The 252921-nt window shown below is 56.1% G+C and overlaps 10 protein-coding genes and 1 pseudogene across 24 annotated transcripts; 6 read left to right on the top strand and 5 right to left on the bottom strand.

Annotated features, from left to right (window-relative positions):
* Positions 1-25546: 25546 nt before the first annotated feature.
* Positions 25547-68107, top strand: PDPK1 (3-phosphoinositide dependent protein kinase 1). The gene is made up of 14 exons (XM_047087105.1): positions 25547-26007; positions 28106-28372; positions 33082-33124; positions 33394-33531; positions 36594-36738; positions 37493-37590; positions 47494-47569; positions 51179-51247; positions 51458-51554; positions 53006-53179; positions 56594-56811; positions 65373-65430; positions 66282-66434; positions 66742-68107. Exons 1-14 carry the CDS (start codon positions 26002-26004, stop codon positions 66856-66858), a joined length of 1659 nt encoding a protein of 552 aa, XP_046943061.1. The 5' UTR covers positions 25547-26001; the 3' UTR covers positions 66859-68107.
* Positions 59856-63251, bottom strand: LOC124518007 (L-lactate dehydrogenase B chain-like; annotated as a pseudogene).
* Positions 68108-72695: 4588 nt separating the features above from the next.
* On the top strand, positions 72696-97799 carry KCTD5 (potassium channel tetramerization domain containing 5). 2 transcript variants are annotated; one of them, XM_047087466.1, is made up of 6 exons: positions 72722-73072; positions 82902-83010; positions 84721-84812; positions 86723-86818; positions 89810-89935; positions 96066-97799. In XM_047087466.1, the coding sequence occupies exons 1-6, from the start codon at positions 72821-72823 to the stop codon at positions 96093-96095; spliced, it is 705 nt and encodes a 234-aa protein (XP_046943422.1). In that variant the 5' UTR covers positions 72722-72820; the 3' UTR covers positions 96096-97799. The 2 variants fall into 2 exon arrangements, with proteins under 2 accessions (XP_046943423.1, XP_046943422.1); XM_047087467.1 differs by lacking the exons at positions 89810-89935; positions 96066-97799 and adding an exon at positions 87740-88291 and having other exon boundaries at positions 72696-73072.
* A 3947-nt stretch (positions 97800-101746) lies between these two features.
* On the bottom strand, positions 101747-109015 carry LOC124517917 (serine protease 27-like). 2 transcript variants are annotated; one of them, XM_047087639.1, is made up of 6 exons: positions 108349-109015; positions 105085-105111; positions 104214-104376; positions 103036-103307; positions 102672-102841; positions 101747-102182 (listed from the first exon to the last, which is right to left on the bottom strand). In XM_047087639.1, the coding sequence occupies exons 1-6, from the start codon at positions 108395-108397 to the stop codon at positions 101889-101891; spliced, it is 975 nt and encodes a 324-aa protein (XP_046943595.1). In that variant the 5' UTR covers positions 108398-109015; the 3' UTR covers positions 101747-101888. The 2 variants fall into 2 exon arrangements, with proteins under 2 accessions (XP_046943595.1, XP_046943594.1); XM_047087638.1 differs by lacking the exons at positions 105085-105111; positions 108349-109015 and having other exon boundaries at positions 104214-104461.
* An 8456-nt stretch (positions 109016-117471) lies between these two features.
* LOC124517856 (brain-specific serine protease 4-like) lies at positions 117472-140997 on the top strand. 4 transcript variants are annotated; one of them, XM_047087491.1, is made up of 11 exons: positions 117472-117594; positions 119134-119235; positions 120264-120467; positions 132134-132235; positions 134080-134298; positions 136798-137042; positions 137532-137558; positions 137898-138069; positions 138308-138585; positions 139738-139895; positions 140553-140997. In XM_047087491.1, exons 5-11 carry the CDS (start codon positions 134213-134215, stop codon positions 140781-140783), a joined length of 1197 nt encoding a protein of 398 aa, XP_046943447.1. In that variant the 5' UTR covers positions 117472-117594; positions 119134-119235; positions 120264-120467; positions 132134-132235; positions 134080-134212; the 3' UTR covers positions 140784-140997. The 4 variants fall into 4 exon arrangements, with proteins under 4 accessions (XP_046943447.1, XP_046943445.1, XP_046943444.1 ...); XM_047087489.1 differs by lacking the exon at positions 119134-119235; XM_047087488.1 differs by lacking the exon at positions 117472-117594 and having other exon boundaries at positions 117636-119235.
* A 25750-nt stretch (positions 140998-166747) lies between these two features.
* Positions 166748-173656, bottom strand: LOC124518056 (testisin-like). The gene is given in 9 exon segments (XM_047087835.1): positions 166748-167039; positions 167313-167467; positions 169383-169670; positions 169894-170021; positions 170167-170335; positions 170550-170565; positions 170567-170697; positions 170813-170932; positions 173554-173656. Coding segments are annotated over 9 exon segments (1344 nt in total). The 3' UTR covers positions 166748-166805.
* Positions 173657-174475: 819 nt separating this feature from the next.
* LOC124518055 (serine protease 27-like) lies at positions 174476-179207 on the bottom strand. The gene is made up of 6 exons (XM_047087834.1): positions 179087-179207; positions 178750-178845; positions 178486-178648; positions 177648-177925; positions 175903-176069; positions 174476-174745 (listed from the first exon to the last, which is right to left on the bottom strand). Exons 1-6 carry the CDS (start codon positions 179205-179207, stop codon positions 174476-174478), a joined length of 1095 nt encoding a protein of 364 aa, XP_046943790.1.
* On the top strand, positions 179206-192406 carry LOC124518054 (testisin-like). The gene is given in 12 exon segments (XM_047087833.1): positions 179206-179246; positions 179529-179610; positions 180937-180957; positions 182360-182429; positions 182970-183089; positions 183205-183338; positions 183340-183352; positions 183567-183735; positions 183881-184015; positions 184633-184916; positions 191536-191690; positions 192115-192406. Coding segments are annotated over 12 exon segments (1458 nt in total). The 3' UTR covers positions 192349-192406.
* A 3503-nt stretch (positions 192407-195909) lies between these two features.
* On the top strand, positions 195910-197719 carry PRSS33 (serine protease 33). The gene is made up of 5 exons (XM_047087832.1): positions 195910-195994; positions 196499-196661; positions 196773-197044; positions 197237-197406; positions 197561-197719. Exons 1-5 carry the CDS (start codon positions 195910-195912, stop codon positions 197717-197719), a joined length of 849 nt encoding a protein of 282 aa, XP_046943788.1.
* A 4455-nt stretch (positions 197720-202174) lies between these two features.
* ELOB (elongin B) lies at positions 202175-207512 on the top strand. Of its 2 annotated transcripts, none has more exons than XM_047087590.1 (4): positions 202175-202291; positions 203535-203669; positions 204662-204767; positions 207341-207512. In XM_047087590.1, the coding sequence occupies exons 1-4, from the start codon at positions 202190-202192 to the stop codon at positions 207451-207453; spliced, it is 456 nt and encodes a 151-aa protein (XP_046943546.1). In that variant the 5' UTR covers positions 202175-202189; the 3' UTR covers positions 207454-207512. The 2 variants fall into 2 exon arrangements, with proteins under 2 accessions (XP_046943546.1, XP_046943547.1); XM_047087591.1 differs by lacking the exon at positions 202175-202291 and adding an exon at positions 203330-203386.
* A 479-nt stretch (positions 207513-207991) lies between these two features.
* SRRM2 (serine/arginine repetitive matrix 2) lies at positions 207992-226206 on the bottom strand. Of its 9 annotated transcripts, XM_047087585.1 has the most exons (15): positions 226016-226206; positions 222441-222712; positions 221454-221561; positions 221109-221273; positions 220859-220936; positions 220354-220416; positions 220224-220256; positions 219987-220037; positions 219706-219798; positions 218856-219051; positions 211073-217761; positions 210052-210339; positions 208856-208969; positions 208626-208736; positions 207992-208541 (listed from the first exon to the last, which is right to left on the bottom strand). In XM_047087585.1, exons 2-15 carry the CDS (start codon positions 222680-222682, stop codon positions 208532-208534), a joined length of 8241 nt encoding a protein of 2746 aa, XP_046943541.1. In that variant the 5' UTR covers positions 222683-222712; positions 226016-226206; the 3' UTR covers positions 207992-208531. The 9 variants fall into 9 exon arrangements, with proteins under 9 accessions (XP_046943541.1, XP_046943543.1, XP_046943539.1 ...); XM_047087587.1 differs by lacking the exon at positions 222441-222712; XM_047087583.1 differs by lacking the exon at positions 226016-226206 and having other exon boundaries at positions 220354-220413; positions 222441-225072.
* Positions 226207-252921: the final 26715 nt, after the last annotated feature.

Genomic DNA, 252921 nt, shown 5'->3' with positions numbered 1-252921 from the left:
GCTTGATTATCGAGAAAACCGGTTTTGTATCCAGTCTCTAGCTGAATCGACAGGCAGAGTTGATTTCCTTTCCTTTTCCCCTTTCTTTCCTTTCCTTTCCTTTCCTTCCTTTCCTTTCCCTTCTTCCTTTTCCTTTCCTTTCCTTTCCTTTCCTTTCCTTTCCTTTCCTTTCCTTTCCTTTCCTTTCCTTTCCTTTCCTTTCCTTTCCTTTCCTTCCTTTCCTTTTCCTTTTCCTTTCCTTTCCTTTCCTTTCCTTTCCTTTCCTTTCCTTTCCTTTCCTTTCCTTTCCTTTTTCCTTTCCTTCCTTTCCTTTCCTTTCCTTCTTCCTTTCCTTTCCTTTCCTATGTATTTATTTTTGGAGAGAGAGCGAGCGAGCAAGAGAGAATGTGTGGTGCGCGTGTGGGTAGGGACGGGATAGAGAGATAGGGAGACAGAATCCCAAGCAGGCTCCACGCTGCCAGCGCAGAGCCAACATGGGGGCTTGAACCCACAAACCGTGAGATCACGACCTGAGCTGAAATCAGATGCTTAACTGACTGAGCCACCCAGGCACCCCAGAGTGCGTTATTTTCGAGCGATGGGGAATATGTTCTGCTGATAGTGCCTTGGATATGAAAGGCCTTTCAGGGTTCGCGATGGTTCTTGGGGATCTGTTTTCATCGCTTGACTGGTTGCATTTATGTAGTTGCACAGAGTCTGTTTCCATCCTCTTAGACTGGAAAATTTTCCTTACTTAAACTGAAATTTTTACTCCAAGAAATTCCAAGTCCTTTTGAATGTCTTAAGAGAGATAGTTTGTTATAAAGGATTTACATTTGTGGGTTTCAAATCCCTCATCAGAGGAACCGATTCAGGTTTCTGTGTAAATAGTTGGGTTGCACATAGGCCCACAGAAGTAGAACTGACAGCACCGCAAGCTCGGTGCGCGGAATAGACGGCCACGGCCTACGTCAGCAGCCCCTGCCCGGACGCACGGCCCGCAAAGCAGACAAGGACGGTTTGCATTTGGAGTGTTGCCCAGGAGCCTGATGAAGGTGGGCACATAGTTCCTGGTGGCCTAGTGACCTCCTCTGCCCCACAGACGAGATCAAGTGTCCTCTGCACCAGCCACTGTGCTTTGAATCAGCTTGCAGCCTTCAGGGAATTGCAGTATTTAAAGGCATGTGTGAAGGTGTGTCTGGATGCCAAGCAGGGTCGTTCTGGAGGTGTGTGCCTTCTGCATGTTGGTGGAGCTGGTGGTGGCGGGTCTGCCCGCACTGGAGAAGGCTGGAGAGGCCCGTGTGCAGGCAGCTGCGTTGTGTGTGTGTGTGTGTGTGTGTGTGTGTGTGTGTGTGTGTATGTGTATGTGCATCTCGGAAGTATCTCAGAATTCATCTGGCTGAAGCTTAGCTGTTACAATGAAATCATTGTTAAAGTCTCATTCTTCAACCTGTTTTTCTCTTTTGGAATTAATTGTACTGCAGTGGGAGTTGTATCTCAAAGCGACAGCTGTATATTGGATGCTGTCAGAGAAGGCTGATAAGATTTGCAGGGAAGCTTGAAGCCTTACAGAAATTGTTGTTATGTGCTTTGACCTGCCGTGGTACCTGTGGGAAAAGGGGCCTGGAGTTAACTTTTCTGTTCTCCCTCCCTGTTTCTGAGAAGCTGGGAGGACAAAGCCTGCAGTGGACCTGGGAACTCTGTGCCACCCAGGAGGAAAAGGTTCTACCTTGCAGATCTTGCTCTTAGACCCAGTCTGAAGTAGAGTCTCTGGATGTTCCCCTACAGTGAAGGAAGTGGCTTCATCTCAAGGGGTGGCCATATCGCATTCTCATCACACACTCTCCCCCTGGCAGGGCTGAAAACATTGACACACTTTGTTCCTAGTCCCCCTTTCTCGGTGACTGGGAAGTGAGCACTGCTGGAAGGGTGCCTCAGTTCCAGCATTCCTAGGACTTCCCTGTCTCTCCTAGCCTGTCCCTTTGCTCCTCCTCGATGAGAGTCCCTTCTCGGATGCACCTGCCGAGTGCCCTGTACAGCCCAGGTAGTGTCCAGGTTGTTCTAAGCTGCCGGTTTCTCCTCTTCAGGCTCTTCCTCTTTGCCTGAAGAAATTCCCCCAGTGGAAACTATCCCCTTGGTGACCGTGAAGCCTTTTCTGAGTGATCAGCTTCTTTGTGTGTGTCCCACCCACCCCTGCCCCATCCCTGTCCGCTTTGGTCTGCAATAGTTTTATTATATAGTCAGTTCTGAAACAGGTTCTGTGCCTTGTTTTGTCCTTGTCTTTCTGAACTTTGAGGCTCTGGATGGCTTTGGTTACTGTCTCATCTTTTCTCTTCATGGTTCTCATGCCTGGACTTCCAGTAGTATTTGTCACATACCCATGTATCTTCCCATTTTTGCCATTTGTTAAAAGCATGTCAGAATCCTACATGTACATTCTGATTCCCTTGCATTTAGAGCTGTATATGCTCAAGGGGTGGAGGGCTTCATCAGAAACTGTTTGTTCCCTATTTAATGCCCCGTTTGCAAGCATTCCAAACCAGGAAGAAGTCAGACGCTTAAAAACATGGATTCATGTTCCACTCTTCTGTTGTCTAAGGAAATACAACTTAAGAAGGAGATATTCTCTTTTTCCGTGTGTATATTATATCACTTACCTGACCCTTGAAAGGTTATATTTCAGAGGTACCCATTTCTTTTCGTAACTATAGCTCCTTGCAGGTTGGGGACCAACTGTTGGGTTAAATCTGGAGTAGCAAACTACTTACGTCAAACATACAGTATTTGAGCTGAGGCTTTTCATGTTGGCACTGCCGCCGTGGTGGGCAAGTCCTGCCATGGACCACTGTCCTCACGTAGCCAGACCCTGAGTACCGAACCTGTAGAAGTGCCAGCCGCCAGTGTCGGTGATGTGGACTCTGCGCGAGAGACAGCTACTCTCAAGGCAGTTGCTTTCCCGTTAGGAGGACTTTTTCCTTGAAGATTCCTGAGGATGAGGGTCACCCTAGCAGTCTCTCTGCCCAGAAGCCAAGCTGCTATTCTCTTATGATATAGGGCCCTTAGGGGAAACGGCACATATTTCTCTGCTGCTTTAGGCGAGGTCAGTGAGGGCTTTCCCCAGGCCTTGACTTTGCTCTGATTTATAAAAGTATCCTGTCCTAAAAGGGGCATAAGCTCTGTGACTAGGTGTGACCACATCCAGTGCCACAGCTCTTCATCCAGGTGCATGAAGCCCCGCCCTCCTCGGATGGTTGTGTGGCTGATGGTCCTGGGGGTTGTCCATGCAGCCCCCCTTATCTTAGAGGTTCCTACCGTGCACTTACGCATGGATGCTCAGTGAGAGAGCCACCAACCTAGCAGGAGGGCAGGAGTGACAGGAGCGTTAGACCCAGCATGGGCCAGCACTGGCTGTTAAGAAGTGCAGCATGGGTTCCTCCTTCGGGAAATGATGGGACCAGCCCATTCTTTGGGAAAATTGTCCAGACGCTGGTTTTGCTCAGCTCTGCTCTTAGGAAGGTCTGATCTGGAGAGTCATGGCAGCCAGACCCTGTGGGGGCAGGTGAGGTAGCAAGCTAACTTACTAGGAAAGCTAAGAAGCTTGATAACTGCTTGTTTCCGGGCTCTTGTCATTATTAACTGGCTTCCTTCCTCGAGGGTGAGCCCTGAGCTCTTCTGCATTTTTTTCTCTGCAGTGAGTGGCCCATGACTTAGGCTGGACAGGAGGCTGAGAGAATAATCTGTCCTCTCAGTGCATGATCTCTGAAGCTCAGTATTTACTGCCCCCCCTTTTCCATTGTCAACTCATTTTTTTCTTCCTGCAGTTTGGCATTTTTCTTTGATGGGTTTTTTTTCATTCGTCAAAATTATAGTCTTCTACTGATTGTATGTACATAGCTGGTTATTATCAGATATACAGCTTTAAAAATGTGTATCTAAATATAGATTTTATTTGTGAATGCATTTTATTCTCATTCCTAAAAAAAGAAAACAAAACGTGTAATCTAAATGCTTTTTTTGTTGTTGTTGTTTAATCTTAGAAAAGTCTCCTGCCCAGAAGCTGCTGGCACTGTGCTTTGTGTCTCGGGTGGAAGGGGGTGAGGATGGTCTGGTGATGGAGAAGAGACCTCAACAGAACCAGGCCTCCACACTCGTGGCCTGAAGGAATCCTTGGGTGAAAAAGATGGCTGCTCAGCGGGTGTGGGACAGCCTGCATGTGCCCCCAGCCCTGTGAGTCCCACCAGCCACAGCCCCACCCCAGGGGCCGAGGGGAGACTGGCCCCAAGGGCAGTGAATTGCTCTGCCAGCCTTAGTGGGGCCGCTCCAGAGAGGAGGGCAGAAGAACTTGGACTTATGTGCACTGAGCCGGGGCTTTCCTGGCAGGGCAACCCAGAGGGTAAGGGAGCAGGGGGCAGCCAAGTGTGGAGGAAGTTTGAGGAGGGAGCGCCATGTCTAGTGTTGGGAAGACCAGGAGGGCTGTGCTTGCCTGGGGCTTTTGCAGGGAGACCTCTCTGCTCCAAAAACAGAAGGCTTTTGGACGATGCAAGCTAAAGAAGGTGGGGGTGTTAGGAAATTTATTCTTAACTTTTTCTGTTAGTTTTTTTCTTTAAGTGTATTTCCTTCAGATTGTTTAAGTTTACTTGAAGCTATCAAAATAGCCTCCAAAGAAACATTTTTTTAAAACTTAGTTTTTAAAATTTTATTTTAGAGAGGGGCTGGGTAGAGGGGCAGGGGTGGGGGGAGAGAGAATCCTAAGCAGGCTCTATACTCAGTGTGAAGCATGATCAGGGCCTCATTCCCGCGACCCTGGGATAGGCATGACCTGAGCTGAAATCAAGAGTCAGACATTCAACTGACTAGCCAACCAGGTGCCCCACAAAAAACTTTTTTTTTTTTTTAAATATATTTTAATTTATTTTTTATTTTTTATTTTTAAAAAAAATTTTTTTTTTTAACGTTGATTTATTTTTGAGACAGAGACAGAGCATGAACGGGGGAGGGTCAGAGAGAGAGGGAGACACAGAATCGGAAACAGGCTCCAGGCTCTGAGCCATCAGCCCAGAGCCTGACGCGGGGCTCGAACTCACGGACCGCGAGATCGTGACCTGAGCTGAAGTCGGACGCTTAACCGACTGCGCCACCCAGGCGCCCCATTTATTTTTTATTTTTGATAGACCAAGCAGGGCAGGGGCAGAGAGAGAGGGAGAGAGAAAATCCCAAGCAGGCTCCGCACTGTCAGCCTGGAGCCCAATGTAGGGCTTGAACTCACAAACCATGAGATCATGACCTGAGCTAAAATCAAGAGTTGGATGCTTAACTGACTGAGTCACCCAGGCACCCCGATAAACTTGGGGTGCCTGGCTGGCCCAGTTGGTCGAGCATGTGACTCTGGATCTTGGGGTTGTGAGCTGAAGCCCCACACAGGATGTAGAGATTACTTAAAAATAAGATCTTTAAAACTAAATAAATAAACTAAACTTGATTTTGGGGTAATTTTAGATATATATAGAAAAGTTGTGAAAAACACAGAGTTCCCATAAAACCCATCATCCCACCTCCCTTAATGTTAACATTTTTACAGCATATCACTTCTGTCAAACTCAGAAGTGAATGTTGGTGCCACGCTCTGAACTGCAGACCTGTTGGGGTTTCATCAGTCATCCCCGGCCCCCACTCCCCACCACTGTCCTCCTGTTCTATGATCCCATCCAGGAGCCACGTTCACTTAGTTGTTTCCTTGATTTCCTTTGGTCTAGGACAGATTCTCGTTGCATCCAGTTTTTCATGAACTTGATGCTTTTGAAGAGTATTGGTCAAGTATTTTGTAGCCTGTCCCTCAGTTTGGTTTTGTCTGATGTTTTTGGTGATGACACTGGAGTTATCGGATCTGGAAGAATCCCACAGAGGTGGGGTGTCTCTAGTGCATCCTGTCAGGGGTCCACGTGCCTTATTACTGGTGAGACAAAACAGGATTAGGTCTTAATGACTGGAATTAGGTCTATGGCCCTGCTCTGCTCTCTGTTACTTGTTATTTTGTCATAGGATGACCACAGTATTTCTATTTTTTTTTAACATTTTACATATTTTTGAGAGAGAGTGCAAGTGAGGGTGGGGCAGAGAGCAGGGGACAGAGGATGCAAAGTAGTTTCTGCACTGACAGAACAGAGCCCGACACGGGGCTTGAACTCATGAACCGTGAGATTCTGACTTGAGCCAAAGTTGGACGCTCAGCCGACTGAGCCACCCAGGTGCCCCCACAGTATTTCTGTTTTGGAAGGCACTGTCATACTCACCCAGTTGGATACTCCTGAGTTCCACATGAAGATACCTGGGACCCGCAGGGCTTCTAACTTACACACTGGATCAGAGCTGGCATGGGGTCCAGGTACCTACTTGTTTCGACTGCTTTCTGGTAGCATGAACACTTCTGGGATAGCACAGGGACAGGGATGTTCCCAGGTACGGAGTGAACCCGAATGCCCTGATAGAACTGGTTTCGAATCCGGGCCAGGCCCCTGCCCCTCTGGAGTATTTTGAGTCGGTGATCCACTGGGCATTTGCCACGGTCTGCTCAGGTCCTCTGTGCCCAGTCCCTTCCTGCTCTCTTTGCAGGCAAGAGGATGGAGTTATGTCACCTGGCCCTTGTGAAAATTAGGTGGTCAGCTTTCATTCGTTCTCTTCTGGCTTTTTTCCTTTCCTTTTTTAAAAAAAGTTTTTTTTTTTAACGGTTTTTATTTATTTTTGAGACAGGGAGAGACAGAGCATGAACAGGGGAGGGTCAGAGAGAGGGAGACACAGAATCTGAAACAGGCTCCAGGCTCTGAGCTGTCAGCACAGAGCCCGCCGCACGGCTCAAACTCACGGACCGCAAGACCATGACCTGAGCCGAAGTCGGCTGCTTAACCGACTGAGCCACCCAGGCGCCCCTGGCTTTTTTCCTTTCTGGTGAAGCTGCCGTTGTTCATTGTCTGAAGACTTTGCCTTGAGTCGCAGTCTAACTTGTGAGCTGTTCTTTGGGGCTTGTAGAGTGAATCCAGAGCAGAGTTTGGAGTGTTTTTCTAGCCTGGAACTCCGAGGATAAGCATTTTCGGAAAATCGTGGATTTCATTTTTTTCTCCTCCCATCTACACACGGCAAATACAAGACCTTTATGAAGGTAAGAATTGGTAGGAAGAGAGAACAGGGCAGGGGTCTAAGGGGAAAGCACTTCAAAGAAAATGATGGTGACAGCCCCCGGCCACAGGCAGATAGACCTCAGGGTGTCGAGGGCCCGCCCTGGGGCTGGGGCCAGTCTCGGGAGGTGTGTGGAAGGTGTGCGTCAGGTGGGCAGAGTTGGCTAAGACAAGGTGAAATACAGACTGGTGTGCCTGCGCACCCTTCTTGCCATATTCCTCCTTCTCTTGTTTCTGGCAACTGCCTCTAAATGGGTGGTTGGAGGAGGTGTAGATGAATGTCGTGCTAGACAAAATAGATCTTTCCCCGTGTGCCGATGGTGGTGTGCAGCTCTGCTGTGGCAGTTAGCCGTTAACACTGGGACACAGTGTCTCTGGGTCTCGCTTGGCCATTATTGTTCCCAGTAAGAAACTCTTCATTCAAATTTTGCAGATACAGAGTCCAGGAAGGGAGGGCAGCTGCTTATAGTGCCTTTTCAGTTGTCAGGAGAGGAGGCATCCTCGGTTAGAAATCGCTGTCTCTTCTGCTGTTGCAAACCACACAAGTGTTTACCACTGGATGGGTGTTCCTGCTAGGTGACATTTATTCATGTGGCCAGTGGCATTTTGGGGGCTGGTTTTTGTTTTTGTTTTTGTTTTTGTTTTTTCCTATTTTAAGGAGAGAGAACCTTCCGAGGATTAAAGATCCCAAGTCTGACCACAATCTGGCATTTTCCTTACAGGATGATGTGTTAGAGTTACTAGAACAGTTATCCATGTCCGTGCTTTATATGTTTATGTGTGGGAAACACTGATGGGAGGCAAAACCAGGACATTTTTAGGAACTGTGGGAAGTTTCTGTTGGTCCCTTTACTGCTCTCAGGAATCTTGTGCCTCTCCAGGGGAGATGTTCACTTGGCGGTGCATGAGCTGTGGGCCGGCAGGACAGAGTGCAGCACTGTCCACACTAAGGTTGAAGGGCACAGGGGGAGGAGAGGGCACAGCTAGCTGGATCAGATATGTGGGAGGTACTGAGGGTCCCCAGCCCAGCAGAACGGAGAGGAGGGGAATTCTGGAGGAGAGGGATTGGTAGGGCATTGGAAGTGCCCATATGCTGTAGATTTTTTTTAACTTTTGACTTTTTAGTCTTGGAGGCCATGGGAGGTTTCCTTGAAGGAGATGGGGTCGACCTGGTAGCTGGAGAGTGGGAAAGAGGAGGCCCCGGCATTTGGCTCCCCTGGATAGGACAGCAAACAGCTGGATGCCTCCTGGCCTTTAGGGCATCATGAGGTAACCTTTTGATCAAGTTAGGTATCACTCAGATTTCCAGCCTAGATGATGGCGAAAACGTGTGTTGAATAAACTTAATTCCCAGCGAGAGGTTCATGTTTGAGTGTTATATAATTAATGTGCCTTTAGGTTAGAAACCCAGTCTTTTTAGTTGTCAACTTTAATATGTTGAGTTATTAATTTTTAGCAAAACAGAAGGCAAGAGTGTGTTATTGTTTTGTGACTAATAATAGTAAAGCTTTTAATGCATATTCATTTTAGATTTTATCCAAGGTTATTTGGCTGTGAAATGAAATCTTAAGTATATGATTAGACTAATTGTCTTTGAAATGTTGCTGTTTTTCTGATATAGCTCCAGAGTGGCAGTCTTGAAAAGCGGAAATATGATTTCCATGGTGAACCTCCCCACCCTGGTAGTTAATGATTTCTCCCTCCCACATAGGATCTGTGTCTGAAAGATATGAGTTTACTCATCTCATTAGCAAAAACTCATTACACATCCTGAGTCCTTGATGTGAATGAGAATGAGCTGGTGAACCTAGAAGGAAGTTCAAAGGGTCTGTTGGTCCCATGTGGTATCATCAGTGTCCACTGAGGACTTGAGCCTAACGTGGGATATGGTAGTGATTACTCAGCACACCTCAGGAAGAGCCTGCCAGGTGAGGGCCCCACTTACCTGGCCCACATGGAATATCAGCATCTGAGACGCCTGTTGCTAACTGGGGTGGGATTTGAATATGGTCTCACTGCTGGGTGTTTAACTGTGGCCAAGGACCTGCCTTGTGCCTCAGCGTCCCCCATCTTTAAAAAAAAAAAAAAAATGGATGTGGGCGGTCCTCACCCTCAGTTGTTTTGGGGACTAACCAGTTGTTTTGGGGACTAACCGTGGTAATATGCATAAAATGGTCAGAGGAGCACATAGCAAACAGTAAGCACTTAACAAATGTTATCGTTTATAGAAGTAGAGAAAAATGGCATTTCATTATTTTTATCTTAATGGTATTTAAAGTTGTATCTGTAAAGGGTATGTGTAATTATTTGGAGAATTCAAAGAATGAACACATAAACAGACTTGCATGTGTTCACCACCTTGCTTTAAACATAGGGTATTCGCCAGGTTTTTGGAAGCCCTCTGAGTGGCCCTCCTGATTGTAATCTCATGCCCAGCGGTCCAGAGGTAACTGACATCCTGATGTTCATGTTAATCAAGTTAATGGTGTGTGAAGTATGCCTTTAGGCAGTTCCAAAGTGCAGGAAGCAAGCGGAGCTTCTGTGTCCATGAAAAGATTCTGTATTTCACAACCTGTGGTGACGTATGTACAGCGTTAACAGTGAAGATATAGGTTAGTGAGATTCGGAGACATTGTTGGCTGAGTCCTGCCATCTGTGAAGCCTTGAAGGCTAGACTTCAGGTGGATGGCAGCCCCGACCTTATGTCCCTCTACCTGCCTCGCCTGCTTCTTGCTAGGTGAGAGGCTCCAAGGGACTGAAGGACACAGTGGGAAGACAGATAAGTGGCCACCCTCAGGGATCACCCACTGAATGCTTCTCCCTTCCCTTCCTGCCCTTTCTCCACCCTATTCTGTGGAACAGTAGAAACAGTCGTACTCCGGTCTTTCTTGAGAGCCAGGCAGCTGACCACCTGGAGCTTCAGCTGGTGAGTGTGGTTCCACACTGGTTAGGACAAGCTGTGTTTTGCTTGGTGTCGTGCTGCACAAGAGCTTGGTGACCACTTGTCTTACGTGAGCCGGCTCCCTGTCTGCCTGAGGTCGAAGACCTGTGTGGCCTGCGGAGCATGTGGCACAGTGTGTGTTGTGAGCTCAGGAAGACAGACACCTGGCCCCCAGAGTCCCCTCCTGCCACCTTAGGCAGCAGCCACGCCCGGTCAGCCGTGAGCCACGACACACCTCAGAGTGCTTTCTGCACTTGTCTGTTACAGGCGCTCAGCAGCCCTCAAGAGGTGGGTGAATGTTATCAACCTCATTTTATTATTTAAAAATTTTTTTTGAAAATAGCTTGCTTGTTTAATTAATTATTTATTTATTTAAAAATAATGTTTGTTTATTTTTGAGGGGGGGAGTGTGAGCAGGGGAGGGGCAGAGAGAGAGGGAAACAGGATCCCAAGCCGGCTCTGCTGTCAGTGCAGAGCCTGACTTGGGGCTCAAACTCATGAACCTGAGCCGAAATCAAGAGTCAGACACTCAGATACTGAGCCACTCAGGCCCCCTGGTTTTTTGTTTTTTTTCTTTAAATATTCGTTTTGAGAAAAAGAGGGAGAGGAGAAGTACATGTGAGGGGAGGGACAGAGAGAGGAGAGAGAGAGAATCTCAAGCAAGGTCTGTGCTGTCAGCACAGAGCCCAACATGGGGCTGGATCCTCTGAACCATGAGATCATGACCTGAGCCAAAATCCACAGACACCTAACTAAGCCACCTAGACACCCCCAACCTCATTTTACAGAAGAGTAAATTATGGCTCAGAGTGTGTGGCTTACCCATGGTTATCCCTGGTTTCAGCTAAGTCACAGATCTAGAACTTGGGTCCACAATTTTGCTACTCCACCACGGTTTGTTCCTCTTGGTGGAAGTAGGGGGTGGGGCGGCAGCAGTGGTTTCTGGGCCTGATTCTGGGCTTTGTGGAACCTCCTGGGGTGAGAGGACGTTATTACAGTGAGCCTGGTTGGTGTGAGAGCAGGGTTCCTTTGGGGATGAGCCGGCGGGTTTGGTGGCAGCTTCCCACCCCTGGTTATGCAGGGAGCTAGAGGGAGGTGTCCCCACTGTGTCCTGCATTGGCTGTGCCTGTCTCAGTGTGTTCCAGGGCTCCAGAGCGCACTCTGCCCAGGCGGCATTTAAAGACCACTTAGCTTTTTGAGTTTGGGATCCTCTCCCAAGGAGAAGTTGCCGGCTGGAGCCTTAAACCGCATGGCTGCCTCTTGACCATATAAGAGCCTGATTTTATTTTTATTTAAAAAAAAATGGTTTTTTTATGTTTTTATTTTATTTTTGAGAGAGAGAGAGAGAGAGACATAGAGCAGGGGAGGGGCAGAGAGAGATAGAGACAGATCTGAAGCAGGCTCCAGTCAGCGCAGAGCCCGACATGGGGCTTGAAGTCACAGACTGCAAGATCATGACCTGAGCCGAAGTCAGACGCCCAACTGACTGAGCCACCCAGGCACCCCAGAAGGGCCTGATTTTGATCTTGGTTTCTCTCACAGTGTGTTTGGGGGCTCAACCTCCCTGTATCATTTTGTTTGCCTCAGAGTTAGAATCGGACCTTCTAGTACAGTGTATATTTAATTCAGTTTTACTCAGACACATAAACCACACATTTGGAAAGGGGATGGGCTTCATTTTTGTCTCCAAAGGCTTATTTTATGATCTGATGGCCCTTGGAATGGAAACCTCTCCTCTGTTATTTAATTGTAGAAGTGTTTTTAGTGCACTCCCCCTGAGTTGGCTGGTGTGCTTTGTGTAGATTAACTCATTAAATCCTCACAGCAAGCCTGGGAGGTCTGGTCTCCTTATTCCTAGCTGTGAGGTAGAGTCTGAGCCACAGAGAGGAGACGTAACTTGTTCAAGGTAAGACAGCCAATGAGGAGCAGGGCTGGGATCCGAACCTGCAGAGCGAGAGTTCTAACCGTTTCGTGCTAATTCTTCACTCGTGCTTGTAGCTTTTGTCTGTCCGAGGCCGAGACTAGTTCACAGGCAAAAGGTGTAGGCAGTTTAGTAACTAACGATTAAGCTTTCCGATATTTATTCTTGTGATATCAAGGAATTAGATTCTTCCTCAGTGTGTTTGTAGAAATGTAAGAAACCCTTAAGAGCCAAGCATTCTTAAAGACCCTAGTTGTGATTGCTCAGATAGGGAGTGTGTAGTCCCCCTGCTGTGAATCCTTGGTTCTGGTGCAGAGCCATGGCCTTCCCCTCAAGGGGGAAAGACTTTCTCATCACACCAACCCTGAGTGCAGCCTCAGACTCCCCAAGCTCCTTCTTTGTGAAATCCTTGTTTAATTTGCATTTTATCCTTCCTGAAGAGATAAGATGGGGAGAAATTTCTGGAGGGATCTGAGGAATGCCAGCCATTCATTCCTCTTCCTGCAGATCCCACTCCTCTGCCTCCTGGCATCCACGCAGGTGCTGTCTCCTTTTCTCCTAGTCCCCAGGGTTCAGGTAGGATTGGGCTCTTTGTAGGTGCTCAGTGAATGTCTGTTAGTGGGATGAGTGGATAAATCACTCTGCATCGTGAAGTGTTTTAAAGCACATTTTCAAACAAAAAGAGGAAAAATCATGTCTCCCATCCTAGTTCTTCGAAGTACTCTGAGCAAGAAAGCTGCTCTGCAGCCATGCCTTATCCCCTGTGTAGACGCAGGAGCCCTGGGAGTAGCTGTGGCTTCTCCCCAGATGCTGGCAGGAGCCTCCTGTGGCCTGGTGAGCTCGCTCACTCCTGCCTGCACTTTCCCACCTGCCCATTAGGGTACTGTCTTGCCACCAGGTGATAACTGACTGTGAGATGTGCTTTAAAAATATGTGGCTCTCAGGTCACGATCTCGCGGTCCGTGAGTTCGAGCCCCGCGTCAGGCTCTGGGCTGATGGCTCAGAGCCTGGAGCCTGTTTCCGATTCTGTGTCTCCCTCTCTCTCTGCCCCTCCCCCGTTCATGCTCTGTCTCTCTCTGTCCCAAAAATAAATAAACGTTAAAAATATGTGGCTCTGTGTTTTAAAAATCACCTTCCAGGGGTGCCTGCCTGGCTCAGTTGGTGGAGCATGTAATTCTTGATCTTGAGGTTGCAAATTCAGGCCCCATGTTAGGTGTAGAGGGTACTTAAAAATAAAATCTTAAAAAAAAATAATAAAAAAAAAGCTTTCATCTACCTGGCAGTTGGTTTCCTAAGGGTTAGTGAAGCTGTCTTGTCTGGGACATGAGACTTGGTGGGAGGTGGGAAAGAAATCTGTGGGTCATTTGTTTTCCTTTGCCATGAGTTTATTTGTGTTTTAATCCCTGTGTTAAAAATGTTTGTTATATTTAGTGGTTTTAAATGTTGGATACTGGGTATTTTGATGTTGATATTTTCCTTAACTCTTAGTGGGTGACCAGTGTACTGTGCATTTCAGTTGAGCCTTAATATGTTTTTGGTGGATATGAAAATGTAACTTGATCTCAAATTAATTCTCCCTTGAAAGTTTCTACTTCTGAGAGGGGACTGTTGAACTCGATGCTCATGGGGTCAAAGAAGTTGAAACTCTTTTAAGTTTTTATTTACAAATTGTGTGAAACAAGTTGAAGTCCACAGAAAATGCCCAGTTCACAAATGGACTGTATTCTTACAAGTTCAGTTGGAATCAACTGTATAAGACTCAGGCTTGTCTTCCTGTCAGAGCCACTCCTGCGAAGGGCTGGTTGTGGTCCCTGCTCTGAGAGGTGAGGTGAGCATAGCAGGTGGCACTTGTACGTAGATTCTCCCTCCACACCGATGTGGACAGAAAGAGATTCTTGCTGAGGGGGGAGGGGGGACATGGTGATACCCTATTCCAGAGGCTCCAAAGGTGCCGGATGTCAGTGGCACTGATTCCCGTAGCCAAGTTCGATCGAGAACAGCCATCTTTCCTTGTTCTTTTGAGAGCTGTGCCCTGGACACATCTCTCACATTTCTCAGCAGTGAGGCAGGTACAGAACCTTGTCCTGGCCAGCCACACGGGAGGAAGGAGAGAGAAACACACAGGAGGATCTCCTTCTGGGGGGGACATTGATGGGGTGCTGTACTGGGAAGTGGAGGAGGAAGGGTGAGGGCTGGAGACAGCAGGGGCGGGGGGCTGCTGACGGGAAAGGAGCAGCCTTGGCCAGCCGGGGGGTGGGGGGAAGGACAGCTGCTGGTGTGAAGCTGGCGACCGTCCTCGGGTGTGAGGGGCTTGGATTTGGGGTATGTGCACGTGTGTGTAGGAAAGGCGAGCAGTCGTAACTCTCGTGGTGACGTGGTGGCTGCAGGGCCAGGCAGAGGGTCATGTTCTTGAGAACTTCTCTTGTGCTCAGCTCCATTTTATTAGGTGGGATGGAGATGGTGGACAGTCATAACTAGGGTTTTGTTGCTTTAAATATGTTTAGGGGCGCCTGGGTGGCTCAGTCGGTTAAGCGGCCGACTTCAGCTCAGGTCATGATCTCTCGGTCCATGAGTTGGAGCCCCGCATCAGGCTCTGTGCTGACAGCTCTGAGCCTGGAGCCTGTTTCAGATTCTGTGTTTCCCTCTGTCTGACCCTCCCTTGTTCATGCTCTGTCTCTCCCTGTCTCAAAAATAAATGAAAGGTTAAAAAAAAAAATTAAAAAAAAATATGTTCAGAGATTTCAATTTCAGAAGCTATTGAGTAACCCAAACTATTTACTTACCACAATTTTGGGTCATCAGGTGGGTGACAAGCTGACTGGGTTGTGCTGAGAGGGAATGAGTCACCCGCAGGTCCTGGGTCACTTGGGATCCCTGGGGGCTGTGCTGCTTCCACAGTGCACAGGGCAGGCAGGCTGCAAGGGGCACCTTGGGACGAGACCCCACCCCGCGGGGCCGCCAGTCGGCAAGTGTCCTCCAGATTGTGGCCGACAGTCTCAGTGCCGTTTATGTTGCTTAAGTACCACCTCAAGATGTTTTTAAAAAAATCAGCTCTTTCAAATAAACATTTGGACTTCTCACACTTGGAAGAAGGCTTTTCTCTTAGGTTTTTCACTGTGCAATTGATGCTTAAATGCTTTAAAGAGTAATGTTGTGGCTGTCTTTCTTAACTCCAGAAGTAAAATTATTTGTTAAAACATACGCACGCCAGTGAGTTACGGCTATGGGAAGAGAAAGCATGGGCATTCACTTGACCCTACAAACCTCTCTGTCACGGAGGGGCCCTGAGAGCTGGTCTTGCACTGAGGTGCTCTGTTGGCCTGCAGTGGCCGAGGCAGGAAGGAAATTACAGAATTCCACAAAGGGGGAAGGTTGCCCCTGACAGGTTTCTGTGTCATGGTGCCCATAATTGCCGGAGCAGAGAAAACCACCAGGGCAGCAATGGCCTGGTGGCCAGCATCTTGGAGCCCAGACCTGGTGATAGGAGGGAATAAATAGCCCTGGCTCGGCTAGTGTCACACTCTGGTTCAGGACATGCTTGGGCCCTTATGGCCAGCCCTGTTTCTCAGGATCCCACTCCTGTGGTTTGAGGCACCCAGAGGGTACCAGAAGTGATCCCAGAAGGGACGTTTCAGGGTCATTGAGGTCCCTGCCTGACACTGAGGAGTTCTGTCTGGAGATGGCCCATACTGTGGGTCACACTAGACTGTTGAGTCTAGAGATGCTCTTGTCTTAGGACCTTTGCACTGGCCAGTCCTCTCCTGGGAAGGGTCTCCCAGATTTCTTTAGGGCTTTCCCCTTCTTGCATCTTTGCTTAGGTGTCACTTTCCCATCTAGGGTTTCTGTGTTTGAATTTGCACATCCCACAACTACTCACATCAAATACACCTACCACAAACTACTCCGTTTCCTTCCTGGCTGTATTTTTCTCATGGTAATTATCACCATCTGACACTGTGATACTTACTTGTTGTTTGCATTTTGGGGTATCCATGTGCCATATCAGAATGTAGCTTTGTTAAGGGTATAGGCTTAGCCTCGTTCTTTGTTGTGCCTCCAGTGTCTAGAGCAGCACGTGGCACGTAGCAGGTACTCCGTGAACCTGTGCTGATGAAGTGGATAAAGCAGTGTGCACCTGAGGGTGCTGCATTTGACTGAAATCATTGAAGCTGCTGTGAGGCCCTGCTGTTTGACTTAAAGCCTGTGACGTTGTGATGGCCAAGCAGGTGTGTGTGTTTGTATGTGTATGTGTCTGTCTTGTGGCATCTGTTATTGCTGTCTCACAAATCCAGAGTCCTTTCTCTGCTTCATTTGGATGTTGAATCTGCTGTATTTTGAATCTGAAACATTAGGGGAAAGTGAAACTTTAATATGTGCGATGCATGTTTAGCCATTACATTTTATTTTCTTCATGTGAGTATTTCCTTCCTTGCCGAGCAGCACTATCTAAGCTGCCATCACTGTCCCCTGAACAGTGCTGCAACCCTCCACTGGAGGCCACTCCCAGCACCTGAGGGTACTCTCTTCATCAAGCCTCTTGCCCACTCATGCTTCAGCCCCACAGTAGCCAGAGGTCTGCTTTGTACCCCTAGCACTTGTCTGCTCTGTCCTGGCCACCTCACAGCTTTAGCAGGCCGCTTTTGTAAATGACATCAGGCCTGTTGCCTGTTTGGATGTCACTTCCTAAGGGCAGGGACCATGTCTGCCGATGGCCGTGTCCCTGGACCCTTGCTAGGACAGTGGTAATGTTTATTGAGTAATTGGGTTAATAATGTAGTTTATTTCGTTTAAGAAACTCTGATGAGCAAAATGAGTGTGTAATATTCCTATGAAGTGACAGAGAACCTGTGGTTTGGGAGAGTAGGATGTGCTTACGAGAGTATGTCCAATGACCTGAGTTGTCTGCACAGGGTGGGTTCAAGGTCTTGTTGTTCCCCTTACCCTCCCAGGACTGTGGGCAGGAGTTGCTGGATGTGCTTTAGGCTGCGGCAAAGGACAGAATCAGCCTGCTGCATCGGGAGGAGGTGAAGGGGCTGCAGAGGCTGGGGTGGGGAGAACATTGGGGTTCCGGGAGTTCGAGGTAGAGGGGGTGGTGGTTTTAAGCAGGTGTTGCCCGCTGGTTTGTGTGTAGGCAGTTGGCGTCCTCTCCCTGTCCCCTCTCAGCCTGGCCCCGGGGCCACTCCCCGACCTCCTGCATCTCCAGAGCAAGCACCCTGTTTCTCTCTCCTTACTGTGGCAAAGCCTTCTACCTCAATACCCGCCAAGCCAGAGCAGGCCTGGCTCAGCTCAGGCTCCAGAGCATTCTGCACCTGTCCAGAGCTTGCTGACGGTTTTAGCCAGCTGCCAACAACAAAGTAAGACAACTAGCTAATTTATATTAATTTATACTAACACGTGTGTGGCTCTTAAAGGAGAGGCTTATTAACTCATTCAAACCTCTCATTGGAATTGTGCTTTGGGGCAGGGTGAACTTGCCAGTAAAGGCAAGAGTATCAGGTGCGTTAGTGTCTACAGGTGGGAAAAACCTGGGCTCAACTTTTATCTTGTAACAGGTTCTGTGACATGTATACGGAACACAGTGTTGGTCTACCAAGACCTCAGTCCTAGACCACCTGCAGGTACAGTGCTAAGAATACTGTGTGTGGGGTTATCTTAAGTCTTAATTCCCCTTTACCTGTTGTCTCTGGGGGCTCCTTCCAAGAGAGGTGATTCCCTGCAGGAACAGTCACTCCGGGACACGCTGAGAGGCTGCAGGTCTAGCGTGCTCAGCTGCTTCTCCCCTCATGTGCCAGTTCTGGCTGGATGTGTCTCATTTTGCATTGGCTTGCTTCACCGTGGAATAAACAGGGTGTTCTTTACAGCAATCAAAGTGGGCTCCTAGCTGTGTTTTTCATCCAGCTCCAAGTTGAGAGTTTGCTTCATTAGTTTAAAAAAAACATCTTAAATCAGAGAAATTATTGAGTATAATCTTACAGCAAGCGAAATGTCAAAGGCTGGCATTTGGAAACAGCATTGTCAAGCAGAGTTCCAGCCAAAACCTGCGTGTTGGCCCGCTGAGCCTAGAGCCATGGAGAAACCGAGTAAGAAAGCCAGGGCTTGTGCCCCTGTGGTGCCCAGGCCCGGGCCCTGCTGCTGCCGTTGGAGTGGCTGACTCCTTCCCGAGAGCATGCGCTGTGCAGAGACCTTTCACGTTTGGCCATCTCTGCCGGGTTGGTGTTCTTACCCTCTTGGGAGTTGAATGTGGGTCTGGCTGCTAAGGGAGTGGGGTATTAGCACCCCCCATCAGGGGTGTGCCCGCTCCCTTCTGACTGTCTCCTCCCGCTCCTGCAGCGGCCACTTGCCCCGCTTCCCTGCCCTGTGCTGGGCTCTGGAGGGCTGGCAGCACATTTGTGGGGTGCTTGCTTCTGCTCCAGTCTGATCCTTCTCAGTGTGAATCCACACCCGTGGTTGGGAGAAAGCCTCGTCAGCACTGCCATGTATACTGTTTAGGTCATGGGAGTTTCGTATTGTTTCTCAAACACGGCATTAGGGTTTTTTTTTTTTTTTTTTTTAACGTTTATTTATTTTGAGAGAAAAAGAGAGCATGGTACACGCAGGAAGGGCAGAGAGAGAGAGAGACAGACTGACTGACTAGCTCAAGCAGGCTCCATGCTCATTGCAGAGCCTGACCCAGGGCTTGATCCCACGACTGTGAGATCATGACCTAAACTGAGGTCGAGTCTTACACTCAGCTGACTGAGCCAGGCACCCTGCATTAGGGTTTTTTAACATGTCTTTTTCAAACTGGGGATACCTGTCACTCTCCCTGATCCCAGCTTCCTGTGCTCATACTTCCCTCTCACTCCTGTTCTAAGCGGTGGCTGCAGGACCTTGTTGCACACAGGGCCTGCACTAGCGCTGAGTGCTCTCAGGGTGGTCACTGAACACTTGGTGAGGTTCTTCCTGGGAAAGGGAGCATTGAGTCTATCAGAATAGAGCGGGACTTGTCACCCAGGAACTGTTGCCACTCAGACCTGATTATTCTTTGTTGTGTTCTGTCCTCTTCGTTGTGGGATGTTTATAGCATCTCTGCACCTACCTACTAGATGCCAGTACCACTTTTCTCCCTCTCCCAGTTATGGCATCACAAATGCCTCCAGGCATTGCTAGGGGTCCCTCGGGGCGCAGAATTATCCTAGTTGAGAACCACTGGGATGGAATACGTGTCAGTGGCCCCAGACTTCCTAAAGACTGGGAGCTCGTGGTGGTGGGCTCCCTTCTGGCGGGCTGTGCTTAAGTATGGCCCTGGCAACTCCCAGAATGAGCCCCACTGGGGCAGCCACAGGATCGAGGCCGTTGCCCGTTCTCCCGTTCACTTCTTGTGGCTAGGAAACATGCACTCATTTCCTAGAACATCTGGGCCGCCCAGGTGTTTTTGACGCTGGGTTGCTGCAGTATCAGGCTTGAAGTCCCCTACATCAAGCGTGTGGCGCGGAGTGGCACATCTCACGTTGAAATTCTGCAGGGAAAGTGGCTGCTCTGCAGGTCCCATCTCTGGGGCTGTTTTCTGTCCAGATCGTGTCTCACTCTGCCACCCCCAGCAAACACCACCAGTAACATCAAACACACACACCTCCGGACTTTCAGATCTGTTCGCATGGCACCTGCTGTCTCCTCTCGCACCTGCTCAGGTGGCCTGGGGATTTTCGGTGGCACTTCATATCCTCACGTGCGGATGGATGGCGGACAGGAAGTAAGCAGGTTTCATCCGGCATGATGCTCTACTTCCTCCCTCAGCAGTGCCTGGCCAGGTCTGTCATGGGGTCTGTAGGGTCAGGACCCTGTCTGTCAAGACAGCCCATCAGTTTGCAGCACGCTGCACGGGTTAGCCAGCAGCCTGCCACAGAGCCTCACAGCGGATGAAGGTGCGTGCCAAGGGCTGCCAAGTCGGGTGGGGCCTGCCCCTGGGGATGGCCTGGCTGAGTGGGGTCTGATATAAACCCATGCTTTCCAGGGGATGACAGTGCCCTCCTTTGAGGATCTGTTCTGGAAGCTTTTTTAACAATCACAGAAACCACTCTGATGAAAGTTCTCAGGAACACATGCTTGTAACCAGAGTCTTGTCTGACTTAACCTGGTAGTTGTTTTGGGGGGACTGCTGTCCACAGGCTGGATGTTTGCTGAGTTTGCCCTCAGGAAGCCTGAGCTGAAGCGTGCTCTTCTTGGTAAGTGCTCTGCAGCCAGCCTCCCAGGGTCTTTGGTATCAGGGTCCTTTGTCCCCAGCATAGCTGGTTTATGGGGAACTGTCACACCCAGGTCTTCAGTGCCCCTTATTTTTTGTGGTCGTGGACACCTGCTGCCTGAGCTGCCCGCCCTCCCAGGCATCGCCGCTGACCCTTCGGAAACTCTTCACTGACCTTGGGTGTTGTTTTACCGCACCTCCCAGGGTGAAGGTTCTGCCTACTGGGAAGAAGCCCTGGGCTATCCCCCGGCCGTGTTCCAAACCACGTGACAGATGTGTCTGTGTCTTTGCCGGAAATGTCATTGAGTCCAGAAGGTGTTGGTATACAATTACATTTTTCCAGGTCCATGAATCAGCCTGTCATATTTTGTTCTTCACGAATGTCATGTTTGAGGAGTGCCTGGGTGGCTCCGTCGGTTAAGTGTCCCACTTTGGCTCGGGTCATGATCTCGCGGTTTGTGAGCTCAAAGCCCGGCATCAGGCTCTGTGCTGACAGCTCAGAGTCTGGATTCTCTTTCAGATTCTGTGTCTCCCTTTCTGTCTCTGCCCCTCCCCTGCTTGCACTCTGTCTCTCTCTCTCAAAAATAAATAAACATTAAAAAAAAAATGTTTGAGATTTTAGTCACTATTTCACTTGTCAGTTTTGAATTAAAACCACTGTTTGCCACTGTCTTGGGCGTGTCTCCTGTTGTCTCCTTGAGTCTTGCTTGACAGGAGGCTGGGCACACAGGTGAATTTAGGTGAGGCCACGTTGATCTGATTGACACGCTTTCTGGGACAGGTGCAGGGGTGGGGCGGCCATGACAGAGACAGGCGGAAGTCCCCGCTCCCCTGCCCCATAGGGCAGTGGTGGCTGCTCAGCAGACCTGTGGCCGGATCATTTCACAGCACTGCTGTGATGCCCAGGGCTGTGCTGTTTGTAGTGCTAGCTCCTTCCCACTTCCGTCCCTTTTGTGTGCCCCTTAGGTCACGCAGTCTGGCTGCTCCTCTGTACCAGGCCTGAGGGTCTGCACCCAGGATGACCCAAGGAGCATGCGACCTTGGTTGTGTCCAGGAGTCCCATGAATCCCCAGGGCTCCGTGTGCACAGCCCTCACTCGCAGTATCGCTGGCCTGGCTTGTGAGGACAGTCCCGGCCTGTCATAGTTCTCGATAGGCCTTAGCATGGTGACCATGATTCTTCCCCACGAACTGCCCCTGAGGACAGAGAAGTTCCTGCTAATCTCCAAGGGAAGCTACTGGATTTGATATGCTTGTTATATGCTTTGCTCATAGGGACAAACCATTAAGGGGCTGACTGAACCCCAGAGCTTGGTCCAATCGTTGGTACTTCTTGTGAGATGGAGTATTTATGAAATGTGTAAAGCACACTTGGCTTACTGTCAAGCTGTGGAGCGTTGAAAACAGCAAGTTGCCATAAATAAATGGTGCTACCAGTCTAACTAGAGGACCTATACTGCTGGTCACATTTGTACCATGTACTACATTTGAAAAATCCATTTCTCGGAACGCCTGGATGGCTCAGTTGGTTAAGCATCTGACTTTTTTTGTGTTTTGAGAGGGAGAGAGCGCTTACGAGAAGTGCAGAGAGAGGGAATACTAGGCAGGCTCTGCACCATCAGTGCAGAGCTGATGTAGGGCTTGCACTCACAAACCGTGAGATCGTGACCTAAGTGGGAGTCAGACGCTAACCCGACTGAGCCACCCAGGCTCCCCAAGCGTCTGACTCTTGATGTCGGCTCAGGTCATGATCTCTTGGTTCATGAGATTGAACCCTGCGTTGGGCCCTGCACTGACAGCATGGAGCCTGCTTGGGATTGTCTCTCTCCCTCTCTCTGTCTCAAAATAAATAATATTTAAAGAAGAAGTAAGCTCTACTTGCCCAACATGGGGCTGGAATTCATGAACAGCAGTTACGTATTCCACCAACTGAGTCAGCCAGGCATCCCGATGGTTAGCTTTTTTTTTTTTCTTTTGTAACCAGTCAAGTATTTTTAATTTTTTAAAATGTTTATCTATCTTGGAGAGAGAGGGAGAGACAGAGCATAAGCAGGGGAGGGACAGAGAGAGAGGGAGACATAGAGCCAAAGTCAGACCGACTGAGCCACCCAGGCACCCTACCAATAAAAGATTTTTTTAAGACTTTTTTTTTTTAATGTTTGTTTTTGAGATACAGAGACAGAGCGTGAGCAGGGGAGGGGCACAGAGAGAGAGAGGGAGAGGGAGACATAGAATATGAAGCAGGCTCCATGATCCAAGCTGTCAGCACAGAGCCCGATGTGGGGCTCGAACTCATGAACCGTGAGATAATGACCTGAGCTGAAGTTGGATGCTTAACTGACTGAGCCACCCCGGTGCCCCTAAAGTGTTTTTTAATTAAGGCATGGGCGTTGTGTTTTTAGACATAACGCTACTGCCACTTAATATATTGTCTCCAGTAGAGTGTAACTATAACTTTTATATGTACCGGGAAACCAAAAAGTTTGAATCTCTTTATCGTGATATTCACTCCACTGCAGTGGTCCGAACCTGAACCTTCAACATCCTAAGGTAGGCCTGCACCTTGCCTGCAGTTCTAATGCTCAACAGACCTGTACGTGAAAGAAGCCTGCCTCCTCCCTGCTATGGTGCAGCCCCGGCGGTGATGGGGCCTCCTTGTCTGGGAGCTGGGGTCTGGTGTGTGTGTGTCTGACCCGGCCTGAGCCAGCCTTCCTGGGGCTGGTCTGCTGCATAGAGAGGGGTTCATGCGGCCCCGTGGGGCCTGCCCAGGCTCCTGCCTCTTCTTGCCATCTGCTCTTCCCTTCTCTATATCTGTGCTCATCATGTCTGGGGTGCAGGACGTCCTGTCTAGTCTGGTTTTTGACTTTATGTGTTTGGTGCATTTCAAAAGGAGCTTCTCCTTCAGCTCTCTTCTTGTGGTGGCTGAGCTGTCATCCGCTGCGCAGTCTTGGTTACTTACTGTGCCCACCTGTCCGTCCTGTTTGTGGTGTGCTTTCTCTAGGATTGTGGCTTCTTCATAGTTCCCTGTCTCCCTTCCCTGTTTAAAAGGAGAGGAAATGTTTATCTATCCTTTATGAACAAACATAATACAAGAAACAGAGATCTCTATGGCCACGCTGCTCCCTTAGTTATTCAGATAGATGAAATTAAGTGTTCAATCGTATGCATCCTGCTTTTATAGTTATAGCATTGATACACTTATCACCTGTGTGTATCCTTACAGGCTCATGTTTTTTCCCAGTTTGGGAATATTCTGATTTCCTGTACTTACTGATCTCTTTTTAGGGTTTACAGGGTCACAGCTTGGCTAGTGACAGTCCCTCCAGGCCAGCTTCCCCCCCACCTTACTACCACAGACACATGTGAAGACCTCCTTTTCAGACATAGCAAGGGATTCCAGTACCGTATATATATATTAATGTTTTATTTATTTATTTATTTATTTATTTATTTATTTATTTATTTATTTATTTATTTATTTTTGAGACAGCGCAAGCAGGGCAGGGGCAGAGAGAGAGAGTGAGACACAGAATCCGAAGCAGGCTCCAGTCTCTGAGCTGTCAGCACAGAGCCCGACGTGGGGCTTGAACTCACAAACCACGAGACCATGACCTGAGCCAAAGTCGGACGCTTAACCGACTGAGCCACCCAGGCGCCCCAGATTCCAGTACCATATTGATTGATTCTCTTTTTTCTGTTCTAAGATATGGAGTTAAGTGCTGTCCTGAGTTCTTTTAACGGGGAGTACTACTAGAAATAAATCTGGGTGCTCTGGGTTTGTTTTGTGGTATTCTGCAACAGTCTGGTGGTGGAGAGGCTAATGATGTCACTGCTAGAACACTTTAGAGCCAGAGAAAGAGAATTCTTTTTATGGTTGTGGGTAAACTTGGTTGTTTTTCTGAAACTCTCTGATCCTTTCGTGATGCCTACCTAAGTTTTTAACTATTTTTACTCCCTTCTCCTTAGTATTTCTTTGTATCTCATCGACACCTGTTCTGTCATTGCTTTCTTGCTGGATTACCAGACTGCTTTCCAAAAGCATTATAACCTCATCATGGGCTTACTAGCGCCAGCTGCAGTTACAGGAGTGCTCTTGTTTTGGCCTGGCCTGGCCAGCACTGCTGTTTGTGTGTGTTGTAAATATATGCAATCATTGTTATTATCTGTTTTTTCATCTTCCAACCTCTCCCCTAATTAAAAACGTACAGTGCTATCTTTGGTTGCTTTCATTTGTCTTTGAATACTACATGTATTTACATCTCTTGGTTCCTTGAGTTTTCTTGGGTTCTTAAAGTCTTGATGATTAATAGATTTGAAGGAGTTCTTGTGTATAAATTAATGCAGTCATATGTAATACAACTGCTTAAAAAATTTTTTTTTAACGTTTATTTATTTTTGAGAGACAGAGAGAGATAGAGCATGAGTGGGAGAGTAGAGCAGAGAGAGAAGAAGACACAGAATCCAAAGCAGGTTCCAAGCTCCGAGCTGTCAGCACAGACCCCGACGCAGGGCTTGAACTCACAGACTGCGAGATCATGACCTGAGCTGAAGTCTGACGTTTAACCGACTGAGCCACCCAGGCGCCCCTGTAATACAACTGTTTTTAACAACTTATTGAGATATAATTCATATACCATACAATCACCTTTTTAAATAATTCAGTGGGTTTTAGTGTATTCACAAAGTTATACAGCCATCATCACTATCTAGTTCCAGAATGTTTGGGTTTTTTTTTTAACGTTTATTTATTATTGAGAGAGAGAGACACAGAGCATGAGCAGGGGAGAGGGCAGAGTGAGAGGGGGAGACACAGAATCCGAAGCCATCAGCACAGAGCCTGATGCAGAGCTCGAACTCACAGACTGCAAGATCATGACCTGAACTGAAGTTGGTTGCCCAATCAACTGAACCACCCAGGCGCCCCTAGTTTCAGAATGTTTTTGTCACAGAGCCTTTAGCAGCCACTCTCTGTTGCCCACCCCCCCCTCCCCCCCGCCATCCCTGACAACCACTTATCTGCTTTCTGTCTGTGGATATGCCCGTTCTGGACGTTTCATGGAAATGGAATCCCATAGTATGTGGCCTTTTGTGTCTGGCCTTTTTCACTTGGCATCGTGGTTTTCATGTTCATTTATGTTGTAGCATGTGTCAGCTCTTCCTCTTTATGACTGAATAATACTCTGTGTTTTTTAAAAAGTTTATTTATTAGAGAGAGAGCACGCATGAGCAGGGGAGGGGCAGAAGGAGAGGGAGAGAGAAAATTCCAAGTAGGTTCTGCACTGTCAGTGCAGAGCCCATCTTGTGGCTCAAACTCACGAACCATGAGATCATGACCTGAGCCGAAGTCGGATGCTTAACCAAGTGAGCTACCCAGAAGCCCCAATACTCCGTTTTATGGCTAGACTACATTTTGTTCATCCATTTATCCATTGGTGAACATCTGGGTTGTTTTCACCTTTGGTTGTTAAGAATCATGCTGCTGTGAACATTTTTGTTCAAGTTTTGTGTGGACATAGGTTTCCATTTCTCTCGAGTACACGCCTAGGAGTGGAATTGCTTGGTTATATGGCTCCTGTTTCCTTTTGAGGAACTGTCACACTGTCTGCCAGATTTCTCTCTGCACCGTTTTCTATTCCCAATAGCAGTGTGTGAGGGTCCCAATTTCTCCACATCCTCACCAACATTTGTTCTGATCTTTTTAATTCTAGCCACCCTAGTGGGTATGAAGAGGAATCTCACTCTGTCTTTGATTTGCATTTCCGTAATCACTAATGATGGTGAGCATCTTTTCATGTGCTTATTGGCCATTTGTATATCTTTTTGGAGAAATGTTATTTGGATCCCTTATCTGTTAACTGTGTGTGTGTGTGTGTGTGTGTGTGTGTGTGTGCGCGCGTGCGCGCACGCGCTTGCGTTTTAATCAAGTCGTAGGAGTTCTTTATGTAGTTTGGATACAAGCCCCTACCAGATACATGATTTACAAATATTTCCTTCCATTCTGTGAGTTGTCTTTTCACTTTCTTGATGGTGCTTTTGAAGCACAAAAGTTTTTAATTTTGGTGAAGTCTCTTTGATCTGCTTTTGTTGCTATTGTTGCTTGTGCTTTTGGTCACATAATCTAAGAAACCACTGCCAAGGTCAGGAAGGTTTACTGGTATGTCTTCTAATAAGAGTGCTATACTTTCAGTTCTTATATGTAGATCTTTGGCACATCTGAGTTAATTTTGTATATGATATAAGAAAGACATTCAGCTTCATTCTTTTTGTATGTGGCTATGCATATGTCCCAGCACCGTTTGTTGCAAAGTCTGTACTTCCCCACTAAAGGGTCTTGGCACCCTTGTTGAAGATCACTGGGCTGTAGATGTCTAGGCATGCTTCTGAACTCCATCCCATCCATCTCTGTCTGTCCTGTGCCAGGACCACGCTGCCTTGATTACTGTAGCTTTGTAGTAAGGTTTGAAATCAGGTGGTGTGAGGTGGTCATCTAGCATTGTTCCTTTTTTGAGATTGTTTAGGTATTCTGGGTTCCTTGAATTGCCATATGAATTTTAGGATCAGCTTGTCAATTTCTGCAAGGAAGCCACCTACTATTTTAATAGGGACTGCATTGAATAATTTTTTTTTTAATTTTAACGTTTATTTATTATTGAGAGACAGAGACAGAGCGTGAGCATGGGAGAGGCAGAGAGAGGGAGAGACACAGAATCTGAAGCAAGCTCCAGTCTCTGAGCTGTCAGCACAGCTCAATGTGGGGCTCGAACTCACGAACCGAGAAATCATGACCTGAGCCAAAATCTGTCACTTAACGGATTCCGTCACTTAACCATCCAGGTGCCCCGACGTTGAATAATTTTTAAAATCTGTTAAATTTTTGAATTTGTTTAGATAATTTAAAAACAGAACACTTTAACTGGTTTGGAGGTAAGTTTGGTGTGGAGTGTGCAATTGGGCTCAAAATAAGATATTTTCCAAATTGTGTTTTGTTTTTTAATGTTTATTTATTTTTGAGAGAGAGAGCAGGAGAGCGAGCAGGGAAGGGGCAGAAAAGAGAGGGAGACAGAGAATTTCAAGCAGGCTCCATGCTGCCAGTGCAGAGCCTGATACAGGCCTCGATCCTATGAACCCTGGGATCATGACCTGAGCTGAAATCAAGAGTTGGACACTCAGTGAACTGAGCCACTGAGGTGCCCCAGATATTTTCCAAATTGTTAACCAATTATTCAACTTCTCTATTTTTGAGAAGCTTATATATTTATTTTTATCAACTGTAAATTTTTTTTGTAGTTGACGGTTCTTGGACTCTTCTTTCCATGAGGTTATGCTTCCATGTTCTAGGACTGCTAGGTTAAAATTCTATTCATTTGTGGGATGCAGTGTTAAAGCTGTCTATTTGTTCAAGTCCTAATTGAATGCCTTCTGGGTATGCAGCCTTGTATGAGGTGCGGGTGGGTGAGTAGGCAGGGAATTCTGGGATGGGGACACTGTGGTCAGAGAGTTTGGACTGACTTCCTCTGTGGATGGGTTGGCTGCAGGTGTTGTTTAGGCTTGGCAGTGATGGGAAGGCCAACTGGCTTCAGTGGTGTGTGTGTGGGGGGGGGTTGTTGGACATTCACTCCACCCTGAGGGAGGGGGATGATGGTGGACAGGTGCTGGATGGTGGGGTTGGTGGGCATGCAAGTCAAGGGTGGGGGCTGGGATCTGAGCAGGGAAGGGCCTTGGGAGAGGAGGGCAGGCCTGAACCCTGCGGCCGAATTCAGATAGCTTATCCTGTACTTGGCGGTATTTGTGTTTCAACAACGTCAGCGCGTCACTTCACGTGTTTAGAAAAAGTGAGCTGCTTGGAGTCTTACCATTTTTTCCTGTGTCCACCAGTATGACACCGTTCCTATTCAGTCCAGCGTGGTGTTATGTTCTTGCCCGTCCCCATCAATGGTGAGGACCCAGACTGAGTCCGGCTCGGCCCCTGGCATTCCCAGTGGTGGTAGCAGACAGGGCTCCACCATGGACAGCACCGCGGCTGAGTCCCGATCGAGCGCCAACTCGCTGCAGCACACCACACAGCCACCGCCACAGCCTCGGAAGAAACGGCCCGAAGACTTCAAATTTGGGAAAATTCTTGGTGAAGGCTCTTTCTCAACAGTGAGTACATGCCACCCTCGGGGGTTCAGCTCCTGTTGTGAAGGTGATTTGGGGGCTGGCTAACGCCAAGTGGGTCACATGGTTAAAATATCTAAGCCGTGATTTTGTGCATGAAAGCTTTAAAAGGTATCTTTTGATCTTTCTATTTTTTTTCTTTTAATGTTTATTTTATTTTTGAGAGCGAGAGGGGGAGAGAGCGTGTGAGTGGGGAGGGGCAGAGAGACAGGCAGACAGATTTCCAAGCAGGCTCCAGGACTTGAACCCACCAACTGTAAGATTATGACCAGAGCTGAAATCAAGAGTTGGATGCTTAAGTAAGTGACTGAGCCACCCAGGTGCCCCTGTTTTGTTTTTTGGGTTTTTTTTTTAATGCAGTTAATTTTTATCCTAATTTTTATTCTGATTCTAATTTATTCATCAACAAGTTACATCCTGTGTCCTTGTGTCCCATTAGCAAGGTCCCGCCAAGTTTTTCTACCCTTTCTCTTGTAAGTGTCAGCATCAGTATCTCTTCAGGGCTTTTGGGAAACATTGAGTGACCTTGTCTTTTATTTAAAACAATGTGTAAAACGGCACAGTCTTGACAGCTGCTAGAGGCGCAGCCTTTGGACCTGCTAGCCTCCAAATTCTCGTGGCCTCAGTTTCACAATCAGCAATAGTATTTTCACAATCAGCACCGGCAGGTCGCATGCTGGGTACCTCTGTTTGCTACCTGAGTGAGCTGTGCCTGTCTTGTGGCATTTTTCCTTTTAAAGCAAAGAGTGAAGGTTCAGAGCAGCCCCTTTGCTGAGGTAGCAGCTCCACGTGGCTGGGGTGAGGCCGGGGGGAGGGGGGGGGAAGCCTGAGTGCCCGGACCCAGCAGGGCCCTGCGGATGGCCAGGGCTGGCCAGGGCGGCTCTGCAGCGGCCTCCTGCTGGCAGGGCTTTCTTGCCTGGCCTTTGTGAAAAAACTTCAGGTGAAATGTGTTTCCCTTTTGTCTTTTTACATTTATGAAATGTTATAAAATACAAAGAACATGAAATATTATAGCTCACCCGTGTTCCCAGCTTCATTTAATCAATGTTAACTTTTGCTCCCCTTATAGTTTCCCTTTTCCCTTCCCTCCCCTCCCCTCCCCTCCCTTCCCCTCCCCTTCCCTCCCCTCCCCTCTCCTTCTCTCCCCTTCCTCCTTCCCTCCTCCTTCCCTTCCCTTCCCCCTTCCCTCTTCCTTCCCTTCCCCCTTCTCCCTTCCCCCTCCCCTCCCCTCCCCTCCCCTTTCCTCCTCCCCTTCCCCCTCCCCTTCCCCCTCCCCTTCCCCTTTCCTTTCCCCTTCCCCCTCCTCTCCCCCTCCCCTCCACTTCCCCCTCTCCTCCCCTCCCCTTCCCCCTCCCCTCCCCTCCCCTCCCATCCCCTCTCCTCCCCTTCCCTCCCCTCCCTTCCCCTCTCCTTCCCTCCCCTTCCTCCTTCCCTCCTCCTTCCCTTCCCTTCCCCCTTCCCTCCTCCTTCCCTTCCCTTCCCCCTTCCCTCTTCCTTCCCTTCCCCCTTCTCCCTTCCCCCTTCCCCTCCTTCCCCTTCCCCCTCCCCTCCCCTCCCCTCCCCTTTCCTCCTCCCCTTCCCCCTCCCCTTCCCCTCCCCTTCCCCTTCCCTTTCCCCTTCCCCCTCCTCTCCCCCTCCCCTCCACTTCCCCCTCTCCTCCCCTCCCCTTCCCCCTCCCCTCCCCTCCCATCCCCTCTCCTCCCCTTCCCTCCCCTCCCCTCTCCTTCCCTCCCCTTCCTCCTTCCCTCCTCCTTCCCTTCCCTTCCCCCTTCCCTCTTCCTTCCCTTCCCCCTTCTCCCTTCCCCCTTCCCCTCCCTCCCCCTCCCCTCCCCTCCCCCTCCCCTCCCCCCTCCCCTCCCCCTCCCCTCCCCTCCCCCCTCCCCTCCCCCTCCCCTCCCCCCTCCCCTCCCCCCTCCCCTCCCCCCTCCCCTCCTCCCCTCCCCTCCCCCTCCCCTCCCCCCTCCCCTCCCCCCTCCCCTCCTCCCCTCCCCTCCCCTCCCCCCTCCCCTCCCGTCCCCTCCCCTCTCCTTCCCTCCCCTTCCTCCTTCCCTCCTCCTTCCCTTCCCTTCCCCCTTCCCTCTTCCTTCCCTTCCCCCTTCTCCCTTCCCCCTTCCCCTCCCTCCCCTTCCCCCTCCCCTCCCCTCCCCTCCCCTTTCCCCCTCCCCTTCCCCCTCCCCTTCCCCTTCCCTTTCCCCTTCCCCCTCCTCTCCCCCTCCCCTCCACTTCCCCCTCCCCTCCCCTCCCTTCCAAAGTATGTATGTATGTATTTATTTATTTTGAGAGACAAACGGAGAGAGAGAGAGAGAGAATTTTCCAAGCAGACTCTGTGTTCAGTATCACGAACCGTGAGCTCATGACCTGAGCTGAAAAGAGTGGATGCTCAACCGACTGAGCCACCCAGGCGCCCTTCTCCTTATGTTTTTAATTTAGATTTTTTTATTGGCAGTTTCTGTTTAAATTATGAAAGAATGGTGCCCTCATGATAAAAATCTTTAACTCTGAGCATAGTTGCCAGTAGTTCTGGTACTCACAGATCTTCTCAGAAAGAAGAAACTATTTTGAAAAGAACCTTGGGTGTTCTGCATGGTTACTTAAAATAGTCCAGTAAAAGAAGAAGCATTCTCTCCTTTTCTCAGTTTTACTTCATGGACATTTATCTTGACTAATAAATGAAGCCTTACTTGTGAAATTCCCCTTGGTCCATGGGTTTCCATGGTGGGGAAAAGTGGGCACCATCCATTCTAGGTGACACACTCCTGCTGTTGAAGAGCCCCAGCTGTACTTCTTGTCACCCCTGTGCCTTTTGAACCCCTGTGCCAGGGAGGTGCCAGAGAAGAGCACCATGAGCTGGAGGCTCCTTCCTGGCACTGTTGGGAGTCCTGTAGCCTGGCTCTCAAATTATATGTGCTACCCTCAGGTATTCCTCATCACTCCTGAAATAGAGACCTCTTAAAATTAGATTTCCAGGGGAGGGTGGAGGACAAGGGGCAGTTCCCAGGCTGGGCAGGATCTGCTCTTGGCCGAGCCTGGCCCTGGAGAGTAGAGAGGCCTGGCCTGCTGCTGCCTGGCCCCCTGGGGATGATCTTGATGTCCAGATTAGCCCTGCTGTCAGCCCGGAGGGCCGTGGGGGCATGCGTCATGCCTTGTTCTCTGGAAGAGGGATACTTCCTGCCTTGTGCCCATAAGGAGGCCTGCATGTGAAATGTTGAATTCACACAACAGAAGGATTTCATAAATAGCTCCTTCAGAAAGGGTCCCATTAATTGTTAGTACTAATAGTTTCTTCTTGCTCTTTCCTACTAGGTAGCTAGTACATGCTCCTGTGAAGAGATTTAACACTTCATAAACACATAACGTAAGGAGAGGGGTCTTTCCCCAGCCCCTCCCCAACACCCCCAGTGCCTGAGAACAGTCCACACAGGTACATTCCTCCAGAAAGATCTTTGAGATCTTTCCACTTGAGCACATACAATCTAACCCTGTTCTCCTTGATAACTGCAGGGCATTTCACACAGTGCTCTCCCAGCATCACTTCCGGTGCGTCTGCCGGAGCACACTGTAGGATGATCCCGGCCCACGGCCTCCTGAGTTTCTCCCAGGATTTGGGCAGGTTTCCCTCTGCTCTCTGGTCCTCGGGCCATGTCTCTGTGCAGGCCTCTTAGAGGCACCTGCCTCAGCTGGCCGGGGTGGGTGGAGGCTGCCTCAGCTTCCCAGCAGACAGGCCTCACTGGGCCTGTGGGAGTTGGTGCCCAGGTTGTGCTCAGAGGCTGCTTGTGTAGAACTATCGTTTCCACGTTATGCTGTGCCCTCTTGGTTCTCTGCCCTGAAGTGGTGGTTGAGTACAAGACTTACGTGTGCTGCTGAGAGAAACCAGCCTGGGGTGTGACTGTACCCTTCCAGGAGACGCTCCCTGTGGGCCACTCGTGGTTTAGCTTCCTGTGCCCTTGATGGTAGGATAGTGTTTACAGTACCTGAGAGGGGCATCAAGAGAAATGTATGATAACAGTTACTTGAAAAGCCCAAATTCAGGGCAGAATGAACAATGAACATATACTGAGAATATATTCTTTAAATTATTTAAAAAACTTTTTTTTACATTCATTTTTGAGCGACAGAGAGAGAGTGCGAATGAGGGAGGGGTAGAGAGAGAGAGGGAGACACAGAATCCGAAGCAGGCTCCAGGCTCTGAACTGTCAGCACAGAGCCCAACGCAGGGCTTGAACCCATGAACCACGAGATCCTGACCTTAGCCAAAGTCGGATGCTTAACTGACTGAGCTATGCAGGTGCCCCTCTTAAAATTATTTTTTAAGGGAATTCCCAGGACTCACTTCTAGAGGTATTATTTGCTGCTGCTTTCTACTATTTGTGAGGGTTACATTAGTCTAAGATGTTCCTGAATGTGTACTTCATGGCAGTAGGGGAACTTAGCAGCTGATCAAGAACCTTCTGAAAGCAGTTGATTGATATATGCGTTTGCTGTTTATTAGAACATATTCACCTTGTTGTTAACATCCGTTGTATTTGTTAGCACAGGACCAGATATGTTTTAATGTAGTTTCAAATATTTCAATGTAATTTCATGGTGGGGGCACGTTAGCCCATTCTGTCGGCTGCAGGGTGACTTGTGAGACTCACTGCCCTGGTTCATTGAGTGATTTTTCTCTCCTCTTTCCCCTTTTCTTCCGAAACCAGGTTGTCCTGGCCCGAGAACTGGCAACCTCAAGGGAATACGCTAGTAAGTACTAAGTCCAGTGGGCCGCGCATCTGGGATGCGGGGCGGGGTGCCTGCAGGCACATGGCCACCTGGCTGCCCAGTGCCTGGAGGTTCTGTGCTCATTTCGGGGTCAGGCACTTGTGGTCTTAGAGACCACGGAGCCGGTGGGTATATTCTGTGAAAAACTTTAATTTGTTCCAGTTACCTTTATGAGTTTTGTTTCTAGTGTGGTGTTTTGTTTTGTTTTCACCGCTATCAATTGTAATAACTTGCTTCTCTCTTACTTTAAGTTAAAATTCTAGAGAAACGTCACATTATCAAAGAGAACAAGGTCCCGTATGTAACCAGAGAGAGAGACGTGATGTCACGCCTGGATCACCCGTTCTTTGTTAAACTTTACTTCACATTTCAGGATGATGAAAAGCTGTGTATCCTTTGAACAGTCGCACCTGAAATCGCACCAGTGACCCCGTGCTATTTTGGAGTCATGACCCCAGTGTGTATTTTCACAAGTCGTCCCTCCCTGGACAGGACAAGCAAGGGTGGCATATTCTAAGTACAAATGAATTCACATCACTTTGCTGTGGGAGCCCCTGGGATTGCTGACGTTCACTGAAGTGGAATGTACTTCAAGGGAGATCAGCACAAACTTTTTTGAGGTTTTTTTGTTGATAAGCTTTGTATCTAAAGGATTGTTACTGTTTTAACCCTGTGGTTGCTAGATATTTATTCAAAGGCATTCCCTTATTCCTTGGAATTCCGTCAAGTCTCTTCTCAAGGCAGGGAAGTGAGAGAGAGGAAGAAGGATCTCGGACCTCCAGGGCCCCTCACTGCTCTCTTTGGCCCAGGGCTGTGGGGTTTGTTTGGAATGCACGTCTTTACCAGGCTTAACCCCCAAGTGCGAAGTCCAGGGAGTAACCGCAGGGACCCAGACTCTTTCCCCTCCCCAGGCCCTCTCCTCTCCCCCTCCCCATGGACCCTCCCCAGTCTGCTGTGGCCTGTGGATGGCTGTGATCCCTCAGTGCCTCTGGCTCTCAGGCAGGGCTGTCACACCCTGCTGATTGTTTCCTCTCAGGGCCTTTCCTGCTCCCTGACTTCTCTAACCCCTGGGGCAATGTTTTTCTTTCCCCCTTCTTTTACCTCTGCTTAGGGAGCCGGGAGGTAGGGCACCATGGTAGGGGGGGCGGGGCACGACTGTGTTGTCTAGCTTGTCCCAGGGTCTGCCCATCATGGGGCCTGGCTGGCCAGTTTCTCCTCACTCCACGGACTTTTCCTGTAGTTTTTCCCAACCAGGACTTCCTCGGCCCCTATGTGTCCCAGTGACTCTTGTCCTCAGTCCCAGCAGATGCTCTTGGCTTCTGTTCCACTGAGAGAAGGAGGCTGTCAAATGTAGTTGCTTCAGGACTTGTTCGGGCTTAAACCTCAGTCTTGATATTAGCTCTTTCCCTCCTGCCCTCCGGTCTCCTCAGCTGCCTGGCGCTAAAGCTGGTCCGTGTGAGGGCTTGGCTGTTCCGTTCCCCCCCACACACACCCCCTGCCCCGGGCTTTCCCCTTTCTTCTTTCTACACAGACTCCTCTGGGTTGAAGCTTTGCTCTATCCCTGTCTCCCTTCGACACCATTTTCTGGCTCCTTCAACTGTCAGCTGAACTTGTCCTTTTGTTGAGAAGTTCTTGTTGAGTGCCAGGTGATGGGGGTATGCCAGTCAAGAAGGGAAGCGCTCCCGGAGCTTGCATCCTGTGCAGGAGTTAGCACACGCTGATGATGGGCGCCCATGTGGTATGTGTTGAGGGAACAAAGGTAGTAAGGGCCTGGTGAGAGGGCGCCGGAAGGTGCTGCTTTTGTAGCCTGCTGGTCTGAGGGGACCCATGGACTTTGGCCCGAGTCCTGGGCGGAGCAAGGGCAGGAGCGTGTCTGTGCAGGTGGGGTGAAAAGGCTGGGCAGGGGCAGCTCCTCCTCCCTCAGAGGCCTGGCGAGAATCACAGATTTTCTTCCAAGTGTGCGGGGGAGCCTGGAGAGGCTAGAGCAGAGCAGCCGTTTGCCGTGACCGTGGCCGGCGCTGCACTGTGAAGGTTTTTGCAGGTGAGCCGGGCGAGGGGCAGTGCGGTCAGGGTGGCTTCCGGGTGTGAGGCCTCAGAGTCGGGGTGCGCAGGGTTGCTGTAGGTGAGCTGGAAGAGTCTGAGGGAGAGGCTAGGCTGGGAGTGTGCGTGGCGTTGGCATTCGACGCATCTGTAGGTGCCGGCCGCTGCTGGGCGGCTGCCAGCAGAGCTCCGCGAAGAGTCAGGGCAGCTCACAAACTGAGGGTCGGGGGGGGTGGTGGGAGGGGTGTTGGCAGGCTGGTCGGCCCCCCACAGCGTGCTCAGCAGGGGAGAGTTCCGAGGCCTGAGCCCAAGTCACCCCCACACAGAGAGTGGCACATGGGGTGTTGCCAGTGAGCAGAGAGGCAGACCCCCCCCCCCCAGGGCCCCAGGGTTTCTGGGGTAGGGTCCTTGGCAGCCAGACCAGATGCTGCCGACTGGTCCAGTACCTGGGGCTCGGGCCCGACCTGTGGTTTGGCTCCTGTGCAGGTTGTTCTGGGGGTGAGGAGGCGGTTTCAAGAGAGAGAGGTGAGGCTGTCCAGGCAGGACACACATGCACACTGGGCTCTTCCCAGTGGTTCCGTCTTCAGGGGAGCAGTGACCTGGTCTAGTACCAACGGGCTGCTGCAGTGGGGAGAGGGCTTTCTGTTGGTTCGTTTAGGGGCGTCACCCCTGTCCCCAGCACTCTGAAAGTGGCATTTCTTTATGAAACACGTTGCTTTATATGTGGAAAGGAGCTTGCATTTGAGAAACCGTTACATGAGTTGACTCTTAGCACACCGTGGAAAGCAGTGGGTGCCCAGTATGTGTGTGCCTGTCGTGATGCAGGTTTGGAGGCTCTGTTATGACAGAGGGCCCTTTCCCCTGGCTGCAAAGAGGCATTTGTGCCACGGGCTCTGCCGTCTCTGGTGGCTTCCCTTCACTGAGCCCGTGGGTGTTTTGTGGAGATGGTGGGGTCCAGAAGTGGCAGTCGGAATGAGGGATGGGTGTCTTTGTGTTCTTGGTGAGAAACCCATGCTGGGGCCTGTTCGTGGAGCTGGGGCCAGGGATTCCTGTCACACCCAGCAGCTGTGTGTATGATCATGCCATGGTCCGACTTGAAGAGGGACAGCTGTCTTAGGACACAGGTACCTTCAGTTTTCATTAATGAAAAATATTCTAGGACGCCTGGGTGGTTTGGTTGGTAAAGCATCTGACTCTTGATTTCGGCTCAGGTTGCAATCTCGCAGTCATGAGATTGAGCCCTGAGTCAGGCTCCACGCTGAATGTGGAGCCTGCTTGGGATTCTGTCTCTCTCTCTCTGCCCCTCCCCCGTCCCCAAGTAAATAAATGAAACTGAAGAAATTCCTATTGGGCTGTAAGGTTAGTTTAAAAGAATGACTTTTGCACTCTTCCTTAACTACGTGATATTTAGACTTTGGTCTTAGTTATGCCAAAAATGGAGAACTACTTAAATACATTCGCAAAATTGGCTCATTCGATGAGACGTGCACCCGGTTTTACACGGCCGAGATGGTGTCGGCTCTGGAGTACTTGCATGGCAAGGGCATCATTCACAGGTACCATGCCAGGGGCCTGTGGGCTTTGCTCCCCAGGCCCCAGGGTCAGCTCTGCTTTATTTTCTGGAGTGGTGGGAGGCCTCCTTGTGAGATCTGAGAAGTTGATGAGACTTCCCAGGTGATGTTGGTCAGATGTGTTTGCTGGGAGGGTGGGTGGCCTTCCCAGCCATCCTGACTGGGTGCTTTTATTTCCTGCCTAATAGCTTTTGTGTGTACTTATTTCTGATCTTATTTTCCGTGACTTTCTGACATTGTCAAATTAAAAGTGTTCATACGAGCTCTTTTTGTTGTGGTTACTGATCGTTTTTCTATTGTGGTAAAAGACATATAACAGAATTTATCATTTTAACTCTTTTTTCTGGTTTCATTGAGAAATAACGAACAACATTCGTCCCTGTGTAAATCAAAGGTGTACAACAGGATGGTTGACTAAAATATATTGTGAAATGATGACCACAGTAGGTTTCAAAGATCTTCCTTTTATGGGCTAAAAATGATGGGTTACACTTTAATAAAAAGTTTATTGAAAATGATAGATGTACTTTTGAAGTGATGTAATTTGAAGGTACTCATTAAGTGCAGTTAATATTTGTTCATTGTGAACTTTTTAAAAAGACTCGCATTCTTGGTTGTCGGTCCATAAAGGTTATAAGCGTTAATCAGTCCATTTTGTTTTCAGTGAAAAATTGTAAAGTGTGTAATAGCATAACTGTTTAAATATTTCACCTCAAATGTAAAAAATCTGCTTTCACAGGGACCTGAAACCAGAAAACATTTTGTTAAATGAAGACATGCACATCCAGATCACAGATTTTGGAACAGCGAAAGTCTTATCCCCGGAGAGTAAACAAGGTGTGTGAGTGCTCTGTTTCCAGCAGGTCCTGGCTCAGTGCTTGAGATCAAAAACAACTTCTTAGAAATGTGTTGTGTTGTACTGTCTTCATTGTTAGTGACATGTTTGTAACACCTGTGCTGTCGTAAGATAGTTGCTGAAGCTTTCACGTGGGAAGGCCCTGCCTCACGTGGTGGCTCTCGCTGGAGGTCTGGGCGGTTTTGTCTGGTCTGGACTGTGGGGGGAGGCGACTAGGTTTCTAGGCCTGTGGTTGGTCTGCCTGGCCTTGAGTAGGGGGTGCTGGGTTGCCAGCCACTCTGCATGTTGTCGTCCCAGGTCTTTGTGAGCACCTGCAAGTGTCCACTGGGGCTCACCGCCCCGAGTCCTGGAAGATGCCATGGTGCTTTGTTCCTGGTCTTCTGAGCAGGGGTGTGGAGTTGGTGGGATCAGCTCCCGGCTCTTCCCGTGGCACTGTGGCTTGTAACTGTGAGAGCACGGTCTCCGTCCCAGTGCCCGCCATCTGCCTGTCTTCCCATCTCCTCTGTGTAGCTGCCAGTGGTGGCCCAGGCACCCCGATGATGGTGAGGTTCTACGAACTCAAAGAACGAGTAGGGGCTGATTTTTAAGCTGCTAGTCAAGTGCACATTTACAATTGCAAGCCATCCCAGTCACTGTTTATTTAGGGTGATTCCCGGTGCCGGGTTATGTATTGTGGCCACTCCATCACCTGAAGACGAGTTGCTGACAGTACAGTGGGCCTTGAGTGTCTTAGCTAGCCAGTGGGGACCTTGAAATTAATCAGGGACCTTGAAAATGAACCTTGAGTCAGGACAAGTGTAACTGACAGAGCCACCCTGGCCCGAGAGGCTAGGGCAGTGTGCTCCGCTCTGCCAGGCCCTGTGGGGACCCGTGAGAGGGCCGTGATGGACGGGCTGGGGAGCGGCCGGAGCAGGTGCGACTGCTGGGGTCGTTGGCGGAAGGGAGATTCAGATGGAAACCTCCGCTTTGCTGCAGCGGCCCTCCTGTGGAGGAGGGGAGCCGCGAGCTCCATGCCACAGCGCGAGCAGCTCGGCTTCCGAGGAGCCCTGCAGCTCAGCCAGGCAGGTCTGCTCCGCCTCAGGTCGGACTGAGGCCTGCTTGGCGACCACACGTAGGGCAGCTGCTGGGCTGATGTCTGGGGTCCCCTCCTCCTGGCTGCGCCTGCCTGGGCCTCGGTAGGTTCTGTTCCACAGGGTGCCTTCTGTTTCCTTTCCTGGTGTTTTTGCAGCCCCATGTTTTCAAACTCAGTGTTGGGAAGATGTTTGCGCAGACTCTCATTGAATCGCCAAGACTGCATCTCGGATTTGGGACCTTCTTCGAGAATCTTAAAGCACCACCCTTTTGGGGCTGAAACAACTCGCAATCAAGGAAGATACTCTTGTTTCTTGACAAATTTTAGTCCTGGTGCCACTCACCTTCTTTTTGCAGCTCCCTGTCCCTCCTTCCCACCTTGGAGAGGTTCTCTGGGCACTTGTGAGATGCCCCAAAACCTTGATCCACCTGACTCATCGCTGTTGCACAGGAACATTGTGTCGGCCGGCGGTCGTGTTTTGTGGACGTGGTATAACCCATGACCGTAGGCGTGGCCCATGACACACACGAGCCAAGCACGAACTTCCATGGCCCCAAACGTCCTTGTCCCGTCATGTGTCACTTTCCATGAGACAAGTCACCGTCCGCCATGGGGCTCCCCCTGTCAGCCTTGGGAGCCAGCCACCTCGGGGTCTGTGCTGTCTGTTTTTCCTCTGTGTCCATTTGCCTCACAACCTGATATTTGGCACAAGCTAGTCCTGGTACCTTATAGCCATTTTAAAAAATGGGATGAATTTTTTTTTTTTTTTTAAATGAGATGAATTTAAATGCATTGGAGAAATAAGCCTGCATTTCTTCTTTCTGGGAGTAGAAGTGTAGACGTCTTTACGTTGTAAACCAGGGACAGTTGCTTGTATGTATAGATGAGTTGGCTTTTTCCCACCCTTCTAGAGGAAGAGGGAAAACGTGTAACTATGTGAATGATTGGTGTTAGTGACTTGCTCTCGCTTTCTGTTTCAAGTAGTTCAGGCTCTTAGAATTTATTCTTGCATTAGCTTTTTTTTTTAAACCTTTGTGCAGAGATGATTTCCATAGAACATCTTAGGCTTCCAGAGAGCAAGCGTTGGTGGAGACACGGCCCAGGTTCCTTAACTGTCCTGTGAGCATGTTCTACCCTCCTAGAAGAGGCAGGTTGTCTCTTCACAGACCTCTGTCCCAGTGGGTTGTCCCTCTGTCTCTCCCTTATTGCTTCCTGTGGCATCCTAGTGGCCTTGTGACTGTAAGGAGCAGGATAGGAAACAGCAGGGCAGCTGTTGAGGGTATGTGGGGTTGATGAGGACTTTATGGCACAGAGGACTTGTGACTTCTAACCAAGCTCCCACAGACGTGTCTGGGCAGGGGCAACTTAATCATGCAGAGCAAGCCCCTTGTCTGTGGCTGCGTCACTGGCTTATGCTGTCTTTGGTAGAGACTTGGGGAGCTTGGGATGCCATAGAGGTTTGGACTTGGGGTTTGTGTCTAGAAACTCATGTCGTGAGCTATGTAGGCCTTTCTGGTATGCGGCCAGGTATGGAGATTCCACTCGCCAAACAGGAGGGGAGGTCTGGCAGGTGTGCAGTGGGAGATGACCAGAGACGGGTTGGAGGGGGAGGCTACAGAGCCGAAGTCACTTCTGTCACTCACTCCAGCTGTACTTTCTGTGGAGGGCCATCATCGAGACCCTCAGAGCGGCATCAGATCCCCCCCACCCAGTGTGCTGTGGACTCGAGGACCTGCCCCAGCATTTCTGCCTCGCCCCCACTGTAGTGTGGGCAGGACAGCCCCACCCACCACAGAAGAAGAGTTCACATGATAGAGGGGAAAGTCAAGTCCCTATACTTATACCAGCATATATAACTCTTAACATCAGAAATGGTTTACTCTCGTCTTCTCAACATTGGTATTTGTTTAGTCATAGCTATGATACATGGAGTTTTTGATTTGTTCTGTTTTACTTAAATTTTTTAAATGTTTGTTTTTGAGAGAGCGAGTGCAGCACAAGCGAGCATAAGCAGGGGAGGGGCAGAGAGAGAAGGAGACACAGAATCTGAAGCAGGCTCCGGGCTCTGAGCTGTCAGGATAGAGCCCACTGTGGGGCTTGAGCCCACGAAGTGTGAGATCGTGACCTAAGACGAAGTCGGACGCTTCACCGACTGAGCCACCCAAGCACCCCCCAGAACATGATTTACCCCTACCTCACACCATAATACACAAAAGTTAGCTCTGAAGTGAACTTGAATGTAGACTCTAGAAGCTGAGACTCTGAGAGGAGGCATAGCGTAAATCTCCATGACCATGAGTTAGGCAGGGAGCGCTTTCTTAGATATGGTATCCGGAGCACGGGCAGCACAAGGAACATAGACTGAATCCAGTTGGGAAACTTGTGCCATGATGCCATTCAGAAAGCGAAGCAGGAAAAAACATTTTCAAAACATGTATGTGGTAAGGGACTTAGCCCAGAGTGCCTGAAGAACTCATAAGACAAGAAGTAAAATGAAATTGGGGCCCCTGGGTGGCTCAGTTGTTTGAGCGTCTGACTCTTGGTTTCAGCTCGGGTTGTAGTCTCATGGTTTCAGGAGTTTGACCCCCGTGTTGGGCCCCACGCTGACAGAGTGGAGCCTGCTTGGGATTCTCTCTCGGCCCCTCCCCTGCTCGTGCTCTCCTCTCAAAATAAATAAATAAACTTTAAAAGAGAAAAAGAAAATACGTTAAAAATGTAGAAGCTGGCAAAGGGTCTGAATAGACATTTCTCCAAAGAAGACAAAGCAAATGGCCAATAAACACATGAAAAGGTGCTAAGTGTCATTAGGGAAATGCAAATGAAAACCACACTGAATACCACTTCACATCTTCTAGGATGGCTCTGATCAAAAGGAGAGACAATGAGGCACCTGGGTGGCTCAGGTCATGATCTCACGGTTCAGTTTGGTCAGCTTGGTCCGGTTTATGAGTTCCAGTGAGCCCATCGCCCATCAGGCTCCTTTCTGCCAGCGTAGAGCCCGCTTTGGATCCCTTCCCCCCTCCACCCCCCTCGCTCATGCGCACACATGCTGGCGCTCTCTCTCAAGGGTAAGCATTAAAAAAAAAAGAAATAGGGCAGACGCTGATATCAGGCGTTAGCAAGGGTGTGGAGGAATGGAAACCCTGTGCTGTGCAGGTGGGAATGTCAAATGGTACGGTCACTTTGAAAAAAGGCTGGCAGTTCCTCAGAACGTTAAGCGTCGTCCCTTGTAAGTGAGCACTTCTTCTCGCAGATGTATCTGAGCGCTGTGGAGACGTGTCCACAGAAGCACTGTACAGGAGTGCTCATAGCAGCTTTATGTACGATAGCCAGACAGTGGAGACAACTCAGGTGCCCGGCGTGCACATGGGTAAACAGTATTCGTCTTAAAGAGGAGTGGAGTTCTGGTCCACACTAGCATCGATGGAGTAGGACGCGTCGTGCTGAGTGAACGCCGGCTGGGGTCAGGGTGGGGTCGGCGTGGGGGGTGTCTTTCCATTTAGGTCTTGTAATTTCTTTCCAAAGTCTGTCTTAGTTTTTGGTGTACAAGCTTTCCTCTTTTTTTTAGTAAATTTATTCCTAAGTATTTTATTTTGGAGTCTATCGTAAGTGGAATTGTTTTCTGAATTTTACCTTCACATTGTTCGTTGCAAGCGTGTAGAAATACATTTGCTTTTGTGCTCTCACCTTGCGTCCTGCAGCCTGGCTGGATCTGTTAGTTGTAACTGTTTTGTAGTGAATTCTCAGAACTTTCGACATAGAAGATCAGGCCGTGTGTGATTCGAGATACTTTTTACTTTTTCCTTTCCACTCCGGATGCCTTTTATCTCTTGTTGCCTGACGGGCCTGGCAGAACTTCCAGGACGATGTCGAATGGAATTGACCATCCTTGTCTTGTTCCTGATCTTCCGGGAGAAGCTTCAGTCTTTGACCATCGAGGCTGATGATAGACGCCTTGACTATGAGGAGGTTCCTTTCTCTTCTTACTTTGTGATGTATTTTTGTCATGAAGGAGTGTTGAATTTTTATTAGATGTTTTTTCTGAATCTACTGAGATATCATGTGGATTTTGTTCTTTATTCTAATGATATGTAATATATTGGTTTTGTTTTTGTTTTTGTTTTTGTTTTTAATGTTTTGATTTATTTTTGAGAGAGAGACAGAGACAGAGTGTGAGTGGGAGAAGACAGAGAGAGAGGGAGACACAGAATCTGAAACAGGCTCCAGGCTCTGAGCTGTCAGCACAGAGCCCGATGCAGGGCTCGAACTTGTGAACTGTGAGATCATGACCTGAGCCGAGGTCAGACGCTCAACTGACTGGGCCCCCCATGCGCCCCTGAGTGAATTTTGTATGTTGATCCACCCTTGCATTCCTGGGATAAATGGCACTCGGTCGTGGTGCGTACTCCTGTTGATGTGTTGCTGTATTCAGTTTGCTCATCTTTTGTCCAAGAGGGAAGCCTCTTTTGGGGAGTGTGTGTGCTTGCTTCGCTTGGGGGCTTATGAGTAAGACACTGTAGTTCTTTACTCTCAGCTTTGCAGAGAGGGTGGGTGTCCTCTGACCTCAGGAACACTCCCTGGGGCTTGTCCTTCCTCACAGGCACTTCCGAGTCCGAGGTGGTGGCCAGAGTGTTTCACGGCCTGGGATGCTGGTCACTTTGCTTGAATCACTTTCAGGGTGGAGACAGCAGCACAGCCCAAGACCCTCTTCTTTACCCTGACCCTGTGGCCCACTTTTAGTGGGTTAGTGGTGTGGAATAGGCAGCTTTCTGACTAACGGTGGGTTTCTGGGCCTGGTTTTCCAATAGGTGGAGCAGTTTGGCCTTCGGTTAATCTCTGAGCCTCTGGGGGAGGTAACCAGATTCTCTCTGCGCTTCTCATGCTCTCTTGGGGGCTCTTACCCTCGTGTCACACACGGAAGTCGGCTCTCGTGAAGCTGGGGAGGAGAAAGTGACTGATTTTCACCAACCTTTCAGTGAAATTGAATGTTTCCTTTAATTACGAAGGTGGGCAACAGGTTGTCACAGAGTCTTGCTCTGTTCTGTGTGTTCCTCGCTGCTTCCGAGTTCCTGCCTTTAGACCTGATGGGCCTCATGACCTACCGCGCTGATACAGAGAGCCTGGCATCATTGTGGCACGCTTTCACTACCCCAGTATTTTGACACTTTGGTCATTTATAGTCCTATTTTATTGTATGCCTTTCAAACGTTTTTCTGAGGGCAGTCCTGTTCTTTTCCGTATGCCAGAGGCCTCCTTCATCTCAGGACTAGAGGAGAGCTCCTTTCCAAGGGGGTGATTTCACACCTCCCCAGGGACTTGAAGTCCCGCCTTCAAGAAGATGGGCACAGGCTCCTGGTAATAGGGAGCAGCAGGTGTCACGGGAGACCAGCAGACCCAGGCCCAGAGACTGTAAAACAGCAACACAGTCCTAATTACATCATGAGTCACTGAAGCCTAGCCATGGGCGGGGGTGGGGATGGTGTAGCCCCTTTTAGACTTTATTTTGGGCATCATGTAGCTATTTAGAGGCACAAACGTCTCTAAACGTTCGGGGCTGGAACTCACAAACTGTTAAGGTCATGACCTGAGCCAAAATCAAGAGCGGGATGGACGCTTAAACGACTGAGCCACGCAGGTGCCCCACTATGTACTGTTTTGATAGCTGGATTTAATTTACTTAATTATGCATCACAGACATCTTTCCATACAAAAATACATTTCCAGAACTTTTCAATAGCAGCATTAACAAAAGACAAATGACAGGAGCCGCGCATGACTCCTATGCAGGATGGGAGCACACGAGAGGCAGTGAAGTACCAGGCAGGGTTCCCAGGGCCATTGCGTTGCGTGTGGTCCTGCTGTCACTGCCGGATCCGTCCTGAGGCTCGGGTGCCGGGAGTGGAACTGCTGGGTCAGAGCGCAAGCCTGTGCTCTCTGGATTTTGATGCTTATTGGAAAACTGCTCCCCTGAAAATTACACCATTCCGTATCGCCACCGGTAGCACGGTGAGTGTGTGTCTCCTCAAATCCTTGCCAGCACTGTGTATTTCCTTTTGTGCCTTTGCTGATCTGATAGGCTTTTGTGTGTTCGTTTGCGTTTCTTTGATTCATTGCATCATTGAATGGATTCATTTGGTTTCGGTTCTCAGTTTCTTTTTTTTCCTCATATGAATCACCTCATTGTTCTTGGCAGTATCTCTTGGGGTCCTGGCAGGATGCAAATGTGGCTGCAGAGTCTCTACAGGAAAACAACTTAATGAGGGGACCAGTTACAGAGAGCAGGGCTGAGGAAGCAACAGGGCTGGGTCTCCTCGATGGGACCGTGAGCCCCTCTGCTCCCCGGGTGGAGGTGGGGCAGGTGGGGGGGGGGGGTCCAGGGCACAGGGAAACCACTTTGGTGGATAAGGGTGAGGCAGGAGGACCAGCTTCAGGTAGGCTCTCACACTCTCCTCGCCTCCCTCTGGGGCTCCTGCTGGCTCCAGGGCTTCAGTACTCGGGAGGACGGGGGCCATATATGAGGATAAGTGGGGAAGAGCCAGCACATTGGCTTTGTCTGTCTTCCTCCTGGGCGTCTGCCCTTGGAGGCCTTTGGACCAACAGTCAGGAAGTCCCCCATGGCAAGCGCCTCCAGCTCTGAGGCAGCCCCAGGGATGGTGAGCAGGATATGATGGCCACCATGACCAATGGGCCTCTCAGTCCAGATGACCATATGCTGCATTGGTGTGGCCAGGGGCCCTGGTTTCTTTTTGTATTTTAACTCGGGTATTGTGTTGCTTATAGCCATATACCGTCAAGAATTTTGTAGACACGCCAAACATAGGTCTGTTGTGTTTTGTCCTAGGTAGCTGTAACCCCCAATCACTTCTGTGTCAGGACCAGGCTGAGGTGCCCAGTACAGAGCCTCGTGGTCAGTGCAGAAGAAGAAGGTTGCTTCCCCTGGACCGAACATAGAACAGAGTAGGCGATTTTGAGAAAGAAAGACGAAGGCACTTTCAGCTGATCTTCCTTCCCCAGCTCCCCCTCCTCCAGAATTTTCCAGAACCTAGCTGGCTGCTCCTGCTCTATCTTGGTCTGTGTTTTTGGAGGATAGGAGGGTGCGGTCCCAGTGAGGCTGTACAGAGGGCACTCAAGATCTGGGCTCTTTGGGGGCTGGAGGATTCCTGCTTTTTGGTGCTCTGTGGGTGCTTAGCTGCACCCCTGGCATCTGGCCATTAGGTGACAGTAGCCCCCCCTTCCCTCTCCTCTGTGGTGTCTGCCAGAAATGTCTCCAGACATTGCCAGACATCCCTTGGGGGCCCACATGTCCCCATGTGACAACCCCGAGTAGAGCACTTGGGGCCCTCATCAGTAAGCCCACCCAGCAGGACCCTGCACGGGGTGGTCACTGCTCTGTGTGTCACCTGGTTTCAGAAGGGGCCTGGCCGACTAGAGACCATTTGGTGGTAGGTGTGTTGGTGTGAGGTTTTACCTCTCAGGTTGGTTCAGGGAGATGTGTCCTTAGGGACAAATACTTTCTGGTGTGGATCACTGAAGATACTGAGAAAAAGAACTGCTTGATCTGCAGAGGGGTCAGGCTAGGTCACACAGCCTATTTGTCCAGAACAAAATGATGTTCGACTGTGGTGTTGTGTCTCTTGTCTGCTATGGGGTGCCGGGCTAGGAGACGGGGCCGTGCTGGAACGTGCTGCAGGGAAAGGTGGTCTCCTCCCTGGGCCTGTCCGAGCAGCACCACGGCCTTGCCAGCAGCCGTCTAGTGCTGGGTACAGAGTGCCGTTGATGTGGGGCCAGTGTGGGAGGTAGTGGCAAAGCAGGTGACGGCAGGTGAGGTGGGGCATCTCCAGGGAACCGTTGGAAGGGTTGCAGCATTGCATGCGCTCCTGAGGGAAGTGTTTTGCTCTCAGACGGTGGGCACCTCTCGTGCGGGAATCCCGGTCCTGTGTCCGTTGGTCACGGGGAAGGGCCGAGTGGCCGCACGGTCTCCGATGTCAGAGGACACCCCTTGGGGGTGCCTCCGGAGCAATGTGGTGGTGCGGGCAGACTTGCGCCCTCGGCGCTGCTTGGTCAGGGCCGCTCAGCTGCTGATGAGCCCCCGAGGTCCTTGGGAGCCACTGGGGTGACACAGGTATTGGGACATCCTGTTTGGCGGTGAGCGGGTCTAGAGGCTCCTGCTGCCACTGAGCCTCTGAGTCTGTGGGCGAACCTGGTGATCCTTGTGTTGCACAGTCCTAGAGGCGGTACTGGCAGCAGTGGGGTATCGAGAAGCTTCCCTGGCCGGGACTCCCAGGTCTTATTCCACCTGCAACCCCTAGCTTCCCTGAGCTGTTGGTTAAGGAGGCCTGTGGCCTTCAGGGGACCGGTCCTTTCCCACGTGTACGTGTGTCCCATCTGTGCCTGCCGTGTGCCTGGGTCTGTTTGAGGCACCATTCGTGGACCAAACGGACAAGCCCTCTCTCTTCGAGACGCTGCCAGCTGACACCGCCGGGTCAGTGAGAGGTGCCCAGAGAACACGCGCCACGGTGGTCTGGAGGGGCTGCCCTGGTGGCCAGGGCTGCTGTCACAGAGCAAGTGACCTTTGAGCCGGCCTTGGACGGAGAGTCCAAGAAGGGGGTTCGAGGGGAGGGCCCTGGACAAGTAGGCTCTTGGGACTGTTTAGTCTGATTCCACGTGACCAGGGGGCCAGTACTGGGACAGATCCCCACTTAGGCCCACGTGAACCACGACATCCTGATGGATGAACGTCCAGGGTGCAGCGTCGATGACAAATGCTTTGTGTCTCAGCGTGACCTTTCTCCCTTTTCCCTCCTCTCATCAGCCAGGGCCAACTCGTTTGTAGGAACAGCCCAGTATGTGTCTCCAGAGCTGCTCACAGAGAAATCGGCCTGTAAAAGGTAACCCGCTTTCATCTGATCCAGAATATTCTCTTTTCTCTACAGTGGCTATTAACGTGTGTTTTTTCATATGAAGTTAATTAGTTAAGAGAGTGCCTTTTATGGCCTTTGATAACCAACCTCTGTGCTGCTTTATTGTTACACAATACACTTCCCGGGACCATTGTTGCTTTATGCTTTGATATTTGATCTTGTTCCTTCAGAAGCAACTATTCAGTGGGGGAAAGTGGGGCCGGGAGGTCCACATTCCTAGCTGTGTCCCTGAGCCTTGGGGTCCTTAGTGCTGCCAGTGGCCTGACTCTGCGGACCGTGGGAAGAGGCCCGGAAGGCATCGTGTGGGGGAGGCGGTTTCCTGGCCGGGCACAGCCAGCGTGAGCCATCCCTCCCCAGTGCTCAGAACTGGGTCGGGCCCAGGCGGGGGCTTGAGTTTTGAGTATCAGAAGTGCACGAGTGAGGCTCTGCTCACAAGGAGCAGAGGTGCAGTGGGAGAGAGGGGGTGGGGTGCCGTTGGTCAGGAGCAGGGAGAAGCTGGGGGGGCTCTCTTGGGTGGGCCTGAGGCGGCAGTGGCGTCTGGGGTCTCAGTTTGGAGAGCACTTCCAGATGATAGGTTGTGTGGCTGCAGCTTCTCCCCGGATCCTCACTGCGGCCACGCCGTCAGTGTCCCGTAATGGCCACGAGGGGCCCCTTTGCTAGAAAGACGGCACCGTCAGAGGCGGCAGAGGGGTGAGTGGTTCTGGGGGTGGCCCTGTGTTTCTGAGCGTGACCGCTTCTTAAGAACTCTTGAGGGGTGGAGCCCCAGGGCGCACATGCTGCCGGTGGGCATCTTAGCAGTCTCCCGGTTCTTTGTTTTTGTTTCAATTCGGTCAGCACATTCTGAGCTTTTACCCCATGTAGGGCAGAGCCTCTTAGCTGAGGCGGTTCTGCCCCCTGGAGCGTGTTTGACCGTGTCTGGACGGTTCCGTGTCACAGCTTGGCAGGAGCGAGGAAGGAGTGCTAGTGGCGTCCGGTGGGTGGACACTCCCCAGCATCGTGCGGTGCGGTGATGGCCCCCCAGCAAGAATGAGTCGGCCCCTGGTGTCCCCCGCGCAGAGGCTGAGAGACCCTCTGGGTGGTGGATGCTGGTGGCCAGGTTCTCAAAGCCGAGGTCGCTGCTGCCTGAGGACTAGCTTGTCCTCGATTTGGGGCACTTAGGACGAAGCAGCCCTTTAGTGCCGATGGGGGAAGGTGTCTGGGTTCTACCGGGAGAGATCAGGAAGACACCGTGGCCGCCTTCTGTGTGGAAGCTGCAAGGACGGTGTCTGCCCACATTCGCTTGCCTGCCGTTTAAACCGTCTTCGGTGGGTGTCCCGGCCGCGGGGAGAGTGCTGTGAGGGAGACGTTGTTGAGCATCTTTTTATGCTTTTAAACGTTTAAGTTGTGTGGTATTCATTCGTAAATAGTTAGTAGTTTTCTGATTCTAAAAGGGACACCTTTGTATTGTAAAGAACTCTTAGAAAACGTGGAGAAGAAAAGACCGGGAACAGTCATAGTCTGCGTCCTGCTTATGGACACCAGATAGTGATCTGGCGCGTCCTTCCAGTTATTTCTGCCTGTCTTCTGTGTGTTCGTGTGACTTCTCTTCAACTGGAGTCCTGCTAAATGACCAGGTTTGAGCCCTGCTCCTTGAGATCATGGAGCAGACACCTCCCCACATCACCGAAATGGTCTGCGGACGTCTCACAGCCGTGTGCTTCCGGCATGTGCATCTGACGGAGCTCATTGAGCTCTTCCTCTGTTATTGGACTCAGAGGTGCTTTTCATTGATTTGCACAGTCTGGCGTGTCTGCCAGGTGCGGCACATCCTGTGTCCCGGGAGGAAGGGTGCTCCTGCCCCTTGTCTGCCGGGGGGCACCAGGGCTGCCCCACGTTCCTCTTTGTGGATTTCAGGAAGTGGAATGACTTGGTCTGACTTCGTATTTTAAGATCCTTGGTGCATATTGCTTTCCAGAAATTTTACCCTGCCTTCCCCCTTGAGTTTTTATTCTATTCAAAAACCACTTTAAATGGTAAGATAGCTGCTGGTGTTGAACACTCAGATGAATCACAGAGGCGAGGGGAGCCCAGGGGCCGGCTCTGTCGGGTGTCCCGCTTCCTAGAGATGACGTCTGGCCCGCAGCCCTGCACCTCGTCTCTGGCCGCTGCCCCCCCACTGGGCCGATGCTTTTCTGTTGCGTTTGTTTTGTGTGGATCCCCATTTGACCTAAACGGTAGAGAAAACCAAGTGTAAAATCTAGTTACTGGGTAGAATATAGATTCATTTTATAAACGTCCTTCATCCATATGTTGTGCCTCAGATTTCTGATTTGTTGTACTTTTTAACCCATGTCAAGTGCCTTCCACCTGCACTCTACAGCCCCATCTTCTGAACGCCAGGCTGCAGCCTCCCCCAGAAGCTGGCTGTATCCAGCAACCCATGAGCCCTCGTAGGTCTAGGACTGGACGACTGGACGGGGAGGCAGCGGGGGGGGGGGCAGGCGGTATATTGCATCTGGATGCTTCTGAAGTGTTGAGCTGGGAATAGAATGCAGAACTTTCAGGGGAAATAAAATATGCAAAGTAGATCTCAGACACTGAGCAGAGAGCGTGAACGGGGTGGGAAATGGGCGGCAACATCACGGGCAAGGAGCGCACCTCCTTCAGGGTCTGTCCCTGCCACCTGGCTCTGGAAACAACTTAGGGAATTTTAGAACTGTTTCGTTTTAATTTTTTTGTTTATTAAAAAAACATCTTTAATGTTTACTTATTTTGAGAGAGAGGTCGAGCATGAGCTGGGGAAGGGCAGAGAGAGAGGGAGACAGAGAATCCGAAGCAGGCTCCAGGCTCTGAGCTGTAGGCACAGAACCTGACGCGGGGCTCGAACTCATGAAATGTGAGATCGTGACCCGAGCTGAAGTCTGATGCTTAACCGACTGAGCTACCCAGGTGCCCCAGAACGGTTTCTTTTTCAGTGTGTAATCAGAGTGTTTTTAAAGGAGGGGCAGGGCTCTTCACAGCAAGGTCAGGAACGGAAACAGTTAAACGTTGCTTTGTGCACATTCTGTAGTTTGTCTGATTTGGCTCCTTGGCACACGTGAGCTTGCGTCTGTGTCCCGGAGGTAAACTCTAAGTGAGTTATGAGAGAATCTGAGTTTATTCCCAGTTGTACCAACCTGTGGTGACCGGGGCGCGGGCCACCTTCCCTCCCCCTGCATTAGAAGAAGGTGCTTTTCCGTCAGTGTTCGTGTTTCCTGTGGTCAGGAATGGCCTCTCCTCCCTCCTCAGGACCACGTTGGCCCTGTGAGGAAGTAGGTAGCCCCCACCAGACGTGGTGGGTCTGTAGGGACGGCTGCATGGCCTGGCCCAGTAGTGCCTGCTGTGTGTGGGGTCCTCTGAGCCTGGGTCCCCAGGGAGGCCCCCCCCAAGAAGGGTTCCGAGCAGGTTCCCACCCTCACGCTGACCTGGTTTTAACGGAGAGAAGTAGATCAGAGACCGAAATAGGGTGGTATGAGCCGATAGGGCAGAAGTGAACTGTGCTTCTCACTGAAATTTTACAGATGTCCTCCTTCTGTGTTTTTCCCCCCTCCCTTAAAGTTCGGACCTTTGGGCTCTCGGATGTATAATATATCAGCTTGTGGCAGGACTGCCGCCTTTTCGAGCGGGGTAAGACCACTCACCGCCCCCTGAAACCATTGTAGCAGCTGACAGCGAGGTGGGAGGGGGCGGCCCTCAGGGCTGGGCCAGGGTAGAGGGGACTTCCGCGTGGTCCTTCAATGACCACAGTGTCTCTGTAGGGAGAGAGGGTGACTGCTGTCCCGGGAAAGGGGAGGTTTGTGTGCTCTGTGCGAAGTGATGGTTTTTCTTGTTTTACAGAAATGAATATCTTATATTTCAGAAGATCATTAAGCTGGAGTATGACTTTCCTGAAAAATTCTTCCCTAAGGCAAGAGACCTTGTGGAAAAACTTTTGGTAAATGTTTTGAATTTTCTTCTGGTAAGATGATCTGATGGCCACATGCTGAGTCCTTCTGAACTTGTGGTCACAGGAGCTTTACTGCAGGCCCCTGTGTTTAACAAAAGGAGGTCTTGGGATTGATAATGATTATAGATAGATTTGTATCTTCTGTCTCATGTCTGTAAGCCCTTTTTAATTTGCAAACGGCTGATTCTTTAATAAGACAGGAGATGATTGTATCATTTTGCTTGTGCTCGTCAACGTACATGGCACTTAAAATTACTCGTTGCTGGAGCAGCTGGGTGTATTCCAGCGGCATGTGGCTGCAAACGTTAGCGACATCTGTGGATGTCAACTTTAACATCTGCCACCTGAAGCTTTTAAAGATCACCTCAGGTACTATAGCAGAGGTAGGCAGATGTACCCGGGAAAAGGACGTGTGATTGTTCTAGAGCCTGCAGGGTCCCTGCCCTGGTGTGCATGGGCACTAGACCTTCCCTTTCCCTTCCCTTTCCTTGGCCTTGGGGAGCAGGGTCAGCGCATCTCTGCCTGCCCCTCCTGTGCCATCCGCGGCGGCTTGTTGTTGCTCTGTGGGTCCAGGGGCGTGAGGCTGGGTCTGGGAGGTGACGGCTGTGGAGCCCTCGGAGATGAAGCGTGGGCGGGAGAACACAGCATTCTGTTCCTGGTCTCTGATAGCTCACCGTCAAGACGGATTCTGGGCGTCTTTGTTACGAGAGCCAGTGTGTTCATTTGGCTCTTGTTGTGGGATTTTTAATTGTGTATTTTAAAGAACACTTGTTGGGGCGCCTGGGTGGCTCAGTCCGTTGAGCGGACGACTTCGGCTCGGGTCACGATCTCGCGGTCCATGAGTTCGAGCCCTGCGTCGGGCTCTGTGCTGACCGCTCAGAGCCTGGAGCCTGTTTCCGATTCTGTGTCTCCCTCTCTCTGACCCTCCCCCGTTCATGCTTTGTCTCTCTGTCTCAAAAATACGTTTTTTTTAACGTTTATTTTTGGGGCATAGAGACAGAGCGAGGAAGGGGCAGAGAGAGAGAGGGAGACGCAGAATCCGAAGCAGGCCCCAGGCTCTGAGCTGTCAGCACAGAGCCGGACACGCGGCTTGAACCCACAAACTGTGAGATCATGACCTGAGCTGAAGTCGATGCTTACCCGACTGAGCCACCCAGGCGCTCCAGGAACACTTGTTGTTATTCGTTAAGTTCTGATTTATTTTCACCTGTGCCGGGGGGAGGGATAGAGGCTGGAGAGAGGAGAAGCCGCCCAGGGGGTGAACCTGCCGTCCACCCCCCCCCCCCCCCCCGGCGCTCTGTGGGGTGGTGGCAGGGCGGGGCGGGCCGTGGAGCCATTCTGTGGCCAGAGATGGGAATTGGGAAGAGTGTGCAGAAAGAATTTGTCGGTCAGGATTAGTCTTTGTTCCGGACACTGACTCGTTTTGACTTCTGTTTCAGGTTTTAGATGCCACGAAGCGATTAGGCTGCGAGGAAATGGGAGGGTACGGCCCTCTGCAGGCTCACCCCTTCTTCGAGTCCATCTCGTGGGAAAACCTGCAGCATCAGACACCTCCGAAGCTCACCGCTTACCTGCCGGCCATGTCGGAAGATGACGAGGACTGCTACGGGAATGTAAGCCTGTGGCACGCACGCAGTGTCCGGGTGTGGGGTGTGTGTGTGTGTGTGTGTGTGTGTGTCCGTGTGTGTCTCTGTGTCTTTGTGTGCGTCTGTATGGTGTGTGTCTATGTGTGTCTGTGTGTGTGTGGGGGGGGGGTGTGCTTCTGTGTCTGGTGTCGGGGGAGTACGTGTGTGTCAGGAACAGCCCAGCTGAGGGGAATCGCACGTGCTGTGCTATGTGCAGTTGTGCCGTGGGCCCTGGGAGTCCAGCCTGTGGGGTGCACGGCTGGAGGGGAAGCCAGCATTGACCTGTTGGTGGTTGAACACTTGGTGGCCAGGGTCGGAGTTTCTCGCCAGTGCTGGGGCCGAGGAGGCTCCCGCCTGCACATCTGCCGGAGGGTGAGGGCAGTCTCCTTTTCTTATTTCCTATCGTTAATTTTCGCCCGGACAATTCACATCGGAGCCCGGTGTTGGGGCAGGGAGACGGTAGCAGTGGGAGCAGTACCCTGCACACCGTCCCCCTTGGCTTGGGGGTTCTGAGTCTCCCGGTAGGCTTCTGTCTTCGGCTTTTGGCTGGTGTCTTTATAATCGGGTGTCTACAGACGTTCTGGAATACTTAACTTTCCGAGAGAAGCCCAGGATGCTCCTGCTTTGAACTTTTTGGAGACATGGCATTCAGGATGGACATTGGTCACTGTTGGCTTTTAGTGCCTGGGAGAAGCAGGGGTCTTAAGTATACTTTGTTCTTTGAGCTTCTCTTCTGGAGGGTGTGAAACACGGAAGTGGGCAGAGGAGTGCAGTGAGCCACAGCGCACCTGTCTCGCACCTTGGGTGACGAGCTCACCGACAGTCCTGCGCTCCCTCCTCACCCTTTACTGTGATCCTCGTATTTAAATAGGATTTCACGTGTTTCTGTTCTCACCGATCATCCATTCTCATTGTTTAGCTTCTGTTGTTGTGGCTTATCCTAACCAGTGACCACATATCGAGTTCTCCTTTATTTGATTGGCGGACTCTAGATTTTATCTAAAAGTCACCCAGAGCTTAGTCAAAAGTACTACTTGTATCATCTCTCAGAGACTGAATTTCTTCTGTCTCTTACTTACTGTTGTAAATAAAACATCACCCTTTTGTTATCCTCAAGTATCCTTTGTGCCCAGACTTGAGGGGAGCCAGATGTGGGAAGCTCTCTAAGGTGGCCTCAGCTGTCCGCAGCCTCCATGTGTGCAGACTGCAGGGGACTCAGCCCCAGGACTCTGCCCCTGGCCTGACGTCTTGCCCGAACCATGGCCGGTCGGGGTGGGTTGGGGTCTCCAGTGCCTTTGGCAGGGGTGTCCCAGGGAAGCGGTGTGCCCTCCCCACCAGCTCTGAAGCAGCTGTACGTGCCGTGACTGGCTCAGATCTCAGTGCCCGGGGCGCTCTGCTTTCTGGGGCTGTGTGTGCGCACACCCTTGAGTGTCCTGTGCACGCCCTCTGCTGTTTCATCGCATTCACTGTGTTGAGAGCCCTGGCTTCTCGGTACTCGAGTGTTACCATCTTAAAACCAGCTCCGTTTGTTAATGGCTTACTTTTTGTTAAGTGGCTCATCCTCTGCTTTAAAAGCTGCCTTGGAAGGGGTTCAGGCAGCGCTCGCTATGCTAGACTTGCCATTTGGACAGTTAAGTGAGCCTGGAAAAAGACTTAAGCCTGGAAAGATACCAGATACAGGAGGGGGCCTTCCCTTTCTGCGGGTGTTGACAGCCTCTCGGGGGCAAGTTTTCCCTCGAGGGGCTCCGAGAGAGTCTGGGGTCCTTTTCAGCAGTGAGGGGGCTTCCATCTGGGGGTGAGTGGCGGGGAATGGTCTCTGCTCAGGGAGGGAAGAAGCAGGCACTCGGTTCTCTTGCGTGTCCCTAACCCCCTGGGGTGCTAACGGTAGTGTTCGCGGTTAGGCTCTGGAGTGAGCGTGCCGGGTGTGGTGCCTCTGGAGAAGTGCTCTGGGCCGGACCAGCCGGGGCAGTTTCCTTACTGTGCACAGCCCAGTGTCACCCCTTGTCACACATTCTTTCTGGGCCTGTGTTTTGTGCTGTGGGTTGTCCTAGGCATGCTGAGGAGAGAAGAGCAGAGAGCTGAGATACAGCATCTGGAGCTTTCCACAGGGAGCAGTGCAGTGCAGCTCCCCAGACAGGAATCACCCAGACAGCGACGGTGGTGACGGGAAGCCTACAGCTCCGTGACAAGACTAGAGGGGCTGCTGCATTCGAAGGACTTAGAGGACCAGTCCTGATGTGGTGCTAGCTAGTAGGGTGTGGCCTTGGGGCAGGTCTGAGCCTCAGTTTTCCTGTTTCGGAAGTGGAGTTGATGGAGGCAGCCGTCTCACTGGCCTTGCAGCCCCCTGAGACACCTGGGGTGGCTCACGGAAGCCTGTATAAACTTTGGACTGTTAAGCAGAGGCGGTCTTGGCCTGGGGAGTTCCTCACAGAGCAGAAGCAGAGAATGTGCCAAAAGAAGACCTTAAGTGAAGGGCTATGGGAGTGTCCCGGTGTCACTCCCAGCTGGGAGCCGGTACGGTGGGACTGAGACTGCTGTTTGTGCCATGTGAGCCCTAGGGAGAAGGCTGCTTGGGCGGCAAGGCTGCAGGGTCTGCCCGAGGGGGCCTGGCTCTGAGGCCCAGCTCTGTGGGTGGCAGCCGGGTTCTTTCTGGAGGCACTGGGGAGATACGCTGACTCTTAGCCGTTGGCAGTGGCTTTTTTCCCCCTCGTACTTGGCTGCGGTGGGGTTCGTACGTGGGGCCTACAGCTGTGGGGAGAAGGCTGCCCAGGGTGACCTCTCTTCCCAGGTCTTCGCTAGGGGTTCTCTGGCCCTGTCGCTGGCCCCAGGGGCGTGTGGGTGTGCAGGCTGTGCCTGGTCGGCACATTTGTGAGTACATCCGTTTTTGTGTCCCCACCGGTTTGTGGCTTTGTCCAGAGTGGCAGACAACTTTGTATCAAGCTTAATGAATATTTGCTGCAGTTAAAAGGAATTTTTTTAAAAAATGAGCACAGTCGAGTTGAATTGAATCGAGTCAAATTGAATACAGTGACAACCACAGACTCAGCAACGTAGAACCACGGGGCCAAAGGAGGAGGGCTCCCGAGCTCACAAGAGGGTGCCCCCAGGTGGCCACCCGTCCCTCCTCCTAGCCCCTCTGGTCAGGGCGGCACGGGCCTTGCAGAGGTCAGCAGGCCCCAGGCCTTGGGTCTCCCCTCCCTGGGTTCGGAGGCTGGGGGTTAGGTTCGCCCGTCGGGAGCAAGACCAGACCTGGCAGCCTCCGGGCCCCCCCCCGCTTCCGTGGCCGCCGGCCAGTGCAGGAGGACTCGGAGCTGCCGCGGGGGCCTCCGGGCCTCCAGGGTGTGGGCTGCGGGCCCAAGGGGAGTGGTGCACGGCTGTCACTCTCCCCTCCTCTCTCTGCAGTACGACAACCTCCTGAGCCAGTTTGGCTGCATGCAAGTGTCCACGTCCTCGTCGTCACACTGCCTGCCCGCCTCGGACGCAGGCCTGCCGCCAGCGGCGGGCAGCAACATCGAGCAGTACATCCATGACCTGGACACTAACTCTTTTGAGCTGGACCTCCAGTTTTCCCAAGACGAGAAGAGGCTCCTGCTGGAGAAGCAGGCCAGCGGCAATCCTTGGTAAGAGCTCGCAGGTGTAAGCCGCGCTCCACTGACCGGCGCGGGGCACCCGGTCTTCGTCGCCGCTGCCTGCCGAGGCCCCCACCGCCTCACACCTCCCTCGCTGCCTTGCGTGCTCTGCAAACGAGGGCCCTCAAAGGGTCCAGCTTGAAACGGGTGTTTGGAGGTGTCGGGCCCGGGGATGAGTGGGTTTCAGCCTGTTGGGGCTGTAGCCCTTGGGGTTGAGCAGGCCGGGCCTGCCGTTGCCTGTGATCCGATGCTGTGGATTCGTGGCAGACTGGATGACCACCGCCCCCTTGTGAGGCGTGTGGGACATTCCAGAGTTTTAGCTATTGCAGATCGTCATTCGCGTGTAGCTTTTCCCACATGCCTGGGTATTTCTTAAAAGAGGAGCCCTGGGGTGGCAGACGGCGTGGCGGTGTGCACATGCGTTGTGTCCACAGTGCCCAGAACCCCCGTTTCCCAGCTCTCTTGCCTCGCCTTACGCGTTTGATGCTCTGAAAGTGGGCTCATGGGAACTTGCACTTGTATTGTTACTGAGGCAATCATCTTCTGTGTTCGTTGGCCATTTGTATTTATTTTTTGAGGTATTGTATGTCCTTTGGCTGTTTTTCTTCTTGTGCGTTTTCCATCTTTTTGAAATTGACTTCTGAGAGCCATAGACATGAAGAATATTTTTGTTACCTGTTTTGCACACATTTTTCAGTTATCTTTGCATTATCTTTTCCAGTTACGTTGTGTGTATTTTTGAATAGAAGTTACAAATTCTTACAAAGTCACATGTGTCTGTTTTCATTTTGTTTTCCACCTTAGTCATGTTGAGAAGAGTGTCTGTACCCTGACATTTTCTTGATGTGTTTTTATGGTTTCACCTTTCACTTGGGCAGAGGGGAGTCCACCTTGGGGATGGGGTGGGGAGATGTGTAGGGGTAAGAGCAGGGATGGAGGGAGAAGGTGGGCGATCAGAGGGCTGGGCTGGGCCAGGGTGTGGAGGAGTGAGAAGGCAGGGCCCAGAGGGGAGCGCGTGGTGAAGCTGGGATTTTGTACCATTAGAAATTATCGTTTCTAGGAAAAGTGACGGTGATGTTGGCCAACTGGAATACTCTACACTTCTCTGGAGTTTGTCTTTTCTCAGGTGGTATCGCTTAGGAGTGTGTGCTGAGCAGGGAGGAAGGGGCTTTGGTCCAAGCAGTGTGAGCACCGCCGGGCCGCGCACTCTCTGCACGCCTTCATGCCGGCTTGTGCGGGAGCGTCCTGGGCCGTGCGTGCTGGGGTCCCTGACGAGGGCTCGCTCTGTTGCAGGCGCGGGGTTACTCCCCAGAAAACCGTGTGTCTTTGCCTCTGGCGTTTCCTGAGGCTCTTCTGTCCAGGTTCTGGGCCCTGCCGAGGCCTCTTGCCGTGCCTCTCTTTGTTCAGGCTTCTCTTCCCTTTTCTCCAGGTTCAGGCCTATTTGGAATCTGGTGATGGCAGGAGCTTTGAGGCACCCTTTATTTGGCCAGTGCGAGATCTGTCAAAAACACTTCGTTCTTAGGAACCGTGGCTCCCGATGTAGGTCGCGCAGGGCATACCGCTAATTGTGTGATACCGCTGAGATGGTGTGTGCTCTCTCCTTCCCGTTCTCTGTGAGCGGGCATTGCACTTCTTCAGGGGCCCCACGCTGTATGGTGACGTGGTTTCTGGACTGTGTGCTTTTTTTGTATTTTCTGAAGAAGTAGGTTTACAGTAGAAGTAGGTGCAGTTTTAGAAATTTAGTGAATTCTCAGTATTTCTACTGCGCTCTTAGTGGCTGTCTTCAGTTATACCTGCTGTCATTACTGTAACTCCGTGCCATCCAGTAAATCCTTGCTTTGAAATGGTGAAGTTTTCCTTGTGCCTACACAGACACCCGACAGGATCTGAGTACACTTTGCTGACTTTTTTTGCAATAAAATTTTAAAATTTGTGAAAAACATTTCTGAATTTTATCTGAAACTATTCTTTTTCCATATTTAAATTTTTTTTAATGTTTATTTTATTTTTGAGAAAGAGACACCGAGCATGAGCTGGGGGAGGGGCAGAGAGGGAGACACAGAATCCAAAGCAGGCTCCAGGCTCTGAGCCGTCAGCCCAGAGCCCGATGTGGGGCTCGAACTCACAAACCGTAAGATCGTGACCTAAGCCAAGTCAGATGCTTAGCTGACTGAGCCATCAGGCGCTCCTGAAACTATTATTTTAGATTCGGATGATGTAGTCTAAAATAAAAGGACGTTTATCACCCGTCTTCCACATTTAAGTAGGAATCATCGCCTCAAAAAGGGAGATGATCTGCTTTCTTGATCCATAGCAGCCCCACCTACATCTGAAGGGACTGAAGAGGAGGCCCTGCCTATGAGAGAGGGAGCGGGCCGCCCGTGGAACTTGGGCCGGACTGCAGGAGCTACCGCGTACCCACGGGTGTCAGTACCTTCTGGGTCGTGTCTCTGAGCAGAATGTTTGGCATCCTGTCATGGCGCCAGTGAGGCTGCAGCCTCCGAGGCCCCTCATTCGGAGTTTTAACAGTAAAGGAATTTTGTGTTGTAATTTTACACAAGGAGCTCTTTCAGTGCCACACATTAATAAAAAGCCACTGTGTTGGGGCGCCTGGCTGGCTCAGTCGGTTGAGCGTCTGACTTCGGCTCAGGTCATGATCTCACGGTCCGTGAGTTTGAGCCCCGCGTCGGGTTCTGTGTTGACAGCTCAGAGCCTGGAGCCTGTTTCAGATTCTGCGTCTCTGTCTCTCTCTGACCCTCCCCCATTCATGCTTTGTCTCTCTCTCTCTCTCTCAAAAACACATAAACATTAAAAAAAAAAAAAAAAAAAAAAGCCACTGTGGCGTCTTACAGAGAAGTCACGTTGTCCAGGCTGGAGAAGTGCATGTATGTGAAAGCTCAGAGACCAACGAGCGTTGGGCCGTGGGTGCTACTGGGTGACAGGTAAAGAGGCTTGGTGCCGCCACAGGCCGTGGCGCGACGGCTCGCTGGGTTAAAGAGATGGCTGCATCCCTCCTGGCGAGTTGTACTTTTGCCTCACATGTGGATGAATCCCCAGATACTGCTTGTATTGCAAGCATTAAGCCAAGCGTTGGCTTTGAGTCTGTGAGCCCAGATTCGCATATTTAGGAAGAGAAAAGCAAACTGTGATCCTTGCACGTGGATGAAAACTAGACGCTCGCAGTTAATCCCACCGTCGTGTTGAATCTCTACGGCTTGGAAGCTGAAGTCCCACAGATTATCTGCACGTTTCTTGAGCTGAGCACCAAACCATCCTTCAGCTCCTTATTGATAACACTGGTTAATCCCCCAGCATTCAGGACACAGGGAAGACTCAGGAAGACTCCCTTGTCAGTGCCACACGTGCCCCTCACCGCCATCGACACCAGAGGAGTCCTGGATAGATTTTCACCATGGATTCAGTGAGATCTGCCACGCCAATCCAGTAACGCGGTTTGTACCCTTTTAGCTCGAAGACTTTGTAGACACCCTCAACCGCCATCCTAGGAGGTCTCTTCCAGTTTTCACCGTCATTGTCTGCTCCCATTTCTGGATTCGGTTCCCAGAGAGAAAAGTCTGCCACGTTCACTCCTCACAGCCACACGAAGAGTTGCCACGTTCTCTCAGAATCCATCCGTGGCTGCTGCTGGGATGAATGCCAGGTTTTCAGTTGGAAGATAGCAAAATCTCACGGAATCCAGATTACACCCACTTCCCGTCAAACGGTGTCCGGGTGGTCCGCTTAGTTTCCAGGTCACGTAGGAGAATATCCACTGGGTTGGAAACCACAATCACGACACAGCTTGACTATAGGTGGAACGGTGGATTTGAAGGCGCTCGCGATCCTCTGGCCTAGACTGAGCCATCCCTCTCCCTCCTGCTGACAGACCCCTGCAGCCACCACCGCAAGCCCGGTCTCGGTGACCAGAGTCTTCTGTCGGCCACAGTCTCAGGTGTGTGAAGGAAGAAGCTCCGCGTGGCAGACCCAGCGTTTCTCCTTTGAGTTCATCTTCCAAAACATCCCGACCAGGGCAAGTTGGTCAGCGAGAGACTCTCCCAGAGTGTTGACGGCACAGGCCGCTCCAACTTGGGCAACGCCCGCTGCCGTGATCTTACCGGTAGCGGTCCGGTTGTCCCCAGCGCCACCGCCGTGGCAGCGGACAGACAGCCAGAAGAGCCGCGCAGAGGCGGCCGAGTCGGCGGCGTGCGTCGTGTCTTTCCGAGGGTGCAGGAGCTGCCCGGAGTGCCTCTTGTGACTCTTTCTGTCTGTCCTGGAACTAACGCGTCGACAGGTGTGCCGGTGGTGCAGAGGCAGCGGTGGGTGAAACCACGGGTGCCAGGTCACGAATCCAGGCCGTGGCACCTAGCCGTGCGCAAGCGCCTGGGCTCTCTACAGCCAGCACGCGCTCATGGCGAGGGAAGAACCCCTCCTCACTTGTAAGTAGTCATCACCGAACTCTCGTTTTGTTAGTCGTGTGCATAGCGCAGCGGGAAGTGTGCGGGAAACGTCTCTGCCGCCGACCCAGCTGTGAGCCGCCTCAGGCCGAGCCTTTGGCTGTTGGTTGGCGCCGGGAGTCGGACCCCCTCTCGTTCCGTGAAGACCGTTTTCACCACAGAGTTTTACTGGCAAACGATGGTCGGTCCAACTGGGCCGTTTGGCCCTTTTTTCTGGGAGATGAGCGGCATGAGCCTGTCAAGACTGACAGCTGCCAGTGTTTGTTACCAGTGATAAAATCGGAATTAGAATTTTGGGAAACGTTATCTGTTTCTGTGAGCTTGCCATCTTCCCAGTGCTTCGAGCCTTTTTTTGAGGAGGTAAGTAGCGATGGTAATATGTTGAATCTGTCAGCACTGAGAAGGTCTCCGTCGTAACCCAGCGAACCACCGTCTTTCAGGTGAGTGCCGTGTGCCGCTGTAAAATCGCATCAGGGCGGCAGAGCCGTTCAGAGCGCCAGGTGCCCCGATGAGCTGCAGGGTCCCAGGGCCCGAAACGCCCATTGCTGGGGACTCCGCTTCCGCACGGCAGCGGACCTGGCAGGAGCCGCACTGGCCGAGCGGAGGCGGAGGCAGGCCGGAGCCCCCCGGCTCTCGATGTGACACCACGTGCTAACGAGGTTTGTCAGATGTGCAGCAGGCTCATGCTTCGCGTTAATTATCTTCGTTTTGGAAAAAAGTTACTCTCGGATAAAAATGGTGTTTATGTTAGTATGTGATGGGTTTATTTTTGTAGCTTACGAATTAAATAAATATTTGAAAATGCTTCTGTCTTAATTTCTCCTACATAAATATCAGTGGCTAAAACCCATATAAAGGACGTCTCTTCGGGATCTTCCGTAAAGTTTGAGGGTATAAAGGGGTCCCGAGAGCTAGCACTGTAGAGCCAGCTGGCCACGGTCACTTGTTCCTCCGTCACCTGTGTCAAAGCCCAGTGTGGGAGCCTTCCTGAGGCGGTCAGGAGAGCCACGTCGGGGTTCTGGCGGTCCTGCTCGGCTCTCCTGGGTGCGACCGTGCACTGAAATGGCTCAGGCTTGCTTGTGGTCTCAGGCTTGCATCCTCGAAAATGATCTTTTCGGGGTATAGGGGGTGCTGCTGGGCTAGTGTGAGGAGGAGAGAACCGTGGCTGTGGAATCAGGAAGGAGCGTCTTAACCCCGTCACCCTTCGAGAAACGAGCGTCCGTGTGGGTGGAGCAGGGCTGCGGTGAAGCCCCGCCTGCCTGCCGACCGCGCTCCGAGAGTCCCGGGCTCTGGGGTGCAGGGGCACGTGCCGCTGGCCAGAGAGGGGAAAGGTGCCTCGTGCAGGAGTTGGGGGTGCCTTTTTGGGGGAGTGGGAATTGACTTTTGGAAGGAAAAAACTCAAAGCGATGCCTTAAGTACTTAAACTTTTCAAAGGAGATCCCCAGCAGCCAGCCTGTTGGAAGCCTGGGTGAGTGCGCTGCGCGACTGGGTTGTGGCACTTGTGCTCGTAATGGAGCTTCGGACCCTCCGCGTCCTGCCTCGGGTTCATTTCAGTGCAGCCACTGGGTCCAGTCGGCCGGCGCCAGCTGTCACCCCGGGCCGTGTGGCTCCATGCCTCCTGTCCTTGCAGTCGGGCGGGGCCCATCCATGGGGTGTGTCCGTGGGGTCCTCACCACGGGGATGAGGAAGGGGCTTCCCTACAGTGCCACAATGTTCTGTGGCTGAGCCGGTGCCGTGACTTCAGTTTCACTGGTGCAGAAACACCATTGGGGACGTTTGTGCTCCTGCTCCTTGTCTTTCTTTACTTCCTGAGGGCCGGTAGCCGGGAGTAGGCTCACCTCTCAGTACACGATTTCCAGATTGTCGTTTGGCGGGCCTTGAGTTCAGGGCCATAGGCACCGGTGCCATGCGGGAGCGTCCCTTTCCAGAGTTGTCCCGGGGCGCTCGCACACATGCCAGGGCACCCCAGTAGGGCATGCGAGAAGGGGAGCTTTTGGTTTATTTAGGGCCGTTGAGAATGTGGCGAGGTCACTTTCTCTCTCTCGCAATTTCTAGCTTGTGTCCTTTGCTCAGTTTTCTGTTGAAGCTTTGAGCCTTTCCTGCCACTTTGTGCTCTGTGCGGTGCACGTGCTGACCCTGGTTTGCGGAAGGTTTCTCCATCTGGTCTCCTTGTTCACGTTGGTTGGTGTGCATTCAGAGGTGCTTTCTGTGCTCGCCTGGTCCTGGCCGCTACTGACAAAGTAACTCCTCCTTGCAGGCCCTTCCTTCCCTGCTCTTCCCTTGGCAGGAGCTGGATCGCTTTGGGGCTTCTGGTGACCTGGGATCAGAGTTAACTGACCTCGACAAGAATCTTCCCTAGTTTCTCAAGCTTGGGGAAAACCAGAATATTTTATTCTGTCTCATGATGACCCACATGAGGCTGCGAAGATGCCGTGAGGCCATGTCTTTCCTTCTTTCCTGCTCGTCTTCCCTGGTGCCTTGGCGCCCTCGGCCCGGTGCCCTTGCGGCCCGGCTGCCCGGAGGGCTTGGCGGTGGGATCCTTCACAAGCCTGGGCTGAATTTGAGCTCCCCTCCGCACCCAGTGTAATTTAATTCAAGTCTCCCCGTATTATTTGTGGTCCTGAATGTCACATCCAATTGCTCTGTGTTGGGGCTTGTTGACTAGAAGAGGCTTTCTGTTTGATGCGTGTATTTCCGTGCTGCAGGAGATCATTATATCTCCTCTTCCAAGTCTTGTTTTTGTTTGTTGGCTTTGTTTTTAAGTACTTTGAGAGGGAGGTACTGCGCTTTTCCTCATAGACCAGTTTTTTCGTTAAAATTTTGTTTGGTTTTACAAATCCACATGCTGCTACGTCCCCTTAGAAGTAGTCTGGGGCCACAACGGGCTCTGGAGCGGGTGCTGGTGTGGTTGGGTTAGTCTGGGGGCACTTCTCGGGCCCAGTTGAGCCTGGTGGGAGAATACTGGTCTGCCAGCTTGGCTGGCCTCGCACACATACTAGGTGTCCCGTGTGCGCCCCGGCTCAGATCCAGAATGGTAAAACTGTCAGTGTTTGAAGTAACAGTTGTTTTATGCCTTTTCAAACATAAAACGCTATGTTCTCCAGTAGGTCCCCCAGACCAAGAATTTCCGTAAAGTCACACACAACAGAAACCGGCAACTGCTCACTTTAACCAAAAGAGATAACCTTTAAACATTAACACGACATCTTTGAAACTCCCAGGAGTCAAAGTGAAGCATACTTGCTAATAATATGTGTTAAGTCAAAGTCATGTTTCTTGCTTTCTCTTCCAAATTCCTGCCATATTTGGGTTAGGAGTGCTTTGTTACTATGGTAGGAACAGCAGTAAGTTTTTTTTTGTTTTTTTTTTAAGAGAGACAGAGCGCGCGCGCGTGTGAGCACACACACGCTCGTGCGCACACTTGAGTGGGAGAGGGGCGGAGAAAGAGAGGGACAAAGGATTCGAAGAAGGCTCTGTGCTGACAGCAGAGAGCCCGATGTGGGGGTCAAACTCAGGAACCGTGAGATCGTGACGTGAGCTGAAGTCGGATGCTTACTTGAGGCCCCTCCCCCCCACCCCCCTAGGCGCCCCTACCAGTAAGATGTTCTCAGACGGAGTCCAGCACTTTAATTTTAGGGATTTGTGATTCTCAGCTACTCGGTGGTTTCTGAGTATCCAGTCGGGGGTCCCAGCTTGGGCAGGGAACACGTGGCCAGCAGTCAGTATCCCGAGGTTGACTCTCAGCAGCCTCCACCCTTCTGGGGGCCTCTGTGTTCGCCTCAGCTTTGTTCACATCAAAGAGGACGTGTGTCACCGTACGGGTCTGCAGCGCCGCCTCGCCGCCACCTGTCTGCTGCTGCGGGAATACCGCTGTGCAAGAGTTAGCAGCAGGCGACCGTGCTGGCAGGAGTGGATGCTGGCCCGCTTGCACGGTGCGTCTCACTAGGGCCTCACGAGTCACCGGAGCGAGTTGGGGCTGTGAGGAGGCTTGAGCAAAGCTCACAGATGCCCTCGGGAAGTTCATTTTGAGCGGGGTTGGGAGAATTTCCGTCCCTGACTCATGGCAAGCGTCTCATTCTTGCTTTCTTCCTTTCATAGGCACCAGTTTGTAGAAAATAACTTGATACTAAAGATGGGTCCGGTAGATAAGCGAAAGGTAAGTCTGACTCCCGCCGCACCACCGGCTGCCTGTCTCCCTGTCTGCTCTCGGTCGGGGCCTGGCCTCCTTCGGTTGCACACGGCGTCCTTGGTCTTGGTTCCCTTTCTCTAAAAGAGCATTTCTAGATTTGATGGCTAAGGAAGACTCAGCCACTCAGCGGAAGCCGTTTGAAACCACACAGGAAGGCTGTGGTAAAATAGAAATACAACCTCTCGTTTCGGGCTCAGGACCGGGGTTTTCATATCCTCACGAGTTGTCTATTTTTTCATTAGAATCGTTTTTCCAAGTTGTTATTTATTTGTGACCTTGTTATGGATTAATTAAATGGATTCTGTCAAAAATATCAGACCCCACCAACATTCTCCCATCTGCCGACACGGGCCCTTCTTGAGGTCAGGCTCCCAGTCTCCGTTCCTGGCTGTGCCGGAGACACCGCCCGGTGCGGTGTAACAGATAGGGGTTCCGTCAGGAACACGGGGCCTTGCGGTGATGGTGGGCCAGCAGAGTCGGCTCGTCTCCGCCTGCCCGTGCTGCCGCTGCCCCTGCCCCGTGTGGCAGCCACAGGGGGGCTTGGGGGGGGGGGGCGGCACGCCCAGTGAGGATGTTGGGATCCAGCTCCAGAAGGCCAGGCAGGCTGGGCACTCAATTCCTCCTGCGCCTGTGTGACACGAGAGGCCGATCCGTGGTGGGGAGGCTGTGTCTTGAGTGCGTGGGCGGGTGGTGGGCAGTGGGCCCGGTGCCCGGAGCTGCTTTGACGGCCTGGCCTCAGGGGCAGCGGTATGTGCCACCTCCTCCCTGAGGTGTCACTGCGGGGCCCTGACAAGCAGCCTCTTTTCATTTTGCATCAGGGCTTGTTTGCACGACGACGACAGCTACTGCTCACAGAAGGGCCACACTTGTATTATGTGGATCCTGTCAACAAAGTCCTGAAGGGCGAAATTCCGTGGTCACAAGAACTCCGACCAGAGGCCAAGAACTTTAAAACCTTCTTTGTCCACACGGTGAGTTTGTCTCTCTGGGTTCTCCTTTGAGGGGCTGGTGTTTCTCCCTTTCCTGTGTCCCGGGGGCCCCATGTTCTCGGCTCAGCCCTGAGCTGGGCCAGCTTGTCTTTCTAAGGGGTCTGTGACCCTTCCTGCAGAGGTGAGGGCTGCACATATGGGAAGGAAAACCCCACATGCTCGCGTGCTTCCACCGGCATTGGCAGTGGCTGTAGCGGGACGATGGTCTCCTGCTCTGTCTCACGACAGGTCGAGGTGCTGGTCTTGGCGGGATTCCCTCGGGTTCGTTAAATCGGTTTTGTCTCCACAGCCGAACAGGACGTATTACCTGATGGACCCGAGTGGGAACGCTCACAAATGGTGCAAAAAGATCCAGGAAGTGTGGAGACACAGGTACCAGAGCCACCCGGACGCCGCCGTGCAGTGACACGTCCGAGGCTGCTGCCCTCGCTGCCAGGACACGTGCCCCAGCGCGGCTCGCCGCCATCGGGACGCTTCCAGACCACCTGCCAGCCATCTCAAGGGGGACGCAGACGGCGGAACCTTGCAGCTTTTTTATTTAAAAGAAAAGAAGAAAAAAATACCCAACCACACAAAGAACAAAACCAATAACGAAAAGGAATTCAGGGTCGCTTTGCTTGCTCTCTGTGCTCTGTGGAGGCTCCCCAAGCTCTCCTCGCCACGGGGACCCGGCACCGTGCACGTCCGCCTGATTCCCTCCCGGGCGAGTGGAACAGACTCGAGTCACCAGCTCTGCACCACACGCCCTGGTCACCTGTGGCCGAGGGGACGGGGTGTGTGTCTGGGCTCTTTCCGCCCCGAGGCTGTCGCAGAACCCTTTCGGCAGGGAGCCGTATACCCTCCGCCGGAAGTTGGCCTTGGTCTCTGCGGGCTGGGAGTGTTCTTGGCTTTGGTCCGCGTGCTCCCTTTCTTACGTCCCTACTTGATGCCCCCTGTGCCCCAGCAGGGCCCCTTGCTTGCCTTCTCGCGCAGCTCTGGCTGTGAGATGTCTGTGGCTGTGAGTGCTCGCTCTGTGGGCTGCGTGTGGCGGGCAGGCTCCAGGTGGTGAGACGTGGCCCGGGCCGTCGGGGTGAGATGCTGAGGTTGGAGGGTGCCAGCGGGGTGTTCCGACCGAACAGCCTTCCAGGCGGTGTGGCCCTGTGGGGCTGGAAACCAGGCCGGTGCCCGGCAAGAGCACTGGCAGAAGCGGGCACCCGGCCGCACCAGGAGTTAGGGCTCCGTCCTGCTCCGTGTGAGGCCAGGGTGGCAGGGCAGATGTAGGGAGGCACCGCTCGGTGAGCTCCTCCCGAGGGTTTTTTCAGAGGGCGAGCTTTGCAGGCCTCCCCCTGGTCGGTTCGGTAGGGCCGAGAGACTCCGGGCACCAGCAGGCTCTCGGCTGCCACAGGCACCCTTTCCGTCGCGATCGAACGTTCTCCTGGCGAAACTCTGAGCGCTTGCACATCTCGGTGGCGAGGGTCTAAAAGCCGCCTCGTGCTGCCAGGTCATCTGGTCCCCATCAAGATGTGGACCTTGCCTGGAAGAAAACGTTCGCCTTGCACGAGGGGTAGGAACGCCACGCTGGGGCCTGAGCATCCCGCCTGCTCGCTCCCTGGTTTCAGGCTTCTTCCTTGTGTTCCTTAGAGGCAGCAGGAAGCTGTACGCCATGGGGGGGTCCAGGATTTACCGGTCCTTTGATTTTTTTTGCTGCCAGTCCCTGGGCAGAGAATGCCTGTTGGCCTGGTGGTCACTGCTCTGCATTTCTCTCCCTGCTCAGGTTGTCCCTGGAGGGCGATCCTCAGTCCCCTGTTGGAGAGGGGGAGGCCCCTCTGCTTGCAGGCTGCTCACAGACACACCTCTGTCCCCAGGGGATGAAGGTGTCCTTTAGGCTTTCAGGAAGGCACCAGTGGAAGGCTTCCGTGGAAAAGATCCACCACCGTCCCCCGCCGCCCATTTCCCCCTCGACCCTCCGCCTATCTGGAGCAAAAACATCCGCTGCCCTGTGTTGACAAGCGGCCCAAATCCAGAGAAAAGAGGTTCTTCTCAAACTGGTTAGCCCGGGAGGAGTGCGTGGCTGTGGCGGTCCCGCCTCAGGGCATTGCAGGAGGGGGGTGGGGGGGGTGGGGGGGGGTGGCGGCGGGTGGTGGTTGGGAGCAGAGACGCTGCCGGGTTTGCCGATGGCTTCCCCCCGGGCTGCGTGCGCTGCTCTGCACTAGAGCCGAGCCTTACGTGAGCAAGCAAGTGCGCGTGCACCTAGGTGGGTGGGTGGCAAGGTGTCGGGCGTGCTTGCCCTTGGGGTGCCGCAGGGAGCAGGACCCTGCTCTGGGCTGGAGTCGTAGGTCAATCTCCTGTCGTCCTCTTTCTTGCTTGTGAAAAAGCTTACCTGTGTTCACCTGCTTTTGAGAAAGTCCGTCTCGCTTGGCCCTTTCAGGAAGTCCGTTTGCAGCTTTTTCCCCATATCGATAACTTAACTTTGTCAGCACACCGCTTCTGTGGCTGTGCCGTTAAGAGAGTTAGGGGCCTGCTCCTGCACAGCATCCTGGGATCTGGTTACAGGGACGCGAGCAGAGCCGGTATCGGGCTTTCCCAAGAGCACTCAGCTGGGCTGCTCTGGGAGAGACGCATCGGCCGTTGCCTTCTTCTCCCTGGTTGGCGCCACTACCTCCCGGGCTAACCTCTCAAGCTCCATCTTAACCTCCAAAACCAGAGAACGAGGGGTTCGGGGTCGAGCTCGCAGCTGACAGAGTTGAAGTGACTGCCCTTGCCTGAGCCAGTGACAGCTGAGCCCTTCCCTGTAGGCTACGTTTCTCCTCTCACTCAGAGCCTTCTCCTCCCCCTCCCCCCCCCCTTTTTTAAGGCCTATACTTCCTCTTTTCCTACCCTGTGCTTACTCATGTTAGCTTTAGTTTTATCCAGCTTGTCCTTAGAGCTCCTGTCCCGGCATGCAGGTGCCTTACATTCTAAGATGTGGACGTAACTGTTAGTCTAGTACGTACACAGACATACACGGAAATGCAAATAATGTACCTAAGGCGAGAAAGAAAATGCCCTGTTTGATGGATCCAGGAGCCGTGTGTCCCGCTGCGAGAGGGCAAGGGGAAGTGTAAGTGCCAAACCGAAGAGCCGCCAAGCAGAGCCCGCCCTGCCCGCACCGTGTGGCCTCGCTGGCATGGAGGGGAGGGAGCGGGGCTGTGGTCTGCGTGGGCTCGTACAGCCCGCTGTCCTTGTCCCTCTCTGGGCACTCTAGGAAGCCAGGTTTGGGTGCACTTGTCTCTTGCCCTCCATGTGTGGACCTCACCAGGAGAGCGGGTGGTGGGTGGTGGTAGCCTGCAGCCCCGTCGGGTGCACAGAGCCCCACCTGGTGAATGGCACTGCATTGCACCTGCGCTTCTGAACCTTGGCTCTCAGGAGTTTGTTGCAGACCTGCTCGGGAAAGATGCCTGTCACGGTCACGCCAGAGCTCACGGCACCCGCACCTGCTCCGGCCCCCGGAGGCCACGCTGTGGTATTTGTGGCCCATACGCGCCCAGGGCCGCGTGTTGTCACAGGGGCTCCAGGTGATTCTGTACTCTATTAAAACGTTTGTTTTCTGGAAAAAAAAAAAAAAAATCAACCGTAGGCTTACCAACCCAGAAAAGACCACTGTGAACGTTCTGGTGTATAGCCCACCTTCTCCCCTCCCCCCATGCACACATTTGTTTTCTTTTTAAACTAAACTGGGAACATAAAACACTGTTCTGCATTCAGCTTTTTTCACTTGATAATTTATCTTAAGCATTTCTCCATGTCATGAGCAATGATTAAAAAAACATTGTTTTCAGTGATTGTAGAGCTTAGTGGTTATAAATTTTATCATAATTTATCTAGCCATTTCCCTGTTGTAAAACACTTAGATGGTTTTTGGTTTTTCACTATTTAAATAATGCTGTGATGAATATCTTCCTAAATCTTTGATTTTGACTCTGATCTCCCCCTTCCCCCCCATTCCTAGAAGTCATGTTTTTGGGTTAAGGAGTTTGTTTTAAAGGTGGTTTTTTAGTCCTTCCTCCGTCTTCATCTGATGCTTAGATGCTCAGAGTTCAGTGCAGAGCCTCCTCGGTTGTGTCCTGAGGATTCTGAACAAATCAGTTTCTGGTAAGGGGTGTGTTCCAAAGAATGTTTTAATAAGACTGCTCTTTTCTTTTTTTATAATGCTAAAATGACATCCTTATTTAGGTCCATTTGTGGCAGATTTTTTCAAAAGCTAATTTCCTTATTTTCATTGAAGACTCTGGTTATGCTTGCATGTCAGTTACTGTCCCGTCCCCGCTGCTGCGGCTGTCCAGTGCTCCGTGATCTCGTCAGAAGCTCGCGCTTTGTGTCCACAATGGTACTGAATGTGCATCTGCACAGTCAGCTGAGAGGAAAAGTGTTGAACTGACCTTGCCACATGCTTACTGGATGATTTGTAGTCAAGTTCGTACACTCAGTACATTGGGCCGTTCGGAATCAGTAAAAGAGCAAGTTCTCTACTTGAAAGAGACCACGTAGACAGTTGGGTTTTGCAGAAATCTCATTGCCCTCATTCTCTCCAAACGGTGGGACTCAGTAAGAAGGTCTTAGTGGTTCAGTAGCGTGCAGTGGCTAGGCCTTTTCACTGTGGAATGTGATTGTCCTGGCCGACATGGTTTAAGGACCTCTCACACTGTTTCAGGTTGTCTGCTGGTCATCGAGTCCACACCACCCAATTTGGTTTCATTCTTGATTTCTCCACTTCAGTTTGGGGTCCACTGATTCTGAGGAGAGGTGCATGAGAGATTTTTTTAGGTGCCATGGTCAGTGCTGCTCGAGTCCGCCAGAGATTATGGCTGGATTGTGCAGAATGAGATTCCCTGCCCTCCTCTGACACCCCAAGTCCCCTGTGCCCTGGCCGGTCCACAGACTGGGTGCTCACCGCCCGGTCCGCGGAGGCTGCAGCTGCCGTGAAGAGGTGTAGAGTATGGTGAGGGCACTGTTCTCGGAGATATTGCCATATAGGTCTTTCCACATTGTTTCATCTCACCCGGAGCTAAAGTGAACTGATGGGGACTCATGTAGCCCTTCCCTCTCAGGCAGCCTCTGTGACAGGTGCCTTCAGTCAGGGCGGGAGTCACTCCCAGAGCCTCTGAGGGGCGCAGGCTGCTGGTCCAAGATTGCAGAGTTGTGAATCAGGCTGCCTGTGGAGGACTGGTCTGGGGAAGAAGCTGTTCCAGGAGAGAGCAGTCCTATCTGTAGCTGAGACAGCTGTGGTGGGCAACTGACCGTGCCTACACGTATACCTGAATTTTCCGCAGAACCCATTTCTTCAAATACGAAGAAACACCAAACTTCATGTACAGAGAACTTTTTACAGAAGGCAGACCTTTTTTTGTGTGCGTGATCCATCCTCGTCTAACCCATCTGGCAGAATGACTTACGAAAAGCGGTCATTTTGCTGGTGAAAAGCCTCTTTATCGTTATCAGAAGTTTGATTGGACATTGACAAAAATTTTTGCAGTTTTTAGAGCTGCTGTAGCTGTTCCTTAACACAAAATAGGATGAATCAGTAGTATGTTAGCTGTCTTTCAGGTTGGTGGCAGTCAGTTAGGACATGTATAAAATTCTCTACCTGGTCTGTAGCTGTAACTGTGATGTACAGGCAAAGCAAAAATTTAAAACTTATGAAAACAAATAATGCAATGATATTAGGATATACACTTTTGTATTTTTATTCTTATATAAGGTTATTTGCTGGCTATTGTTGGCCTCTAGTTCAGTCTGTGTTATTTAAAATCTAATATATGAATTATTTGGATTGAATTCATGTTCGGGGCCACGTTGTTGTATGTATTGATGTACAGCCTTGAATGTGAATAATTATTGTAAACTATATTTTACAACTTTTTTTCTGGCTTTATTATATAAATTTTCTATTTGGTCAATGATTTAATCATATAATTTAATGAATCTGTTTCTTCTCCTTTTTTTCAAATATTTGTGCTGTAGACGTAGTTACTGGATGATGAATTTTCCACGTATGCTCGGTAGTCTTGTAATAAAAAAGCATGTAGAGTGTAGACGCTCGCTGACGTAACTCTTCTTTGATGGGGGCGCGGGTCCGACGCGGGCGTGACCAGAATTCCGGGCCCGGAACCCGGCGGCCGCACGCCGCACGCGCGGGGCGGAGGCCGGCGTGCCCCTCGAGCCCGAGGCCCAGCTCCGGCCGGAAGGGGGCTCGGCCGGCCGCTTTTCCGGACCGGAACTTCCGCCCGCCGCGTGACACAAGGGCGGGCGCTTTACGAGGGCGGACCCATGGGCGGGACAGAGTTCGGAGGACGGTATTAAAGACTGGACGCTTCCGGTAGACGGCAGCTGTGGCGGGGCTTGCTGGGATCATGGCGGAGAATCACTGCGAGCTGCTGCCGCCGGCCCCGGGCGGCCTCGGGGCGGGGCTGGGGGCTGGCCTGTGCCGCCGCTGCAGCGCGGGGCTCGGCGCCCTGGCCCAGCGCCCCGGCAGCGTGTCCAAGTGGGTCCGGCTCAACGTCGGCGGCACCTACTTCCTCACCACCCGGCAGACGCTGTGCCGGGACCCGAAGTCCTTCCTGTACCGTTTGTGCCAGGCCGACCCCGACCTGGACTCGGACAAGGTGAGGGCCGCGCGGGCCAGCCCTGGCAGCGGCCCGCCGCACACCCCCTGCCCGCGCTGAGGAGACGCGCCTCGGGTTTCGAGCCCCGCTCGCCCCTTGTCACCCGCCCGGCCCGAGGGCACCCGACCCCCCCGCTCTGGGCCGGGGGAGGAGAGGACGGCGCCCTGTCGCCCACCGCCCTCCGGGTTTCCCAGCCGGCCCACCTCGGGCGCCTCTCTCTCGCCTTCTCTTCGGCGGAGGTTTCCCAGACCCCGGACCGTGCCGTGGACCTACTTTCTTTCCCCCTCTGGGTTCTTTTGCCCCTGGTGTGTGAACTTCTCTTCTGTGTCTTCGTGTACTAACTGGCTCTGGAATCGAAGGACCCTGGCGTCTTCTAATCTTTTCGCATTCCAGACGTTTGACTTAACGTTGGCGTGGGGGGCGGGGGTGGGGGTGTTGACACGGTGACCTGCCTTTCCCGGTGACTTGCATTTAGAGAGTTGGCGCTCCCTCGTTTACGGCCACAACGTGCACCCACTCAACACTCAGAAGGTGCCGCCCGTCGAATAATTTTTCACAGAAAATGTTGCTCGTGTTAAGGGGTGGCGAGGAGGGACTAGGTAGGAATTTTTTTGTTTTCCCGTCCGCTTTTCCCCTGCTCTTCCGAAAGGATAGGAGCTTCTAGGTTTGCAGCGTGCCTTTCGTCTCCGCAAGCGTTCGTACTCCTGTGCAGACGATACAGAAACTATACTATCACCTCTGTAAGTCTTGTGTGGCCGAGGAAGAGCTTCTCAGGAGCTGTCTGGATTGAAACTCCGAAAAGGCCCTGTTGTAAGAATAATTGTTACCTGCGTTTATCCCAGGCAGCTCACATCCTTCTAACTTTGCTGGGTCTTTTCAGTTGAGCCTACATAATTGCACTTGGCTTTGTGCCTCGCCAGCTCAACGTTTGCCAGGCATAAGTCTTCCCAGAAGGACTCAGATCCCTTTTCAGGTTCAAGAAGGCTGACAGAGACCATCCTTGGTGTGGCATGACCTTACCATCAGGAAACGAGAGCTCCTGAGTTACCACCACACCACTTGTCGTTGGTAGAAATCAGGGTTGGAGTTGCTGGCAGTCTAGTCTCCCTTGTCACCACCCCCAGCGGTTTCCATTGCTTATTTGACCGAGCTCTCCACTCTCAGAGAATTGACCTCCCAGAAAATGACAGTCATCTCCAGGGTAGAAATAGCCTTTTGTTTGCTGTGATTTTCCTTTTATAGCGTGGGTGTATGTCTTACTGTGTTGTTTTTTTTTTTTTTTAAACAGTGGGTCACAGTGGCCATTCACTTGCATTTCTACTCGAGAGTTCCTGTTTTGTGTATTGAATCAGATTTGAAATTGCTCTTGTCCACTGGGTTTTTTTCTTTTTCTTTTCTTTTTTTTTTTTTTTTTTTGAGGCAAAGTCTCTCTATTCACTAATACAATTAAGACCCAGTTAACGATAGCTTGCACAGTTAAGTCAATCCATCCCTTTATTTTGCTGTCTCAAGACTGCTTAAAAAATTATGCATGACTGTAATAATCGTCCTTTGGGGGAGGTAATTAATCTAGCAGCGTATATCCATGTTGCTTTCTGTCATCATCATCCACTTAACCACATCTCACTTCCAAAGTGCAACACCGAAATTTAGAACATGAAGCGGGAGATTCAGATTTTGTCTCACAGAGGAGTTGTTAGTAAATAAGGGTTAGTTTTTGTCACGGATGATGGGAATTTGCCAGAAGGAGTAGTGTCAATTCACACCGGTCACGGTGGTAGAGTACCTTTACTTCAAAGAGAAGAAAATGTGTAAGATACCGGGTCCTCTCAGTTTTTCCCCTCTTGGTTCCGATGAAAGAATGCCTCCCATATTTGCTCCCGGATGCTTAGACTCTGAGCGAGGATACAGAGGATGAGGGCGGAGGGGAAGGGTGTTTGGAGAAGTGGGATGCCAGTGATTCCATGATGAACGAGGAACAGGATGTTGATGCACGTGTCAAAGCCTCGAAGCCCTCAGCCGGTAGTTAAAACGAATGAAAACATACCTGGCAGATATCCCTAGGACTGGACGTCAGCACAGACCTGGTGGAAGATTCCAGCTGGGCGTTTGACTAGTGTTGATCGAGCTCCTGGGCTCCAGCAAGCTGGTGTGCGGCTAGGGGTTGGGTGGGGAGACTTGAAGGGCAGTTGTTCCAAGAAATGGGAGACCAGGAACCTTTCAGGAACCCATGGGTTTGGAGTTCACTGGGAGAGTGCCTGGAGCTTGGAAGCCGTGTGGGAGATGTGGACCAAGGGTGGACAGACAGGTTGTCTTCTGAAGATGTGGACAGACAGGTTGTTGGGGAGAGTGGGGGGCGGGGCTGCGACCGGTCCCCCTCCCCCTGAATCCATGTTCCCTGTCTCAGGACTGAGCCTGGGACCACCGCCCGCCCTTTCGGAACTCCAGACCCTTACCCTCTTGTCTCATGTTCTGACTCTGGGCCCACTGCTGCCGTGCCGTTCTCTTTACGGACAACCCAAGCACGAATTCTCACTTCCTCCTGGGGTTTCCTCCGGCGGGGCTGTGTCTGGGGTGTTCATTTCAGTATGTGCTCTGCTGTCCTGGGCCATCTTTCTCCCAGGCTCCTGTAAGGGGCAGGGCAGGCGTGATTCTTCTTCCCGGAAGTGCTTTGTAAATACTTGACGTGTGATTCATTTGGGTTAAGTCTCTTTGTATTCCGTGGTACCTGGCCCATTAGACATTGTTGAAAACAGGTTAGAGTTTGTTTAGAGCTGAATCAGCCCCTGTTTCAGTGTGGAGATGCTTTAGGAGTTAAAAGGGAAACAGGAAATACTGCTACTTGGTGGTTTGAAACCACTGAGATTAAGTAGGATTTGAGGTGGGTTCAGTGTCTGCTGCCGAGCCAGGCCCGGAGAAAACATGAGCTTTTGTCCTGTGACGGGGCCATTGTCCTGGCTCCGGGGTTGCAGATGCTGTGGCGTCAGATGGGTTTTGGAGGGGTGGGGCTTGTCACAGTGCTTCTGACGACATGTCACTCGCAGTTCTTTGCCTGTGCTCACTCCGGGTAGACTCGGTGTTGGCAAGAGTTTCAGACAGAGTTTCGGTTGGAAATATAGTGGAAGGGATTTTACAGACAGGGTGAAGTGACGGGGGTGTGGGTGGAGGTACGAACTCTTAAGTCGCTTGGCAAGAGCAGTGGGGATTCCTCAGAGTGGAAAGAGCAGATTATGTTCCGTGTAACCAACTCAGAGGCGAAAGGCTAACTCCCCAAATTTTTAAGACCATCCCGGGCACTGGTGACAGCTGTGTCGTCCTGTCTGAGGCCCTGAGTGGGTGTCCTAAGACTTGGGTGCATTGCATTTCACGCTTTGGTTGAGGATGTGGCTCTGAGCGTGTTCTTAGCCCCGACCGTGTGCCGTGGCTGGTCTGGGACCTGAGCGAGAGGGGCCCCCCTTGAGCTGGGAGCAGCCTCTCCCCTCCCCCAGGGGAGAGCAGGTGCTTGCTGGTGGTGCCCACATTTCCTCTTCACAGGGCACCTGATCGGATGGCCCTCGGACCTGGACCAGCCCGTGAGCCCAGGCCGGAGAGCCCTGAGAAAGGACTTGCCTTGCCGGCGCCTGAGGTTGTCCCCGCTGTCAGCCGACGAAGGGCAGCCCAGGAGGAAACGCTTGGCCCTCCGGAGCGCTTCCTCTTTCTGCACATGCAGCCTGTGGTTGCTCCTGCCTAGCAGGACGGTGGCGAGTTTGCTTTAAAGCAGTGGTCAAAAACCTACCCTCCATCAGGTGTCTTGCCTGATTTTGCAAATCGAGTTTTATGGGAACGCCGAGGTGCCCGTTTGTTTGCGCGTCGGCTGTGAGTGGGCGCTCGCCGCTCCCTTCCAGGACGCTCCGGGCCAACAGTGTTTAAAGTCCATTAAAGGAGCTGACTGTGCACCAGGGGACGTTAGTACGTGGCCAGGGTGCTCCACCCATGCTGCAGAGCATTTCGGTATGGAGCTAGGGAGACGGAGCGTCTTCTCTGGTGGCAGAGGTAGACTGGGGACTCGGGCCTGACTTTGACTTTGGACACACCGTAACCCGCTGTGTGGCCTTGGGGTAAGCTGGTGCACCTCTCTGAGCCTGAGTTGTGGAGGAGCCTTATGAGTTCAGGAGGAGGGTGTAGGTCACAGCACCTCCACCCAGCGCCTGTGCGGGCTCCTTGCAGTAGACGGAGAGCACCGGTGGCAGTCTTAACTGTTCGCTTGGTTTTCAGAAAGAACTCTTTTCCCTCCCCTTCAGAACTTGTTTTGTTACCGCTTGTTTCTTATGTATACTCTTGGAACCACCGCAAGCCTCGGCCGGCCTCCCAGGGCAGCGTGTGGGAGCCTGGCCCTCCTGCTGCCCCTGCTCCCCACCCCAGAGCTCCTGGCCGATCTTAGGACAGGCCCCAGAGGACGGCTTCCCAGTTCCACCAGTGCCATGGGGGAGGGACACAGCTTCCTGGGCAGCTACTGAGTTTTCTTGCAAGAAATTTGAGGTCTTTGAGCCTGGAGAGCGCAGCTCCAGGCTTCAGGTACCATCCAACCCAATGAATGAAATGGGCTTGAGGCATCCAAGTGTGGGTGCGACACGAGTGTCTCTTCCCGTCGTCCACATTCCGGTGGGTTCTCGTTTCCTCGGCAGCTGGGCTTCCAGGATCTTTGCAAGTCAGGGTTGGGTGGCAGCAGTCCTGGAGCGGATGAGCTGGACCAGCTCCAGCGCACAGGCGGAGGTAGGAGTTGCGAAACAGGCAAGGGACAGGCAGGCAGCACGGTACACCAGGTGGTCGTCGCTTGAGGCAGCGGAGGGGCCACAGGCCTGCCCTTCAGTCCCAGCAGGAAGGAAGGGCATCCTCTGACCCGGGTCTGCCAGCAGGGCCGAGTGTAGGCAGAGGGCAGAGGCCACCTTGGAGGCAGCAGGGCGGTGGCTGTCGGAGCAGCGGGCTCGGTGTGAGCCTCCGGCAAGGCGCCCTGGCTGCAGTGTGCTGACTGCGGGCCCGGCGTGGCCGACACCCAGGGGCCTGGGGACCAGCCTGGAGGCGACCACGCCTCCGTGTCAGTGGAGGGGGCACTGTGGTCGGGGACCCTGGGTCCCTCCTGTGTGGTGCTTCTGCCACAGGGAGTCATGGTGCCCGCCTGTTCCCGTCGCTCGTTGATTTTCTCATGCCAGCAGATTTATAGTGAACACACGCATGCCCACCACCAAAGTAAGTAACATGGCATCTGTGGAGGGTTTGCGTGCAGGTGTTCTGCAGCTGGCATGTCTCTAGGGAGGGGTGCACCTGACAGAAGTGTTGTAGCAGCTGCGACCTGGACGGTTGGCCCGCGGGCTGGCAGGTCCGGTCACGGGATCTTGCCCAGGACGGTCCCCTTGCCCCAGCGTGACCGGCACCCGCCTCTGCGTGCACGGTGGATGCGGCGTCTGCTCCCAGGGGGTCCCGGCCCTGCCGACCTGAACCGGTCACGGTGAAGCATCCCCATGTACTCTGGGGTCTGGCGGGACCCACGTGGGTGGGCCCTTCACACGAACGCTCGGGTTTGCTGCTTGGTGAGCTCTTGTGAGTCGTGTATGTCATCCTAAATTCCAAGTTGAATTGACATGTGGCCATCTGGGACATCCTGGGGGGAGGGCCCTGCGAGTCGAGTGCAGTTTGAGGTCTGAAGACGTTCGTCGCCACGGGCAGTGCCGAGGGTCGGAATGACCCAGGACCCTGACACACGTGCCCTCTGTCCAGAGTCCTGCGTTTCCTATGTTCCCCTGACGTGCGCAAGGGTGTGTCAGCTCTCAGGGTACACAGGGCATCTCGGGGCTCGTGCAGGGAGCACTAAATCAGAACCAGCTGGCACTCCTGGGCATGGGGTGGGGGTGGGGGTGGTTGTGAATTCCAGTGCCTCACACATGTGTCTGGTGCCTCCATTTCATCGTTCGTAATCGGGGACATCTAAGGCCTCTTTGGGATCAAGACTTTGACAAACTATAGAAAACAAAACAGAAGAGGGCAGGGGTTGAAGGTTTTACGTACGAGTTTGAAATAGTCGCTTAAAATGGATAACTTAAGAGTAAAACCTAAGTATTTCTAATAAGGTTCATCGCAGAGGTTTGTGCTCAGAGGAAGGATTCTGTGCTTTTGCATTTAGATTTCAACTGGGAAATTTGACAGAATTGATCTTGGTTTAGCTCAGGACACCCCGCCCTCTTCAGGTCTTGGTGGTTGTGCATTCTCTCCTGCACCCAAGTGGTGGTGACGCTGTTTCCCGGGGTGTTGATGGAGGTTGTGAAGGTGACTGAAGGTGCTCCCCAAAGAGCGCTCACATGTCAACAGAATCATTCTCCATTTATTGTTGTTGATGTTTTTTTTTTCAATGTTATGTTTGAGAGAGACAGAGTTCGAGGGGGCAGGGGCAGAGAGAGAGAGGGAGACACAGAATGGGAAGCAGGCTCCAGGCTCCGAGCTGTCAGCACAGAGCCCGACGCGGGGCTGGAACTCACCGACCACGAGATCGTGACCGGAGCCAAAGTTGGACGCTCAACCTTCTGAGCCACCCAGGCGCTCCAAATCATTCTCCATTTAGAATCTTGTGTGAGAGCCTGACACCCTTGGCCCTCGCTCCTCATTGCCATTTTCAGGACCATGTGGTTGTGTCAATGGAGTGACCCCTGAGGGGTGAGCGGCCCCCACTTCGTCCGCGGTGCTTTGCTGGGCAGCGCATTCGATCCTGCCCTGAACCTGAGAGCCAGGTTTTGCTTCTGGGCGCAGAGTGGGCAGGGAGAACCTCAGGTTAGGGGGCTGTTTATTGGGTGGCCCGCTGTGTCTCCGGCCCCTTCGGAGCATTGATTCCTATCCAGCAATGTGAGCTAAGGGTGGCTGGTGGGCCCCGAAAGGAGTGGACGGGGTGGGCGGGGCTCCCGGGTGGTTTCAAAGCAGGCTCGGCCTCCCTGCCTCCCTGCTGAGGGACTGCAGGTTGGGTGTCTCCTGGGAGAGCACGTGATGTGGGCTTGGCCCTACCTTTGGTCGCTCGCTGGCTCCTCTCCGGGAAATGACTATGAGCACGGGGCTCATGGCCAGGACCTGATGATCCCTGTGGCCCGGCAGCCTCTCCGTGTGGGGCCAACGGTCTAGCAGCCTAAGCTCAGGGAGGCAGGGTTCCGGCTTCCCATGGAGACGCTGGGCTCAGCCTCGGAGGGGGGGCCCACTGGGAGTGGCACCCAGCCGACCTGCGCACCAGCGAGCCACCTGCTCCGGGTGTGCGGCCTGAAAGCCTGAGGGGTGTTGGCGCTCAGTACCGTTCAGGAGCCAAGGCCAGCTTCCCCCGTTTTAAGCCTTTAAGGTACATGTATATTTTTAAAGCCAGCACTAAACAAGTAGGTCAGACGCTAATTCACTGAGAAGTGGGGAAGGTCAGCAGAGGGAAATGATTTGTCAAGAAGCAGTCTTAATTCTGGCTCTTTTATAAAAAACACAAACCTCACCACTCTACAAATGTAGCACACGCTCATTATATAAATGGAGGGCAGGACAGAAAGAGGAGACGGGGGACCCGCGAGTCTCGCCAGCAGCCGGCGTTGACGTCTTGCTCTAGTTCCCTGCTGCCTGTCGTAAGTGTGACCAGACCGGGGTCCTGCCCGCGCCCGCGCCGCTCCCGCACTTGGCGTTGTGGGTGTCGCCAAGATGCTTCTCCCTGGGCTTTTGCTTAAGCAGCCTGAGACTTCTCTTCTGAATTGGGGTGTTTTGTTTTGTTTTCTCTCTTTCCGTGTTCTGTACTTTCCTTTATTTCTGCCACAGGATAGAGGCCCCAGGGCCGCATTCCCAGCACAAGCACGTGAGGTGCTGAGGCCCCTCGCCCCTGTGTCAGCGTGCCGGCCGCAGTGTCCAGGGTCTGTCCACCTGCCCACGGCCCAACCACACTCACCAGCCCTGGAGTGTGCTGCTCACGCTCGGCTGCTCAGACGCGGGGTTTTTACAGAGGAGGTCCTGCCTGTGAGCGTGAGGGTCAGTCTCATCATCCGGGCAGTAGCCCAAGATCAAGGCCCCGGGGATTTTTGGGGTCTCGGTGTAGGGCCCCTCACACTTCCTGTGGAAATTGAAACCTCCCAATGAGCCCAGGTAAGAGCCCCACGTCCTGTCGCTGCTGTCCGGCCCTACTGCCCTCGGAGTCCCTCCGACGGAGATGAACCCCCAGGAAGAAACTGGTCAGAGAGCCCTGGTGGGACTCCGTGGGGGAAAGTGCTTAAGTGCCGCTCTTCAGCGGCAGGGCAGGACAGGCTGGCCTCTCACTGGTGGGGGTGGCACGTCCGGGCGTCAGGTTACCCGGGGCACAGCCTGCCACACAAGGTCACTTGTTCTTTAGCGTGTTGGGGTCCCGTCAGTGAACCCGCTGTTCTGGGTCCAGGCGGGCTCCCCCCGAGGCAGGCTCAGGAGGAGGGCTCTGTGCTTCCCTCCGGGCCGGGCGTGCGGGAGTCCGTGTGGAGGCAGCCGAGGGGCCGAGCCTGCCCACCCTTCCTGTGGGGGAAGCACAGTGTGATGCCGGTCCTCGAGCCCACAGTCTGGCCCCACTGAGGCCTGGGCCCCGTGTGATAGGGAGGTTCCCTGGGGTGCCCTGTCCGCAGCCAACCACCTGCCAGCTGTCTGTCGAGGTAGCAGCGAGCCGTTGAATCATTCCTGAGCTTGGTGATGTGCACATGTCACGTGCTGGACTCTTTTCCACCTGAAGGTGGGGGTGGGGACGAGTCCCCCTCGATTTCGTGTTGTGGCAGCACTGTCTCTTTCTTTCTAGACCTTGGGTCCTTGGGCCTTGCGTGGAGAAGAGTAGGGGTCCAGAGAGACAGGAGGCAGGGGTCCTGGGACAGTGTCTGACAGGTGCTTCTTAGATGGGGGTGGGGGCGTGGGGGTGGAGCACGAGGATGGACCCGGGAGGTCTGCGTGCAAGCGGTGACCCGTCCTGGCCGGAGTTTGGGCGGAGGGCCCGGGTCCTGCCGCTGAGCTGCAAGGCTCCGGGCCCCAGCGTCCCCACACCCGGGGTGCCGTCACTCCCCCGCAGACGGCTGTGGCTCGCTTTCACAGGCAGTACCCCCCACGCCTCTTATTCTGGGTGGGCCTGTGTGGGCTCTACTCCATGGAGGTGTCCTTCGGAACTTCCCCCGCCCCCGTGCCAGGTCGGCGTGTCTGCGGACCTGTCCGGGCTGTGATTGATGAAGCTTGCCGGCAGCTGGGCAGAGGGCCCTAACTCTCAGAGAGGCCCCGGGCATCCCCCGGGAGGAGCCAGGGCCCACCTAGAGGAGGGAAGCACCTTCTGACGGTCTGTTGTGAAGGCCTCACAGACTCCGCAACTGCCGCACGGGGCGAGGCTCCTTTGTCAGCGATCCCTGGGAGGCTCTGGGACCACCTTGCAGCGGAAGACAGGCTTGTGCGCGCAGTCACTCTTCCGCCTGCCTCTGACCCCCTCCCCGAGGTGAGGAGGCCGTGGGCACTCGCCCCGGAGGAGAGTGTTGGGACAGCTTTAAGACGGGAAGAGGCAGAGCAGCTCCTCCGCTGTGCGTGTGGCGCTGCGGTCGCCTTGCCGCCTGAATACGGCCAGGTGATTCCGCTACCAACAGAGCTTCGCTTGGCCCAGACCTGGAGTGGAGACAGACCGGGGTGCGGGGCTGCAGATGGCCAGAGGTGCGCGGAGCCTCAACACGGTGTGCTTGTGGCTTAAGGGGCGCGCGCAGACCCCACGCCCCCGCAACCCTGTGCGTGCCTCCTGGCCTGGGGTCATTCGTGGGGACGCTTGCTTTCTCGTGCGGGACTCAAGATGCTTTGTTCTTTGCAGGATGAAACCGGTGCCTATTTAATCGACAGAGACCCCACCTACTTTGGGCCCGTGCTAAACTACCTGAGACACGGCAAGCTGGTCATTAACAAAGACCTCGCAGAGGAGGGTGAGTTGGGGACAGGGGCCTGGTGGGCAGGAGGACCTTAGGAAGACCTAAGACCCAGACCCCTCTGAGCCTGAGCTGCCCTGTGAGGCACATGCCCCGTGTGCTGGGCCCCGAGCACCCCCATCCCCGCAGAAATCCCGGGTGCCTGCGTCCCCTCGCTGGCTCCTGGCGGCCTCACAGATGTGCCCCGTGGGGCAGCAGGCGTGTGTCTCTGAGAGGTGGGGCCGGCTCGCTGCCTCTCCCCCTGTCTTCCTCCGGAAGCGGAGACTTCGTGGCCTGCTACAGTCGAGGGGCCGGGTCGCCCCCCCACCGTGGGCGGCTCCAGGGGCCTGGTTAGCGATGGGGCTGGGGCTGGGGCTCCTCCCCCCGGACGCCACTAGTTCTCACCGCCGCTTTGGCTCCGGCGGTCACAGACACTCCCGCCGTGGGAGCCCTGGGGCCTCCTCGGTCTGGGTGCGCTCTCCTTCCAGGGCAGCACTGCGCCCTCGGCTCCGACTCCTGTCTGCGCTCAGACGTTCCGTGCGGTCGCAGCAAGTAGAGATGCCGGGAGCGGCCGTTCGCGCGGCTTAAAATGTCACGAGGGCCCTGCGAGGTCCAGGGCGCTCTGGCTCCGGCTGTGACCGAGGTCCCGTGACGAGCGCCCACACTGGACTGGGCTGCTGCTGCCACCCTCGCCGCTTCCGGGTCGTTTCTTTCCCGGGCCTCCAGACCCGGGTCGGCGTCTTCTCTTGAAGTGACCCTCGCGGACGTGCACTCGTGTCGGTGGCAGTGCCTTCCCTTTGTGCTCTGCTCGTGGAGCTCTACAATTGCAGACGAAACTTCCCTGCACGGACTGTTTCTGGGGGGGGCTGCAGACAAGCGGCTGCCGCCCATCTGCTCCTGCGAGCACAGCACACGTAGGGTCCCTGCGCCGGAAGGGGCCGCCTGCCCTTCAGGCCGTGAAGCCCCCCCCCACCCACCCCCCACTCCCACACACAGGCCTGAGGGGCCGGCCAACAGCCTCACGTTCTAGTTGCAGCCTCCCTGAGGGCAGCCCTGAGGAAAGATGCCGCCCACCCCCTCCTCCACCCTGTCCGTGTTGCCTGGAGACCTGGTTGGGCCTGAGCGGAGTCCACGGCTCCGGGCTCCTAGTGCTGCCAGTGCAGGGACACGTTGTACAGAGGGAGGTCTGGCCGGGACAGATCTTCTGGAATGCCCGTGAGCGATCTTGAAGCCGGGCCTTCTCGGTTTGTTCCTTAGAATTTCCTGGAGCTTGAGGGATGCCTGGGTGGCTGGGAGCCACCCTCTCAACCAGCCACAGTCTTCCAGTTTAATGGGGAAACTGAGGTACCAACTGACTCAGCCCTGTACGAGGCCACTCGGCCGGGCCCGGGCCACACATTCAGGGCAGTAGATGGCCCACGGGCTGTGGGGGCAGGAGAGAGTGCCACCCCGGTGTGCCCAGTGCAAGGCTTGGAATAGGTGCAGGTGTGACTGTGCACCCAGCAGCCCACCCGGAGTGACGCGTGCCAGGAGTAGGGTCAGTAAGCGCACCCTCTGCCCTTGATCCTGGGGAGCCCCGCCGAGGGCAGCAGTGTCTGCAGGAAGCCCGAGGGACCGGGCTGAGGAGCTGCCAGTGGCCGGGCCAGGTGGGCTGTGGTTCCACGGCAGGACAGGGGTGAAACATTTATTCCTGGGTCTGGTGAAAACTAGGCATTTTTCTCCTTCCAGGAGTGTTAGAGGAAGCGGAATTTTACAACATCACCTCACTAATAAAACTTGTAAAGGACAAAATTAGAGAACGAGACAGCAAAACATCCCAGGTAAGACCAGTGGCTACTCTGCCCGCAGCTTCCGAGGCCTGACACGTAGGCACCGCTCGCGCCCCTCCCTTCTTGCCGACCGGGGGCAGCCTCTGCGCGAGGCCCCAGGATCGGCGCTGTCCTGTCTCGGTGGTCTTTCTCCACCATCATCCTAGCACCTCATTGCTTGCTCTCTAGCTGCCTCCTCTGGTGCTGCTGGCTGGCACTGTGGCCTGCACTCTGGGCACATGTGTCCTGTCCTGCCCAGCCTACCCTCAGGGAGCCCCACTCCAGGGGGAGGGGATAGACTTTGCCACGGAGGGTGTGGAGTGGGTGTGTGGACATCTTAGGGCATTGTAGGCAGGGACGCAGCAAGTGCAAATGGCCTGTGGCAGGCGTGTGCTCAGCCCACTGAGAGAGCTAGTGTGGCCAGAGGGAAAGCAAGCGGGGAGCTGGCAGTGAGTTCAGGGGTAGACGGTGGAGGTGGGGTTCCTGCAGGACAGTGTAGGCTCCACGAAGACTTGGCTTTTATGGGGAGAGAAGGGCTCAGTCAGCACTCCGCGTGCCCGCCTGGTGGTGCAGATCCCCTCGTGGGACCCATGCGCACTTGGCCAGTCAGCAGTGCCGGAGCCAGTCCAGCCACTCTGCCGCCCGTTAGACCAGAGTTGGAAGCGGGCTGCGTCCGGCATCTTGCGCAGAGGGAGGCGTCGAAGGGTCTGAGGCATTAGTTTGCTGTCGTGTCAGCTCCGCGCTGGCAGAGTGAGCAGCTCCTGTGGGCGGGGCGGGGTGGGGGTGGGGGGGTTGGACCTGGAAGGGGGAGCGCCTGCAGAGCTGCCTCAGTCATCTAGAGGCTCCGCCCGCGTGAAACCCTTCCGCTCCCCCTCCCCCAGCGGGCTCTCCCACCGGGCGCTGCAGGCCCCTGGCTAGAGCGCTTGGCCCTCGTCAGACTCTTGTTGAAGACCTGGCCGCTCAGAGTGGCTGGTCCTAGGCCCGCGGCGTCCCCAGCCCTTCCTCCTGTGGGAGCCTCTCGGGTGCCCTGACAGTCGGGAAGGATCCGAGGAGGGGGCAGGACACAGTCACAGGCTCCCTGGTCATCTCCGGCCACTAGCCACTGCTTTCCCCTCCATCCAGCTGTATGACACAGTCTGGCCCGTCACCTGGCTGCCTCTGTGTCCCCCTCTGCGGGGGGTGGGGGGACGCGGTAGAGGAGCCTCCCCTCACAAGGCCTGGGGCCGTGTGACCGCTGTTGCCTCAACGTCCCTGTGCTCACCTCCGGGTCACATCCCCCGCTGTGCTCCCTCTTTCTGTTGGGACCGCCGCCTCCTGCCCGAGGAGCAGGTCCGGAAGGACAGGCTGCTGGCGGGCGAGTCCCCGAGGTACTCTCAGCGCCCGAGACCGAGCCTCGGCCGTGGCTCAGTGCAGGTCGCGGGTGGGTGCGTCGGCTGGTGGGCCCGGTTTTCTGAAGCCGCTTCACTGAGGGCGGCGGGAGGGCTCAGGGCTGAGCGCCCCGAGCGTCTCACGGCTTTTCCTGGCAGCGGAGCCCGAGGCTGGTCCTGCGAGGCTCCCCGGGCCTCCCTGCCGGGCCTTCCCAGCTGCCTGCACTCACACACGGTGTCCTCCTGTGTCCACGTCCCGCCAAGGGTGCTCTTGGGATTTCAGGAACGTGACTCATTGTATTTTGCAGTTTAGAAATAGAAATACTTGGGGAGGCGGATGAGGAAGTGGAAAACGGCAGCTGTGTGGCTTGTTGGTTTTGCTCTGGCGGATGCGTTCGGGGTTGCTTTGCGCCCGACAGCCTGAGCCCGAGAGCTGGAGGACGCAAGCGGCAGTCTCGCCTGGGTCCCCTGCTGGGCCGTCCCCAGGATTGGCGCACGGGGCCGGGCTGCCGGAGGGCGCGCGGCCCGACTCGTCTGCGGCTCTGGTTCCCCCAGGTGCCGGTGAAGCACGTGTACCGCGTGCTCCAGTGTCAGGAAGAGGAGCTCACGCAGATGGTGTCCACGATGTCTGACGGCTGGAAGTTCGAGCAGGTGAGCCCCTCCCCACCGTGCCCCTGCCAGGCTGGGTTGCCGCCAGCCTGCCGTGGAACCTTTAATTACAAAGGCTCCACCCGGGTCCTCGGGCTGCTGGCCCTGAGGGCCAGTCATGAGGCGTCCGTGGCCTGTGGTTCGCCGTCCCCACGTGTCCTCTGACACCTCACGGGCCGCAGCCTGCGCCCTGTCCTGATTGGACTGGTGTCTGGGGGGGGGGGGGGAGCTATTCCTGGAGCCCCACCCCCACCCCGACACAGAGACCTCCATCCCCGCTCCCCTCCTCCTTTGCGGGGGGCCGTTCTCTGTGTCTCCATCTGGCGTCTCCCTGCGTGTGTGGGATTGACAGCCTCGGTGTATGTTGGCCCGGCCCCACCCTCTTGTCCCCTCGCATCCCCTCCCCTGAGGGCCGACCAGATGGTGGCTTGGGCCCCTGTGTGCTACGGCTGGCACAGATGCCCTTCCCGGTGGGGCTGCCCTGCCGCCCCCAGTCCCCATCCCGCCCGCGAGTGGAAAGGTGCTGCTGGGTCCGGCCCAGCCACGTCCCCCACTTTCCCTGCCTGACGTGAGGACGCGGGTGTTCCTTCCTTCGTGGTGCTCCGGCTCCCGTCCCGTGTAGCCGCGGCCCCAGCGCGGCCTCGGGGCATGTCCCGGGTGCCCTCACGTTCCTGTCCCTCGGGCAGGTCTGGGCTGAGGTTGGGATTTGTGACCCCGCCTGGCCCCCAGCCCCCCAGCCCCCCGTAGCAACTGCCCCGCTCACCAGGCTCCCCTCTGGCCTCTGGAAGATTCCTCTGTCAGTAGCTTCTGTCGGGCGTGGGTTCTGGCCACGGTGCGCAGTCCTGCCCAGAGAGAGGGTGGGAAATGACAGCGTCACCCGGCCTCCCCTCTGATTAAGGCCACATCTTTTCTGTGGGTCTTTAGAAACAACGGATCATGTTGTAGAGCGCCCTTAAATGTCACTAGGACAGGTGCGGCGTTTGCATCGTCCCTCCAACCTGGGGCCAGCTCTCCGGCCTGGCAGCGCAGCAGGGTGAGTGGTTGGTCCCTGCGGCCACCAGGGCTGCTCTCTGTCCCTGACGATGTTGGAACTAGGCCTGCCCTGCCCCACGCTGGGGGTCCAGGTGGCTTCTGACCTCGTTAAACTCATGCCAGAGACCTTGCAGGGACAGGAGTCCCCACTGGCCCTGGTGTCCTCCCTCACATGCAGCCTAGACGAGGGCTGGAGAGATGGGGCTGCAGTCACTGGACCGGGTCACCCTCCCCTGGAGCCCAGTGCACAGCTCTCCTGCACGGGCTTCTGTCTTCCTCATCATGGCCAGTCTGAGGACTCTGTCCTTTAGCCCCTCTGAGTGGGTCTCTACTGCATCACACAGGCCAGCTGCCTCTCTTCCCTTTGAATCTTTAAGAGGAAATTTTTTTAATGTTTTGTTTATTTTTAAGAGAGAGAGCGTGAGTGGGGGAAGGGCAGAGAGAGAGACACAGAATCTGAAGCAGGCTCCAGGCTCTGAGCTGTCAGCGCAGAGCCTGACGTGGGGCTGGAACCCACAGACCGAGAGACCATGACCTGAGCTGAAGTCACACACTCAGCCGACTCAGCCACCCAGGCGCCCCTCTTCCCCTTGAACCTTAACCTGCTTTGCCCACTTTGTGCCTGGAGCGTGTCCTCCTCCCAGTTCTTGCCTACAAAACCCCAGAACCGGTCATGTTCGATGAGAAATGCTCTACTCCTCAGAAGCAGGAGCAGGAAACACTGGAGGAGAAGTAGGGCAAGAGCCCCGACCCCTGAGGGGTCCTGCCACCACGCCTGGGTCACCAGTGATCGGCCACGAGGCCAGAACAAGGATCTGAGGGAGGTTCAGAAGAGGCTGGCATGCCTCGTGAGAACGTGCAGACCGTTGTCAGGGGCCACACGCCCGCAGCTCAGTCTGCACCCAGGGCCGTGTACCCCCAAGGTTCACGGGCGGTAGGACACCTCTCCCCACACTAGTGAGCCTAGAACAGACTTCGGAGCGGCAGGGAGCCCGTGCAGCCTGCTCTGCCCTCGTCTGGCCACGAAGGCTGTATGCTTGCCGCGTGGCCTTGCCCGCTGCCCCCGCCGTGTCCTCGTCCCCCCACAGTGCTGCTCGTAGTGCCCCTGCCTTTGAAAACCTCACCATGGTGTCAGGCTTTCTTTGGACTCCTTTTGCGTTTAAAAGCGCATGAGCCTGTGGTGGCTCTGGGCTAAGCTGGGGCGGGCGGGTCGGCCAGTCGGGGGGCACCCGCATCAGCCGAGCCTGAGGTGTGTGGAGGCCACAGCGTGCCGGCGAGCACCCCTGAGCTGACCCTTCCACCTGCCTTCCCTCCCCACACCACTGTGCCCCCTCCTCGGTTAACGGCCCTGGTGGGAGGGGGCCCGGTGGCCGCAGCAGGAGCGAGGAGGGCGCCTGGGAGCCCATCACGTGTGTGTGATGAGCCACACACACGGCTCTGAGCCAGCCGCCGCTGCCCCCTCGTGACCTCCCAGCACAGGCTCCCTCTCCTGGGGGCCCCACCGGAAACCTGACGGAGCCGGATGTCCCAGCAGGGATGGGCACGCGTGGTGTGTTGTGGGACGGCGTGTGTGCACGCGTGTGCTGTGTGGATGTTGTGGGACTGCGTTTTCCGTGAGTTCGTTAGAAACCTCTCGTCCAAGACCTGTCCCTTAACCTCCCGAGTGCCGGCTGTCTTCAGCGTGGGTGTGGGTGCCAGGCCAGGGTCTCCCTGCCGGTGGGGGAGGGGTGGGCGCTGGGCCGGAGTTCCCCTGCTGGTGGGGGAAGGGGAGGGGTGGGCCCTGCGCCAGGGTCTCCTGCTGGTGAGGGAGGGGTGGGTGCTGGTCTGGAGTCTCCCTGCTGGCGGGGGAAGGGGTCGGGTGGGCGCTGGGCCGAGGTCTCCCTGCTGGCGGTGGGGGGGACGGGGAGGGGCAGGTGTGTGTGCAGTGCTCCAACCCCATCACGCTGCTCTCCTCTGTCCCAGCTGGTCAGCATCGGCTCTTCCTACAACTACGGGAGCGAGGACCAGGCTGAATTCCTATGCGTGGTCTCCAAGGAACTGCACAACTCCCCGTACGGCACGACCAGTGAGCCCAGTGAGAAGGCCAAGGTGGGTGACTGCGGGCTGGCGGGCTCCGGGCACAGCCGTGAACACTGTAGCTCCCTGCCCGCGGAGGGGCTTGTGGCCACGGAGGCTGCCCTTTGCAGAGCTGAGCTCGTCTCCTTAGGGCCTTGTCGTTTCTCATGGTTCGTATCGCGCTCCCGGCCACACAGGCTGCTGGGAGGCTTGTGCACCTCGTGCTTGTCGTTTGCAGTCCCGTAGTTCTCGCCTCGTGTCAGAAGCAGAGTTCTGGAAGGAAGGACACGTAGGCCCTGTGGGTCACAGGTGGTGGAATGAGGGGTCTCTGAACGCAGGCTCCCCCTTGGGGCGAGCCCCTGTGGACTCTGTGGCCCATGCCGTCTGCCAACACATCTTCTAACGGGCAGAGTTGCTTCTGGAAGTCTGTCTTTTAAGTGATGCCGTTGTAGGCTGTTTTCCCGAGGACTTGGGACGTCCAGGCTGGAGAGTGCCCCACTGTCCCCGCCTCAAGTGGCACCTGCCTTAACCACATCCATCCTGGTCTCGGGGGCCGCGTTTGGCTGGTGAAAGCAGACTACCGGGAGTGTCGCCTTGCTCGGCCCCTTGTAAACTGTCACTGGCTCCCTGACAGGCACTGGCTCTCCTGCCTGCCAAAGAGGCCAATGCGGCCAGGGTATAAATGCCCGGACGACTGTGCTGTGGGTTTGCATGGTAGCCTCATGGCCCGGAGCCGCGGCTGGCCTTGTCCAGAGGTGGCAGGTTCTAGTGGCCTCTCCTCTGGGCTCCTTCCTGGGGTCACTGACTCCAGATGCTTCCGTTCTTGGCAAAGTCCGGTACTGGCCAAGGCTGGCACCACCTGGCGGGACTCCTGGGCCTGCATCCAGCCTGGGGGGTGGGCGGCCACGGGTGGGGACCGGGCTGGGGCGGCACCCCTGGTGAGCACAGGAAAGGGCCGCAGCCAGGATGACTTTAAACCGGGGACTCCCCAGGCTTCCTCAGATTCGTGGCCTGGGTGGCCTCTGGCCGGATCGCCACCGGCCCAGAACTGCCCCGTGACCCTTTCAGGGGCCTCCGTGGAGGTGTGGGCCCAGGAACAGACAGCAGAGTGTCCCCCAGCATGTTAGCTTTCCCAAAGTGGCCATCTCCGTGGGGCTCGAGGCAGCTTGGTCATCACAGCATGAAGTTCTGTGTCTTCACGACGGGGTGACTGTCTGGGACGCGGGGCGTCCAGAGGGGGGGGCTCCTGTCCACGGCCCGGACTCAGCACGTAGCTCGTGTGCAGGATCCAGGGCAGCCTCTGGGTCAGGGAGCGTCCCCGCGACACCGGGCCTGGGACGAGCCTCCCGTGGAGTCTGGGGTGGAAGGTGGCCCCAGCCTCACAAGGAGGCGGAGTTCTTGTGTAAGTTGTTCATTTTTAGAAGGTTTTATTTCTGAACTTGAAAAGTTTTCGTGGCCGAGCTTCACCAGGGCAGCCGCCTGAGCTCATTTCCCTCGGGCGGGGCTTCAGCTGCAGAAAGCTGCGTCTGTGCTGTGAGGAAGCTCCAGGCGTGACCCCAAATCCCTTTGCTTTTGAAAACGCGGCCCTATTTTTCTCTCCAAAAATACCTCGCTCTGAAGTGTTGCAGCCACGGTGACTTCTAAACGGGGGCAGTGGCGGGAGCTCCCCAGGAGGCGGAACCATGGTTGGGGCCTCCAGAAAGTCGTGGAAAACCACTGGGGCCGGGCTGGGGGACAGCCTGGTGGCAGCGGTGCTGCGCGTCCTGAGGATGGGAGTCAGGCGGGGGCTTAGTGAGGGCAGCAGTCCACACGAGGGTGGAGACCGCAGGTTCGAGGGCTTCCCGGACCCCTCTGCCGATCTGACATTTGCTGGAAGGACTTGCGGAACTCTCCGGCGGCAGGGATGCGTGGGGACGGGGCGGTGGCTGAGGCCAGGAGGCCTGGTGGACACGGAGCTCCCTCGTGTCGTCTGTGGACTCAGGACCCGTGGTAGCATGTGGAGCACTGCCCGCCAGCGATGTCCCCCACCTCTGTGTCCGGAGGTTTTACTGGTCTCGGTGAACTGGACGAGATCAGTTGACGATTGATCAGTGACCGATCTCCCGCTTGCCTGATCGCAGTCTTCAGCCACCGGGCCCACTGACCCTACCATTGTCACGTTCTTAGACCGTCGTGTCTTCTCTGGAGCCAGCAGCATAGGCCAGACCTCGACTGGGCACGGTTCAGTTCTTCACTGAAAAGAGGGAAGGAAGACTCTGAAACTTAGGGAGTGCCAGGCCCAGGGAAAATGGCCATGCATTTGTTTTTCTCCATGGCCCGTCTGGGCCTGTGGGTTCGGGGCCCAGGACCACCCCCGACGTGGGGCAGGTCCGTGTGTGCGTCACCACATGGCACCATGGGAGCTCCTGACCCCAAGTGCCGCCGCCCTGGGCGGACGCGGCCTCTCTGGGTGGGCTTCCCCCAGCTGCCCCCCCTACCCCACCCTGCACTGACGGTGCCCTCTCTTCTTCTCCCTTGCCGCATGCTGCGTGCCGAGCCAGAGCGACGACGAGGAGACGGGTCCCGATGGGGATGACTCAGATTAAGTGTAAATGTCATGGTGAGCTCTGTCACCCTTGAAACTGACCACTCACCGTAGTTTCCTTGACCCCAACCCTTCCTCCGCTGCATTTTTCCCATACCTGTAGTTGACAGAGAACCTTCCACGCTTGACGCTGACTGTAGATCTCCAGTGGAGCCAGCCTGTCTGTTTCCTTTAAGACATCTGCATGGGTAGCCCTGGAACCTGGGCTGGGGTCTCCGAGAGCCCTGTGTGTCAGGCTTGACAGGACCTCCTCGCTGTGGGGGTCAGCGGGCCAAGGACATGGGCCTGCCCCTCCTGGGGACTGGCAAGCACCCAGACCCTGGCTCCCCCGCTCCTGTCACTCTGCTGTGGTTTCAGGACCACAGAGACAGGGCTGTGCCTTAGCGGGTGGACCTCAGTCCCCATGCCAAAGCCCACAGCGCCTCTCACCCTGAACTTCACACAAGGGATGCTGAGAGAGGGGAGTCTCTGAGGACTTTCTTTCCGTTTGTCCTATGATGAGGGGCTCCGCTAATGCTCCCTCGGCCCCCAGCTGCTCCCCACGTCCCTGTGTTTCCTGGCCTCTTCCCTTGCCCAGCTCTAGAACCCAGCTGTGTTGACCACCAGCAGGGGCCACCTGCTCTGTGCCCTCATCTTGAGCACAGGAAGTCACCTAGAGAGGGCAGGTTGCTGGTGGGCGAGCCAGGTGTCATCCAAGGAGCTCCCCTGCTCCCTCCAGGGCCCCCATTCTCGGGCCAAGCCATACAGGTCGGGGCTCCTCAGCCTCTGTCTGACCCGGGAAGAGCTCGGGAAAGGCGTGCAGCCAGCCGAGCCCTAAAAGGTTGGCCGTCGGGCCGTGAGAACTCTGGACTGGGGATTGCAAACTCAGAGCGGCATTTCCATCTTTAGTTATTTTCTCGATGATCGTATAAGTATACAACATCCTCGGTGTTGCCTCTCGACCCTCCCGTCCTTGAATATTTGTTATTTGGTTTTTTAAGGAAAGTTTGCAAGCCCTGGTCTGGGCCAGCGACCTGCAGTGCAAGTCTGCTGTGTATCTTCAAACTCACCAGTAGCCACGGTGAGAAAGTCCAAAGAAAGGCAAATTTGTGCTCATACTGTCAATTCAGTACGTGCAGAACCTCAGAAATCGTGGAGATACTTACTTTCCTCCTCGAAGTCTCTGAGACCACATGCGTAGTTTGTGTTAGTGGCCCCCTGTTCGGAGCTGCCGCGCCTGGGGCTCAGCAGCCACGTGGGCCGTGGGCTCCTGGATCGGCCTGGCCGGATGCCAAGCTGTGCTGTGAGCCTGGCCGGGCGCTGGGGGAGCGTGGGGGAGCCTGCCTGCCGGCCAGGCGCTGGCTGCACCCACCTCCTCCGGGAGGTCAGTCTTGTCTCAGCGCCCGCCCCCCCGCGGTTCATCTTGCTCCTCCCCGGGGAGCTGCTCTAGGGGCCTGGGCTTGGCCCGCTGAAGCAGCGTCAGCCTGCCCGGGCCCGTCCGCCGGGGACTTGAGGGACACAGCTGGTGTCCGTGGGAGGCGGCCCAGGTAAGAACCCATGCTGGGTGGCCTGGCTTGTGACCGTCACAGGTCCTGGGAGGGGTTTTCTATCCTTGTTAGGAGGCGGTAGTTGGGCCTCACTCTGGTGGGGCAGCCCCTCCTGTGTTGTCGCCTTGCTCTGGGCCACGTTGCGGTCGCATAGGCTTCCTCCTTTCCGCCGTGATCTCAGATGCTCCTCTCCTCTGCTGGGCTCCCTCAAGGTGAGCGGCAGCTCTGTGCTTCATGGGCTCCCACCGATTCTGGCTTGCCCTGCAAACAGCAAAGATGCTGGGGCTGGGGCTGGGGCTGGGGCTGGGGCTGGGGCCAGCATCTTGGGAACAGAAGGGACCTGCAAGGGCTGAGTGGGTGTGTACGATCATCCCGGTCACCTCCTTGGGCCGTGTCCCTCAGACAGGGTCCATCTGGGCTGAGGAGGGATGTTCAATCTGGGGTGCTGTTCCCCCATCACAGCAGAAGGTGCACCGTACAGGAAGAAAAGCGGGGTCCCGGGTGGTGGGCACAGTGGGCCGGAGAGCATGAGAGCATGCCTCCTGGGTGTTCGGAGCCCTCAGAGACGTGCTGGGCACGGGTCCAGGGACCAGTAGGGGCATGTAAGGCACCAGGGCACAGGCCGGAGTGACCCTCAAGAATTTGTGACTCCTGAGTGATTCCGGACAAGTGACAGAGAGTGACTGGTGCCCCCGTTCCTGTGGCCACACTGCTCTGGGCAGCCACCCTGGCCTGTGAGCAGGTGGTTGGGGGCTGGTGGGGCCTCCCTGGAGACTCCGTGGCCAGAGCAGCCGTGTGGACCTGGTGCCAGCAGGCTGGCCCCTCCCGGGGCACAGTCCCACCTTGTGCCTGGGTCCGGGGCTCAGAAACAAGGTGTCCTCAGAGCCATATCTCACTAAGCTCCGGAATTCGAGCAGAAGATGCCTCCAGGAGGCTAGCTCTCACACTGCCGACAGTGTGGGCTATCTCCGGTGCCCACCTTGGCTGGGTTGGGCCAGGCCGGGACTCAGGACGTTTCTCGTGGTTATCTGGTGTTTAGCCATACCGTACATATTGATCGAAACCACAAGGTCTGCCAGCTCTGAAGCCCCCACCTGGGGACACAGGGCAGTCCCTTCCCCAACCTGGTCTGCGTGGGGTTCGGCTCCGCAGGTGTTTGCCAGGACTCAGGCCTGTCCCCAGGTAGCTCCAGGCCTTGAGAAGCTCCCAGCCTGGTTTGGGGGTGGGAAGCACGGATGCCAGGGCTGAGGGAGGGTGGGGGCCTTGCTCTGTCCCTGAGATGCCGAGGAGGAGTGACAGACACAGGGACGGGCATCGTGGCCGAGGAGCTTTGGGCTCTGCGGGGCTGCAGCAAGGAGGGGTTGGCACCCTTGAGGTGTCCGGTCCGGTCACAGGGAGGCCAGCACACCGTGAAGCAAAATGTCAGCCCTGCTGGGCAGCGTGCAGGGCGAACTGGTGGGTTTGGGGGTGATGGGGTAGTCCTGGGGGCTCAGGCTTCCGGGCTTTGTGATTAGCGCAGGGTTGAGGGGACACTGGGGGAACTTGGTTTGTGATGGGACACGGAAAAAGAAAGAGGAGCAGGCTGTCGGGGGACCGACGGTACCTGGTCATACACGGGTCTGCAGCCCAGGACTTAGCCAGGCTGGACACTCAGGACTTGGTGCCTGTCCCACAAGCCCTGGCACCCTCGGGGGGGTGGGAAGAGCAGGGGTGGCTCTCAGAGGACCTCTGGGCCCTTGATAAGGAGCCACTGGTGTGGGAGGTGGGGGCACATATGTCTGCCGTGGGCCAGGATGGAGAGCCGGAGGGCCCCTGGCAGAGGGCCAGAGGTGCGTGAGACGGCCCCCTCAGTGGGGTCTCCCGGCCCTTCTCTGCCCCTGACCTTCGTGCTGGCCTCTTGGGCCCCCTGGGGCCCCCCGGGCGTGGACTGGGGCTCTTGGGCCCTGCTTCTGGTGCAGGGCGCCTCTCTTTGGGGCCTCGTGGCTCCCAGCTGGCCGCCGGCCGAAGCCCTGTCCGCACCTGAGTCCTTATTCTCTGTGTTTGGCGTTTTCAGATTTTGCAAGAACGGGGTTCGAGGATGTGAGAAGCATAGTGTTGACAGCTGAAGAAACATTTTATCTTTTCCCAAGATGCAACGATCTGCCATGTCGAGGAAGCTTGGCCGTGAGAAGAAACCTGCTTTTGACAATTTCTCTAGAGATCTGGGTGTGGATCCTTTTTTGCCTCTGAGGTGGGTGGTGAGAGACGGGACCAGCTGTCTGAGGCCCGGCATCCCCACTCGGAGGAGGCGTGCTGGCCAGGTGGGGGTCCCCACGGGGCCCCCGCTCGGTATCCCGCGTGCCGCATGGGCCCGAGGCAGGATGCTTCCAGCCAGCCTAATCACCGAAGAGCATTTAAAGGACAGCGTTCTTGGTGCTACATAAACAGTCTATAATGGAGCCTGGGCCTTGCTGGTAGGAAGCGGCTGCAGCGCCATGGCCCGGGCTCTGGGTGCCCGCTGGCACCCACGTGCGCACCAGGCCCTGGTCCTCGGGTCGGGGAGTCTGCTCTGCCTCCCAGGCGGGAGCGGTTGGCAGTGTCTCGCAGCCCCAGCGGCTCCCGGGAGAGGCGGCCTCCGCGTGTTCACTACTTTCCGGGCCTCGGCCGTGGGCCCGGGCCTCCTTCAGAGCCAGGCTCCCCCGGCCTGACCCTGCCTGGAACAGTCGAGGCTTCTCCATTTGTATTTTCCAGGCAAGAGAACTTTGCACCCCTTTTTCCCCAGCGTGGATGGACAACCTAGCGTTTTTACTTTTTAGAAATGCCTGAAAGTGTTGCTGCGTTTTGGACCGATCTGTTAAGTCACTCAAAGGGAGGCAGAAGTCCGTCTCGTGCGGCCCACCCTCAGGCTTGTGGGGAGCCGTTGCCCGTCAGTGCCTTTGTCTCGCCTGGGATGGAGGCCGGGGCGGGAGGCCTGTCCACCTGGCTTCCGGAGCGGAAACTCCGGGTCACGCCGAAAATTGGATGTTTACAGTGCATCACAAATCTCTCTTGCCGGCTCTCTCATTTTCTTTGTCTAACTATGCAGTTCTCTGGTGTTTCTGGGGTGTTTGAGACTTCACACGACCTGCACGGGCTCTGCCCACACGACCTGACATTGGAGCCACTAGAATCCCTGTAGGAACCGCTGCTCGCATGCTCTGAGGACAGGCCTTCCTTAGCTGGCCGTGGGGGCTGTCCGCGTGCGGGGGGCCTGGCTCGGACGTGCAGCTCTCGCCTTCCTTGCTAGGATCGCTGTGCGCACTGACCGCTGCTGGGTGGGGCGGAGGCTCTGACATGCTTCGTTTCCAATGCTTCTGGAGGCTTCTCGCCTGTGCCCTCTTCTCCTTTGCCAATGACCTGATTAACCTACTTCTCCAGCACCCAGGACTTACCTCCTCCTTTTTGTAAGGTCTGTTGTATGTTGTTGACTGTTGGCTTCAACCGTTCATAGCAACCTTTCTATAGGGCACATTTAGGTCCTCGTGACCCGCCCTCCCGGTGAGCCCCAGGGAGGGGGGCAGCCCCTTAGTGGCCTACGGGTGTACCTGTGGGGCCCTGCTGGCCACCTAGCGTCGTTTGATTTGTGACCTTGACATAATAGATAGGCTTGTTGTTTTTTAATTTAAAGATATTAAGACTTAATTCACTAAAATTTATTCTAAGGGGATATTTATACTTTTATACTTTTTTAGGTATCCGTATTTTATCAGCTTACAGCCTAAGTTTCCCCTGAAAATAGCGAATAAAGTTGTGTATTTATGAATGAGCAGAACAACTGTTAGTGTCTTAAAATGTGTGGAAAAGCAGCTGCTGCAGAAACGCTGCCCTGGGCTTGTGGTGACCCGGACGCAGTCAGTGGCCAGGGCGGAGCCACCTGTGTATTGGCTGCCTGGCGAGGGCCCGGCGAGGACCGAGGCACAGCAGAGCAGCACGTGCCCATCTCCCACCTCCACCAGGCCAGCCCCGGCCGCCTCCCCTACCTCTTGCTGGCATCATGCCCCCATCCCCGGGGAGAAGAGCTCATCTTCGAGTGGCATTTTTAAGGCACTGATGCCTCGCGGCGTTGAATGTGTTCACCTGTCTCGTCTCTCACCCTGGCCAGAGGCACCAGTTGTGTGGGAATTTCTCCGCATCCAGGGGCACGTCCCGCCAGCATGCAGCCTCTCTGGCTCCCCCTGGTGGCCCCGGGCTGCCCTCCACGCTTGGGGGAAATTCCCACCCCCTGTGCTGCAGCGCCGCCCCCCTGAGGTTGGGAGGGATGCCTTTGATCCCCAAATACTGGAGCGTCTGGCTGCCCAAACCCCCAGCCGAGTCCCGAGTGTCCATGCTGCTTCCAGGCATGCTGCTGGCCTGGGGCCAGGGGTCCCCGGGGTCCTGGGGTTTGTCTTGCCAGCCCAGGCTGGGGAATGGGACCTGCTTGCCCGGGTGGCGGGGGTGCTGAATTCTCAGGTGCTCAGTGCACAACTGGGAGCGCGTGGGACAGGACTCCAGATTCTGCCTCTGTGAGTTTGCTTTCTGCACAGACTGAACTTGACGTTTTCCAGCTCTGGGGATAACAGAGAACCTGAATGTGTCTTCAGGTCCCTCTGCCAAGGTCTTGCGTCGTCCCCATCAAAGCCCCGAGCTTGTCTCCTGTCCAGGCGAAGGACTGGAAACCGCCGGTCATGAGGCTGAGGGCCCTGACGCGGTCCACTGGGCAGGCAGGCAGGAAGCTCTGCGTTGTGAGCCTGGTGCTGTAGGCACAGCACGCCCGCCGTCAGGGGTGTGGGGAGGGCAAGGGCACAGCTTTCTGGGCAGCCAGCCCTGGCCACCCCGCAGGAGGCCAGCGGGCCAGACAGAAGAGGGAGGTGGGTGCCTGGAGTATGCAGCTGCTGGGCCCCCAGCCAGAACCTGGGGCACCGCACGGGGGTGGGCACCACCCCTGATCGCCTTGTCATGCCTCCCTCCCCTACGCCCACCCAGCAGGTCTTTCTGGCATCTTCCATCCTCCCCAGAGCTGGAGGCAGTGGCTGGCTGGTCCCCCCCCCACTGCCCTTTGGTCACTGGGCCCGACGGGCACAGGGCTGAGCCTGAGGTGCAGCTGTGTGGGGGTCCTGGGGAGCCTGTGCCCTCAGGCCTGCCGGGTGCCAAGGCCCCCGTGTGGCTGTGAGCAGACACAGCTCAGCTCCAGCCCCGCCACCACGCACCCGGCCACACTTCTGGAGACAAACCGCACATCTGCACCAGCGTGTGGATGCACCGCCCGTGGGGGGAGAGGGGCAGAGTCGATCTCTGGCTTTGGGGGCTTTGATCTGCACACACACCCCTTTTTCCTCCTCTCCTCCATGCGTCCCGCCTGCCCTGCCTTCTGAGCACCTGAACTCTGGGTGGACTGCTGCCCATGCACAGATGCTCCAGGGCCTGGGGCTCAGTTCGGGGTGCAGAGCCAGTCCTGTGACCTCAGGGCCGTGGCCCTTCCTGGGGCTCCCCCAGGGCGGTCATCATGCGCACAGGGGTGTGGATCTCCATGCTGGACTGCAGCTGAGCGTTGGTTGGCCCCCTCCTCCTGTGTTGCCTCAAGGTGGGCATTTCATTGCGGGCACCGGCCCCAGCCTGGGTAGGGGGACAGGTTCTGTGTTGGTGCCAGCCGCTCTCTGAGGTGTTCTTCCTGCACCTGCCGGGGCCCTGGTGCCACTGTCCACCCCCTGGCAGATGGCTCTGAGGCACAACTCGCGGCAACGTGACGAGTTGTGTGTGAGCTGTCCCCCGCCCGCCCGGGATGGGAGACGGTCCGTGACAACAGGCAGGTTCTCTGGATGTGACCTGCACACATAACTCGGCTCTCCCTTTAAATCCTCATCTCCGCCAGTGTTTCCTCTTCCACTCTTTTCGAATGTCTGCCCCCGGGGCTGGGTGGCCCGGAGTGTGGGGAGTCCAGAGGGTGGGGACTGTGCCCTAGGGTCACATGCTAGCCACTGTCCCACCCAGGAACCCCCAGGCTCGCCCTCCCAGCCCAACTGGGTGGGGTGTCACGGGGGTGGCTAGGCCATCCTGGCGTCTGTGGCCCTCCTCCCTGTTAGCCCCAGAGGATCCTGACCAGACCCCGCCCTGTCGCAGAGGCAGGAGAGTGAAGGGGTCCCCGGGCCCCAGAAAGCTGGAACAGCTTGCTAGAGGAGGCAGAGGTGAGGTGGCCCGTCCTACTTGGAAGGGAGCTGGTCTTTGCCTGTCTCCACACTCCCTTCCATCCCGGCCTCTCAGCACAGAGACAGCACAGGGGCCTCCGGGGGCCAGTTGACTTTGAAGCGGCAACCCCACCTCCACTCCGCACGGGGCGTGAGGCTTCCACCCCCAGAGTGGGGTGGTGGGTTCACCCAGGCCTGTCTCCCAGGCTGCAGGGCGCAGGCCAGCCCCTGCCCCCAGCCAGGACGACCCAGACCTTGTCCCTAGGGCCGCCCTCAGGACACCTACAGCCTAGTTCCCGTCGCCCCAACCCTGCTGGGACCTCAGTGCACCTGCTGTTCCTCCCCGAGGGACGTGTAGCCCATCTGCTCTGGAGAAGGAGCTCGCAAATGCCCTGGTCCCTAGAGGGCCACTGAGCCGCCAGCAGGGAGGTGGGGGCCGTGTGAGCCCTGCCGGGGCCTCTCCTTATCCTTCCTGCTGCCCGGCAGGGACACGCCCAGACAGAGTGGAGCACGGAGGGGGATTGGTGTTTGTTCCCACCCTGTCCCCAGGGCCGGTCCCCAGCAGGTGCCTGCTAAGTGGTTATTGATTCGTTCCATAAATATCCAGGTCTGCTTTCTTCCCGGCACCAGGCCCAGGCAGGCCGTCCCAGTGTGTGCGCCAGCAAGCGTGTGTGCACGCACGTGCTTGGGTGTGCACACTGGTATGTCTGCAGGGGGTTGTGTGCGCATCTGCATGAGTGTGCACGTGTGTGCGCAGGGCAGCAGGACACCTGGCCCTGCCTTCCTAGGAGTCCCGTTCAGCCGATGGCTGCCGAGCTCACAGGCAAGTGCAGGTACCTTTCAGGAATCGGCCCACGTGAGGGAGCTGGCCATCTGGCTACCAGGGGGCCCTGCTGTGGACGCACCTGGGCCGGGCTGCTAACTTGAGGCTGTCTCCCCAGGGCAGCCTGGGGCGGGCCTGAGCAGGGCCGGAGCCGGCTGGGGACCCAAGCTCTGGAGACCTTTTGTGCTGGATTCCTGGTGGTGATAGGCCACGAGAGGGCAGCCAGGAAGGAGGGGTGGGCTGCAGAGTCCTGGGGGCTGGTGAGGGGTTCTGGCTCACTTCTGAGCTCCCGGGGGTCGTGCACAAAAGCACTGACGACCCCAGCTAGTGTGGCCTGAACCCTGGGTCCTGTAGGAGGAAGGAAGTGGGGACGGGCCTGGGCTTGGGCAGGAGGGCCTGTCCTGCTGATGTCCCTGCCCTGGAATGGCCAGGCCTCCTGTGTGATACCTGGCACAGCTCTGACTGCCCTTGCAGTGTGTGGACTTGGGGTGATTCAGACAGGCAGTGGGGGGGGCCGTGATCTCCCAAGGCCCACCTAGCCTACCTCCTTTAGGACCCTCCGCTGGGCTCCATTTTTCCTGCTGGTATCTGTTGCTGCCCCCAGGGGCGCCCCTCAATGATTCTCATGGCGAGGACCATGTTGGTAAAGACGATGAGGCAGTGGTGGGAGCAGGGGAGCTGCCTGGGAGGGGGTCCAGGGACAGGTGTCCAGTGTGCCTCAACCCATCTCCCTGCCCTGAGGGACCAAAGGGCAGCCGGCACTGAGGTTGGGTTTTGTTTTTATTGGAGGATGAACATAAATAAAAAATAACCGGGTATTTGACAGGAAAGAACGGGAGCGCTATTTACAAATGTACACCATGGGCCCCAGGGCTCAGAGGAGGGTGAGCAGGGCCACAAGGGCCAAGAGGGCCACGTGGGCCGCCAGGCAGGGCGCAGAGTTCAGAGCGAGGGGCTGCTGGTCCCGGGGCCCCCGCTTCTGGCCACCCGACCTAGCCTGTTGGAACTGTAATTCTGGAATGATCCGATGGATCCAGTCGTAGTGGGAGGTGACCCGGATGTAGACACCTGGGCGGTTCCGGCGGGCGCAGCCCTCGCCCCAACTGATCACCCCAGCCTGCAGCCATGACTGGGCCACCAGGCACACGAGCGGGCCGCCCGAGTCGCCCTGTGAGGGAAGCAGGGGCCTTGTCAGAGCCTACAGTGGCCCCCAGAGCCTGCCTCTGCAGGTGCACACACACTCCTCCCTTCGTCCCTCTCCTCAGCTCCTGTAGGAGTGTCCCTGCCCAGCACCCCCACCGCTGCTACCCGCCGGCCGGTCCTTCCCTTTATAGCCTGAGGTGCCCATTTCTCTAGCACCCCCAGACTGCCCTGATTTAACCTTGGAGGGGCTTGTTGAAAGTGCAGGTTCCTGGGCCCCACTGCAGACCAGTATGCCGACTGTGCTGGGTGGGGTCCGGGAGTAGGACCCCACTGCTGGGATGCAGGAGGGGAGGACCCCCCCCCCCGCAGGACCTCACTGCAGGGATGCCAAGCTCTGGTCTGGGCCGTGGCCCCACCTACTGGGGGCCTCCTCCTCCCAGCCAGGCCGGCTCCCAGCTGGACGTGGGCCTAGGGAGCAGGGCTCAGCCCCGGCAGGGCCCACCGCAGCCCCTACCTTGCAGGCGTCCTTCTTGCCCTCGGCAAAGCCAGCACACAACATGTCGTCCTTGATGGTTTTGGGCTGGAAGCCCGACTCGGCATCTTTGCTATAGAGCAAGTTGCACGTGGGTGTGTCGATGATGGGCACAGCGAGTTTCTGCAGGACCCTCGGGTTGGGCAGGCGGTCTGGGGAGGGGGGGATTCAGCCTGCAGTTCAGTGCACAGTCTTACCCAGGACCCCATGGCCCTCGGCTCTTTCTGTCCCCCGTCTCCCCGCTCCCCATGGCTTTCCCTTACCCCCTCCGCCCGTTTGAGGAGAGATCCACGTGTACCAGTATCAACAGAATGTCCCCCATTCTCTCCCGGCTCTGCGCCCTTACCTTCCTCACTGGGGCTGCCCCAACCGGTGACCCAGCAGTTCATGCCCGCCTCAAAGACGACCGAGGGGTCAGGCATGCACACGGGGAGGATATAATTGGAGAAGGTCACAGGTGCTTCCAGCTCCACCAGGGCCACGTCAGCACTGGAGGCCATGCCCTGGTACAGGGGGTTACTCTCAACCCGCTTCACCCGGGCGTATACGGCGTGGGGCCCTGGCTTCACCAGTTGCCGCACCCCAAGCAGGACCCGGTACAGGGATGTCTCGGAGGTGCTGATGGGAAAGAAAGAGAGCTGGTGTGAGACCGCCCCTCTAGGGCTTAAAAGAGAGGGGAGGTTTAATAGAGAATCAAAATAAGGAGGGGCTGGGCTTGTTTCTCCTCTAGCAGGTCCCTCCCTCCTGGCCCACCCCAGTGCCTGACCACTGTGCACACTGTCTTCAAAACGTCATCTCAGGGGGACGTGTAGGGAGGTGAGGGGTTAAGGGTGTAGAAGCTGAAGCAGCTAATTCCTGACTTTAATTCCCAGCTCCGCCCTTGGCCAGCCAGATGACCTTGGGCAAGGAACCTAGCAAGTTCTCTGTGACTCAGTTTCCTCATCTGTAAAATGGGGCCAGTAACAGTCCCTACCTGAAAGGGTTGAAAGAGATGTCACCCACAGGGTACATCTGGGGGCTGGGCCTGGCCGTGCCTGTGAGCCTTGGGCCAGCGACCTACTCGCTCTGAGCCCACGTTTCTGAACGTGAGATGCAAGGCTGTAAAAGAATTTCAGCCCTGCGGTGAGGCAAGAGCCAAGATGCTCAGGAAACCCTGAAGGTCTGGGACCAGGTGGCTCATAGTAGGGTGGTATGGGTGACCTTAGGCTGAGGAGGAGGAAGGGACATTCTGTTCCAGCCCGCGGACTCATCTGTAACCGGAATCCCAGTCGGAAGGGGAGTGTCCTGGATTGGAGGTGTGGGAGGGGGCCAGGGAGGAGGGCCAGGATGTGGGATGAGCCTGCCAGCATTGCAGGGACGGGGCCCCAGGCCTAGCAAAGCGCCTCGCTAGCGACACGGGGGGGGGGGGGGGGGGGGACCTCTCCCAGCAGGACCGCGGGCGCGCGCTGGGAGGGCAGACCATCGGCGCTGTCCGAGGTGCTGGAGCCCCGAGGCGCCGGGGAGCGTGGGGGCTGGCTGACTCACTTGGAAAAGCAGTGCGCCGCGGTGAGGACCCAGCGCTCTGTGATGAGGCTGCCCCCGCAGAAGTGGCTTCCGTTGCGCTGGATGCTGACCTGCCAGGGCCACTCGCCCTCCAGGGCGTCCTGGCCACCCACCATCCGGTTCAGCATCCTCGGACGCCCGCAGACTAGGGGACAAGGCCGGGCAGTGCTCGCTGGGGACCGTTTCATCGCCTCTGGTTCCCAACCCCCACCCCACACTCTGTCTTTCATCTTCTGCCCAATCCAGAGCTCTCTTTGCCCTTGACCCACTCTGAGACCTCGGGGCGTGGGTGCCCGGTCAGCCTCTGACACAGGCAGACCCCTCCCAGCTGTGGGAAAGTTCCCCTGCCCTTCACCTCTGAAACAGTGACATCAGACCTCCCTCTCTGGTCATGAGATGTGGAGAGGGTTCAGATAACACATGGAAGGGTCTTACCCCAGGGCCTGGTAAACAGGGGCTCCCGGGAGGACAGCAGGTGTTGGAAGGGCCCCACACAGGGAGGTGACCCTGGGGGCTCTGCTATTGCTATAGCAGAATGGTCTTCGGACTGTGTCCTTGGGTTCTCTCCTCTCACTTTCCCCTGACCTCCTTCTCTGTGTGCCATGCATGCCTCCGCGGGCCCCTGTGCCATCTGCAGGTCAGACCCTCCTGCTCCACTCCTGTCTTGGCTCTAATTCTGCTGAGCTACAGCTTTCCCTTACTTTGGGATTCCCCAGGCCCCACCCTCTGGTTCTGGGTCTCGTTCTGGGTGGGGGGGGGGTGTCCAGGGGTGGGATGAGTCTCTGGCCAGTCTTGGCAGCTCTCAGGAAAGCTCCCACTCCTGTCCCCCCATCCAGGGACCTAGGATGCTTACCGCTTGACGCCTCGGCCCCCTGAGTCCCTGGAGGTGAGAAAAAAGGGGGTGATCAGCCATCTTTGTCAAAGCCAAGGTCTGCTTCTCCCCTGCCCACCTCCTCTGCTCCACACCCAGCCTCCTGAGGACACAGAAGGACAGTCCACAGGGGAGCTGGCAAGAAAGGTCAGGGGCCCTGCCATGTTTACAAGCCCAAAGCATATCTGCAGACAGATTGTCTGTAGGGCAGACAAACTCCTTGCCACACAGGAGCCGACTGGGAGAGATGCCAGTGAGGGGACCCCCATCATGGCTTGGCTCTGCTGCCTGGGGCTAGCATGGCTTCTTTTCCGCTCCTTGGGGTCTGTCTCTCCACACCCTACACCTGTCCCTGTCTGGAAGTTTCCCCCAGAGCAGGCTGGAGCTGTGTGACCTTCACACCCGCGGAGTGCTGCGACGTGAGCCAGCCGGCACCCGGCCACACCGGTGTCTGTGGTTCCAGGGGACTAGAGGGAAGCCAGCCAGTAGCATCACAGGTCAGTTCCCCCAAGATTCTAGACCCCCAAAAACCCAACACCTCCTGCTGTGCAGTTGGAGCCTAAGACACGCCGCTGGGCCATGCTCCCCCGCCCCAGTGAAGGATCGGGCAGAGGGGTCAGAGTAGAAACTTTCCGGGGACCCATCTCCCCAGGATCCATCACCTCCCATGTCTCTGGACACAGGCACAGGGCCCACTACTTGGCCTTTACAGGAACCTCACCCCAGACTTGAGACCCCAGCCCCATGTCAGCAACATGCCAGAAATACCTGCCAGCCTCCCAGCGCCCCCAGCGTATCTGCTTCCCTGGGGGCAAGAACTGGGGTGGGGGGTTCAGGACAGCTTCTTCCTACTTCAGCCCTCAGCGTTTTCCCTGCGGGATCGTTTTTTTTTGCGGGGGGGGGGGGACTAGAGGGTGTGGCAGCTGTTGTTGCTAAGACTGGCCCTTTGACCAGAAGAGGTAGCCAATCCCATGGAGGGGAGGGGCTACAGGGGCAGGAAATGGTTGTGACCTTGGAGATTTTTACGAGGACCCCCACTCCAGTCTGAGTGGGGCGCTCCCTACTGTGGGGAATGAGGCTTGACGGATGAAGTATGGCGGGGGGGGGGGGGGCAGGGGACAGGAGGGGACTGGGCCTGGGGCAGGAGGAGGTGGACGGCAAGAGTGGTGGTCAGGTGGTGGCCTGACCAGGCACAGGCAGGCGTGCGGAGGCAAGAGTGGTGCCTGCCCAGTGATGGGAACAGGAAGTCGACCCTGGACCCTGCATTCACCGGTGTGTGTTAACAGGTGCCCTTTTAAAGTACAAATATTCCCTGGGAAGGCTGTTCCCTGCAGCCCCTCACCTATATTATTAATAGAATTTAATTAGACCGTAAACACCTGACCCACTGCTCTTCCTAAGGCCCGACGGCAGGATGCTCCAATTCACCCCTGTCCCCATGGGCGCCAACGTTCCTTCAGGCTCATCCCCCCCCGGGGGAGTTTTCCAGGGTCTTCTGGTTCTCCCTCACAGTCAGCCCCCTTCCCATACATGCAGATTGATCCATGGTCCACACCCAGGATCAAGTACGTGCTCCTGTGCCCCGGCGGACCCCCTCTTGTGCTGTTGCAGGCTTCCTCAACCCAGCTTAATGCAACTGCTTCTCATACAGGCTGAAGCTTCTGACCTCTGAGTGATTGCTACCCACACCCCTCTGCCTGGAGGCCCTATCCTCCCGGTAGTTACAAGTCCGAATCCTACAGGTCCTAATCCAGATCAAGGCTTAAGTGAAATGCCGCTTCCTCCGGGCAGCCCTCCTTACTTGCATTGTCTGTCTAGGAAGCCTGGCTCCCTCTCCTGAGCTCTCCATCCTCCTGCCGGGTCACACAGAGCTCTGCCCACCTTGCCCCAGAGGTAGTGTCATAGTCTCATCTTAACCTATAGGCTCAGGAGCTCAGTCCAGGCAGAGCCCCCATCCAGGGGGCCTGAGCTCAGGGGGCAGGGCTGACCAGGAAGGGGTACTGTGAAGGCCCGGGCTCTGCGGGGTGGGCGCCCTGTCTGGGGCTGGATGCGCCACCAGATGTCAGGCCCCTCATGTGGGCCCAGGGTCCCCAGGCCCCTGTAGCTGGTTGGGGCTCAGCTGGTAAGGATGCGAGAGACCGAAGGTTCTAGGAGGCGGAGGTGAGGACGGCGTTGAAAGAGTCCACAACTCCTGGTCACAACTGTTTGTGAGCCAGATGCAGGCTGCTGTTTCCACTTTGGCAATGACCGTGATTACTCAATCCATTAGGAGCAATCACGGCATTACACCCTTACTGAAGACGGGCTCCCTCCAAGAACATTGTTACCCTTGTACCAGGAAGTTAGGAGGCGGCAGCCACGCAGTGAGGGGTGGGGAAGCCCCCTGGAGCCTGGAGAGACTGGGACCTCCCCACTGAAGCGCCACCCCGGTGTCCTCTGACCCCTGGTAGGAAGCCTGGAGCCCCAGCTGAGTTGCACCTGGGATGACCTGGCCCGGCCCTGGGAGGTGAATTCAGGACAGGGAAGTGAGGTGGCACGGGGCCGGCCGGGCTAGCCCAGGAATGCGGGAAAGTTTCCCTGGCAGGGAGCAGCCCGCCCTGTGGGAAGGGGCCTGGCAGGCGGGGGCCCCTGGCCGGCACCTGCTGACCCTGACCGAGGATTGGGAGGGAGGAAAGGGATGGTTATTCTTCCCCATACTCTCCCTGTCTGGTGAGAGCAAGAGCCTGCACCCCTAGCCCCCCACTCCCCAGTGAGCCCCCACCAGCCTCCTGGGGCTCCCAGGCTCAGGCGGCAGCTCGGCCACCCTTCCCCGCCCCGGCCCAGTAGATGGTGACCTGAGGCTTTGGAGCCCAGTGGCCCGGAGTTCAGAGGCTGCACACAGGCAGCCCCACGTCTTTCTCTGGGGGATGGAAAGAGGCTGAGAATAGAAGAAGCAGAAGGAGCAAACCGAGAGCGTGGCCCACAAGCACCGGGGACAAGGTGGGGGCAGGGGGAGGAGAGCCCCTCCCACGTTTCGGCCTCAGGGTCCTCTGGGACCTGTGCCCACACCCGTCTCCTGCCTTCCCCACTCCCCTCCCCGCGGTGGGACATCTGGACCCAGGACCCAGGCTGAGGCAGGAAGGGGAAGCTTGTGCTGCAGCCCCAGGTCTGACCCTGGAGTAGGCCACTTGGCTGGAGCTCCAGGCAGATCAGAGGGGGCCCCTCCAGGCAGGAGGGGGACGACTTCCTGCAACACCCAGTACTCACCAAACCACAGCGGCAGCAGGAGCAGGGCCACGGCTGGCAGCCGCCTCATCCTCTCAGCCTGGCTGGGGCACCGGGTGCAGGGGGCAGTGGCGATGGGAGGTCCGTGAGCACCAGCTCAAGGTGCAGGGCTCCATGAAGTGGGGTTTTATGCTGGAGGTGAGTGTCAGCTTGGCTATGCCGCCTGACCTGTCGGCCCGGCCCATCCAGCTCCTCTCCGGAAGGAGGGGCCCCAGAACGCAATCTCCTCCAGACCGGCCCCTGAACCACAAGGGACCAGACCCCTCACCCTAGAATACCTTAGGGGCTGGGGGCCGGGGTGTGTCTGCCCCATTTTGTTGCTTGTGGCCTGGGATTCCAGCCATAACTGACCAGACACCCCCAGCTGACCACGGGCCCCACATAAGCCGACAACAGTCTGCCTTCCAGACCTTCCCTGACTCATTCATTCATTTGTTCAGCCATTGATTTGTTGAGAACCTACTTCGTATCAGGGCCTCAGTGAACAAAACAGTCCAGGCCTGTGGCTTACGCTGACAGGGAAGGGGACGCGGAAAAGTCCAGGTCACCGCGCTTGTGGAACAAAGCGGGTGGGGAATCGGGACGTGGGAGAAGTATCCCTCCCTAGCTGACCCCAGCCAGGGCTCACGGGTGCTTTCCCGGGGCGAGACGCGCCCCAGAGTGGCCCCGACCCCCGTCCCCTCTCCGGGGCTGCACCCTCCTGCCGTGCGGGCGGTGGGCGGGGGTCTTCCTGGCACCCTCGGGCCAGGGCGGGCGGGGCGGAAGCGGCTTCTGGGAAGGCCTGGCGGGGAAGAGCGTCTGCGGGCGCCCCTGCCCTGGGCGCGGCGGGCCGGGCTCCGGGACGTGCGGCAGCGGCGGAAGCGGCTCCGGGGGAAGTTATTTGGAGCACGGGGCTGACGTCAGAGCCGGAGTCGGGGCTGGGGCTGCCACTCCCGGCCCGTGCCACGGGGTCAGCACCCCCGACCAGGCTCGGCCGGAGGAGGGGGGGAGGCGGGGTGGGGGGAGAATGACGCCGGGCGGCAGGTGGAGCCCTGCCTCCGTTTCCCCGCCTGCGCAGCGGGCGCGTGCGTGGACTGGGAGCGAGCGGGGGCCGGGGTCGCCGGCTGGGGGCGCGCTGGGTGTGCGGCACCCCGGCGCCCCCGCGCCCCTGGCTCCCGCACCCGGGTCCCCGGCCCCGCCCGCCGGGCGCTGCCGGTTGGCGCGGGCCTGCCCCCTGGTGGCCGCGGGCTGCGGCGCGGGCTTAGGGTTAGGAGTTCTCCGCTTCAGTACCCTCGCGGCCCTTGGGGAGCCGGGGGGGGGGGGGGCGTCACCCCCAATTCGTTCATTCATTGCGCAAGTATTTTCTGAGCGCACGCGGTGCCCGACACCGTTCCAGCTGTGGGGGACATCGAGGCAAACGAAACACACACAGCTCGGTGCGGAGGAGACGACGAGGCATAATTTAAAGGCAAAAATGCCTAATCGTAAGCGGTGGAAAGTGTTTCCAAACGGAGACCAGTTTGACTAATAGGCTTTACTGAGAAAGGTCCGGCTCGTTCATCAGGTAAATGCAAATCAAAGCCACACCGGGACCGGGAGAGGCCAGCTCTCCGGTGCCGACTTGGCAGGTGGTGGAGGAATGCTGTTCGTCAGGGCTGTGCGGAAGTGGGCCGCGGGTGGGCGCAGCTCGTTCGTGAGTCGGGGTGTCGGTCTGCGGTTTCGGCTTTTCAAAATAGTTATTCCCTTCGAATCGATGACTTCACTGCCGGCAGGCTATTCCAAGAAGAACAGCCTCAGTGTTTCAACAGAAAAAGCAGTAAAGTCGTGAGATCGGGTCACGATCTCACGGTGCGGGGGTTCGAGCCCCGCGTCGGGCCCTGTGCTGACAGCTCGGAGCCTGGAGCCAGCTTCGGATTCCGTGTCTCCCTCTGCCCCTCCCCCACTCACACTCTGTTTCTGTCTTTCAAAAATAAATAAACGTTAAAAAACTGTAATAAAAAATAATAAAAGGGCAGGCATAAAGATTTGTAGAAAGTATAATAATGATGAAAACATTTTAAGTTTTGGGGCGCCTGTGTGGCTCAGTGAGTTAAGTGACGGACTCTTGATTTTGGCTCAGGTCACGCTCTCACTGGTTTGTGAGTCCCAGCCCCAAGTCGGGCTCTGCACACTGACCACGGTGCTTGGCATTCTCTCCCTGCCCCTCCGCCACTCGCGCTCTCTGTGTCTTTCACGATAAAGAAACTAAAAAAAAAAGAAAAAAAAATTTAAGTTTTGAGACAATAGCAACAACATCCAAAAGAAAAGATGGCAGGAAGTTCAGCAGTGACTGGCTGGGAGCATATCTGTAGTCGTGTGGATTTCTTTCCAAAACAGGAGACAGGAAGCCAGCTTAGATCTATGGGACACAGAGGATGTTGGTTCATGGGACCTGTGGTCCTGGTTGGTGGGACCCAGTTCATGGGAAATTTCTGCGATGCTCCGGGAGCCAGGCTGAGTGCCGACGCCCTCTCTTCTCACCCCTAGGATGCTCTGCTTCGCTCTAGAGGGCCCACTCCACCCTCCAGTCCCCAGGCTGGTCACATGGCCACCATGTGGCCACAGGACAGAGTTTGTTAACAGAAAGGAACGAGAGAGAAAGATGCGGGTCGGTGAGAAGCAGAGGCCATCACACTGTCAGTAAGCGTGAGAGTAAAAAAAAGACATTTTCAGACCCAGGATGTCTCAGAAAATTCAGCCCCCGTGCACTGTTCTTGGGCAGCCCCCGGAGGAAAGATGTTCTCTGACTGTAGAAGGAACGCACCAGGAAGTAAGGACACGCGGGCCGTGGACACAGACCTGAAACGCAGAAGAGCAGTGAAGGGAGATGTCAGAGTGACAGCTGTGCCCCGAGTCCTGACACAAGCGACAGGAATGCCGACGTCGTCGCTTTACCGCCTCGCGGGCTTCTCAGTCTGCCGAAACTACGGAAGGACGTGGCCCAGCAAAACAAGATGGAAACTGAGGAAGAGGAAGGCGGGGGACCCAGGACAGGGAGCACAAACCAGGAGAAAGGCGAACAGAATTCCGAGGATGACAGCTGAAAGGGATGTCCCAGAGAGGAGGACCACGGGCGTCTCAGGGAGGGATGCAGCGGAAAAGGAGAAGAGGAAACTGACCTAGTCCCTCGTGGGGTTAACCTCGTGGGGAGTTGGGGAGTGTGGGTAGGCGCAAAATAAGTGAACACCATCAACGAAAGCAACCATTCACTTCAGGGGGGAAAGTTAAGAAAGGAAGCAAACGCTGTAAGCACACGGCAAGGCGTGCCTCTACTTCCAGAGCCTCATCCGGTGACGACATCAGCCAAACTTGAACTCCAGGATCTTGCCAACTAAATCAGATTCAAGTGCTGTCGAGGCTGCATGGGCATGGTTGCTCTCGACCTGAGGAACTAGGGACTAGAGTTCACCCTGCCCACCCAACACACACGGCGACAGGAAGGGACAGGACACCTGTCATCAGTCAGCCCACATAGCAGTCGCTGGTCTGTAGCAGTTCTGAAATCCAGCCGGGCACCTGCTACTACTGTCTCAGACTCTGGGAGCAGGGAGTGTGGCTTGTCTAGCATCCCTGGAAGCGGTTCGTCCTGACTCTCAGCCCCACCCTCCAAGCTTTGGGCTCCGGTCTCTGAATCATCCGTCCTTTTCCATCGGAAATGTCCACGTCTGTAGATGAATAGTTTTCTCTGCCAACCTGTTTCTTGTCTGTGGAAAGTTGGGAAGCTAAAGAACATTCAAGCTTCTACCGTGTGCCCACTTCTCCTGAGGAACAGTGGAGGCCAGAAGACAATGGAACATCCTCACAGGGGAACGTCATCAAGCCATAATTCCACTGAACCCGTATCCGATGAAACTATTCTCCAAGAATGGGAGGAAAGACACAATTTCAGCGGAGTAAAAACTAAGAGAATGTGTTGCCAATAGGCTTGCCTACAAGAGAGGCTAAAGGAGGGCTTCAGGCTAAGGATAAATGACCCCAGATGAAATCACACATCTTCAGAAAGTGGTGAGGAGCCCTGGAAATGGAAATTATGTTGGTAAATATAAAATACTGGTTTTTTTTTCCTCTTAATTTCTTTAAAGTGCAGGAGCATTTATTTTATTTTTTTTTAATTTTTTTAATGTTTATTTATTTTGAGACAGAGAGAGACAGAGCATGAACGGGGGAGGGGTAGAGAGAGAGGGAGACACAGAACCGGAAGCAGGCTCCAGGCTCTGAGCCTTCAGCCCAGAGCCCGACGCGGGGCTCGAACTCACGGACCGTGAGATCGTGACCTGAGCTGAAGTCGGTCACTTAACCGACTGAGCCACCCAGGCGCCCCTAAAGTGCAGGAGCATTTAAAGCCAAAATTATAAATATCTTTTTAATGTTTATTTGGGGGGGGGAGGGAGAGAGAGAGAGAGAGAGAGAGAGAGAGAGGGAAAGCCAGAGAGGGGCAGAGAGGGGGGGGGGAGAAAGAGAGAATCCCAAGCAGGCACCTCTCTGTCAGCATAGAGCCTGACACAGGGCTTGAACTCATGAACCGTGAAATCATGACTGGACCCCAAATCAAGAGTTGGACGCTCAACGGACTGAGCTCCCCAGGTACTCCCCAAAACTATTAGTAATTAATTTTAAAAAGGGGCACCTGGGGGGCTCAGTTGGTTGAGAGTCTGACTCTTGATTTCGGCTCAAGTCATGATCCCAGCGCCGTGGGATTGAGCCTGCTTGAGGTTCTCTCTCTCTCTCTCTCTCTCTCTCTCTCTCTCTCTCTCTCTCTCCCGCTCTGCTCCTCTCCCCCACCCCCCATAAAACAAACAAACAAATAAATAAAATAGTTTGGGATCCAAAACATGTAGATATATATGACAACTACAAAATAAAGTACAGGGTGAAGAAACTGAGCCTGTATCATTGCAACTTTTATCAGTTTCCATGCCGTGGTGCACTGTCAACCGTAAGTAGACTGTGAAAAGTGAATAATTTTCACTTTTTACCTCTGTTATTGGGGGATCTCACGTAGTTAACCCAAACTCCCAGTAACCGATACCTTGTTAGGAGCCTTACGTGTTAAATTCTTAGAAGATACCCGACACTCTGGATTTCACTGGTTTGTATGAGAATGTTCACCCTGGCTAAAAATTATGTAAAACTTGTGTACCTGGAATTTCTGACTCTGACCCAAACGGGAGATAACAGCCATTCATTTTGAACAGCCCATTCATTTTGAGAAGCCACTTGATAGAAGTTGACGGATCTGATCCTTGACATCTGTTCTCCTGGTTAGGCCTCGGCTGATTACAAAATTGAGTGCCAAATACGTTCCACTGTTTCTCACAATGCTTGCGATTGTTCTCAGACCATTCTGACCTCTGCACTGTTTGATATTAGGTGATTAAATATTGCCACAGAACCTTTATTCTGAACAGGTCACACAGGGTCATCATAAGTCTCATGGGCAAAGGTGGTCTTTTCAGAGCTTGGTTTTTTTAGGCGGGGGTGAGAAATTCTAATGAGGGACACCGTGCACACCCGGGTGAACCGAGAAGGGGCTGACAGGTGACAGGACGAGGGCAGGTATCACATGGCCTGCCACCTTTGCTCCACCACGGGATTCTCGTGATTTTCTCAGCATCCATAAACAATGGTTGTCCCTGATGCCTCTAGAAGACCTACTCGGGGACGGAACGACCAGACTTACCTCTCCGCTAATTAATATACCTCGCAAAATGTACCAAATAGATTCACCTTTGCTAGACCGTATAGTTTGTTTATCCCTTCTCTTTTTCCCTCTTAATATTTATTTATCTATTTATTTATTCATCCACCTTTTTTGAAGGATGATTGACAAATAAAAATTGTATGTATTTAAGGTGTACAATGTGATTTCATATGCGTATATATTGTGAAATGATTACGAAAATCGAGCTAATTAACACATCCATCATCTCCCTTGGTTACCGTTTTGGGGTGTAATCTCTTAGCAAATTTCAAGCATAACAATACAGTGTTATTAACTATACTTACCGTGCTGTGCCTTAGACCCCTAGAACTTATTCATTTACAACCGGAGGTGTGTACCCTTTGACCAATGTTTCCCCATTTGCCCCAGCCCCCAGCCCCAGTAACCACCACTCTGCTCCTCTGAAAGTGACCTTTCCAGATTTCACATATAAGTGAGATCATACAACTTTTTGTGTGTTCCTGACACATTCTGTATATATCGTGTATATTCTAACAGATACACACAAATGTATCTTATTCCAATGTCACTTCAAATCAGTGGGGAATGAAAGGATTATTCGGTAGACATCACTGAAAAAAGTTAGCTAATATATTTGTACAGACATCTCTCTGTACTTTCTATCATTCATAAACATGTTTTTAAAACCCTAAACGAGGGGCGCCTGGGTGGCGCAGTCGGTTAAGCGTCCGACTTCAGCCAGGTCACGATCTCGCGGTCCGTGAGTTCGAGCCCCGCGTCGGGCTCTGGGCTGATGGCTCAGAGCCTGGAGCCTGTTTCCGATTCTGTGTCTCCCTCTCTCTCTGCCCCTCCCCCGTTCATGCTCTGTCTCTCTCTGTCCCAAAAATAAATAAACGTTGAAAAAAAAAATTTTTAAAACCCTAAACGATAAGCATATTGGAAGAAAACACAGAATGTGTTTACAACCTTGGAATACGGAAACAATGCATATATCATAAAGATTAAAAACATAAATGTAAAAGCTATTCAAAGGCAGTTTTATGTTTTTGAATATGTCCTATAGTTTGCTTAAAAAGAAGAATCTCGGGGGGACGATTTTGAGTCGTACATTCAGCTAGATAATAACCTTGGGTAAGAGAGAGAGAGAAAGAGAGCCCGTGTGTGTTTGAAGAGAGTTTCGGGCATGGGAGAAGTGGGGACCAGGTGTGGAGTCAGGAGCCGTCGGCCATACAGTGCAATCAGTCTTCCTTTCTGGATGCATCCCGGAAGGAAGGTGGAGATAAACAGATGAAAAGCTGAGTGTCACGCAGACACGGAGCTCGTGACTGGAGAATCATATAGAACACGCCCTGACCCCACCGCTGACCGTTCCTGTTCAGCCTTCCGAGCGACCTCCCGCGGCCGCCTCCTTAGCTTTCTGTTCTAGCCCGGTCTCCCGGGCCCTCTACCAACACGGGCCTTTGCCTGGGCGGTTTGTCAGCCCGGGAGCCCCACCCTCTTCCTTCTTTTGACAGCTTCCCTCTGCCTACGAGCCCCACTAGTCCTGGCTGTGTTACAGCTGCCTCGCCTCCTCCAGAAAGAATGAGTCACCCTTTGGCACGTTGATCTGCCCTTTTCAGTGCACTTATCACACTCACAGTAATTGTCTGTTTACTATCTCTTGCCCCATTAGATTGAACTCCCTGGGGCCATGCGTTGTGGCTCACACTCATCTGCTACCCCATCCCTCTTCAGGTCCGACACCGTGGGTGCTGAACAGAGTCCCGAGTGAACAGGCTGGTCTCCTGGTTTCTGTTCATTCCTGTCCTCACGTTGTCCTCCGTACGGGCCTGATTTTCATCTGAAAGCAAAATTTGGATTATATCACCCCAATTCAAAATCCTTTCCTGGCTGACATTCACCACGGGGACTCGATTGTTGGCATTCAAGGCCTTGCATGCGGACCGCGGAGGCTGTTAGGACAATTAGAGAAAGGTGAGAGCCACAGTCAGGGTCAGGATTAGGCAAGCTGACCTTAAGGAAACGGAGAGCCCCGTGTAGCACATAATTTCCCACCTCCCTTCTCCAAACATGCATTCAGCACCATAGTCGGGACCTGCATGAGGCCTGAATAAGGACTTTATTAAGTGGTTATGCCCCTATGCTGGTCCAAAACAGACCTGGGCCTTGTTTACTTGTCTGTCCATCCTGGCCATTGTCTGACTCAAGTGGTGTGCTGGTGAATGTTTAACAACCAGCTCTGGGTGCAGTGAAAATTAATAAAAGGAAACCTCCTTTAAATGGAGCCGGGAGGCCAGCAGGGGGCAGTCTCAGCCCGGTCACAGGTGAATAGCGGACCCAAAAGGGAGACTCACACCTCGCAGGTGGATGCTAATTTACTACCCTACCACGAAGGTTTTCTCCTCCCCTGGCAACAGCCCAGCCAATGAGAGCATGTCACAGCCCGGCCATGGAGGGTCTGTCACAGCCTAGCCAATGAGAAGATTCCAGTTAGAAATCCGTTTACTGCAAGGGCCTTTTAGTTTACAACAGCCCTCCCCACCTCCCCCTTTCTTCCTTTGTTCCCTGACTCGCCTGTGCCTTAACCTTCCGGGGCTGAGGTCGTTGAATGTGGAGTTGGGAGTAAATGTACCAAGCACATCGCCCCGACATAACAGACACAGAAATCTCAAGCATATAGATAATAGTAAAAAGTAACAAAATTATTAGTAAGGGACACATTTTTATTTGCTACCTTTGTTTTTAATGCGATCTATTTCGGGGCGCCTGAGCGACTCAGTCGGTTAAGCGCCTGCCTTCAGTTCAGGTCATGATCTCAGTTTGTGGGTTCGAGCCCCGCGTCGCGCTCCGCGCTGACAGCTCAGAGCCTGGAGCCTGCCTCGGCTTCTGTGTCTCCCTCTCTCTCTGCCCCTCTCCCGCTTGCGCTGTCTCAGAAATAAATGAACCTTAAAACTTTTTTTTTTTAATGCGATCTATTTAACGGTAAGTTTACAGAATTCAGTTTTTAAGAATGACTTTTAAAGATCGTGCACATCTGACGGCCAGCTTGCAAAATTCTGAAAATGTAACCAGGGGCTCCAGCGACTCCGGACAAGCCGTTGCCAGCACACCATCGCCGCCCCCCCCCCCCCCCCAATTTTTGATGGTTCGCATTCGGCCTCTTGCGCGGGGCATCTAAGAGCCGGGAGACTCCGGGCCGGGGCGGCAGGCGCACCGCCGGGCTCCGCTCCCTCACCACGGCCGTGGGGCGGACGCCTCGGCTCCGAGCCCGGGGGGCGCTTTCCCTTCCGCTCAGCGCGGGTCCGGGTCCAGCCGCGCACCCGGCAGCCCCTGCGGCCGGAAGTCGGCCGGCTGCCTTCCCGGCTGCCCCCGCGCGGCGGCCGCACTTCCGCCGGCTGGGCGTCCCGCGCGCGCCTGGTTTGTTTGAAGGGAGGCGTTGATTAGTCACCGCGCGGGGCTGCTTGTCTTTTCCCGGGTTCCGAGTCCGGCCGGATCAGTGCGGAGGGACGAGGGGCAAGAGCTTCCTCGTGAGTCACCCTGAAGCAGCAGCGCCCGGGAGATGGGGCGTCCGTACGGGGGCGGACCAGGGCCAAGCCCGGCCGGCGGGGAAGCTGGAGGCCTGGGGGCGGGAGCTTCTGCTCCCGGGGCGCAGGCCTGTGTGCGTGGCCTTGGGCAAGACATTTCGCCCTTCTCGTGCAGCACACTCTGCCGCACACGCTGCCCTTGCCCCCCTGGCCCCGAACCCTTGCTCGGGGGCCCGCAGTGCCCCCCGCTCCGGAGACGTTTAGGGCAGCGCTGCCGCCAGCCTGACCGGACGCGGCCCTCCGAGTCAAACGCTGGCTCCCTGAAAATACCGTCGAAACAGCCTGTAGCTAAGACAAAACTGAGTCCGATGCTTCCTTCTCTTGTTCGGGGAGAGCACTGTCTGAAAGGGTAGTTAGTCGAGAGGAGGTAGAGGGGCAGAGTTGGGGTGTTGAGGTTTGGGGCCAGGCTGAAGGGGGGCTTTTTGATGCAAGATTTTTTAAATTAGGGTTGGGTAAGGATCGGGTCACATAGTTCAGGATGTGTGGTCCCGGTGACGTGAGGATTTCATGAGCCTTGGAGCTTCAACTGTTGCTTAATGCTACCTGTCAAAAGTTGGGACGGTTTTCAATGGATTTTTGTGAAGTCGGAGAGTAAGGTTATTGACACCTTTTGTTTTCCTGGGCAGGTGTTTCCTGACATCATACAATAACACAGTCAGGTTGTTTTGCCTCAGCCAGTATGAGTCACAGCCTTCTGTTGTTTGCACCCACAGAAACCCTGTATGTGGTTTGGTTGTGTGTAAAATGGGGATCATATTGCAGGGGGATGGGGAGGAGCTGGGCACGCCCTGAGAAAACCAGGGTCTCAGCCTCTGGTAGCCCAGCAGGGCTTATAAAAACGTCTGAGTCCTGAAAAACAACCCTTATCTCAAAAAGGAAAAGGGAGCTCCAAATTGAAATGAATAGGTGGTTATTTATATGTATATCAATAAACAATAGACTAGATTTATTATTAATTCCTTATTACTGTCCACCAGCCAACTGCTACTCAAAGCACATAGTTAGGGGTGGTTGCATTTACCCTGTAGAGAGATGTGCACGTTCATGTGATTTGTGCCGTGTGGTCAGGGGTTCAAAGCTAAGAATGCTCCAGGCTTCTCAAGATGTTAAAACATCCCTGGGGCATTTGGCTCCGGGTCTTGGTACGTCCCTGCTCCGGTCTGTGAGCTCATTTCCTCATCTGTACAGTGGGGAAGACTGTGCTTTGGGCAGAATAAGGAGGAAGTGAGGCCATAGGTTAGCCAGCAGTTGTTGGAACTGAAGTCCACAGGATTCTAGAGCAGCGTTAGCCCTCACCGGCATGGGCTGCCCTGCACTTTGTGGGTCTAGAACAGACAGAGGGCCCATAGTAAGCAAGCTGGAAAGGAATGGGAGTGTTAACCAGTTTGGAAGAAAGCAGGAGAATGGAGGTGATATTAACCATTCTCCCAGCTCAACCTGGTTCCATCCATTTCCTGCACTGCTCCCCACCCCACCCACCAGGACAGGTGCAGGGACAACATTAAACATATTTAACAACCAGTTTGAAACCATGAAAACAGGCTTGTGGGAGAGGCTTGGAGCCCCCCACCCCCGTCTCAACAGGTATTAATGTTTTTAATTGCTAGAGTTGGTGGGGGTGGGGGGGCTATGGGAGCCGGGTATTTAGGGAAGTCCCTGTTTAACCTGTAGTTGACATTCAGTTCGGGCCCTATCAGGGCCTCCCGGCTAAAAATGTGCCTGCGTAGGGAAGTGGGGGTCCCAGGTGTGGGGCAGGCGGAGGTGGGGGCCTGGGTAGGGGGCAGATCCTGATCAGGTGAGCCTTCTGTGGTCACCAGAGCAGTGGGGTCTCCTGGTGAGAGCTGGGCTCTACCAGGGAAGCTTCAGCCTCCTGGGGCTCCTGGGCGTTTGAGGGGCGCCCTCGCTGAACTTTGCTAGGTTTGCATGTCCGCCCATCTTAGACTTGGGGAACTCTTTCCCCTTTCCTGTTCCTAGGTGACACATTTCCTGTCCTCTCTCCACACCGGTGCTCCGTCTTTCACAACACCTTGCTGGTGAACTCAGCTTTGACACCCGTCCTTAGCAGCTGGAGGATTAGTTCTGCCCTTAAGGGCAAGAAAGACTGGGCCTTCCAACCCTGCCGATTCGAGGGAAAATATTTGTGTTCTATTTCTTCATGATAAAGAACAGAAAAAAAAAATCACTACACAGCTCTAGAAAAGTCTTTAGAAAAGAGAGTAGTTCGACAGTACATGTCAGATAAGTTTATAAGCTAGTGATTTTCCTACTAAGAATGTAACTTGAGTGAGAAGGAAAGCTGGTGAGAGCAGATAAAAAAGGGCCAGCCAGATGTCCAAGGCCAGATAGTCCCCTTGCTTGCTTTTGGCTTCTGTAATCTTGCTTGCCCCCACATCAGCCAGCAGCCAGGAACCGGAAGACTGATTGTACTAGTCCCACCCAACCCGGAAACGCTTAGGTATAAAGGATCAGTAAAACCCGAGCCGGGTGCTCAGCTTTGGAGGTGACTCCGCTGGGACGGCACCGGTGCGAAATAGTCTTTTTTAATTCCCTGAGTGTGTGTCGCTTGTCTTTTCCTCGACTATTTGCTGTAATATTTTTGGTGCATTGGCCAGGAAGCCGACAGCCGTGCTGGCCCCTTGAGTCACCACTGTGGGAGGCCACGGAGAGCCCACTCATCGCGGGGCCCTGTGATAAAGGAAGGTACGCCACCACCTTGACCGCGACCCTCACCAGGCCCGACAGTAGTCAGCCGTCGCTGTTTTCAGACGGACTCCAGGGGAGTCAGAAAATTCTGCCAGGACGGGACATCGGATCGGGTGAGTGTCCCCGAGGACCCAGCACCGAGTTCAGGCCCGCCCTAGGACAGGGAAGTCCCAGGTGGAAGTCTGTAGTCTGTCTGAATGTGTGTGTGAGTGCTACACGGTCTCGGCCAAGGAGCCTGAGTGGGTCCTACCCTGTGATTCCTTGACAGCCTCATACGGCTCAAGGCAGAATCAGGTCCGCCGAGGCCTGATCTGAGTCGGGTTTATACTGACCTGCCAATGTTAAGAGGCGTCTGAGTACCTTCGAGGAGAGCGGCCAGGTGGACGAAGCGACCCCTTCCCTCGTGTTTGTCCTGTGACACCGCACATTGGGAGGGACCCATCTGGGATACCAGGAATGGGGGGGGGGTTCCTCAAAACCAGCTGTTTTGGAATGTGTGATAAGAATTTTAAAAAGGGATTTTCAGGTGACTGTGGGGCCAGATTGACCCCCGGGAAATTACGAACCCTCTCTGAATTAGAATGGCCTGCGTTTGGTGTAGGCTGGCCCCCTGAGGGCACCCTAGATGTCCCCCCAGGCTGAGCTGTTTATAAAGTAGTTACTTGAGACCCCGGCCACCTGGATCAATTCCCATACATCGATCAGTGGTTGGAAATAGCCCAAGTCAAGCCTCCTTGGGTTCAGTAAAGGACAGTGTAGGGTCTTAGTGGCACGGGCTGAGAAGACCTCACAACAGAAAAAAACGCCCCCGTCCTCGAAGAAAATTTAGACATCCTTCCTTTTCTGCCACCCTATGCCCCCAGAGTCCCATCAGTCGAGGGAGGGGAACCTCGCCTGGCTGACAGTCCACTCCCATCGGTCTCACCCCCGCCAGCAGTCAGCCCGCCCCCACCAGGGACACCTGAACCAGTAGGAAGGTGCCGTAGGTCCACGGCTCAGGGTCCAAGGCCCCGGTGGCAATGCAGATGCCGTTGCAGGAGATGGGTCCGCAGAGAATAGGCCCCGATGGGACCCTTTCTACTACCAACGGTTCTCCACTACTGACCTCCTCACCGGGAAACACCACACCCGCCCAACTCTGAGAGGCCGCAGGCGATGATCTTCTAGAGTCCATATTCCAGACTCAACGCCCTGCCTGGGTCAACTGTAAGCAGCTTCTGCGTCCCCTTTTCAACACAGGAGAGCGCCAGCGAATTGTCACCGAAGCCAGAAGATGGCTCCCGAGTCAAGCACCAGATGGACAACTAGACGTTGAGGCTTAGGCACGGGAGGCTGTGCCCAAAGAGGAACACAGAAGTGGGAAGGGCCAGACTAGAAAGATACCGACTGGCCTTCCTCCAAGGGGTAAAAGCAGGGACCAGACAGCCTACCAACGTGGCAAAAGTATCTGAGGTGTGTCAAAAGCCAGAAGAGAGTCCGGCTGACTTCTGTGAAAATTACGTGAAGCCTTCAGAGTTTACACTCCATCGACCCAGAAGCCCTCAAAAACCAGCACATGGTCACTGCTGCCTTTGTGGGATAGCCCCGTAGTGACATTAGACAGAGGCTCCAAAAATTGGAAGGATTTGGTGGAAAGAACGCCACCGAACTATTGGAAATCGCCAACAAGGTTTTTGTAAATTGGGGCCAAGCTGCCAGAAAGGAGGCGGACAGCAGAGTGAAACAGAAGGCAGCTCTCCTGGCCGCGGCCTTGGGGCGACCACCCCCTGTGGAAGGGCACGGAAACCACAGGGGGCTCAAGAACAAAAAAGAAGGGCGCTGCTGGGATGGGGTCAACGTGTCCGCTGCAAGGAATGCGGACCCTGGAAAAATGAATGGCCCAGCCGCCAAAAAGGGAAACCAAAAGCTTCTACTCCACCGAGATGCTACCAACCAGAACCACCCGAGGCCGACCTGATCGGTATCCAGCTGGGCCCCCATGAGCCCATGGTCAAAATGAAGGTGGGGGGCCAGACAATAGACTTCATGGTCGACACGGGGGCCGAACACTCTGCGGTGACACACAGGGTGGCACCTCTGTCGGGTCGAGAAGTCACCATCGTAGGAGCCACTGGGATGCAAACCTGAAGGCCATTTTGCCGTCCCTGACAGTGACCTGGGAGGTCACCAAGTAGTTCACGAATTCCTGTATCTACCTGACCGCGCACTGTCACTGTTAGGTAGAGACCCCCTAGCCAAGATGGGCGCTCAAATAGCCTTCACCTTGGATGCACGGACAGAACAGCACCTAAATGAAAAGGCCCAACCCATGGTTTTGTCCCTGACGATTCCACGGGATGAGGAATGGAGATTATATACTTCCCCTCTCGGTGAGCCAACTGTGGCCCCCGAGCTAGAAGCTGAATTCCCTTCAGTTTGGGCAGAAGGAACCCCCCTCTCATCTGCAAAAAACCACTCCCCCTCCAGTATTAATTGACCTAAAGCCTGGGGCCCAGCCTGTCAAAATATGCCCATACGTGATCTCATGGGAGGCTCACCTGGGGATCCAGACACTCTTGGACAGGCTACTCAAACGGGGACTGGTACAACGATGCCAGTCCCCGTGGAATACGCCCCTGCTGCCCGTGAAAAAGCCGGGGACAGATGATCACCGCCCTGTGCAGGACCTAAGAGCCGTAAATGGAGCAGTCGTCAGGCTGCATTCAGCATTGCCCAACCCGTATGCTCTGCTAGGACTCATACCCTCTGAGGCAGGGTGTTTCACGTGTCTAGATTTATTTTTTTTTTTAAATTTTTTTTTTTCAACGTTTATTTATTTTTGGGACAGAGAGAAACAGAGCATGAACGGGGGAGGGGCAGAGAGATAGGGATACACAGAATCAGAAACAGGCTCCAGGCTCCGAGCCATCAGCCCAGAGCCTGACGCGGGGCTCGAACTCACGGACCGCGAGATCGTGACCTGGCCGAAGTCGGACGCCCAACCGACTGCGCCACCCAGGCGCCCCCACACGTGTCTAGATTTAAAGGACACCTTCTTCTGTCTCCAGCTAGCGCCTAATAGCCAACCCCTATTTGCCTTTGGATGGGAAAACCCTACCACAGGAGGAAACGAACAATTCACTTGGCCTAGACTGCCGCAAGGATTAAAAAATCCACCAGCCTTATTCAGTGGGGCACTGGCATCTGACTTAGCCAGGTTCCTGGGACGGGACCTAGGATGTGTCCTCCTCCAGTACGTGGACAATCTCCTGCCAGCCAGTCCCAGGCGGACCCAGTGCTGAGAGGGAACCAGGGCCCCACTGAGGCCGCTAGCAGAGGTGGGATACCGGGTGTCAAAGAAAAAGGCACAGATTTGCCCGTAGGCAGTTAAATATTGGGGCTTCAGAATTACTCAAGGCAAACGGGCGCTGCGAGCCGAAAGGAAACAGGCAGTCTGTGCCATCTGGTTCCCACTCCTCACTGGCAGGTCCAAGAGTTCCTGGGAGCAGCAGGATTCTGTCGGATATGGATCCCAGGGTTCTCGGAGTTGGCCGGACCTCTCTGTGAGGCACCAAAGGGGGAAGAAAGGGCACCCCTTTTCTGGGGCCCTCATCAAGAAAAGGTATTTCAAAACCATAAAAACAAAACTCGCAGAGGCCCCGGCCCTGGGACCTCCAGATGTATCACGAGATTTCAGTCTGTTCGTACGTGAAAGCAGTGGGGTGGCCCTGGGGGTTCTCACCCAGGACTTTGGAGCTTGACAGAGACCAGTGGCATATCTTTCAAAGCAGATTAACTCAGCTGTGGGAGGACGGCCACCCTGTCTGAGGGCCCTGGCAGCCACCGCACTTGTGATCAAGGAAGCAGGCACACTCGTGTTGGGGCAAGACCTAAGCTCTGAGGTTCCCCGTGCTGTTATTACCGTGATAGATGCCGGAGGGCAACGCTGGCTAACACGTGCTCGGATGACAGTGTCGGGGAGCGCTGTGTGGTCCCACGAATCAGATCGGGAGCCGTAGAAACTAAACCCTGCCACTTTCTTGCCTGCAGCGGCAGGGTCCCCAGAGCATGATTGTCTAGGGGTCCTTGATGGAGTCTTTTCCAGCCGATCCGACCTATCAGACAGAGCCTTACAAAATCCTAATCTCACCCTGTACACCGACGGCGGCAGCTTCATGAACGCCGGTTACACAGGAGTCTCTGATTTCGAGGTCACAGAAGCAGAGGCCCTTCCACAAGGACGACCAGCTCAAAGAGCAGAACCGTGGGCCCTAATGAGAGCACTAGAACTCAGGAAGGACAGACAGGCCAACAGACACGCTGACTTGCGCCATGCCCTTGCCACTCTACCTGCACGTGGGGCCCTACACAAGGAGAATGGACTTTTGACCACAGGAGGGAAAGAAAGAAAAAATTGGGAAGAAATCCTAAAACTGCTGAGGGCAGTCTGGGAACCGAGGAAGGTAGCAGTCATCCACTGCAGGGGACACCAAAGGGGAAAGGACTCCGTGTCGGAAGGTAACTGACGGGCGGACGCCGCAGCTAAACAAGCAGCGGGAGAATGAACGGCACCCTCGAAAATCACGCTGGCCCCGGAGCTGCCGGCTTCCCCAAGGTACACGATCCAAGAGACAAAATGGGCACAGCAGGAAACAGGAGGCCAGACGGAAGGGTGGTGGGTACTTGCGGACCAAAGAGTCTGTGTACTGGAGCCGCTAGCCCGCCAGGTGGTTCCCAGCAGCCTGAGCTCCCCCACCCGGGAAGAACCGCCCTTGAAACCTTATCGGGTTGTTACTATGTAATCGCTCGGCTCCCGTCCTTCTGTGCCTCGGTCTCTCAACGCTGCCTCCTCTGTGCTCAAAATAACACCAGACAGGGCCCCACTGGACCCGTGGGAATCCATTGCTGCGGTCAGGCACCCTTCAAAGATTTGGAGGTAGGCTTTACCGAAATGAGAACCGGCGGAGGATACGAATTTCTTCTGTTCATCTGCACGTTTCCGGGCTGGGCGGAGGCCTACCCCACACGCACCGAAAAGGCAAGAGTAGTAACCAAGGCCTTGCTAAGGGATATCATCCCCAGACGTGGAATGCCGTGAACCATGGGCTCAGACAGGGGCCCGGCTTTTGTGGCCGAGGTGATGCCTAAAGTATCCCTGGGCATCCGATAGAATTTACACGCAGCCTACCAGCCCGAGTTCAGAGAAAGTGGAACGTATGGAACCGGACCCTTAAATCAGCCATGGCAAAACTGCGTCAGGAAACTAATTTGCCAGACATACGACCTCTGTCTAGCTCTTCTCCGAATACGCTGTACACCCCGGGCAAAAATCGGATCCTCCCCATTCGATACCCTCTCTGGAAGATCCCCTCCACTGGTCAAATTCAAGTCAAATTCAAGGGGGACCTGACAGAACTAGGGAAACAAGAATTAGGGAAAACTATTTGGGATACACACATGGTGACGGACAGGATACCTATTTCCCGTGGGATAGCTGTACATCCCACAAACCTGGGGATCCGGTTTGGAGTAAAGATAAGAAAAGGAAACCACTCAAACCTACCTGGAAGGAACCCTATTTCGTTGTGCTAACCACGCCCACGGCCCTCAAGCTCGCAGGACTAACTGCCTGGATCCACCATTCTCCAGTAAAGGCGGCCCGCCCGTCGTCTGACAACCACTTGGAATGGAAAGGAACTGCGCGAGCCAGAACAGTCCTCTACAGACCACCCTTAAGAGCACAGCGCCGATAGGCGGCCTGCAGCCGACCCCTGAGGGCTCTGGGTAAGCAGAAGCTTGAGGAAATCACCAAGCGACCTCAGTGACCTCCAGCACGTCGTTCTCGAATTTCCCTGTCATCCCCTGCCCGTTTCTTTTGCCATGCTTGTCGCCATGCTGTCTGCTTAGGGCTGACCCAAGTTACTCCACAGACAGGCGCCTCAGTCACTGACTCCTGTTAGCCTCCCTCTGCTCACTAGTGTCAGGATGCCTCGTTCTCCTTAGGTGTGCACGATCTGAGTTGTGATAGATGTCCTCTGCACGTTGTTCTCTGCCTTTAGAACCGTCTCCCAGCCCAGGAAGGGCTGGCCCTGTCTCCCGTCCCCGTGGCGCATATCCCTGTTCCTAACCTGCTCAGAAAGAGTCTGCTCGCTCCCGCCATGCAGATGTGTGACCTGTCACTCCCCGCCTGTCCCCCAAGGCCCGAAGAGCCACTCTGTGCTCCCCACCCCTGGACCCCATCTGTCGTCATGAGGGCCAGACTTCTGTAACAGACGCACGGGGTTGCACTGCCTGCTACCCCACTCGGCCTCCTACAGAGGCCACTCCTTTCCCTGTGCCCTTCCCGACTCCTGCTCCAACCCTCCGGTCCTCAGAGGTCAAACGACACTACCACGTGTCCCTGTGCCACCGTGTACCCCCACGTGCCGGACAGATGTTATACCAGGAGGGTCACTCCCTGTACCAGAAGCAGGAAAACTTATTGGACGGGAAAAATGAAAATGAGACGTTACTGGGGGCTGCCCGATCCGACCTGCCCTGATGCTCCCCGTGCCTGTTGGGTCATCCTCCGTGGGAACATAAATCAGGTAGACCACTTGTCTTAGATCCCCGACTGGACCAGATGTTAAATGCAGCTCATCGCCTCCTCAGTGCTACCAATCCTGCCGGCTCTGCTTGTCCGCGGGACCCACCCGTTAGGCAGCTAGTCCGATAACACAGGCCCCTGTAAATGTTACCCTGCTACCAAAAGACCCAGAGCCCTGCACGGTGAGACCTGTACCAACTGGAGTCGAACTGCCCCCAGTGGCTCCCAGTTGCCTGACAGACAAGAGGGGAACAGAGCCATTTGGCATTCTGACCATTGGCCAGTGCAACCAAACTCTTGACAGTCAGGAGCTCAGTCATCTTCCTACGAGCCAAGCCTGGTGGCGACCCCTCCCAGGGCTTCTCTTTATCTGTGGGACGGACGCCTCCCTATGTCTGCCAGCGGACTGGACGGGCACTGTACCCTGGCCTTCCTCCTCGTAAGATAAACGTTGTTCCCAACAATCAGTCTCTTAGAGTACCCGTGGCAGCACATACTCGCTCAAAAAGAGCCACCCAAGTCATCCCCCTGCTGATTGCCTTAGGGATGCGGCAGGGGTGGGCACTGGAGTAGGAGGAACCGCGTCCTCACCCACTTACTGCCATGAATTGTCCAGGGACCTAACAGACGGCACAGAACGGGTTATCGAACCTCTGGTGGTGTTACAAGCCCAAGTAGACTCCCTAGCAGCGGTAGTCTTACGGAACAGAAGAGGGCTGGGCCTCCCACTGCTGAAAGGGGAGGACTGTGTCTCTTCCTGAACAAAGACTGCTGCTTCTGTGTCAGCCAGTCAGGGACAGTCGGAGGTATGGTCCACAGGTTAAGGGAGTGAATCACCAAACGAGGCAGGAACAGTTCCTCCTGGAACTGTTGGAGGAACATGTAGAATTGGGCGTCCTGGCTCCTCCCTTAGCCGGTCCTCTCCTGGTGCTTGTCACAGCCCTCCTGTTTGGTCCTTGTGTTCTTACTACGCTAACCAGGTTTGTTTCCTCCCGCCTGGAAGCTGTAACACTCCAGATGGACCGTTCTAGCTGTCGCTACTCTCCTTTGGATGGCGAAGAACCCTGGCTGTCACTTTCCTCCCCTCGACATCCGTGTCCAGGGGGAAGAAGCCAGAGCGGCCTTTGCCCCTCCCCCCGTGGCAGCAAAGGGCCCCCTGGCCCCCACAAACTGATTTTCTCTAAGCCTGCTACAGCAGCTTGAGAATCAAGAGTGGGGAATGAGAAGGAAAATTGGTGGGAGCAGATAAAAAAGGGCCAGCCAGGTGTCCGAGGCCGGGTTCTCCCCCTGTATGCTTGCGGCTTCTGTAATCTTGCCCCTTACGGCAGCCAGCAGCCAGGAACCAGAAGCTTGACTGTCCTAGTCCCGCCCAACCCGGAAGCACATATGTATAAAGGGTCAGTAAAACCCGAGTCCGGGTGCTCAGCCTTTGGAGGTGACTCCGCTGGGCCAGCACCGGTGCGAAATAAACAGTCTTTTCTGTCCCCGAGTGTGTATCGCTGGTCTCTTCCTGGGCGCCGAGTTCTTGCTGTAACGTGAGGAACTGATGAGAGATGTTTCTTAAGGATTTGTGAACAAGGTGGTTGACGGAAGCATCATATGCAACAGTAGAAAGAATGAATATCCAGTATCAGAGGACGGGCCTTGGGTCACTTACACAATGGAATGTTATATCGTATTAGTAATCATATTATGGGTGAATAGTTTACGGACATGGGCGATACCAAAATGTGTTACATTTAATAAGCGGATTGGGGCACCTGGGTGGCTCAGTTGGTTGAGCATCCGACTTCATTTTGGCTCAGATCGTGATCCCAGGGTCGGGAGATCGAGCCCCACATCGGGATCTGTGCTCAGTGTGGAGCCTGCTTGAGATTCTCTCTCTCTCTCTCTCTCTCTCTCTCTCTCTCTCTCTCTCTCTCTCTCTCCCCCCTCTCCCCCTCCCTCTCCCCCTCCCCCTCCCCCTTCTCCCCTCTCCCCTCCCCCTTCTCCCCTCTCCCCTCTCCCCTCTCCCCTCTCCCCTCTCCTGCCCCTACCCAGCTTGTGCTCACTGGTTTGAGCACTCTCTCTCTAAATAAAATAATAAAGATAAAAAGCAGATTAAAATAATGTAGTAGTATGATAGAAATAATACAGAAAGGGAAAAACAGAATTTGTAGCCTGCTCTATTAAGTACAAATTTGTAAACTGTTTGATTTCATTAATTCATTCAACAAAATACACTGACGATGTAACAGTAACAGGTTAAAAATGTAATTTACAGTGCGCCTGACTGGCCTGATGGAGGGTGCAACTCTTGATCTCAGGGTTGTGGGTTTGAGACCCACATTGGGTCTCTTTATTTATTCATTTATGTATTTTGGTTTCAGGGGTAGAATTCGGTGATTCATCCCAACGGGTGCCCTCCTGAATCCCCGTCACCTGTTCAGCCCATCCCCTACCCACCTCCCTCCTTCAACCCTCAGTTTGTTCTCTCTTTAAGAGTCTCTTATGGTTTGTTTCCCTCTCTTTTTTCTTGTTCTTTCCCCCGGCCACGTGTTCATCTGTTTTGTTTGTTAAATTTCACATACGAGTGAAAATATACGGTATTTGTCTTTCTCTGACTTACTTGCTTAGCGTAATACACTGTAGTCCCATCCACGTCATTGGGAATGGCAGGGTTTCATTTTTTTCTTTTTGTCAAAATAGTATTTATTTATTTGTAAATGTTTATTTTGAGAGAGAGGGAGAGGGAGTGCGAGGGCCTGAACAGGAAGGGCAGAGAGAGAATCCCACACCGTCAGCACAGAGCTCCACGCAGGGCTGGTCCCATGACCCTCAGATCGTGACCTGAGCTGAAGTCAAGAGTTGGATGCTCAACCACCTGAGCCACCCAGGTGCCTCAAGGTGTCATTCTTTGGGATGGCTGAGTAATATTCCATCGTGTATATATCACATCTTTATCCGCTTATCAGTCGATGGACATTTGGGCTCTTTTCATAGCTCGGCTGCTGTCGAACAGCCTCGCTCTCCATTGGCAAATTTAAAACGAGAGCGGGAATGAGGGCGCGGGAAGAGAGAAGTAGGGTCATTCAAGTGGTTGTCTAGCTCACCCAGAGCTTCAGACAAGGGGAGCGGCCCGGCCCCTTGTCTAGTTGTTAACTAGTAGGTTTGTGTTGCGGCTGCCGGCGGTATGTTTGTTCCAGACGGATGTCTTTGAAATGGACGCTTCTGCGACCCAAAGCTTCGTGTCAGGGACTCGTGTTACAAATACACATGCTGGCCTCTGCCCCCAGTGCCTGACCCTGGGCTCCTTAATCCCTTGGAATTTCCTGGGTGGCCGGAGTGTCTTCTAGTTTGAGGAGGCGGCTCTTGGTGGGCTCCGGATAGCTCCCGGGCGAAGGCTGGTCACTAGAAAGACCAAACCAAGATTAGAAGCTTGCAACCTCCAGCGCCGTCCTCCAGGGGGCGCAGAGGGGCTGGAGATGGAGTTGAGCACCAGTCACGCCCACGTGATGGGTCTCCATGAACATCCCTAAGGTGTGGGGATCCGAGGCCTTCCAGGTTGGTGAACACATCCACGTACCGGGAGAGTGGCGCGCCCCCACGCCACGACACGGTGGCTCCCGCGTTCGGGATCCTTCCTGGCTTTGCCCCGTGCCCCCCTCATCTGGCTGTTCCCTGGATCCTTTATTACATAATCAACTGGTAAACATAAGTGTTCCCTTGAGTTTTCTGAGCGATCCTAGCAAATTCTTGAACCCGAGGAGGGGATCCCGGGAGTCCTGGATTTGTAGCCAGGTCGGGCAGAAGTGTGGGTGATGAGGACCCACCGCCTGGGATTGGCGTCTCTGAAGTGGGGGGATCTCATGGGGCCGAGCCCTGGCCCTGTGGGGTCTGTGCTAACTCCAGTTGGCGTCTGCATTGAGTGAAATTGGAGGACACCCAGCTGGTGTCCACAGAAAAGGAGAATCGCTTGATGAACAAAATCCTACATAGCCGGGACCAGACAGCACTTTGCGTCTACAGACAGCTGGTTTTTCCTCTCCAGTTGGATGTGGGCGGGAGGCACGGGGCGAGTCAGGGACGGTCCGAGCCATGCGGCTGGAGCGCCCAGGGGGATGGTGCTGTTCTCTAAGATGGGGACCCCGGGGGTCGGGGTTCCAGGGAATCTCAAGGTCCCCTACTTGTCCTCAGCACCCAGACTTGGGCTGTGGCAGGCTGCCTCGTGTCTCACCAGGCGTGCTGGGCCTCCCTTCACCCCAGCCCCCAACCCGGATGGGTGTCCCCGTCCCAGCCACCGACCTAGGCCCTAGAGCTGTGTGTCCTCCTGGCTGGAGAAACCACACTGACTTACCCAGAAGCCATCAGTCAGCCGTAACCAGCAGCCATGCACTGCCCCGGGGGGTGAGGGGGAGGAGGAACGTAGTCGGAGGTGGCTCTCCACCCCGCGGGGGAGGCCGGGGCTGGTTTTCCGTGCTTCCTCTCCGCAGGCATGACGTGGCTACGCGGGTCACCTGGGGGGCTAGTCACGGCTTGGTAGGAAACCCCCAAAGGAAGGGCTAGGAGCACCTGTTAGTCCCAGCTCTGTTACTGGATCTTGTGCAGCATTCACTTCCTTTCCATGAGTCCTTGGCCATGACTTCTGACCTCGAGACTGAGGTCCTGCCCTCTCTTCTTGGGCCATGAGTCACTCCTACATCACCACGAGTACTGGAAGCTGCCCAGCCTGGCGATGGGCACCCAGCGAGTCAGCTCAGCCAGCTTGCCCGTTGCCCTCTGTCCTCCTTCCCAGCAGGCTCCTCTGGGCCCGGCCCTCCCCAGCCCAGAGCTCCCCTCTGCTTCCTGGTGGCAGAGAAGTGCCCAGCCCTTCTCGGCTGGTCTCTGTCTCGGTGTCGTGGTCAGAACAGGTTCCAGTGGGTCCCAGGTGGGAGGGGGAGGGATGCCGGAGTGCTGGGGAGTCCAGCTCTATTATGAGCTGGTAAGGTGGTGGATGACGCTCAGGGACATGCAGGGCAGAACTTCACAGTGGGCCGTCCGGGGGCGGGGGAAGGCCTGTTTTGTGGCCTTTGGTGGTATGTCCATTGTCCCGTCGTGCACGGCTGGTCTCAGGACACTGCTGTGATGTGAGCTCTTGCCAACTTCCCACCAGCTTCACCATCAGCTCCTGCTAGCCAGTCGGAGCCCTTGTTAACACATCCCCGTGGTAAACGTGCAATTGTTTTTTTTAAATAGGCTCCGTGTTCAACGTGAGACTTGAACTCGGGACCCTGAGATCAAGAGTCGCACGCTCTACAGACTGAGCCAGCCAGGCGCCCCAAACATGCTATTTTAAAGGTAAGCAGGCAAAGCAGAGGGGGCTCCAAGTTTACCTGTGACCAACTCTTACCCACTAGGCCAAGGTCTTGTGCATGGAGAAGGGGGGCAGTAGAGGGGTTTTCCACCAACCAGAGAAGCCGTGTGTAGCCTGGGAAGTTGGGAGTGGAGGTGAGGGGTTCTGGCCCCCAGGGTGGGCCGTCCAGTGACGTTTCTGCAGGAAGACTGACCACCTTCCTCCCCGGAGAGTCCCAGCCCAGGCCGACGGGTTATTTTTCCATGAGAACCATAGGAGTCAATAGGGGAAAACGGGATCAGCTCTAAGAAATCCAGCGTACGGCCAGCTTTTCTGAAGGAGGGATAGGTTGTGGATAAATCCGGACTGAGGAGGCTGTGAGGAAAATGTGGGGCCCGGGGTGTGGGAGCTGGGCTCGGGTGAGGTGGGGCTCCGAGTGGGACCTGGGACCTGGGACCTGAGACGGGGTTGGAGCCACTTTGGACCCAAGTCTCCAAGCGGCAGGGAGCCCTGTGTGAGAGCCAGGAGAGTTCGGGAGTGTGATTAGACCAGGGGAAGGGCATCCCCAGTGATGACGCCGCGGTCAGTGAGCAGTGTCCTCGAGCGTCCCCAGGGCCTCGTTAGTGCCTGATGCTGCTCACGGGGCCCTGGGCGCCTCGCGACCACCAGCCCTTCAACCCGAGCAGCCCCTGCTCCCTCGGTCGGTGGTGGCAGGCAGGGCGGGGCCGACCAGTGCTCCTCACAGATGGATAAACTGAGGCTGGGCTTGGAGGAAGGAGCCCGTGTTCGGCCGGCCCCTTGGGGCGCTCCGCTGGCTCGCGTGACGGCCGGGGAGACCGGGGCACGGGCGGTGTCGCCTGATGGGCTCGGGTGGGCGGAGCCACACACAGCTGGGGGGCCACTCCGCCCGGGGGGCCCACGGGTGCCGCCACTTCCGGCGTTCACGAAAGAGGACATTCAGATTTTCTCCCCCGTTTTTTCACGTGGAGAATACGCCCGATTTGCCGTGGTGACCAGCCCGAAGCGCCCGCATGGGTCCGAGGCGTTGACCACCTGCTTCAGCTGCACAACTTTCCATCTTCCCCGAGGACTCTGCCCCCGCCCCCACCCCCACTTCCTGTCTCTGGGCTTGCCCTTGAGGGACCTCGCGGAAGTGGAACCCTGCAGTATTTATCCCTTTGCGCCTGGCCCTTCACCGAGCGTGACGTCCGCCAGCTCAGCCGCGCCGTAGCCGGTGTGGTAGCAGGTGTGCGGCAGTCCGTCCTTTCTGTGGCTGAATGACGTGTCTCACTGGGCGGAGGGACCACGGCTCGCTTATCCCTTCGCCCACTGACGGACATTTGGCCGTTTCCTCTCTGGGGCTCCCGTGCCTGGTGCTGCCGTGAACGTGCGTGCCGGTCCTGCTTGGGCGGGCACCCGGGGGCAGGCCAGGTGCCACCCAGCACCCGCCGTGAGAGCTGTCAGCCCCCTCCCCACACCCCCCAGGGCCCCTGGTGGTCCGGCGGCCTCTGCTCCTGTGCCCATGAGCTGGTTGATCCCTGGCCCCGGAACGGCCTCCCCACTTCTGTCCCCGTTTCGTCCCCTGCACAGGGAGGCCCACTGGGTGGGGTCGGGCCCCCTCGGTCCCCGTGCCTGTCCTCTGCCCCAGCTCGGATCTGCTGTCCCACCCGGCAGACCCTTTGCTCGCACCTTCCCCGGGGCCGGAATGACCTCTGACTACACCTGGAAGACTCAGCTGGAGAGATCGCCATCCTCCCTGCCCCCGTCCCCCTCCCGGTTTGGTTTCCCTGTGATTCTATCATCCGTCAGACTAAACGACTGATGGATGGTGTTTCTCTCTCTCCTCCAGCGTCCCCAGCGTGCGGGCAGGGGCGGTCTCCGGTCTGCTCGCCCCTGTGTCTCCAGCACGCCCGGGTGTGAGATGGCGTTGGTGTGCCACTTCTTCGGGCTGAGCCCCGCCAGCCCCAGCTGCCACTCGTGCGATGCGTCCGCAGCCCTCTCCGTCCTGCACAGCTCGCTGCAAATCATCGGTGGCCCTGCGATGGCGTGACAGGCACCGGGTGGCAGGGTGGGTGGCAGGGTGGGCACCTGGTGCCCAGGCGAGGACATGCCCAGCCGGCACTGCTGGTGTGGCTTCAGCATCCAGTAGGCGCTCCGTAAATGTCTCCAATGAATGTCAAGTCACGCCGGGGCCCCCACTCTCTGGGAACTGGGGAGCCGGTCTCTGGGGCCCTTGCTGAGCCCTGGTGCCCGACAGCCTTCACTGCCTTCTCAGGTCTTCCTGTGGCTCCTACCGGGTCCTTCTCCTGGAGGCCCTCTACCTGGCCACCCTTTTCGGGGACCAGTGACATCTCAGGACACGTGTCTGTCCCTCGGGTGACCTCGGCAGTGGCCCAATTCTCAGGAAACGTCATAATAGGACACTGGGGAGGCTGCATTCTGGGACAGCTGGTCCCTGGCACAATCCTCCCGACACCTTGCCACGCTTGTTTATTCATTCAGCAAACACCCACTGAGACCCGGAGTGCACCAGGGCCATCCTAGATCCCCAGGGTGTGCTGGGCCACCTGACACTGCCCCTCCCCTCGGGGCGGGGGGTCACAGCTCCCAGCACCCAGCCTCTCGTGGCCCTCCAGGGGCCCTGCCCGCCTCCGTGCTTCCCCACACCCCCTCCCCCGTGCTGAGACTCCTCACCATCATCACTTGCTCACCCGCCTCCCACCACTGAGGAGATGCCTGCTGCCCGAGGGTAGGACCTGTGTCTTATCCGTGGTGCCCCAGTGCCCAGCATGGGATCTGACGTACAGCCGTGGCCCAATAAATGCCTAGTTTCAGGGGAGGCCAACCACCTTCGTTTCAGGAAGGCAGCGGGTTGGGGGAGCCTGGGGCTAGCCGTGGAGTAGAGACGGCCCAGGGTTGTGAGCAGGCGGCGGGGGGGGGGGGGCACCCACAGAGCCTGCCCTTCACCTTTGCTGCTTGGCATGGGTGTTCTCCGGCAGCTCCCCGCCCCCCGTCCTGGGACAGAATAATGCATCAGCTGGGGGCTGTTCAGGGCTCCTGCACCCTCATCCTTGGCTTGTATTGGGGCGGGATGGGACAGGGGGCTCACCCTGATGAGAGGGGGCGTCTGGCTGTAGTTTAACCCCGAGTTGCCTCCTGCCCTTCTAGCCGAAGCCGGAAGGGGGCAGTAAAACACACTAGCGATCCCTTGTGGCTCCGGGGAGGTGGTCGGCTGCAGGCTCCTGCCACCTCTCAAAGCCCCAGGGTCTGAGTGGGGACGGCACAGGGGTCACCCCTACCCCCAGGCTGTGGGGGAGGAACATGTTGGCCAAGCCGGGGCGCTCCAGAAAGGCTGAGGCGGTCTGCCCAGCGGGGTGCGCCAAGTGTCTGCCTGGAGGGCCCCCAGCTCCTGCCAGCACCCTGTCCTGCGCCCCAGCCCGGCTTCGTCTCTTCTCTGAGCCCCCCTACCCGCCTCTGCACGCCTCTCCACTGCTCCCACTTGCCCTCCGGGTCTCCGCTTTCTGGGCGGTCTTCACCTGCGGCCCTGCCAGGGTCAGGTCCCTCCCCGGTCAGGTGCCTCCCCAGCCCACCCCCCTCCGCTCCTAGGACCCTGGGTGAAAACCATCCATCCCCTGGATCAAGATCCCTCGGGATCTACCGGGTCCGGTCCAGTCTCCCGCCTCCAGATTGGGGTTCAAATCCGGCTCTACCTGTCACCACGAGCCTGCTCGCCCCCAGCCTCAGTTTCCTCAGCTGCAGAGCGGGGACAGTGAGGGAATTTGAGGAGGAGGGTGTGGCGAGGCGGGGCACCTGGTACACTCTCCTCCCGCTGTGTCTCCCACCCCTTCCCCGTGCGAGGTTTGTTGATCTGTGAATGAGAGGACGGATACGCAGTGGGTCTAGGACCGGAATCCGTCTGCCCTCCCTCTGGGGGTGGGGGACCCCGGGGCAGCACCCACCCGGGCTCCCTGCTCCTGCATAGCCCAGCTGCCCTTTGACCCTTAGGCGTGCAGGGGCCGGGCCGGGCTGTGGGAGACGGTACCCCAGCCCTTCCCAGGCAGCCACGTCAGTCGGCCACCTGGGCACCTGCCCGGGTTTCCCCGAAGTCCAGGTGAGGGGTGAGTTGTTGGGCACCCGAGTGACAGGACCCACATGACAGGTGGCCACTGGGGGCCTGATTCATGGCTTTCTGGGAAGTGGGTTAACGGAATCCCAGGGCCCAGGGCCTGGTCAGGCCTCCTGGCTGAGTCACAGTGGCCCCTGGAGGAAGGAGCTGTTACTGAGCCTCTGGACAGCCCCGTGTTCCCAAGGCCCCGGGACCTCCCCACGACCCCACACCCTAAGTCTTCCCTTCCCCACACAAACTGGGGACCATCCCAGTCAGTGTCAAGGCCACTGGCCTGCACCACTGGGCCTGGGTCCTGCTCCTCCAGAGGCCAGACTCTGGGCCCACAGCTGGAGCCCAGGTCCTGGGCCCCCAAACCAGTCCACTGCTGGTGGGGGGTGGTAGGGATCTCAGCCAGAGCCCCCACCTGGGCCCCCTTAACGGCCCATTTCCTCCCCACAGTCCCGCCCCACCTGTGACCTACAGCCTGGGGTGGCCGGACCGAGCCACTCACTCACTCGGGGGACTGGTCCAACGGCATTCCACCTCCCGGGATAAAACCTGGGGTGACCTGTGGGGAGCTCTGCACACAGCTCTCCCAGCCGCGCCCGCGCCCCCACCGGCCATGGTGGTTTCCAGAATCCCCCCGGCCCTGGGTGGAGGCTGTCTCAGGATCCTAACCCCCCTTCTGCTTCTGGCTTCTGCAGGTGAGTCCTGAGGCCCCTCTGCGCCTCCCTCCTCTGTCCCCCAGGGCCACCCCCTCCCCTCCCCCTACTCAGCACTGGCCCTCCGGGCCCTGCCGGGACCCAGTCCCCCCTCCCCCTCGTGCTCGCCTGCTCTCGGCCACGTCCGGTGGCTGCCGGCAGAGGGCTGCAAGGAGGCTGCAGTCCGCCGCCTCCTCTTCCCTCCCGGCTCTTGGGACCGTGAGTGTCCTTATAGGCCTCAGGCTCGGGGGTTGAGAGGGTCTCCCTCTCTCACCCACCCCCACCCCGTGAGAGGTGTCCGGCAGGTGGGATGGAGTCCTGGCTCAGGTTGCCCGACAGGAAGCTGGTGGGAGGTTAGCGCCCCGGCTTAGGGCCGAGCCTGAGGCTTCCGTCAGCCCTGCCCAGGCTCCGGGAAATGCCCCGCCCTGGAGAGACACCCCGGGCACCGGGGCTCCTCTCTGCTGGCCTGACCCTTCCTTCTCTTGCCCGCAGCCTCCCTCCGTGCTGCCAGGATACCTGGTGAGTTGGGGGGGCCCTGGGGGAGGGCTTGAGGGGAGGGGCTGCGTCTGGGTCTGTCTGTGGGGTAAGCAGATCAGAAGGGGGCGGTGGGGCCCGAGGGGAGCCCAGCGGGAGAGGAAGGCAGGCAGCAAAGAAGGCCCAGAAGGCAGAGCAGAGACTCTGACTCGGAGGGGAGGGGCCCAGGCAGCGAGGGGAGCACCAGCAGATGAGGGGAGACGGGTGGCCAGCTCGTGGGGAGGGAGAGGAAGAGAAGGGCCGGGGAACGAATGGTGTGGGGCGTGGGCAGGGTAGGATCGTTGTGCCCCTTGGATGACAGAAAATGTGACCCTCGTCCGCCAGCACCCGCAGCTTGTGGGAAGCCCCAGCGGCTGAACCGGATCGTGGGCGGCGAGGACAGCACTGATGCCGAGTGGCCCTGGGTCGTGAGCGTCCAGAAGAACGGAACCCACCACTGTGCGGGCTCCCTGCTCACCAGCCGCTGGGTGGTCACTGCTGCCCACTGCTTCAAGGGGTGTGTGCGACCGGTCCCCTCCACTTGATGCCCCAGGCTTCCTGCCCCGGACCTGGGCTCCCCACTCGGCACCAGCCCCGGGTCTTTGTCCGGCCTTGGAGCCTCTCATAGAGGAGAGCGAGCCTGCTTCTGTTTCGGGGACTTCGAACGCATGTGGTCCCCCAGACACTCCCTGCCTGACCCTTCCCCACCACCCCTGGTTCCTGGCTGACCCCACCCCCTTTCCTGTTTCCCCCAGCAACCTGAACAAGCCGTCCCAATTCTCTGTGCTGCTGGGGGCCTGGCAGCTGGAGAACCCTGGCCCCAGGTCCCAGCAGGTGGGTATCGCCTGGGTGCAGTCCCACCCCGTGTATTCCTGGAAAGAGGGCTCCCGTGCAGACATCGCCCTGGTGCGTCTGGAGCACGCCATCCGCTTCTCTGAGCGAATCCTGCCCATCTGCCTGCCTGACTCCTCCGTGCGTCTCCCTCCGAACACCCGCTGCTGGATTGCAGGCTGGGGGAGTATCCGTGATGGAGGTGCGGCTTTTCCCCTGCCACGTGGCCAGGGGGTGGATGGGGACAGAGGGTGGCAGGCGCTCAGAGACACAGGTACAGTGGGCAGCAAAGGTTGGGGCCAGAGGCATAGCAGAAGGAAAAAGACAGACTCTTCTTGTGACGACAGAGACGGAAGAAAAAGTGAGCCGCGATCCAGAGGTGTGAAGTCCCAGAAACCTAGGTGGACAATTTTAGGTCCTTTCTAGTTAAAGAGTATCTTGGGTATGTTCTGAGGGAACAACAGCCAGATCAACGAGGCTATTAAGTGATCTAGGAAAGGCTGGAAGGAGGCCTGTATGGGGCCTGGCTGAGTACATGAATGTAAAACAGCCCTGAGATTCCAAAGTGGGAACAGGCACCCCCTGGTGGCAGCGTGCCATAATTGCAGGCAAAATTCCCAGAAGGAAGTAGGCTCCATAATTGGACAATATAATTGTCAGACCAAGTCTGGAGGTCTGGAAAACATCATCTAGAGACACAAGGCAGATAAAGTAAGAGGCAGAGAAGCAGAAAAAGGTAGGTGGGTAGATAGATAATGGGGGTGATAGAATAGAAAGATAATGAGTAAGCAAAAAGTGTCAGAAAAATGGGATTTTAACCAGATTCCAAAAGAAATCAAGGGAAATGACACCAGGTGTCTGGCGATCCCACTGAGTCTGAGGTTGCAGACAGCCTCCCCATCGTCATCCTGCAGGGCTCTTTTGAGAACTGGAGTTATGAGCTGGGGAGGGCCTACAGACCAACCGTAGGGCCTGCAGTCCCCCTAGGGTGTGGGGGATTCCTCGAGTTCCAGTAACGTTCAACATTAGGGGATCGTTTACTGCACCCTTCCTCTGTGGCCGTCCATTTCCTCTGCTGGAGACTAGTGCTTGGGGCAGGACAAGCCGGGACCAGCAGTTCTAACCGTTTTGTGGGCATCAGGGGACTCTTTAAAGATTCAGAGTCTCACGCGGCTCGTTCACGTTCGGACCCAGTAGGTCCAGAGGTGCGCAGTCTCGGAATTTGGGTTTTCCGCAGGCATTTGGGAGTCTGACGGAGTTGATCCGTTAACCTTTGAGACTTGCCTCTGAGGGAGAACGGAGGGGCAGCAAAGAGAGGGCTTTCCAAGCCTGACCCTGTCCTCCCTGCCCCCAGTGCCCCTGCCCCACCCCCAGACCCTGCAGAAACTGGAGGTTCCCATCATAGACTCGGAAGTCTGCAGCCGCCTCTACTGGCGGGGCGCTGGGCAGGGAGCCATCACCGAGGACATGCTGTGCGCTGGCTATCTGGAGGGGCGGCGGGACGCCTGTCTGGTGAGCACCTGAGTTTTCCCACTTTTGTCCCGCTGAGCTCCACCGCTGCTCCCCCCCCCCCCATCAGCTGAGACCTGTAAGTGCCCCTAGACACCTGCAGAACCTGGCCTCTGCTTGGCTCAGTCATCCGTCTGTTCGGCCACGCAGCCACGCACCAAATGTGTACTGAGCGTCTTGAGCGGGCCAGACCCACTCTCTGGGAGCCTGCCTTCTGCTCAGAGGGGTCCCATGCCCTGGTCCCCACCAGCTCCATCAGCATGGTGGAGGGCGGCAGGCTGGTAGAATGGTAGCACCCAAGCTTGGACGCTGGAGGGTCCTGGTTGCAATTCCTAGTCTGCTGCCCACGGATGCCAGTCTGGGCAAGCCAGGGCTTCCCTCTGAGCCTCGGTTTCCTCATCTGTAAGGCAAGCAACGGTACTCCCTGGCTTGGGGGCTGTGAGGGACAAGGTCTGGCACAAAGTGCTTCTCACCAGAAGCGAGCCTGAGGGCCTGTCCAGCTTAGCCCTCCCGGCCCTGGTGGAGTCGCAGTACCATGGGGGGTGTGTGTGCCCCCTTGACCCTCACCCCAGGGAGCCGTCCGTCCCCCCACTGTGTAGGGTCCTGGGCTCTGCCCAGCCCTGACCCGCGTGGGTCCCTAACTTCCCCCCCTCTCTGCAGGGTGACTCCGGGGGCCCCTTGATGTGCCAGGTCGAGGGCACCTGGCTGCTGGCGGGCATCATCAGCTGGGGCGAGGGCTGTGCCGAGCGCAACCGGCCCGGCGTCTACATCAGCCTGGCCGCCCACCGCTCCTGGGTGATGAGGATCGTGCAAGGGGTGCAGCTCCGCGGGCACTCACAGGGGAGGGGGCCCGCAGGGGAAGGCGCGCCCTCCCCGAGGGGCCCGCGTTAGGGACCTGGGGAGACGCGGCGGCCACGCCGTTGTAAGTAAGCCATCTGCCTCCGGGGGGCGCCCGCGTGCCGGCACCGAGCGGCCTCGCAGCCCGCCCGCCGGCGCGAGCGCCTCTGTGTGTATGTATATACATGTTAATAATTTTTACAGTTATTTGTACCCCGCCCTCATATCTTATTTATTCCTCCAATTTCAATAAATTATTTATTCCCCCGTTGCTGTTTTCCTAGGTATGACATTGGGAAGCAGGGTACGCTTGGGGTTAAAATGGGGGCAGGTCGGGATGAGTTTGGTCGCCTGGCCAGGGACCCAGGTGTCCTGTCCACCTGCGTTTCAGTGTTCTGACCCCTGGCCTTTGCACTTCCTTTCTGTGCCCCCCTGCGACCAGGAAGAAAGGAGGCAGGAGGCCAGTGGACCGGCTCCGCCAGTGGAAAGGGGGAGTGCTGGCTGGGGGGCGGTCCAGGCCCCCAACCTGCCGGTTGTGTTTCCAAAACTGGGCTAGCTGGGAGAAGCCCGCCCCTATGAGAGTGGGATGTCCCCTCCCTCCCCTCAGCACCAGGCCTCCCGGATTTGGGGCCTCTACACCCCCAGGAGCTGGCTCCGGAGTGACTCAATGCCGATTCTGTGAGTCCTCCAACAAAGAAGGGAGCCAAACGATGAGACAGCAGGTCCCCAGGCCCTGCTACATCTCGGGCTTGAGTCACCTGGCCTGTGCCTACAGCAGGTGGGACCAAGTCCCAGGCTACAAAGGGATCTGCCCGCTTCCCCGCTGGCTAACACCCCCTTCCTCCAGGACTGCCCTCCCCCCCCCCTTCTGCAGCCCAGGCCCTAGCCTCCTGGACCAGCCCCCCATCCCACCCCCGGCCCCACATCTGGAGCCTGACCCAGCCCACCTGGGATTCCCGGCAGTGAGTGAGATATGCGGACCCGGGCTCTGTGGTTGACCTGAGACTGTGAATTTCACATAGTTCACACACAGAGATTCATTCTAGGGCGCCTGGGTGGCTCAGTCCGTCAAGCGTCCGAATTCGGCTCAGGCCACGATCTCACGGTTGATGAGTTCCGGCCCCGCATCAGGCTCTCCGCTGTCAGCACAGAGCCCCCTTCCTATCCTCTGCCCCTCCCCGCCTCAAAAATAAACGTTAGAAGAAAAACATTAATTCTAGAGCGAAGAGGTCCAGTCCTGCTAGAGGAGAGATGATCGCGCTCTGCTTTCACCGTGTCTCCAACTGGAAACGCGACGTGCGTCTTCGAGAAGGCAGCGGCGGGCAGCGCAGGGTTTTGGCTTGCCTGCCGTCTGGTACCCTCGCACCCTTTGCTGGGAGGACATCTGCTCCTGTAGTTTGGTCGCCCTTCTGTCATGACCAGATCGCAGCGGATGCTGGGGGATCGGTTTGATTAAAAACCAAACACTGAACGGGCCTCCTGCCTGCCTGGGAACCAGCCTTTTCCTTCTGCCGGTTCCCACATCACAGGAAGTGAGCGACTCAGGTGAGCGCAGAATCCACATCCCGGCCCTCCCCCCATGTCGCCCTGTGCCTGCCCCTCCCCCTGCCCTCAGCTCTCGCCTTCTGCCCCATCCCCACCCCCTCCCCTCCCCCAATCCGCCCCCTGTTCCTCGCCCCCAGGTTCTGCCCCCATTGCTTCCCCTCCCTCCTCTGCCCCTTCCTGCCAACGGCTCTCTGCCCCTCAGTTTCTCCCCTGCCCGTGCATCTTTCACCCCGCCCTGTGCCCCCGTTCAGTGGTCAGAGGGTCCCCCTCACGTGTCATCCGATGGAAGCCGCACGGAGGAGATGCCTAGAAACACCTGCCGGGGTGGAGGAGCGGCCTCACAGGTGGCAGGACACTCGTGAGGGTGGGCTCTCGGGGGCTGAGCGATCAGCCTCCAGGCACCCGCGCCCCCCCCCCCAGCCCAAAGGCACCTGCCAGCCTCCGGGAGGAGCCCGAGGGCAGGCCGGGCCCTGGCGTGGGGAACCACACGAGGCTGCCTGCTGCAGCACGTCCGGTGACCCCCTCCCTAATCAGGATGGGGGGTCCCGGAGCTGCAAACGTAGCCCCGCGCCGGCATGGTCCACGCCAGGATCGCAGCGAAGCCCCTCGGCCCAGAAACACACCCCAAATCTGCGCCGCTCTGGGTGGGGGACAACCCACTGCTTTGTCTGCACCGGCACCGCCTGCCCCTGGGGGCCACAGACCGAGACCCTTGCAGCTGTCCCCTGAAGGGGACGTCCCAGGGGCCGGTGGCAAGGGGCCGGCACACCCACGTGCCCAGTGGACAGGTGTCTCCACCAGCTTTACCTCCCTCGTGGAACAGACCTTTGCAGAGCTCCCTTACCTCCCCAAGGGCAGAGGCGGGGCCGTCTGGCCGCGGTGACAAATGTCATTCCAGCGGGAACTGTCTTCCCTGCAGGCTGTGAGGTCCCAGCGGCGCGTCTGTCCCTCCACATGCTCTGTCCTCAGACCTTTAACCCTTGAGGAGACGTCCACCCCCACCCCCACCCCCCCCGAACCTCACAGCTCTGCCCTGGCGTCCAGAACAAGCTGGCCAACACCCACCCCGCGACTTGCTGCCATGGCCAACGCCCCTCCCTGGTGCCCCCCACCTTAGAGACCGGAAGAGTCAGGCACCTGCTTCCACCAGCTCCCACAAGGTCACAAGAGCCCGTGGGACTGAGTGTTGGCCCGGGAGAGGGAAGCAGATGTCCGATGTTTGCTTGGGGAGACTGTCTTTTTCCCGATAAAAGGGACATACTCAGCTGGCATCCTTTCCCCTCTTCTTTCTTCTTCTAGTCTTGGATGTACATGTGATGCTTAAGAGCCAGCAGCCACTTCAGCACCACAAGGCTAAAAGCTGCTGTTATTTTTATAAAAAACGTAGGTATGCATTTTATGTCTTCTCCTCCCTCCCTTTTTTTAATTCATTTTTATTGCATTTTACAATTGTATTATTGCATCTTATTAACGTGTGGGTTACGGTCTTTTTAAGGTTCCCAGACCCAATTCCAGCGTGGGAGGAGGGGTCCCCACACTGAACACTAGACGATCCCCAGATACGAGAGTGCCCAGGATTCTCCATCCTGACACCGTCCACCCAGGGACAGCGACAGGGGCCACGGGTTAGGGGTTCAGCCCCACACGATCACCCCGCCCCACAGTGTTCCCAACCACAGGCCACAGAGAGGAGGGTCCTCCTCCACGAGCTCTTCCAGTTGGTTAGAGCGGCTCCCAGAAGTCAGGGAAACGTGCACGTTTACCACCTTTTGGATGGATACGACCATGTGCGCACGCAGGGTGGAGGGGCCGCCTGAGAGCCACCGGGAGAGAAGCCAACCCCCCCCCCCCGTCATCTCCGACTCCCAGCAGCCAGAACTGAGACGACAGGAGTGTTTGTCACCCTGTCTGTGGGGTTTGTGACAGCAGCATCGGTGGGAGGCGACCGGAGGCTCTAAGACGCGCTGCCCTGGGTGGTTTGACCCGCATTTCTTCCCCACCTGCTCGCCGTGCTCGGGACGGTCTTGGGCGACGCCTGTCGTGATGTAATTATTGTTAAATAGAAAATCGAAGGCCCCAAATGGCGTCACTTAGGTCAAGTCTCCCACCTGGAGTCTGGGCCCTGACCTGGGTGCACTTTCCAGCCTGTCCCGGAAACGAAACAAGGCCTGGTCGGCGCCAGTGAGGGCCTCTGCGCCCGGGCCTCGCCACCCACCTCAGACCCCCGCCCTGCCCCTACCTAAGGGAAAGCAGCCTTGCCCGCTGCCATCTTTTCTTTTCTTTTGCCGTTAACTCCTTGCCCACCCCGCTGCCCGATCCTTGAATCGCTTAATAAAGCCCATCCGATCTTCAAATTTACTCGGTTGGATTTTGTTCCTTAACGTTATCGATACTCTCACAAGCGTCCCAAGAGTTGGGTGAGTGATGTAGCCCGCCCAACAGTGACTCCGCTAACCCAAGGGCCCCGGCCCCTCGAAGCCGCCTGATTTCTAATCTCTAGCTGCTCAGCCCGCGGTCGCCATGGACACCAGCTGGCCATTTCGGACTGGATCTCCCAGCTCTGGCCAGCAGCACGCCCGCCACCCGCCCCGCTCCCTGCCGATAACACAGGGACAGCCCACAGGAGCTGGCCGTGTCTCAGAAGCTGGCTCAGATTTGGGGCATGTGCGAACCCTCTGTGTCACAGTAAACTCCCTCGACCTTTTTGAGGCAAAGGGGACCCGCTTTCAGTCCACTTAGCCCACCGTGTCCCCCGGGTGCCTCCCGTCCTTAGAGGTGGCTGGAACATTCTATGGACAAAGGCCGAGAGGCCCGTCCAGGTTCAATGCCAAGAGTTCAGGGCTGACTGCAGCCGTCAGCCCTGGGCAGAGGGAGCGGACGGTGAGGGGCAGACCCCTCAATCCCGCTGCATCTGTCCTTTAGGGGACAGACCAGCCCCGGGCAGCCTCTAGTTAACGCCTCGGGCAAGCTGACAGCAGCCTGCCGTCCAGAAGGCTTCCCGCCTCAGTCACACACACCCGGGATGCTCTGGAATTTGTCCCCTTGCCCGGGGGAGTGGCCCTCAGAGCCCCGCTGTCCCTCCCCGCCCCCACCCGTCTGCCTTCCCGGGGAAGGGGCTGCTGGGCCCTTCAGAGTCTGGCTCTCCTGGGGACTTCCTCCCCCACTAATCACCTCCCTGTGTTCTTGTGCTCAATTCTCCAGCTCCTCAGTCCACACGAGAACGCTTCCAGAAGGCAGTGAGGAGGAGACACAAAGGATTCAAAGTAAACAAAATCCCTCAATTACCTGGCGCGTTTGTGCTTAACATTTGACAATAGCCACGATTCCCCCGTGAGCCAACCACCTGGGAGCCTCAACTCCACCCACCAGGCCCGAGGCCTCACCTCCCCGCCATGACCACCGCCCGGGGGTGCGGCGTGTGCGCACGTGTCCCTCACGTCCACCCGTGTCTGTGCGTGTGCACACCTGCGTGCGTGCTATTTGGAGCCCATTCGACTCCTGCGTCCCCGCCCCTTAGAGGGAAGGAGCCTGAGCCAACAGCCAAGCGCGCAGGAAGGTTCTCCTGGCCGAACTTGACTGCAGCACAGACACAGGCCCCTTTGTCTTCTCTTTCTCTGGCCCCCAGAGGCGGTGTGTGGAGAGCTGTAGAAGCCTGACCTTTCTGATTATACAACCCCACCCCTGCCCCCCACCGACTGCAGCAGACAAAGGAGGTTCTCATGTGCCTGGTGGGGGTGGGGGGGTCCTGGTGCCTGGGGTGGGGGTGGGGGTGTTCTGGTGCCTGGGGTGGGGGTGGAGGGTCCTGGTGCCTGGGGGGACCAGGTGGGGGGGCACTGGTGCCTGGGGGTGGGGGAGTGGGAGTGGGTCCCGGTGCCTGGGGGGGTGGCATGGAGGGGCACTCCATACCTCCTGAACACCTAGCCGCCCTGCCCATCCCGAGGCACAGCCGAACGTCTTTCCAGGGCACCTGCCAGCCACGCCTGGTCAGTCCGTGTACCTGGTGGACTTCTGGCAGGCCCCGGGACTAGTGACGCCTCCGAGGGGCGAGTCAGGGCCAGGAGCTGCACAATTCGGGGCCAACACACGTCTGTCCAGGGCGGAGCCGCTACGCCGATGAGGAAGTGGTTACAATTTACTCAGATGTTCCTGAAGGCTGACAGCTGGACTTCTGCCCAAAGGCCCGAGTGCTTGGCGACGATGAGAAGGGGGCACCGAGCACAGGATAAACGGTCCCTTCTTCCACCTGGACCCCGGGCTCCGGTCCCGCGCGGCCTTCGTCTCTGGACTCGTCGGAGTCCCTGGGAAGGGACTCCCGGGGACAAGCGTCTCTCCCAGCCCGCAGGAGAACCCGTGCCGCGTGGTGCTGAGGCGCCGGGCACTTGGGGCGCGGGGACACCTGGAAAATGGGAGAGTAACACCACCAGCAGGTGTGCGCGAGGGTGTGGAAAGGTGTCTGCCCTGCCCCTCCCCCCACGCCCTGCGTCCTCAGCTCAAACAGGATCCTCTGCAAACACCTGGTTCTGTGTCCCCAAAGGCACCTTCTGCAGCTGGGTGTCCGCTTTATCGAGCTTAAACCCTTTTATACCCCTAAATGCATTTTATTTTTATTTTGTAAGGTTCATGATTTTTTTAGTAATCTCTACACCCGATGTGGGTCTCAAACCCATGACTCCAAGATTAAGAGTCACACGCTCCTCTGGCTGAGCCGGCCAGGTGCCCCTGCCTAAATGCATTTTAAAATGCTGCAAGTAGAGGGTGCCTGGGTGGCTCGTTCAGTTGAGCGTCCGACTTTGGCTCGGGTCATGATCTCGTGGTCTGTGGGTTCGAGCCCCGGATCGGGCTGTGTGCCGACAGCTCAGAGCCTGGAACCTGCTTCGGATTCTGTGTCCCCCTCTGTCTCTGCCCCTCCCCCACTTGCACTCTATCTTCCTCTCTCCCTCTGAAAACTCAACGTTAAAAAAATGTTTTAATTTCCTACAAACAAAATCCTCTATACGGACTCATTTGCGTCTGGCTTCTTCCATCCGGTGTTAGGATTTTGAGGTTCATCCGTGTTACTTGAACTTGACTAGTTTGTCCCTCTTTCATTGTTGAGCAGTATTTCATTTTATTTACACTTGGTGCTGTCTCTCCAGGTCCGAGCCAACGAACATTTGGGGGCTGTGTCAGCGCTGCTGTGGACAAAGTGGACAATCATGCACGAATCTTAGTGTACGTAGAAGTTTCCAGTCCCCTCGGTCACCACCTAGCGGCGGCATGGAGGACGCACGCGGGAGGCATGTATCCGAGTTCATGAGGGACAAGACGGCTTTCCTGAGTGGCCGTGCCGGCCTGCATTCCCGCCCGCAGCGCGGGAGCTGGTGTCTTGGTGTGTCAGGTGAGGAGGGGGTCCGGTGACTCGCGGACACCTCATTCCCGGGGCTCCAGCGGCCCTGCCTGGGCTCACCCGCAGGCGCACAGAGACCACAGACAAGTGCAAACCGCTGTGAGGCTGGTCCCTGGTTCTGTAGGCGCTGGATTTCTCCGAGGCCTTCATTTTCTCGTTGGAGGTTTCGAATGTCCCTGCTGCTGTGACATCAAGGTCCTCGGACAAAGAGACGAGAAACATTTCAGGGGCGCCTGGGGGCTCAGTCGGTTAAGCGTCCTACGCTTGATGTCGGCTCAGGTCATGAGCTCAGGGTTTGTGGTTTCAAGCCCTGCGTGGTCCCACTCTGCCCTGGCAGTGTGGGGCCTACTTGGGATTCTCTCTCTGTCTGTCTCTGCCCCTCCTCCGCTCATGCTCGCTCGCTCTCTCACTCTCTCAAAATAAATAAATAACCTTAAAAAAGTTTTTTTAACGTCGATTCATTTCCAAGAGGCAGGGCCTGAGCAGGGGAGGGGCAGAGAGAGAGGGAGACACAGAATCCCAAGCAGTTTCTAGGCCCTGAGCGGTCAGTACAGAGCCTGATGCGGGGCTCGAACTCACAAATTCTGAGATCAAGGCCTGAGGCAAGTCGGACACTCAACCCAAGGAGCCACCCAGGCTCCACACTGAGCCTGCTTGGGGATTGTCTCTCTCTCCCCCTCTCTCTGCCCCCTCCCCCACTTGTGCACATGCGCGCGCTCTCTCTCTCTCTCTCTCTCTCTCTCTCTCTATCTCTCTCTAACTTAGATATTCTTAAAAAGAAAAAATGATACAAAATAAACCGGCTTCAATCATAAATTTTATGTGTATTTTACCACAGTAAAAATACCTGCCAACCTCGTACAGCATGTGAACTGATGTGGACGACATCGCAGAACGCCTCCTCCGCTGGAAAGCCCCAGAGACACGGGGGGCTGGGGGCAGAGAGCGGGAGCGCAGAGAAAATGCCCCTTGCCCAAAGGCGTGGCGGGGTCCGGGCACAGGCCTCCAGGGAGATGGACCCCACTCTGGACCCCCGTCCGACTCCCGTGGGGTGAGAGGGAGACCTGAGGGCTACAGGGCACACCCAAGCAACTTGTCCGTGGTCCTCAACCTTGGCCTTCTGCAGTTTGGGGCCAGAGAGGTCTTTGTTCGTGTGTGGATGGGAGGGCCGTGCTGCGCATCGTAGGATATTTAGCGCGTTCCCTGGCCCCCATCCCCTCGGTGTCCGTAACGCTCACCCAGTTGTGACAACCCCATGTCTCCCCACCCGCCAAAGGTCGCCTGGAGGCACCGCCAACCCCACTTGGGAACCACTGCTCTAAACCAAGGGGGTTGGTCCTGCCCTGGAAAACCTGTGACCCCGTCAACAGCGCTGACAGAGAAATCCCTCCGGCCAGCTGGTTGTCTTGGGTGGGTCTCCGCAGGCTCCTGATGGACACGAGGCCCTGGAAACGCCGAGGGAGGCCCCTCGCCGAGGACTCTGACCTCCGGCCGGCGGGGACAGGCCGGCTGGGGGGTTTCTGGCTTCCTCGTTTATGGACGCAGGCTCCGGGCTCTGTCTAGGCCGGGGCTTATGTTGGCCGACACGGACTCCTGCTCTACCGCAGGTAAGGCCCGCGCTATCCCTTCCCCTCCCTGGGTCCCGGCTTGCTCATCTGTAAAATGGGGCAGCCGCCGCTTACTCTCAGCAGGACCAAACGATGAAGGAAGTCGGGCCTCCTGCTCCCGCCCACCCCGCCCTGCAGTCCCTGCACTCAGCCCGACCTGCTCCTGGCCCTCCCTCCCTCCCTCCCTCCTTCCAGGAAGCCGGAAGGGCAGCCAAACCCACAGAGGAGTTCGCAGCCTCTGGCTTGGGCTCGGCCCTGTGGAACCAACAGCCCTTTGTCTCCTCCTGGGGACCTTTCCAGAGAGGACTTAGCCCTTTGTCTGCCCCAAGGCCACCTCCGCCCCCTCCCCTGGCATCACAACAGCCCTACGGGGAGTCTCTCCGGGCCTCTCCAGGCTGCCCCTCACCCCTGCAACCTCCCTCAGAGGGGAGCGCCAGGGGCCCTGAGCTCTCAGGTGGCGGCCGCGGTGGGGAGGGGGCGTGGAGGGGACGTGTCGGATGGGGCTGGTTGGCTGTGCACGGGGCGCAGCCTGGGAGAACTGGGTCAGGGAAGGGGCAGAGGCTGGCTGGGGGAGATGGGAGCCAGGGCCGGGTATCCCTCCTCTGGCATCTCCTCGGTGGTGGGGGGGGAGAGGGTGGCGGCGAAGGGCAGAAGCGGCCGCGAGGGGCTGCTCAGGACTTGTCCCGGGATTGAGTTCGGCCTTGGCCACTAACTCCCTGAGTGACCTCGCGCAAAACACGTCCAAGCCTGTGTCTTCAGCTGTGAAATAAGAATAAAGCAGAGATTCGATGTCATGAGGCCTGGCCCGCGGGAAGGCTCCAGCAGCAGGTGTTCGTAGGAGACCTCGGATGGGGCAGCGGGAGCGGAACTTTTTTGTTTTTTCTTTTTTTAAGTAAGCTTCATGCCCAACGCGGGGCTTGAACCCACGACCCTGAAATCCAGACCTGAGCTGAGGTGGGTGGGTGGCTGGGTGGGCATCTCTCGCCACCCCTCGTTGGCTCTCCCCACGTCCCGCGGGCCCGGCCTGGGCTGCGGGGCGCACCTGTCTGGGGGCTGCGGCCAGGAACTCGAAACCTGAGTGGCCTGTGCTCTTCCCAGGAGGCCCCGCTGTGGAGTCACTTTTAGAGACTGTACCACAAGCCCTGGGGAAGACAGTGGGGTCATTGCTGACGGGTCGTCGAGGCTCTGAGCTCAAGGCTCAAGGCCACAGGACTATGGGAACAGAGCCCCACGGTCCCCCTGGGAGCCACTTAGGGAACAGACCCAGGGCAGTCGCCTCCAAGGCCCGAGACTGCACACCTTCCCTGCACGCGCTCCGGTAAACGCCGGATGCGCGTTCGGTCCGTGTCTGGAGGCTCCTTGTCTTTTCCTTCCGCGCTTCAACATTCTCTGGTGTTCCCCCGCCCCGGCGAACGCGAAATAAAGGCTACGAGCAGGTTGCTGCTGCCGCCGCCGTTTCGCTGGCGGAGGCAACCCCGCACGTCCGCTCGGCCTAAGTGTCTGAGAACTCTGTCTGCGGGGCGCGTCTACACCCCATGCGGTGAGTTGCCGGCTTCTTGCGAGAGCCCGTCCAGAGGCGGAGGCTTCGGGACCCCTTGTGGTGGACGCAGCTGGGCAGCGCCTGGGTCTGAGGGGGCGAGCTGGGGGCCCAGACCAGGCCGAGCGGGTACAGGAGGCGCTGGGGGCTGGCGGGACCCGGCTCGGCCTTGGGAGGCGGGGCCGGAGGGGAAGGGAGGGCACGAATGACCCACCTGGAGGCTGACCCGGAGAGGGGAAGAGAGGGGCCCCCGGGAAATGGAGTCTTTTCCAAGCGCTGCATCCCTTGGGTGCCCAGCGTACGAGAAAAGGCAGGGCCCCTCGATGAAAACTTCTAAGGGGCGCCTGGTCGCTCACTCGGTCGAGGGTCTGACTTGATTTTGGCTCGGGTCATGATCCCAGGGTGGTGTGGGATCAAACCCCGCGTTGGGCTCTGTGCTAAGCATGGAGACTGCTTGGGATCCTCCCTCTCTCTCTCTCCCTCTGCCCCTCACCCCTGCTCACGCTCTGTCAAAAAAAAAAAAGTGTTAACAATTTCGGGATGCGCCCGTCAGAGCTGCCCACCAGGCAGAGGCCCTTCTGTGTGGCCCTACAGGTGGCAAGCCCGTGACACAGTTCTGGTGCTGTCTTCTCGTGGAGTCGCTGAAGCCTGGAGGGAAAGGCTCCCCTCAGGTGCCCTTACCCAACCTCCAGGACCCCTCCCGCCTGACCTCTCCTCCCCAGAGCCTCCCTGAAACCACGCTGTCGTTCCCAGACTTCTCGAAGCTCCCCTCCGGTCCTGCCTGCAGCACCCAAAGCATCTCAGGTTAGGGTTGCCACATCCAGCAAAAGACACCCAGTTACATTTTTTTTATCTTTTTCTTTAATGTTTATTTATTTTTGAGAGAGAGGGAGAGGGCGAGCAGGGAAGGGGCAGAGAGAGAGGGAGAGAGAGGGTCTGAAGCAGGCTCTCCTCTGATAGCACAGAGCCCGATGTGGGGCTCGAACTCACAAACATTGAGATCGTGACCTGAGTCAAAGTTGGATGCTCAAACTGAGCCACCAGGTGGCCCCACCCAGTTAAATTTGAATTTGAGATGAACACTGAAAAAATTTTTTAGTATAAGTATACCCCGTGCAGTGTTTGGGATATACTTATACTTAAAAAAACAATATTTAGGACATAGTTATACGTTTATTTATTTAAAAAAATTTTTTTTAATGTTTATTTTTGAGAGAGACAGAGAGAGCATGAGCAGGGGAGGGGGAGAGAGAGGGAGACACAGAATTGGAAGCAGGCTCCAGGCTCCAAGCTGTTAGCATAGAGCCCGACATGGGGCTCAAACTCACAAACTGTGAGATCGTGACCTGAGTCAAAGTTGGACGCTTAACCGACTGAGCCGCCCAGGCGCCCCTGGGACATAGTTATACTTTTAAAAACTCAATGTTTGATATATACTTTGGTAAAAAGTTATTTGTTGTTTATCTGAAATTCAGATTTAACTGAGTGGCCTGCATTTTATCTGGGAGCCCGCCCTGAGATGTGTCCTGGGATTCGAGAGCAGGAGTCAGCTGAGGTAAGGAACAGTCTAGAGCTTGGCCGGACGACCATCGGGCCATCCCTCTTGCCTCTTTTCTGCTGTTCACCGGTCTCCCTCTCCCACCCGAGAGGTTCAGACCCTCCGGGGACACGGCCGCCACATGCTCCCAGTCCTACTCATGACGATACCAGCTGCCTGCAGAGCCCGGCTGGCCCATCTCTGGCCCTGAGAACGAGTGGCCCAGCTGGGGCCAAGGCGCACCTCTGGTACATTGGGATTAGGTGAGGGGGGACAGGCCAGAGGGTCCCAGTGGGGCTTCCTCGGCCTCAGTCCAGTAGACTGGAGGAGGGGGCCCAGAGAGGGGTAGTAGTGAGCTGGGCAGACCCTGGAGAAGCTGCGGCCCCAGGAGGAGCTTCCCCCAACACTTAAAGGGTCTTTTTTCCACCAGGAGAGCAGAAGGTCATGGCCCAGAACATGCTGAGCCCCAAGTGGGCCTGCTGGGACCCACGGGAAGAGACTCAGAGGCGGCTGTGGGTCTCAGCCCCACATGAGCGGCCCCTGGGGCCCGAGTCTCTGGACACTGAAGGGGAGGGTATATCCCAAAGAGGCCTCTGCATCTTTTCGGAGGGAACAGGCCTGAGCTGGGGTCTGAGGACAGGTGAACAGAGCACCTGTCCTGGGGACGGAAGTGCACGTGGGGAATCAGGCGAAGCCCCAGCAGCTGGAGGTTTGTTACACGGGGAAAGAACCGGCCCCTCCCGAGGGATGAAGCCGGCTACCTGTCCAACGCGGACAGTGGGTAGACGGCAAGAAGGACTTCCTAGGCGAGGGGCCTTTGGAGCCGGGAGGGAGGGGTGCGCGGAGGCCGGGTGTGGGGAGAGGGCCAGGGAGCCAGCCTCCCTCCAGCCTCCAGCAGAAGCAGCCCGCGGTGAGGAGGAGCCGTCGAGGCCACACGGGGTGGAACCACCTGCCAGCCCGCGCGGGGTCTGCTGCCTCGCGGAACCCGCCTCGCGTGGGGACCGGTCCAGGGGTCCCCCACCTTGACCAGGCAGCCGACGACCCCGCCCGGGGGGGAGACCCGCTCAGGGAGGCCGCCTGCTGGGTTCTGAGAGGGGCCTGGGTCCCCTGCGGCGGAGACCCGGTGACCCCGGTGCTGGCGGCAAAAGGCGAGGCCGGAGCAAGCCGGAGTGCACGTTAAATAAAGGTTCACACACACACACACACACACACACACACGCGCGCGCGAACCCGCATGGGCCTTGTCACTAAGGGGAGGGGGCCTGGGGCGCGCGCAGCTCCCACGCCCCAGCTCTGGCCCCTCTGCGGTGTCTGTGCGAGGACCGCACCGTGGTGACCCCGAGGTCCTGAGAACAGGTGCGGCATCGCCACAGCGCGGGTGTGCCGGCTGCCCAGGGCGCGCACGGGGTTCGCCGCGAGAACCACGCGGGACTTCCGGCCAACTGCTCACAAATAAGGACCATCTGGGCCACGGACCGGGCTTTGCAATCAGTGGGCACACCTGCCCCTGAGCTGGCCCCTGCCCCTCGCCCCGTCCTGCTCCCTCACTTCCCGAATCTAGTCACAAGGCGGTGACCGCCGTGGACCTGGGCGCTGTGTCTTCAAGCCAACACGGTCCCGTTTCTGACCGTCCTGGTTGCCATACCAGGAGCCCTGGGAGGTAAGGTGCCCCCCTGAAGCAGCCAGCCCAAGAAAGGCCTCCGAGAAAGGGGTCAAGAGTCTCCTGCCGAAAACAGATTTCCCTTTTAGAAATCCACCGGCAAGCAATTAACTATGCAATGGGCCCGCCCCTGGGCGGCATGGAGCAGGGGCCGGGGTGGGAAGGGAAGGCCCCCCGCCCCCACCGTGGCTTTTCCACGCAGCCGGAAGAGTGTCCTGCAAAGTCACCCCCGATGCTTGTCAAAATGTGTGCGTACCGTCAATGTGAGGGGTTCGGTCCATACCTGTGCTCTCACTGCCGACAGATTAAATGGCAAGACTGAAAACAGCCACGGTTTTCAAGCGGTGAGGGGTGTCAATTTCAAGATATCTGGACAACGGTGATCGGTATAGCAAGGTCACGGGGAACACTGTCTTCAGCTGTCTCTGGCCCTGGCCCTTGCCCGTGCTGGTCCCTCAGCCTGGACCACCCGCTCCCCTTGTCTCTACAGGGCCGGGCCTCACTCAGCCTCCGGGCTCAGATGTTGCCTCCTTCGGGAAGGCTTCCCGGAAGCACACCCCCATCACTCAGCCTCTAGGCGGGTGCCTATGCACGAGGTTCTGCATGTGTCCCCACAAGCGCAGATGCCACAACCACTGCCACCACCTGTTTCTGCCTCTGTCCCCCCACAGGGGACCCTTCAGCTGGAGACACCGAGTCTCTCCTCTTTTTTTAAAAAAAAATGTTTATTTATTTTTGAGTGAGAGAGAGAGAGAGAGAGAAAGAGAGAGAGAGAGTAAATGGGGGAGGGGAAGAGAGGGAGACACAGAATCTGAAGCAGCCCCAGGCTCTGAGCTATCAGCACAGAGCCGGATGAGGGATTTGAACTCACGAACCGTGAGATCATGACCTGAGCTGAAGTCTGTCGCTCAACTGACTGAGCCACCCAGGCGCCCCTCTCCTTCTCTTACCCCTGAGCGGCCGGGGGAGCCCAGCATGGATGAGGCCTTGGCCAATGTGTGCCGAATGAGTGAATGACTGACTTCCCTGAGGCCCGGTGCGCACTCAGAGAAAACTGGAATTGAACTCGGGCCATCGGAGGCCAGCCGGATGGGCCTCGGGTAGGGACGGGGTGGGGGGCGTCCTTGGAGCCCAGACTCCTCCGAGACTGAGGATCTTTGAAGTCCAAGGGCTGCACAGGTAGGGCCTTCGTTCTCGGCAGAATCACCAGGGCCCGGGATGTCAGACCCACCTCTGTCCTCACCTCGCACCCCCGGCCCGGAGGCCCCATCCCCCACCAGCTCGGAAAGCTTTGGTCACACCCCGGGACCCAAACACCACACCTGGAGGCACCATTCTTGCAGAAGCTCTATTTATTCGTGGATTGAAATTTGGGGTCCAGGCTCAGCTACCTCAGTGCCGTCAGCCCAGCACGAGCCACGTTGACCCAGGTTGACCCAAGCCCCACCCCTGGGACCCAGGAACACTCAATTCTCTGGTAAGGTACTGTTTTGCTGGATCATGTCCCAGAACTCTAGAGGATAATCCCATTCAAAGCAGAGGCCCGTGATGCCTAAAAGCTTGCACTGGCCGCAGATTCCTGTGAGCACGTTCTTGAACAGGTCGGGGTAGACGAAAAAGTGGTTGCCATCGTCCTTCCCGAATGTGGCAGAGCGCCTTTTATCTGTGTATAGCTTCAGGGACCGGAGATACATTTTGTAGGAGCCACTTATCCCTATGATGCGCTCTCCCGGATAGAGGATGAATTCCTGTGGAGTTCCGGATGACGGACAACCAGACACGGTCGTCCAGGAGGGTCCATATCGCACCTGGATACTGGGAGACAGGGAAGCATTGGAGGGCCAGACCTGGGCTGAATCAGCACTCCCCAGGTGCTCTATCGCCTGGCAAGGACAGCAGCCCTGTCCCTACAGGTACGTGTCCCCACGCACGTGGATTTGGGCTCCTGACACAGAGGTCCCGGTCTCAGACCCCTGCCCTGATGCTTTCGGGCTCTGTGATCTTGGGCTCATCACCCGGCCTCTCTGGGCCTGTGTCCTCACCTGCAAAGTGGGAGTGGTTCGGGGGGTGGCGGGGGGAAGTCCCTGAGACCGTTGGTAAGGGGAGCTTGGAACACAGTGCTACTCGGGCGGTGCCCCCTGCTGTCACTGCTCACAGTGGGGAGCTGTCCCCGGGCCCAGCTTGCACCTTCTGAGCCCCAGATACTGAGCAGACCAGGTCACAGGTCAGAGAAGCAGGTGACTCCCTCACTCCCCTGGGAGAGTTCCACTAGCTCTGCCCATCGGGGCGTCCCTGACCCCCCATGCCTCCTCCCCCCTGCCCTGCCCACACTCTGTCCCCTACGGTGCTGGCCGCCCTCCCCAGGACTGTACGTGCAGACCCAGCGAAGGCACAAGGGGAAGAGGTGCTAAGCCCTCTTCCCAGGGTCCCGAGGCCGTGGTGATAGGGCTTCGTGGCCCTGCTCCTACTCACCTCTTCAGTATGCCCAAGGAACCTACGGCCACCCGGATTCCGGTGATTTCATATTCATGGTCTCTGGGTGTGCTGAAGTATTTGCCTCCTCCGCTCCCGTACATCTCTAGATGGATGAAGGGACGGGGTCAGGGAGAGGAAAAACCCAGACGCTAATATGTGGCTCATCCCTGCCCCGGACCGGGTGCCGCCGTGCAGGGACACGGCAGGGTCCTGAGACTAGAGTCAGGCTGCGGTCAGGGCCGGGCCCAGACCCGGGGCCTCCCGGAGCGCGCAGGTGAGGGTGGCCGCTGGGACCAGAGGGCGCACACCCGCCAGACTTACGTGCTGCCAAGCAGGTGCTCCACAGGAGGGCGAGTGTCAGCCTCAGCAGCATGGCTTCTGGAAGGTGAGTCCCAAGGCTCCTGGAGAGAAGAGAAGGACTCGGAGAGGAGCCCCGTCCGGCCCGGCCAGGCCCCGTCGTGGGGCGCAAACACAGCCTTACCTGGCGGGGAGAGTCCTGTGGCCCAGTCCCGGTCCTGCGGAGTCTTGCTCCTGGACACTCCGCCTGGCCCTATATACCCTCCCCGTCCCTGTGGGCCCCCGTCCAGAAGGAAGGAACAAGGGCCACCAGGGGGGAAGAAGGAGCTGGGCGGTGGGGGCTCTTCCTGGGGGAATCCCAGAGCCATTCTGCAGGAGCCTTCCGGACACGCTGTGTTTATTGTCTCGGCCCCACGGCCTACACAAACAAGACGGGACAGTGACAGGTTTTGTCTGTCGCTTCTGGGTCTCTCTCCCCAGCACGTAGACTAGAGCTGCACTTCAGACGTGGGGCGCTTTGCTGAGAGCCCTCCCCAGCTGGGCCAGAAAGGTGTCCACCCCATGGGGGAGCTGCCCTCTGGAAGCCCACAGAAGCTCCCTGGGGCCCGGGGGTCCCTGCGTGGTGCACAACCCGGCTCAGGACCTTATCCGGGCCCGCGTGGAGCCTGCGGTCCCCTGGGCTTCCCCGAGCTCAGGCTGAGCTCCCTGTGACCCTCGGAGAGCTGGGCTGTGTGCCTGGTGCCAGGTGGGAGAGACCCCAGGGGCTGGCCCTCCACGGCCTGTCACCTGGCAAACAGCGCCAGTGTTTGCTTTCTGCAGGGAACGTGTGTGGCTGGGACGGGCTGGCCTCAAGGGGCCTCAGGCGGACCGGACGGCAGAGGTGACGGACTCAGGCACGGATCGGGGAGAGGGCGCTTCTCCAGGCCAGTGCCCCCGACGGCCGCTGGGGTCAGGCCGGGGTCAGGCTTAGCCGGGAGGTGACGGTACTTGTCCGGGGCTGGGGTTCTGAGGCCCCTGCTGCTGCCACCGGTCCAGGCTCCCTGTGACGGGTTGGAGCTGAGGCCGTCAGGGCCTCCACCCTTCGAGAAAAACCACCGGGTTGCGGTCATCAACTCGGGAGGGGGCACTGGAGCCACACGGCGTCCAAATCTCGGCTTCCCTGCTTCCCGGCATCCCGTCCGGGGACCTCCCGTCACCCGAGTGCCGCGATTGTGCCATCTGACGTCTGTGCAGGGGCCCAAAGACTCACGCGTACCGCCAGGCGTACGGGGTGGTTCTTGGCCGCCTCCTTTGAAATTGCAGAATATCAGGAAAAACACGCTGGTGCCTTTGGTGACGAATCACAGATGGGACGGTGTCGTCAGCGGTGGAGTTCTACATGGGCATGAAGAAGGCATGGGGCCGCTCCCGCGGCACTGCTCCTCGGCCCCAGGAACCAGGCTCGGTAGAAAGCAGGGTGTTGGGGAAGGCCCCAGTAGGTCACAAGAAAAGGGGTGCGAAGAATGGCCTCGCGTGTGCGCTGACCCGCTCTGGAAGGGCCGCTCACCTCACTGGGATCGCTGGGATGGCGGTGCTGGGGGGGGGGGGGCCCGTCTACCCGGCACCTCCCGCAAGTACAGCAGGCGTCTGGGCCAGGGGTTCGCGGACTGAGGCCCGCAGGCCCCATCCAGCACCCCGCCCCGCCTGTTTTAGCGCGGCCCATGAGCTAGAGCGCTTTCTACGTTTTGAAATGCTTAGAAAACCATTGAGACAAAGAGTAGCACGCGAAAATTCTACGGCATTCCAGGGCCGTTGCCCGCAGATAACGTTAGGAGCACACAGCCAAGGCCATTCATTTGTGTATCGTCTGGGGCTGCTGTCACCCCACAACAGCGGAGCCGAGCAGTTGCGACAGAGACTTTGTGACCCGGAAAACCTAACACGTGCGATCTCGGGCCCTTCACCCACAAAGTCAGCCGATCCCGGCTGGGTCCCCGTTGCCCGCCCTGGAGCAGAGGCAGCCTCGTCCACAGCCATTCCCAACCAGCCTTCGGAGCCCCTCTCTGCTCTGGCCTTGGCCCTTCCTTGCGGCCCTGCACCCGTCTCCCTCGGGAGGCCCCTTGGGGCTCAGGCCCCTGCTGACTCAGGTTGGGAGGTAAGGGCTCCCCGGCCCGTCCTCCCAATGCTCTCGCCGCTCCCAGGGGCAGTCAGGCCCACAGACGGGGCAGGCGTGGGGCGGAGGGCACGGGCAGCTGAGCCCGTCCACAGGCCCCCAGAACCTGCAGGGGGGGGAGGCCGGGGGCGCAATAGGCCCGGGCGCCCGGCAGGCACAGCTCTGGAGGAAAGGCCTGGCGGCCACACAAAGGGGACTCTGTTCCGATCCTGCCACAGCCGCTGGGCGCTGTCGAAGGTTTTGCTGCCAATTCACGTGCCAGGCTGGCTGGGCTTCGCGCCCAGAGGAGGGTCCGTGTGGACCGGAACTCCGGGAAGCACCACCTGGGGTGGGGGCTGGGAGAAGAGCCGGCCGCTGCCCAGACAACGGGGGTGACAGCACGGGCCCGAAAGCGCACGCAAGATGCGCGTTCAGAGTGCGTGAACGTGCGCTCACATACGGATGCGTCCTCCCCATGCACCGGAGTTTGCACACGGCCCGCACACACACACACACACACACACACACACACACACACACACACACACACTCGTGCACACGTCTTTCAGAAGGTCAGCCCTGCCCCCTCAGCTACCTGCCCAGCGCGGCCCTGGGGAGACTGAACACACGCCCTTTGTCCCTGGGGGTGGGGGCATTTGCAAGGCGGTGACCTCAGCCTGCCAGGAGCGGGACACGGGGACTTCTTTCAGCAGGGGTGGGAGGTTGAGTCCGATCTCCCGGCCCTCTGGTGCGGGGCTGGGGGGGCACCGCTCTGTGCCCGCAGCCTGAGGCACAGAGGACGAGAAGGCCTCAATGCCCGCTGATGCCACGCTCCGAGCTGAGCATTTTTCTCCACTCTGCCCGGAGAAGCTGAGCGCTTTTAGTGGAACGCCGGGACACCCGAGCGCACGTTTTGTCTCATCTTTTATGGGATTAAAATCGCTCTAGTGCGAGTGTAGAAAAAAAGACGGACCATCCCCAAGCGTCAACTCCGGGGGGGGGCAGGACATCCAGGCTCCGATTCCCCGAGGCCGTCCTGGCACACGTGTGCGTGACCCGGTGCATCGGTCGGCTGCGGCTGCTGTGACAAACAGCACGTCACCTCCCTCGGGCCTCGCCTCCAAGGGCCATCGCGCTGAGGGTGAAGGCTTCCGCACATGAATGGGGACACGCACACGCAGTCCACAGCCCTGGTCGGCGTCTACCCGAGACTCCCCTGGGGCTGGCACCCCTCCCCCACTGCTCTCCTGACCTCCTCCCGGGGCCCTTCCCGCTGACGGCACCGCTGACCTTGTGGGCTCAGCACGCCGCCGGCCCCGGGACGTCGCTGCTGCCCGAGCTTCCGACCCGCCCACGTTCTGAGCCTACTCTCTGCTGCCTGTGTGCCGCCACTCCGGGCCTCCGTCTCTTGCTCTGTGGACGGGCCCCTAACGGATGCCCCTGCATGAGGTCGTGAGGCAGAAGAGGACAGTGTGCAGGTCTCAGCAATCTGTCTGTGTTCCTGAGGACTGGGTCAGATGGCGCCCCCTGTCCCTTTCGGTATCAGGTGCCGGGGCCACGTCAAACTGGTTTTTGAATCACGCGCTCGTCTCCTTCCCAAGGATGGTCGAGCCCTCCCTGTGTGGGCTGCCGAGGGCGGGAGCCCCGTGGGGGCGTCTCTGGGCCGGGGGGCCACCTCCCGATAGCGAGCGGACGCCATCCACACCGCACCCACGGGAGGGCCCGGAGCTTCCCAAGACCATGGCTCTCCACCAAGGGCAGGGGGTCCGAGTGGACCCAGGCAAGCTAGAGTCTTCCAAGTATAAAGTCAGCAGACATTCTCCCCAACATTTTACTACGCAAATATTGGAGCCTGTTACAAAGTTGAAAGATTTTCACGGCCGACACCTGACCTACTCACACTCGGCCAATTACCATGTTATTGTTTTTGCACCGTCGTGTCAGCGGACGTCCGTGTGACCGGCCGGCCACCCCGCCGCGGGGTCCCGTTCTGGATGCACTGAAACGTGACAACCTCAGCTGCAGACCGGCGCCCCTCCTCTCAGACACCACATCACGCGTGTCACGAAGGAGACCTTGTATGGGGCTGTCCCCCCCCCAACTTTGAAGTACAATTTTCATGCAAGGGAATCACAGATCTGGAAGTGTCTATTCCAGACACTTCCACGTAGCTCTCTCAGCCAGGCCTCTTTCTAGCCACAGAGCACGCCGTCGCCCCAGAAAGCTCCCTCCTGCTGTTCCCCGTCTGTCCTCCCGCCACCGGGCAAGCCCGGCCACAGCAGACATTCTTGACCTCGTGACGCTGTAGGCGCATCGAGGGGATGATCCACTTTTTAGGGAAAAGAATGGGTGATGAAATTAATCTGACCAGGAGCTCACATGGTAGGTTGAGTTCATTTAAATACGGACCAATACATACCTGTGGGAACCCTGGTCCCAGTGTGAATACAAAGTTACAAAAGTTAACAACGTTTGGACTAACGAGGACGTGAGGAACAAAATGGGGAGGGACAACACCGGCTTCCCGAGTGTCCTAACAAATGACCACGTCTGGTGGCTCAAGACAACAGAAACGGATCCTGTCCCGGCACCGGAGGCCGGGGTCCGGCATCCAGGCATCTGCTGGCCGCCGCGCGCAGCCCGAAGTCTCTGCAGAACGTTCCCTGCTTCTCCCAGTTGGTGGCGGGTGCCTCTTGGCTCCTAGCTGCACCCCCGGAGCTCATCTCTCCCCCCGGCCCACGGGTGCCGTTCCCCCGTGTGTGACTTCTCTTTTTCTCTCTCCTGACAGCTCTTAAACTGCTTTCTACCCAAGATAATCCCAAGATCTCTACCTTGATCACGTCTGCAAAGAAAGGCCCTGTTCCCGATACGGTCACATCAGTTGTCCTGAGCGGACATATCCTTTTGGGGGGCCACAATCTAACCCGTTACAGGGCATCAACCGGTCAGCCTGAGGCCTACCTGGGAGCCTCTCCTGAACCCCAGACCCACTGCCCCCCACGTGCAAGCGGCCAGAACCCCACCCCCAGGCCCCCTGAGGCCCTGGCCCCCATCCACCCAACCCCATCTGCCTCTCTCCGGTGAGAGGCCCCTGCCGTAGAGCTGGGGCGCAACTCTCTCAGAGCATTATTCTCTTTGTAAACATCTTGCTGTTCTCTGGAGTCTGGAGGTGTCTGGGAGGAGCAGGCACGTGTGTGCCCAGGTCCCCGCCCGGCCCCACCCTACCTAGGCTTCCTCCTGCCTGCCCTCGAACCTGCCTTTCCAAACAGACTTCTGGAACAGTGTTCAATCAGAAAAACGGCTATTTCCAGAGGGTGGGGTTTGGGACCTTTCTCGATTTCTCCCCTGTCCTTTGTATGGCTTTGATTTCTTTGGGTAAGACTGGACCGCTCCTACAAAAACAAAATGATAACTTTTTAAAAATTGGGATGCTTTTTTTTTTTAACCTATAAGCTTACCAAGGCCATAGAAGTGGAAGCCCTCAGTGTCAAAAACACTGTAGGAAATAGTCCCCTCTTACTGTGTTGGAGTCTTTCTCGTGGTTCAGAAACCTTTGAAAACAGGAAGCCTGTGTGACCAAAGCACCCATGGAAAAGTTAGTCTACGAAACGATTAGGAGGGTGCACCGAGATTTATAAAGATTTACATGGAGGTGCTGTTTTATTTTTTTTTTAACCTCACATATTTATTTCAGAGAGAGGGATAGCGGGGAAGGGGCAGAGAGAGGGACAGAAAATCCCAGGCAGGCTCTGCCCGGACACTGCCGATGCAGGGCTCGAACTCAGGAACCATGAGGTCACGGCCGGAGCCGCAATCAAGAGTCGGACGCTTAACGGACTGAGCCACTCAAGCGCCCCAGAGCTCTTTTCACAAACAAGTCTGGTTCCGCAATCACAGAGCCACTTGGCCCGTGATGGTAAACGGCCGTCCCGGCAGCGGCGTTTGTCGGGCGGGAACCAGCAGCCCCGGGCAGCGAGCGCGTGACACATCTTCAAGCTCCCGACCGACCGCGGCTCCTGCACAGGAAACCAGCCTGCTCTGTGGGCAGACGCTCTGCGTGCGAGGCTTTGCACCTGGCCTTCAGACCGGGGCAGGGACAGACCTCCTGGGGGCGGAGAGAAGGGGTCCGACACAGAGGCTGCTCAGGCTGGACACGGAATGGGGCGCACGGCAACGGGAGGCAGGGGCCGGGGTCCTCCTCCCACGGAAACAAGTGTGTGCAAACTGTGTTTCAGGCACCTGAGGTCCCCTGCACCCCTGCATTTCCGTGGGCCTGCTCGGTGAGCAAACATCCAACGAGGAAGCAGCACTCGGTGCCCTTCCGTCCCCTGCAGGGAGCGCCAGGCGGTGTGGACGGGGCGGCCGCAGCTCGCCAGGTGCCCCCTTGTGGCAGAGAGGGCACACGGCGGAGACAGGAGCTGAAAGACCAGAAGCCACCTGATCCGGGGATCCTACAGGAGGGGGCGGAGGGCGGGACTGCCAGCACCCAGCTGGGCCCAGAGACACGGGGCAGCTTCTCACACGTCTCTGGTGAATCTCCCCAGTCGAGGGTTCCACGGGAACCCTCAGTTCACTTCGGGAACACTGCCTACTGCATATCCTCGTGCAGGTTTCTTTCTTTCTTTAATGTTTATTTATTTACTTGGGGGGGGGCGGCATCCAAGGGGGAGGAGCAGAAAGGGAGAGAGAATCCCAAGCAGGCTCCATGCTGTCAGTGCAGAGCTGGACACGGGGTTCGAACCCACAAACCATGAGATCATGACCTGAGCCAAAATCAAGAGTCAGACGCTTAACCGGGTGAGCCTGTCAGGAGCCCCGACGCCGGGGTATGGCCGGAGTCGCAAAAGATGAGTCCGCAAACAAAAAAGCAGTTAGGCGAAGGTCCTCATGCTGGAGCGGGAATGAGGCCCGGGCTCCAGAATGAAGCTTCTTTTTATCAGGATAATTGCTAAAAACTACGTGCGTCAAGTCAGCTCCGCAAGCGTGTGAATCAATCTAATGGTTTAGCTTTTCAAGGTTGGGTTCCGAGTTCATTGGTTTCTATGACACTAGGAAGGGTCAGGTGTGAAGGAGGGTCCGGCCCTGGACAACGTTAACGGCTCTAGGCGCTCCTGACCGGCCGCAGGGCGTTCGGCTGTGTAAACATGTCCTAAGGCCTGGCGCCTTCTCCAGCCCTTCCCTGTGGAAGTCTTTTCCTTTGATGCTTCTCTCCTGCCTCTCCCACACCCTCTCACAGATTTCTGATGCGTTTTACCCCCGTCAGAGTCCTAGAAAGGTCCTACGACAAGCAAACAAAGTTCCCTCTCCCAGAAGTCTGTGGGCACGGGATCGCTTTACAAACAACGTCTATTAACAGCCTTTGGAAACAAGAGTCCGTGGAAAACGCGTGAGAAGCCACAGCTGCGGGGCACGTGGCGCGGAGGCGGCCCGTGGCCAGGGTCTCCCGCGGGGGCCTCTCGGGCTGGGAGCTGGCGTCCTCGGGCCACCCGGTGCTGATGGGGAGGAGGCTGGTGGTGACAGGTGGCGACGATGACAGCCGATGCCTGGCGTTGTCCTCACTGCTTCACTCACTAGCCCGGTTCACTCCCCCGGCGGTGCGGAGGGGAGCGCAGGTGTGAAGGCACTGAGTGCCGTTCTCACCCCCGCCGCCGGGCACAGAGTGGCCGCGAGACAAACGCCGCCTCCGGCCGCCGCGCGGCTACGAGCTGGAGCGCACACCGGCTGATCTGGGACCTTGGGTTTGCTGCCCTCACCCCTGGCGCTCCTGATTGTCCTTCGTCGCTTTCCAGGACGAGACACGTGACTTCCACGCCCCATTTCCACTGCCTTCCACCTCTTAAGTCTTTCTTGCGTCCCTTCTGTCGCACAATCTCCTCACGTGGCCTCACTGCACTCTCTCTTCTGACCCCTTCCGGTTTAAGGACCTTGTGATGACACTGGTCCCACCTGGGCCATCCGGGATGACCTCCCCATGTCCCGTCCTTGGCTCATCTGCAGTGTCTTTCACCACGAAAGTGACATCCTCAGTTTCCAGAGACGGGGATGCAGACAAGCAGGGGCTCTGTGTTCTTGGCCACGACAGGTACGTTCCTCGGGGAGGAAGGCGGGCGACCACCGGGGAGCCTTCCTGTCCGAGAAGGACGTCGTGCTGCCCCTCCTCATGTGTTCGCTGGGTCTAGAGTTCAAAAACCTAAATAACTCTTTCTCAGATCTCGGAGACCCCGCGGCACCTCCTGCGAGCGCCACGCTCCAGAATCCCGGCACCGTCGCACGGTCGCAAGCGGCGGCCCTGACGTTTGTCCTTAAAAAGCGGCGCAGGAACAGCGGTTTGGTTGGAAGCAGGTGGCCTGAGTCTGCATCTGTGGAGTCCCTTCCGTAAGCCTGAGGAAACGTCCCTTGTCCACACACCATCTCAGGAGAGTGAGGGCAGTGGACTCTGGAGTGAACCGGGGACCCAGAGCTGCCCCGTGGTGACCCCGGGGCCCGGCGTGGACGGTCCCCCAGGGCTCACTCCCACCCCGGCCCGGACACGTCCAGCATCACCTGCACCGCAGGACGGGGAGGCGGGCGGCCACGGCCAGACCTCCCGGAGCCTGTCACTGATTCCCGGAGGGGTCACGGAGTGTCTCCACCACGAAGGCGCGTGGCTGCACCGTCGTTGCTGGGCCACCACAGGCTTTAGGACCGCCCACCGAAGGACCGCAAAGCTAGCGACACACTGAGAGGTGGCACGAAGGACCGTAAGGGGCGTGACGAGCAGGATGACAGAGCGGAAGGAGCGACGTCGCAGGGGAGGTCCGGAGGAAGAGCAGACGGCCACCAGGCAAAGGAGGGAACATTCTAGACAAAGGGAACAGCATCTGCAAGGACCCCGAGGCAGACAAGAGCTGGTCTCACGGGTGCCATGTGCCAGTGTGAGTGGAGGGGTGAGGCGTGGCGGAGGCGGCCAGGTCCCTGCAGGGGTGAGGGGCCCAGCCTGGCCACGGGCCCAGGAGCAGCGGGGAGCCACAGTGAGTTTCCGGCGTCTGCTTGCCTTGCCGCCTGTGGACTCGAACCCCTCCCGCCGCGATGGAGGGAGGGAGGGAGGGAGGGAGGAAGAAGAAACAGCAAGACCCACCAGAGGCCGTGGTGGCCCCGAGTGAGTCGACAGGGAGGGGAGGGGGGCTCTCCGCCTGGTGGGAAGACTTCGGTCTGGTGCGCCCACTCTCCCTATTTGGGGAACCAGGGCCCCCTTCCAGCCTTCCTCCCGGGATGTCGGGTGAGCAAGGGGGTTTGCTTTGAGGGGAGGCCGAGCCGTGCCCCTGCGGCTTCTCCGCTCCAGCAGGACTCTGCCTCCGCTGCCCTCGGCGGGAACCCCCTCATGTGGGCAAACGCCATCGGGCTGCTTCCCTCCCTGCCTCGGTTTCCCTGCTCCTCACTGGGGCCTCCCGGCGTCACCCCCCAAGTAAACTTCCCGCACCCCAGTCCTGGTCCCGGGTCGGCCTTTCGGGGACAGAGGTAGGACCGGGAGCGTCTGGCGTCTGGGTGGAGGGTCGCACCGGCATGAGCACCGGGGGGCTCGGGATGCTCCCCCCGCTGCACCCCGCTCCGGTCTTCCTGGCCCCCAGCGACCCGGGGGTGACTGACGTCCTCCCATAAACTATCTTTCTGATTGAACCAACCAGAGAGGGCTCCGTGGTTCGTCACCCAAACCCGAATGGCGCAGACAGCTGGAGCGAGATTCAGGAGTGAAGGACTGGATCCCGGGGGGACCGTGAGGGTGTCCAGGGAGCCACCCGGGGCCACACAATGCTCTGCGAGGCATCGATTCCAACACGCTAAGGAGTTTATTAGAAAAGGGACAAGGTGGGGGACGGGGCCTGGCTCAGCAGACGGCCCCAGCTCTCAGGACTCCGTTGGGCTCAGGCCGGCTGCGGGAGCCCGGCCCAGAGCGCAGCGAGGGGCAGGAGCAGCCGAGAGGGGACTGGCCTGGGGGCGCCGCGGGCCACCCGCGTCCGGATCCAGTTGAAGTGCCTACTGACGTTGGTGTAGACCCCGGGCCGGTTGGGGCTGCCGCAGCCCGATCCCCAGCTCACGATTCCAACCTGAATCCACACACCTCTCTTTTCGCAGGCCAAGGGGCCACCGGAGTCACCCTGGGGAGCGGCGCGGGTGAGCCAGGCCTGGCGGCGAGTGGGGGGGGGGGCGGGGGCTCCCGAGGGCCAGTGGCGACGGGAGGGACAGCAGGAGGGGCTGTGGAGCCGGGCAGACCGGGTGCACATCCCACCCCCCACCCCGGAAGTAAACAAGCCTCAGTTTCTGCATCTGCGAAGTGGGGCACTGGTCTCTACCCTCTGGGATCGACACGCGGACCAAATGAGGCGCGGGCCGCCCTCGGGCTTGGGGCCGGGGTGGAGAGGGACACTCACGAAGCAGGAATCCTTGCCTCCTTGGGAATCGCCAGCGCACACCATGTCCCCCCAGATGTCGTAGCGGACCAGGGGCTGTGCGTACAGGTAGTTACACATGGTGGTGTTGATGACGCCGACCTGTACTTCCTGGAGGAGGTAGGGGGCTGGCAGCACTGCCCAGGGGTCGAGGGGACAAAGAAAGACGGCACCCTGAGCCTCTCTTCTGCCATCTGCTTGGGAGAGATGGCACAGGCCGCGGGGGAGGGGGGAGGGACGAGGGTCCCTGGGGCCAGCAGCACCCGGCACGTCGTGGGGGAAGGACCCGTCGCCGCTGCTCATTGCCACCGAGGCCCGGCTTCCCTGCGGGCGCGTGCGGATGGCAAGCGGCCCCCGAGCCGGTGGGGAGGGGCCGACACAGGCGAGCAGGGTTACGGTCACTGTGGTCCAGCTGCCCGTCAGGTGCTTCCGGGCCTTTCTTGGGGCCCCCGTGGCCCTCCTAGGGCGCGGCGTGATGGGGACCCACTCTCAGGTAAGGAAAGACTCGGCGGGGAGGGCTGCCCCTCCCGCCCCCAGCAAAGCACCGGGGAGGCGTCAGAGCCCGTCGTGAACCCAAATCTGTCCAATTCCTCAGCGTGGGCCCGAGCCACCGGCTGATCCGTCCGAGGACGTCACGAGGATACCACGGTTAACGTGCAGGTGGAGCCTCTGGTCCGCCAGGCGCTCTGCTGAGCCCTCAGGTAGGAACCTCTTTAAATTTCAGAACCACGCTCTGTGCTGGGAACCGTTTCACCTTGTTCTGCAGATGAGGAGGCCCAGGCACAGGGGGAGGAGATGCCTGGCCTGGGGTCTCCCAGCCGGAAGGAGGGAGAGCTAAGCCTCCCAGCAGGCAAGGGGGGTGGCGGCCAGAGTCACCTGCTACCTTCTAGAACGAGGCGGGAGCCTGGGGCCGGCCCTGACTCCCTGTCAGCCTCGGGCCAGGGAGTCTGGTGGCTGGGTCCCTTGGTTCACACCCACTCAGCCCTTTGGGCCGGGAGGGATCTGCAGGGGGAGCAGGGGGAGCAGGGGGACACTCTCTCCAGTCCCTTGTAGGGAAGGGACAGGACCCCAACTCTAAAGGAAGGCAGGACCAGCGCGGGTTTCTCTCTCCGCCCTGCCAATCCCCGATGTGTGACCTCGAGGACACGTTGTTCTCTCGGCCAGTGGGCCCCGGCTTCTCCACCGACTCCTTCTGGGACCCTACGGCCACTTCTGTACGTCTCTCCCTTTCCTCATCGATAAAGCAGGTATAAAAATGGCCCCGCCTCATTCGCAGGTAAGGCCCAGAAGAGAGACCTCACCCTGCTCGGTCCTCAGGGTCCAGAGCCTAGAACAGTGCCGGCACGCGGCGCGCCCTCGAGGAGCCTTCTCTGCCATCGCTGCTGAGGGAGGGGTGCTGCCGGAAGGGGCCAGGCCAGGGAGAAGCATAGGGGGCCGCCCAGGCATAGGGGCCAGGCCCTGTGTGTGGCGCTCAGGACCCAGGGCACCTCGGGGCAGAGGTGCACGGGTGACGCTTCAGGCTGGCCCAAGGACCGCCCCCCACAGATTTACTGGGGAGTCAGAGAAAGGAGATGCTTCGACACTGCAAAGACAGACAATGGGCTCAGGACTCCAGGCAAGGAGACACGGTGGCAAGGCAGGTAGGTGCAGAAGGTACGGAAGAGCCAAAGCGGGGAGGCGGGATGGCTGGGGGCTGGGTGGGCACCCGTGCTGAGCGGAAAGAACGCACACAAAACCACTGAGGCCTTTCTAACGCGGCCTCCGCCAACCCCGACACCCTTGCAGGCTGGGTGCGGAGCGCGGGCCTGGGCCCAGCTGGCCTCCCTCTCACTGTGGCTTCGGGCTCACAGTCTCTGGAAGGCAGAGGGAACGGGGTGTGGGGACAGGAGGTCCTGCCCTGGCGGGGGGGGGGGGCAGGCACTGCTGGGCAGCCCCCAGGAGGGACCCAGCTGCACAGAGACCCAGGTGGGGGCTGCTGAAGCCGCTGTGGACGGAACAGACGGCGGAGCCCGCAGCCCCCCTGCCCCACCCCCCACCTGCCCCCAGCCTCACCTTGATCTTCTCCGATGTGCCCCCAGCCCGTCACCCAGCAGTCAGTCTGGTTCTGGAACTCCGAGGAAGAGGCCGCAACACAGACGGGGTGGATGTACTTGTTGTAGGTGACGGAGGAGGACAGCTTCAGCAGGGCGATGTCAGAGGATGAAGCCCCCAGATACATGGGGTTCAAAATGATCTCCTCCACCTGGTATCGGTTGTAGTAGGCCTCCAGATTCCAGATGGATGGTGAGGCAGACAGCTCGCCAAACTGCACGGACCACTCAAAGGGATCAGTGTGCCTGGCAGGGGGGGAGCGGGCGGTCAGGGGTCTTTACAGGAGGGAGGGGCCCTGAGCCCGCCTGGGGGCAGCAGCGTGCCTCCGCCTGAGGTGTGGTCACCTCAGCCAGGGGGCCGCCTCCCACAGCCGTCCTAAAAAGGAATGAATCGATGCACGGGACCAGACACTTCCCGTCACCACTGTTGCCGCAGGCCAGGCTCTGTGCCCAGAGCTCGCCCACCTCGGTCCGCCCCCCCTGTGCACCTGCACCGGGGGAGGTGGGATGAGGAGGGGGCGGCTGGTGCTGCCATCCGGGGAGAAGAGAAGACAAAAGAGAACACGACACAAAAGGGCACGGGAATGCGGTAAAGAACGTTCTGGAAAAAACGGAACAGGGTTTTCTCACGTGGCTGCGGCCGGGCCGGGGCTCGGGAGCATGAGAGAGCTGAATCCGCACGCGTCAGGCCCGGAGGACGCGTCCCCCCAACCCCGATTCGGAGGGCCGCCCGCCCCCAGACTCACTTTTCAAAGCAGTGCGCGGCCGACAGCACCCAGCGGCGGTTGAGCAGGCTGGCGCCGCAGTGGTGGGCGCCCCACAAGCGCAGACTGCCCTGCCACGGCCAGCGCCCCAGCTCCGAGTCCTTGCCGCCCACCACGCGCGTCGTCGAAACGGTTCGGCGGCCGCAGGGCCCTGGGACGGACACACGGGCACGCGGCTGAGCCGCACGACCCCGGCCGCCCCACCGGCCCGCGCGAACCAACGCGAGGGGCCCCTGGGAAAACGCGCGCGTCGGGGCCGCGCCGCCCAGGGACCGGGGGACCTCGCGCCCCTCCCCACGTGGCGCGCGGGCGCCGCCCCTCCCACCCCCCCACCCCCGCCCCCGCCCCCGGGGCCCGGCAGTTACACGTGAGCAACGAAACGTGAGTTCTCGAAACCTGGGCGGGGAGAGGAAAAGATGAGGCGCCCCTTGCGCTCCGGCTCAGGTGCCCTGCGCGGGGAGGCGCGCGTCCCGGGCGCCTTACCTGGAAACAGCCGGTCCAGATCCTGAACGTCTGGGGGGCCCGGAGGGGGGATGGCGGGCGGCCAGGTGAGCTCCCCGCGGTCTGCACGCGCCCCGGCCGTCCCCCACCACCCCTGGGGCGGCCCGCAGCCCCCGCCTCAGCTCACCCTGTCCCCGGAGCCCCGCTCGCACCAACAGCTGCGCCAGCAGCAGCGCCCGGACGCGCGCGCCCACGGCCGCCTCTGCCGCCTCGCGGCGCCCCCTCTGCTTCCGCCCGCTCAGGGCGCCTAACCCCGGGGGGGGGCAGGGAACGCCCGCGACGCTGCACCCCCCCCCGCCCCAGCGGGACCGGTCCGGGTCCGAGGGCTTCGAGCTGGGTACCCCAACCGCACCGTGGCCCCAAACGGTTCTTGTCTGCAGCCCTGGGATCCCGGCTGCCCGGCTCGTTGCCCCCTTTCCTCCACCCAGCGCTTCTTCGGGGAAGGGCCAAGGCCGGTCCCCACCAGGACCCCCGTGAGAGCAAGTCCTCACCGAGCGCCCGCTGGGGGCCTGGCGGTATTGGGCAGAGCCAGGAAGAGAAGATTCGTGTTTTCCCTTCTTGGAGAAGACTCGGGGAAGTGATGGTCTCGGGTCTCTTCCCCACCTGAGCCCACAGGCAGGCTAGTCCCTGCCAAGCCTGGCTGCCCCCTGGTGGCAGGCTCCCGCCCCCCCTTCCTCTCCTCCTCCTCCCCACCTCCCCCTCTACCCCCTTCCCCACCTCCTCCAATTTAAATCTTGGAAGTTGAAACCCCTTTCTCAAACTTTCTTTCCTGCCCAGGTCCTTGGGGGAACAAAATGGCCCAAATGAGAGAGACACCCCTAGGCTATCCGTCTCCCAGTGTCCCCGTGACCAGTGACTCTCCTAAGCGAGGTTCTGGGAGGCTGTGCCTTCCTGGTGCCCCCGTCTGTGTCCTAAGCACTATCGGGGGTGTGGTGGGATTCACAAAATGATGAGTTTCCCAGCACTGGCTTCTGGGGTCCCTCCAGTCAGGGGAGCCAGCCTGGACTAGGTGTCCCCCCCGTGGGAGCCCCGCTCCAGGGCCTGGCCCCACAACACGCTCAGCTGGGCCTGGGTGGTGAGCGCCCAAGGGATCGGGAGCAGGTGGCACAGGAGAGAGGGTTCCCCGCGGTGTCCCGGATCCAGGGCACCCCGAGAGAGACGCTGGTGACACCCGGGGTGCCGGGTGACACGAAACCTCCTCCAGAGGGTGAAGCTGGCCTGTCGGCACGCCTCCTTGACTTCACACACTGGGGTGTCTCCCGCAAGTCAGCTGCAGAGTGGGGGCTGCGGGCATGGGCTCCGGCAGATGGGCTCAGGGACAGGACGGGACCGGGTCCCCGGCACGGGGGCGGAGTTCCCTAAACGGTTCCCCTCTGTGGCCCTTGGCACCACAGCACTTGTAACTGGCCAATCTCCTGTGAGCTCCCTGCGGTTGAGGCCAAGTGTGGCACATGGCCCGAGTCACAGGGCCGGCGACTGCCTTCGGGTGCCTTACGGGGAACCCAGGCAGTCCCTTGTCCACTGCACCCCGAGGGATGGCTGCCTGCGGCCCCAGGTCTTGCCAAAACCATCCCGGCTCTCCCAGTGCGCGACAGCCCCGCCCCTTGCCGGTCCCCTCCCCTAGCGAACGAACCCCAGGCTGGCTCCAGCCTGGGGTCGCCTCTCCCTGCAGACTCCTGTCCCAGGTCCCAGAGAGTTGCACGGCAGGCTCCCTCACGGCGGGGCTCGGGGCTCGGTGCTAACGTCACCCCTCAGCGAAGCTTCTCTGCTGGCTTCCCGTCTACAGCGAGCTTGCCGCCTCCTCCCCCTCGGAGGGCTGTCTCACAAGCCGCACTTCCTTTCCAGCCCTGTGAAGCATCCACGGCCATCTGGTTTGTCGCGTGTGCATCTGCCCATTGGCTGCCTCCGGGGCCCGTGAGGGGCAGGCTTGGTGTCTGTGGAACCTAAGGGGTGATGGAGCAGTAAAGGGAGGGGTGGAAGGAGACAAGGTAGACGGAGAAGAGGGGATGCGGGTTGGCGGAGCCTCTCCCAGGGTGGAGAGGGTCCCTGTTGTCGCCGTCCTAGAGGGACCTCCGGGTCTCCTGGCCCAGGAGGAGTGCTGCGGGGGCGGCGCCAGGGGGAGGCCAGTGGCCCGGGAGTGGCCCCTCCACGCTCCGTGGGGGATGTCTGCCCTTTGGGATACAGAGGCAGGGTGTGCAAAGCCCAGGGGGGTCCTGGAGGTCCCTGTCGTCCTCTCCTTCTCCCTATCCTTGCTGCCTCGCCTCCCCCCCACTCCCCCAGGCGCCGGCCCCAGAAGCAGCCTGGAGAAGGCGGGCGGCGGCAGCCGGAGTCCACGTCTGTGGTCACACGTGCAGGAGGGGCTCGCACTCGCCCCTGGCGTGCCTGGCGGGCCACCCAGCACGCTGTTCCAGCCGGCACGCGGCCGTGGGTGCGTGGCGAGCGCAGCGATGACCTCGGCGGTGAGCCCGTGGCTCTGGCGTGGATGCCGGACGCTACTGGGGGTCCAGCTCGGGCTCCGTTCCCCCAGGGCCGGCTGCCAGCGGGAGGCCCGCTCTTCTGCCTGGGGCTCGGGGCTCGGGGCTCGGGGCCATCCTTGGCCACAGGCCCCCCATCCCACCCAGCTGTGGCCGTCCCGGCTGGGCCCCGGGGCTGGGGCTGGGAGTACCTCCCTGGCTCTCTGGCCATCAGGAGACAACCCTGACGGAGACGTACCGGCCCTGTGCGTCCAGAGAAGGCTCCAGAGGGGGCTGCGGGGCTCAGAGGAGCAAGGACAGGGGATGTTGCGGAGGAAGCCCTGGAGGGGCGGGGTGGGGGGGGCCAGAGGGGGGAGGGTTCTCAGCATGCTGCCTGCGGGGAGGGAGCCCCTGCCGGAGGTGACCCCTCGGCGGCCCGTGGGCCGGGGTGGGGACGCCCGGGACGGAGGCTGAGGGTCCCGCTGAAAGGGGCCCAGCCTGCGCTCGTCTCCTCCCATCCCCTGCCCTGGTCGTAAACTGCAGGGGCGTCCAGTCACTCGCACCCCGGCCTCAGGTCCCAGCCCTGTGTCGCCTCCTCCAGCTGCCGGCTCACACGTGGCCCCTGGAGAGACAGGCTGGGGACGGAGGGCGAGAGCCGGGCAGAGAGCTCAGCCTGGCTCTGATGTTCATACTTGGGGTGATGTGGGTGCACCCCCAGCCCTGCCATGACCCCACTGAGCCTGGGGACGGGGCTGCTAGAGCGAGCGGGCTTGGGCAAGCCCTGGGGCTTGAAGTCCTCGGTTTCCCTGTCTGAGAAAAGTGGGAACATTAGTAACGCGGACCTCTGAGGGCTGCCGTGAGCTTGTGGTGACACCCTGGGGGTAAAGCTCCCACAAACAGGAAGTGCGTTAAAATACACCCTTCTGGGGCCCCCGAGGCGCGAGGCACGGGGCGGGTCACCCATCCTTCTGCCGGCTTGTCTTTATTGCCTCTCACATCGACAGGCCTGCAAAGGCACCAACCCAGCACGGGGGGGGGGGGCTGCGAACCCCAGTTCCGAGAGCCCCAGAGACCCAGCACAGGAGCCCCCGGGCGTGGGTGCACCCTGGGACTCAGATGTGACTGGTGGGTGAGGGGCGGGGAGACCGGGCTCTGTCCCCAGGGGCTCACAGGCTGGCGGGGCGGGCAAGGGAAGCTCGAAGCCCGTGGGGGATGCTCGAAAGGTGGGGCCGGGCCGCGGGCCGCGGGGTCTGAAGTCGGGGAGATGTGGGTAGGGGGTGGCTTCCTGAGGGACAGAGGCCAGAGAGGGTCCCTGAGGACAGAGGGTGGGTGGCCGGTCAGGCGAGGCCCAGGGAGACGAGCGTGTCCCCCAGCAGATACAGAACCAGCAACATGGCAGGGAAGAAGATCCCGGCAGGGACCGGAGAGAAGTTTCTGGCGTCCGGTGCTGAGCCCCGGATGGTGTCGACAATCCACGCGGTGTAGATGCTGACGTTGATGTAGACCCCCGGCCTTTTCGGGAGGGCGCAGTCATGTCCCCAGCTCACTACGCCTGCCTGGGTCCAGACTCCACCAATGTCGCAGACCAGAGGCCCTCCGGAGTCACCCTAGAGAGGAAGAGGAGTCCAGAAGGGTCGGGCCAGAGGGGCTGGGCGGCTCACGGGAGGAAGTTCCCAGGGGCCTCCCCAGGCCCACCAACCTCCCTTCCGCACTGCCGGCTAGGTCTAGTGCACGGAGGGTGGGTGGGCTGGGTGTTTCTGGAAGGCAGCAGAGGTCTGGGAATTAGGGGTCAGACCCCTGGCGGATGGAACACCATATTCTCTAAAGAAAACTGCATTTCAGAGAAGGGGCTCGGAGGAGCACTTCTGTGCCGCTAACAAAGTTGCTTGGTTTTTGACGAAAAAGTCTGTGGTAATACTGAGGGGGCACGTGAGATAAAGTGCGTTTTGCTTATAAAAGCAGACAAGGAGGGGGCGCCTGGGTGGCTCAGTCGGTGAGGCGTCCGGCTTTGGCTCAGGTCACGATCTGGAAGTTTGTGAGTTCCAGCCCCGCGTGGGGCTCTGTGCTGACAGCTCAGAGCCCGGATTCTGTGTCCCCCTCGCTCTCTGCCCTCCCCGACTTGTGCTCGTGCTCTCTCTCTCTCAAAATAAATCAACAGTAAAAAAAAAAAAATTAATAAAAAAAAGCAGACAAGGAAAGACCAAAGCAACCCAGACCAGAAGCGATGTTGCCCCTGAGGACAAGTTGCTCAAAGGCCCCGAGTGTTATTTTTTTTGGAGAGGAAAAAGACATTTCTGGCCCCAAAAGAAAAGGCTTTAGGGAGAGAAAATACGGTCACGATTTGTTTAAGCGTGTTTGCAAGTATTTCACGTTCTGATAATATCGGTGGGATATTCAAAGCGAGACCCGGTCCAGGAACATTTTTTTTCTTCCTTTTCAAATTGCCCTCGGTATGTATGTATTTGAGAGAGAGAGAACGAGGACGAGCAGGGGAGGAGCGGGGGGCGGGGGGGAGGAGAGAGAGGGAGAGGTAGAGTCCCAAGCAGGTTCCACGATGTCAGCGCAGAGCCCGATGCGGGGCTCGATCCCATGACTCTGGGATCATGACCTGAGCCGAAATCAAGAGTCGGACTCTCAACCCACTGAGCCCCCCGGGCGCCCGACCCTGGTATTTCAAACGACGTTGCCCTCCTCCGCCCTGGGAGTCCCCGGGGGTGATGGGGAGTGGGAGACCCCGGCCCCCGCAGGGGGGTGGCTTGCTCACCCCGCAGGCGTCCTTCTGGCCACTCTCGAAGCCGGCACAGAGCATGTCTTGGAGGATGACGGGCCCCGGGCTGACGGTGCCGGAATTCTCCAGATAGTAGTGGTTACAAGTCTGGGTGTCAATGAGGGGCAGGTACAGCTCCTGCAGGGTGAAGGGTGGAGGGAGCGCTGCGGGGCGGGGGGGGGGGGGAGCAGAGCTCAGAAGGGAGGTGACCGCCTCCTGGCTCTCAGCCGCTGCTTGTCATTTCTGCCTGTCACTCTTCTGCTTCTCGAGGAGCGGGGACCTGCGTTTGTGTCCGGGAAAGCCTGGCAGGAAGAGCCGCTGCCCCCTCCCTGTGGCAGCGCATGTCAGGGGTGTGGAGCCCTCCCCGGCGGCGTTGGCCTCCCTCCCCGGGCCCGGGCAGCGGGGTAAGCTGGACGCACTGTGGGGTGCAGGGCAAGAGCCGAGACCCCGGCCAGAGAGTGTGGTCGAGTCGCTTCCACCGAATGACCCTTCTCTTCTTGGCCCCCTAACGCTCAGGTCAAAAGCGGGTTGAGTGTGGCCTCTGAAAAATTCACGTCTGGGGCGCCTGGGTGGCTCAGCAGGTCGAGCGCCCGACTCGACCTCGGGTCAGGTCACGATCTGGTGGGGACGGTGCGGAGCCTGCTTGGGATGCTCGCTCTCTCTCCCTCCCTCTCTCTCTCTGCGTCTCCCCCGCTTAGGCGCGCTCTTCTGCTCTGTCTCTCGATACGTAAATAAACTTAAACAAAACTCGTGTCCGCGCAGCACCTCAGAAGGTGACCTTCTGTGGAAATAAGGGCTTTGCAGATCGATCAGTTGAGATGAAGTCATGCGGGATCAAGGTGAGACAGAAAAGGAGAGCACACAGAGCAGAGGCCGTGGGAAGGTGGAGGCGGGTCCCCGGGGGATGTGGCCATGAGCCAAGGAACCCCAAGCATGTCCCGGAACCACCAGAAGCTGGAAGGAGCGGGAAGGCTCCTTCCCTGGAGCCTTCAGAGGAAGCCCGGCCCTGCCAGCATCTTGACGTCAGACCGTGGCCTCCTGAACTGTGAGAGAACAACATTTCTGTTGTTTTAAGCCCGCCCCCCCCCCCCCCCCGGTTTGTGGTAGTCTGTTATGGCGGCCAAGGACAAGGTGACATTACAGCATGGCGCTGACGGTGGTGATGGCTGCTGGCCCACCGCGTATCGAGAATTCACTCTTGCCCGGCCCTGCCGGGAGCTCCCGAAATGCCTCACTCCGTGTAACCCTCACGTTAACCCCGCGAGGTTAGCCCTGGAAGCTCTACTTGTCCAAGGGGGGGGGGGGAAGCCACAGCCCAGCGGGGCTGGTGGAGGTCACCCAGCCAGGACTGAGGCCAGGCGAGCAGGCCCTGGGTCCCAAGCCACGAGGGCAGGGGTCGTGTATAATTCTGCAGACATATAAGGGGCACCGGCACTGGGCAGTCAGAATGTTCCGGGCCCCAGCCTGGGCCAGCATTCCAGAGCTCTGCCGGGGCCTGGCGTTCGTCCTTTGGTTACGGTGTGCTGGGAGGGCAGACCGGGGAGCCTGACGGAGGGTCTGGGGCGGCGGGCTGCTCATTCCTGGCAGCATTTCAGGGGCTCCCCTCTGCCGTGTGCAGGCTCCACGTTCGTCCCGTATGAGTGTGGTGGCGGGTGCGGCCAGCCCTGGGGAGGGGGGAGGCCCTAGGCCCCGTCAGCATTGGTCCCCACCCAACACCTGCCACACGCTCAGGGTGTCCTTACGTAGATTTGTGGCGACGTTCCCCCAGCCGGTGACCCAACACCAGGTGCCGTGACCCAGAGAGTCTCCGGGTTTGGGGAGGCAGACTGGAAGGATGAGGTCAGTGAAGGTGACAGGTGCGGCCAGCCGCACCAGGGCGACGTCGGCTCTGTTGTTCTCCTCCCAGTACTCGGGGTGCTTGATGAACTGGGCCACCGCGCGGAGCTCCTGGGGCTCCCCGGCCTGGGGGTAGGAGGAGATGGAACCCAGCAGCACGAAGTAGGCGGACAGGGGCTGCTTCCTGGAGATGGGAGAGTCGGGGTGGGGGGGTGAGGGCTGTGCCAGGGTCCCATGGGCGGGGACCGGGGACGATCTTGATTTGAGGGTCCTGATGCTACAGATAGACGGCTTTGCGAGCTGTGCGCGTGCCAGAAATGAGAAGTGCCCCGCCCAATCCTGGGACCACCCCTGCCGGACACCCACGCCCCCCTCTGGCGACTGTACCCCAGGCCCAGGAGGTGGTCACCTGCCCAAATGCTGCCCAGCTGGTGAGCGGTGCACTTGAGGCCTTGGCCTCTCAAGGGATGTTTCCGTGTGGGGGCCTTTGGTTTCTGGGAAGCGAATCATTTCTTGGTGGGTGGACGATGGGAGGGCCGGACGGTCTGTCTCCTCCCTCCCTCCCCCCCCCCCCCCCGCCAGTGCCCAGCCTTGAGGACAGGGACCATCCTGGGTGGATAAGTGACGGCCCTCCTCCGCCTGTCTCCAGATGGGCAGAAGGCTGTGGTTCACACGGAGAAGGGAGGGGGAAGGGCAGGTCCCGGCCACCCCGGCACGCGCCTGTGTCCCCCCAAAGATACTCACTGGTCGAAGCAGTGGGCTGCAGTCAGCACCCAGGCCTCGGTGATCAGGGAGCCCCCGCACACGTGCTGTCCGTGCTCCCTCAGGCTGACCTGCCACGGCCACTGGCCCGGCTGGGCATTCTGCCCCGACACGATGCGGCCTGACACGTGTGGGCGTCCGCACACTGCGGGGTGAGTCCATGGGCCACTTATGCGTGGTCCCCTCTGGGCTCCCCTGGCCCTGCAGACCCGCCCTCATGTATCCCTGCTGCTCGGGGGTTGGCACCCGGTCCCTTCTCCTCAGGCCCCACGAAGCGCAATTCTTTGTGACGTGGGACCCCGTGCTCCAGGGGAGGACTCGGGGCGGTGCCCCGCAGCTGAGCTGGGGGAAGCGAGAGCTGGGGCCCTAAATGGCTTAGCCACGCTCGGCTCCTGGGACAGACCGGAACGCGGCTCGGTGCGGGTGGACGCTGAGGTCTGGGGTGGCTGAATGAGGGTCCCCTCCCCCTCCCCGCGTCTGGGCTCCTTGGAGGACCTGCCCCGCACAGGCTATAAGGCGCGGGGCGGGGATCACCCATCGGCTGCACCTGCCCCTCCTCTCGGCACCCCGATATCCGTCCTACCTGAATCCAGGCCTGTCGCGCTGGCGTTCACCAGGGAGAAGTTGGGTGGGAGAGCAGGGGGGCTCCCCTGCAGAGCCACGGAGAGGAGGGAGAGCAGGCTGGCGGCGAGGGCCGGCGACATGGTATGTCCCAGCCACCACTTCCGCGGCTGGCTCTTGGGGTCAGAGTCCTCAGACACTCGGGGCGGGGGGGGGGGGGGGGGGGACGTAGATGGCCGCAGCCAAGCCCAGGTTCTGGGCTTGTCCTGGGGTGTGGCTGACTCCTCCGCGCCTTGCCCTTGGGGCTCGGCTCGGCACTGCTCCTGGGCACAGGGTCCTTGGCCTCCGCTCCCCCGCCCTGGCCTCACTGGCCTCGCGGCACCAACCACGCCACCACTTACGGGGCACTTCCCGGGTGCGGGCCTGTGTCACCCGTGTCCTATTCCTCCCGCCTCATTCGCCAGGCGCTCTTATGATCCCCCTATGCGGCAGAGGAAGCGGGACTCCCGTGGTGTAATGACTCACCGGAGGCCGGAGGCCGTACAGGTGACAAAACCACTTACCTCTGTGCTCTGTGCTGGGCGTCTCGTCTCCTAAGGACCCTGAGAAGGGGAGGCGGGGGAGAGGAACCGCAGACCCGAGGTCACGCCCCAGTCTGCCCCCTCGGCCTTCGTGTTCACCCCGGGGCTCTGAAGGGCCCGAGGTGGGGCCAAGACGCCTGCAGAGTGAGAGGGGCCCGTGATCCACGGGGGTAGAGCAGCGAGGAGACGCCCCTGGTATCTCTCCCCGACCGCAAACAGCAGGCGCCTGGATGGCCGCTGTGCTCCCCTCGCCTCACCTCTGTAAAGCCCCGTGGGTGGCCGTGGCCGAGAAAGCAGAGCTGACCAGCCTAGGGCGCCGGGCAGGGAGGGATGCAGGACACTTTCCCTGGTGGCTAAGTTTTCTGCTTCTCTCCACAAGCAGCCGTCCTTTCTGAGGCCCCCGCGCCACCTGGCCTACGCGCACCTCCCTCTCCAGAGGGCTCATTCCCCCTGGGGGGCCATGGTGGGGCTCTGAGCAGCCCCAAATACCTGATTTAGGTCAAAATCACGTTCAGTGAACGCTTTGGCGGTACTGCCTTTCCCACCTACCTGATCTCTTGATTTCTGAGGGGAGAAATGTGAATTTCCTAGTATCTGGAGTATTAAGAACTTAAAAAAAAAATTTTTTTTTTTTTTTTTTTTGCTTGATGTATTTCCAAGCTCTGTTATTGGGGGCATAAGGACTCGTGACTCATGTCTTTTCAGTGGCTTGTGACGTGTCAACGTAAAAGTTTCTGTATTTCATTCCTTTTCCCCCCAAAGTTCATTTATGGGTTTATCAAGCCCATGAACAGTGAGTGAGATCGTGACCTGAGCGGAAACCAAGAGTTGGACGTTTAACCAGCTGAGCCGCCCGGGTGCCCCCCCCCCCGCCACCCCGTATTTCATTCTCAAGTCTCGGGTTCACTTTCATCTCGTGGGCAATTTTGTCACCAATTTTGTCACAATAAATATATATTTATTTATATTAAAAAATTGGAATCTACGTGCTAGAATACTCGTACAATAGGAAAGCACTTCTGTTAACGGTATTATCGATTTCTGTGCTTGCAATAGAAGCTTAATATGACTCCCCGATGCCTTACGAGGATCAAGGCACATCCTGCCTGCTTGAGATTTTTTTTTTCTTCAGTTTCGTCCCAGAAATTCCGTTTGAGAACCCCTAGATTATCAGAATTATGTAAGAGCCAGAGTAAAGCTGATTTAAGGACGTCACAAGGGGACTTATCATCGTCACAATGAGTGTTGCTTAAAACCCACACCCACTCAATAACCCTTTTTGTGTTCACAGGTCACTGGTCAACTGCTGAGTGTGAGACTGAGGAGGTAAAACACACACAGCCTTGTGCTGGGGTTGGAATGTTTGTGTCCCCTCCCCCCCCCCCAAGTTCATATATCGGAATCCGTATGTTGAAGCCCCAGGTGATGTGTTTAGAGGTGGGACCTTTGCAAAGCAATTAGGACCGAAGGGTGGAGCCCTCGTGAGTGGGATCAGTGCCCTTATAAGGCCACGTGAGGACACAGGGCAATGGCAGCAGCTATGAACCAGGAAGGGGCCCTTCCCAGACACCTTGACCTCAAACTTCCAGCCCAGGAACTGTGAGAAATAAATATTCGTTGTTTATGAGCCACCCACCCACTTTATGGTATTTTGTCAGCCAGCAAAGCATTTGACTCAGAAATGATGTCACATCCCTCCTCTTCTACGTCGGCTCGTCCCGTTCCTCGTGTCTGCCGAGCTCGTGGTGGGAACTCGGTCTCCCCGTGGACTTACGTAAGCTAGGCCAGTTCACAGTCCCGGACAGATGCCTGGGACATCTGGCGCCAACATCAGGACGCCAGTCTGCTGCCGGGGAGTCTAGAACTTGGCCTTCTCTTTGTCGTTTCTCAACCCTTGATTTTATTTTACTTAACACACTTCTTGGTTTGTATTCATTTTTTTATGTTCTATTTATTTTTGAGAGAGACAGAGAGAGAGAGCGCGAGCAGGGGAGGGGCAGAGAGAGAAGGAGACACGGAATCTGAAGCAGGCTCCAGGCTCCGAGCTGTCAGCACAGAGCCCGACGCGGGGCTCGAACCCACGAACCGTGAGCTGAAGTCAGACGCTCAACCGACTGAGCCACCCAGGCGCCCCTTTTCCTGCCTAACTCTTGTTTAGTGTTTGTGAACACTCTCGCAAGAGCTTTCGAAGCATACCAGTTGGCGTCCTCCAAGCTGTCCACTGCTCCGTGTGTTTATTCCCTCCGTTTTCCTCGAAGCCGGTCCCTGTATCCAAACAGATCGTTCTGGTGCGTGTGTGGATTTTCCTCCAATGTTGCTTTCTCCTTAGTGGCCGTGCAGCGACAACAGGTTAAGTGAGCAGGCCCAGGATGAACCGACCCTCGACCGGGTCCTAGGAAGTCACCTCTGAGTCTTCGCAAAGTCTTGCTTGGAAAGAGCGTCTTTGTAGACCGGGAGCCTTGGGCCACTCCAGATACTTGATGCTAATAGCACAGTTGATGGGACCGCCTCGGGCCACACTGCGTCACTTGGACCACAGGAGGTGCTTTAGTCTGAGGACTAGGGTTAGCCACGTGGGCTGTCCACCCTGCCTCTGTCACGGAGCCCCAAGGATAAAAACCCCATGTCACGCGTCATTGCTGGGAGAATTCAGCTCTGCCCATCTGACTCCATTGCTAAAGGGAAGCTGGAAGCTGCCACCTGGTCTCTCCTAGGCTCTGTCCTCCACACCTTGTACCGCTGCAGTGAACCATCACCGTGGAGATGACAGCTTCTCTAGGTCCTGTGAGTCCTTGTAGTGGATCAGTACTCTGAGGGCGGCCCTGGGGGCCCCGGTTCAGTTGTTCACTCACATCTATAACTCAAGAGACAACTTGATGACTTTGGTGCCCTGCACCAGTGCCCAAGGACGAGGCAGACTGTAGGCTCTGTGGGGCTGGGTGGGGCCAGCTGGGAGCAGCAGGGAGGCTGGGAGCCCTCCAGGTGGCCCACATCAGGCCATTTCACTCGGGCTCCTGGAAAGGACCGTGGCTTTTAGCAGCAGCCCAATACCGCCAGGCCCCCAGCGGGCGCTCGGTGAGGACTTGCTCTCACGGGGGTCCTGGTGGGGACCGGCCTTGGCCCTTCCCCGAAGAAGCGCTGGGTGGAGGAAGGGGGGCAACGAGCCGGGCAGCCGGGATCCCAGGGCTGCAGACAAGAACCGTTTGGGGGCACGGTGCGGTTGGGGTACCCAGCTCGAAGCCCTCGGACCCGGACCGGTCCCGCTGGGGCGGGGGGGGGGGGTGCAGCGTCGCGGGCGTTCCCTGCCCCCCCCCCCGGGGTTAGGCGCCCCGAGCGGGCGGAAGCAGAGGGGGCGCCGCGAGGCGGCAGAGGCGGCCGTGGGCGCGCGCGTCCGGGCGCTGCTGCTGGCGCAGCTGTTGGTGCGAGCGGGGCTCCGGGGACAGGGTGAGCTGAGGCGGGGGCTGCGGGCCGCCCCAGGGGTGGTGGGGGACGGCCGGGGCGCGTGCAGACCGCGGGGAGCTCACCTGGCCGCCCGCCATCCCCCCTCCGGGCCCCCCAGACGTTCAGGATCTGGACCGGCTGTTTCCAGGTAAGGCGCCCGGGACGCGCGCCTCCCCGCGCAGGGCACCTGAGCCGGAGCGCAAGGGGCGCCTCATCTTTTCCTCTCCCCGCCCAGGTTTCGAGAACTCACGTTTCGTTGCTCACGTGTAACTGCCGGGCCCCGGGGGCGGGGGCGGGGGTGGGGGGGTGGGAGGGGCGGCGCCCGCGCGCCACGTGGGGAGGGGCGCGAGGTCCCCCGGTCCCTGGGCGGCGCGGCCCCGACGCGCGCGTTTTCCCAGGGGCCCCTCGCGTTGGTTCGCGCGGGCCGGTGGGGCGGCCGGGGTCGTGCGGCTCAGCCGCGTGCCCGTGTGTCCGTCCCAGGGCCCTGCGGCCGCCGAACCGTTTCGACGACGCGCGTGGTGGGCGGCAAGGACTCGGAGCTGGGGCGCTGGCCGTGGCAGGGCAGTCTGCGCTTGTGGGGCGCCCACCACTGCGGCGCCAGCCTGCTCAACCGCCGCTGGGTGCTGTCGGCCGCGCACTGCTTTGAAAAGTGAGTCTGGGGGCGGGCGGCCCTCCGAATCGGGGTTGGGGGGACGCGTCCTCCGGGCCTGACGCGTGCGGATTCAGCTCTCTTATGTTCCCGAGCCCCGGCCCGGCCGCAGCCACGTGAGAAAACCCTGTTCCGTTTTTTCCAGAACGTTCTTTACCGCATTCCCGTGCCCTTTTGTGTCGTGTTCTTTTCTGTCTTCTCTTCTCCCCGGATGGCAGCGCCAGCCGCCCCCTCCCCATCCCACCTCCCCCGGTGCAGGTGCACCGAGGGGCGGACCGAGGTGGGCGAGCTCTGGGCACAGAGCCTGGCCTGCCAGGACCGTGGGCTCGGGGAAGCTATTTTGACCGCACCTGCCTAGTCCTGTGCATCTGTTCTTTTTTTTTTTTAAGTTTTAGAGAGAGCGAGAGCGCGCGCAAGCACAGTGGGGGAGGAACAGAGAGAGGGAGAGAGAGAGAATCCCAAGCAGGCTCCAAGTTGAGTCTGCCCGATGCGGGCCTCAAACCCACAAACCTTGAGATCGTGACCTGAGCCGAAATCAAGAGCTGGACACTCAGGCTGAGCCACCAGGGTGCCCTGTTCATTCTTTTTTGGGATTGCTGTGGCAGGTGACAGGCCGGTTGAGTAACCAGCCAGATCCGACCTCAGGGAAAGGCCCTTCCTGCCCATCCCCGCATCCCCCGGTCCCCGGGTTCTGGGATTTTGGCCCATCTTCTCTGGGCTGCCATCATTTCTACACTGGGCGCAGTGGCCCGTGAGAGGAAGTGCTAACCGTGTCCAGGATGAGCCCTAGCAGCACCCCTGCGGCCCCGCCTCAGGGAGTGTCTCCCCTCCCCCGTGTGTGCTCAGGGGGCCCTCCCTCCTCTGAGGACCCTTGCCTGCTCTCTCCTCCCTCGCCAGACACAAAGATCCCTCGAAGTGGACGGCCCAGTTTGGTGAGCTGTCCTCCAGGCCAACTTTCTGGAAACTGTGGACCTTCTACCATCGGTACAGGGTGAAGGATATCGTCGTGTATCCCCAGTTCAGTGGGACTTCACTCAAGGACATCGCCCTGCTGAAGCTGTCCTCCTCCGTCACCTACAATAAGTACATCCAGCCCATCTGTGTTGTGGCCTCTTCCTCTGAGTTCCAGAACAAGGCTGACTGCTGGGTGACTGGCTGGGGGCACATCGAAGAAGGTCAAGGTGAGGCTGGGGGCAGGTGGGGGGTGGGGCAGGGGGGGCTGCGGGCTCCGCCGTCTGTTCCGTCCACAGCGGCTTCAGCAGCCCCCACCTGGGTCTCTGTGCAGCTGGGTCCCTCCTGGGGGCTGCCCAGCAGTGCCTGCCCCCCCACCCCGCCAGGGCAGGACCTCCTGTCCCCACACCCCCTTCCCTCTGCCTTCCAGAGACTGTGAGCCCGAAGCCACAGTGAGAGGGAGGCCAGCTGGGCCCAGGCCCACGCTTCCCACCCGGCCTGCAGGGGTGTGGAAGTTTCTGGGGTGAGAAAGGCCTCCTCAGAAAGGCCTTGGGTATGTGGGGTTTTTTAAATTGAGATTTAACTCACAAAACCTAAAATTCACCGTTTTCAAGCATACGGTTCAGTGGTGTTGAGTGTAATCACGGCTGTGCAACCATCACCATCATCTAGCTCCAGAACATTTTTACCATCTCAGACTGAAACCTCGTACTTCCTAGCCTTTACTCCCAATACCCCGTTTTCCCCTGGCAGTCACCCATCTGCTTTCTGTCTCGGGATTTCCGGACTGTGGACATTTCATAGAAATAGAGTCCCACAGCGTGTGGTTTTCTGTCCCTGACTCCTTCACTCAGCATATTCAAGGTTCGTGTGTGGTCCAACACGTACCTGTACCCCGTTCTTTGAGGTTTAGTTCACGTAATGTTAATCATTTTATTCCTTTTTTAAAAAAGTTTTTACAGTTTTATTTATTTTGAGAGAGAGCGAGCGAGTGAGAGCATGAGCGGGGGAGAGACAGAGAGAGGGAGAGAGACCCCCAAGAAGGCTCCACACCGTCAGTGCCGAGCCGAATGTGGGGCTCGAACCCACGACCAGGAGATCGTGACCCGAGCCAAAATCAGGAGTTGGACACGTAACTGACTGAGCTGCCTAGGCGTCCCTAAATTAATCATTTTATTATTTTTTTTAGTTAATCATTTTCAAGTATACAATCCCGTGACATTTAATTTAGTATGTTCACGGTGTATAACCATGAGCTCCATCAAGTTACAAAACATTTTCATCCCTCCCAGAGGAAATCCGATAGTCACTGACCAGTCACTCCCCCTTACCCTCTTCTTCCGGCCCTTTGGCAGCCACTAACAAGCCTTTTGTGCTGATGGATATACCTATTCTGGATTTTTCATGTAAATGGATTCATATGTGACCTTCTGTGTTTGGCCTTTTTCATGTAGCATGGTGCTTTAGAGATTCATGGGTGTTCTAGTATGTACCAGAGTTTTCTTCCTTTTTATGGATGAATAATAGTTCATCCTATGGATAGACCACAATGTATTCATCCATTCTTCCATTGATGGACTTTTGTGTTGTTTCTGCCTTTTGGATACTGTGAATAGAGCTGTTATGAACATTCATATACAAATTTTTATTTGAACACCTCTTTTCAGTTCTTTTGTGTGTATGTCTAGGAGTGCAGTCGCAGAATCACGTGGTAATTCTATGTTTAACGTTTTTTAAAATTTATTTTCAGAGAGAGAGCAATCGGAAGGGGCAGAGAGGGAGAGAGAGAATCCTAAGCAGGCTCTGCACTGTTCGCACAGAGCCCGATGCGGGGCTCAATCTCATGAACCGTGAGATCATGACCTGAGCCGAAATCAAAAGTCGCACACTTAACCGACTCAGCCACTCAGGCGCCCCTGCCCGTTTTTAATTTGAGTTGTCTTTGTTGTTGAGTTGTAATAGTTCTTTATGTATTCTAGATACTGAACCCTCATCAGATACACGATCTGCAAATATCTTCTCCCATTGTGTAGCTCTCTTTGCTGCACTTTCTTGCTAGTATCTCTTGATGCACAAAATTTGCAAAATTTTGATCAACCTCAAATTATTTTTCTTCCGTTGCTTGTGCTTTTGATGTCAGGTCTAAGAAACCACTGTCAGAGTCAAGATCATGAAGATTTACTTGCACGTTCTTGCAGAGTTTTATAGTTTTAGCTCTTATATTTATGTGTCGGATCCATTTTGAGTTGATTTTTGTACATGGTGTGAGGTAGGGGTCCAACTTCATTATTTTGCCTTTAGATTTCCAGTTGCTCCAGCACCGTTTGTCACAGAGACTCCTCTCCCCAATTGAATTGTCTCAGCATCCTTACTGATTGACTGTAGATGTGTGGGCTTATTTCTAGACTCTGAATGGTACTCCATTGGTGTGTATGTTCATCCTTATGCCGGGACCTCATTGTCTGATACCTGTAACTTTATAATATATTGAAATCAGGAAGTGTGAGTCTTCTAACTTTGTTCTACTTGTTCAGTAGTGTTTTAGTTATTTGGGCCTGTTGATACTCCATATAAATTTTAGGGCCAATTTGTCAATTTCTGCTAAAAAGAGCATTGGGGTTTGGAAAGGGATTGCATTGAATTTGTAGGTTGCTTTGGGGAAGCATTGCCACCTTCATTATATTATATCTCCAATCCATAAATAAGGGATATATTTCCATGTATTCAGGTCTTCCGTTTCTTTCAGCAGTGTTTTGTAGTTTTTGTTAATAAGTCTTTGATCGCCTCAATTAAATTTATTCCTAACTATTTTCTTATTTTTGATGCTTTGTAAATGAAACTTCTTTTTTTTTAATGTTTATTTATTTATTTTTAAGAGCGAGAGAGAGCGCAAGCAGAGGGTGGGGAGAGAGGGGGAGACACAGAATCTGAAGCAGGTTCTGGGCTCTGAGCTGTCAGCATAGAGACCGACACGGGACTCGGACCACAAACTGTGAGATCGTGACCTGAGCCAAAGGCCAAAGTCAGACGTTCAACCAGTGGAGCCACCCAAGTGCCCCAGTAGAATAACAGACTTTTGTGGTTTGATCTTGGGTCCTGTAATTTTGCTGACTTCATTTATTAACCCTAGCCCTCTTTAAATGTATTCATTATGATTTCGTGTACACACACACACACACACACACATATATATGTACGTATGTATGTAGATATGGATGATCGTGTCATGTACGCATAGAGATAGTTTTACGTCTTCTTTTCCAATTTGGATGTGTTTTATTTTTCTTGCCTAAATGCCCGGATGGGAACTTCCAGAAAAATGTTAAATGAAATGGCAAAAACTGGCATCATCATCTTGTCCCTGATCTCGGGGAAAGCTGCCCGCCTGTCCCCATTCAGTGTGATGTCCGCTGTGGGTTTTTCACATCTAGTGTTTATCATGTTGAAAAAGTGCCTTCTATTCCTACCTAGCTTATTGAATGTTTCTCTAATGAAGGAATTTGGATTTTGCCAACTGCTTTACCAGCATCCGCTAAGAGGAGTCTGTGGGTTTTTTTCCTTCATTCTATTAGTGTCTGTAGTACGTTATATTGATTGGTTTTTGTATGTTGAACCGCGCTTGCATTCATGGGATAAATCTCACTTGGTCGTGGTATACGGTTCTTTCGCTATGCTGCTAGGTTCCGTTTGCTAGCATTTTGTTGAGAATGTCTGCATATATGTATTTTTTGTATATATACCTTTTGCATATATGTACGCATATTATTATTACTATTATTGCATTAAGGATATTGGTCTGTTGTTTCTTTTTCTTGTGATGTCCTTGTCCGGGATTTGGTGCCCCCATAATGCCGGTCCCATGGAATGAGTTAGGAAGTATTCCTTCTTCTCCGATTTTTTGGAAGAGTTTAAGAAGGATTGGTGTTCATGTCTTCAGAGGTTTGGTAGAATTCACCATTGAAGCCGTATGGCCTAAGGCTTTTCTTCATTGTGAGGTCCCTGACTACAGATTTCATCTCTTACTGGTGTGTTCAGATTTTCTGTTTCTTTCTGAGTTTTGGTAGTTTGTGTTATCTAAGATTTTGTCCATTTCATCCGCCTGATATAATTTGGGGTATAGCTGTTTCCCTTACAGTCCTCATTATTGCTGTAAAGTCTGTAGTTATGTCCCCACTTTCATGATCAGTTTTGTTGATGTTTCAAAGAACCAAGTTTTGGTTTAACTGTTGATTTTCTCTATTTTTCTATTCCCTACCTTGATTTTCTCTATTCTCTATTATTTCCTTCTTTCCTTTTACTTTTTTTAAATTTTTTTTAACATTTTATTTATTTTTGAGACATGGAAAGATAGAGCATGAACAGGGGAGGGTCAGAGAGAGGGAGACGCAGAATCTGAAACAGGCTCCAGGCTCTGAGCTGTCAGCACAGAGCCCGACGCGGGGCTCGAACTCACGGACCGTGAGATCATGACCTGAGCCGAAGTCGAACATTCAACCGACTGAGCCACCCAAGTGCCCTTGATACTATTCATTATTAAAAGTTGGGTATTGAGGGGCACCTGGGTGGCTCAGTCGGTTGAGCGTCCGGCTTCGGCTCAGGTCATGATCTCACAGCTTGTGAGTTCGAGCCCCACATCGGGCTCTGTGCTGACAGCTCGGAGCCTGGAGCCTGCTTCAGATTCTGTGTCTCCCTCTCTCTGCCCCTCCCCTGCTTGCTCTCTGTCTGTCTGCCTCTCTCTCTCTCTCAAAAGTAAATAATAAAACATTAAAAAAAATAATAAAATCTTTTTTTAAATTGTGTTTAGAGAAAAAGAGTGCGAGCAGGGAAAGAGGCAGAGGGAGAGAGAGGGAGAATCTTAAGCAGGCTCCACGTTCAGTGTGGAGCCCAAAGTGGGGTTTGATCCCACGACCATAGGATTGTGACCTGAGCCTAAATGAAGTCTGACACTCAACCACACAACCGACTGAACCACCCAGGGGACCCTGGATTCTCTATTTTTAATTCATGCTGCTAATTTCTGCCTTTTAATTGCAATCTAATCCATTTAACTCATTTCCATTAAAATTAACTACTGATAAGTAAGGATTTACTTCTACCATTATTCTATGTCTTCTGTATATCTTGTCACATCTTTCAATATCTATATCTGTACTTTATATCTTTTTTATTTCCTCTTTTTGTGTTTCATTGATTTTTATTAGTGGTCTGTGTTGATTACCTTCCCATTTCGCGTTCTGTGTATTTTCTTAGTGGTTGACCTGGGGATTACAATTAACAACTTAAATTTATCGTTTAAAAATTTTTTTTAAACTTGATTTTTTTTTTAACTTGAGAGAGTGAGTGCGAAAGTCGTGGAGAGGGGCAGAGGGGGAGAGAGAGAGAGAGAGAGAGAATATGTTAAGCAGGCTTCACGTTCAACACAGAGCCTGACGTGGGGCTCGATCCCACGACCCTGGGACCATGACCTGAGCCAAAATCAACAAACGCTTCACCAACTGAGCCAGCCAGATGCCCCAACAAGTTAAGTTTATAACAATCTATGTCGGATTAATAGCAACTTAGCTTCAGTAGTACACAAAAATTCCGTTCCTTACGCAGCTCTTTCCTCAGAGATTTAGAATTGTTGTATGCACGTGTCTTAAATTATAAAGGAAGGGAAAGAAGTGATAAACCAAAGCCATAATAGGCCTGGCTCTCCTATTTACCCCTGTGGTCACCTTTACCAGCGCCCTCTCTTCCTACGAACGGACACTGGCCAGGGTCCTGAAGACCTCCCTTGCTCCCTTTTCTGTTTCTAGTAAGGCAGGTCTGCTAGGGACGAACCTTCTTGGCGTTTGTTTATCTGAATCTGTTCATCGCCGCCTCATTTTCTGAAGGACAGCCTGATAGAGAATTCCGATACAGATACAGAATATTCTCGGTCGCCTGTTTGATTCTTTCGGCCCTTTGAATGTGTCATCCCGCAGCCCCCCCCCCCCCCGCCACTGCCTCCAGGGTATCTGAGAAGAATGTGGCTGTTAATCTTGGTGGGGATCTTTGATGTGACACGCATGCAGCTTCTCTCTTGCTGTCTCCCGGAGTCTCCCCTTCGATACTTTGATGAAAATGTATCTCCGGGTAGATCTCTTTGTGTTTATCCTGCTCGGGAATTGCTCAGCGTCCTCAAGATAGGGATTCATACCTTTTGTCAAATCTGGGGCATTTTCGGGGCGCCTGGGTGGCTCAGTCGGCGAAGCGTCCGACTTCGGCTCAGGTCACGATCTCGCGGCCCGTGAGGTCAAGTCCCGCGTGGGGCTCTGCACTGACAGCTCAGAGCCTGGAGCCTGCTTCGGATTCTGTGTGTGTGTGTGTCTCTCCCTCTGCGCCTCCCCTGCTTGCGCTCTCTCTCTCTGTCTCTGTCTCTGTCTCTGTCTCTGTCTCTGTCTCTGTCTCTAAAATAAATAAACATGAAGAAAAACTCTGGAGCGTTTTCAGCCTGGATGCTGCAGATGAAGTATGTTAATCCTCTACCGTGTCGGTGTCAGCCCCGCCCCCTGAGCATGCTGTGGCTGAGGGACCTCCCCGGTGGCCCAGCCAGGGGCTGTCATCTTCATTCTCCAGATGGGGACACTGAGTTTCAGGGAGAAGCGGTGACCGCCCGCCCATCCCTCGGGTCCTTCTGTGGCATCGTTCATCGCCCATAATGTGAAGGGTGCTGGGCTGGGGGCAGAGGCGTCATCGAGAGCGATGTCCCGGACCCTGTGGGGGCCCCGGGGAGCCCACCCCCCCCTCCAGCCTCCCCCTGTCCCAGATGGCAGGGGAGGGGCCGAAGCTGTCCTCTTCCTCTCTCTGACCCTCAATCCCTGACAGTTCTACCGCCTCCTTACCGTCTCCAGGAAGCACAGGTGTCCATCATAAACAACTCCAGGTGCGACTTCCTGTTCCGACGTCCCGGTTTCCTCAGTTATGACCCGGACGACATGATTTGTGCTGGCTCTGAGAATGGCCAACGTGACGCCTGCAAAGTGAGTACGCCCGCCCCCACCAGGGCCTTGCTGGACCCGGGCACCACCCCTCCCCACCTTGGGCCTGGGAGCAACCCCCCTGGTGCCCGCCAACCCACCCGAGGTTATTCATGAGAAAACAACCATGGGCCTTATTTCTCCAGCTGGTACAACAAGCATTAATTGTTTTGCCTTCATTGTATCACCTTTGATTCTCACCTGACCCCTGGGGGGGGGGAGGGAAAGGGGCAGTTTGAGACCGATGCCCACTCTGCAGATGCAGGAACCGAGGCTCGTTCGCTTCCGGGGTGGGGAGTAGGATGTGCACCCGGTCTGCCCGGCTCCACAGCCCCTCCTGCTGTCGCCACAGCTGTCCCTGCCTCTCCGCCAGCCCCTCACCTGCCCCCTGCCCCGCCAGGCCTGGCTCACCCGCGCCGCTCCCCAGGGTGACTCCGGTGGCCCCTTGGCCTGCGAAAAGAGAGGTCTGTGGATTCAGGTTGGAATCGTGAGCTGGGGATCGGGCTGCGGTAGCCCCAACCGGCCCGGGGTCTACACCAACGTCAGTAGGCACTTCAACTGGATCCGGACGCGGGTGGCCCGCGGCGCCCCCAGGCCAGTCCCCTCTCGGCTGCTCCTGCCCCTCGCTGCGCTCTGGGCCGGGCTCCCGCAGCCGGCCTGAGCCCAACGGAGTCCTGAGAGCTGGGGCCGTCTGCTGAGCCAGGCCCCGTCCCCCACCTTGTCCCTTTTCTAATAAACTCCTTAGCGTGTTGGAATCGATGCCTCGCAGAGCATTGTGTGGCCCCGGGTGGCTCCCTGGACACCCTCACGGTCCCCCCGGGATCCAGTCCTTCACTCCTGAATCTCGCTCCAGCTGTCTGCGCCATTCGGGTTTGGGTGACGAACCACGGAGCCCTCTCTGGTTGGTTCAATCAGAAAGATAGTTTATGGGAGGACGTCAGTCACCCCCGGGTCGCTGGGGGCCAGGAAGACCGGAGCGGGGTGCAGCGGGGGGAGCATCCCGAGCCCCCCGGTGCTCATGCCGGTGCGACCCTCCACCCAGACGCCAGACGCTCCCGGTCCTACCTCTGTCCCCGAAAGGCCGACCCGGGACCAGGACTGGGGTGCGGGAAGTTTACTTGGGGGGTGACGCCGGGAGGCCCCAGTGAGGAGCAGGGAAACCGAGGCAGGGAGGGAAGCAGCCCGATGGCGTTTGCCCACATGAGGGGGTTCCCGCTGAGGGCAGCGGAGGCAGAGTCCTGCTGGAGCGGAGAAGCCGCAGGGGCACGGCTCAGCATCGCCCCCTGGAGGACAAGGACACCGGGCGTGGGCTTCTCTCCAAGCTGGAGCACCCCTGGTGAGGCCGGGTGGAGGGGGGCAGCCTCGGCCTGGCCCAGGCCCCAGGCCAGCAGGGCAGCCTCCGGGGCACCTTGGAACTGCTGAGGCACATTCCTCCCCTCGGCTCCCCACCCCCTGCCCCCAGCTGTGGAGAGACAAGTAGAGGAGTGGGAGGGGGGCCCTCACCGCCTCTGTCCCACCTCCGACAGCCTCGAGGTTTATAGGGCGACACGTTCAGGCTTCATGCTGTGGCGGCCCTTGAGGCTGGAACTCCCCTTCTCCCTCTTCACAGTGAGGAAACTGAGGCCCCGGGAGGTGGCGGGACTGAGTCACCCCGCTCACCAGGGTTTTTGTCCGCCTCTCACTGCCCACGGACCTGCCGGGCCCCACACGGAGGGGCCAGCAGATCCCTGGGTGGCGAGTCCCCAGCCGTCTCCCGGGCATGCCGTGGGGTCTCCTACAGCGTCCGTCCATTTCCGCTTCCACAACCCACCCTCCGAGGAGCTGGAACCTGAGGGCGCCTCCTGTCCCCTGCTCCGAGGCCCTCCAAGCTGGCCCCAAGAGGATCACCCACCACCCTTGGTGTCCCACATGTCGCTGGAGGATGGCGCTATTCAGTGCCCTGCACCGGCTGCCGTGCAGCACCGCTCCGCGGGACCCCCTGGCAGGGCCGGGACGGCCCCTCCAGCAGCAGGTAGACTCCTTCCGCTTCCGGGGCCCGGGGCCTGCGTGAGCGGCTGCGTAGGACCACTGGCCCCCGCCTGAGCCGTGTCGCCCAGAGGGTCGCGTTTGGAGCCACCTCCCCAGAGGCTCGGAAGGATCCCCGCAGTTGCCACAGCCCGCCCCCTCCCCATGCCCGGCTCACCCCTACACCTCTGCCTCTCCCCAGGCTGATAAGGACAACCTCTGGTTGTTACATCAACGTGACGTGGGGACTCTGGCTGCGGCCACCCCAAAGGGCTTGGGATCTGCTGTGACATCACACACGCGAACCGGATCCTGAAGAGCCGGCAGCCGGCTGGTCTCCCCGGGGCCGCCCCCCGCCCCCCACCTCCTCCTCCTGCCACCATGTACAGAGGGTAGGGCTGGACATTTGTCACACGAGAGTCCTGTGCTGCAGGCAGTGGGCTGGGCACTGCCACTGTGACGCGCCCGCGCAGGGCGACAGGCTGTGAAACGTATCTTCGCTTCTCCCTTGATAGACTGTGGTCTTGGGCCATCAGGAGCTGTTTATAGAGCTGTGGTTTTGTGTTTCCATCCTTGGCATTTAGAGACCTTGTAAGCAACGGAATCCCCTAGAACTAGCATGAGTGCAGGAAAGTCATGTCAGAGGCAGAAAAGGCAGTCGGGAGAAGGGCAGGGACTCCCGGACTAGGAGCTCCAACACCGCAGGGCACTCTTTCTCAGTGTGGAAGGTTCCAGGCGCTCAGGCCAGCTGAGAGTCCTCGCCTGTGACCACGGCCATGGCTGCCCCACCCTCAGGCCTCCAATCGGTCCTCTCTCTTTCCAGGGTAAAAGTCCCAGGGAGAGATTCTGGTTGGGTCCGGGTCACGTGTCACCGGGACAGTGGCCCCAGATTGGGTCGTTCGTCCTCTCCTGAGACTGGGGGCAGGTCTGTGCCAGAGAAGGTAGCGTGGAGTCAGCTGTGAGTCAGGTCCCCTCCCTGGGCAAGCACATGACATTTCCCCAGGGGCCACTTTTGCCATGGGACTGAAGGGTGAGGGCTGAAGGGGACGTGGGCCCAACAGAGGTCTGTGCCTCAGTGTCTCAGTCTGACACAAGGGTTGGGTTTGGGGGCCCTTTCCAGGGGTTCTACTGGCTATTCACCCAGTTTTGGCCCCTCCCTGCACGAGCCAGCTTCTCAGAATGAGTGTTGTCATCCGTGCCCTCCACCCCGTGCCCCTAGTTTCCAACAGGCAGGGACCCAGGTCCCCTGCGGGACAGGCTTCCAGCCTTTAGGCCACAGCTGCCCTGTCAAGTTTGGCGCCCGCCCCCAGACATGGCTGTGTGTCCCCGGGGTTCGCTCTCCCAGCAGCCTCACTGTCCTGGCCACACCAAACCCAAGAGTGGACTGTGTCCCAAGGTCAAGTCGGCTTCCGCTTCTGGTCAAGCAAGAAAGAGTGCTGGCCAGCCCCGAGGCAGCCATCTCCCACTTTGAGTGCAGGGCAGGGTCTGGCTGGGGCTCCGCGTGGGCCGCTCCCGGATTTCTGGACAGAACGGTCGAGTCAGCTGCTCCCGTGACCGGCACTGTAAGGAGCTGGGAGCTGGGATCAGGTTCACAGATGAGCGGGCAAGGATTCTCCAGAGCTTCCTGGCCTGACCACAGCTCTCCGCCCCTGGCTTTGCCCGGCCCTCAGCAAGCTGTCAGCACCGCGGCCCGAGCCGGGCGTCCTTTGACAAACCCAGGTGTCCCTTTCCTGCCACCTCACAAGCGCTGCTCAAAGCATCTTTGTTCGAGGCGGGACTGGTGAAGCCGCAGCCCCGCCCTGGCCTCCTTAATCACCCCCTGGCCAGGCCCACACACCCCCAGTCCCTTTAAGCCCCCAGGTCCTGCCCCTGCCCAGTCAGCAGGGAGGGCACCGGCCATGCAGGTAAGAGTAGGGTTCAGGAGCAGCTGGCAGGCCATGGAAATAGGTCGGGGCGGGGGGGGGGGAAGGGGCCAGGCTCCAGGGCTCCTGTGGACAAAGCTTGCAGGGGTCGGAGGACAGGCATGATCCCTGGGGTGCGGGGACAGGGAGGTGCATAGGACCTGTGCCCCTGGGATACGTCCAGGGCCAACCAGGGGCTGAGGGAACACAGAGGGCCTCTGGGGCCTGGGGCTAGGACCCTCCTCTCCTTGCAGGCACCGCCCGGAGTCCAGACCCTGAGCGGTGTCACCCTTCCCTGGCCCAGCTCTGAAGACAGAATGAGGGGGGCCTCCCGCCTCCAGCTTTTGCCGCTGCTGTTGCTGCTAGGTGGGTGTGGGGCAGGGGCTGGGGGCTGTTCCCAGTGTCCCGTGTTACCCCTCCCCGGCCTGGTTCCCCTAGAGCACTTTGGGGTTCCTAATCTCGGCTTCAAAGGTCCAGGTTCTCTCCGTCACTGACCTTGGGCTCTCCGAGCTCACATGTGCCCGTCTGCGTAAGGGGTACAAGTCCCCCCCCGCCTCACAGTGCTCTGGGGAGGGTTAAGTCGGGTAACCTGTTGATTGCACAAAAGCCTGGAACCAGGTCGGTGCCACAAATGTGTTTCACCCTCCTTCCTAGTCTCTGGCCTCCCTCCCTCTCCCTCTCCCCCTGTTATCTGACACCAAATTCATAATCCGGTCCCTTCCCTCCTTCCTCCCCCAGGAGCTCCTGGGACACCGGACTCTGCAGGTAAGGAAGCCTCCGGGCCCCTGGCGCCACCCCCTCCCTGACCTTGGCCCTGCGCCTCTCCCATCGCACGATCCCACGCGCCTGCCAGCGCCCCCCCCCCCCGTCTTCCGCCCACCCTCGCGCCCTCCTTGTCCCCTGCAGCCTGCGGGCAGCCCCAGGTGTCCAGTCGGATCGTGGGGGGCCGGGACGCTCGGGACGGACAGTGGCCGTGGCAGGCGAGCATCCAGTACCGCGGGGCGCACGTGTGCGGGGGCTCGCTCATCGCCCCACAGTGGGTGCTGACGGCGGCGCACTGCTTCCCGAGGTCAGCGGGGTGCGGGGGCGCCGCCAGGCCGGCTCCGGGGGATGCGGCGGCCCGGGGTGCCGCGGGGACCCGGGAGGGGCCGCCGTCCGCAGCGCCGCCTCTGTCCCGCAGGCGGGTGCTGCCGTCGGAGCACCGCGTGCGCCTCGGGGCGCTGCGCCTGGGTCCCGCCTCGCCCCGCGCGCTCTCGGCGCCCGTGCGCAGGGTGCTGTTCCCCCCGGACTACTCGGAGGGTGGCGGCCGCGGCGACCTGGCGCTGCTGCAGCTGAGCCGCCCGGTGCCCCTGAGCGCCCGCATCCGGCCCGTCTGTCTGCCCGAGCCCGGGGCCCGCCCACCGCTCCGAGCGCCCTGCTGGGTCACCGGCTGGGGCAGCCTCCAGCCCGGAGGTGAGGCAGCGGGGGGTGGGGGAGGGACAGGGGATCCTCCTCCACCTCCCTCTGACCGGGAGCCCCCCACTCTCCCAATCCGGGACCCAGCGAGACCTCCAGACCTCCTCCCGGTCAGACAGGCGGGTCCCACCACTCCTGCTTCCTGCCTCGCCCTCTCCCCGCTCCTATAGTCCCCCTTCCTCCCCCCAGTGCCACTCCCGGAGTGGCGACCTCTGCAGGGAGTAAGGGTGCCGCTGCTGGACGCACGCACCTGTGACCGCCTCTACCACGTGGGCACCAGCGTGCCCAGAGCGGAGCACATAGTGCTGCCCGGGAACCTGTGTGCCGGCTACGTCGAGGGCCACAAAGATGCCTGCCAGGTGCGGGAAGCTGCCTGGAGCCCCCGGAACCCGGCTCCCGTCGCAGCTCCCTAGAACCCAAGACCCAGGGGCTGCACCTCCTGGCCCCCAACCCCCAGAAATGCCATCCCAGATCTTCAAAGGGCTGAGATCTAAGCCCGACTTTCTCCTGCAGGGTGACTCTGGGGGACCCCTGACCTGTGTGACGTCTGGGCGCTGGGTCCTGGTGGGCGTGGTGAGCTGGGGCAAGGGCTGTGCCCTGCCCAACCGTCCAGGTGTCTACACCAACGTGGCCACTTACAGCCCCTGGATTCGGGCTCGCCTCAGCCTCTAATGCCGTGAGCTGGAGCCAGAGGCTAGGGTCCCTCTGAGGACCCGCACGTTCCCTCCCACCTTGCCCCTTCCCACTTAAGGCTCATAAGCCTTAGAAAGCTGCGGGGCCATCCGTCTCTCCATCCCCCGACTCCTCCTTGGAGCTCACCAAACCCTAGCCGCCAGCCCTCCTCCTGGAGCCTGCCCTGCGTCCCCGGGTCTCACACTCCGCCTTCCCCGTCCTGCTCACTTTTACCCTTCTCTGCTCCAGCCAGGGGCCTGGGCACCCAGAGGCGGGCAAGCCAGCTGGTGCCCGGTCTGGCCCGCGTGCCTGCCTTTTCCTGGAGGAAGTCAGGGAAATTCAAAGAGTGAGAGGGATTCAGCCCCAGAGAGATGATTCTCCATTGCTGGCTTTGAACATGGAGGAGCTGCTGGCGAGGAGCCACGGGAGAGCGAGCGGCCTCCAGGAGCGGAGGGCAGCCCCCGGCGGCGGACGGCCAGCAGGGGGCACCTCCGTGCCCCGACTGCAAGGAAGGGAAGCTGGCCGACAACCTGAATGAGCTTGGGACCCAGTTCTCCCCACAGCCTCCAAAGGAGCGCCCCCCGCCCACCCCGCATCAGGGTGCCCACCAGACCAGGCCCTTGAACCCAGCGGAGCCCACCCAGACCTCTGGCCTGCAGAGTTATGACTTAATAAATTTGTGTTGGTTCAGGCCGCCGTGTTGCTGGTCTTTTACTACGCAGCAACAGAAAACATACAGATCGTGCCCTGTTGCACTGGGGTCTGGGTGGGCGCGCCATGTGCTCTGAAGGGCTCAGGGGCCTCGGCGCCTGGCATCATGCCCTCTGGGCCGGGAGCCCCCAGGCAGGCCTGGCCAGAACTCCTGCTGTGCCTGATTGGTTCCGTTGTTATAACCATACTTGCGGGGAGGGTCTGGGGCTGTGTCCTCCCCGTGGCAGGGGCCCACAGACCCAGGGCCCCCCCCCCCCCACCTGCATCTGGCCCTTTGCAGCTCCCTGCCCACCCTTGTGTGCCTGGGACCTGGGTCCAGTCCCCTCCCTGCCATCTCCTCATTCCCAGGCCAAAGACCATCCATCCCAATAGATACAGCTCAGTTTCTAGAACTGCAGAAGGAACAAGAAATGGAACAAACCCTGGAAACCCCAAAGCCTAATCTTTGATGCTACGAGGGCCAGTGGAGGAATGGGATGGGGGAGGCCATCATCAAAGGTGCAGCCTGGCGGGGCAGGCCATCCATCTGGGGTAGAGCTTCACCGCCCTTGGAGGGCGGTTATCGGGGAGCAGGGCGTCCGGAATGGGGCTTGTCTGTGGACATGTCAGCAAGGGGACCCTGGTGACCGCTGCTGGGTGATGCCGGCCATCCTCGGTGGCTCCCTCAGTCTGGAGCCGGCTAAGGGGCCTTCCCCAGGACGCCTCCCAAGACACTGAGGTGGGAACAAGCCGGGGGCCGGGAGCCAGTCTGCTTCAGCCTGGGACTTGCTGTGACTCGAGTAAAGGGTCCGCATTCAGAGAGCCCTGTGTGTCTGAAGCATGAACTGGGAGCTAAACATGGGAGTCCGGAAGCTAGAGAAACAGGATCTGGGCGTGGAAGGGAAGGTCAGGGAATGAGAAGAGGTCAGCTACTCCTCATCAAGCCCTTACGAGATGCCATGCAGAGAGCTTTGCTGCACCGTCTCCTGGGATCCTCACCTGACACCCATCTGCCAGATGCGAAAGCTAAGGCCCAAAGGCACGTGGCTGGTAGACGGCAGAGCGGGATTCCAACCCAGGTGGTCTGATCCCGGAGGCAGCTGGAACGGCAGGGGCGGGGTCACAACTGCCTCTCCACGTGCTGCCCCCTAGCTCGGGCTCCGGCCCCTTCCGGTCCCTTCCGGCCGCACCAGCTCCATGAGGCTGGGCAGGCGGCAGGTCTTGGCGCAGCCGACTCAGGGGCACCGGGCCCTGTGCTGGAGCATCCCGTCTGTCTGCAAGGTCAGTGGGGGCGTGGGGGTAACCTGGCCCTGCATCGGCCACAGCTGCCTGACCTACCAGGTGACAGGCTGGGAGGCCGTGCAGCCCGGAGGGGAGCACCCGGGGCGGCAAGGGTGGTCCTGGGAAGTCTCAAGCATGGGGGACGCTGCGCTCCTGTCTAAGGCAGGCGCTTCCTGGCTGTCCGCCGACTCCAGCTGGGGATGTTGCAAGCAGACGGCCCAGACTCCCCCAAGAGTTCCGACTTGGCCTCGGTTTCCCCTCTGTCCTCTGAATTGCTACCACCCACCATGTCGGGGCTGCTGGGAGGGCTAAGAGGACGGCTGAGGCCCCCGCCCTTCTGCCCACTGAGCCTGCATGCTGTGCTTTGCATGAGTGCGCTCTCGCTCGCTCTAGGGACACCCGGGAGGCGCCCTCGTTGTCAAGTTCACGCGTGGGGAGACAGGCCCAGAGAGGTTAAGCAGCGCGAGGCCCGTAGCCGGTAAGCGGTGAAGCTAGGTTGCAGCTGGGCAACTGACTCAGGCCCCACACCCAGTTGTGCGTCTTGCCTTGTGGCCAGGACAGTAGTCGTGAAACACTCTACAAATGGGAGGCACGCTTCGTAACTACCGGTGATGACAATTACTAATCAACGTTCAACACAAAAAGGAGGGGAAGGCCCACTAGGTCGAGACCCCGCCAGCTTAGTCTGGAGGCCAGAGAAGGGTCCCTGTCGTGAGCGTTGGGTGGTCGAGGTGATGGGGCCGAAAGGGCCCAGACAGCCTTCCTGTGCAGAGAACCAGGAGCAGTGGGCCGGCCAGCTCACCCACCATCTTGAGGTTCTGGTGCCGTCCGTCATGGCCCCAGTGAGGCCGCAGAGCGGGGGCTGGAGGTCAGCCCCCACTCCCCCTCAAGCCCCTCCTGAGCCCACTCCCACGGCAGGAGACATCCTTGCAAGGCCTACAGTCCACCCCCTACAACCGACCCACCAGGTCTGCGGCACCGTGGGGTTCACAGAGACACCCAGAGGGGAAGGGCTCGTGGCGGGCAAGGCCCCTGCCCTACTCGCCACCTCCCCTAGGCCGGGTGACCTCTGACAGCAGAGACCGCCGGAATCGGACACCAGTCATTACCCAAACCCTTGCGCTGTGCCGTGTGCGTTGGCTCATTAATGCTCCCCAATGCCTTATGGAATCCAGCTGTGTGTCCGTCCCCTTCGCGGATGGGACGACGGGTGGAGGCTCAGCCCCGTGCCAGAGATCACAGTTAACGAGCTGATATTTGACCCAGGTGGTCTGCCCGAGGGTGGGTGGAGACAGGCGTGAGCCTCGGAGGGAGGGAGTGTGGGCCCACTCAGGGGGACTCCCGGTAGGCATTCTGAGCTGTGACACCAGCAGGGGCAAAGCCAACAAGGCAGGTGTGTACGTGGCAACAGGGCCGAGAGTCAGGACAATATGCCCAGGTGCAGCCGGGTCACAACATCCTAGGTGGAGAGGAGGCCCCTCCTTTCCCCGCACCCTGGGCTCCTTTTTTTTTTTTTTAAACATTTATTTATTTTTGAGAGAGACAAAGAATCCCAAGCAGGCTCCAGACTCAGAGCTGTCAGCACCGAGCCCGACGTGAGGCTCGAACCCACAAACCACAAGATCATGACCTGAGCCAAAGTTGGACGCTCACCGCCTGAGCCACCCAGGCGCCCCTTTGGACTCCATCTTTAACTGGCACATTCTGGGAGGTCTGCTGGATGCCTCTGAGAGCGTGACTGGCCTCCCCTGGTCCGTCCACATCCCTTCCCTGCCCCATGCTCTCCCTCTTCCGCAGTACAGGATCTAAAGCCTCCAAATCTCTGTGCACAGAGATGCTGAGGTTAAGATGGAAATCTCTGACCTGAGCCGAGGACCCGCCACGTCAGTTACTTGTCCACAGCCTCCTGACTCAGGTGATGAAGTCAAGGTCAGCCACGGGATGGGGAGCTAGCAGGGAGCAGGGGCTGCCTAGGCTCAGAGAGGGAAGAGTCACAGGAGGGGAAAGGACCTGAGGCGGCTCCAGAGAGCCAGGGGCTAGAACTCAAAAATGACAATAATTATGTTCACAGTGTTAGAAACCTCTGTTGAGTACCAATTCTCGATGAAAGTGTACACACTTGACAAACGGCCATTCCTCGCATCTTAAAGCAGAGGACATTAGACTTTCGCGAGTTTTATCACCCAAAGCTGCAGTCAGCGCCGAGAGCAAGGATTTGAATCCCTCGTGGCCTGAGGCCAGAGCGTGCGTGTGAAAAATTAGTAAACGGAAACGTCGTTTAGTCGGGAGGCCAGCAGAGGGAGTTCTCAGCATCGCAGCCCAAGCTGGGACCTCGCAGGTGGGTGCTCTTCACCAACCCGACGGGGAAGGTTTCCTCCTCCCTTGGCAACGGCTCCGCCAATGAGAGGCTCTCACAGCCCAGCCAATGAAAAGCCAGTATACTTAGACCTCCCACTGTATGCCAATGAACTTTGCTTACGACAGCCCTGTTGCTCCTTGATGACAGTCTCCTTGGTCTCCGCGCTTGCCTGTATCCTTGCTGAAGCTTGCTCGTTGTGGATTGTAACTGCCTGGTATCCCCGGATAAGCCCAGTTTTGCTGGTGAAATAACTCATTTTTTATTTCCTAAGGTTAACAGTTGTCAGTCACCAGCTTGATTCAGGGCCAAGGCAGCAGCACCTTCAGATTCTGCCCCCTCTCGAGAATTCTCAAATTGCAGCCCCGCAACTGCACAGCTGTTTGGCATCCGAGGCCTTCCACCTGCTCACGGGGCGCCCTGAGCCTGACACGTCCTCAGGGACACAGTTGAGGCGCTCTCCCTCCAAGGGGCTGGTTACGCAAGAGAAAAAAGCCTCATTTTTTCTCTAGTGTAACTGCAATCTGGGGCAAGGCAGGACAGTGTCCCAACACCGGGGGAAGTAAGGTGTAGGCGTCGGTAGGGCAGCCCCGTAGAAGGGCAGCCGGCCAGGGAAATCAAGCCTACAGGCCCTCCCAGAGCCCAAGAGGACCTAGGTCCCTGGGTCGGGGGTCTCCTCTTTCCTCCGTCCCTGGGGCGAACCAATCTTGCACCGTGCCTTGCTTTTCCCCGGAAGTTCGCCGGGCCCCTCCCTAACCCAGGGAGCAGCTTCCTGGGGTCCTTCCAGGCCACAAAAGCCCGGCCCAGGCTGGGCGGGGAAAATGGGGACAGCCCACCCATGGAGGTAGCCGGAAGGTCCAGAATTATCACCCCCTCAGGATGGACGGCAGGAGGCGCTCGCCCTCACAGGGCAGCCCAGGTCGCGCTGAGACGCAAAAGTCCTGCCGCCCCGATGACCAGGATGCACAACATTCACTGACTATTCCTGGGATGGGGGGATACGCTACGCTCGCCAAGTCGTTCCCCGACGTCCCCCAAAGAGGGCTGAGCCTGCGCCCAGACTGCTCCCTGACTGCGACAGGGGCGCCTCGGCCTTGCCACTCCCAAGATGGCGCCACTACCTGACGCTTCAGGTCTCTGCCCCACTCTCCACGCCACGGCGCCGAGATGGCGGCCGGACGCGCGGTCTGACCGAGCCGCCGGCGCATCACTTAAAATGGCGGCCGCTGGGCGGGGCGGCCGGGCGCGAGGCACGCTGGGGCGGGCGCGCGGGTTGCCGGGAACGGGGCGGAGCGCGGCCGCGCCGGCGCGTCGAGGGGGGACAGGCAGCCGCCGCGATGGTGAGCGGGCGCGGGGGGAGGGGCGCCGGGCCGGGGCCGGCGGGGGCGACGGGGGCGCCGGGCCGGGGGCGACGGGGGCGGCGGGCCGCATGGGGCGGGGGGTGGGGAGGACTGGGCTCTGCGTTCACGCCGGCCCTCCGCCCCCCAGGACGTGTTCCTCATGATCAGGCGCCACAAGACCACCATCTTCACGGACGCCAAGGAGTCGAGCACCGTGTTCGAGCTGAAGCGCATCGTCGAGGGCATCCTCAAGCGGCCGCCCGACGAGCAGCGGCTGTACAAGGTGCGGCCGCGGGCGGGCTTTGGGCGGGGGCCGGGCTGGCGCTGCGCGGCGGCCGCGTCGTTGTTGTCAACAGTGGCCGGAACTCCCCCGCGTGGAGGCGAGGCGGCCTCGGGGGCGCGCGGGCTCCTGACAGCCCTGCTGTGCGTCCAGGAAACTGAGGCTGGGGAGGCGGCCACTCAGCCCAAGGTCGGATTTGAACTCCGTTGCCCTTAATCCTCCGCAGGCCCATCAGAATCGCACCCCTTCACCTCCTCTCCTTATTACAGACAGTTGGAGGGTGTCACGATGAGTAAAGTCCTCGCCCAACCACTGTATTATTTCCCAGCTTTCTGCGGATGCTCTAAAAGCCCCTCCTCCCCACCCCCTTTAGAAACCAACTGCAGAATCATTCAGCTCCGGTGGCTTGGGGTTCTCGTTGGGGGAGTGCGTTTTATTGGTCCCTGATTCGGGTGTCCCGCAGCATGGGGTCCCCCACCTAAGTGCGTTGATGAGATTCTGGCTGGAAAGGAGGAAGGTGGCCTTTCACTCCAGACTTTTCTCCCTGCTGCCTGTGCTTCTTCACATACTGTGTTCCGTGCTTTCTGTGTGTCTTTCGCTCAGTGAAACCTCCTGGCTGCCCTACAAGGTGGGAATTTCAGTAATTCCCATCTTCCAGCTAAACTTCACATCAAAAAGATGAAACGCTTTGTCCCAGGTGGCAGAGCTGGGATTCAAATCAGGCAGACTGTGGACAGACTGCGTCACTGACTCTTGAAATTAGATTTTCCTGCAGTTTGGGGTGAAAAAAAAAAAAAAAAGATTCCAGAGCCCTAACCCTGGGAGGTTCGGATTTGGAAAGTCTTGGGCGTAGCCCTGGAAACTGTGTTTGACACACTTGGGTGGTCCTGGCCCGTATTTGGGTCTGTCTTCCCTGAATCCTGACATCCAGGGAAGTCTCTGGGACTTGCCCGCCCTGGGGCCTCTTGTAACACCTTGCCCACCTCTCTCCCCAGGATGACCAACTTCTGGATGATGGCAAGACACTGGGAGAGTGCGGCTTCACCAGTCAGACGGCACGGCCGCAGGCCCCAGCCACCGTGGGGCTGGCCTTCCGGGCAGGTGAGTGGGGCTGTCAGGCAGGGTGGAACAGACGAAGGGGTCGCTGGGGAGCCTGCTCTTGGCTCCTCCCCGCCTCCAGGGCATTGTGTTCCCCAGTCCACAAAGTGTAGGTGGTATCTTGTGATAGTGTGTGTGTTTCTCCACAAAGGAAAAAAAAAAAAAGAAAACGAGACGCCTGTAGAAATTGAAGTCTACTTCGTGGGGGAGTCTAATGTCTGTCCCTAGTCATGTTTACAGAGGTCTTACTGAGTATTGGGCCGTCTGCTCTGCGTTTTATCTCCGTTCCATTTAAAACGCTCCTTAGCCTGCGAGGTAAGCACTGCTATCCTCACTTTGGAGACGTAGACACTGGGGCTTGCCGGCTGTCAAGATTCAGATGCTGACTGCCAGGACCTTTGTAGGACATCACTTAGACCCCCAGCATCTCTGTGCATGCCACACTTGTGCCCACTTTCAGGTTGAGTAACTGAGCCCAGGGAGGTTAGGTCGCTTGCTGGGACTGCCAGATCCAGAGTTCGTGTCTAGCCCCTGCCTGCCCCAGAGACTGTGTCGTGTGATCGACCACATGCCCCCCTGCCTGATGTTTAGAAATCTGAGGGAGTGGCTCACTCCCCTCCTGTATACCTCCTTGCCCCAAGAGAGGTTTGAATTTTATTCTTGGTCTCTGGAAACATGAACGGAAGTTCTACGTGGTATGTTTTCACGACTGTGTACCTGGGGCTGTGTGGATGGCTGGGTAAACTTTGTTGATAAGTACTTATTTTTCTGGCTTCTTGTGAGAAAAGTAGCAAGGGCTGCAGAGGGATTCCAGCAGGGTGCCACTTGCCAGTTTCGTAAGGATCCCTGTGCCAGGCCTCAGCAGCCATGTCCTTGGGTGGCTGCTTCACGCCCCCCCCCCCGCCGCCCTCCCGACTGGAGCTCCTGTCTCCATAGAGGGGTGCGACACATAGGCCAGTCTCACAGGCAGCCTGAGCCCCCATGCACCACAGGCCTTGGCCTGTGAGTGCTTAGCAGATGGAAGTCTTAGGGGTCTTTCTGTGGGTTCCCTCTGACCCTCACAGCGATGCTGAGGCAGGTACAGGGCTGGTCCAGACCTCTCCCATTCTGCTTCTGAAGCCAAGGCTGGACTGCCTTCTGGAAGTAGCCGCCCTTCTCTTACTGAACGAAGGCATTTTTTGTGTAGGCTTGCAGACACTCTTGGAAGATGTTGATACACCTATTTTTTGATGGAAAAATCACAACATAGGGAGCGTCCCCCCGGCCCCGACTCTAGTTTATGGCATTGAATGTGGGCGTGCCTAGACCCTGGGTGGCACCCCCTCCTCAGGCAGGGGATCGTCGTCTTGACAGAGTAAACAGTATGGACTGAAGCGGCTGTTCTTTGCTTCTCCCACGGACTACTTTTGTTGCGGAAGTACACTTGCGGGTGCGTAGTTGTGTCCTCGTTCAGTTCTTGTGACAAGACGATTCTTTCCAACTGGCTACTCAGTGAGGGAAAGGAGTGTTGAATAGCATCATCCAGACCATTTCCAAAACATGGGAGAGGTGACGAAAGCAAGAATTGTCACCGCAGACTTACGGCTTGGGGGAGTTCGTTGCTACGCTGGGCCGGGTGTCTTCAGCACTGCTGCCGTTTGGGGCTGGAGAATTCGGAATGGTGCTGTGCACTCCAAGGTGTTGAGCATCTCTGGCCACTGCCAGAGATGGTCATAGACCCACTCTCCCAAGGTGTCCGTGGCCAGGCTTGGCCGGCTTTCCCGAGGGGCCTAACAGGTTAAGAACCCTGAGCCAGGTGGAGAGAATAGCGTCCCTGTTAGAAGAAAGTGCAGGAGAGAAGTTCCCAAACGGGACTTGTTTGCTCTGCGCTGAGGTGACAGCAGAAACAAGACCGGAGCCCTTCTGCAGCCGCTGTTCTCCAGTTGGGGGAAAGCATCTGGTCAGAGGGAACGGGACTGTCTGTGGCTGGTGGCAGGTGAATGCTCCTGAAGCAACGCACAGGCATTGGGCTGCGGGGACTGTTTTTATAGAAGGGCCGGGGAAGTTTTCTCTGAGGTGACGTTGGGGTTGATCTGGATGGCAGGCTAGGGGCCAGCAAATGTGAAGCTCCTAAAACAGGAAGGAAGAGCTTGATACGGGAACACAAGAGACAGACAAACGTGACGACTTGAGATTTTATTCGGAGTATGACGGGATGCCGTTGGAAGGTTTGAGGCAGGGAAAGAATGGGCTGGCTTAAGCTTAAAAATCAGTGCTTGGTGTAGAGGAGGTGTGAATGGAACAGTGAGTTGGGGCCGATTGAGGGGAGACAAGCACGTGGACACAGGCCAGCCCACAGGCTCACCCTTAGGGGCACAGGGTGAGGAGGACCCCCGGGATGGCTGGGCTAGATGGAGGGGGTCAGGTTGCTGGTGGGGGTGGGAGGCATCCCAGTAGGATCACAGAGTCCAGGCAGTTAGGCAGGCCGGCCCGGGCGAGGGAGACTCACTTTGCAGAGGTGGGAATTGGTTCGGAGGTCCCCCAGAAGCCGGGTGGCTGCTCCCTCCAGCTCTCCCCACCACTCCCCTGTCCACCAGATGACGCTTTCGAGGCCCTGCGGATCGAGCCCTTCTCCAGTCCGCCCGAGCTGCCCGATGTGATGAAGCCACAGGACTCCGGAAGCAGCGCCAATGAACAAGCAGTGCAGTGAGAGGGCTCCTGGCCTGCCCCCGGTGCCCCCCCCCCCCAATAAAAGAGATTTGGGCGTTTGCCTGGTTGCTGCCTTTTTCTGCGCACCCTCTCCTGACTCAGGCGTCACCTTCCCTGGGACGGGGTCTGCTCCCCTGCAAGGCTCCTCCTCTGCCCCGTGTACTTGCGAGGCTGGCCGTGGCTGTGGGACCGACCCCCAAGCTCCTTGGGTCCCTGCCGTCACACCCACTCGAGCCTGCCCCTCCGGCTGTGGGCAGAGAACCGGGAGGAACCCAGAGCCCCAGGCCAGCCTTCTGCTCGGCCTGGGGACAGAGGTTCCTTCTATGACTTCCAGCAAGCAGGCTCGCTCAGGCTCTGGCACAGCCTCTGGGCTGAGGGGCAGAGGCCAAAATAGCCGGAGCCAGTGTGGTTCCATGGGGAACCCACCGCCTACAGCCAGCCACCTTACCTGAGTCTTCTAAGGCTTGGGGGGGAGGGGGGGCATTCAAAGTGGAAAGACTGCTCACTCTCCACCCCTAATAAATAATCTACAGACCCAATTCCTGCATTTCTCATTTTTATTTGACAGAAAAAGTTGCTCTTGCTGTACAGATTTTAAAAAACCAAAATGCCTTTAAGAAACGTGAAGAAAAGTTGGGGGAGGGGCCACAACCTCACTTGGGGGACAGTAAGGGCCAACTAATTTCAACTCCTGCCCCTTCCTTCCAGGAACACCTCACACAAGTTCCCAAGTTCCAACTCCCCCCAGAACTTAGGGTTACAGGGGGGCACTGACGCCTCCCAGCCCTAACTCAAGACCAGGGTGTCCCCAACTGTATCCTCCCCTCCCACAACTCCCATTCTCATTCCCACCCACCCCAAAACTCCCAAAACGTGAACCAGGAAAAACTCACAGAGATTAACATTTCACAGGAACAAAGAAAAAGGAGGGGGCGGGAAGGAGGAAGAGTCCTCCCCCAGGAGGCTGCCAGGGTTCGGGGGTGGGGGGGCAGACAAGGACCCCTCCCCACTGCTGGGTAAAGGGGGCACTCCCTGCAGCTCCAGAACTTGGGGTGTGGTGGGATTCCCCCCACAGAGGTTCAAGGAGACCTGAAACAGAGGAGACAGAGATCAGTGCCTAGGCCCCAGCCAGCCCCAGAGGTCCCCAGGCACAAGAGCTTGACAAGGACGCACCTGGACGAGCGGTGCCGCACGGGGCGGGGGCTGGGTGTCTCCCTCCTGCGCTTGTGGCCAGGGGAGCGGCTGTCCCCACGCTGGCCTCTGCGGGAACCCCGCTCGCTGCTGCTGCAACAACAGAGGACAGTCAGCCCACGTGCAAGGCAACACCCACCTCTGGCAACTTGGGAGCCTCAAAGCCGCTCAGAGTGGTGGTGACCAGGCTGGCCACTGACGGGAGGCCTTACCTCTGCTGGTCCCGTGGGGAGGGCTGAGGCGAAGGGCGGCGGCGCTCCGCAGGCGAGTAGCTGAGGGACCGAGAATCTCGGAGGGAATCTATTGGCTTCCGGGGACTACGGGACCTAGGGAGCAGAGGAAGTTCCCATAGCACCATGCTCTTCCAAACCCACCAGCCGGCACTCAGGACCACCCCCCAGGTCCTGACCACCAGACCTCATACCACACAGGGCCAGCCTCAGACCCACCTTTGTCTGCTCACTCACCCATCCGCCCGCACACCATCCACCGAGTGCCCCACTGGGCAGGGCACGGGGTGCAGCGGGGGATGCAAAGAGAAAGACAGTCCCTGCCCTTGGAGGGGCTCAGTCTGGTGGTGAAGGGAGGCCAAGGGAGGCCCGCTCGGCCCCGTGTATGGGAAGCAGCCCCACAAGGACCGATATACGTGGGTCTGGGGACCCGGGGGGGAGGGACACAGGGCGGGGAAAGGGGGGGAGGGTAGTCTTCTCGAAGGTGCTGTTTGAGCGGAGTCTTGCAGAACGAGGAGTTCACCAGGCGGACAAGGGAATTCCAGGCAGAAGGAACAGCATGTCCAAAGGCATGGGGTTCTCCTTAGACTGCAAGGCGCTGGGTATGGCTGGAGCACAGGGCATGTGTGGGGGCGGGCAGGAGAGGAGAACACAGGGCAGGCAAGGCCAGTTGGTGAAGAGCCTCACACGCCATTCCCGCAGAGGTGGGGCTTTATCCTGCAGGCCACAGGGCGTCCCGGAAGGATTTGTGGAGTGGAGGGAAGTAACCAGATGTGCGTTTTAGAAAGATCCCTCTGGCTACGTGTGGAAGAGAATGGCGTGGAGGCAGGGAGACAGGGAAGAGGCTGTGGACAGAGTCGGGAGAAGATGACGGTGGCCAGACCAGAGCCCTGGCGGGAGCAACGGGGAGATTTAAAATCTAGAATCCCTGGGACGTGGGAGCAGGAAACAGGCTGCATGTCAGGGGAAGGGAGAGGAAGGAACCTAGGACTCCACAATTCTGACTGGAGCACCCACACTTGGACCCTTTGCCAGAACAGGGCACAGCACAGGTGGTAGGGAGAGAGCCCAACTCCTCCCACACAACCAGACACCACAGTCCACCAGAGACTCCCGGCAGGGATCTCACGCCCAGGGTCACACCCCGCCCCTTCCGGCTCCGGCAAGGCCGCACTCACCTCCGCTCGCCGGGGGGTGGCTTCTTGGGGCTTGCAGGTTTGGGCAAGGCCTGAGGGCCAGGCTTAGCGGGGGAGGGGGATGAAGAAGTAGAGGAGGAAGAGGAGGAGGAAGAGGAGGAGGAGGAGGAGGAGGAAGAAGAGGAGGAGGAAGAGGAGGAGGAGGAGGAAGAGGAGGAGGAGGAGCTGGAACTGGAGCTACTGGAGCGCCTCTTCCGCTTGGCCGGGGTCGGCTCCGGAGGACGTCCCTCTCGAACAGCCTCCTTGGGGGCTGGGGTGGGGCTGGGGACCCTGTGGGAGAAGCAGAGCGTCAGGAGGAGACACGCCGCCCCAGCCCCGACCCTACCTTCCTTGGCCTGGAGGAACGGCAGTGGGGGAGGGGTGCCGGAGAAAGGCCCCAGGAGCCCTCGGAGCTGAGAGCCGGCGAGCGCATTCTCTGGAGAGCAGTGGCCCGAGACGCCCCGACCTCTGCTAACACAAGCAACAGGCCGGGCCCGCAGCACAAGGGATCAAGGCTAAACCTCAAGAATGTCCCTGATGGAGGAGGACTAAGGCCCCTGGGCTCAGGTGTGGAAGCCGAGCTGGGCGGTCTCCTTCCGGGGAGAGCCGCGGCTTGGGGAGGCCCCTGCGAGCGGGTTGGCTGGGGGAGGGGCCGTCCTGCCTGGAGGCAGGGAGAAGGACGGGATGACCTCTGAAGATCCTTCCAGCCCAGGGAGTTCCTCTTGAAGGCTAACTGCCATCCCTCCTGCTGTAAAATTAAGTCCATTTCCTCTAGTTCTGTCCTCTGTAGAGACGGAAAACTTATCATTATCCTCTAGAGAATGAACCTTAGGAGACTTTTACCTGTCCCATTCCTCCCCCCGGTGCCCCCACCCCAGCATTCTCTTCTATCCCAGCTTAAGGGTCAAGGTCCCGTACCTCTCTCAAAGAGCCAAGAGCCTCTGGACAGAACTTCTCCCTCCCCACCCCCACCCACCCCCCAAACCGGCCCCACCCAACGGTTCTGCAAGTCAAGCCCCCTCACCTCTTCAGCGCTACCTCAGGTTGAGCAGGAAGGCTAGAGCCCTCCGAGTCGCTAGAACTGGAACCGGAGGAAGAGGAGGAGGAAGAGGACGATGACGAGGATGAAGAGGAGGAGCTGGATGAGGAGGAGGAGGAGGAACTCCGCCGCTCCTTTGCCGGCTGCAGGGTGGCCAATGCAGAAGGCTGCTGGGCCCCCGTGGAGGCCGGTGTTTCCCCACCCTCAGGGTGGGACACCCCAGGGACAGGACCAGAGAGCATGCCGTTGTGGTCACCAGCAGAGGACGTGGTCTTTGCCACCGTCCCAGAGGAGAGGGACTGAGACCCTGCTACAGGGGTGGTCTGGGCAAGCAAAGCTCGGGACTGGTCAGAAAAAGCAGATGGCACAGGGGACCTAGGTCGATCCTGAGCTGGAGGGAGAACACACTGGGAGGAAGTCTGGACCATTCTAGAAGCAGGAGAGGGAGCCCGCTCAGAGGTCATTCTAGACTGGCTGAGGGCAGATGGTGGGGTTCTGGAGCCTGGGCCTCCTGGTGGGGTTCTGGATCTGGCTCGGTCAAGAAGTGGCGGTGAGGTTCTACCGCTAACACGTTCGTAAGCAGTGAGGGGCACCCGGGGGCTGGTAAGGTTTGCACCAGACAAGGCTGGAGCCATTCTAGCACTGGTGAGGCTTGCAGGTGCCATGGCTGGAGGGGTTCTGGAGCTGGCAATATTCACAGGAGCTGTAGCATGTGCAGATCTAGGACCCACCAGGTTTGCAGGGGCTGCAGCCTGGGCTGTTCTGGAGCTGGAGGGATAGTTTGCAGCGGTCGGGGGAGTGCCAGAGCCGGTGAGACTCAGAGCTGCCAAGGCAGCCGGGGTTCTGGCTCCTGCTAGATTCACAGCTGGGGCTGCAGGGGTGCGAGGGTCAGCGAGGTTCACAGCAGAAGGTGCCACTGCTGTTCTGGGGCTGGCCAAGTTCATGGCTGCCGCCGCAGCTGGCGTTCTGGAGTCAGCCAGGTTCACTGCTGTTGGTATGGCAGGTGTCCTGGCACCGGCCAGATTCATCGCTGCTGCAGAAGCTGCAGGAATCCTGCTGGCAAGACTGGCAGCTGGGGCCGTTCTGAGACTCATGAGAGGCACTGGAGCTGGGACTTGGGACATTCTTGCAGCAAGGCCAGCAGCAGACATGGATGGAGGTGGCCGAGCAGTGCCAAGACTGATGGCTGTCAGGGCAAGTGCAATTCTAGACTGTGCGTGATTTTCTGGCACAGATGTTCTCGGGTGATCAGGAATTCGGGGACCTGGACCATCCATCATGGAGCCACCGGCTTGTTGCAGGACAGACATAGGTGTTCTAGAGCTGCCAAGGGGTTCCAGCATTCCAGGTGATCGACAGCGGTCCAGAGGAGTTGGTGACATGCTAGGACGACTGAAACAGCTCATTCTGGAGCTATTGAGCGCTACTGGAGGGGTCCGAGAACCAGAATGATTTCTTGTTGCCGGAGGAGTAGCAGAACGTGAACGATCAGAACTACTTCCAGATGCAGAACGTCTTCGGATGGCGGGAGGAGATCTCGTTAAGGACCGTTTGCCCCGAGTTGTTCGTGGAGTACGGGATCTGGAACGGCGACGGATAGCAAGGGGAGAGCGACTTCGAGAACGCTTGCGTGGCAACAATGGGGTCCGAGATCTAGAGCGACGCCGAATAGCAGGAGGCGTTCGGGACCGAGATCGGCGGCGTGTCACCGGAGAGGTTCGAGAGCGGGACCTCCTTCGAGTTACCGGAGATGTGCGAGATCGAGATCTCCTACGGGTGACTGGAGACGTTCTGGATCTTGATCTTCTGCGAGCGATAGGGGAAGTTCTGCTTCGAGATCGCCTCCTGGTCACTGGTGGAGTCCTAGATCTGGACCTTCTTCGAGTCACCGGTGGAGTTCTAGAACGGGAGCGCCGGCGTGTTGGGGTTCTGGATCTTGAACGACGGCGGGTTACTGGTGGCGTTCTAGACCTGGATCGCCTTCGACTCACTGGCGATGCTCTGGATCGAGACCTTCGTCGAGTCACTGATGTCCTGGACCTTGATCGTCTCCGACTGACTGGTGAAGTTCGAGACCTGGACCTACGGCGACTGACCAAAGGTGTTCTGGACCTGGACCGCCGGTGAGTGGCTGGAGAGGCCCGAGACCGTGAGCGTTTCCATGGAGCTGGTGATGTACGAGAGCGGGACCGCTTCCGACTGGCTGGGGGTGTCCGAGACCGGCCTCTTCGGCGACGGGAAGAAGTTCGGGAACTCTCCTGCCGGGCAGGTGACCTTGAGTGGTAACCAGAGCCTCCCCTCCGCCGACGAGTGACCCGAGACCTCGACCGGCTCCGCTGTCTTCTCCGCGAAGTTGACTGAGAAGATCCAGACCTATCTCGACGTCGAGTTGTTCTGGTTTTCTCTCTCCTTGAGCGGGAACGGGATCTCTGAAGCCCACGAGGCTTTGGTGAAGGAGAACGGCCTCTCCTTGAAGTTGTCTTAGCACGGGGGGATGAAGCTGAGCGCCGCCGGCGTGAGGATCTTGACTTTTCAGCTGGCTCTGGGGAAGACACTGAAGGACTTCTTCGACGTCTCGGGGGGGTTCTAGAACGGGTCTCTGGTGAGGACGATGCAGAGCGGCTTCTACGAGACAGCCTGGCCTTCCTAGTCAGCTCAGGAGACGATCTGGAGCTGCGACGGCGAGGTGGAGTGCGGGACTTGGTCTTGGGCTCTGGTGATGACCTAGAGCTTCTTCTAGCAGTTCTGGATTTGGGTGGGTGTTCTGGAGAGGACTCTGAACTGCTGCTTCCGTCAGGAGAAGGGCCTCTGCCTTTGCTTGATGAACCTGACCTGCTTCGTCTGGGAAGAGCTCGAAGGGCAGGAGCCTTGGGTTCAGGAGAAGAATCAGAACCGCTCTGTGCCCTGGGTGCCACTCTCAGCTTATCTTTAACTTCAGGGGATGAGCCAGACCTACTACGGCGAGGAGAAGGCCGGGCTTTGCTATCAACCTCTGGAGACGACCCAGACCGACTCCTTTCTCTAAGTGGTACTCGTGTCTTAGCTTTGGAATCTGGAGAAGAGTCTGATTCACTTCTTTCTTGAGGGGATGCACTGGGCTTCCCATCAAGTTCTTGAGAAGACCCAGATCGACTTCTCTGTCCAAGAGGAGTCCTAGCCATGGTCTTCTGTTCAACTGACGACTCTGACCCACTTCGTTCTCTCTGGGGGGTAAGACACTTGTTGTTGAGCTCTGGAGATGATGGAGAACGACTCCTTGGCCTAGGAGTCTGGGGCAAAGCTTTTGGTTCTGGAGAAGAATCACATTCACTTCTCCCCCTAGACGGTGTTCTAGGTATATCTTTCATTCCAGGAGAGGACCCAGATAAGCTGTGCCTCGAGGGAGTCCCAGACCCATCTCTAAGTCCTGGAGAAGACCCAGACCTGCTTCTCCTTGAGGGGGTTCTGGGTAAACCGTCTTTCAGTTCAGGAGATGCAGAGCTACTTCTTTCCCTCGATGGTGTTCTGGGTACAGCATCGAGCACTGGTGAAGAAACACTCTGATTTGAAGACATTCCTGCTTTTTCCACTGCATCTGGTGATAACTCAGAACTGCTGCGTCTGGAGGACCTTGTGGATTGTTCTTTCACGTCTACAAATGGATCTGTCTCCAGCTGATTAGGAAAAGATCCATTCAAATCTTCTTTAACCTCAGGAGAAAATCCAGCATTCATTTCTGCAACAGGGCCTGAGTTTCTAAATTCTAAAGGTGATCCAAAGCTATTCTCCCTCGGGGACGAATTAGACAGCTCTTTATGCTCTGGAGAAAAATGTGGCCCACTCCAAGTTGAGGCCACTGCAGGGACTTCTGCTTCCAAAGAAGTCTGTGACTGGCTTTGGTCAAGAGTCAAAGACACAGGTCTTTCTTCTATTTCAGGTGAGGATTCAAAATTACCTCCAGCCATTTCTTTAAGTTCTGGAGACAAATGAGAGAGGACCTGGTTTGAGGATTCTTCAGATTTCTCGACCTCCATTAATTCCTCATCTTGGCTTGGCTTAGCTGACATACTTTGGTCTTTTGTATCTGGGGATGACCCAACACCACCTCTTTCCCTTGATGGGGTTTTAGGTGTCTCTCTGAGTACTGGTGAGGACTCAGATTTATCCTGCACTGGGAAAGGACTAGATTTGTCTCTTGGTCCAGGAGATGACACAGTAATATCTTCCTGAAAGAGTAAGCCTGTTTTCTCTTTTGACTCAGAAGGCTCCAATCTACTCTGCCCCAAAAGAGATTTAGAGTCCATGGCAGGATATGGGAAAGAGTCAGACTGAGACTTGCTCTGCTCAGGAGACATTCCAGATTTTAGCCTAGGACTTGACAATTCACTTCTGTCTGGTCTCGTTGGAGATCTGGGGGTCAGTTCAGTGATTGGAGATGAGGACCTGGACCGGCCACCCTTAAGAGGTGTGTGAGATTTGCTCTGCAGAGACGGAGACTCAGAGTGACTCCGTTTCATGTCTGGACTTGAAGTATCAGATCTAGGGTCTGGTGAAGTCTGTGATTGTCCTTTCTGTTGCAGAGAAGAGGAGACAAAATACATTTCTCCTGGTGGTGTGGTAGACTTTACTCCTGGACAGAGAGAGAAGGATCCAGAACTTTGTGCTGGTAAGTCTTTAGACTTCTCTTGGGAACATGGGGACTTAGATCCACAAAGACTGTGCCCTGATGGAGTTTGGGGCTTAACTTTAGGGCATGGTGAAGTAGACCCTGAGTGACTTTGTCTTGGTGGTGTTCCAGGTTTCACTTTGGTATCTGGTGAAGAGGACCTAGAACGGCTGTGTCTTTGCAACAATCTAGATTCCATCTTGGAGCAAGGAGACTCTGATCTGCTTTGCCTTGGCGGTGTTTTAGAGGTTACCCTACTAGGACTTGGAGAAGAGGAGCCAGAATGACTTTGGACTGGCGACATTACTGCCTTCACTTTGGGTTGTGGAGATGACGATCCAGAGCGGCTCCCTCTTGGAGGGGTGCTAGATTTCACTCTAGGAGGAGAGGACCCAGAGCAGCTATGTCTTGAAGGGGTCATAGATTTCACCTCAGGGTCAGGTGATGATTCTGAACGGCTCTGTATTTGTGGTGTGGCAGATTGTTCATTTGCCTGGGGACTTGTTACAGACCCTTGCCTTGGTGGTGTTCCAGACTTCACTTTAGGTTGAGGAGATGAACTGGAACAACTCTGTCTTGAAGGTGTTTTAGATTTCTGGTTAGAAGGAGGAGAAGAGCCAGAACGACTTCGCCTTGGTGGTGTTCTAGATTTAGCTTTCGGCTGGGATGATCCCGAGCGACTGCGCCTTGGTGGTGTCCGAGACTTTTGTTTAGGACACGGAGAGGATCCCGAAAGGCTTCGCCTCAAAGACAAGCGAGATTTTGCTTTGGACCGTGGTGAAGAGAGAGACCTGCTCCGTCTCGAAGAAACTCGAGATTTTTTCATTTCTGGGCTTGAGTTGGACCTGCTCCTCCTCTGTGATGCTCTGGATTTGTTCTTCCGCTCTGATGACGAACCAGACCTGCCTCTTCTTTGTGGTGTTCTAGAATGAGATCTTCCTCGTCTAACTAGACTTCTACTACGAGATCTTCGTCTTGCTGGTGTCCTAGACCGAGATCGTCCTCGTCTTACGGGTGTCCTAGACCGAGATCGTCCTCGTCTTGCCGGTGTCCTAGACCGAGACCTCCCTCTCCTGGCTGGTGTTCTAGAGCGTGACCGACGTCTGGCTGGAGTTCTAGAGCGTGACCTGCCACTTCTCCTGGCTGGTGATCTGCTACGAGACCTCCGTCGTACTGGCGATCGGGTCCTAGATCTGCGCCTAGCAGGTGTCCTAGAGCGAGACCTGCCTCTCCGGGCTGGTGTTCTAGAGCGGGACCTACGCCTGGCAGGTGTTCTGGATCGTGATCTCCGCCTGGCAGGTGTTCTAGAGCGAGATCTAGCCCGGCGGGCTGGCGTTCTAGAACGAGATCTGCCCCTAGCGGCTGGGGATCTAGAATGAGACCTGCCTCGCCTTGCTGATCTAGATCTGCCTCTTCTCTGGGTATTTCTGCTTCTAGACCAGCCTGGTCGCTGAGGAGACCTAGAGCGACCACGTCGCTGGGGGCTTCTGGACCGTCCCCACCTCTGTGCAGACCGGGACCTACGCCACTGAGGGGACCGGGACCTAGAATGACCTCTTTTGGTAGGGGTTCGAGACCGAGATCGCCCCCTCTTAGTGGTGGTAGGGCTACGGGACCTCCCCACTCTTCGAGAAGGGGTATGAGAATGTGACTTATCCCGCTTTGCTCGGCCATGTGAGCGACTCTTGGATGCGGGAGAAGAAGAAATCTCTCGGCGGGACCCAGGAGCTGGTGCAGGTTTAGGACTTTCAGGGGAAGAGCTGGCATGTCGAGAAACTTTGGTAGGTTGAGGGGATGGTGGGCAGCTCTCTGAAGACGACTGGGGAGGTTTCTCAGGAGACTTAGGTGGTGAACGGCCCCGGGTTGGGGAAGCCTCAGATGGGGGGTTCACTGGCTCCTGACTTAAGGTGGTTGTTGCAAGGGGTTGTGGGGAGCCGCCATGTTGCTCAGCAAGGAGCGGAGTGGGAGCAGGTGGTTCTGGGCCTGCGCTGCTCCTTTCCGGAGAGGGGCTAGGTCGAATTGCAGATTTCTGAGAGTGGAAAAGAAAGCACGGATAGGAACATAAGCACCAAAACTTCCCATCAACCTAAACACCAAAACTTCCTATCACCCATAAGAGCCTAACATCCTTGCCAATGAAATTTTTCCTCTACACACCCCATTACAACACCAACTGGTCCTTTACCTCACCACAGGTAGTCATTAACAAAAGATCACATAAAAAGACAATTGGGACAACATGAACAGGCTATCTTATCACTTTAAGTCTCATAACCTAGAAAAAAACAACACAAACAACACACTACGTTTTACGATAACCCTAACAGAATACCACGGCAACAGAAAAAAAGTGCATACTTTTACTAAACGGAAAAACAAAGCAGTTTCCCGAAGCGTGAGGCATCTGACTTCACCCTTGAAAAACACTAAGATTATGGTGCAAAGGCAAAGATTTGAGAATATGATTTATGTAAATAGAACTACAGATAAGTACAGAAAAAGAAAACGAAACCAAGTTTGAAAAGCTTTAAATATAAGACAAATAAATGAAATTAAAACAGAAATTAAGTTTTTGAGGTAATCCAACTTGTACTTTAGTAAAGTAACTCTGGAGGACACAGAAAACGGGACTAAAAAGCTAAGCATTTAACGAAGAGCAATTACACTGTAATAGCTAAAGCAATAAAACATCACGATTAGGGCTTCGATCAGAATAGCAACCATAAAATGACAAGTACTGAAAAGACCATTCCAGAGTAGTGTTTTCAAATTGCAGGCAGCAATCCAGTGGGTTGACAACTTTTAGTTAGCTACAACCAGCATTTAACAAAATAAACTCTATAGACAAACCTCAAAATGCTAAAAATGATTTAAAAATACTTTTCTCAAATTGAATGTAAAAGCATAAACAGGATAGTGACGTAAAACCTACAAATAACCGGCGAAGTTTGAAAATGTTAACTCTATAGAATTTGCACATGCAGAAAAGACCTTAAAATGAAAACCGCATTACGAAAAGAACTGAATTCGCTTCTTTAAACCAGTTTACTTCCCTCCTTCACTTCAAACACCCATCCTAACCCTCCAACCCAAAAACATGCATTAACTCAAGACGTAACCTACCTCCTTGTCTTTGTCTTTGTCCTCATGAGGACTGCTAGGCTGCTTTGTAGAGGGCTCTGGGCTGCTAGGCTGCCCTGTGTTGGTGGTACCTTGTTCCTTAGAAGGTGCATCTCCCTCCCCTCGACGCCCTGAAACAGGGGAAGGACTTCGCCCAGTCAAGGTAATTGCATGGGTCTTTGCTGCTGCACTTCGAGACCTGAGGAAGGTAATTGAGGGCAGGGGAGAGGAAAGAAATCAGCTCGGGGGAGAAGAGGGAACCCCCTCCCAGCTCCCATCCACCTTTCCTGACTATACAAACCCTCTTCCAAGAAGCCTTCTCTTACACACAAGACTCAAGTCACTCATGGAAATTCAAGTCCACTTCACTTTGGTCCTTTTCTTCCCAACAGTCCCCAAAAGCGTTCTCCCTCTACCCCTTTATCCACCTCCCCCAACCTCCCCAAACCCTCCACCCTGCCCATTCCCTACCCACTTCATTCACAACTCACCTCTGAGCCCACCTCCTTCAGGAAGCCTTCCCCGATTAAGGAAGCCAGGGTAAGGATTCCTTCCTCCCCCAGACACCACGAACAAACCACCACCCCCCCTATTCTGGCAGTCCATATACATCAGAACAAAACAAAAAATAACAAAATAAACAAAAACAAAAACAAAAACAAAAAAAAAAAAGAGAAGGGGAAATGTATATGTCTGTCCATCCTGTTGCTTTAGCCTGTCAGCTCCTAGAGGGCAGGGACCGTGTCTTCCGAATGGTCTGTGCAGCGCCTAGCACACCGTGGGCGCTCAATAAATATTAAATTGATTAACCCACAAGTCCCTCTCCCTCCCTTCCTCCTGGACCACCCCTTACCGACTGCGGGAAGTATCAGAAGAGGAAGCAGAGTCAGCAGACGTTGAACGGTGGGCCCGGCGGCTCTTGGGGGCTGGTGTTGTACTACGAGACCTGAAGGAAGGCCACCACCACAGCTCAGGGTGCTATTACGCTTACACTAGATTTTCCTCGTCGGTCCCTCAACCTTCCACCATCAGTCAAGGACACAACTGATTCTCCCCTTTACCCCGCCAGGTAGACTTCACCTAACCTACTGCCTAATAAGCAAATTACCCTCCAATTCACACAAACTCACTCACCGCTTCCGCTTCTTGTCCTTAGATTTACGTTTGCTCTTTGGAGTGGGAGACCTGACAATGGAAATTCAAAATAATCATCTTAAAAAAAAATCCAAAATCAAATAAAAAAATGACAGAACTATTGACAGAAGATCAAGGAACTGAGCTTTACTCTAAGAAACCCCTATAGAACAGGCAAGGCCAGACGGGCTCACCGTTCCATGTCACTATGTCCCCAATGTCCCGAGGAGCTCTTACCTATGCTTCCGTTTTTTGGATTCAGATTCTGACCTGTTGGAGGGGAGGGGGGGAAAACAACGCATAAACCAATACCTATGCCTAGACTCCTCAAACCTCTCCAGTCACTTCATGTACTCCCACCTCATACCTGTGCTTCTTCTTCTTAGAACTCTTCTTCCTCTCTCGTCGAGGAGAGCTGCTCTCTGACCTGCTAAAGATGGGTTCAGAAACAAAGTCATTCTACTGGGTTCCTTCTCTCACCCCCCCCACTTACAATCCACCCCCAAAAAAGGCTTCTAAATCAACAAACACAAACATCACCAATGTCTCAGACCTAAGCCCAGGACTTATTACTCTCCAGGAAGCAGAAATACCTCTTCCATAAAGCAACAAACCTCAAAACGAAAAGCCCAGTAATTCAAGACGTTGCTTAGTTAGTTCTTAGTTGGCAAAGCTGCAAAATCAAACCTTCCCCAATGAATAAACTTAATACATTCCTTCCCGTGACTGAAATCTGAATGGTAACTCCCTCTTCCCTGATGTATCTCGCAACTGTCTCCTGCTTCCCAAAAGAATTCTCTATTTCCAGAAGGGGGGGGGGGGACAAGAAGACCGGTCCTCTGCTTATTAAAGTGACATCCCAACTAACTTACCGTCCTCTATCTTTCTTCTTTTTCTTCTTCTTTTGCTTTGGGGTTGGTGAGCGAGAACTGCTGGACTCCCGGACAAGGCTGGAGGAAGATGAAAAGAAGCAGGATGAGTGCTAAGATGAATTTTCTCAGACATTTCAACTTCAAAACAACAAAATCTGAACACTTTGGGAAGGAACAGTCCCCCTCATCCCTAAATAGAGCAGGGCGCTTAGAAGAAAAGCAGCTGACATGCTTTCTTGACCTTGAGTACCTGTAAGGTTTGGGAGGCTCTGGAGCTGGTTGTTTAGCTTCTCGAGCACGACGCTGAGGATCAAAAGAGCTGCCATCTACATAGGAATCACTGATACCAAAGGCAGCACGGAGTCGCTCATTCTTTTTCTCATTCAGTTCTGCCAACTGGTGAGTCTCAGTTACCCTGGGGGGAAAAAGGCAATGGTTAGCAGGGAAGAGAAAAGATCAGGGTTGCTCACACCACCGGAGGCAGCCAAATGAGACTGGGAAGAAGTTGGGAGAAAGAGCAGGGAGGAAGTTGAAGAAGAGAAAACAGCAGAAGCAGTGCAGTCCAGAGGAAATAAGAGACAGTGAAAACACTCACGCTGGCCTCTGCCCTGGGGTCTCTTCCTTTCCCCCAGGGTTCACATCCTTCTCCAGCAACATGAGTCGAAAGGTAGCCACTTTTTCCTGAATTTGCTGTTCCTCGTACCTGAAGAACAAATCCCTTCAAGGTTAAAGCCTGACTAGGCCCTTAACCCAGTCCCAAGTTAAAGTTTCCTTATTCCCAGGAGGATCCCTTCCCTTTCCATGCACACATAAAACTTTTCACTCACTGTCACCCAAAGGGCCCTTCTCTTAAATCTTTCTGATCTTTCACTGTTCTTTCTTCCCTCCGTTTACTATAGCCTCTAGAACAGTGGATTTTAAACAGGCTAAACTCCAGGGGCTAAAAGAGGAAAGCTAAGCAGGCAAAGTTCCAGGTGCTCCTCCTCGACTTCAACAACAGGTATTTCCTGAGATTCCAAAGTAAAGTGCATTGTATAAAAAGGGTGCCACTGCTGAAGTTTGAAAACCACTGCTCTAAAAGGTTTTCTCACTGTACTCCTTTTCCAAAATTTCACTTCCCTACCCAACCCATGATCCCCTCTTATCCAGATTAGTATTTCAATTCCTGTTTTCTTGCCTTCACTACCTTCCAAGGCCTCGATCCTTAAATCCGTTTACCTTCCTCTTCTCTACCAATGACAACACCTGTCAGCTTCTACTCCAGCTCTTTTCTTGCCTGGTACCTGCTTTCCCACCTCTCCCCTTAAAGCACCTTTTTGTTTTTCAATGGCTTCCCTCTTTCCCCAAGTGTCTTCATCCTAATAATTCGAATTCCCTCAGGCTTTCTCTTGGTACAGACTTTCCTCATCTCCCACCTTGAGCTGTCCCTTAACTCCTCTCAATCTGCTAGCTCCTTTACCTCCTCCCCTCCTGCAACTCCTCTCCAGGCCTCTTCAACAAGCCCTCAACTCCCTACATCCCACCTAATTCCCCCAGCTCTGCCCTCACTCAGTGCTTGGCTCTCCCCCAGCCCTCCCCTCACCCCTGCTCTTCCATCATCTCCTCCAGCTCGAGGCATCGCAGCTCCACGCGCCGCTTGCGCTCGTGGTCCAGGATGTCAGGATTAGGCCGCTTCACCAGGGCAGCCTCCAGGCGCCGCAGTTCCTCCTCTCCCTTGTAGTCAGGCCGCTCACCCCGGCGGCCTCGCACCAGGGACAGGTTGCGCTGGACGTAGCCGTTGGTGCCGCTGCCCCGGGGCGTCGGCAGCCCGATCCCGTTGTACATGGCCCCGTGCCCGGGGGGGCACCACCGCTCCTGGGGGGGAGCGGGGAAACACGGGTCAGGGCCCTGACCCCAAACTAACCACTTGCCACCACCCAAATCCCTGTTCTTCACCCCTATTTCAACAGGAAGCTCCACACTAAACTCCTTTATCTGCATAATCCTCCTGGTCTTCTAACAAAAACCCTTCCTTCCCTTCCCCTTCCCATACTTTCTTTCCACTCAATCCTACCCCAGCTCTTACAGCCTTTTCCCTCAAAGGCCAAGAGCCACTTCCATTTCTGTTTGCACCTAGATGTTCTTGTTCCACCCTAAGAAAATAAGAAACCTATTTCTCTCGAATTTTTCCACACTCTTTATTCTCATTTGGCTCCCATAAGCACCAATGTCTCCACCCCCTAATCTACTTTCCGACATCTGGCAACTGACTGACTGAGGCCCCCAAACAGGGCACGACCACCACTACCACAAATCTGTGGTACCTACGGGCCCACAGTCCAAATCCAAAGATTCTTTTCAGAACTGACCTAAGAATTTCAGACTACCACGTCACAAACGCAAAACAGACTAAACAACCCCTACATATCTTAACACGTGGACTGGTTGGTTTCTGACATAAACCAAGAGTCCCATGCAGTCTCACACTCAAGAATAAAAGCCAGCATGCATATCAGAAACACAAGAACCTTGGCTACATAATCTTCTTGTACTTTACCTCCCCGAGGAGAGGCCATTTCCCTGATTTCAAATATTTATAAGCTATGAACTACCTTGCCTGATATCTTGCTCCTTTAATTTCCTTCCCAATAGGATTTCTCACGTATTCGGCAGCTCACCCAAGTCTCATTAGCTCCCCTTAAACATCACCTGTTTACAGCTCAATGCTCTGATCAAACCTCCTCTGCTCCAACCGTTCCCATTGCCCTCTTCTACATTCCTTGCCCTAAACTTACTCAGAACACCCCCCCCCCCTTCATAGCCCTTCACTAAGGCAAAACTGTCAACTTTCCCTACCAATTCCCTGTTATCTCGCTTCCTAGTGTTTCTCTTCCAGACCTGCCTTATCTCTCCCATGTTCTCTTCGTGCCTCCTACACCAAGGTTCTATCCTCTCGACCTGTCCCAACCCCAGCATGGCTCTGAAAAGCCCTCAACCCCCTCGATTTTTCTGGTTAGATTTCTTAGCTACACATTTCTTATTCTTTTCTCCTACTACATATACGTTATTTCTTCCTCCATCTCATCTCGTCCGCGACAGCTTCACAGAGCACAAATATGTGAGGGAAAACTACCCCCCTCAAAAACCCCAAGGAACAAGTGAAGAGATTAGTGAAAAATAAGCAAAGGTAGATAAACACGGATACAAAGGAAGCCTACGTTTTTAAAATTCCAGAAGAAACAGCATATGAGTACCTGAAGGATATAGTAAAACAAAATTTTAAGTATGGGGAGATTGAGAATGGAAGGAAAATTGCCCAATTCCAGAACTGCTTGTACCTCTATCCCCCAACTCTAAAGGCTGGGTCCCTGCCCAACCCCAGGAGCAGACTCCAGAGGACTGAAAAATCAGAAAACCACACTAAGGTACAGGAGTGACAAATGAAGCTCAATCTAGGACAAGCAAGTAGAAATGCACAAAAAAATGAAAATTTTCGTTACAGCGCAAGAAACGAGTTTCTTTACCTTCCAACACTCACTTTCATTTTCTCAAATACCAATCCTCCCCACTCTAAACCTAGGTCCTTCTTTGCCTCTCTAAACCCCACCCTAGTTTCTGCCTTCCTTGCAGAATGCTTCCAGCGTGCAATTAATTCTTCAGCTTAACCATTCACCCACACTTCCATACCACCTCACACAAAAGTCCTCCCACTCCCTTAAGAGGGCAAACCAGCAGCTGCTAAAGAAAGGACATTAAGTCACAACTAATTGGAGAACTTTAAAAAACAAGTCTTCCCCCTCCCCCCAAGCAGCCCACAGCATCTGAGGCAGTGCTCAGAACACTAAAAGGAAAAAACGAAGGGGGAACATCAACACACACAGAAGTCGCCCGAAACAGCTAACTTCGTAAAACAAACATTCTCAACTAGGGTCCACAGACTATGAGAACACGAAAGTTATCCAAGATAAAAAAATCACAAAGCAAAAATCGACTGCAAGACAAAAACATTCTTCCTTTTACTGGACAATTAATTTATCACGACGCCAGACAAAGAGAGACAAGACAATCCTCACTCAGTTCAAGACGGAAAACACTCAAGAAACGAAACGCACCAGAAGAGAGGCGGTGGGCGTGCAGGAAAAACGGACACGAGCCAGCCCAGCAAGCTCAGCGATGAGCTGATTCGGGAGCTGGGCCAACGCCACCGAACCCAGAACAATTTCACGTACTGGTTCAAGAAAAGACCGAAACTCACACACTTAAGAGAAAAGACAACGAAACGCTCGTTTTGAATTCTGGGGCCAGACGACATCTTAGCCCAGCGGGAGTGGACACGAAGGCTCAGAAGAGACGGGGGCCCGATAAAGCCTGAAGCGGAGCCCGGCGTTTCCTTCCCCAGGCAGCGCTCCACCGGCCTCGCGAAGCTTTAACTTTGGAGAAGACAATGAAGCAGAGGGGGCCGGGGGGGGGGGGGGCACCTACACTCCCTCGCATACCTGGGCCGAGCACGTCATCTTTACGTTAAAACAAAACAAGACAAGCCGTAGCGCTTGCGTCTCCCTACCGCTTCAAGGCCGCCAGCAACGGGCGCGAACTACCCTACGTCTCCAGGCCTCCCCTGCGCCGGCGGGGCGGCCAAGGCCTATTTTCGGCCTTGAGGGGTGGGGGAGGGGGCTGCGCGGCGCCCGGGAGTCTGGGAGGCTCCGCGCCGGCCCGCTGGCCCCCGGGAGGGACGGAGAAGCCGAAGGCCTGAGAGGCTCGGGGGGAGGGCCCCAGGAACGCGCCACGGCCACGGCCGCCGCCGCCGCCTCCCCGCCGAGAAAATGTCGAAAGGGGCAGCTGCGGGAGGCCCTCCTCGGCCGCACGCGTGGGGGTGGCGAGAAACCGAGGCGCGCGCTCCCCCCTCCTCGTCGCGAGCGCGCGCGAGCCCGCGAGCCCGAGAGCCCTCGGCGGCGCGGGCCGTTGCCATGGGGGAGGGGAAGGCAGGTAAAAGCCCGCGCGCGACGGGAACCGAAGGGAAGGGGGGAGGGGAGGCGGGCGAGCGAGGGCGTCCGCGTGAGCTAGGGGCGGCGAGCGCGCGTGCGCGCGGCGGCCTGGACCGTTCTCCGCGCGCTTTGGCCTCGCGCCGGGGCCGCCGCCCCTCCCCCACCCGGCTCGCGCGCTCCCTCACCCTCTCACCCGCCGCCGCCGCCGCCTCCGCCCGCCGCCTCCGAGGGGGAGAGGTGCTGCCGCTGCTCACGCTCCCGAGTCCCTCGGGGCCAGGAGCTGCCGCCTCGCCTCGCCGGTCCGCCTGCCTCAGCCGACACAGACGCCTCGTCGCTTCCTCAGGGGCCGCAGCGGGCTCCGACTGCGCCACTCGCACCCCGCCTGGGCCGCGCTGCACGTCAGCACGACCGACGAAGCGCGTCAGCACGCACCCGCGCGCGTCGCAGGGCCCGCCGGGAACCGTAGTACGTCCCGCGGCGCTTTGCGCAGGCGCCGAGGCCACTTCGGGAAGTGTAGTTTCTTAAGGCCCAAGGGAGGTTCAACGCAGCTGCCAGGGAACTACGAATCCCTTCGGCCAGTGCGAGGAAGGGCGGGTGAGAGGACCAGAGGGGGCCACGTATTCGGAGTATTTCCGCCGGGGGGGAGGCGGGGCATGGGGGCCTAGCGCCACATCGAGGGACGCTAGCGCGCTCCTCGCCCTCCCACTTTCTAACCAGAGCATTCTGGGAGTTGCAGTTCGTGCGTGCCGCGGAACCCGTATGTGGCTTCGGCCCGAGGCACGGCCGCCATTTTGTCTCCCCATGTTTGGAGTTGATGGTCCGAGCCCAGCGACCTAACTGCTTCCCTGTGGCCACGGGCCTCGCGCGGCGAGCCCGCCCGCAGCGTCGCACCCGGCCTTCCGCACCCGGGAGAAGCCCCCGCAGACCCTAGGCGGCGGGTACACTCCTAACTTCAGAGCCCGGCGTCAGGCCCAGGGCCTGAGGCAAAAGCCACGGCAGCTGGCCGAGGGGGTTGGCAGCTTCCACCGCTGCCGATAGTGCTGAACCGGGCCGGCTGGCTGCCTTGGGGGATACTTTTCGTACTAGTTCCTCCGGGTAAGGCGGCCGGGCACCGATGCCGTTTTCTACAGAACCTGGGACACGTTAAACGTGGCAGGGCAACAACGTTACAAACACTCTCAAATTCTTCACCCCTCTGCAGAGTGCCTTCTGTTACCTTTTTAAAGTCCGCGTTTGCAACCCGAGGAGGAGTCCCGCTCTCCCAGCACAGCTGAAAGCCGCTGAGCCTCTCAGACCACCACCTGCTAGTCGACCTTGGGCTCGCCCTTGGCCGCGCCCCTACCTCGGTTGCGGGGGGAGGGGGGGTGCGTCTCGCACCCTCACTGAGGCCCCGTAATCAACTGCCGCCCCTTTGACTTTGGGGCTTTGTATTTGATTTTACCAAATACCCGTCTCAGGAGCTGGACCAGGAAGCCCCGCGGTTTCGGGTGGGAGCGGTGGCCCCTGGCGCTGTTCTAAACCCGCTGCCTGGAACCGGGCACCTGTGGGTAATGCTCCCGTGAGCAAAAGCACCTCTGAGTAGCCTAGGGAACAGTCTTTCTGGGCCCAAGGTGGTGTTTCTGAAGTTGAGGGTGTAGGGTGGTGGTATCTCAAAACCCACCGCTTCCCATGAGACTCGTTCCTACCATAATTATCCTTCCCTGTATTTACCTACTGTTTGGGGCCAAGTTCTGCATTTGACGCTCATGACAGCCCCATGGGTGAGGGTTCTTCTCCTTTTCCTGTGGGAAGAACGGTGAATTCCCTGACATCCACAGTACAGATTTCAAAATCAGGAAGATAAGATTGACACACTACGGTAATTTACAGGCCTTATTGAAACGTTGTCCATTGTTCCAACAAATCCTTGATAGCAACGGGAAATTCAAAACCATGTATCCACTGCATTCAGTTGTCGTGTCTTTTTTAGACTAATCTGGAACAGTTCCTAATTCTTCGTTTGTAACTCATGACATTGTCACTTTTGGAGAGTGCAGGCCATTTATTTTGTCGAATGTGCCGCAAGTTGGGTCTGTCTGATGTTTCATCATGTTTAGATTCAGGTTCCGCGCTTTGGGTGGGAAAAACATGGAAATGAATGCTGTGTCCTCAGTACGCAATGTGAAGAGGGACATTCTTCCCAAGAGTTCCATTACTGCCAACCCTGACTTTGATTCATGTGTTGAAGTGGTCAATGTGGTTTCTCTGCTGTAAAATTTCTAGTTTTCCCCTGGTAGTTTTCAAAAAGGAAAAAGGAGAAGTATCTGGTGGAAACAGAGAAAAATGTGTCCACAAACCAAGATAAGGGTTGTAGGCGTACAAGACTTCGTGTGGCATCATTACTTCTGGGCCTTCTTGGAAAACAAAGCTGGGAAATGGATAAGATGTGCACACCCCCGAGTTTACGTCTCTAATTCCAACCTAATGCTGCAGGGTTTTTCTCTCCTCTCCTCCTCCTCCTCCCCCCCCCCGACCTCCCCCCACAACCCCCCCACCGGTGTTTGTAACTGTATTCTCCAGCCCTGAGAACTTGGCTTCCGATTCACCCATCGATTGATTGATTGATTTGTTCAATTTCCTAGAATTCCAAAAAGTAGCTTCAGATTTGTTCATCTATGTCTGGAGCGGTGGGGAGCCTACCGATTAGAGTTAAATATTTGTTTGGAGTTCTTTTTGTCTTTAGCTTGGGGGCATATGCTCTGAATACTATATTCAAAAGTTGCTTATGTTATTGTTTTTTTCCTCACCCTTGAGTGTGTGCGTGTTATTCATTTGAAATAATGCTTCTGATTCATTTGTTTCTGTATGTATTACATTTTAGGACTTTTCCTCCCTTGAAGATTCCTCTTCCTTGAAGGTTTGATCTATTTTCTTTTTTTCGAGTACTCGAAGCGATAACTTGATTCCAAAAGGCGGTACCAAAAGGTACGTTCAGAGAAATGGCTTCTCTCTCATTCCCTCCCCACCCCGTGCAGTTCCTGCCAACTACCTTCTGGAATCAATCTCAGTCCTCTTAGGTTTTTCTTTCCTAGGTTACTCTTTGCTCAGGTGAGGAGGCAAATGTGTATTTTCTTAATTCCCCTTCTTTCCTACGCAAAGTTGCACGCTCTAGATACTTTTTCACACTTCCTGTTGTTCACTTAGCAATATGGCCTGGAAATCATTCCACGTCAACTTACAGAGATCTGTGGATGGACTTCGATTCAATCACTCATTTATGTATGAGCATCTAAATTGTTTCTAATATTTTATCGTTACACAGCCAGCTGCCATGAGTAACCAAGTCAGAGGTATTTTTGTATTGTTGAGGGTATACCTACAAGAGAAATTTCTAGAAGCAGGATTGCTAAGGCGAAAGGTAAAGGCATGGAGTTTTGTTGGTAATGACAGATTCCTCCCACAAGCAAAATATGAGAAGGCCTGCTTTCCCGCAGCCTCGCCAACAGAGTGGGTTGCTGTATTTCCCAATTTCTGCTAACCTGGTAAGTGAGAGGTGGAATTCAGTGTAGTGGCAAAATGTACACACCCTGAAATGTACCCTTTTAACTATTCACAGGCCGTTCAGTAGCGTTAAGTATATTCACAGTGTTTTGCCACCATCACCACCATCCCTTTCCAGACCCTTTTCACCACCCGAACTGTCCCCGTGAACAATAACTCCTTCTTCCTCCTTCTCCCAGCCCAGTAACCTTTACTCTGTTTTCTGTGTCTATAAATTTGCCTCTTCTAGGTCCCCTATGCGTAGAATCACACACTCTCTCTCCTTTTATGCCTGGCTTATTGCGCTGAACGCAATGTTTTCGAGGTTTCTGTATGTAGTAGCATGTGTCAGAGCTTCCTTCTCTTTCACGGTCGAATCTATTCCGTTGAATGTACATTCCCACCTTTTGTTTGTCCGTTCGTTCACTGGTGGACGTTTGAGTTTCCACATTTTGGCTGTTGTGAACGATGCTACTGTGAATGTTGGCGTACAGCTTTCTGTGTACACGTCTGTTTTTATTTCTCAGGTGTGCACCCAGGATTAGAATTGCCGGGTCATCTGTAATTCCATGTTTAAGCTATTTGAGGAAGCGCCACGCTGTGTTCCCCTGGGGCCACACCATTTTGTGTCCCCACCAGCGGTGCGCGAGCGTTCGTTTCTCCACGGCCTCGCCAGCACTTGTCTGTCCCTGTGACTTCAGCGATGCTAGCGGGTGTGAAGTGCAATCTCGTATCTTTTTTTTTTTTTTTTTTTAATTTTTTTTTCAACGTTTATTTATTTTTGGGACAGAGAGAGACAGAGCATGAACGGGGGAGGGGCAGAGAGAGAAGGAGACACAGAATCGGAAACAGGCTCCAGGCTCTGAGCCATCAGCCCAGAGCCTGACGCGGGGCTCAAACTCACAGACCGCGAGATCGTGACCTGGCTGAAGTCGGACGCTTAACCGACTGCGCCACCCAGGCACCCCTCGTATCTTTTTTTTAATTTAAGCTTATTCACTTATTTTGAGACACAGAGAGAGAGGCAAGTGGAGAGGGAAATAGAGACAATCCCAAGCAGGCTCCTCAGTGTCAGCAAAGAGCCCAACATGGGGCTCGAACCCACATACCGTGAGATCATGATCTGAGCTGAAATCAAGAGTCAGATGGCCAACCGACTGAGCCACCCAGGCGCCCCTCGTTGTATCTTTGATTAGCCTTTCTCTGATGACATTGAGCCTCTTGTCATGTGTTTTTTGTTCATTTGAGGATCTTCCTTGGAGGATTGTCTATTTGGGTCCTTCGTCCATTTTTTTATTGGGTTGGTTTTCTTGTTCCTGAGTTACAAGTGTTCTTTATATATTATTGGTATCGATTACTTATCAGATATCTGATTTGTGCTATATCTTCCCATTCTATGGGTTGTTTTTCGTGTTTTGGTAGTGTCCTTTCCATGCATGAAGTTTTTAAATTTTTTTAACGTTTTATTTTTGAGAGACATAGCACGAGCGGGGGAGGGGTAGAGAGAGAGGGGGACACAGAATTCTAAGCAGGCTCCAGGCTCTGAGCTGTCAGCACAGAGTTCGACCTGGGGCTCGAACCCATGGACCGTGATATCGTGACCTGAGCCGTAGTCGGATGCTCAACCAACTGAGCCACCCAGGTGCCCCTGAAGGTTTTTAACTTTAATGAAATCCAGCTTATGCCAGTGTGGCTTTAGGTGGCATGTCACTCATCATGAGTGAGCTTGAACATTGCAGTCCTCTTTTATGGAAATTTACAACGTGGCTAAACTAGCAGGATGCACAAAGCCATACGTCCTGAAATGTGTGTGTTAGGTTTATGGTCCACCCTTTGCAAAGTGGCACAGTTAGGCATATGTGACAATTAGAAAACTGGACCGTAGCAGGAAGGTACAAACTCCCGTTCCACTGATTCTTTAGTTTTAGGACTCCTTCAGAGAGGAGTCGCTCTTGGTCATGCTGGGAGGCAATACCCGGCTCATGGAGGTTTTCTCATGGCTCTTCCTCCCGAAACTGCTTCCCTTGTCATTCCCATCTGGGTAAGTAGCACCTTCATCCAAGCCAGAAAGCCAGCAGCCCAGAGTCTTACTGACTTGGCTTGCACAGCTTTCCCAGTATGCTGCCCTCTGTCCTTCCCACCGCTGATGCCCACAGGCGGGCCTGGACTCCAGCAATGCCTCCTCTTTAGGCTCCTGGCCTCCAGGCTTCCCCTCCAGCTTTCAGGGGTCCTCCAGAGGGATTTTTAAATTTTCCTTTGAAACTTTGTGTCCCACGTGTAGTGGGTTGACTAGTGTCCCCCGCCCCAAACTTCATGTCCATTCAAAACCTCAGAATGTAACCTTATTTGGAATAAGGGACTTTGCAGATGTAGTTAAGGGTCTCCAGACAAAATTATCGTGCATTTAGGGTACACCCGAAATCCAGTGACCGGTGTCATCCTAAGTAGAAGAGACAGCCGCTGGGAGAAGGCCATGAGAAGATGAAGGCAGAGATTGGGGGGTGTGGTCACAAGCTAAGGAGTGCCAGCAGCCGCCAAAAGCTGGGAAAGGCAGAGAAGCCGCCTCTGGAGGAGCAAAGCCCCGCGACACCTTGATTTAGGACTTGTGGCTTCTAGACTGGGCAAGAATGAATCCATGCTGTTGTAGGCCTCCCAGTGTGTGGCAGTGTGTTATGGCGGCTTCAGGACACTGATACATATCTGTCAGCCACCGTCACTGGAGGACACATGAGAAAACACAGATAAACAGAAATGAGCACAGGCAGTTCCATCTTCCAGAGACGGATACTGTTTAACACTTCAGCGTCTAGCTTGTTAGAGTAATAGTCCTTAAATGCAACCTTCTAAAATGCTTAAGGGGCACCTGGGTGGCTCAGTCAGTTGAGTGTCCAACCCTCAGTTTCAGCTCAGGTCATGATCACAGACAGCACCTAACCTGATTGGGAGTCTCTCTTTCCCCCTCTCTCTGCCCTTCCCCGCCCTGTGCACTTTTTTCCCTCTCTCAAAATAAGTAAATAAACGTGGGGAAAAAATAAAATAAATAAAATGCTTAAAACTTTCCCAGTGCTTTCAGGATAAAACCCGAAACTGCTTGCTAGAGCCTCCCAGAGCAGCCTTTTTTGTAGCTGCCTTTCCATCCACTCTAAGAATCAGCTTGCACCCTGCCTCTGCTTGTTCTCCAGGTGGACGGGCCTGGCCTGTGCCTTCAGCCTCCTGTTTCGTGGCCTTGTCGCAGCGCCGTGGATGCACCCTTTCCTCTGGAGCTGAGGCCGCTGGGCCAGCGGAGCCTGAGAGGCGGAAACAATGTTGGTGGCCGCTGGGACAGGGGTGAGTGGGGCCACTCGCATTTCCACCCCTTGAGTCCTGGACCCGGGCCCTGGAGCTCCTGTTCCAGCCGTGCAGGACACAAACAAATAGGCACCTACCAATCAGAAGTGGCCAAGGAGGGTGTGAACAGGTGGGGAGGGGGATGTCTGGAAAAGAATCACACCCTGTCCTCCAGAGGGACACCAGACCCCAGCAGAAGGCTAGCTCCCGGGGCTGATACAGTGCCCCCAACCACTTGGGAGGGTCTCCGGTGTCTCCTTTTGCCCTGGAGGCCTCAGCTGCAGCCCAGCTCGTCCCACAGGCCCGCAAGCACCTTCCTGGCCAGGCCTTGTAGCTTCCAGGCCCCGGCTGGGCTGTGTGGCCTGGCCAGCACTAGCAGCCTCAGCACAGGACGGGCAGGCCAGGCTCTCGGCAAGCAGAGTGTTTGCCTGAGCCGCCTCCCAGCGGCACGGGGGCCCCAAAGATGCCTCAGATCCAAGCCCCTGGACTGTGACTCTGTTCCTGTGCCCAGGACCGGGAGAAGTAAGACACTAGAAAGGAACCTGGTGAGGAAAGGCCACAGGGACCGTCCTGGTCTACAGCGTTTGGGAGCATTTGCCTCCTTGGCCGCACACCACACAGCAGCCTTCGTGCAGCGCGTCCTGGCCCAGGTCAGTATGTTCCCCCACCCCCACTCCTTCTTGGGGTGGATGCTCTCTATGATTCAGAAATTTCTACAGCTTTAAAAGCAGTAGCTTTATTTTCTTAGGATTGTTTTATGAAAATTCAGATGAATTATGACTACCAGGCTTGGCATCTTTTTATTTAAAAACACTGGGAAAAACAAGAAAACCACTGAAAAGTAAAAGATCAACCCATGAAATCCCGTCACTTAAAAATTACAAAATTAGGGGTGCCTGGGTGGCTTAGTCACTCACGCATCCGACTCTTGATCTCTGCTCAGGTCGTGATCTCACAGATCATGAGTTCAAGCCCCACATCAGGCTACATGCGATCAGCACAGAGCCTGCTTGGGATTCCCTCTCTCTCTGCCCCTTCCCCACTTGTTCTCTCTCTCTCTCTCTCTCTCTCTCAAAAATAAATAAACTTATAAAAAATTATAAAATTAGGGGTGCCTACGTGGCTCAGTCAGTTAAGTGTCCAACACTTGGTGTCACCTCAAGTCATGAGTTCAAGCCCCACGTTGGGCTCCACCCTAGGCCCGAACCCTACTTAAAAAAGAATTATAAAATTAGAGGGGTGCCTGGCTAGCTCAGTTAGTAGAGCATGTGACTCTTGATCTCAGGGTTGTGGGTGTAGAGATTACTTAAAAATGAAAGAAACCTTACAAAAGAGGCATGTATGTGTGTGTGTATATGTGTATATCTGTCTAGATAGTTAACTATAGTTTGTATATGCATACCATATATATAGTACTATATATATATCATATATATATCATATGTAGGACTATATATATCATATATATATATATCCTATATATAGAACTATATCTATAACTATAATATATGGAACTATACATAGAACTATATATATAAATATAGATTAAATATGTAATATATATATACTATATAGTATACACACAGTATAGTAATATATATATACTATATAGTATATATATATAGTATATTATATATATATAGTCGTAGACTCTAAGTCTAAAGTTCTCTTTTGGCCAGCAAAAGAGCGGACACAGGATTCAAACGAGAGATGGCTAACGTCTGGGAAAAAGACAAGAGCCCCGAATAAGGGTCCTTGCCCCATATTTATTCAGATCAGAAGGCTTGCAAACGTGATGGGTGTGTACAGACAATGGGTGTGTTCACACATGGGTGTGAACGTTAACTTGTGGACATGAGCGAAAAGGGGTTTTTTAAAGATATACGGTGTTTGGGGTTTGGGTCAATATAAAACAAAATCAGGGCACCGGTCAGATGGGTAGATGGTTGTCAACAGCAGACAGGAGGCTCTGTGCCTGTTTATCTTTGCCAGCCTAGGGGAGGTGACAGATAGGGGGAATAACTTCAGGGTTAATAAGGCACCTTTTCTTTGGTTAACCATCTCCGCTCTGGGCTGCTTTGCCTGCAGCGCAGTGATCCGAAGTCCAATTCACCATTTACCTAACCTGGCCCTATTCTCCTATAAAAGCAGCTTTCTGTTATAGTAGTAAATTTGGGGTGCTTTCACCCTGAATATCTAATCTTGTTATTCCTGGGTATTGGGCACCTTTGTGCCATTTCTATTTCAGGCCTTTGCCTCGCTCTCTCTATTTTGGGGGCTCTGCACCCCCTCTCTATTTTGGGGTGCATTGCATCTCCCTAATGCTGGCACCTTTGTGCTTCCCTATTCTTGAAGTATCTTTGCACCCCCCCTTGGAGTGCTAATCTGGTTTACCCAAACTCAGGTGTGAGCATTTTATGACTTTGTATTTCTTTATGCCTTGTTAGCCCATTGGTTTAAGCCTGGGGGATTCCTAAGTTTATCTCCACAACATAAATATATAGATAGATATGGATACGGATACGGATACGGATATGGATATAGTAAGAAAATGTAAAGTGGTCTCCCCCCACCTGGCATCACCTTAGCCCTGCACGGCGGAGCCCCAGAGCCACACGGGGAGCTGCTTGCCGGAGGGTCGCCTACAGGCTGAAGGTCCAGCAGAGACATTCTTACAAATACAGTGTTGGTGCAATTTTGTAATACAAAAAGACGGGGAAAACCTAAATGCTTCTGAAGTGTAGGCCCTGAACATTGTGTTTGGTTTGGTAATGCAGGTGCCTGACTTAATTTGATTGGCCAAGCATCCGTTTCAAAGAGGCATCCGCTGAAAAAAAAAAAATATGTGTATATATATCTATATATCTATATATATAGATATATAGATATATATCTGTATATATATATCTATATCTGGCTTTCTCAAACACATTGCCAGCCACACTAAAGAGCCAGGCCACCTCCCCCAGCTGGGGCTCCTTTGTCCTAAAGTGTTTGGTCGATTTCAGTAACTGACCACTTGGGCCCTGGTCCACCCCCACAGCTTTAAATTCCTACTCTTACTTTTTTTTTTTTAAGTTTATTTATTTGAGAAAGAAAGAGTGTAAAAAAAAAAGAGAGAAAGAAAGAGCATGATCAGGGGAGAGGCAGAGAGAGAGGGAAAGAGAGAGAATCCCAGGCAGTCTCTGAGCGTCAGCACAGAGCCCGATGCAGGGCTCGAACTCATGAACTGTGAGACCATGTCCTGAGCCAAACAGAGATGCTCAACCAACTGAGCCCCCCAGGCATCCCTCCTGCTCTTATGTTTTAAATTTAGCAATAAAGAGTGAGCTCATGAAACCCTAGGCTCCCACCCTGGACCCCAACCAGAGCAGAACCCTAGGCCTGTGAGCCTGCCCTCCCACGCTCGGGCCCTCTGTCCCTGCTTCCCAGAGACCTCACTGCCTGGCCCCAGGTATGTTATATAATTTTCTGGTCCTGACGTAATAAACCTTTATTATTATTTTTTTTTCATAGTTTCCTGATGGTTATTGCCAAAGGGTGTCTTGCAGTCATAGTAAGAGCCACAGGGCTGGGCCAGTTGGGACACCGGTGACTGAGAGGCTCCGACCACACACAGAGCGGCCAGCGTCGCCGGCAGGGTTGCGTGACTGCCCTTGCGGTTAGCTGAGGGGAGCGCGGCTTGCTCACTCACCCCTACCTGACTCGGGAACACCGCCTGGGGAAGCAGCGGTGCTCACGGGCAGCCTCGCACGCTGCTCTGCGCTTCTGCGTGTCGCCTCTGTTGTGTGTTGCCTGTGGTATCTGACCCAAGAGATCACAGCCGCCATAATTATCCGCGGGCCTCCCTGGAGCGGTGTGATCGAGGCCATGCGGTCTAATCATCTCGTTAGACCACTAATTATGAAGGCCTTAGTTGGCTATTAATGTGTGTGAGGGTTCTGCACCTCTCAAGGCCAAGGGGAACGGAGGCGGGCAGATTGGATCACCAGGCTGGCGTCCCTGCCCGCGGAGAGGCTCTGGGCTGAAGGCCCAAGGAAAAGATGCCCGTGGGCGAGCGGGACAGGAGACATATGCCAGTGACCACTGAGTCAGCGGGTCGTGCCCTAACCGCGTGTCCTCACCCAGAGGAGTCAAATAGCCTCGTAACCAGAAACCTGTGGTGCCACCAGAGGGAAAATACAACGAAGGCCACGGTCTCTCTGTCACTGCTTCACTCACTGCTGTCACTGTTCATCCCCTGATGTGGGTCCTATTCCTGGTATGATACCACTACAAAAATTAACGGACAGATGTGAATGCTCTGAACCTCTGGTGCCAGCACATCCTAATATACCAGCTCCTCGATAGGTGCAAGCCCCGCAGAAGCTTCCAGGCATCGTTCAGTGCCGTGCATGCCAGCATGCCAAGCCTTGGTGTAGCAGCCCAGAGGCCTGGGGCTTTTCCCAAAGAGCCTGCACATAGCACGCCAGTGGAGGCAGACCCCGATCCCGGGGAGGTCTCTTGGGACGCCCTGGAAAGGAGAGTGGCCTACAAGGAGGTCTCTCGGTGACACCATCCAAAATGTTCTGGCTTCCCTGCCACCGAGGGAAACGCTGACAGGGTTATCAAGGCCTCTCGGGAGGACACAGAGGGAAAGGGAAGGCGAAGGCCCCCGGAGCCACGGAGACTCCTACCTGGGCCTCCGCCTCTTCACCGGGATATTTATTGCGTGGCACCGTGCCCGTGCCGAGATCTCTGCCAAGGCGCACAGGCAACAGCAAACATCGAGATGAGGCCCGTCTCCTGTGCAAATTTGGCATGGTCCGATGGGTTTATAGTTTCTATGCCGTGGCGACCAAACGATCCCCTCTTTATTTCCAACCCGCAAGAGGCCCCATTTTTTTAATGCACTAGTTTTAATGTTCACTAGTAGTATTGACTAGTACTATTTTATTTTTAATTTTTATTTTAGAGAGAGAGTGCACAAGCAGTGGAGAGGGGCAGAGAGAGAGAGAGACCATCTTAAGCAGACTCCATGCTCAGCACGGAGCCAGACACGGGGCTCGATCCCACACCCCTGGGATCGTGACCTGAGCCGAACTCGAGAGTCGGATGCTCAACCGACTGAGCCCCCCGGGTGCCCCTCAGGAGACCCCATTGGACCCTGAGTCCAAAGAATTACTCTTCACAGGGCACTCCCCGTAATTATGGGTTGACGCCTCTGCAGTTTAATTGGAAAAAATTGCATTATGAGGAAATGTTATGTTTTTAGGAATTAAGAAATATCATACATTTGACAACCTAGAGAATGCTGTGTAGCAGTTCACAATTGCTTACTTCTTAGTTTTCACTAGAAAATAAGTTTTGTAAAGATTAATCATTCTAATTAATATACATAATTTAAACTACTAGAAATAATAAGTAAAAAGAAAGTAATTTTGTCCCATTTTTAATAATCTCTACACCCAACACGGGGCTCGAACTTATGACCCCGAGACCAAGAGTCTCATGCTCCACTGACCAAGCCAGCCTGGCTTCCCCAAAGTAATTTTGTCCTAAAGTGAAGCTCATTATTTCAAAATGAAAAAGGAGAAAACCAGAATCACTATTATAAGCGCTGTAAAAATAGGCTTGGAGGGGGCAGGGGCACCTGGGTGACTGAGTTGATAAAGCGTCAGACTTGGGCTCAGGTCATGATCTCACAATTTATGGGTTCAAGCCCGGCATCGGACTCTGCACTGACAGCTCAGAGCCCAGAGCCTGCTTTGCATTCTGTGTCTCCCTCTCTGCCCCTTCCCTGCTCATGCACGCTCGCTCTCTCTTTCTCAAAAATAAACAAACATTAAAAATTCTTTTAATTTCATGGGGCGCCTGGGTGGCGCAGTCGGTTAAGCGTCCGACTTCAGCCAGGTCACGATCTCGCGGTCCGGGAGTTCGAGCCCCGCGTCAGGCTCTGGGCTGATGGCTCAGAGCCTGGAGCCTGCTTCCGATTCTGTGTCTCCCTCTCTCTCTGCCCCTCCCCCGTTCATGCTCTGTCTCTCTCTGTCCCAAAAATAAATAAACGTTGAAAAAAAAAAATTAAAAAAAAAAATTCTTTTAATTTCAACTAGTCTTACTTGATACGTTATATTACATGGGAAGCATTTTCAAATAAGAGATAATGCTGTAACTTCTTTCTTAATATCCTTGTGTGGATATACGTTATTAACATAAGTGTTCCAGAAATTATCTGAAGCTGCAAAAAATCTGATACGTAATCTTATCAGTCGTTATTCCAGTTATCACCTTGAAATGTTGTGTGTCCCCCAAATAACCAGATTTCCGTGTCAGCTGCGTTGTAATAAACTTCCATCAGCTCTCTAACCATGTCCATCTTCAAGTCTTTTGTCACTTACAGACAGTTACTGCTGTACTCTGATGCTTTTGGAAAACTGTTCCGTCTGCATAGAAATTCATAGCAAGGACGGGCAGGTGCTTCAGAATACAGGTTTCTGAGAACTCTCAGATCGCATCGCTGTACTGCGAAAGAATTTACAGAACCCGAAAGCAAAACCAGATTTGTAAAACCTGCTGATGAAAGAGCAGCATCAACAAGGATTAATTTCAGGGGACGGACGGACCCGATGAGGATCCTTACACGTTTTTATGACTTCTGTTTGAAACGTTGCTGGTTCTTTACTCTCTTGTTCTCCAGATTCAAGGAAACTTTGTCTTAAACCAGCTATGACTCACGGCAGTCTGTGAAGTCTACCTTTGTAAACAAAGATAAAGCAGCTACGTTTTCTCCCTACCTCATCCCTCCAGGCTTTGGAAACTCCCAGTAAGTATGCTTATATTTTCATAGCAACGCATTTGTGTAAGTCCAATAAGAATCTGTTCTCCTTGCGACAGGACACTATTGGAAACACTGGTCATATTACCAAGGCTTTGGCTAGAATATCATATCTGAGAATGACGCGCATAGACTGAGATATGACCAGACAGCACTAAGGAACAAAGAGTGACTGTATGGAACCAACCCTTGGAAAAATCAGCCTGATAACCTTGCTGGGGTTCCCAACAGCCTTATCGTGTGAGTCAGGAAGATTGCCTCCTGACAGGCCCAGGAACCTCACGAAGAGGGACTGCCCCCCAAATTTATAGGTATTCTAGGTAAGATCGGACAGGGAGGTGTTGGCTTGGCTTCTTAGCCTGGAGAGGCTTTTCAGAGTTCCATCTGAGATTCCTTATGAAAAGTTCCAGGAAAGCAGACTTGAAAGAGCCTGGATGGTCAGTCACTATTCCTGCTGCACTCACATAAACAAGAGGGCCGAGTTTATTGCAACTAGACTGAATTTGCAAACAAAATAGTCTTGCTACGGTTGTCCTTGCCACAGATCGCAGCGATTACAGAGAGAACAGGTCTGCTTCAGTAACACACCTTCACAGGTATATTCTAGCACCGCGGATTATCTTTGATGTTTGTCTTCACCTAGGCTAGATCCTGAATTCTAGTTTCTTCCAGTAGCCGGCTACAACTCCAAACTTCCAGCATTTCTCCCGCCCTCTGACCTGGGATCCTTGAGACCTAAAACCGCCCATCCCACAACCGGGCAGGCCCAAGTGGGGCGACTCGATCCAAACTTCGGAGGGACCACCACTGCAGCTCGCAGGGGGACAGTCTTCGTGCCTGTTGCCGGTGGGCCCCTCAGGACGGTCACCAGAGACGTTCATGCCACAGACCAGGCACGTCTGCCAGGTTGCCGCTGCCCGCCCTCCCCTCACCCGAGGACATTTTGAGCCCTAGATGTGCCCTAGTTATCCCCTCCACGTGGCGGCACTCAGAGCTCAGGAACGGCGTTGTCGTCGGCCCCAGTCTTTAACCTCCGTTGCGTCATGTGATGCCGTCACAAGACGTAGGGTGAGTATAGGCCAATGAGGTATTCTGAGAGAGAGGGGCCAGTTTCATACAGGCCTTGTTATGCTTTGAACTACTATTCTATCATGCGTAATGCAGATATTATAATGTTTTTTTATTTTAAGACCCTTGCTTATTTTTTAATATGAAATTTATTGTCAAATTATGTTATTACTGTCATTATAATTGTTTTTTTCTATTACAGTTGTTTTATTATTAGTTATTGTTAATTTCTTACCGTGCCCGACTTACGAATTTTATCGGAAGCATCTATGCATAGGAAAAGCATGGTATATGTAGGGTTTGCTGTTGTCTCCAGTTTCAGGCATCTACGGGGGGGTCTTGGAATGTACCCCCATAGCTGGGGGGCGGGGGCTGGAGGCCTGACCTTGGGAGTCCGCCTGCATCAGCACCTCTTGAAATGAGACACGACTCTGACCTGACCTGACCTGTCCTCAGGACGAAGACCGGTTGGATGAGATACGGAGCAACCTGCCGGCTCCGGACAGGTTCAAACCCACTGACGCCAGGTACAGGCCACTTGCAGACCTCCAGCTTGAGCGAGGGAAGCCTGAGTGAGGAAGGAGGGCCCACAGTGACCTCCTGAATGAAGACAGACCGGCGCATTAGGCGATCCACCTCGAAATATCCGTAAGCCCTAGCTGACCAGTGGATTACTTACACCCAGATCCAGGTGCCAAAAAAGGAAAATTCCGCATGTTCCTGTCCCTCCTCACCTTCCCCCTTTCCTGCAGCCCCCCTCCCCCCTCCTGGCTGACGGCAGCTTCTCTGCAGCCTTTCCCACTGCTCCCCTGCAGTGCATGCAGGAAACTTCTATGTCCTTTTTTCCACCTCAGGTGAATTCTTTGACGGCCTCTTCTGCAGGCCCCCACCGGATCGGGTTGCCCCCGACACTAGATGGCCCAAGACGTTAAAATATTTCGTGGCGTTACCCAAATCCTTGAACAGATTTCCTGAGCTGGCCCCTGAGATGACCGACCCATTTTCCTTGCTGGACCCTTCAAGTCTGGGACGATGGCTACAAACTGGAGTCCAGACTCTCCTCCCACCTCAATATTTATAGGATTTGTTACCGTAATCCTGTTGAGAAGTGTACTTTCTGGATGACAGTGTGCCCTGTCCCTGCTTTTGGCATATTAGCTCCCCAGGTAGTTCACATCCTCTGACGGAGGCATCACAGGGTGGGTGCAGTGTAAGCCCCCTGTCCCCTCCCCCCCCCACACCGCGGTTTCCTTTCTCTCTTTTCTGATGCAGGTGCCCATCTTGAACTTTGATCGCCAAGGCGTCCATTTCAAAGAAGGCTATCTCACAAGAACACATTGCCAGCCACCCTAGGAAAAGGGCCAGGCCACCTCCCCACTCTGCTGTTTTAGAGAGTTCGGTGGACTTCTATAGCTGACCATTTGGGCCACTTTTTTTTTCTCTCTCTCTTCCAAAGCTTTAGATTCCTGTTCTTATGTTTTAAATTCAGCAATAGAGAGTGAGCCTGCAAAACCCTGGGCCCGCATCCCTGATCCCAATAAAAGCAGAACCCCAGGCCTGTCCGTGAGTGGGCTCTTGTGCACTCTCTCTCTCCCTCTCTCTCCTCTCTCTCCTCTCTCTTCCTCTCTCCCCGCCCCCAACCCCAGCTACCTCACTGTGTGGCTCCAGGGTTGCTGTAGAACCTCCAGGTCTTGTAAATAACAAATGATGGTCGTTGCAAAAGGGCATTTCAGTCCCTGCCCTCCCAGGCACAGTGTCACCTCCTCCAGGAAGTCTCCCAGGACCAAAGGCTCCAGCTGCAAGCTCCCAAGGAAAGGGTCTTTGGCCAAAAACATTGGCTGCAGAGATTATAATGAGTATGGGGTGGGGGCTGCAGACTGGGGGGCAGGACTGGACGCTGGCCGGACCTGAGGCTGTATTTACACAGTGAGCTCAGAACTGCCTTCAGTGCCACCCCTGCTCTCCCAGCTGCCCCGGGGCTGGCTCTCTGGCTCTCTCCCTCACCCTCGGATGGAATCCTTACTCGTCTCACAAACTAGGAGACTTTAAACTGCTTTTATTTCAGAGCAGGTGGAGAAATGAAACGAAATCAGGACCGCGATGACCTCAGAAAAGTGTCACATGGGTTCAGCAAAACCATAGCTTCTCCAATAAGCCGCAGGAGGGAGGAGGGAGGAATGCCCGCTCGCGAGTGGGTCTGCTTCCAGGTCTGGTGCAGCCAGAGCCTGCCGGAGCCTGTGGGGGGAGGGCTGGATTTCCCTTCCGGGATGAGGGCACAGGGACTGGCAGGGAACCGGCTCCATCGAGATGTGGGGTCCCACAGCGCGTCTGTGGTCGGGACAGGACAGCCGGCTCGGCCAAGGGAGGCCGGGGTGGGACAGGGAAACGTTCCGCACGCAGACATCAGACCTTCCTTCTGAAGGGGCGACAGGGAACAAAAGGCGAGGACCAGGGGCATCTGGGGTGTCCAGGAGTGCGTGCCTTTGAATTGGCTGGGGGTGGGGGGAGTTGGGCAGGGAATGGCAGCGGGTTGAGCTGCTCCTTTCTGCACCCAGCCGTCCTGGAGTGGCCCGCCCCCCCACCCGCCTTCAGCCTGCCCTCTGTGGGTCCTGCTGGGCACCCCGAGGTGGGGGAGGGGTATCAGGGTGATGAGAAACCAGACGAAACTGGTGAACAGGGAAGAGGGGTCAGGGGGCCACTGGTGGGTGTCCCCAGATGACCCAGGGACAGAGAAGAGGGGGCCATGGGCCAGGCCTCGGGCTGCACGGTGCGGGGTACAGAAGGCGGGGGGGGGCCAGGCTGGCAGCCACTGGAGGTTTTCGGAGGACAGTTTCCCCAGATTGTTCAGGGGGACGGGAAGCTGACCCCAGGAGAATGGTCTCCATCCCTGGGCAGGACGGCCACAGGGGGAGGCCAGGCCGGAAGATGGCCCTCCGCTCAGCTCCTGCCTGCCGCCGAGGCCCCGGCCCCGGCGGAGCAAAGATGTGGGCCGGATGGAGAGGAGCCTGTGGTGGTTCCTGGTGTATTTGGGCCCCGGGGGGCGGTGAGGGGCCGCGGCTGGGGAGCCCAGGAGGCGGTGGGTCCCCCGCAAAGAGTCCTGTGGGGGGTGTGAACATCCCCGGGCCTGCAGAGGCAGCTTGTAAGCCAGAGGCCGGGTGGGTCGTGGGACCTCCACAGACACCCCCCCACACACAGGGACCGGTCCGCGGCAGCCCGGTGGACTCTTGGACAGTCAGCACCCTGGTCTCTTGTCCCGGTTACCCCTTCAGGATGTAAGGTTGACACGTGGCCCTGGCGGGTCCCGGGAGTCCGGGAGAGTCGAGTGTGTCGGAAGAAAGACGACGTGGGGTGTCCTCCCCACAGGGCTGAGCTCTGGTACCTTTGGGATAGGGTGATAGGAGAAGTGCCCCAAATGGTCGCCAGCGTGAGACCCAAGAGTTGCCCCTCACGCTCAGCCAGGCCTGGCCGCATCCAGCCACCCGCTAGGGGACAGGAACCAGGACCCCGGTCACTTCCCCTGTTCACTCGGTGCACCCACGATGGCCAAGGGCTCCGGGAGCCTGTGGGGAGGGCACTGCTTCCCCCTGGCCTGGGACCGAGGACACCTGGGAGGGGCATTGACGGTCACAGGCCAGGCGTTCTCAGGTGACCCGCGGGTCCCCTTGGCTTCTAACGCCTGCCGGGGGTCGCCTGGCCGGAGCCGTGCTGGGGGAGTCAGAGGGACCCTGTCCCTGGGGCCCCGAACCCCTCTGCAGCATGCCCAGCTTGCCCTCTGAGGACCTCCACTGTCCACCTGTTTCCTGCCACCCGCCTTAGGGATGGACTGTGCCGTCCCCACGGCCCGTGGGAGTCAGGGCTGAGAGGGCCCAAGTCACCACCGTGGGGCCACCAGCTGGTCCCTGCAGAGGGTGGAGCAGGGCCAGCCTCTGCCTCGGAGCCCACTCTTCCCGAAGAGCTCTGTGCGACGGGCTACCTCAAGCGTCCCTGACTTTTCTCTGGTTCCCGTCTGCGTCACCCTAGGACTCTGAGCCCCGCGGTCCCTCCCCGTCTCCATCCTGTAGGCTCGGCCTGGGCTCGCTGTGCCCCAGCCGCAGGGCCTGCGGTGTGTTTCCTGCCGTGGGTGCCGTCGTTTCTTTCAGAGCTCACCACCGTCCCCTGGCACAGGGCAGGGCAGGCCCGGGATCAGTGCCCGGGGGGCCCCACGGGCTGGCTGGCGTAGGCTGGGGAGTACGTGACCTGGCGGACTGGGGTAGCTTGGGGGAGGCACAGGTCAGGTCAGGAGAAGATGGGGCCCGTCGTTGGCCTGAGGCCCGGAGGCCCCTCCCAACCGGCCACCCCACCCTCTCCCCGTGGGGGTCTGGGCCCTGCCTGACCCCCTTGCCTTGAAGACGAAACAAACAAGAGCCGCGAAAGGTGTTGACAGGAATGCTCTCTAAGCCACCCCCACCCCCAGCAGAAGGGGAGGGTCCCCTTCCTCAGGGCAGGAATGCTGTGAGGCAGCATGCTAGACATGCTTTTACGTCTTGGGTCTGAACAAAGTCAACTTTGGGGCAACACAAAAGCCACCGAACACACGTGTATTGAGTGTTTACTAAGCGCCTAACCCCTTCCCACCCCAGGAGACCCGCTGCTTCAGGGGACAATTTCTGACAGCGGGGCCTCAGGTCACCCACACACTTCTGTTCCACTTGGCCGCAGATCAGGGGATCCCATGGCCCCCCTCTTGGGTTCGTTAATTTGCCAGAAGGGCTCACAGAACCCAGGCAAACGGTTTACTTGCTAGATCTCCGGTTTATGGTCAAGGCTGTACCACAGGAAGACCGGCCGGGGAGACGCACCGGGAGGGTGGGGGCGGGGGGGTGGGGAGGAGAGAGACACCCCCCCCACACTTCTGGGTGTGCCACCCTCTGCACAGCTCCCTGTGCGCACCTGCCCGAATCCTGTGGTCCAGGGACCGTCCCGTGCACAGGACGCATCCTTAACTCAGTCCCCAGCCCTTCCCACCTCCCCAGAGGAGTTCCAAGTTGCTAATGAAGCCTTGGCCTTTATATCTGGTGACCGGCCCTCATCCTGAAGCTCTCCAGGAGCCCAACCAGAGTCACCACGTTAGAACAAAAGACACGGGGCGCCCGGGTGGCTCAGTCGGTTAAGCGTCAGGCTCCGGCTCAGGTCATGATCTCGAGGTTCGTGAGTCTGAGCACCTCGGCGGGCTCTGTGCTGACAGGTCAGAGCCTGGAGCCGGCTTTGGATTCTGTGTCTCCCTCTCTCTCTGCCCCTCCCCTGCTCACGCTCTGTCTCTGTCTCAAAAATAAATACACATTAAAAAAAAAAAAAAAAGAACAAAAGACACTTCTGCCACCCAGGAAATTCCAGGGGATTTGAGTCCTGTGTCAGGATCCAAGGTCAAAGACCAAATATTAGAGCGAGCACCCCTATCACTCAGGAAATCACAGAGGTTTGGGGAGCTCTGCCTTAGGAACCATGGGCAGAGACCAGATATGTATTTTTTACTGTGTCACAGGGTCTCACAGCCCCGGAACCCCTCAGCCTGGTGACTAAGTGAGGTCCTTGAGCGTCCCCCTTCCTGCTGCCGTTGACCTGAAAGGGACCCTCAGCACGGACAAGGCACCAAACCCGGTAACCTCGTTTCTAGCCTTCACCGCCTCCATCATTTTCAGTTTCTAAGCCCCCACCCCCACTTCACACACACACACACACACACACACACATACACACAGCACTACTAGCTTCGGGATGAAACCCAGCCCTCCAGACGCAGACCTGGCTGTTCCAAGGACACCCTTGCTGAGCCCCCTGCACCTGCCAGGCAGGGTGACGTCCAGCCCTCGGTCTGTGGAGCTTGCCACTGCCCTGTCTCCTCTGCCGCGTCGGTGTGTCTGATGGAGACTGGCAGGTGGACAGAGGCAGCGGAAAGCTTCACGGGGAAAGAGGCCGCCGGCCGGAGGCTGTGGACCCGGAGAAGCTGGGAGTGACTGACCGGAAGCGGTGCCCTGTGCGTCTGGACCGGGCAGAGCGGGGTTTCCCTGTGGTCCTGAGTTAGATGCAGGGGCAGGAGATAGAGACGCTTCGGTCGCCGGCTGGGTCCTGACCATCCGGGCAGACAGCTGCACATGGGTGCTTGGGCTTCCCGAGGGGACAGTGGCTGCAGGACAGTGGCCAGAGCCGTCATGTGGGCCGGCCACTCTCCTTTCTGACTTTCCTCCTCTCCAAAGCGACATGCCCACCCCCGCCACCCGGTGCCCAGGACATGCTCAGGCACGTGGCAGGGACCCGCAGGGATGGGGGAGGTACACAAGGAATGAAAATGCCGCACAGAGGGCCGCTAAGTCACCTCTGGGCTCTGGCCCCAGCAGCCGGCTGCATGGTTTTCTAGAACACTTGATTACGCCCCGCCCCAGAACAATCACCTATAAGCCTGAGAAAGAGAAGAACGGCACTCAAAGTCCAGGGCAAAAATATGCAAACTGCCTCAGGTCAGGCCAGGAGCAGCCGAGGAAAGGGATACGAGGCGGAGTGGACACGGGTCCCTGCGGGCAGGGTGGGAGCGGGAGGAGGGACAGAAGGTGGAGGCAGGGGCCAGGCTGGGGGCAAGAGCAGACCTGGGTGTGTCCGGGGAGACAGATGTGGGCATCCAGCTGTGCCTGGGGGGGGGGCAGATTTCCTCTTTCCGTTGCTGTTTTGTGAAGATGCTCCTCTGGGGACCCGAGGAAGCAGAGGGGCGTGTGCTGACTTTGGCCTGGGTCACCTCCCTCTGGCCTGCGCAGGCCCACTCTCTCTCATCGCCCCCTGCCCACCCTCCTGCCCCCCAGGGACCCTGCTGCCTGCTTCCCCAGTGCCCCTCTGCACCACTCCCCAGAGATGAATCCGTAATAAATTATCAGCCATGACTGCTATGGGGGTGCTGGGCACCCCAAGGGCCACACAGGAGTCTCCACCTGCAGCCATGGGACCAAAGGGCATGCGCCTGGCTCCCCTGGAGCACTAGTTCAAATCCCAGTTCCGCGACTTACCATGTGACCTCGGGCAAGTTACTTAACCTCTCTGGGCCTGTCTGTACAATAGGAATCAGAACACAGCTCCCTCAAGGGCTGGCAGAAAGGTGAAATGAGTTACCAGAGGGGCTCCTGGGTGGCTCCGTCCATTAAGCGTCTGACTCTTGATTTCAACTCAGGTCATGATCTCACTGTTGGTGAGATTGAGCCCAGCTTGGGGGACTGTGCTGTCAGTGCAGAGACCGCCTGGGATTCTCTATCTGTCTGCCCCTCCCCTACTCGCTCTCTGTCTCTTTCTCTCTCTCTCAAAAATAACTAAACATTAACAAAAAAAAAAAAAGATGAAATAAGGGCCACCTGGGTGGCTCAGTCCATTAAGTAACCCACTGTTTTTTTTTTCTGCTCAGGTCTGATCTCACAGTTTGTGGGTTCAAGCCCCACATCAGCCTCGGTGCTGATGCGGAACCTGTGTGGGACATGAGATCTCTCTCTCCCTCTCTCTGTGACCCTCTGCTGCTCTCTATCTTTGTCTCTCAAAATAAATAAACATTAAATAGAAAACGAAAAGAGGTACTAGATCTGCCTTAACATAAAATAAGAAATCAGCAGAAACCAAGCAGTGCCTGGCGCCTTCCCTGTCTCCCCTCATGACTTGGTCCACCCACCCCATCACCTGATCCGCCCACCCCATCCCCACCGAGCTACAATGCCATCGTCTCCTTCCGTCCCAGAACACAGGCTCCAGAAGGGCAGAGATCTGTGTCTGTTTGGTTCCCTCTTCTTTCCTCGGTGCCCGGCCCAAGCAGGCGCTCCATAAATACAGTGAATGAGTAAATCAATGAATGAAGGAGGTTGGAGTAGTTACCTATTGCTACATAACAAATTACCACAAAATTAGAGGCGTAGCACAAGATAAATTTATTATCTTGCAATTCCGTGGCCCAGGTGGGCAGGAGGCATGGGGAACGGTTTTCTGTTCGGGTGGGAGGTTTGGGAAATAGACCGTAGTGAGGGCTGAACAGCATCGTGAACGTGAGCAGTGCCCCCGAAACATACACTGAAATACTGCTGAAATGCTCCAAAGAATTCTCCTTAATTTTGTGTGTGTAGGTCTTAGCAGTTTAACAGACAGATGAAATCATCATCTGGTAAACGTTTCACACAGAAGAGAAATTTACAAAGCAAACCGTAAAGTTAAAGCCGTCTTTCTCTCCTGTTGGCCCCAATTATATTCCTCACTTCCGGTGGCTTGGACCTTGTTCCTCCAACGTTTACAGACTATGGACAATCCATTGTGGGGGTATTAGTCCCCTGGAGTCGCTGTCACACGCTGGAGGCTCCTGGCACTCGTTGGCTGGCGGGTGCATAGGGCCAGTCTCTGCCTGCATTGTCGCACAGCCCCACTGTGTGTCTGTGTCCCCATCTCCCTTTCTGGCACCCCCAAGGCCCTGCGCTGTCGGTGCAGAGCCCACCTCGGGGCTCGAACTCACAAACCAGGAGATCACGACCTGAGCCGAAATCAAGAGTCAGACGCTTAAGCGACCGAATCACCCAGGCGCGCCCTCGGCCCAGTTTTCCCTAATGTTACAGACTAACATAGTCAACATAATTAGCCATTGGAATGAACATTGATATAATCCCTTTAACTAAACTTCCAAACTCCCAGCTCTCAAACTTACTAAAACGTCACCAGATTTCCCACTGATGTCCTTCTCTGGTCCAGGATCTAGTGCACGTTACCAAGGTATTTATTTGTGCTGTCTCCTCGGCCTCCGCTAACCAGTGACAACCAACTAGACAATGTTTACAAGCATTGTCATTTCTTTTTTTTTTCTATTGTCGTTGAGAGAGAAAAACAGAGTGTGCGCAGCAAGGGACAGAGAGGGGCAGAGAGAGGGGGGCAGAGAGAGAGGGCAGAAAGAGAGAGAGAGACACAGAATCAGAAGCAGGCTTCAGGATCTGAGTGGTCACCACAGAGCCCAAGGCTGGGTTCGAACCTGTGAACCGTGAAATCACGACCTAACCCAAAGTCGGATGCTTAGCTCGCTGAGCCACCCAGGTGCTCCTCAAGCGTTGTAATTTAAGTCATCTGTGTATTAAATCTTATGACCCAGGGGAGCCTGGGGGGCTCGGTCGCTTAAGCATCCGACTTCAGCTCAGGTCATGATCTCATGGTTTGTGAGTTCGAGCCCTGCGTCGGGCTCTGTGCTGACAGCTCAGAGCCTGGAGCCTGCTTCGGATTCTGTGTCTTCCTCTCTCTCTGTCCTCTCCCGCTCACTCTATGTCTCTCTCTCTCTCTCTCAAAATAAATAAAGGACAACATTAAAAAAATATATATGAACCAGGAAATTGAATGATGTGTGGCCTCGTCTGCCACCTTGCACATCAACAATAGCTTGGCTTCAATTCCAAGCTACTGCTAAAAAAAAAAAAAAAAAAAAAAAAAAAAAAAAAGGATCCAAGCTATATTTAAGCCAAGATTGAAACTGAATACTTTGGGAATGAGAACCATCTCGTGGGAATACGTGTGCCTGAGCTCAAGGCACATTTGTAATTTGATTTTCTACAGCCGCTGGGGTGCACATACCTTCCTGCCTATGTAAAGACAGTGACTTTTTCAGCACTTGTAACATCCGATCGAAAATTGTACATACAGTGGAGCCAGTACCCCTCAGTTCAATGAGTTCAATGAGGATCATACAAAATATACCAGTGACCTGTTTAAACTGATTTTAGTGTGAAATAGGTAATGAAAATATGCACAAAATGCATGTCTAAAGTCAAGGAACAAAAAATATTTAGGGACACCTGAATGGCTCAGTCGGTTAAGCATCTGACTTTGGTTCAGGTCATGATCTCACAGTTGGTGGGTTCGAGCCCTGCATCAGGCTCTGTGCTGACAGCTCAGAGCCTGGAGCCTGCTTCCGATTCTGTGTCTCTTCACTCTCTGCTTCCCCGCCCCCTCACACTCTGTCTCTCTCAAAAATAAACATTAAAAAAATGTTTTTAAAATATTCCCTATGTTATACTTTTCATCTTCACGGCTTGTAACTGGGAGTTTGTACCTCTTAATCTCCTTTATTTCATCCATTTCCCCATCCATCTCCCCAGTACAAACCATGTTTGAGGGAGCAATTTTATTTTACTTTATTTTTTTTTTTACTGTTTATTTTTGAGAGAGAGAGAGAGAGAGAGAGAGACAGTGTGAGCGGGGGAGGGGAGAGAGAGAGGAAGAGGGAGACACATAATCAGAAACCTGTTGCAGGTTCTGAGCTGTCAGCACACAACCAGATGCCGGGCTCGAACTCACTAAATGTGAGGTCATGACCTGAGCAGAAGTTGGAGGCTTAACCGACTGAGCCCCCCAGGCGCCTGTAGAGGGAGTAATTTTAATAAAGCTGCCACTTTCTTGATTGTTCATTTCTTCTTTTAGTTTACTTTTTATTTGAGAGAGGGAGGGGCGAGGGGTAGAGCATGGGAGAGAGAGAGAGAGAGACAGACAGAGACAGAGAGAGAATCTTTTTTTTTTTAATTTTTTTTTTCAACGTTTATTTATTTTTGGGACAGAGAGAGACAGAGCATGAACGGGGGAGGGGCAGAGAGAGAGGGAGACACAGAATCGGAAACAGGTTCCAGGCTCTGAGCCATCAGCCCAGAGCCCGACGCGGGGCTTGAACTCACGGACCGCGAGATCGCGACCTGGCTGAAGTCGGACGCCCAACCGACTGCGCCACCCAGGCGCCCCCAGAGAGAGAATCTTAAGCAGGCTCCATCCCACCAGGACCCTGGGCTCATGACCTCAGCAGAAATCAACAGTTGGATGCTTAACCGACTGAACCACGCACAGGCTTTCATTTCATGTTAAATTGACATTTAAATCACATGCCATAAAATGCACCATTTTTAAATTTTGGGATGTTTATTCTTGAGAGAGAGAGAGAGAGAGAGAGAGAGAGTAGAGAGGGAGTGCGTGCAAGCAGGGACGGGCGGGGCCAGAGGGGGGACAGAGGATTCAAAATGGGCGCCATGCTGCCAGCAGAGGGCCCCACGCCTGGCTGGAACTCACCAACCTCGAGATCATGACCTGAGCTGAAGTCGGAAGCTTAACCAACTGAACCACCAGGGGCCCCCAAATGCACCATTTTAGAGTGGACAATTCTGGGCGCTTTAGTATATTTACAAGGTCGTGCAACCATCACCACTCCTTAATTCCAGAACATTTGCATCACACCAGAAAGACACTCCACACCCATTAAAAGTCCACATCTCCTTTCAAGCCTCCCCTAACCCCTCCTGGCACCCACTAATCTCCTTTCTGTCTGGATGGGTTTGCCTATTGTGGACATTTCCTGCGAATGGAACCATACAATGTTTGTCCTTTTGTGTCTGGCAGCTTCTGGGGCCGAATGATGCTGCATCGTGGGCATAGAGGACACTGGCCTATCCGCTCATCCCCTGATGAACACTTGCGTCACTTCACATTCGTTTCACTGTTATAAATAATTCAAAAAAGCCTTGTGGCTAAACCCGTGTCACCTCGGGGTAGGCCAAGGAGTGACAGTGCGATGAAACAACGACAACTAACTCAGACGCCTAAAGAGAAACCGGGGTAGGATGAAGACCAAACGAAACAGGCCCGCGCCCTCGCGCACGCGACTCTGTGACCCGGGGCTGAGGCGGCCGGCGGCCGGGAGGGGGCGCTCGCGGCTCGGCCGCTCCGGTCCCGGCGCCTCCCCCGCGTGGGGACACAGCACCCGCTCTCACCCGCCTTCTGCAGGGGTGGGCGCCGGCGATCCCGCGGGGAGGGTTCCCCTGGAGGCACCCGCAGCGCCCCCCATCCCGTTGCATTTCCCCATTACAAGCACCGCCCGGAACCGCCCACGCAACTCCTTGTTCGTACCCCCCGCTTCTCGCCGGGTCCCCCGGACACCCGAGCACGGGTCTCTGTGGATTCGGGTCCCGGAGACGTCCGGGGTGGAGAACAGGGAGGGGAGCGCGCGGAGAGGGGCGGGGAGGCGGAGGACCGGCGGGTCCCACGCGACCTGCACCTGCACCTGCCGGGAGCCGGGAGTGGGGGAGGGGACCACTTCCAGCAGCAGCTTTAGAGCGACGGGAGGGAGGCGCAGGGGAGCGGGGGTCAGCGCCGCGTGGGGTTTTCTAGAGAGGAGCAGCGTCTTCCCTCTGCCAAGGCTGAGGCCGCGCGGCCGGAAGACGGGGGCTGCGACCCGGCGAAGGAGAGCGGGCGGACGGAGGGGTCTCCGCGGGGCTGGGGAGGGTCGCGGGGAGCCGAGGGCCCGGGACGCCGTGCGGGAGTGGAGGCGGGGGCGTCCCCGCGCCTGGGCCAGGTGAGGGGCCTGG

The sequence above is a fragment of the Lynx rufus genome, unplaced genomic scaffold (genome assembly GCF_022079265.1).
Source record: "Lynx rufus isolate CCGP_SWC_20201006 ecotype Redwood Valley unplaced genomic scaffold, mLynRuf1.p SCAF_23, whole genome shotgun sequence".
Classification (NCBI taxonomy): domain Eukaryota; kingdom Metazoa; phylum Chordata; class Mammalia; order Carnivora; family Felidae; genus Lynx; species Lynx rufus.
The sequence above is the reverse complement of the archived record's forward strand: the minus strand, read 5'-3'. Positions and strand labels throughout refer to the sequence as shown.

Coding starts and splice junctions, on each gene's coding strand:
- SRRM2 (XM_047087581.1), bottom strand. CDS start 222,838: ATGCAGATAAAGGAGTTTAGTGTGGAGCTTCCTGTTGAAATAGGGGTG. Junction 220,417..220,858: donor AAGAAGAAAGATAGAGGACG/GTAAGTTAGTTG, acceptor ACCCATCTTTAG/CAGGTCAGAGAGCAGCTCTC. Junction 217,762..218,855: donor ACAAAGACAAAGACAAGGAG/GTAGGTTACGTC, acceptor TTCCACTCTCAG/AAATCTGCAATTCGACCTAG.
- KCTD5 (XM_047087466.1), top strand. CDS start 72,821: ATGGCGGAGAATCACTGCGAGCTGCTGCCGCCGGCCCCGGGCGGCCTC. Junction 83,011..84,720: donor CAAAGACCTCGCAGAGGAGG/GTGAGTTGGGGA, acceptor TTCTCCTTCCAG/GAGTGTTAGAGGAAGCGGAA. Junction 84,813..86,722: donor GAGACAGCAAAACATCCCAG/GTAAGACCAGTG, acceptor TGGTTCCCCCAG/GTGCCGGTGAAGCACGTGTA.
- PDPK1 (XM_047087105.1), top strand. Junction 33,532..36,593: donor TCAGGATGATGAAAAGCTGT/GTATCCTTTGAA, acceptor CGTGATATTTAG/ACTTTGGTCTTAGTTATGCC. Junction 56,812..65,372: donor CAGGCCAGCGGCAATCCTTG/GTAAGAGCTCGC, acceptor TTCCTTTCATAG/GCACCAGTTTGTAGAAAATA.
- PRSS33 (XM_047087832.1), top strand. CDS start 195,910: ATGAGGGGGGCCTCCCGCCTCCAGCTTTTGCCGCTGCTGTTGCTGCTA. Junction 196,662..196,772: donor GCGGCGCACTGCTTCCCGAG/GTCAGCGGGGTG, acceptor TCTGTCCCGCAG/GCGGGTGCTGCCGTCGGAGC. Junction 197,407..197,560: donor GCCACAAAGATGCCTGCCAG/GTGCGGGAAGCT, acceptor TTTCTCCTGCAG/GGTGACTCTGGGGGACCCCT.
- LOC124517917 (XM_047087638.1), bottom strand. CDS start 104,461: ATGAAAGACAGAGTGTGGGGTGGGGGTTGGGAACCAGAGGCGATGAAA. Junction 103,308..104,213: donor GCGGCGCACTGCTTTTCCAA/GTGAGTCAGCCA, acceptor CTTTCCCATCAG/CACCTCCGAGACATCCCTGT. Junction 102,183..102,671: donor GCAAGAAGGACGCCTGCAAG/GTAGGGGCTGCG, acceptor CTTCCCTCACAG/GGCGACTCGGGCGGCCCGCT.
- ELOB (XM_047087590.1), top strand. CDS start 202,190: ATGACAGTCTCCTTGGTCTCCGCGCTTGCCTGTATCCTTGCTGAAGCT. Junction 202,292..203,534: donor GGATAAGCCCAGTTTTGCTG/GTGAAATAACTC, acceptor TCCGCCCCCCAG/GACGTGTTCCTCATGATCAG. Junction 203,670..204,661: donor ACGAGCAGCGGCTGTACAAG/GTGCGGCCGCGG, acceptor CTCTCTCCCCAG/GATGACCAACTTCTGGATGA.
- LOC124517856 (XM_047087489.1), top strand. CDS start 134,213: ATGCGTCCGCAGCCCTCTCCGTCCTGCACAGCTCGCTGCAAATCATCG. Junction 134,299..136,797: donor GACAGGCACCGGGTGGCAGG/GTGGGTGGCAGG, acceptor TCCTCCCCACAG/TCCCGCCCCACCTGTGACCT. Junction 138,070..138,307: donor GCTGCCCACTGCTTCAAGGG/GTGTGTGCGACC, acceptor TGTTTCCCCCAG/CAACCTGAACAAGCCGTCCC.
- LOC124518055 (XM_047087834.1), bottom strand. CDS start 179,207: ATGTCGCCGGCCCTCGCCGCCAGCCTGCTCTCCCTCCTCTCCGTGGCT. Junction 178,846..179,086: donor CGCGACAGGCCTGGATTCAG/GTAGGACGGATA, acceptor CGCTTCCCCCAG/CTCAGCTGCGGGGCACCGCC. Junction 174,746..175,902: donor GCCAGAAGGACGCCTGCGGG/GTGAGCAAGCCA, acceptor CTTCCTCTCTAG/GGTGACTCCGGAGGGCCTCT.